The 221,525-nt window shown below is 43.9% G+C and overlaps 1 protein-coding gene and 1 long non-coding RNA gene across 4 annotated transcripts; both read left to right on the forward strand.

Moving 5' to 3' along the window:
- The first annotated feature begins 27,412 nt into the window (after nucleotides 1-27,412).
- DPF3 (double PHD fingers 3) lies at nucleotides 27,413-210,133 on the forward strand. 3 transcript variants are annotated; one of them, XM_028724639.2, is made up of 11 exons: nucleotides 27,413-27,486; nucleotides 110,745-110,905; nucleotides 121,982-122,089; nucleotides 146,147-146,274; nucleotides 147,537-147,632; nucleotides 152,874-152,952; nucleotides 158,943-159,080; nucleotides 170,359-170,487; nucleotides 199,370-199,482; nucleotides 201,921-202,002; nucleotides 205,020-210,133. In XM_028724639.2, the coding sequence occupies exons 1-11, from the start codon at nucleotides 27,455-27,457 to the stop codon at nucleotides 205,088-205,090; spliced, it is 1,137 nt and encodes a 378-aa protein (XP_028580472.1). In that variant the 5' UTR covers nucleotides 27,413-27,454; the 3' UTR covers nucleotides 205,091-210,133. The 3 variants fall into 3 exon arrangements, 2 of the variants coding, with proteins under 2 accessions (XP_028580472.1, XP_077783587.1); XR_003706047.2 differs by lacking the exons at nucleotides 199,370-199,482; nucleotides 201,921-202,002; nucleotides 205,020-210,133 and adding exons at nucleotides 173,888-175,206; nucleotides 179,233-181,471; XM_077927461.1 differs by lacking the exons at nucleotides 199,370-199,482; nucleotides 201,921-202,002; nucleotides 205,020-210,133 and adding an exon at nucleotides 179,233-181,471.
- LOC144327525 (uncharacterized) lies at nucleotides 27,498-31,750 on the forward strand. Its single transcript, XR_013392631.1, has 2 exons — nucleotides 27,498-30,403; nucleotides 31,530-31,750. It is a non-coding gene; the product is annotated as an uncharacterized LOC144327525 (long non-coding RNA).
- Nucleotides 210,134-221,525: the final 11,392 nt, after the last annotated feature.

The following is a 221,525-nucleotide window of genomic DNA, read 5'->3' on the forward strand; positions in this document are numbered from 1 at the left end:
ACAGTGAAAATCCTACTGGCTACACAAAATTGGGATGGATTTAATCCTTTTAAAAATTAGTGTTCTTTGGTATGGATATTGGGTGAGTTCTAGCTTGAGGAATTTTGGACTTTAGTTGCACCAGTCAGTGATTACAGTGGTACCTCTGGATACGAACGGGATCTGTTCCGGAGCCCCGTTCGCATCCAGAAGCAATCGTAATTAGCGATGGCACACCTTGCTGTTCTTTTGTGTTCTGACCACTCCAAGCTATTTTTTAGGTAGGGGGATATGAGGTGGGGAAACTCCACTGCATTAGTGGAGATCCTTGTATGGGCTTCTGCTAGCACGTTCAGTTACTTTAATTCAGTCTGTTTTGTTTAATCATGATTCTGAAATGTGTGGCGTTACTGTGATGTGAAGTCTTAATTGTCTCATATAAAGATTTTACATTTTGCCCTAATGAATTATTTGGCAATTCAGGAATTCTTGTTTCTTTTTATTGTTTCTCTATTTCCCAGTGCTGGGCCAAAGTTTGTCAAACTTTTAAATCCATAATTACTAGTACTGCACATGATTACTAGTACATCTGCTCATTTATTTTAAATAAGTAACATTTTTAACACTGAATGAGGTGTGGGTTTTTTTACAAGCTCAGTGTCAGGACTCATTCCAGCCAGTAGAGAGCAGCATTGCATTAACACAGTGTACTTACTTTTTCTGTTTTAATCAATGGCAACGGAGCACATTCTTTTACAAATAAAACTTTACATTTGTTGTGAAGCAGTGTATGTTAGGACAATTCAAAATCTTTTTGGAAGCGGTCACATACAGCACCATTTCTGTTGTCATACTGGCCTCTGGGTTGACTAGTAGAAGAAGTGGTGTTAAAATTAACATGCCGCATCGGGGAATTGGTTTTCTCTTTAAATTTACGGCTTGTGCTGTTGTTACCATCCCATTTATAGTTTAATCAGCTGTTATTATTACTATTTATTATATATTTCTAATTTATATCCTGACCTCCCTCTCCAAAGAGTGAAAGAATGGCTAGCAATAATAAAACTATGTAGAAACAGTATAAAACAGCACAATAAACATATTGCAGGCAGCAGTTATACACTGTTTTTTAGCAAAAGCTACAGGGCTGATCTTTTACGTAGTGAAACTGACCACTGAGCAAATGTTCTCCTTGCTAATCAGATGCTGATAGCCAAGAGTCAAGTGCTTGTCCCACCCCAAGTACCAAGCAAAAAGTTTCACTTCTCCATCCAATGTTGCCAGGTAAAAATTCTTACAGCAGTAGCAGCATATTCTCCCCCGCAGCCAACCCAGAGGCAAAAACAGGCAGTCTGGTCTTATTACTAAATCCCTGGTCTCTGAGGCCCAAGATTCAGGCCAGGGCTTCATTTGCATGTTCCTCTGCATCTGGATGCAATTCTTCCATAGCAGATGTCCTCTCTGGAGAGATTCTCTTCCGAAAGTGGAGTCCCGTGCTAGCTCATAGCAGGAAAATAGCCAGCTAACTGATCTAGCAAAACCCCCACATGCTCATACTGATGAGCTTAATGCTGTTTTATGGGTGACGTTAAATCATATGGAGTGAATTCACCTCTTGGGATGTGTCTTGAACTTCTCACATGCAACTTCCCTGGTCTTGGACATTCTCATGTTTGAATGAACAGTCAATATTCATCTTCCCACCACTAAACTCCCATACTTCCTTTTAAAAGAAACAAAAGCAGCAACAGTATTTTTACTGAGCTTTTGAGAGTTGCATCTAGTAAAAGTTACAGTGCATCTCCTTGGTTTCAATATATTGATGTTACATCCTGTTGCAATACTTTATGCACAGTCTTTGCTTCCATTTAAGCAATGGATGTAAGCTTCAGAAATGCTTAACCATGATGTCAGAATAAGCAAATTCTATTTTCCCCCTTCCATTCAGGGTGCAATACGCAGGTCCTTCATTGACTCTTGGCCCTTGAGTGATTACTTAAATGGGCATAGGCTAGCTTGAAGTGCAATCATTTTTTGAGAGGAAAATTTGATCAGGCAGGTGAGTCTTCATCATTAGATGGTTAGCTATTGTAACTATCTCCCACCCCCAGCTTCTCTGGTTATCTACTGCAGAGACATGATATGCCCTTGGTTGGTTTGTTTTTTAATGTATATACAGCCCCATCCGCACTTAAAAGAATTTTGCACAATGGCACCTGTATATTTATTTTGATAGATGATTGCAGATGGTATAATACACCAAGAGTAATCCTGTGTTTGCAAGGAATCTTTTCCAGCTATAATTACACACAGGGTCATAGTTACTGGGGTGTGTGTGTGATTTTGGGTACCACATGTCAGGACAGAGTTTCAAGCAAAGATGTGCTCTCCCAATCCCACATTCCTAGCATGTTCGCACTCCTATCTTAGCAACGTCTAAGCTGGTTTGGTCATGTCCACGCAATGGAAGATGTCAGGATCCCCAAGGACATTCTGTATGGGGCGCTGGCTTCAGGCACCAGGCCCATTGGTAGACCAACTCTGCGTTACAAAAAATTCTGCATACGTGACATGAAGGCTGGCAACATCAACTCTGCCGTATGGGAATCCCTTGCAGACAACTGCAGTGCCTGGAGAGGACAGAGTCAGGTCATGTATCCATAACAGTGATTATGGATCACTGAAGGAATGACTGCTGGGAGGAGCACAGAGAGAAGACCCACATCTGCAGTGGCACAACTGGACACCTTAATCTTCCCTAGCTGCAAGAAAACATGTCTCTCCCGCATCAGCCTCCACAGTCACAGAAGACGCTGCAGCCTTACAACAGTTTGACTTCACCCGCAAAGGTGCACTCATCTATAGTCTCCTGAGGCAGATGGATGCCAAAAACAAGGTTCACAAATGAAAGAAAATCAAGTGAACAAATATTGTAGAATGAGCTTGTCATGTATTCTAATTGATCCAGAGCAGATTCCAACATATATTTAGCAGAGTAAATTAATATTTCATCCAGCAGAGCTTTACCGCTACTGAAGGCAAATGAGCATAATGGTCACAAATCCATACATTCAGGATTGGCACTGTCCATAAGACATCCAGTTGCAGCAGACTTAACTTAAACTTACAATAACTTATAATAAGATTAAGCCATAACACTATATACAGTAAACCACACTAGAAGGAAAGAGAGACAGAAAGAGAGTGAGTCTTACGATTATAGTCAGCATGACCTTGACAGAAAAAGATAACAGAACCAGTTTAAGCCAGCTGTATTCAGCTTCTCTGAAGGAATAACCCAAATATCATGAACCTTGCTTGTTTCTTTCATGCAGAGAAGCTTCCAGAACCCTCTTGAATTAATTAGAATAGGAATGATCTCTACACATCAGATCAATACTTTCTGCACTAAGAAATGCAAACTGACAGAGCTTGCAACAGTTTAAAAAGCACAATCAGAAGAATCAGGGATGGCACCCCATGATGAAAGACTACTGTCTGTTTTGAAGGAGATCAACCCAAAGCTATAAGTAGGTGAAGGTTTTACCATTGCTGACTTTTGAATTATGCCAAAGGAGGCATTGTCAGATTGCACTATTACAAACAGAGTGATTAAACCCTTCCTGATAGGCGGTTTGGAAGTGCAGTAAAGCCAAGGGGAGCAAACAAACAACGATTTTGTGTGTGTGATCAGTTCCTCCAGAGGGAACGGCTGATTCTGTAGCTCAACCAACTACCGGTACTTGCAAGTGTGTAGAGCTGCCGGATTCAGCAACAGCAAGCACTGATTTTGACTTGGAAGGCAATTTATGTAACATACAACAGGGATGACAGGGAATGGTAATTTCAGATGACAGTCTGGCTTTCTTTGAAGAACTGTTTGGTTTCACTCCAGAGCATTTTTACAGAAAAAATAAATCTGAAGATGGCAACATAAATGATGAAAGTTATTGTGAGTTTGGATGAGTATCAGTAAAAATCTTATGGCTTGCCCGAAGGAAAGGAGCAAAGGATCACATTGCTGTTTCAAGTTATGTATCTTCTATACAGTGGAAAGAAAGAAAGAAAAAAAATCATTGGTTGTAAAGGGTTTTATACATAGTTGAATGGTAAAGGGTTAACTGCCTGTAAATTATTATTTACAAGGCCTCAAACCCTAGGTAGTTCTGTGAGTGAGATTTCTGTCTTTATACAAGAGTGAGGTTTCTGTCTTTATACAAGAGCTAAAGTGGCAGAAGTTGGTAAATTTTAATTGGACACCTGATGGACATTCTGCATCATCCTATTGGATCATAGTTTTTATATCATGGCAGTCTAAATCTCACCGAGTCATTATTGAGATTTTGCAGCTTAATTATGAGCAGGACTCTAGCCCATATTTATGGCTTCTACTGTACATTTTCACTTCTGGCTCTAATGAGAAGATCCTGGGTTGTACTCACTAAGGGGAAGCAGAAATGCTTGTACAGACAAGACTATATTTCCTCTCTTCTCCCCTGTGAAGTACTGGGGGTTCTTCTGCTCTGAGGGAGGGAGGGAAGGAAGGGGGTGAAGTCCCATTGCACTGGCTCCAGCTGTTACATGCCTATCACTGTAGTATAGATGAAGGATCTCAGGGCTTTCTGTGCATCCAAGAAAGATCAGGGAATTGGGCCTTTATTTATTTATTTATTTATTTATTTATTTATTTATTTACCTACCTGCGAACCTAGACTCTTAGAGAGCTGGATGGATCCTGTATATATTATGTACTTGAAATTCAGATATGCCATTCACATCTTTTGTGTGACCTCTGTGTTTAGGAGTGGAATCCTTGTTTTTAAAATGTTCGTTTTTTAAAATTTAGTTTTATGGATTTATAGGTGTCCTATAAATCATCATGTTGCAGTCCCAGAGTCCCACACTGCTCAGAATTTAAACAGCTGACCATCCTTTTTTCAAGAGCAGTCTGTACTACTTTCCCAATTTCCTCGTTGCACTGGAGAAACCTTATCAACCTCCCTGCTCTCTTACTCAGCTGCAACCTATCAACCAGCTGCTTGCTGGTTGGCTGACTCATGAGCAAGCAACCAGTTCAAACACTTACCTCCTCCCACATCAGATGGTCAATCAGGGTGGCTAAGCAATGCCTGATGAGTTTCAGGTGCAAGTCATAACCTTGTTGCCTGACATGGATTTATCCCACTGCAGCCTGGGCAGCGCTACAACTAGGATGCCACCAAATGACATTTGCTGAGTGTCTCAAAATCTTCTCTCCCTTGGTAATTAATGCCACTTAGTGAGGTGGTGGTGGCAGAAATAAGTGTCACGGGAGGTCTTATGTGGCATTTTAAATTTTGTAAGAATGTACGTATTCCCAATGTAGAAAAATTAATGCAAAAATTAAACTTCACTTCAAAATGTCCAGGGGAAAGGAATTGATTAGATAGAACATTTAGGTTCTATCAGAGTTTGGTGAATAAATTTTGGTCACTGGGGCTCATCTGGAAATAGATAAAATAGTGCCACAGGGTGTGTTGAAATCCTTATTGACAGGGCTATGTTTTTATGCAGAGAAGAAGCATAAAATGTAGTAGTGTACTTTTTAAAAAACCAAGTACTTTACTAGTCCTTATGGCTGTAAAGATGTTTGAAGGTTATGTGGACAACGGTTACTGAAAACTCAGTAGCCAGAGACTCTTTTGAATGAGGTGTCAGTGTTCTTCATCCTCCCTTGACTAGAAAAAAAACAGAATTATGCAAAATAGCAAAACTTTTAGAACTATACAAAATAAGAGGAAATATGCAAGTTCTATAGTTTCACCAATTTGCATAAAATATGCAGATGGAGAATGTATCTTTTCTTGGATTGCCTAGGCCTTATTTTTTTCTGCATATATCTTTTGGTTATTGGGACCATCAAGGAGGCTGAGATCTTAGCATAGGTCACATAATACGAAAGTCTAGCATCTGTTGCGGTATGAGCAGAGACATCTGGGACATTATAGACTGGGGTGGAGCACTCCAGCAATACCTGACCCTGCAGATTATGCTTTGATAGCACGTCTCTGTGCTATAAAACTGTCCTGATGGGACCTATTATATGTGGTGGGTTGATGCATATAAAGAATCTTGTTGAAATGGGGTCTCGTGTGAATTAGGGTTTACTTTTGAAAATGTATAAACTATTATGAATGTTTTTGCAAAACATTGAAACTAGCATATATAAGTCCTGGAGGTTACTGGAACCCAGCAGATCTAAGCTTAATGGACGTCTTTTTTTAGTTTTTCAACATAATTATGGAGGTTTGTAGATATTGGAATGCACTACAGAGAATCAGAGGAAGGAATGTGAACTTGAGGCAAATATAATGTCTCCAAAGATATTTGAACCATTCTAGGCAATCATTTATAGTTTTTAATTATGAAAAAATGCCATTTTAAAAGTTGGGCATTTATTACCTTCTGGTGCTTTGTCTTTTGCAAATATTGGTTTGTTCATTGTGTTGATGTCTAGATATTTCAAATGTATTCATTGTTTAATATGCTGTCCTGACAGGTAGAGAAGGGAAGTATAAGGTCTAAAATAAAATAAACTAATAGGATCTGCAACAGAATGTTGCAGTCTATTCTCACACCTGATCAAGAGTGCTTCTTTTCAGAGTGCCAGCCATGGCCTCCTCTAGGACTGCAAAGATGCAAGGGGCTGAAGCAGGCCAATTCACTCTTCCTCCAGCTCTCTGTTGGTTTTTCATTTTCAATCTGATGCGCAGCATTCTCCTGGAGGCCGCCACACATGCTTAGTTCTGACTGGGCTGTTTTGTGGTGGGTGTTTCTCCATTTGCATTTTTCTTTTTTGAAAAAAATGTATACCTTTATTAAGTGCTTTTGGGGGGGGGGGTACGCAGGGGTACGCATACCCCTAAACATTTTGTGAATCTTTGTACAATGGTACCTCGGGTTACATATGCTTCAGGTTACATACGCTTCAGGTTACAGACTCCGCTAACCCAGAAATAGTACCTCAGATTCAGAACTTTGCTTCAGGATGAGAACAGAAATTGTGTGGCGGTGGTGCGGTAGCAGTGGGAGGCCCCATTGGCTAAAGTGGTGCTTCAGGTTTCAGGTTAAGAACGGACCTCCGGAACGAATTAAGTACTTAACCCGAGGTATCACTGTACTTTTGTCCATTTACTGTATTTACTTTTCCCAATTTTAACTATAAAATGGTGGTTTTCTTGAGTCAAAATAAGAGGACCCCTAAACATTTTTTTTTTTAGAAAAAAGCACTGCTTTTATTTCTGCAAATGTTTCAGACTGTGTTTACCTGAAAAAGACAGAACATGCAGGATCAGGCCAATGGCCCATCTAGCCCAGCACTCTCCCATCTGTGGCTTCCAGCAACTGGTATTCATAAGCATTACTGCATCCAACCATGGATTTGTCCAATCTTCTTTTAAAGCGACCCAAATTGGTGGCCATCACTGCCTGCTGTGAGTGCACATTCTATAATCTCACCATTCATTGCGTGAAGAAGTACCGTACTTTCTTTTATCGGCCCTGAATCTTTCAACATAGGATTGGAACCTTTAGTGCCTGAACGGGGCAAGGGTTAAGTTCTCACAGTAAGGCAGAAGGGATCTGTCCCTTATTGCACCAATGTTGTCATGCCGCTCAGGAATCTGAATCGGGTTGTTGTTAGTGCTGCAAGCTGGACTGCTGCCAGAGTTCTTCTGAATATAATATGCTTACGTTGGGATTTGGACTACAAGCGGAATTCCCATGTTCTGTAAGTGCAGACAGTGACTGAAGGGAACAGCTGCCTATCTTTGGCACTCCGCTTCGCATGCTGACCCTTGGTGTGCAACCTCCATACTCTGGAAATGTGGGATCTATTCCACGCTGTGGGTGTTTATTTACCCAGGGAAAGCATTAGGTGGTGGTGGGGAATTGTTCCAAACATATAAATAGAATATGGAATCTGTAGCATGCCTAGTGCTAGTGCGTACTGTTACCAACAAATTCACCTGTAGAAAATGCAGGAGGATGCATGTGTCTTGTAGATTAAAACTAGTGTGTCAGTCTATAGAGATGTTGAGATTTTAATTTAGAGTGCTAGAGATTCTGGGTTCAGGACCTGGCCCTGAGGAGGGCAAATAAGGTAATTGAAGGTCCCTGTACAAAAAGGATCCCAGAGAGTGGGTTTGGGAAATAAACCTGCATTTGTTTATTTATTCATTCATTTGCTTTTGGAGATTTCTAGGTCACCTTTTAGAGCATGGGTAGGCAAACTAAGGCCCAGGGGCTGGATCCGGCCCAATCACCTTCTAAATCCAGCCCACAGACAGTCTGGGAATCAGCATGTTTTTACATGAGTAGAATGTGTGCTTTTATTTAAAATATATCTCTGGGTTATTTGTGGGGCATAGGAATTTGTTCATTCTCCCCCCGTAAATATAGTTCGGTCCCCCACAAGGTCTGAGGGACAGTGGACCGGCCCCCTGCTGAAAAAGTTTGCTGGTCCCTGATAGGGCCATGCTGTCCCAAGGCAGCTTCCAATATCTAAATCACAATATTCTCTTAAAGTCAGTACATTCAAGGAACAAAAAAGCTTAGTGTTTAGGATGTTGTGTGAAGGTTTTTTGATGTTCACACAAGCTGCTTCAATATCAATACTTGGGATATTTATTATTTTCTGTTTATGGCAACCTGATCCTCCAATGCATGATGGCTCTTTTCTTTTCTTTTCTTTTTTCTTTTCTTTTCTTTTCTTTTCTTTTCTTATTTATATACCACTTTTCAGGTGAACCTCTCTAAGAGGTGTACATAGAAACATTAAAAGAATGGACATCTGTTAAAACTATGTAACAGGGAAAAGAAAGACAAATGACAAGGAGGTTTTTTTTTAATGAGAACTAGAGTTCCTCTTACCTTGGTGCAACAAGATGGTTCTTGAGTAGTCTTGTGCTGCTCACTGGCAGAAGCAGAGACCATCTCAGCTGAAACACAGGGATGTAGGTGGGCAGCTCTCTAGTCTCACTTTTCTCTTTGTAGGCTGGGCATAGGATTTCAGCCTGGTTCTGAAATCTTGTGCATGTGCGTATAACTCCTTTTGAAATAAGAGTTTTCTTAGAGCAAACATGCATAGGAATGGGCTGCTGCTATTATTTCTTGGAATCCACACATGCACCACAATGATTTATAGTGCACTTGTTCAGACCTAAGTTGCAGTAGCGTCCTTTATAGCTGGATTTAAGAACTTCAGAAGCCTGACTTTCTGGTACCTGCAAAATATTAATGTGCTTTTATTTAGACTGAGTTTAATACAACTTGAGGTCCAATTAGTATTTGCTTTGCTTTTCATTCACTTGGTGAAAATGTTAACTTCCCTGTTATCTGGGTTTTTCTCTGTTTTTTATGACAACAGGACTATGTAGCTGTTTAAACTTTTATTGAGAAGCAAGTCATTTTAATGATTGTTCTGTATTGCTTTTGAAGGTTTATTATGTTGCTGTACATCCCCCTGATCTTTTGCGTGAGGGCAGCATATAAATACTTTTATAAATAAATATTGGGCTTGTTTGAATTAAAGTGGTGTACCTCAGCCCATCGTGAAGTTAGAAGCAGGCTCATTGCCTTAATCTGACTTTCCTGGACCATGACGAACCACCTTGAGTCTGATGAGCATTCTGCTGGGGATCCTTACGAACCGTGTGCCAGTGTTGCGACATGGTCAGCAGCAAAAATAGTACTGAGCCCTGCAGCATATGTCTGATCCGACTGATCCATCACTGAGAATTTCATAATAAGTCTTGACAAGTCCTCCGCAGCACTTTCCTGCTAAGGCAGAGTGGTCTAATGGGGCAAAGCAGCCACTAACCAGGAACCTGGCTCTCCCATCCCATGACTTTCTCAATCACAGCACAGCCACTGCAGAAGTGGTTAGATGTTAAGAGAATGAGAAGCGTGTATCTCACTTTTAACCTGTAATATATGAGGCAGTATTTCAGGGCAGACGAAAGACAGTGCTTCTTCACACAGCGCCTAGTTAAACTCTGGAATCCACTCCCATAACATGTAGTGATGGCAACCAACATGGAATACTCATGATGACTATGTTCTGTCTCCACTCTTACAGCTCATGCACACATGTTTGTCCCATGCCTAGAAAGCACAGATCCAAGAGGTTTCTCGTTTGCCTCCCAGCTTTCCCTGGGAAAACCCGCTTTTTACTGCTGAATCGCAACAAACATCAGTCTATGGAAAACCCAAATGTAGTTTGTTCTGATTCAGTGGTAAAGAATGGATAGTCTCTCTGCTGCTCAGGGGAAAGTGGCAGGGCTAATGGAAGTGTGGAGGAGCCCTTAGAGACAACTTGCCTTCGAGTACCAGTTTGGCAAATCCTCACTATGATCAATCAACTCCTACCGGGAAACCTATGTCCAGGACATGTGGGTCCAGAATTGGCCTCCATAGTCACCTACAGACACACTGTTAAGGCCATATTCATGAAAGACAACCTTACTTAGCTACGAGTGATAGAAGAAGAAGAAGAAGAAGAAGAAGAAGAAGAAGAAGAAGAAGAAGAAGAAGAAGAAGAAGAAGAAGAGTGGGGATCAAAGGAATGAAAGGGAGAGTATTATTGGGTTTCCCATGGGCATCTGGTTGGCCACTGCTTTACCACGAGGGCCTTTGGACTGATACAGCAGGGCTCTTCTTCTCTTCTTAAAGCATGCCATTCCAACCACCACCATTATTTCTAGAAAGTTAGAACGCGTGATGGAAATCTCAGGAAATGGTGAGAAAAAGCATGGTGGGAAAACTGTCGATTTAAAATGTTGGGGCAGGAGACAGAGGAAATACACAGCAGATTTTGCCATACATGCCAATAAGGCTCCTGTCTAGACTGGCACAATCCAAAAGTGGTGCGTTGATCTGGGTTCACTAGCTAGCACAACATTTTCTTTGACTAGGATGGCCAACCTTCCTCCTCCCAAGAAATAGCAACTTAAACCATCACTTAGGAGAGAAGCAGTGCAATTTCAGAAACAAGGCTCAAATTGCCTTCCAAGTCTTCTTTTTTTGTTTTTTTGTGTTATGTCTGGTTGCTGTTGTAAATGCAGAAGAGACCCTAGAAGAGGGGCATTGTAATGTGAATGAGAATTATGGCCAATACACTTATAATTTGCATTACAAAGTGAAGGAAAAAGGCATTTTAAACCTTAGGTGTGAAAATGCCAGCAGTCTTTTAGGTCTGAGGAGCCTAAAGTGATCAGAGCTTTAGAGGTCAAAACAAGTAGCCTTTTTGTTATGTTTTTAGAGGTCTACCATGAATCCTACTTATTTTATTTGCTTGGTTCTTTTAAAAAACAGAACTCCACTGATTCCATCTCCATTTATCCTGGAAAATAGGACCCATAGTACCAGAATTCAATGGATTTGTGTAAACTCTGAGATTGCCATCAGTTTCAGAAGATGCTGAGTAGATCTTGATAGCCTTGAGGCATTCCACGTTTATGGTGGTACTGGAAGGAATTGTATTTAAAAACAAAGCTATGGTTTGAATAATGTGGCTCCTGCTGTTGTATGGGATTAGCAAAAGGTGTCTGCTTCTGTTGCAGATCTTCATTGTTGCCTCTTCAGAAAGATGACTTGTATTTGCAAGGAGGATCTGCTTTTGAGGCTGAAGGATTTGACAATACTGGGCGGATGACACTAAAGACTCAGTTTTTTGCCATTATCAAATGAACCTTACCAACTTGGGAAACAACCTGTGACGCTCCTGCAGATGATCTCAGTGATCAAGCAAAGGTATAAGGGTTCAGGGCGTCCCCCAGGTCTCCTGGAAGCAAGTTTTTTGTAAATTAATACAAGGACCTCGAACCTGTAACAACAATTTTGTAATGTTCAGGATCTTTCCTTTTGCAGGCCCTTTTAGGTAAGCAACACTCGCTGGTAAAAAAATATTCTTAAAGCCTCAGACACAAACAATGCTTTATATGAAATTAAATAATATCTGTCTTATAAAATAAATGCTATGGTGCTTTGAAATGACCGAATCCTTTCTCCATGTGGGTCACTATCTAGTTCTCTGTGGAAAATTTGTTCTTTTCCCCTTTTCCCCTATTCAAGGGGGAAAGGCAGCAATTTATCTACTGTAGTTCTTCCCTGAGTTATGCACAGGCCTGCAATAATGGGTGAGTTTGCTCCCTTAAATTTGTGGCTGGAACTGTGGCTCTAGGCATGGATTCTCCCTAGAGCTTTTGGCCTGATGAGTCTTTGGAGCTTATGCGGTCTGTATAATGCAGACAATTGCTTTTCTGAGCAATGAATGCACAGCAGTTCCTTCGTGGGCGCCAAGGATCCAATTGGCCTCTCTCAAGCAAATGCTGCTGTAGCAGGAAAATCACATTTTCCTAATGCTCAAAATACCATATACTGTTACTAGGAAAATGTGATCCTGTAGCCCCCAGCTAGTACTTTGATTGCAGCACTATTCCGTGAAACATGACTGTGTGGGTGTTAGCAGGCCCATGACATTACTGGTAATGTGCAATACAAGCTGCTGCCTCCCTCGCAGCAGTGCCTGCACCACTTTGTGCGCTCCGGGTTCTATTTAATATTTTATTTTTTAAAAGAAAAAAATTACTTGCAAGGTCAAGTGCTGCCTCAGTGTCACACTAAGGAGTTGGGGTGTGATTGCTGGCTCACAGGAGTGCCATATTTCAGAAGTCCCTTCCCTCCCTCTTGTTCTTCATAGGCTGTGCAACCCACTCACAAGTGCACAGCCAGCAGTTGTTAAAAAATGCAAAAGCCACATCCTCCCTGGCCAGCCTCATCCATTGCGCACGCACACATACACACAGTGCTATCACTATATCAGGCTCAAATGCAGAAGATTTCAACTCATTGCTTAAGATCCTCTCTAGTCCATTTCACCATGCCATTGAATTGTATGAGATTAGCCAAAGTGGCTGCAACAAGTGTTGGGAAAATGAAAGAAACAGCTCCTCTCCTTCTCCAAGCCTCTTTAGGTTCTATGTTGCAGTTGTACATTTTTCAGGGTAACAGGGCTGTAGTAATGAAGTTGCTCCATAGCAGTAATTTATATACCAGAAAGGAAGCTGTTTTCATAGCTGAGAAAAAAGGTAAAGGTACGCCTGACCATTAGGTTCAGTCACTGACGACTCTAGGGTTGCGGCGCTCATCTCGCTCTATAGGCTGAGGGAGCCGGCGTTTGTCCGCAGACAACTTCTGGGTCATGTGGCCAGCATGACTATGCCGCTTCTGGCGAACCAGAGCAGCGCACGGAAACGCCGTTTACACAGTCTTAAAAGATTTTCTTGGAAGGGAGGATATAGGATTCTTAGCTGATGCCTTTTAACAATTCAATGTGTTGTTGCTACTGCTATCCATCTGTCTCGAGAGACAATGGAGTGTGCCTCCAAAGGCAAAGGAAGATCTAGGGGAGTGCTACTGGTGCTGTTGCACTTGGTGCAGAGCTTCTGGGACTCTGCAACTATGACATCCAACAAAAAGCAAGAGGCAAGGGGTGCTGGATTTTGGTGTTGCACATGGCACAACTGAAATTTGAGACTCTAATGTCCACCACTGCTAAGGGTGAGCAGGGCATATATGGTCCTGTGGTGCAAAGCTCCCTCCGGCGCTCCCCCCCCCATTTCCCAGAGTTTTTTTTTAAGGAGGACGGCACTGCCAGCGGGGCTGGAGGAGGCAAGCAGCGGCTGGAGGGCGGCTCCTCTGGTGGGGAAGAGGCGGAGGCTGGACGCAGCGCCTCCCAGCTCAGCTGGCTGCTTCATGCTGCAGTTGCCATGGCAGACGGAGGCTCCGGGCACAGCGCTGCTTCGGCACAGCATGGCGGGCGAGGGTGAGAGCAGCGAGCTGATGCCAGGAGGCGCAACATCCAGCATCCGCCTCTTTCCTGGTGCCCTCCAGAACTTGGTGCCCTGGCACCCTGCGCCACTAGCCTCTATGCGTAAGACGCCCCTGAGGTTGAGTCAAACGGCTGCATTAGTAGTACTGAAGTAACCCTCTTGGAGTACAAGCCTGGGCAGTGTGGATGGAGGTCCTAGTTTGCCCAGACAAGACCCCCCCCCCGGTCATGCTGTTGTGGTCCAAAGGAAAGCAATACATTTGGCACCAGCTTGGCTGCAAGAGTTGCATACAAGGCACCATCCAGTCATCTTAGGGACTCCCCACTCTGGATTAGCATAGGGTACCCTCCTTAGCCTTTTCTTCTCCTGAAGCTATCCCACAAGGCAGTAGAAGTTCAGGATCAGATTTTCCTTCTCCTAGATGGGCTACCTTACCAGGTTGATCAGTCCCATTGGCCCCTCACTCCCCTCTACAGCAAGTGCCTTCTTGACTGTTGGACCCACAGATGGTCTCCTCTGTTCAATCTGCTGGAACCTGTCTTTGCTTGCAGGGGGAAGTCCCCAACTCACTGAGGGTTTGAGACCCATTGGCTGCCCTCACCTGATTTAGCCAGTGAGTCAAAGCCATTCCCAGGATGTAGCTGCTGTTGCATGCTGACAGCTTCTAGGAGCCACAGGTGAGAGTGGAGTGCAGGGTGGGGATTAAAGATACATACACAGCAACATGAGGAATGTAATAGATTTACTAGAATACCTAGAAGATCAGACAAAAAGGCTGCTTTGATATCAATAGATGCAGAAAAGGCATTCGACCAGGTGTCGTGGGACTTCATGAAAAGGGTCATAAGGGAAATGAAACTGGGAGAAGATTATATTAAAGCTATAGAGGCAATATATAGGAAACAAAAAGCCAAACTTATTCTTAATAATGAAATAACAGAATAATTTTGTATAGAGAGGGGGACAAGACAAGGTTACCCCTTGTCACCACTATTATTTATTATGGTATTGGGATTATTGATGAATGCCATAAGAAATGATATTACAATAAAAGGTATCTCATTAGGGAAAAAGGAATATAAGATCAAAGCATTTGCAGATGACCTGATTCTGACTATTGAAAACCCCAAAGAAAGCATACTACAGATAATTCAAAGAATATTAGAATTTGGGAAAGTAGCCGGCTTCAAGTTAAACAATAATAAAACAACATGATAGTCAAAAATATGACCAAGCAAGAAAAGGAAGAACTACAGGAGATATCAGGATTAATAATAGTAAATAGGACCAAGTATTTAGGAATTTGGCTGACCAATAATAATAGTAATCTATTCAAAGATAATTCCATAAAAACCTGGAAAGGAATAAAAAGAGATTTAGAAATCTGGAATAAGTTAAGATTATCACTTGTTAGCAGAATATCGGTGGTTAAAATGAACCTGTTGCCAAAAATTATGTATCTTTCCAAATGATACCGATAATTGGAGGAATGGGAAGTCTTAGATTATGGCAAAAAGAGATGTCCAAATTCATATGGCAGTACAAAAAACCAAGAATTAAACACAAACTTCTAATAGATAAAAAACATAGAGGTGGACTGGTGCTACCTGACCTAAATTTATATTACGATGCTGTCTGTCTAAATTGGCTAAAAGAGTGGATTGTATTAAAATATGATGATTTGTTAGATCTAGAAGGATGTAATAATCGTTATGGTTGGCATGCATACTTAGCTTATGAAAAAGGGAAAGTACACAGGGGATTTATGAATCATGTCATACGGAAATCATTATATGAAACATAGACAAAATATAAGGATCTCGTAGAACTGAAAGCACCATGGTGGGCATCACCTCCAGAAGCAATTACAATAAAAAAATTAAAATATGGAATTAGAATGGGCCACATATAAAGATCGGATTAAGGAAAAAGACAATAAATTGGTAATTAAAGATTATGAGGAAATTAAACAACACCTTACGGGTTGGATCCAATACCATCAATTGCATGAAGTGTTCAGGACAGATAAGAAAAATGGTTTCTCAAACAAACCTGCATTATTAGAAAAAGTGTTATTACAAAACCAAACCAAGGTAATATCGAAAATGTATGATACATTATTGGCGTGGGAGGCGAAAGACGAACAGGTCAAGGAGGTAATGATCAAGTGGGCTTTAGATATTGGGAAAACCATTAACTTAACAGCATGGGAAAAACTATGGAGAAAGAACTGGAAATTTACAGCCTGTGAAGTATTGAGGGAAAACCTAATCAAGATGTTTTATAGATGGTACTTAACACCTCCTAAAATAGCTAAAATGTATAAGACAAAAACAAATCTGTGCTGGAGGTGTGGTAAAACAGAGGGGACACTTATACATGTTTGGTGGACCTGTGAAAAAATCAAAAGCTTCTGGAACACGGTATATGATGAGCTTAAAAAAATGTTTAAGTATAACTTTATGAAAAATACGGAAGCTTTTCTACTAGGGATAATGGACACAGGTATAGCAAGAAAAGATCAGAAAATATTCCTCTATGCCACAGGAGCGGCAAGGATCCTAATTGCTAAAAACTGGAAAAAAGAAACTTTACCAACAAAAAACGAATGGCAAGATAAACTGTTAGAGTATATTGAACTAGCTAGATTAACAGAGGCAGTTAGAGATCACACTAGACAAGAGTTTCAAAAAGCATGGGGAAAATGCAGAGAATACTTCACAAAACAGTGCCCTAAAATACATACCTGGACTTGTTTCGATTAATGTCTGCAGGAGACTTTGTGGATATTTAAGTTATAATTAGAAAAATCTTAATAATTATTCATAAAGGAAACAGTTTATAAGAAGTAAATAAGGAGGCCAGATACAGGATAAAGGAAGTCTTTTATTTGGTTGTTTGTATTGTATGTTTTGTTTACTGTATGTTATGTTCACGTTTAATGAGGGTGGATTTGTGTATTGGGGGATGGGGGGTTTGTGTTATGTTGTAAATAAAATTCCAATAAAATCTAAATAAATAAATAAATAAATAAATATGAACAAACTACACCAGAAGGAGCATGTCATGTCCCCCACCAGAGGTACTACCCTGCCCCCCAGTTCCCACATGTTTTTCACAACAGTTAGAACATTAATTATATTTATCAAAACAGTTAACATTAAGTCCTTAAAACATGATAACTTTAACATCAATGTAATTATTTCCTAGGCTATTTATTGCAGACTTATTGGTGTTCTCTAGATAATTCTGTACAGTCTCATCAGCTCTATGACTGGGAAATGTGGAGCCTAGACAGGGAGATTTGACAAACTAGTAAGTGAGAGAATGTTTTCCAAAGTTTTGTGTCTCTAATTTTCTATCCATTATTCATGGTGAAGTTTACAGCTCTTGGATTTAGCTGACTCAAATGGACTGAATCCAAAAACAAAGCCCTTTTCTTAGTCTGTAAGGCTTTGCCAGTAAAATTTCGGTGGATGTCAACCAGGCAAACTGGTTTACATGTGCATTAACATGCATTTGCACGTATCTGAATTAATCTGATATGATATTAATCTGATATTAATCTGAATTAATCTGAGGCTGTAGGTGTGCAGACAGACCAACATATAGGAAAGAATTTGCAGGGAAATGTACATACTGCATACAGACATTTATGAATCGTTTTGCATGTGCCCATTGACTTGCATGTAGAAGGGTTTGGCTTGTGGCTGAATACTGGAGTGGCAATCTTGAGGGTACATACGGTTGGTAGGGCCCAAGTGAGGCCGTGCCTGCTAATCAGCATGCTACTTTTTCAAGGTACAGGGAGGTTTCTGCTGCTAGATAGATTTCTTCATGCAGTGAAGTTCCCTGCTTCTTGCAAGAGTAATGTAATATGAACTGAAGTGTACCAGTTTTCAGCCAGAACTTAGCTTCAGTCAGGACTCAACAATGCTAAAAATTTAAACCTGTTTTCAGTGGGGGGTCAACCCTAGAACAAGATAATGGGGGCCCCTTTGGAGAGATCTGAGGAGAGCATGTTGTATGCAAATAGGCGGAAAGGGAAGAAGAAGAAGAAGAAGAAGAAGAAGAAGAAGAAGAAGAAGAAGAAGAAGAAGAAGAAGAAGAAGAAGAATTTGATATTCCACTCTATCACTACCCTAAGGAGTCTCAAAGCGGCTAACAGTCTCCTTTCCCTTACTCTCCCACAACAAACACTCTATGAAGTGAGTGGGGCTGAGAGACTTCAGAGAAGTGTGACTAGCCCAAGGTCACCCAGCAGCTGCATGTGGAGGAGCGGGGAAGCGAATCCGGTTCACCAGATTATGAGTCCACCGCTCTTAATCACTACACCACACTGGCTCTCCACATTTGGGAAGGCCCCAAATGCTGGCTGCAGCCAGGCGGTGTGTCATCCGGCTGCACTATGAGGGGAGAGGGAGGCGGTGTGTTTCTAAAGATTCCTCGTGCTGCTCTAGGCAAGTGTGTCCTATTTTTTGCTTTTCAAAATTTGGCAACCCTTGTGGAGACCTCAGAGAAAACATCAACTTGGTGAGCAGCAATGGTGGGAAAAGTCAAACAAATCTGCACCAAAAAGTCAAACAAATCTGCACCAAAAGATTTGCTAATAGTGACCAAAGAGAACATGGGACACTAGTTGTGAAACAATTCCATTGGCTTCCAGTTGGTTTCTGAGCCCAATTCAAAGTGCCCCATAAGTCCTTACATGGCCTGTGCCTGGGGTACCTAAATAACTACAGCGGTACCTCGGGTTAAGAACTTAATTCATTCCGGAGGTCCGTTATTAACCTGAAACTGTTCTTAACCTGAGGTACCACTTTAGCTAATGGGGCCTCCTGCTGTCGCTGCGCCGCCGCCACACGTTTTCTGTTCTTATCCTGAAGTAAAGTTCTTAACCTGAGGTACTATTTCTGGGTGAGCGGAGTCTGCAACCTGAAGCGTCTGTAACCCAAGGTACCATTGTACTAAGTTTGTCCTTAGAGGCTCTGCTCCATCTTCCCCCACTGTCTGAGGTATGGTATGGCCTTTTCTATAATGGTGCCAAAACTCTTGAACTCCTTTCCTAGGAAATTCATCCTGCACTTTCATTGCTGGCCTTCTAGGGTCAAGTGGAGCCTGTGTTGTTTCAAAGGGCATTTTGAAGTCCTGAATCATGGAAGTGATTTCCCTCCATTAGCTGCTGATTTTTGTAGTGCTTTGCTGCTTGTGTTAGTTCAATGTTCTTAATTGTTTTAATTGCTGTATCTTAGCTAAGGATGGTTAGCTGCCTTGAAGGGTTTTTGGCACTATAGGTGGGCTAAATATATTTGGATAAGTCAATGCTTGTTGTAACCAAGACCTGGAAAAATTAAAGAGCGCCTGCCATTTTGCTAATGTGTTACTTAAGGGTAAGACAACTAGCACATTGGGACCAACTGAGTGAAATGGTCACGCTGAGAGAGGCTGAAGCCAAAGTACAGAACAATTTGTTAACAACTAACTTCTTGTTCCATCCTCCCCATGGCAGTCCTTTAGGTATTTGAAGATGGCTATCATGTCTCCTCTCAGCCTTCTCTTTTCCAGGCTAAATATACCCTCTTCCCTCAACCATTCCTAATAAAGCTTGGTTTCTAGACCCTTGATCATCTTGGTCACTCTCTTCTGTACACATTCCAGCTTGTCAGCATCCTTCTTAAACTGTGGTGCCTAGAAATGAACACAGTACTCCAGGTGTGATTTGACTGAGGTAGAATTAAGTGGTACTATTACTTCCCTTGATCTGGACACTATACTTCTGTTGATACAGGCTAGAATAACATTAGCATCTTTTGCTGCTGCATCACACTTTTGACATGTTAAGCTTGTGGTCTACTAAGACCCTTATATCCTTTCCACATGTACTCCTGGCAAGCCAGGTGTCCTCCATGTTATATTTGTGCAGCTGGTTCTTCCTATCTAAGTGTACAGTGGTACCTCAGGTTAAGTATTTAATTCGTTCCGGAGGTCCGTTCTTAACCTGAAGCACCACTTTAGCTAATGGGGCCTCCTGCTACCACACCACCGCCACATGATTTCTGTTCTCATCCTGAAGCAAAGTTCTTAACCCGAGGTACTATTTCTGGGTTAGCGGAGTCTGTAACCGGAAGCGGATGTAACCTGAAGCATATGTATACAGGTAAAAAAAGGTAAAGGTACCCCTACCTGTACAGGCCAGTCGTGTCCGACTCTAGGGTTGTGCGCCCATCTCACTTAAGAGGCTGGGGCCAGCGCTGTCCGGAGACACTTCCGGGTCACATGGCCAGCGTGACGAAGCTGCTCTGGCGAGCCTGCACCAGCGCAGCACACGGAAATGCCGTTTACCTTCCCTCTATAAAGCGGTACCTATTTATCTACTTGCACTTAGGGGTGCTTTCGAACTGCTAGGTGGGCAGGAGCTGGGACCGAAAGACAGGAGCTCACCCCGCCGTGGGGATTCGAACCGCCGACCATGTGATCGACAAGCTCTAGGTGCTGAGGTTTTACCCACAGCGCCACCCGCGTCCCAGTATGTATACAGGTACCACTGTATAAACTTGCATTTGTCCCTATTGAAATTCATTTTTTTAGTTTGGGCACAGTTCTCTGTTAAAGGTCATCTTGAATCCCAGTTCTGTATTCAACAGCACTGGCCACCCCTCCCAGTTGTGTGTCATGTACAAATATGATGAACATCCCCTCCATATCTTCATCCAAGTCATTTGAACAACAACAAGCCCAGGACAGAACCCTGCAGCAACTCACTTGTCACTTTTTTCCAGTATGATGAGGAACCATTAGTGAGCACTGTTTGCGTTTGATCAGTCAAGCAGCTACAAAACCACCTGGTAGTTGCCTCATCCAGTCCACATTTTACCAGTTTCTCCACAATAATATAATGGGGGACTTTTTAAAAAAGACTTACTGAAATCAAGATATACTATGTCCACAGCATTTCCCTGATCCACCAAGCTTGTAACTCAATCAAAAAGAGAGAGAGAAAGAAATGAGATTCATCTGGCATGACTTATTTTTGAGATGCCCGTGCTAGGTCTTAGTAATCACAGCATCCTTTTATAAGTGCTCACAGACTGTTTTATTATCTGTGCTTGATCTTCTCCCCACCCCCCATCCCTTTTGAAGATGGGAAAAACATTTGCCTGACTCCAGTATGCAAGGACCTGACCTGTTCTCCAAGAATTCTCAATGGTTATAGACAGAGGCTCTGAAATTACACCCACAAGCTGCTTTAGTACCCTTGGGTGCAACTCATCAGGCCCTGGAGATTTGAAGTCATTTAAGGTAGTTAGGTGTTCCCTTAACACCTCTTTTCCTATCTTGGGCTGCAGCTCCCTCCTTGCATTATTTATTCTGTTATCACCAGGTTGGGCACTGCTTTCTTTTTTTGTGAACATAGAGGCAAAGTAGCAGTTCCACCTTCTCTCTGTCACCCAATAGCATTTCTCCATCATCTCCACACAAGGGACATACTACTTGCTTGTTCCTTTTGCTTCAAACATAGCTGAAACCTTTTATTATTATTTTTAACCTCTCTTGCAAGCCTGATTTCATTCTGAGCTTTGGCTTACCTGACCTACTCCCTGCAACTGTCGGTGTATACTCTTCCTTTGTGATTTCTCCTTTCTTCCATTTCTTATACATTCCCTTCTTACATTTCAGCTCATCTGTAAGTGCCTTATGCAGTCACATTGGTTTCCTTGGGTGCCTCCCACTTTTTTTCATGTTGGAATTGTCTGCCTTTGTGCCTTCAGTAGTTCACCTTTAAGAAACTCCCATTCATCTTGGACTCCCTTCTCCATGAGTATTTCTGACCATGGGACTTCACCTGCTATTTCCTTAAGCTTTTTGAAATCAGCCTTCTTAAGTCCCAGAATACATGTCCAACTGCACTCAGGCTTTCCCTTGCCTGTGTATAATGAAACCCAAGAGGACAAATTAGTTTCAATTTCCTGTTATGTGAATTATGAGCCAAATTCATCCCAAGTATATAAGTTTAAAGAGAGACTTTAGAGGCTAAATATGTTCTTTGTGGCCACCCAGAGATACCAGACTTTAAAACAATGGCATGTACTTTTTAAAAACCACTGAGCTTGGTACACTTGCAGTTGCAGCTTCTTTCTGATGCTGCAGTCAAAGAGTTGTTTATGTATCTCATGAGAGGATGTGAGTTGCAAACAACTTTGACAGGTGTCAGTTATTTTAAGGAAAGATTCCCACACTCCTGAATGCCGGAGCTCTGCAGAAGATAAGTGAGAGTTGCTTATCTTGGAAGAAGCATTCCTGGACTTTGCAGCATATCTTCCTTATGAAATTCTTATCTGGTTCCCCTTTGATTTTTAGGTTGCTCAAAGGGCTGGACCAGTTCCAACCTCTCCTTTGTATTAGCTGATAAACAGCCTCCCCCAAGAACTGTTACAGCAGCCAGAAATACAGCCTTTAATTACAAGGCGCACCAATAGGATATGCACTCTTATTGTGTAGTTCCATAGAACTTTATATTTGGTACCTGACCTAAGGTATCTTTGAACTAGTCTATGCACATATTACTTTATTCATGCAGCAAACAGCCCTGCTTATAACATCTCACAACATAAACTTTCTATGTTGATCCTTTGGATCAATTGAATATCTAGGCCACTTCTAAACCAACAACAACAAGAACAACAAGAACAATACACACACTCTCAATTCCTCTCTCCCCCAAACCCACTTTGCTTTCAGGATAGTAGTGGGATGAAGACAAAATCTACTGATATCATATATCAGTCTGGAACAACTGGAGAGTTACCAGGCTGAACAGCCCGCTAGGTGTGTGCTGTGGCCTGTCAGGGACTTGATAAGGCCTCTGTTTCCTTCTCTGCCTCACACTGCAAAAAAGAGTTGCTGTTGTCATGTCGGACACCTTGAAGGGCATGATCCATGGCTGATGGGCTGCATTTGGCTTAGTTTGTACCATGGCCTCTTATACGTCCCCCGCCCCCACAAAGACTTGTACCCATTGTGAACTTTGCCCAATTCCTTGATTCAATAATCACATGTGTACAGAGATATTTTGGGGCCTGATAAGCCCCAAATGCCCTCTGCTTATGATGCTATAACGATGTAAGTATGTAGCCAGCAGACTGCTTTAGAAAAGCTTTGCTGGATCAGGCCAAAAGGCCTATCTAATCCAATGCCTTCTTTCACATGTTGGACAACCAGCTGCCCACGGGAAGCCCCCAAACAGGTAGCATCTTATGCTTCCTAATGGTAGGACTGGAGAACATGAACATAATACTGAACTATGGCCCCTTCTCTCTTTTGTTTAAGACTACTGTGGCTGCAGTCTTAAGCACACACTCCTGGGCAAGCATATATAGGACTGCATGGCATGAGACCAGATTTAGTTGAAACACAAGTCAGATCTGCACTACAAGCTAATAAGCAACTGTTTAGTGCTGCTGGATAAAGATGATGATCTGGGTTTTTTGCTCTTTCTGTTGCCCCCTTTATTACAATATCGTTCCACACGCAGTCGCAATGACTGTCTCTAGGAAGGTGCAAGTGCGGTTCGGTTCCCTTAAATCCATGGCTGCCACCCTTCGGTTTAATCTCGGATGCAAACTGTGCAGTGATACATTTCCAGGCAGCAATCCTACTGACATTCTCTTGCTCTTTCCAGTTATTTCTCATCAAGATACTATCGTGGGTTTGTTTGTACAACTACGCAAAGTTCAACAAAAACAAATGTGCCCAGTTTGCCTCTTGATAAAGATGTAAATTGGGAGGTCTGATTTCTGTGGTTTCTGTCTATGCGCATGTTTGTGGAGCAGTATTTCGAAGCGGGGAAAGTTGCCCTTCAGACTAATAAAATGTTCGATGCAGTAACAGCATGCCACACCACACCCACACTAGCTTCCATATGGTGTCAAAGCAGGCCAGATGTGCACTGCACTGCATATGGGGTAGATCAGGTATGCCTTGCAGATGCCTTGTATCAGCATTAACTTGCATTTAACTGTAAAGGCATGTCCAGGGTAGGTGTCTCCTATCACACTGCATGCCTTTGATTTCTGCATGAAATAAAAAACACCGTTCTGGTCCCGTCCCTCCAGTATTTGATCTAGCAACAATTTCATTGACTGGAGTATCCTTTGTGGAAGCTGAGCCTGGGTAGTAGTCACACCCTCCACTATTTTAGAGGATGCCATCATTCCCACAGTAGTAGGGTACAAACTCCATTCATAGGGGGCGTTGTTCAAAACTGTTGGGAATCTGTTCCAAACAGATCATCCCTCTTGAGTTAAGAGCATGTGCAGAACTACAGACAGCCAGACATACAGCATACAGGACCACAGATGGAGCATTGTGTTGGAACAAGTTCCTTGCTCACATTCAAAGCTCAGGACTCCACTTCGTAGGAGGGCCTCCAAATGTCCCAGGGCTGATTTGCCACATTTTGAAGTAAGATGAATAATATACTCTGCCATCTAAAGCAGGGACAGGAAACCTTTAGCCCAGGCATAGGCAAACTCGGCCCTCCTGATGTTTTTGGCCTACAACTCCCATGATCCCTAGCTAACAGGACCAGTGGTCAGGCATGATGGGAGTTGTAGGCCACAAACATCTGGAGGGCCGAGTTTGCCTATGCCTGCTCTAGCCCCTGTACTAGATTCAGCCCTCAGGGACTCCCCACACAACTCACCCAAGCTTCTCTCCACCGCTCCTCTGTTAATTTTTAAGTTTGCAGGCAGAAGACCCAAGGTTCAATCCCCAGTATTTCCAAACACAGCAGAGAGAGTCTCTCTGTATGAAGCCCTGGGGCACAGCTGCCAAGTCAGTGCAGGCTGAGCCAGAGGGGCCAATAGTCAGTCCTGGTATAGAGCAGTTCCCTATGTTCCTGTGATGCATATTTATTCTGAAATGAGTCTCTCTGAGTCTAGTGGGGCTTAATCTTAACCAGGCTTCCTCAACCTCGGCCCTCCAGATGTTTTGAGACTACAATTCCCATAATCCCTGACCTCTGGTCCTGCTAGCTAGGGATCATGGGAGTTGTAGGCCAAAAAACATCTGGAGGGCTGAGGTTGAGGAAGCCTGACTTAACCAAGGGTGCTTCCAGATGGGAGTTTATTGTGAAATTGTTGCTGCTATGCTCACAATTCCACACCCACCCACCCACCCTGCATCCACATGACATTGTAATGTAAACAAACAAACAAACATAAGGGCTGGCATTTTTGTTTGTTTGTTTACATTTAGTCTGGATTTCCCCTTAATGTGGAAAATCAGATATGTAAAACTAGCCCAGTGGACACCTGCAACTGCTCCCAGCTTGTTAGTGCAATTTTTAGGGTGAGTGTTTTGTCATGTGTTTCAGTAAAGGTAAAGGGACCCCTGACCATTAGGTCCAGTCGCAGACGACTCTGGGGTTGCGGCACTCATCTCGCTCTATAGGCCGAGGGAGCCGGCGTACAACTTCCGGGTCATGTGGCCAGCATGACTAAGCCGCTTCTGGCGAACCAGAGCAGCGAACGGAAATGCCGTTTGCCTTCCCGCCGGAGCGGTCCCTATTTATCTACTTGCACTTTGACGTGCTTTCGAACTGCTAGGTTGGCAGGAGCAGGGACCGAGCAAAGGGAGCTCACCCCGTTGCAGGGATTCGAACCGCTGACCTTCTGATTGGCAAGTCCAAGGCTCTGTGGTTTAGACCACAGCGCCACCCGTGTTGTCCCTAATGTTTCAGTAGGTTGTCCCGTTTTGTTTCCAGTTGCCCCAGATAACAATACAAGACTCCTATTTCTACTGATTGCCTCACATCTGGTTTGGAGGAGAGATTCTCTCAATATCTCCTGAGAGGTTGTAATCACTGTATGAACACCTGACCCCCCTTTAATTAAGAAACAAACAAACAAACAAACAAACAAACAAACAAACACAGAGGTATTTGACAAGACCCACAGTATTTTAAAAATTATCCCCTGTCCAAAGCCCCACCCTTCATTTTGCCCCCAATAAAACATGGTAGCTAGCTGAACAAGGCTGGCTATGCTGGCTCATGTACAATTATTAGGATGCAATTTCTTCAGGTATGCAGAGGTATAGAAATACCTGTGTTCATGCCTGTAATTTAAAAAGGTAGTGGATGCCAGGGGAGAAGTAACGGAGGGGAGAGACCAAAAAGCAACAACCCTGGTGTGGATGACAAGTAGTAGAACACTCATGAATATCCATTACAGGGGTGGGGAGAGGAATGTGTGGAAGCTAGCATGTCTAACACACACACACACACACACACACACAGAAAAAGTAGATCCCGACGACTCATTTATGATACCAGGTCCCTATCTGGAAGTACCCAAAGTGTCCTTAACAGTTCAGTCCTCAAAAGTCCAGTGATTAGGTTTCACATACATGCCTGCTGAGTGTGTTCACTCAAAAGTTAGTCTCATTGAGTTCCATAGGCTTCACTGCCAAGTAAGCATGCATGGGATTTCAGCTTACTCTCAAGTGGGTATGATTTCAGCCTTTAGACACATCAAAAATCTTTCAGCTCCTCTTCTGGGTAATTCATTTGCAGACTCATGTAATTAGCCACAGGTAAACTCAGACGTCTTGGTGTCTTTCCCAGAAATGGGGCTCCGTCTCCACTCCTTTCCCTTGCAGTCAGAAGATCTGCTGCCTCCGAGAAGTTCCTTCGCTGCTTCGGAGCACTTATATGTGCTTTAATGAAATGTAGGCGAAGCTCCCTCCCTCCCGCTCCCATTTCTCATGTCAAAAGATCAGAGAGGTCAGGTCTCAACACGCTACACCCAGACGATCACGCTTCCAAAAAGTTGCTTTGAGTGAAACAAACAGGCGGTCGGTTTGGCCACTGTGCATTATGTAACTAGTGCACTGGCTGCAGAAGCTGGATGACTGACACAGAGAAATTCCTGGCGGAGGGGGAAGGGTGCTGCCCTGAAGTCACTGTAATTACCGAGCGGCGTTCCAAGAAACCTAAAGGGGAAAGTGGCTGGAGATCAAGGGAAACAAAATGGAGACCACCATGTTTTGTTTTGGGTTTTTTTAATAACCCGAACAACTAGAACGTGCAACTGCAGAAGTGAGGGTCAGCACACATGTAATTTCCCCCCCCCCCCCTGATTAAATGGCACGAACCCAATCCTTGCATATGAATAGTTGGTGGTGGTGGAGGAGATGCTCTTCGGGAAACGAGAAGCTATGGAAACAATGAACGAACTATGTTTCACCCCCGCGCGCGCACACCCACCCCACGCTCGCCTCTGTGCGTGTGCGGTTTTGTTTGGTTTTTTAAAAGACCCAAACTATTATTAAAAACTCTTGAAACTCCCCGCTATCTAAGTTCGAGCGCCGATTGCCCCTCTGCCGCGTCGCTGCCCCTTTAAGACCTGCTCTCTTAACAGTTGCACAGAAAGGGAGTGACCTCTGGGCTTTGACAGCTCCCCTAATAACTAGCAGAACCCTGGCTCCGCCCTCGGAGTTTGATTGGGCGGCGGGCCGGTATCCACTTTCTCGATTGGCCGAGCGCTTCCCCTGAGCGAACCTTTAGAACTCCGAGACACAATATTCTGTTACATTGTAGCAAAATGGCGACTGTCATTCACAACCCCCTGAAAGCGTAAGTAGGAATCAAAAATGTACATATTCCGCGTGGTTTAAATATGAAAAAGGGCGCCTTTCCGATGCATGCTGCCAGACTGAACCGGGCGTCTCCAGACTCCCAGCTGCTCTATCCTTCCTCGCTCTTTTCTTTCCTATCTCCTCCTCTCTCTTTCTCTCTCTCTTTTTTGTGCAACACACACGAAGTCTCTCGCTCGGTAATTAATAAGAAATTGTTACGTCCGCGTCCTGCTTAATTGATTGGCGGTGATGAAAAGAAAGCGGAGTTTCTGGGCGCTGAGGCACCGGCGCCGCTCGCAGCTCTCGGGGCTTTTTCGGCTCTCGGGAACGGCAAGGTTTTGACGGATCCCCGAGGGGGTGCGTTGCACTTGACAGAGTCCTGCGCGCGGCGTCCGGGCTGCCTTTGCAGCGCTATCAGCGTCCAGCACAGAAAGATCGATTGGTGGGAACCGGGCAAACAAGGACTGGCTTGGAAAACGCTCGGGTTGCAGTTTCGGGAGTTGTTTTTTCTCCTGTTTGCAGAACTGGGATGGCTTGAAAGCTGCGGGAGGGAAGGAGTTTGAGTCGCCAGCGTTTGGCTGGCTCGTTGTTGGCAAAAGGGCAGCACGGATCTTTTCATGGCAGGACAGTAGGGACATATTAGCCATTACACTTGTGTGTGTGTGTGTATATATGGGGAGAGAGAGACCGACTTGTTCTAGATGAATGACTCGGGTTGGTGGCTGGCTGCTTTTGATAAAGCGCAGGAAGTCCGGCGATCTGCTTTGCATACCGTTCGATATATTTTTTTTTTCGCTTTTAAAAGTAGAGGATGCCGGAGCTCGATTCTGGAATGCATCCACTCGGTGGACGCCGCCAGGGTGCAATTGGGGGTGAAATCTGGCTGCTCTCCAGATCATCCAGAAAGCCCCGGTGTGCAGGTTCTGGGGGCAGCCCTACTACGTCGGGGGCGGGGTGCGTGTGCGTCTTCCTAACCCTGGTGGTTAAAGGCGGGTAGTTTTCTTCAGAACCTCCCCGGTTTTTCCTTCTGGTCTGCAGCACACACAGCCAGCTTAATCCCTCCAGGCATTAAAGGGAGAGCGGGATTTGGCAGCGCGACTGGGGATGGCGGGGCTTTTCCTTAACCTTTTCAGGGTTACTTCTGCGCTCGAAGGAACCGGCGCTCAGCTGCAACGGGGACTGGATCGGATCAGGGATCCTGGCGTGGTAGTGGCGGAGGGGAGGGAAGCCCCTTTGGGGCTGCTTCGCTACCACTCGCTGAAGTTATCCGGCACGGGGTCCTGCCACCTTTCAGCCTTCCTTCCTCCGATCGGGGAAAAACACACACACTTCGGAGGGGTGTTCCGGGGATACTTGCTGATGTGAATGGATGGGAGGAGGGGAGAGTAAACCCGAGGAAGATGCAGCCTTAATTTGGGACGGCGGTGGGGGTTGGGGAGAGAGGATGCACGGCGAGCTGTCATATTTAAATAACTGACATCTCCCCTCCCCCCTTTCCCTTTCTGGAATGAAATATTTGCATAATGAGACCCTTTCCTTTAGTGAATTCTAAGCAGGACCGTCAGGGAAGCGGCAGCTGCGATTTTCAGATCATTAGCGAGCGATCCCCTTCCTGCGATGGTGTGGGAGGAGAGAGCGGGGCCACACAAAAGTCGGTGGCCAAAAGCGGATGGACGATGCAGCTTCCCAGCAAAGTTTAAAAACACCGTATTTGTCACATCCGTATCTCGCCCTTCCTCCGAGTGGCTCGGGGCGGCGCACGTGGTTTTTATGAAAATAGATTGCTAAAAAAAAATCCTCATAGCAAACCTGAGAGCTAGGTAAGATTAGAGCAGACGGTGAGCTTCGTGACCGTAGGAGCCAACTCCTTAGAGGCCGAGGTCTCTTCGCCCCCCCTCCATTTGAGGGGGACGGCCCCCCCCAGTTGATGGGCATTGCCATGCAAATAGTGTGCGTGAGCTGCATCTTGTGATCGATTATGCGGGGTGGGGGTTACCCCCCGCAATATTTTATTCAAGTGGGCACCCCTGTTCGTGACTACTGAGGGCTGGGCGAGGGTGAACCCACACCTCCTCAGCCCTGATCCAGACAGCATGCGCTTACATCTTGTGGAAGGGATCTGGAGTTATGCTCGCTTGGAGTCGCAAGTGTTACGTCGGTTTCAGGGGGGCGAGGTCGCTCAGTCCTCCTTGCTGAAACCCCCAAGTGCAGCAGTTAGTGGCCGCCTTGACAGCTCAGCCAGCCCTGCCCCCTATTGCCTGCGCGGTCCCGATGCAACCCTTGCACCTGAGTCAGCCCAGTATTTGACTCCTGCTTGCACAGATCCGCTGGGAGAGCAGCACCACTCCCGGGCATGTTTACTCGGAAGTAAGCCCCGATGGCCATAGGCTTGCCAAGCCCACAGCCGCCAGCACGAAGCCACTACCATAAAGGCTGAGTGGAAGTTTCTTTTCGAGGAGCCACTTCCGGAGGGGCTCCCTCGAAGGAAGGGCAATATTTTCATCGCGAGCCTGGAAGGGGGCGGGAGGCGCGTGGGGGGTGGATCCGGAGTCGGGCCTCGCTGACATCATTGGTGCAAACGAAGCGTGTGCGCCCGGCGAAGTAGCAGAAGTGGGAAGCCGCTCCTCGTGCGGCGCTATTAAATTTCTTCGCGCCCAGCAACCTTGTGCATCAATCATTTCCTGCCCCTCCACGTGACCCGTTGGGAGCCCTTCGCTGCCCGCCGATGAATTCATCTTGCGGCCCCGAGTTCGCCCCCCGCCGACTCTCTCCCGCTCTTTTAAAGGGGCAGAACCAGGCTTTTAATATAATTAGCCCTCTCCTCTCCTTTCAACACCGCCCCCCCCCCCGCGCGGGGGTGATCGGAAAGGAAACAATAGGCAGCGCGCGGACCAAAGATGCTTTCCTAGGAATGGGTGTGTGTGTGTGTGTGTGGCGTTACTGTCCATTTTCCAGATTCACAACTTGCGCCGTTTTTAGTGCGCGTTAGTTAAACGCAGTTAAATACTGTAGAACGTTTCTTTCTTCTGGAAAAGTTGCTCATCAGGATAAACCGTATAAATATATACCGGCCATATAAATATACATCTTATGAGGGCAAAGGCAGTTAAGACACATAAGGGGGGGCAGAGAGGGGGGGTCGCATCGCGCTGCGTCTCAGCCCCGGTGTGTCCTTCCTTCCTGACAATGAAAGGAAGCCGAGCATCCTCTGCATTTTGATTACGATGCCTCAAAACAACTGGCGTCCCCGTCTCCCCTGGCAAAGAAACTGGCCTCGAAAAGGTTTTCCTGGTCACCATCGGTATCGCTCGACCTCCCAAATCAGCGCCCCCCTTAAACTCTTTGTATCCTTGGTGCATAACAATCCCTTCGTTTTCAGTCTAACACCGAACTAGGCAGCGCTATTAATTCCACGTGGGGAATATAAAGTACTGCATTTCCAGTCCCGCCGGATACTCGGAAGAAATACTTTGAAGTTCCCAACTGGAGGCACTGGGGGCCCTTTTCTGTTTGTTTTCAATTTCACAGTGCTCTCCTCCTCCTCCTCCTCCTCCTCCTCCTCCTCCTCCTCCTCCTCCTCCTCCTCCTTTCCTGCAATAGCGATGCCTCCGCAGATCCTTTTGGGTGTCTCCGGCGCTTCTCCGCTTTCCCTCCCTCTCTTCTGGGATTCAGCCAATGGTGTGACTGCCCATTGTGTTGTTTCTCCCGCTGAACACCTTGTTTGCCCACACGGTGCGAAGAGGCAGGGAGCATCTAGAGGGCTGGAAGGCTGGGATTCCTGAACCTGGGCTGTAGGGGGGGGGGAGGCTAAGAATGGGCAAATGCCTACCTTGGATAAAGATGGACTACCTACCTGTTCTTGTCTGAATTGGAAAAAATAGACTCCTCAAGGGAGGCTTATTTCTGGTGGTGAAGGCGGTAACATGTGAGACAATTTGTGCAACCCTCTCCTCCCTCCCTTTTGACCCCAAATCTCTGTTGACCCTCCTTTATTCACCTTCTATTTTTCCCTTTTCCTTTCTGGGACTGCCTTTGATCAAGAAAGGGAAGCTGGCGCTATCTGGACAAAACTTGCAGGATCAAGCAGCCATAAACAACTGAGACTTTTTACATTTGCTTGTTTTGGAAACTTATTGTCTGTCTGTCTGTCTGTCTGTCTGTCTCCAGTAGGGTGTCCCTCTCCACCCTGTATTTGCTTGCCATTGCCTTATTTTAACACCCTGGAGGGCGGGGATTAAATGATGTTCTTATCACTGCCTGTATTTGGATTCTGCAGTGTCTTCTGTTGGTTGTCTGTTGATGGTTGTTGATATTGACCTCATAGTGGACAGTTGGGACAGCTGGCATCCACCTGCCTCAGGAGACAATGGAGGAGTGTGCCTTTGGGAGTAAAGTTAAACTGTTGAAAGGCTGCAGGCGCCTGCTGTGGAGACCAATATGGGAGTGACATGCATTGTTGCAGCTGCGCTCCTCTCTTCTCTCTGCGCTCCTCCCAGCAGTCATTCCTCCTCTGGTCACTACTATACATACACAACCTGTTTGTCTCCAGGCCCTGTGGCCACCTGAAGTCTGAAGAGATGTCCTTGCTCACGCAAGACATAATTTGTCCCCCGGCTCATCTTCATCCCTGGATAACTCACCTTCTTTCTTCCTCCCAGCAATCTCCTGCGGTTCCTGCTCATGAGAAGTGCTAAGAAAGTTTTATAGAATTCCCCTCTGTTCCTGCTGTACTACCAGGGGTCGGTGCCCGAGGCTACGTACATGCCATACATTTAAAGCACATGACTCTTCTCAAAGAATCCTGGGGATTGTAGCTTTTTGAGGGGTAAACTGCACTTCCCAGGATTCTTTGGGGGAAGACATGTGCTTTAAATGTATGGTCCGTAGGCAGCCTCACCAATGCAATCTTCCTGATCTCCATTCTGATCTCATTGGGAGAGAGAATCAGCCTCCAATGTAATCAAACAATCACAAAATGAATGACGGTTCACTTTCACAGGCTCCACTCTTTACAATTTCCCCAGTATTCCCTTGGGAATGCCAGCGTAAACGTTGCTTGCACTAGGGAATTCCCACCCTTTCCCTCCCCTACAGGCCTATGCTACCTTCCAAAAACCTCTCCTCAGTTAAGTCAGGGGTCCTTAGTAAAGGGCTGGGATGTGGAGCAGGGTATTGCTCTCCTCTGCTGACCAAAGATGCTTTTGCCTGATTGCAGACTATTCCACACCCCATCTCCTGTAGTGCTCTGTCCCACATTCCAGCCTACAATGAGCATCCCGTGAACACTGGAAGTGGCCTTTTGAGGGTTGCAGGAGCCGAGAGTGGGGAGACAGGTCGAGAGTTCACTGGGGCAAGTGTCCCTTCTGGTCATACTAGCAGAACTGGGTACAACTCAGTGTTTATGTGGAATACATACATATGTGTACCAATACACACACACAAAATTTGGGATAACATGTCATGCACCTGACAAAATGGAGCATAGCACATGAAAGCTTAAGCCACAATATATCTGCTAGTCCTTACGGTGCCCTGAGAGTCTTCTTGTGTGCGTGCTGATGAAATCAGCAGCCATCATGTGCTTAGTAACTAACATGCCTCAAACCATTGCCAGGCTTAACAGGCCTGAAAACAAAGAATAAAAAAGAAGAATGTAGTCACACAGAAGTGTCCAAGCCAGCCTGGGCTAGTTCATTTGCATGGAGGTGGCTGCTGTGTGTCTGAACCAAGCCTGAGGACTCTCATTGGTGAAGGAAACAAAAAGACCCCCTAAATATGATCATGCCTTGATCTAAACCTGCACTGTGATGAAGTACAGATGAAGATAATTGTACTTTAAAACAAACAAACAAACAAACAAAAAAACCCACTGGAGTTTAATAGCTACCTGCTTGCTGGTTCAAAAACACACGTCTGGCATTGAGTAGTCCTTTCAGCAGATGTTAATCATTTAAAAAAATAGAGTCTTGAGGCTTAAATCTATGGAGCAATGTGCCAGCAGAGATGCAGCTGGGATGGAGAATAACAGCACATTGTCACAATCTGATGGTGGTCATGAGCCAATCCAAAATATTATGCTAAAGCAACAGCTCTGCTGTGTTAGCAATTATGCAAGTGACAATTGCCACTGTTTAATGTAAGCAGATGGGGCTCCTGGGGCTCGCCAACCTGGGAGGGTAGCCCATCTAGGAGAAGGAAAACTCTGATCCCAAACCTCTGCTGCCCTGCACACTATCTGCAGGAGAAGAAAAGATTAAGGAGTAAACCCTTCACAAATCTGGTCCCTAGTGATTGCGCGTCATTTGGATGTGCCTAAATTGGTCATTGCCTGTATTAAATTTCTATACCGCCCTTCATCCAAGGATAACATGGCAGTTCATGATATAAAAACGCACAAATACATAACATAGTAACAAACAAAAACAATATCCCCACCCCACATTGATGATTAAATTAGTCAGAGGCATGGGAGAAGAGAAATGTTTCCCCCCACTGCTTAAATATATGTAACAAAGGCTCCAGGCAACCCTCACAGGTCCAACAAGGCTCTTCTTACATTCTTAACTTCTGTGGCTCTCGACATTTAGAAATGCTTTTTGAAATGCATCCCACTTATAATTTGTTTCAGAAGCAAAACCACCCTAATCAGTAAAGCTCTGTCATCCTTGTATCTTTGACCTCTTGGAAAAGTGTTGGATAAATATAGCTGCAAGATATGTGAGTGGATGTGGATGCTGAACGAAATGGGCTAGAGATAGGAAATGAGAACTGCTATGAGCTGGGGGAAGGGTGTACTATTGGGGAATCTGGAAAATGACAGGTTCCCCTTTTATTTAGTTGCATGAATGACTTGATTAGTTGCTTAAAGGTAAAGGGACCCTGACCATTAGGTCCAGTCGTGACCAACTCTGGGGTTGTGGCGCTCATCTCACTTTATTGGCTGAGGGAGCCAGCGTACAGCTTCCGGGTCATGTGGCCAGCATGACTAAGCCGCTTCTGGCGAACCAGAGCAGCGCACAGAAACGCCGTTTACCTTCTCGCCTTTGACGTGCTTTCAAACTGCTAGGTTGGCAGGAGCAGGGACCGAGCAACGGGAGCTCACCCCGTCGTGGGGATTCAAACCGCTGACCTTCTGATTGGCAAGTCCTAGGCTCTGTGGTTTAACCCACAGTGCCACCTGCGTCCCTGATTAGTTGCTTAGTGCTTTTGTAATTTGTTTCCTCAAAATTCAAGTCTTGCACAGCCCATCGATGGAGTTGGCGTCATAAATTTGTCATGGGGTGGGAAAGGAATTTCTCAAAGCCTCTACATTTGTTTATACATACTGTATTCTCCTCCCCTCCCCCCATCCCCAAAGCCCCAATAATAGGCTTGGATGGGAATAACATTCAAGGGACATGGAAATCAAAATTGTTGCAAGAATTCTAAGCTACAAATCCTCCCTATTTGTTGGGGTGTTAGAGGAAAGGATTTTCATAGTAATGGGGAACATATTTGGGGAAAGTTTTCGAATTGTGTTAAATGGGTTCCACATTCAATCTTTTTCAAAGAAAGTCTGCAGAAATAATGGGTTCTTGCACTTAAGTATGACTAAAATCAATGGGACAAGGTAACTTCTGGTGAGACTGTCTCAACAATTTCAATGAGATTTAAGTACAATGTAACGTTCTGAGGGTGTTATGAGATGAAGTGGGCTTTCCACATTGCACACTTATCCTGGGAGATGAATCACAATGGATTATTAAGCAATGGACTCTAGATTTTATCAGTCTGTGTTCTGATCACATGTTTGCAATCTAGGCATGTGGTTTTGTGAGTGTTTTGATGTATGTTGTCAGTTACCCTACACTTTCTAATTCAGTTTCTGGTCATTCGACTGCTGCTTCAGTGAGGTCTGGAGACAACATCCGGGCAGTATAACCAGCTTCAGCAATTTGCTTTCTTTATCAATCCTTTAATAGTGCAGCGAGCAAGTTATGAAATAGGACTGCCTAATAACAATTCACATGTCACATTGTACACTCCTTTGTGATAATCACAGGGTGTTCTATTCGGAACAGAAACATGTGAACAACTCATAGGCTAAACTAGTAGAAACAACACCAAACCAATATTAATCAGAAACAAGCAAGTATTGTGGGGTTGCATAGGGCAGGTATCTTCAACTTTTCCAGGACCCAAACATGCATTTGGGGATCCATTTCTTAATCTTTTACCATACATTTGCATGGTGGTAGTGCTTCTACAGTGACCCGCTTTGAATCAGGTCAAGCCATGACCCACCAGTTGAAGACCAGTGGCGGAGGTTTTCAACCTTTCTGAGTCCATGGCTCCCTTGACCAACTCCTTTGGTACCCCTGTGGGGCTCAGGAGCACAGTTATGTCACGCCTTGCCTACGGAGCTGGCAGCCTCTCACCCTTTTTCTAACACCCTCCCTCGTGGAGTGTTCACTCAGCCTCCTCTCCTCTCCCCTCTCTTTGGGAGTCTTCCATGCAGCTGCTGCTGCCATCCCTGGTCTCTGAGCTGCCACCCCATCCCTTCCAGAGGCACCGTTTGCCTGCAGAGCTAGTAGCCAGAGCTGCTGCAATAAACAGCTGTGCAAGCCTTGGGGAAGCCAGATGCGAAAGGGCATCAGAGGAGGGGGAGGGAAGGAAAGAGGGACAGCGGCCAGTGCTGCCTGCAGCACCCCTGACCATCATTCAAGGCACCCCAGGGTGCCACAGCACACTGGTTGAAAACCACTTGCATAGGGATTTGTGCTTGTGGTGTTATATGGGCAGTTATAAATAAAGAAGAGTTTGGATTTGATATCCTGCTTTATCACTACCTGAAGGAGTCTCAAAGCGGCTAACATTTTCCTTTCCCTTCCTCCCCCACAACAAACACTCTGTGAGGTGAGTGGGGCTGAGAGACTTCAGAGAAGTGTGACTAGCCCAAGGTCACCCAGCAGCTGCATGTGGAGGAGCAGAGACGCGAACCCAGTTCCCCAGATTATGAATCTACCGCTCTTAACCACTACACCACACTGGCTGTCAGGCTTTCAATAGCATTTGCTCTTGGGTGGGGGTCATACCGCTTTGTTTGCAATAGGTGTATGTCCTGTAGTTTCCTGCTAACATCCTGTAACTTTTAATACCACAAATGTTCCGAGGTTATGGTTTCTTTGTGTCCCTCCAGACTGCAATAATGCGGTGACATTAGGGAAGCATCCAAAGCCACAACTCTGTCCAGGAGGCCACAGTGCGCTCGCTACCTGTGTGATGAATAACTAACCAATTCCATTAGTTTTCTCTGCTGGAACTGTTTGAGGAGCACAAGTTGTAACACGGTAGTAGCCTTCTGAACCCAGAACAAGAGAAGTGGGATGGCGTAGAAAAGCAATAGTTTATTTTCCTTTTGAATGAGAACATAACAAAGGAGAAGCATGTTGTAATCAAATTTTAAATAGTTCTCTCTTAAGCCACTGCAAGAAGCCCTGGTCAGGAATTTTTCATGACATGGTTTATAGCCTAAAAGAGCCCGTTCGAGCCACAGATTCCAAGCCAATGGCCTCAAGGAAGGATTTAATTTAGTGTCTCTGAAGTTTTTGGCATGGCCTCCAATACACCAATTCTCCCCTCATATGGGAATAGCTGATGAAGTTCAGCAAAATGCATCTTAGGTCACACTTTCCCTGGCTGGGTGTTGTAATGTAAGCAAAATACAACTTCAGCCGCTGTGAATCATTTGATGGCATGTTCAGCAGTGCCCAGAACTGTTGCATCTTGGCAGAGAATGAGATGACAAATTCCACAGCCGTATGGTGTGAATGTAATCACAACAGGGTGTTTCCACTGAATCTTGACTGGTTTCTTATGGCACTTGCTCCTCAGGCAACTCCTTTGGGGTGTTACTGATGTGGGCTGCTTCACCCAATTATTTATATTTCATCAAAAGCTGGTGTTCAATGTTATATTTTTTAATTCTGCAGAGTCTAGTTACAGGGCGTGCAATTCTTCACTGAATGGAGGTACTAAAACAAAATGGTTTTATCTTTATTCAGTTTATGGGATCAATGTTGTGAAAGATCCCAGTTTGCTAAGAACTGCTTAGCCTTGCTTCTTATAAGTAACCCAACTGAAATAAATGGGAATTATAGCCAACATTTTGCAGGATGAAGGGCAAATAATAATTCGCTTCTAGCAATGGAAGTAATACAGCTCACCTTGCCGCTCTTACATAGATCTGTTGGTCTCACCTGCACTAAATATTGAAATATTATGCTAAAAGCTTAATTGCCTAATATTGATTATAACTTGCATTACACTCCCCCCCCCCTTGTTGTCTCAATTCCAGATTTATGGGTTTGGTCATGGTTTCTTAGTGCTGAGGAAAATGCATTCTGCACATGCTCAGTGTCCCCGTCTTACTGCACATCTCCCAGGACTGAGTCTTGCCATGACAGTGGTGTGTTGGGGTTCAGAAGTTCTGAGATTGGGGAACCCAGATTCAAATAATACCTTAATCCTCTCCTTTTCCCTCCCAATGCCTTTTATAGTGGTACCTCGGGTTAAGAACTTAATTTGTTCTGGAGGTCCGTTCTTAACCTGAAACTGTTCTTAACCTGAAGCACCACTTTAGCTAATGGGGCCTCCTGTTGCCGCCGCACGATTTCTGTTCTCATCCTGAAGCAAAGTTCTTAACCTGAGGTGCTATTTCTGGGTTGGCAGAGCCTGTAACCTGAAGCGTCTGTAACCTGAGGTACCACTCTATTCTATTCCTGGGTCAGTTTTATCTGAGAGATTGACAATGGGCTGCTTAACAACCAGAGAGTTTCTTTGTCCTGGTCACCTTCACATGGGATGATGGTTATAACCCAGCATGCCATTTTGCAAATCAGGGGGCTTCCCTTAAGGCATTGCCTAGTTCCAGAAATAGCTATGGGGTGGCTGCTTGTGACTGGGGCCTTATGCATTTGGCATTGTACCCCACTTTACAGAGACTGAGAGTGATTCTTGTGGTGGTTGAAAGAGGCGCAGCCCCATCAGCTGATGTTTCAGCTCATTACCACCTGAAGAACGGAAATCTTTTTAATATAAATTTTTATTAATTTTCCAACATAAATAAAAAACAATACAATAAACAATACATAAACACACAAACATATAAACACGTATAATTTCACAACCTCTTTTTCATAAACCTTACTTCCCCGACTTCCCCATACCTCCCCCTTCTGCATCCCTATTTCAAAATTTCTTCAGCAACCCCTCGCTTCAATTGACTGATTACTCATTTTCTTTTTTCCCCCCTTTCTTCTATTACTTAATCAAATTACAGCTGTAATTCTATATTTTCTTAACCTTGACATTTTAGCACTCATCAATTTTACAACAATTTTTAAGGTAAACTTTAAATTTCTCCCAATCTTCATCCACCGTCTCTTTTCCTTGGTCTCGGATTCTGCCAGTCATCTCCGCCAATCCCATATAGTCAATCACTTTCGTCTGCCATTCTTCCAGCGTGGGTAGTTCTTGTGTCTTCCAATACTTTGCTAAGAGAATCCTTGCTGCTGTGGTAGAAGAACGGAAATCTTCTACAAGCATTTAGTCTTGGGGAATATTTCTAGCCAGACAGAGGTTAGTAACTAATCACGAAAAATATCTATTGTTATCGTGATGACAGACTTCTTCCTCCTGCCCTCCAATGTATATTCCAAAACACTATGTTCCAAAGGCTAACTAACAGCACAATCCTAGCCATGTCTACTTAGAATTAGGCCCTATTGAATTCCTGGGCTTGCTCACAGGAAAGTGTGGTTTGGACTGCCGCTTAAGAGGAGCTTCGCTTGATGTTACTGTCATTGGCTTAGCTGCTTGGACATCGAGTGGCAGGCCCAGGGAAGGAGAAGACTGCAGAAAGAAAAGAAGCAAGAAGTTGCCTGGAAAAGGCAGGAGGGGAGTGGTTAATCCATAGGCCTGAGGGAAAGCCAGTGAGAGGAGACAGAGGCAAACTACACACAAATGTGAGGAAGCCCTGGTAGCAGGTGCTAAGAAGAAGAAGAAGAAGAAGAAGAAGAAGAAGAAGAAGAAGAAGAAGAAGAAGAAGAAGAGAGGCAGCAGCCTTTGGAGGTTCTGGTTTTCAGCCAGAAAAATGGGAAGGGGATGGTACAAAGATGTACTTAACCCTTTCCCTAAGTAACCCCCCCCTGCCAACTACCTATTTCTACAGGGTCGCTGTTAGGTTTACAAAACACTAACAGCGTGTGCTTCCGGCAGCCAGTTTAGGGGCATAGCTGTCAACGTTTCCCTTTTTTAAAGGGAAATTCCCTTATTCCAAATAGGATCCCTCGCAAGAAAAGGGAAAAGGTGACAGCTATGTGTAGGGGTCACACTGGTACCTGTGAGACCAGCATTCAAATCCTCATAAAGCTCACGTGGTGGCCTGCGAGTAATTTTTTTGTTGCCGCAGCCGCCCTTAGGTTGGTCTGGTTGCTATGAGTCTGCCTCTCAATCCAAAGCCCTTCCTAAACGGGCTGACTGGGAAGCCAGTGATGGTGAAGCTGAAGTGGGGGATGAAATACAAAGGCTACCTCGTCTACATCGATGGCTACATGAAGAATACAGAAGAATATATTGATGGTGCATTATCTGGACACCTTGGTGAAGTTCTGATAAGGTGCAATAATGTCCTAAGGTGCATCCATTCTGAAGGAAATCAGCCCTGAGTGCTCACTGGAAGGACAGATCGTGAAGTTGAGGCTCCAATACTTTGGCCACCTCATGAGAAGAGAAGACTCCCTGGAAAAGACCCTGATGTTGGGAAAGATGGAGGGCACAAGGAGAAGGGGACGACAGAGGATGAGATGGTTGGATAGTGTTCTCGAAGCTACAAACATGAGCCTGACCAAACTGCGGGAGGCGGTGGAAGACAGGAGTGCCTGGCGTGCTCTGGACCATGGGGTCACGAAGAGTCGGACACGACTAAACGACTAAACAACAACAATGTCCTTTATATAAGGGGTGTGGAAGAAGAAGAAGATGATGGAGAAATGAGAGAATAACTATTTTTGGGGGAAAGTTGTTGTTTTTTAACGGTGCTAAGAAATTTAGTTGTCCGGTTTTGTTTGTTTGCTTTTTGAAGGTTTCGTCAAGTAACATTTTTTATGGCCAAAAAATAAACATGGTTATGGAAGAAAAAATAAAAAATAAAGCTCATGTGGTGATCTTTAGCTAGTCAGTGTCTTGAAGCCAAACCTACTACCTTGTTGTGAGGATAAAATGAAGAGGGTAGAATCATGCATGGCACCCCTGGGCACCTTGGAAGAAAGGGGGGAATGTAAAGAACAAATAAAACAAATGAATAAGCACACAGAACTCCATGGGCAAGGGAATTCTGAACAGAAAAAGAGTCACCAGGGAAAGGGATAAGCACATGTGTGTGTGTGTGTGTGTGTGTGTGTGTTTGTGTGTGCGCGCGCACCCACCCACTACACCTCCACTCAGAAATTGCACCCTCCTGAGAGGGGAAGGAAATTGCACAGAGAAGCTGGGCACATGTTCAGAAGCTGCAGATGTGAGAGAAGCCCACTGAATTTAAATAACCATCCACATTTTTGGTTCTTGGCCTCTATCCAGCTTGCATTTGCATAGATCGAGTTGCTGTTAGTGGCACAGGAGCCAGGGCCAGTGAATAAGCTGGCAACCATGTCAGCCCTCCACATTTTATGCTTTGAAGAACTAATTGGTTTGGTCAGCTGAGAGCAAATTCTGTGTCTAGTGCTATCCGTCAGCTTCATGTGAATGAACTAGTGAATAGCATGTAATTTAATAGTCACAGATGATGGAAACTTGGACTACAAGATCTGTTTCCTGATTAGTCACTGCCAGTTCATATCCCATCAGTATGTATGTGAAGTTTGATTGTTTTGTCCTAATGTGCATAACATTATGCTGACATGTTTGTCATTTTGTTGCCCGTTCACCCACTTTTGGAAATTATTTTGGAGGCCTTTGAGGTCTGTTTGGGTTTTCACAATCCTGAATAATGCAGCAGCATCTGCATAACTGGCTACCTTACAGCTCACCCCTGACTGCCGCTTTTTTTGTGAATAAAGAAAACAGCACCAAGCTCTCCTCTGTTTTCGTTTTATTCATTTGTAGTAAATGACTTCCATTCATTTGCTATGTTAAATTTGAAATTCTGTCTCTCATCTCTTAACAATTTCCCTGTAATTGGCCCTAATATTTGGATTTTTTATTCCTTCTGGTATCCATGCCACTTCTTCGCTTGTATTACAACAGCTTATCAAAACCTTGCTTTCTTTGTCCAAGACTGATTTCCTTTTACTTCACTGATATCTTGTAACTCCCCATTCCCCAGATTATAAACCATTGGGCAGGACTCATTGGGTTTTTCCTTTGGAAAGCATCTAGTTGTAGGCATCATTTAAATCATGAGTGGGAACATTTTCCAGCCCTAAGGCCACATATTTACCTTCTGAGAAACTTATTGAGGACCATATATGAGTGGTGGGTGGAGTCAGAGCAGTGCCGGATTTATGTATAAGCTAAACAAGCTATAGCTTAGGGCCCCACTCTCTTGGGGTCCCCCCAAATATTTAAAGGAAAAAAACCTGGATGCACATTTCCAAAATATAAGATAAAAAACAAATATATAAAACGTACATACAGCAGCAGTGTTTTGTGCTGTGTAGGCTCCTATGATGTAAGTAATGGGCCCCGCCTGCTAGCCTGCTCCCTAAAATATCACATATTTTGTTATGTGCAAATGGCTTTAGATACCTATTAGGTCCATAAGTTACCATATAGCATAGATTCAACACAAAAAACAGTGACAATTTGTTGTTGACAAAGGGCAGCTGGACATATGAAGGGCCCCTTTACCTTCAGTAGCTTAGGGCCTCATAAAACCTAAATCCGGCCCTAGGTCAGAGGCAAAAATAGATGGATCAACATTATTTTTTTTAAAAGCATGTTCAGTAGGGTAGTTTTACACATGCTAACACTCACCCCCTCTCCTCGGTCCAGATAAGCAAGAGGCAACATCAGAGTTCAAGGATACATTCCAGCTACACAACAGTGCTTGGTGGTTGCAGCAGGACCAACGAGGAATGAGGCCTAGGGAGAGTTCAGAGGAGAAGCCTGAGAGGATGCATGAACCTCCGTGGCCTCAGGTTCCCCACCTCTGATTTAAACATTGCCACAGAGATTTCTGTGATCTCATGGCAGGACTCCTTCCATTGCAGAAATTGCTTGCAAACTGCGGCTGTCTGGCATTTCTCTATATGCTTTATATGCATGGCAGCATTTCCCCATGTGATTTTGTGCAACAATGACATCTTCTCCATGAAATGGTGTGCAGGACCATATGTGTAAAAGCGGCCTTATTCTGAGTTAAGATTATTGCTCCATCTAGTTCAGTATTGTCTACACTGACTGGCAGCAGCTCTCCAGGGTTTCAGACAGGGAGTCTTCCCAGCACCCTCCGGATATGCCAGGGATTTAACCCGGGACCTTTGGCATGCAAAGCAGATGAGCTAAACAGCCTTAACCCCCAGAAGGTTCCAAATGTTCCTTTCGAATGCCTTGTGTGAGAGAGAGACCCAGAGGGAAGAAATGTTGGGCAGAGAGAGCGTACACTCCTGCCCCACTGCTTATCAGCTATAAATTCCCCTCTCCCCAAACTGCTTTCCACAAGTTGCATGGAGCCTATATTTAGCCCCAGAGCTTTTATTCTTTCCCTGTGCCCGCAGAGCCCTCTGTGTGGCACCATTTTGGGTAGCATATACTTGCAAGAGCATGCTCAAGGATGCATGGTGTGAATAACAAGCTGCTATGGCTGTGGAAGAGAGAGATCAATCAGATTCAGTGAGGGCTACTTCTACTTCCTGTATATTAGCACGGTGGGAAATTGGTAGATTTGGCAACTGTCTCTTCTGACTTTGAATCAGCAGGTGTCAACAACTTAGATATACGGTACTTAAAACTATAAGATGATTGTTTTTAGACTCTGGACTGAATGATCTTATGCGCCTATTCCCACCAGTCTTTAGATGGTAATGTGCACTGTTCTACTTACTTCAAAATGGGCAAGTCAGCCCTGCTGCTCATTCTACCGACTGGGGCCCTGAACCGTGCCCGAAAGTCCTGCCCTGATGGCACCCGCTGTATTTGCACGGAGTCAGGGTGGTGACTCCATGCAGAGCTAAGAGTTTGAATCAGGAGTCAAGCAAGGGTGCTGTGAAGTTTGTGTGTGCCTCAGATTCCTGCTAAAATAAGAAAGCTTTAAAGGAGGGGAGCAAACTCTGTCTGGTGTTGACATGGACTAAGTCAGGATTGGTCAACCTTGTGTGCCAGGGGGTGTGATGTGCATCCCAGAGGCGTGGCCCACACTGCCACCAGTGGGGGCGTGGCGCCCAGCACCAGGGGGGCCCAGCCTCAATGGCACCCCACTGGGATCGTGCCGCCGGGGGTGGTGTGCTCCCTCCCCATCCCTGTTCCTCTGCCAGTGTATAGTGCATGTGTGCAGACGTTGGGTATTGCACCCCTTTTATGCCGTTTTCTCACACCCACCTAGTTTTGAAAATATATTTGTGGTCCTTTCTGCATGCTGGCTCTATAGTAACAGCCAGCCAGGCTGCCTTCACCTTAATGTAGTGTCACCATTCACTCAGTGAGCAGCAACTAGTCTGCATCTGGCTGCACCAGCCCCTGATGGGGACCCTCCAACTCCAGCCAAGGTAAAAAGTAAAGGACCCCTGGGCAGTTAAGTCCAGTCAAAGGTGACTATGGGGTTGTGGTGCTCATATCTCATAAAACGAAGGAGCTGGGGTTTGTCCACAGACAGTTTTCCGGGTCATGTGACCAGCATGACTAAACCACATCTGGCACAATGGAACACCATGACAGAAGCCACATGATGCTCACCTCCATTTCTGTTGATGTCACTACTTCTGACCCCTCAGATACCTATTTATCTACTTGCACTGGCGTGCTTTCAAACTGCTAGGTTGGCAGGAGCTGGGACAGAGCAACAGGAGCTCACCCCATCAAAGGGATTCGAACCGGCGACCTTCTGATGGGCAAGCTCAAGAGGCTCAGTGGTTTAGACCACAGTGCCATCCGCTCCAGCCAAGGTACACAATGTGAGCTCCTCATAAAATGCAGTTCCCATCAGGGGACTGGAATAGCCACAAGAGTTAGAGGCATGGCGTGTGTGTGTGTGTGTGTGTGTGTGTGTGTGTGTGTGTGTGTGACAATAGTAAAGACTGCCAGTTACCGGAGGCTTTTGGCGCCTTCTTCACAAGCCCTGTTCTACATGTCCTCTGCCAGAGCCCCCCCCCTTGCTGCTTCTCTCCCTCCATGTTTATGCCTGATCCCTCCACCCTTTCCCTGTGCCATCCCCTGCAGGGCCAGCAGTTCAGCCTTCATCCTGCATCAGTTCACGGAAGCAGCACAGATAGCAGCATTATTTATTGAAAACTTGATGTGCAGGTGTGCAGTGAGAAGGAGCATCCATTTTTTTTTTTTAAATGGGACTGTCATTTCCATGACCATTAGCCCAAGGAGAACAAAATGGAAGGGAAAGCATCCTTCCCACAATTCCACTGTAAAGCCAAAGATGGAATGGGGGAAGGGAGGGGAGGGAAAAGGTGCCAAACTGGTTCTGCACGACGGAAGCCACTCCTCTCAAAATACTAATAATACTACACTGCTGATTCACAGGACACAGAAGGCAGTGGCAAAATGCAGTAACTCAAAGTTGGCGTAGAACTAGTCTGAGAAATCTCAGAATGAAGAATCAGAAGTACAGTAGTGACATAAGTACTTCCCCTCTTTCTTTTTCCTTTTTCCTTTCTCCTCCTGTGATGAGGCTGCATTTTAATATTTTAATGTTTCAATATTTTAATGTTGTATTTTAATCTTGTTTTTAACTTGTATTCATTCAACTTGTTTTTATTATTGCTTGTTAGCCGCCCTGAGCCCGACCTTGGCTGGAGAGGGTGGGGTATAAATTAAAAAAAATTATTATTATTATTATTATTATTATTATTATTATTATTATTAGTAACCCCACCCTGGAGAAAAAACACACACACATGGATGGGCTCCCGGCTTAATTTTTTGGGGGGCAGTGAACTTTTAACAGGATCCATGGTTCTTCAGTGGTGCAAATTGGGAGGACCTTTGGTAGACAACAACCCTTTTGAGCTGCCCGTTTTTCCCCTAAGGAGGAAATAGCTGTTAGACTTCTTACAGGAGTGACCTGCTCTTTGCATATCCTATGCTGAACCTTTGCATTGCATAAAGAATTTGATGCTTCTAAAGCATTTCACTTCTTCCTGCCTCAGGCCAAGGATTGGACCTTACAGACTTTGGGTGTGGGTGTCTTCATTTTGTGAGGTTTTCTCCGTTCTTGCAAGTAGCACCATGGTGTCATCAACCCTGGAAAAACCAGCCAAAACTTACAATAGGTAATAATGTTTCTTTTCTGTTGGTGAAAAGTTTCACCTCCCTGATTCCTGCACATCAAACATAAAAGCAAAAGAGCAGGTCAGCACAGGTTTTTTTGCCTGGTTAGTTGGCAATGTTTCTTGCTCAGGAGTAAAAAAACCAACAGGAGCTATATATCTTCACACTCTTGAGAACACTTAGGGCATTTTCCGCAAGACAATGAAAACCCATTTTGAATTTCCTGCGTCTGTAATTCAAATGCAAAAGTTCCATTGCTTATTAAGTAGATTCCATTAAATAAATGGTTCTCTTCTCTTTCTCCCATTTCAGCAAAGTTTGCATATGCAAATAAATGGCGCAAGAGCACTTTTAGAGCTTTCCCACGTGGCCAGAGGGCCAAACTGGATGTTACACAGGCAAAATGAGCAGTCTTCCTTCACTCCCTCCTTTTTAACTGAAAAGCACCCCCTGACAGCTACCAATTGGACAGGAGGAAAGGAGAAATGAGAGAAAGAGATGCTTGTTCCTTTCCCCCTTCTGCTGTTTCTCAGCTCAGAATTGCAATTTCCAAGCTTATTTTTTTCCTGTATGGTGAGAAAAGATAACAGGAATCCTGTATCTTTCCTCACAAAGAGGGTAGTACTTTTGAGCTGAAAAATGGTAGGAAGGGAAAGGGTTAAGCAATGCCTCCTGCCCCACTCCTCTTCTGTTCCTTGACTGCAGCCTCCAAGGCTGTTTTTCAGTTAAAAAACAAAAACAAAACAAAAGACAGGACTTGGAAGATTCATACACTTCTTGGAAACATCTGAACTTAAGATGAGTCTTCTGGATCAGGCCAATGGCCCATCTAGTCCAGCATCCTGTTCTCACATTGGCCAGCCAGATGCCTGTGGGAATCCTGCAAGCAGGACATGAGTACAACAGCACTCTGTTGTTGTTGTTGTTTAGTCGTTTAGTCGTGTCCGACTCTTTGTGACCCCATGGACCAGAGCATGCCAGGCACTTCTGTCTTCCACTCCCTTCCACAGTTTGGTGAAACTCATGTTGGTAGCTTCGAGAACACTGTCCAACCATCTCGTCCTCTGTCGCCCCCTTCTCCTTGTGCCCTCCATCTTTCCCAACATCAGGGTCTTTTCCAGGTAGTCTTCTCTTCTCATGAGGTGGCCAAAGTATTGGAGTCTCAGCTTCAGGATCTGTCCTTCCAGTGAGCACTCAGGGCTGATTTCCTTCAGAATGGATAGGTTTGATCTTCTTGCAGTCCATGGGACTCTCAAGAGTCTCCTCCAGCACCATAATTCAAAAGCATCAATTCTTTGGTGATTAGCCTTCTTTATGGTCCAGCTCTCACTTCCATACATCACTACTGGGAAAACCGTAGCTTTAACTATACGGACCTTTGTTGGCAAGGTGATGTCTCTGCTTTTTAAGATGCTGTCTAGGTTTGACAACAGCACTCTGCCCACCTCTTATTCTCAGCAGCTGGTATTCAGAGTCATCATGTCTGTGACAATGGGGGACAGGGGGGTAGAACACAGCCATGGCAGCTAGTAGCTGTTGATCATATGCTTTCACCCTGGTCATCCTTCACACGGAAGAGAAGGCAAGACGAGAAACACCTTTGGTGGAAATGGGTATTTTGGGCCTGTGTAGCTTTATGTTCTGCCTGGGTCCAGGGAGTGATGCAGCTATCCCCACCCCCAAACCCCAAGGACTGAATAAATCTCTTCAGATGATGGTTGTTGGAGGAGAGGGTTTTGGGAGGTGCATTTGGGGCCACTGTGTGACCAGTGCATCAAGTCGACAGGCTGTGGCCTCGTCCTAGTGTGTAATGGGGACCAATATGTCTTTGCCCTTAAAAATGGGTGGGAGATGGCTAGTGTTGATGATGTGCTTCTCCTTTGCCCCAGAAGAGGGGTTGAGCAAAATTGCATTCAACTCTTCCCCTCAATTTCTGAGACACCAAAGAGGGGCAAGAAGCAAATATTTCCCTTCTTCTGAGCAGTCCATGTTCCTGGGCAGATAGTGTCTCAGAGCAGCCATGCCAGTGGGAAAGGCTTACACATTTGCATAACTCAGGGGTCAGCAAACTTTTTCAGCAGGGGGCCGGTCCACTGTCCCTCAGACCTTGTGGGGGGCCGGACTATATTTTGGAAAAATAGTAAATAAATGAACGAATTCCTATGCCCCACAAATAACCCAGAGATGCATTTTAAATAAAAGCACACATTCTACTCATGTAAAAGCACACTGATTGGGCTGGATCCGGCCCCTGGGCCTTAGTTTGCCTACCCATGGCATAACTCATCTGATGGAAGAAAGGGGGGAAGAGTTGTAGCTCAGTGATGGTGCATCTGTTCTGCATTCAAAATCCCAGGTGCAATCCCTGGCCTCATCTCCAGGTAGCCCTGGGAAAGACTCCCTGCCAGAAACCCTGGAGAAGTGCTGCTATTCAGTGTAGTCGCTGAGCTGGGTGGACCAGTGGTCTGCCTTGGTGGGGGGTGGGAGAAGGCAGCTTCTTTTGTTCCCTGTTTCATGGCAGCGGCAAGGACATTCAGTACATGGAGTACACCTTGCTGAACCCGGCAGGACTGGTTGTTTATGTCATGTTTAAAAATACAATTTCTTCTTACGTGGGAACTTGGGCTTCCTCTCCTTAAAACACTGTCAGCGCAAGACTCATGGAAAGCACCACCCGCATGATGCTGCCAGATGTAAGCATCTGCTTTTCACAGTCCAGTCCTGTTAAATGTGTCAAAGCCCATTCATTTCAGTTTGCTAAGCCTAGGTGCCTTTAACTCTGCATAGAATGGCTTGCAGTCTAGGCACATCTCTGAGTATGCCCCATTGAATTTTGTTTAATTTACTCCTGAGTAAATATGCCTAGGCTAGGGCTGCATTCCCTATTGCTTGTATAGGAAGAGAGCTAAGAACATGCTTAAGTCATACACTTAAACCAAAGGACCTTAAAAATGCTTTAACTTTGGGTGGACTTATACCCAGTGCTCCCCCCCCCAAAAAAAACACGTTTAGGAGTGCTCTCATTTTCCTACTCATATTGAAATACTGCCTCTCAATGAGGCCAAACTTAGATTCACAAAATGTTTAGGGATATGCGTACCTCCAGAAAAAAAGCACTGCTTATACCCTAAGCCATATTACCCCAAGTATATTTCCTGACTTCCTTTGAATCCTTTGTATACACCTTGCTAACACGGTGTGTGTTTTAGAGAAAAATGAAGGCTAGATTGAAAATTATTATTTTTCTCAAAAAAGAGAGGGGAAAAAAGATTAGCATCAACCAGTGGGCTTCGGAGGGGATGCCTAGAATTGCGAGTCTCCTAATAACATTGCAAGAGTTGGCAGCTCTGTGGTTGTGCATCTGAAGAGAGGATTAGGTAGCTTTCTTATCTCTGGAGTCCACCACCTGTGCAGATCTTGCTAAACCATCTCTGCTGGAGATGACCTATCTCTGGCATTCCCTTCCTGACAAGCAGCATTTTGCCTCTCCGAGGAAGCGCATTGCACCAAATTCCAGGTGCTTTTAAAAAAATAAAAATCCCAGGGATGTTACCAAGGCTCTTTAAAATCTCCCATTTATTAGTTCAATCTGGAAACAAACATTGTTTATAAGAATTCTGCTTCGGTGGAAGCCTGAAGTACCTTTCCTTCATGGACCAGCATAACAAGAGAAATTCCCCAGACATATTAAAAATAAACTTCTTCATATCTATTAATGATCAGCCTGATGATGTCTTATGCCTTGTCATGATTTTTAAAAATAAAAATAAAAACAAATTGCATTGCCCAGCATCTGTTCCTTATGAGCACGCCCAAGCCAAAAGGAATGTGACACAATTGCAATATTGGGTCACTTATTATCACAGCACTGGCAGTACATTACTGCCTAAGATCACTTTTCTCCTATTAAGCCCTCTGTTTAGCCTTATCTCAGTCCTCTTTATAGCTTGGCGTATTTCTTAATGAAAAGTCTGCTCCTAATTCAACCCCACACATAGACTAATCCAAGAGGCACATTGCACTGATACACACACATCATGTGCTAGGAGAAGAGCCTTCCTCCTCCTCCTCCTCCTCCTCCTCCTGCTTCCTCCAGCCGTGCATTTAATTGCTTTTCTATCCCTTACAGGCCAGGCATTTTCTTTTTCCAAAGGTTGAGTTTCTCTCCCCTCCCCGTTATTTACTTTCTGGTTTTGTTTTCCTTGCAAGCTTACCCACCAAATGCACTTTGGGGCTCTTCTGTCTCACGGTATGTCTCCAAGGTTAGCCATTGCTAAGCAACCGCCACACAAAGTTCAAGGCTGGTCAGCCTACCGCAATGCATTTCCCAGGTTATCTCTGATACGAAGTTAAGGGCGGCTGGAGTTGGGAGGAGGGGAGGCACTCCTTGGGAGAAGGGGGGGAAACGTTCGCCGCTGAGCTGCCACTGTGACTTTCAGCAAGGCTCCGGCCAGAAAATGGATTCCAGATTCCATCTGAACTCTTCCTTGGTAATGGAACGGCCCACCTGAGCTTATGTCCCCCATCGTATTAATTCCACCTCTGCTCAACTTTCCCAGTCAATTAGCCGTGTCTCTCCACCTCTCTAAGCAACCACATGTGACTCTTTGGGGAAGAGAAGCAGCTGCTGCAGGGATCTGGGGCTGCAGTTCCTTTGGCAAGCTCTCGCAACAGCAACCACCTCCCCCCCCCCCTTCCGACACACTTGGAGCGTGGTTATCAATCAAGGCATGTCAGGTTTCTCTTTCAGACCCATCTATCTTTGGGGTTTGGCCTCTTTCTTTTGTTCCATTTTATACCATTTTATGTATGGTGCTGAATTCTTAGCTGTTGATTCAAATGGTTTTCTTTCGGCTGAGTGTGTTGCTTTTTAGCAAAGCTCCAAGTCAGTCGGTACCTCTTGCACTTAAGGTCTGAGTGTGCCATATAAATGAGGTCACTCGCAGAAGTCCTACTTGGGTGGCATATAGAATCCTAGACTTGGAAGGGACCCCCAGGGTCGTCTATAATCCAACCCAACCCCCTGCAATGCAGGAATCTCAGCTAAATCATCCATGGCAGATGGCCATCCAACCTCTGCTTAAAAACCTCCAGTGAACGAGAGTCCGCAACCTCCCGAGGGAGACTGTTCTACTGTCAAACAGCTTTTGCTGTCATATGTGGATCTGGAAGGGGCAAGCTGGATTCTCTACGCATTGCACGCAACTCTTTGAACAGAACGGTGGCTGTAACGTTCTGCATGCAGAACTGGGGGAAAGGCAGGATTCCTGATTGTGTGGAAAGAACCTGTGCATGTAAGTCTCTCTTCATGTACAGTGGTATCTCGGGTTAAGAACTTAATTCGTTCTGGAGGTCCGTTCTTAACCTGAAGCACCACTCTAGCTAATGGGGCCTCCTCCTGCTGCTGTGCTGCCGGAGCACGAATTCTGTTCTCATCCTGAAGCAAAGTTCTTAACCTGAGGTACTATTTCTGGGTTAGCAGAGTCTGTGACCTGAAGCGTATGTAACCTGAGGTACCACTGTACTGCTCTTGCCTCAGACCTTGGTATGATTATGTGAAAGGTGGTGGAGGAACATGATCTGTCCGGCTTCTCCCTCCCTGTTTTCATATTCAGGCGCATGTTGCACGGGAAAGTGAGCTTTACGAAGTTGGCCAATCTGGTTTGCAGGCCATAGTCTGATATAGCTCTAGCAAGGAAGGCAGCCAGATCAAACTTGGAAAAGCAAATAGCATAGGATGATTAAATGCAGTAGAGGCTAGAGCTTGAGTTCCTTTTAATAATAGCTGTGTGGAAGAGCAAATTTTGTCAGGAGCAGATTGCCAGGCCACAGCGGCGCAGCGGATGAGTGCGAAGCGGCAGCTGCCGAAATTCCCTCTCTTCTACACCTGCAGCTCTTCTAAGCCCACAGAGTGAATGCAGAGGTGGCAGGAAGCTGAACGCTGCAAGATTTGGGGCAGATAAAAGAAAGCGCTTCTTCAAGCAGTGCGTAGTCAAATCATGGAACACTCTCGCCCAGGAGGCAGTGCTGGTTACCAACTTGGATGGCTTTGAAAGAGGATTTTATATGCAATATGGGCTTGTGCACACAATCTACTGGTAAATGAAGGCAGGTGAAGGGTGAGGCTTGCAGCCAAGTCTCCCTCCCACCCCCCAATTCCCACATGCACTCTACATGCTTAGAATGCCTGCATAGGTCTGTTGCACTTGGTCTCACCGCAGCCATAATTCTTTGAACACTAGAGTCTGAAAATAAGAGATATCTGTGATGTCGCATAGAACCATGATGTTACACAGAATTTGGGAATTTGCATGATAATTGGGGCTGTAGATATGGAGTTGTGGGTAAGGTGAGAAGCCCCAGCCCTAATGGCCTTTTTCTTTATCCGCTTCCCTCCCTTGTCAACTTTCTTCCTATGGGGTTCACACCTTTTGTGTGGCCTGGCTCCTCTGTCCTCAAAATCTGCCTGTCAGTCATTAAATGATTGCTTCTCTCCCCCTCCCCCCCAAATATATTTTTTCTTTATTCTTTTAAAAGCTTCAGCAATTTCATTTGAGCATATAAAATCTTGGGTTTTTCATAGTACAAAGAGAGAGAATAGTGGGAACCGGCAATTATATTTTGGGCTGGCGAAGTGCCTATCATTATGACTGGGGAGGTGTATATGCGCAGGAGATGAGGTTTTGTATTGTACTGTGTGAAAGGTTAAGAATACTGACGATAGGGTGGCCAATTATGCATCACCCAAAAGAGGACAAAGGAGACACAAGTTTGCATAGCATTTTGCATATGCTTTTATTGGTATAGATGTCTATTTAGAAATAATTGCTATAATTTAAACAGGAATACAATACAACTCACTGCGGTGAGGAAATCACAGTTCTACCTCTGACCTACAATACTAATCAAACTTTCAGGGCTATCATAAGTTACTCTCTCTCAGTCCAGCCCCACAATCTGTAATTGTTGGTGTTGTTGTTTAGTCGTTTAGTCGTGTCCGACTCTTTGTGACCCCATGGACTAGAGCCCGCCAGGCAATCCTGTCTTCCACCGCCTCCCGCAGTTTGGTCAAACATGCTGGTAGCTTCGAGAACACTATCCAGCCATCTCGTCCTCTGTCTTCCCCTTCTCCTTGTGCCCTCCATCTTTCCCAACATCAGGGTCTTTTCCAGGGAGTCTTCTCTTCTCATAAGGTGGCCAAAGTATTGGAGCCTCAGCTTCAGGATCTGTCCTTCCAGTGAGCACTCAGGGCTGATCTCCTTAAGAATTGATGAGTTTGATCTTCTTGCAGTCCATGGGACTCTCAAGAGTCTCTTACAACACCATAATTCAAAAGCATCCATTCTTCGGCGATCAGCCTTCTTTATGGTCCAGCTCTCACTTCCATACATCACAACTGGGAAAACCATAGCTTTAACCATAGCGGAGTCTGTAACCTGAAGCGTATGTAACCTGAGGTACCACTGTACACACTCTATTGACAGAAGGAGTGAAGTACAGCAAGTGTTACTGAGACATGCAGACAGAGAAAGGAAGGAAGCAGCTATACACCTGAACTCTTTTACCTTCCTTAACCACATGGGGAACTGGCAAAAACATGGGCCACGCATTTCAAAGGCTGTCTCCTGACAGTGGCTATTTTGTGGGTCGGATTCAAGTGCATACCGGAACTTTAGACTGTCGCAATGAAAGTGGATTAAAGTGCCCGGTTGTTGCCTTAGCACAACAAATCCACATTCTTCTTACTGTTTTTAAAGGGGATGTTTTTTGTTATTAGGAAAGCGGGGGGGGGGGGGGGGAGAGAATTCATTGAAAAGCAAATGATTAATGGGAAGACATGTAAACACCCTGCAATCCAATCAGGATGACTACTCATTGGCATATAATTGTCCCATAAACAAATCAAAATGAATGCTCAATAAAGACCAGACATTGTCTAACTACTATGTAAGGTTTGTGCAAGCAGATCAAGGTGAATGCTGAACAAAGAGTCATCTGAAGGAGACCAAAGTATGCCTTTCTATACTGTCACTCATGTCAGCTTCGATTCTTTTCTCAGGCCCTGCTCCATGAAGTGAGAATTTACTGCTCTTTATTGGCCTTCTGGGGGGGGTGCAAAAGCATATTTACTGTTTGGCCTCTTGGTTCAGCTGGGTAGTTTTGTGTGGTTTCATTGGTGCCTTTCTATTTTTCTTAGCTGTTGTGTTTGTCCTGTTTTCATTTACTTCTTATGGTGTGCTGCCTTGAACACTGGGAAGGTGGCTAATAAATGTTTAATTCATAATGATAATCTCCCAGATTTTTAAGTGGGTAGGGAGAGATAGCAACAGTTGCCTTACCACAAACTTGGAGGCTACAAATGATTGATGCGTCATGAAAGTCATAGTTTGAGTCTTCTGCTATACCTCGGGTTACAAATGCTTCGGGTTACAAACTCTGCTAACCCAGAAGTGTAGTACCTTGGGTTGAGAACTTTGCCCCAGGGTTAGAACGGAAATCATTCGCTGGCGGCGCAGCTGCAGCGGGAGGCCCCGTTAGCGAAAGCACGCCTCAAGTTAAGAACGGTTTCAGGTTAAGAACGGACGTCTGGAACGAATTAAGTTCGTAACCCGAGGTACCACTGTACATGGTATGTTGTGAGGTGCTTTACAGGGCTGGTGTGATTTATTCTGAACATTTACTGCATTTGGGGCAGATGCATGATGCACACTCTGTTTAAATGGCCTGGATTATGCTCCATGATTGGTATTGTCTTTCTGCTGAATAGATTGCACCAGGAGAAAATTACACATGCACTACAGAGGAGGTCCCCAGCCATTAACTAACAGTGCAGTGGAAGGACATGGGTGGCACTGTGGTCTAACCACTGAGCCTCTTGGGCTTGCTGATCAGAAGGTTGGCAGTTCAAATCCCTGTGATGGGATGAGCTCCCATTGCTCTGACCCAGCTCCTGCCAACCTAGCAGTTCGAAAGCACACCAGTGCAAGTAGATAAATAGGTACTGCTGTGGCGGGTAGGCAAACGACAAAAGACCCTGAAAGCTGTCTGCGGACAAACGCCGACTCTCTTGGTCTGAAAGCAAGATGAGCTCCTCAACCCCATAGTCACCTTTGACTGGAATTAACCATCCAGGGATCCTTTACCTTTACCTAACAATGCAATCCTATGCATGCTAACTCAGAAGAGTAGGGGATGTGGCGATGGACAGCAATACCTCACCACACAATGTGCTTCAGTGCGCCTGCAGTTGGGTAACATGTGATTTCCTTCCCTTATTAAATTATCTGTGTACAGTATTGGGAAAATCTGAATTTAGCAGGGGCGTAGTGTGGGCTGCCACTTCTAGGAAGAAAATGTTGTGTGGATACAGGAAAAAGAGCCATACACCTTGTGACACAAACTGCTTCAAATCCACATTAAACTCCAGTGTGGATTTTCTCTTTCCCCTCTGAGAATATATACTAGACCCAGACCTTGAAAGGGGGAGAGGAAAAAGTTCTGTAGTGCTGGCTAATGTATTAGTTCTTCAAACATTCTTATACACCATGTGCTGATTTATTGCACTGCATGTTCTAACTCTAATGTTCTAACTGTTTTCCATTGGCTGACTCCAACAACTTGTGTAATGGAAAAGACTTCTTTTTTTTTTTAGTAGAGAACTCTGGGAACTTTGACTGTTTTAGCACTCAGTGGATCAATGCATATTCCAGAAACTCCTTGCCTAAGTGACCTACAATTGGGCGATCAAACCTCCCCCCTCCCCCACTGCCTTCCTCTAGCCTCTCCCCTAGAGAGAAGCTTGTAATTAGATGAAATGAGGACAGGCTATGCATAAGTATCTGCTTTGCTGGGATTCTTGCCCAGAAAGAAACGAATGAACACACTGAACTGGTCAGAATCTTTTTGCATCCTTTACATTATTGACAGGTTTATAGTTTGACTGTGGAAGCACAGAGGATTATGTTAAAACACAGAGCTAGCTGCTGACTCATTGTGATATTTCCAGGCTGACTGGCTTTAATAATAATAATAATAACAATAATAATAATAATACAACAACAACTATACATCCTATATTGTCAGTTAATATTTTCTCATATCCTGTATTGCTGAGGAAGTTTTGGCTCAGAGCAAAGAAGCTGATTCTTTTCTTGGCCTCTGTGTAGTCATTTATTTGCTTGCAAACTGACCATGAATTCCGGTCGTGCAAATATTTTATAGAGTTACTAATTATCACATAAGCTGCATATGATGCTGAATCAGGATTTCAGTTTATTTCCCCTCCACTCCTGTTTATTTGGTAACTGTTGTCGGCACACACTTCTTTACTTCTTGATTGCTACACTGACAACTAGAAAGATTTTCTTAAATTTTGAGTGTGTGAAGTATAGGAAACTTTAGTCAGTTTAGAACAAGTGGGTTGGATCCAGGCTAACTGCATGTCTGCTCAGAAGTATTGGATCCAATGGGCTTTACAGCACTTTGAATTGGACTTTTAAAAAGCCCTTTTCCAGGTGATGCAAACGTTGTGTTATGATTGTTTAATTTAATTCATACACTCAGTGTTTCTTTTTTTAATTTGGCAATTCCAAGACTACCAGCTCCTGTTAGGATTGTATTGGGATTAAAGGGCTCTAACCTGAATGAGATTTAAACAATTAAAGGTTTAATCCACTGGTGGGGAACTTTTGGCCCTTGGGCTTAATTAGGCCTGCCAGGCCTCAGAGGTTCGCCTGTCAGGCTGTTTGGGGCAAACCTGGTTCTGTGTTCATATATGATTTCAGAGGCAAGCTGTGGTTGAAAGGAAGAAGAAGTGGGAGAGGATGCTTGAGAACCCCATGCAAAGCAGCAGAAATAGGTTCCAGCTCTCCTGTCAGTTGATGCACAGCAGACAGCCAAAGCCTGTGAGACAAAGGCTGCTTATTGCTGGTTTGCCAGCCTTGTGCTTGGTGCACTGGAGTTCCCAAGCCTACTAACCTATGTGGGTGGTGTGGTGGGAAGATCAGGCCACATATTTGCACCTTCTGGAAGTGGCAACAGTGGCCCACCTGTGTGTCCCTCAGCCTCGCCGTCACTCTGCCTTATCCCCATCTAAGTAAGCAGCAGCAACACCAACGGCAAGAGTATGGCTGTGCACGCCTCCATCCCACCACACATTTGGTAGCTGTGCTTTTTCTTGGAATGCATTGACAGCCAATATCCGCCCTCCCTTCCCCACAGGTGGGCGGGGTTGGCGGCACTGAGCGGGGCTCACCTGGGCGGGTGCCACCCACCTGCTTGAGCTGGCCTTTGACCCGCCCTTGGCCAGGGAGGACAATGGGTGGGCCTAAGGCCAAAAGAAAAGAGGCTGACCCCGAGGCTTAGGGCCTTGAGTGGCAGTTTTTAGGCCTTGGCAAGGTAGCCTTTAGTCTAACATCAAGTTGGGGGGGATGCATTCATGCTCCCTCCCCATGCGGCAGTGCTTGCAGGGCCCGTTAAAGGGCAAAAACCGGGAGTCCCTGGCCTTAGAGCAGCGGCATGTAGGTCAAACTTCCGGGACGAGGTCGGTGGAAGGGCATGCTGTGTAAGTTTGCGCTTTGCAGTCCCCTCTCACTGGGTCTCAACTGCCTGCATATCCTCATTCAGGCGGGCTGAGAGGGTTACCTGCCAAGGTTTGTGCCAGGTTTCCCACTTCTGAAGTTCAATAAAGTTGTGGCCAATTTGAACCCATACTCTGGTCTCTTGTCTCATCATTTGGGATAATGGGGTAGGCACCACAGACAGGGTTTAGCGCATGTGCCCGCAAACATTATCACTCTTCCCAACATCCCTCACTTGTAATGCAGCCATCAGTAGGACCTTTGTGAATGCACAGTCCCATTCATGGATGCCCTAAACCAGTGCTCTTTTTTTAAAAGAAAAAACAGAACTGGAACTCGCCATGAAGTTGTTACAGCAAGTATCACACATTTAAGACTTGAGGGAAAAGGTGTACCCTTGACTTCCCCCAGAAAAAAAACCCCTCTGCCCGTAACATTCCCTATGGAAAGGGTTAAAAAAAGGGAGTGGAGATAGCTTACAAGGAATGGGCAAGAGCATGCAGTAATTCTCACAGGTGAATTATAGGGTTATTGCAAGGTTGCATGCATTTTATTGTGCTGTAAACTGAAGCAGTATAATTTAACCCTTCTGCAGACTGGGAAAGCTTTTAGTACAGTGGCTCAGAGGATATACTGATTGCCTGCTATGTGTTGTACAAATGTCACCAGAGGAAGCATGCTAGATCCACATTGCACTAAGAGTAATACACACACACACACACACACACACACACACGGAGGAACGCCATGAGTGGGCAAACATTCAGAATATCTTTGAACTCCTATAGAAATTGCAGGGGAGGAAACATAGCAGGAGCAGCTACTCCCCCACCACAACTTTCTTTTTGAATGCTATGCCAGAAGCATGAAGTATAATGAAGTATAACTCCCCTGGGGCATTCTTAAAAAGTCTGACTCCTAAGCCAGTATTATTATTTCTATTTTAAATAATAATAATGTTTATTTTACTTTTCATTTAAAAAGTGGCTTACAAATTTTCTCCAGCCAGTCTTTTCTTTTTTGAAAGGAACCCAGTAAAATAGATAAAAACCTTGGCTAACTAAAATGGCAGCATTAAATAGCATTCCAAATACAGTGGTACCTCGGGTTAAGTACTTAATTCGTTCCGGAGGTCCGTTCCTAACCTGAAGCACCACTTTAGCTAATGGGGCCTCCTGCTGCCGCCGTGCCGCCAGAGCCCAATTTCTGTTCTTATCCTGAAGCAAAGTTCTTAACCTGAAGCACTATTTCTGGGTTAGCGGAGTGTGTAACCTGAAGCGTATGTAACCTGAAGCGTATGTAACCTGAGGTACCACTGTAAAACTGTCACTATCATTTAAAACCCAAACTAAAATATAGAACTAGCATCAATATTATTTATTTAACTTATGCTAGGTTTACTATTCTGTACTTTTGTCAAACTGTGACACACACTCCTCTCACCTGCTAGTCTTTAGTATGGCAAAACTTTGCTGGTTTTGCTGCGGCAAGCTAATCTTTTTACTGGAACACACCAGTGAAGAGGATTAATCTGCCGGAGGTTGCTTGAGACCATCTCCCACTCAATGCTGAAAGATAGAGTTCCAAAGGTCAGCCACCAAGGACACCCCTTTCACCATTTGTTTGGAGAAGGAGATGAGGAGAGATGTTTTTAGTGACTATTCTATAGTTACGGAACTCCTTTTTTTGTTACTGAAAACTCCCCAAAGACCCAACATTTATTTAGATTTTTGCCCCCTTCCCATGAGATGATTCCTGTAAAATAAATAAATTTCATTAAAACTCACAAAATGTTTATACCCCGAGATAAAAACAGCAGAATTAAAACGACTGTATCATCTCTGTTCTTGGAGGATTTATCTTCAAGATAGAGAGAAGAAATGAGGGAACAGGAAGGGACATACTGAAAAATTTCTCGGTTTCATTTTCCTCAGACATTTCTCATTTGGCGGTGTGGCTTTTTAAAGGCACAGGGAACACCTGGAATCTATAAGCCAAGATAGTTAAAGATTTTCTGTTATGGAGCTTTCCTGTACAGTTCACCTTTTGCTTAGCACAGTTGTGCCTGGTAGTAGTTTTATGACTTCAATTTGCTGTGATCAACTGGGTATATATCAGGGGTGAGATTACCTTTCTGGAATCCTGGTCCCGAGTTGCAGAGGGATTTATATGCCAAAATGAGCACGGGTCCATCGTTCTGTTCGCACAATAGCCAACTAGATAATAGAAAGCCCACAACCAGAACCAAAGTGCAACAGAGAGAGTGGCAGTGTGAGATGAGCAGTGAAGATGCCCAGAAGGCTCTAGAGTAGCCTTTCTCAACCTGTGGGTCCCCAGATGTTGTTGAACTACAACTCCCAACACCCCTAGCTAGCAAGGCCAGAGCTCAGGGATGATGGGAGTTGTAGAACCGCTAGCTCTAGAGGCTTCTGGGCTGAAAGCTTTGGGTGCTGATCATGTGCCAGTTCACCAGGTGAGTCTCATAAAGCACAGCCCCTGTGGAAAAAAATGTAACACCATGAATGCTGCAGGTTAATCAGTTTTTCAAAATAATCACATGCATCTATAACCCCAACCTTCTTCAGCCTTATTTTATTTCTAAATTAAGGGGAGGATAAATTCTAAAACAGTTTCAGACACAACGGCCAACTGTCATTCTCATGACAACTTTTCTTCTGCCGCTTCTTTTGAAGTTTTAAAAGGCCTTATCCAACAGATGTGAAGAGTAATGGCGCACATTGTTTCCACTCTCTCTTTCCGAATGCCGTCACCCCACCCCCACCCTGTCAGCCGAAAGCCAGGTACAGTAATTATCTCCAGGCTTGGTGACATCTGCAGAAATATTCCTGTAACAAATAAAACTAGGTTTATGCCAGATGTTTCCGCACTTGAAGCCCAAAGGGAACAATATAGATCACGGGAAACCTCAGAATGCTATTGGAGGAGAGAGGTTGTAATCCTATCGTATCCAAAGAGAGGAATAGAAGAGGGGGATGCTACCTGTCTCAGCTGAAGGAAGGAAATAAGCACAGCTTAGAAAGAGATTTTCTATTTTTGTGGACACCTCTTCTTCCAGGCCCACTTTGAATTTAAATCATAGCATCCTTTAGTATAGCAGTAGCCAATGTGATGAGATGCGGGTGGCGCTGTGGGTTAAACCACAGAGCCTAGGACTTGCCAATCAGAAGATCGGCGGTTCGACACCCCACAACGGGGTAAGCTCCCGTTGCTCGGTCCCTGCTCCTGCCAACCTAGCAGTTTGAAAGCACATTAAAGTGCAAGTAGATAAATAGGTACCGCTCTGGCGGGAAGGTAAACAACGTTCCCGTGCGCTTCTCTGGTTCGCCAGAAGCTGGCCACATGACCTGGAAGCTGTACACCGGCTCCCTCAGCCAATAAAGTGAGATGAGTGCCACAACCCCAGAGTCAGCCACGACTGGACCTAACGGTCAGGGGTCCCTTTGCCTTTACCTTTAGCCAATGTGATGCCATGCAATGTTTTGGACTATCACTCCTATCATCCCTGGGCATTGGCCATGCTACTGGGACTGATGCCGAAAATTGTAGTTAACATCATCTAGCGGGTGCCGCCATTGGCTATTTCTGTTTTAGCACATAAACCTTGCAGAGCCTAAAAGAAGTGTGGAATAGGCATTCCTTCCTATGGAACTTTGTTCACTTGCTGACCATAATGCTGATTCCTGGTGCTTCTACATGGATGCATAACTCTCTCTCCTGTTGCCCCCCAGAAATCCCCTGCCCTTTCTGCCTGTGCTACTTCTCCCTTAGCCACCCTTGACAAATGTATCAGATGGAGGGGACTGTGAATCTTGCACGAACCTGCATTTTATAATCCTAGCAAGGGTGCTCCTCCAAGCTCTGCCCACTGTGAAGCATAACAGATCATAAGGCTCAGAAATACAGACCAGGACAAACATGGGTTTGGTGACTAAGGGCATTCTTTGCACAGTTAATTCTGGAATCGAAACAGAAGCTGTGCGGCCTTCTGCTTATTTCATGCAGATCACTTCCTAGATCTTTGTGGCACATCACCAAGAATAAAACCAAAATACGGGGCAACTGAGCAAGGCAAGATACAGAGCCCCTCCCTCAGTTATTATATATTGCATATATTGCATCACAATTCCTACTTGTTTAATGGAACTAACAGCAAAAGGAAAAGAAAGCAGGAACTTGTGGCATGGATGATGATGATGATGATAATGATTGCGTCAATGTGCATAATATTGAGAAGATGAGCAGCATGAGCTGTGAGCTCTTGACAAGAAATGGACCTGCGCGGGAACTTTCAGTAGTGTAGAACTTTGTGCCAGGAAGCCAAAGGACTCAAGGAAGGATTCCTGAAGGGGCTCCTGTATCTCTTTCTAGATGTTATTTCTCCCATCATCAGATATGGTGGTGGAAACCACGCCTGGGAAAATGTATTGTACAGGGGTCTTCCCAAGGTCTGGACCTGGAAACCGTAAGCGGACAGCAAGGTCCAATAAATAATGTGTGCCAAACTGCACAGTTCATGCTTTTGTGTATTCACTCGCATGATTTCACTAGCTCTGCCTTTTGAGATGTGTATTCCTCCTGCAGATCCCATTCTCACTAGGAAGTCTGTTCTCTAAGATACAGGACTCGGGTCTTTATTGTTGTGGTATCTACCATTTGCAACTTTCCCCCAGACAGGTACTGTTGTATCTATTGAAAACCCCGCTTTTTCAAGAAGCATCTGTACAATATTGGGTTTGAAATTGTATTTACATATGGGAGGGGGGAGAGTCCTGTTGTGCAGGTGGAAATCTTTGTGCTGACAGAACATGCTACTCTGTGCTACTTTGAATCTAGCCCTAATATAGGAAGCTACAGAAGGCTGCACTTAATACATGTAGCTCTGATTTTGCAATATGCACAACTACTGTAATATAACCAGTAGGTCTAACTTTTGCCAGGATAAACGAAAGCACTAAACCTTTGTCCTAGATCTTGCAGGGAGCTGAGTATCTATAATTCTCCCAGTGAATGAAGGTGGACCAGATGCCAAGGTCTTATTCTGGGAAGCGTCTGGATAAGAACTAAGCAAAGGTTTGCTTTCACATATGACAAAATGAGGTTCAAATAGTACATGGACCACAGAAACAGGCATACTTTAGCCCCCACCCCCGATTTTCATGGCCCTAAGTGTACCTCATTTTGACCTGAGATAAAAAAGTCAAATGGTAAGAAACTGGTTAGGATTGCAACCGCATGGTGGTCGTCAGGATGAAGCAAATACTGAAGATACCATCGAGAGGGAGATCCCATGACTTAACCTGCAAGTTTCTCTTTCTTTCGGTGGTCTTTTAATCACGCATCTGATCTCAGTTATCTGTGTTAGGGCAGGCAGCAAAACCACTGCAGCACAGGGAAATAACTATAGTATAATAAGAGCTGCCTTGTCAGGGGAGAGAAGACTAGTAATTCTTCACTTGGTGGGGTGTAGGAGGGAGGGAGAGAGAAGGGGGAGGGACTGCTCACGAGGCTGGCATGGGGTGCTGCACATTGTAGGAATCCATAGTGCCATTTGCAAAACTCAGATCACTTTGCAAAAATCTTTTATTGCCAAGCAATACACAGTGACAACAGCAGTGATTACTTCACCTAGTCATGGCCCATTACATCTCCGAGTGTCACACTTCGTTCAGTTTCTAGGCAATGTCAGTCTGGATAGATCAGGGGATTGCTTTGTCTTGGGCCTCCACGTCTCTCCACTGATGGATAACAATATGTAGCTCCTTCACCTTTGACTGTAGGCCCTCACCAGGCTACTCTCGGCCTAGTTGCGCCTTGTGCACTGGTACAACTCATTTCCACATGAACCACTTTTTCCTTCCTCCTGTCTCTATAATCAGGGGTGGGGAAATGTCTGGTTCCCTAGATATTGTTGGACTCTGGTTCCCTCAGCACCAGCCAGCATAGCCAATGAGATGATGGAAGTTGGAGTCCCATAACATCTGGAGCATGGGTAGGCAAACTAAGGCCCGTGGCCTGGATCTGGCCCAATCGCCTTCTAAATCCAGCCCACAGACAGTCCGGGAATCAGCATGTTTTTACATGAGTAGAATGTGTGCTTTTATTTAAAATATATCTCTGGGTTATTTGTGGGGCATAGGAATTTGTTCATTCCCCTCCCCAATATAGTCTGGCCCCCCACAAGGTCTGAGGGACAGTGGACCGGCCCCCTGCTGAAAAAGATTGCTGACCCCTGACCTACAGTATACCTTCTCATTCTGCCTTATCCTCCTGCTTTTTTTTGTCCTTGGTCTCTGTGGTCTTGGCTCCCCATCCTGAGTGACTCTTCCTTCAGCTGAACACAGACCTCTCTAACCAAGCTGAGCGGGGGAAGTGGGCATGTTGATGTTGAGGCTCCACATCCCAATCGGCTCAGCTAGGGAAGGTCCAAGCATGCAGTTTGGACAGAAATGATGACCAGGATACAGCCTAAGCGAATTCAGGCTTGGAACCGTACAACCCTTCCTCATGCATAACAAAAATGTGCTTGCTCTTCAGTGATAGGGGAGATACGGAGTTTAGCCGATCCCCAAGCAACCAAGATTCTTACAGTAAGGAAATGCACTTGATCCTATATGGCATAGTAATTCTATGCCTTTACCAATTACCCTCTGAGATGTCGCGTGTCCCATTACAAATGACATGTAATAGGGTACATATAAAGTGACTCAGTGGCTGAAGCAGTGGAGCACTGGAAAGGTGAGAATGAAGATTTGCTATTATATGGCCATTTGTGGCTGTGCTGCATGGCTGTACATTCTTGCCCTTCCAAGCAGGTTTCATGTTGCATTAAGTATAAGTGACAATTCTTAATGGCAATCTGGCCATGACTGAACAGGCACTCTGACCTCCCTGGAGTTTAAGAACCAGTATTTTCATGTTGCATTTGAATTTGTTTTATTTACTGAGGCATGGGAGGAGCAAATTACAAAGCATACTCAGTGTTAAAACTTTAATACAGAGTTGTACAAAGCCACAGAAATTGGACCCAAGAGTGAAGCAGTGAGAGCAGCGCCCAGCTCAGCTTAAGGGATGCTGAGACTTAACACTTGACCCTAATATAGAAGGCTTCACAGAAGATCAATGTTACCAGGAATTGCAACAGCATCTTCACATACATCACCTTCCAGCTATGGCTGACCATACCTCTCAAACGTGTCACAATGCTGGAGGTGGCAGCAGTCTGAAATTTACTTTTCAAGCCTTTTTGAAATCGGTTCAAGAGCATTTTTAGTAAATAACATACCCTCCAACTAGTGTCATGGGAGCATATTGTTATTTAGCTTTCATGTGCAAAGTGCTTATGAATACCTGCTATCCATCCTGACAGCAAAACCTGTCATGTGAACTGTTAGAAGCCTCATTTAGAGGTTGGGGAACGGAGGAAAATGACTGTGTGGTATTTGACATCAGGTCAAATTAATTATACTATCAGAAAGTATTAACAGAATGCATTCCCTAATTGCTCCTGTCCACTTTTCTCAATAATCCTTTCCATAACTCTGTAATGGCAGGAGGCAATGAGTGTGTTTTATGACAAAAAATGAGATTTGAACCAGGGGCTTTCTGCTCATTGCTGACACTTTTCAGTACACCACCTCCATCACTCTGATTTTCCTGCTGTTGTCCATTTCGGACACTAAAGTACAGGAAAACTATGGCAACTGTGCTGAATGTCAAAACTGCCAAAACTGCCTCTGGCTGCCTTTCTGCTACTATACCCTTACACACACACACACACACACACACAGAGAGAGAGAGAGAGAGAGAGAGAGAGAGAGAGAGAGAGAGAGAGAACACACACTGCTGGATCAAGCCCATGTGGCCCATTTGGCTCTTTGGTCTTTGGCTTCCTAGGAAAACCTAAATGCTGACATTCCCTCTGTCACAATATTTCTCAGACTGGTACAACTGGGTGCACCCCAGTCCACTTCCTTTTTTCAAGAGAAACCTTTGGTTCTGTTTTGTGCTTCTTCTGACTTTCCAATCCCAGTGAATCCCAAACTTGGCTGAATCACGTTCTTGCAAGCTTGACCGAATCGTGGTGATTTTTCTGCTGACCAGATCCTTTTTTTTAAAAGACCTTTGGCAGGGAAAGGAAGGAGGTAAATGATAGTGCCATTTCTTGGTTAGGGAGATCCACTACAAGCCCAGGTTGCCAGATTGCATGGTCACAGATTGCAGAAAGCCATGGTATAAGTGGCTTTGGCTGCCATACTGTTTCAACAAAGCACAACGGGGGCAATTTATTTTCCCACTGCAGAACTATACTGTTCTCCTCCCCATCCCAGGCTTGTAAGCAGCGACTTGGGTGTGCTTCTGTTGCAGCCAGGCACGCCCTGGCTCCTTTTCATGTTTCATTGTTTGGAGGCAAGATTATTCTTTTAGAGACATCATAGCTACCAGGTTTTGATCTTGCAATACACAAGGCAGCCAGGTCTCAAGCCAGAGGCTCTGTCAGCCTGTCTTTCTTAAAGATTCAGAGGCCTGCCTCTGTACCTTGCCTGCTGCAGTAAAGAGGGTGTCCTACATCCTGCAGCCGAGAAGGCTGGGGTTAGTGACCATTGGTGCAGTGACACCAAAGACATAATTTCCACTGCCTTTCTGGCTCTGAGGGCTATTTCACCCTATCCTGAAGGCTCATGGTGTAAGCATAACACCCCCCCCCCAGCAAAACAGAATATATTCTATTTCATTAAATCACCAGGGATGGATGGTGACTTTTATTTATTTATCCACTTATTTTAGCCATGTGTATAAATGGGAACTGAGGAATGTTGCAGCTCCCCACAGTATATCCACATGGTTAAAAAAATAATAATTATGAGGTTGGCTCTCACAAGTAATGGGGTACATATTGCATCCTGATTCCACAACATGAGGCATACCTGTGTGTTTAAAGGTATAGACAGGGAGATGCATCCTGTGTGATTCATATTCAGAGTAACCTTAAGTCCATTAAGTTCATTGGGACTGCCCTCGGTGTAACTTAGTTGGCTATTACTCAGATTCTTCAAATTAGTACCTTATAACTCAGGGGTGCCAACTATAGAGGGTGGAAGGGGCTTCACCCCCTCAATAATTCTGGGCAGGAGCCAAGCCCCCACCTCAATATTGAGGGGGCCACCATCTCTCCGCCATATCATTTTTTAGAGGGGGCGCAACCAGGAGCCCACACAGAGGCTCCCCGATTTAGGTCCCGGGGGTAGAAAGAAGGAGAGTCATGGCAGCAGTATTGCTGCCCCTCTCCTTCACTGCACTGTGTCCGTGAGGGAGCAGCCAGTTCCCTTGCACCCAGCCGCAGCTCTGCTCCTGGGTCAGGTCTGACCAAGGAGGCAGAGAGAAGGAGGAGAGCTGCGGCAGTGTTGCTGCCCCTCTCTTCAGCTGGGCAGCGCTGCATGAGAATGCTGTCAAGGCAACATTTTTGCGTCCAGTTGAGCTGGGCGTGTTGGGATGCATCTGGGGAGATGGGGGCAATTGGCAGGCCCCCAGCTGGCTCCAGCCCACCGGCCGGCAGCCGGGCGAACTCCCGTTCTCGGAACAGCATCAGAACTGTGACTCAAGCCTCAGAGACCTTTAGAGACTGAGCACGCAAGCTAGCAGAGATAAGAACTCATTGCAACAGAAGTAGCAGACAGAGGCATATGTAAGCATATGTACAAGCATTTATTCAGCATCAGGACAAAAGAAAAAAAATGTCTGCTTCCCTTCGTGTCCAAGCAAACAGCATAGGCAAATGCTATATACAACGGAAGTTCCCAGCAGACTGTGCTGGAAGTAAACAGGCATGTGACATACAACTCCACATGTCTATTCTAAAGGTGGAATGGAACTATATCCTAACAGGGTGCAACGGACTCGTTCTGTGCCCTGCCTCCCTTGGGGGCACACCCTGCATGCCCAACACGGATGGCAGGAGCATATGCTCTGTCACTGCACCAGGTGGGGGTGGGGGTGGGAGGAGTGGAGGGTGATTTTCACCCCCTGTGCTCTCCGCCACTGATGAGTCAGTGCTGGCACTCTGGGCGGGGGCGGGAGGTGCAGAGGGTGAAGATACCTCCATGCTCCCCAGCCCCTGCTGCCGGTGGGCAAGCACTGGAGTGAGGATGGGACAGGTCACATGACGCTGGGTCCCCTCAATGTGGGGGACAAGTCAGCGCCGCTGTTGTAAGTCAACTCATAAGAGCATAGAAGACTTTAGGAATTTTTGCTAGAATGACATAATAATGAGGAATGAACAGTCTCCATGTCTGAGAAATATAATACAATCTTAAGGTGTGTTCAAATGGAAGAGCTAACCTCTTAATTTGTGTGCTAATTCAGAATTTCAGAACGTCTGGAAAGTAGAACTCTTTTTTGCACTATTTGTTATTAATAGATTAGTAGATTGCCCAGCACTGAAATCTCATGGTGTAAGACTTACAGTGTGACATCATCTCTGGGGTAAGCGAAAAACAGCAACCATAAATCCCCAATAAAATTTCATATACAGTGGTACCTCAGGTTACAGACGCTTCAGGTTACAGACTCTGCTATCCCAGAAGTAGTACCTCGGGTTAAGAACTTTGCTTCAGGATGAGAACAGAAATCGTGCTCCGGTGGCGCGGCAGCAGCGGGAGGCCCCATTAGCTAAAGTGGTGCTTCAGATTAAGAACAGTTTCAGGTTAAGAACAGACCTCCAGAACGAATTAAGTTCTTAACCAGAGGTACCACTGTATTTTATTCAATTTAAACAGAATTAAAACACTTTCCACTGCAATTTTCAGTTCATCCCTGAGCCCCTAAAAGCCTGCCCACATAAAAGATCTTACAAGATTCCCAAGAATTGCTCAGACTGAGGGAAGGGGGGCAGCAGCAGAAATGGTACAGTACAGTATTACAATGCTACCCTAGCACCTTCTGCGCTGTGAATGGCAGACACACAGGTCTAGGATGAATGTAGGATTGGGGCTTTTGAGAAATACGCAATGCAAGATGAGAAGCGCTGGAGGAACCCTCGTTCCCCTTAAAAACCAGAGTGTTTGCACGTCCTTAGAAATGGTATGCACAGCTCTTTAAGTCAAACCTGAAATGTTAAAACGTTGGCCTCTAGGATAGTAAATCTTGACAACCAGCCTGTATCAGGTTTGGTTCCTCAATTGAATACATTGTAATTCCACTGATTCCTGTCAGAACCTTCTATTTTGAATGGGATAAGATGACATCCTTGCCGTGCCCCACCCACCTAGTCTCTTACTCCAATTGCATTCTTGAGTGCCCTGGTGCTATTGCATTACTTACTGCATTCACTTCTCATGAAGGCAGGACTTTTAAACTGAAATAAGGCTCTGACCCTTTGACATGACACCTAAGAGAAGGTAGATAACATGATCCTGTCTGCTTATCAGAGGACACTTTGAAACTCTGTAAGAAGATACCTTTCTCAATATAGCCTCCTATATTGAGAGGAAAAGGGGGGGGGAGCTTAACCACTACTAGAATGCTGCAGTTTCCAATTTTGGTACGCTTCAGTCAGTGGGCTGGGGGAACCAGAATATTCAGCAAAAATATACCCTCTGTACAGCACTCTGGAAATTAAGGATACATATGGATGTTGAAAATTTGTTGGATAGTTTCCCCATGAGCTAGACTGGTCTTACCTGGGTGTTTTGTTCTTTAATGGTCAGATTCAACAGTAAATAGTAGCGAATTTTCAGCACAGGTACATTTGCATTAATATGTGCAAATTAGCAATGCATTGTATGTCTGTGGAAGACTGGGCGACTGTACCCGACACTGTCTAGAAATATGTGTGTGTGTGTGTGTGTGTGTGTGTGTGTGTGTGTGTGTGTGGTTAGTTCTGGGGAATCATCAAGGGACTGAAAGTAGGTGACTGGTGGGGAATCAGATTTCCAATCTGTAGCCAGTCATTTAACTATTTGCTGGCCTAGTAACATGTTCCTCTGTATGCTTATTCAGAGGTATGTCTCACTGAGTTCAGTATGATTTACTGCTAAGTGAATGAGGATATAAATGTGACATTCCTCATTCCCTGCAGTGTTAGTGCACATAGGTAAAAGGTAAAGGAAAAGGACCCTTGGGCGGAAGCCCAGTCAAAGGTGACTATGGGGTGCGGTGCTCATCTCGCTTTCAGGCCAAGGGAGCCGGTGTTTGTCAGCAGACAGCTTTCCAGGTCATGTGGCCAGCATGACTAAACCGCTTCTGGCACAACGGGACACTGTGACGAGTGCCAGAGCACACAGAAATGCCGTTTACCTTCCCACTGCAGTGGTACCTATTTATCTACTTGCACTGGCATGCTTTCAAACTGCTAGGTTGTCAGAAGCTGCGACAGAGCAACGGGAGCTCACCCAATCGCACGGATTCGAACAACAAACCTTCCGATCAGCCAGCCCAAGAGTCTCAGTGGTTTAGACCACAGCGCCACCCACGTCCCTGCAATTAAACACTAGTGTGGAGGGGAGCTTAGTCTAGAACCTGGGTGACCAGGGTTCAGATCCCCATAGCCATGGAGATCACTGCATAGCCATGGGCCAATCAGTGCCTCTCACCCTAAAGTATATCAGAGGAGTGCAGTTAGGATAAAACTGAAAGGAGCAGAACGATTTATGCCATTTTGAGTATTTGGAAGAAAGATAAGAAAGAAGATTTTTACTTTTACTATTACTATTACTACTACTACTACTACTACTACTACTTTGCATATGATTGCAGCCTTAAATCCTGTGTACATTTACCTAAGAACTAGTCCCACTGAACATAATGGGACATTCCTGTGCATGAATATGATTGCATATGGAAATGCATATGTTTGGTTTAATATATTTAAACACATGTGAAATAAAAACAAGGTAATGCTAATACTGCTCCTGGTGGTAACAAGCAAATGCAGCCACACTGTCTGATGTCTTTTTAATATTATCGATTCGATTTGTTAGTCACTTGACACATACGGAGCCCACAAGCGATGTACAAAATTTTCAAAGCGCAAGGCATGACATAAAATCTGAAAAAGAACAATACGTACAGTATAATAAAAGCCATAGAGTAAGCTATAAAAGAGCAGAAAAGGAAGAAAGAGCCTTTTATTCATATTCATGATCACTGCTGACTCAATTTTTTTTGGGGGGTGGGTGGGTAAGACATTCTCATTTGTACCCCCACATGGGCTCTTTTTCTAATTCCCTTTGCCTGTTTCCTTGCCTCTTCCTCTGTGTCCAAGTTGCTTCATTTCCAGAGAAAGGGCAAGGGCTCTTGGGGTGTGATCGCCAGCTAACAATGCCAATCCCTGAGGCAAGCCCTGTCCATGGTGAAATGTGAAATTGTCCCAGTGAAAGTGGACTGCTGATGAGACAGTGAATACAGTGGTACCTCAGGTTAAGAATTTAATTCGCTCTGGAGGTCCGTTCTTAACCTGAAACTGTTCTTAACCTGAAGCACCACTTTAGCTAATGGGGCCTCCCACTGCTGCCGTGTTGCTGCCGCACAATTTCTGTCCTCATCCTGAAGCAAAATTCTTAACCCGAGGTACTATTTCTGGGTTAGTGGAGTCTGTAACCTGAAGCGTCTGTAACCCGAGGTACCACTGTATAGGAAATCACTGTATAGGAAATCCCTGCAGTAACCATTACAGTAATCTAGCCTGGCCTCCTACATTGTACACCTACAGACATTTGCTTAATTATTTCCATGTTGTGTCCTGTCCATAGCTGTCAACCTTTCCCTTATTCCAGTGCCGTTTCCCACTGCTTCCCGCTGTTATCCTGGATTGTTAGACTTCCCGTAGACTGTCCCCAGGACAGGTGAGGCTGCTGATCCCTTATTTTCAAATCTGAAAGTTGACAGCTATGGTCCTATCTGCTTTAGAGTTGTTTTTTCCTTTGTACCATAGGGATGGTCCATGTTGATTCAAAAATTTCTGTCCACTCGTGTTACCAAGTCACACTCTGGAAACCATGCACAAACCTTTAAAATTCCCCAGGGGGGAGATGAAGTAGAGACAGCCTCTTCTACCTTTCATCACCTGGTCCTGCTGTTAACCCTTCTCCCACTTCCCGTGTCCTCTATGTAGGCACACATTCTCCTTGGATAAACCCCAGTTGGCAATATCACTGCATACGGTTACGTTTTATATTGCACCGCTTCTTCTGCACAAATTGAATTCCAAGCATTTTTTTTTTGTCTGAACAGAACAATGGATTTTCTTGTGTTTTCCTAACTTCCTCACACAGTGTTTCTTGTCATGCAGACTGGTTCGTCGCTGTTATTCAATTTTATGGTTGGGTAGCCAAGGGCAGGGTCACAAAGTATTGTGAAGTGTGTTGCTTAGGCCTACAATCCCAAATCTGCTTGTTGAAGGAAAAGACCAATGAAATCAATAGAAGTTGGTAGGTAAGAGGAAATTAACCAAAGGTTGTGTAAGTTTCCACTCTTTTATCAGCCTATTGTGCCCACATAGGAATTTGTGTGAATGCTGGTAAATGGTAACAGTTATTAAAGTTTGGATTCCATACTCTGTTAGAGGTACCAGTTGAAACATCACCTTGTTGTTTCTTTATTCTTTACTTCTCTTTGAAATATATATGAGAAGATTATTTTATTCAAGGTCATGAGCACAGTGATGGGAACTAGAAACCTCACAAGCCGTAATCCTGAACCCGCTTACTAGGAAGCAAGTTTATTTATTCTTTATTTATTAAATTTGTATACCGTTCTATACCTGCAGGTCTCAGGGCGGTTCACAGGATAAAATCACAATATAAAAACACAGAATACATAATCAAAATAAAACCAAGAACAGTCCAATAACGCCCCCAACACTTTTTAAATTTTTATTAATTTTCCAATAAAAACAAATTTATAACACAATTAAACATTAGGAATTCATACACATCTTTTTTCTTTTAGAGTTCCATCAGCATGTCTGATAATTTTCCGTAATTATTACATATCTTCACATTTTTTCATTTATATTGCACTATGTATATCTTATCTTACCATGTTATTTAAACAATATTTCTACCAAACCTTCTTACAGAGCTTCTTGGAAACTTACAAACGTTATATCATTATCACAAATATCCCCAACACTTTTTAAAAAGGCATTGAGTGTCAGTCAGCCAAAGGCCTGCTTAAAGAGAAACGTTTTTGCCTGGTACCTAAAGGTGTATAATGAAGGTCCCAGGTGAACCTCCCTGAGGAGAGCATTCCACAGATGGGGAGCCACTGCAGAGAAGGCCTGTTCTCATGTTGCCATCCTCTGGACCCCTCGTGGAGGAGGCACACGAAGAAGGGCCTCAGAAGATGATCTCAGGGTCCGGGAAGGTTCATATGGGAAGAGGCGGTCCTTGAGGTATTGTGGTCCTGAGCCGTTTGAACTGAAATCATGAGTACTTCTTAGTAAACATGCTTAAGATTGAGTTATCATTGGTTAAGGTGGCAATTCTATGCCTGCTTACCTGGGAGTAGCACAATGGAATTTACTTTTGAATAAATATGCATATGAATAGGCTGTAAGTTCAGGTGGTTTTTGTACCTGCTCTTGAGGGGCCTTCTCTGTGGTAGCACCTTGCTTATGGTAAGGTTACCAGATTTTTTTCAATGAATCCGGGGACACTTTTCAACTTCCCACTAAATAGATAGATTTTGTCAGGGGACTGATTTGTAAATCCAGGGACTGTCTCTGGGAAATGGGGATGTCTGGTAACCTTAGCTTATGGAAGGCCCTGCTCAGTGTGGCTCATTTGGTGCCTATGACCTCATTTTGTTGCCAAGTGAAGACTTTTACCCCCCCCCCCATTCTTTTAAAAGGATTCTTGGAGGTTTTAAAAGACTTGGGGGGGGGAAAATATTTTTTAAAAAAAACTTGCAAAGGGTTTTAAATTTTGAAGGTTTTAAAAATCTGTCTATACTATGAGTCTGATAGATTGATATTATTGATTTTTCTGCCATTTGCTTTTGTTTTATTGATTGCATTTTAGCTGATTGCATTTTAATTGCTATAAGCCACTCAGACAATTCTGAGGCATAGAAATACCCAGTGTTTTTTTTCTGGGGGTACACAGGGGTACGCATACCCTAAACATTTTGTGAATCTAAGTTTGGCCTCATTGAAGGGCAGTATTTCAAAATGAGTAGGAAAATGAGAGTACCCCTAAGCATATTTTAAATAAAAAAGTACTGGAAATACCACAAACAAACAAGTTACACATATTGTTGTTTTTGCCCATGTCATTTAGCCTGGCAATTCCCTTCCATCCAAATGCATCAGGAATTGGTGAGACAGTCTGGAAACATAAGCAAGTGCCTGATCCCTATTTATCCTCCCCCACAGAACTATAGTTCTCAATGTTCCCCGGGGAGAGAGAATGGCTGCTAAATCAGTGTATTATCTGCAGTGCAGAAACACCCTGAAGAAAGCAAAGACCAGAGGCACCTGTGAATTGAGATGAGTTGTTACAGGTGAATGCCTTTAAAGGTCAAAGAAACAAATCCAGTGGCCACTTTTCAGAAACTGTTCTTTGGAATGGATATTCAGCTGGGCTTAAAGTAAAGGTAAAAGGAGTCGTCCCAGAGTCGTCCGCGACTGGACCTAATGGTCAGGGGTGACTCTGGGGTTGCGGCACTCATCTCACTTTATTGGCCGGCGTACAGCTTCCAGGTCATGTGGCCGGCATGACTAAGCCACTTCTGGCAAACCAGAGCAGCGCACGGAAACGCCGTTTACCTTCCTGCTGTAGCGGTACCTATTTATCTACTTGCACTTTGACGTGCTTTCGAACTGCTAGGTGGGCAGGAACAGGGACTGAGCAACGGGAGCTCATCCTGTCGCAGGGATTCGAACCGCTGACCTTCTGATATTCTCCAGTAAAACAAGGCCTTCAAGAATCAATTCTATTTGCCACCTTGTTTGGGTTTGTTTGTTTTTAATCGTCATGGCTTAAGCAGCACAAGTGCTTGACTACTTTATAACGATCAGCTTCAACAGCACCAAATTTGGATTCGAGTAGTCACAAGGTGTTCCTGGAAACAAAACACATTTTCCCTATTACACAGTATATTCAGGAGGTGGGTATGGAGGGGAATGATAGGGAAACTTCAGTATTGTCCTCTCCTCCTCCTCTAATGGCAGCCTGGGAGTAGAGAGCAGCAATGCCACAAGGTTGCCTTCCAGAAGCTGGTCACATGGTTCCCCTGCAGGCCCATATAGATGTTTTATCTGTACAGTGGATGAGTGGCACTGTCCTGATTACTCCTTTCTAAAAATAGACTTATTCCTAAATGAATTATGCCAAGCAAGCATCAAGGATAGTTTCAGTTGAATACTGTATACTAATAGAAGCATTGCTTCTCTTTCAAATCATGCTTTAAACTAATTGCACAGTTTAATTATATTGTTTGTTAAGCTGCTGCTACTTATTATCTATACTGTTGCAGCTTCTGCCTAGATGTCAGGAGTCCAGGTTTCCAGCTTGATAACGCAGTAAGCGTAGGTAATTAAAAAGGAGGATTTATTGCAAAAACAAATAGATAGCTCCGGACGGCTCTTAACAAAGCCTCCATTATTCAAGATGACCCTTCTGAAGACTCCTTCCGGTGACAGAAGATATTGAATTTATGAACCTTACGTCTCTTATTTTGCTTCCTACCTAGCAGCCCACCCATTTGCCAACTTTTTGGGCTGAGTGGATCAGCTCCAACCTCTTCCTTTTCTGACAGGCTGTCTCTGAGTTCTTTTGTGCCTGCTTGTACTTCCGGTGAGCTTTGACTGTGTTCTAGCCTGCTCTCAGCTACTGCCTTATCACCCTACCTGTCAAGGTCAGGAAGAGCTGAAGTCTGCAGCTGCCAGCTCTCCCCTACCTAACATCAAAGCCTCTCTGTTCCTGGCTGCTTTCTGCAGTTGGCTGCAAACCTTCGCTTGGAGCTAGCTCATTCCTGACACTAGAACTGTTCTTATTTTTATCTGTAACCCACCTTGATTCCCTGTCAGAGGAAAATGCAGGGTATAAATAAATATATAACGACAACAACAGAATGGCCTTCTCCTTTCTGCTAAGCAAGCTGCTTCCCTCTCCACCATAAAATCCCTTTTTGATAGCCTCTTTAGGAAAACCACTGTTAAACTACTGTAAACTTCACTTCCCCTAATTCTCCACTGCCATCTGATTGTCCCCCTACCTAATCCTAATCATGTGCCAGACTGTTACCAATGTCTTCATCGTCCTTGGGTTGCTTCTTCTTATGTTGCTTGGTTCACATCAAAAGCCATGGGCCACATGAGAGGTCCTTGACCATGTGGCTCCCTCCAGTGCCAGCACTGCCCCAGTTAGGATTTTTCTGCTGATTCAAAACATATCCACACTCCAAAGGCCTACTTATTTTAAACCAGCTTATCTTCAATGGCTTCTTTCAAATAATATTGGGAAGTGTAGCCTGGAGAGGCGGATGAGCTTTTCATGTCAGACATCTCTGGCCTCTCTTGCAGAACTACATTTACCAGTATTCTTTATAGGAGCGAAGAGCAAATTAGTATTCATTTTTAGGCTGCGGTTTAAACATGTCATTTGTGTTCCATGCAACTACAGTAGTGTGTATTTCTTACATATAGAATGCAAGATTTCATTCAAGGTTATGCCTTGGTAGGAGATATCCTATCTTCCAAGCACTGAAAGCTAAATATTTTTTTCTTTGGAAACTTGTTGTTGTTTAGTCGTTTAGTTGTGTCCAACTCTTCGTAACCCCATGGACCAGAGTACGCCAGGCACTCCTGTCTTCCACTGTCTCCCGCAGTTTGGTCAAACTCATGCTGGTAGCTTTGAGAACACTGTCCAACCATCTCATCCTCTGTCGTCCCCTTCTCCTTGTGCCCTCCATCTTTCCCAACATCAGGGTCTTTTCCAGGGGGTGTTCTCTTCTCATGAGGTGGCCAAAGTATTGGAGCCTCAGCTTCAGGATCTGTCCTTCCAGTGAGCACTCAGGGCTGATTTCGTTCAGAATGGATGTGTTTGATCGTCTTGCAGTCCATGGGACTCTCAAGAGTCTCCTCCAGCACCATAATTCAAAACCATCAATTCTTCGGTGATCAGCCTTCTTTATGGTCCAGCTCTCACTTCCATAAATCACTACTGGGAAAACCATGGCTTTAACTATACAAACCTTTGTCGGCAAGGTGATGTCTCTGCTTTTTAAGATGCTGTCTAGGTTTGTCATTGCTTTCCTCCCAAGAAGCAGGCGTCTTTTAATTTTGTGACTGCTGTCACCATCTGCAGTGATCATGGAGCCCAAGAAAGTAAAATCTCTCACTGCCTCCATTTCTTCCCCTTCTATTTGCCAGGAGGTGATGGGCCCAGTGGCCATGATCTTATATCCATTGCCATCATGGATTCTTTGGTAGAATGTGGCTGTGCTCATTTAATAGGCACCACCTGGGCATTCTTTGTGATGCAATTTGTAAACAGTGTTACAATTAATGTTTGCATCGTTTTGTGAAAATGTCTCCCTGGTAAACTGCCACTGCCTTTCTCGAAATCTGCTCCCAATATGTGAGATGCTGAAGGCAGATCCTGTGAAGTCCTCTTGCCACCTGCATAGGAAACGCTCCATGCAGAGTGTGAGTGTCGGCAGAGCTGAGATTCGGAATAAAATTGATTCTGTTCGTTTGGCCACATCCTGTTTCCCTTGTTTATGTACCTGCTGCATTGAAATCTGGCGACTAATTTTCAGTTTGATGGAGGCCAAGATAGGGTTGAGCAGCTAAGTAGGGCTGCCACATTTTTTTTAATCAGGCAGAAAACCTGCCTAGCTGCTGCATGAAAGACAAAACACACACACACAAACAAAACTCCCCCCCCCCATGCCAGGAAAAGCTATAGCTTTCAAAAGTTCAGAAGCTCTTACAGAAAAAAGGCTGTAATCCTACTGCCAAATTGGGTTGGATTTTTTGTTTTTACTTCAAAGTCTCTTCATGAGCTTGATACTTGGCTAAGGAATCATTCAGTCAATTGTCATCTGTCAACTTGGAGATCATGCCTGTCCTCTCCAAATCTCTGTAGCAGTAAGAAAACAAGCAGCTGCTGTGTTCCTGCTCCATTCCTTGACCGTCACTTATTGCATATAATCACGCCCAAAGCTTTTTGGCTCCCTTTTGCCCAGTCACTATTGATGAGAAGAGATGCAAGGACTTTTCTCATCCTGTTTTTAAATTTTCTAGAGGCAGATGATAGGGATTTCAATGTGTTGATTGTAGTATGAAAGAGATCTCCCTTGCGATTGTATAGACTGAGCTGGTAATCAGGTTTTCTTGGTGCTTTAAAAGTCAGCAAAACCTGCTCGACCAGGGACCAGAGGAACCGTAATTGTAATAATAAGAATAATAATCAGAATTCATTGTAATGGTAAGGAGATTGTTCTGTCAGTACAAGCATTTCTCTTTGCTTGATGGAACAATCTCTCTCCTTTTCTCATGTACAGTCATACCTCATGTTATGTTTGCTTCATGTTACGTTTTTTCAGGTTGCATTCCGCGGCGACCCGGAAGTACCGGAAAGGGTTACTTCCGGGTTTCGCTACTCGCGCATGTGCAGATGCACAAAATTCCATCACACACATGTGCAGAAGCGATGAATCGCAACCCGCACGTGCGCAGACGCACCACTGCGGGTTGCTTTCTTTTCATGTTGTGAACGGGCCTCTGGAATGGATCCTGTTCGCAACCAGAGGTACCACTGTACTTTTCTGAGAATTCTCTTGACCACCCCCAAGCCAATTTGTGGGTGTGGGGAGAAAGCCCCATTGAGTTAGAGGACATCCTTGCACAGGCTTCTGCTACTGGAACTGGTTGGCTGAATCTGGCCCAGTAATAATAAATAACTTCAGCCATAACACTTTCAGTTCTGTTAAAAGTAAGTGACTGCCTTTAACACCAACCAGGCAGTTCACATAAGGCAGTTCCATTCTCCTTCCTCCCCAAGTATGTGAAGTATTATGTCTTATTTCTCTCCCACAAATAGTTCATTCTCTGGTTTAGCTATCTGTCAGTCCATTGATATTCTCCCACCTACAATCCTCAGGACGTAAGAAGGCACAACCCAAGAGATCCACAATTAAAATACTGAAAAGAATGTAGTAGCAGCAAGTAGGTGCTGGGGGTGAGACAGAAATGCACTGGGAGAAGCAAGTTTCTTTTCCCTGTGCTGCTCACACACTGCCAGTGTTTTCTTCTTCCCTGAGCTGCCATTGTTTCCCATGGGGAACAGCACACCTTTCCCCAAATGGGACAAACAGCACTTGATGGGGAGGAAGATGGTAGTGTAGAGAGGGGGTGGAAAGAAGAGTTAAACCAGGAACAGAGAACATGGGGCTCACAGATGTTGTTCAACTCAATCTCCCATCAGCCCTAGGCAGCATGGCCAATGGTTGGGGTGATATAGTCCATCCACATCTGGATGACCACGGGTTCTCCACCTTTGCTGCACAAGAATCTGTGTAGGCACATTCCATCTAGGTGTGGAGCCAATAGGGTCTTAACGCCCCAATGCACCATGAACTATGCCCTACCTTTCTAATATACATGCATTATACAAGGCGGACTACAGGGACGCGGACTTATAAAAAATATTGGGGGGGCCCGGGAAAGCTCATGAATAATAAATAAGCTCATGAATATGCAAATAAAGTGGCGCCGCCTCCTCGTGAGCGAATAGGGGAGAGCGTGCTGCGCCTATTAATCAGCTCCAAAGGAAATTGGGTGGAGCTTTTGCTCGGGAGGGAGGGCAGGAGGCATGCAGCCCGCCCCTCCCTGTGCATTTTGGGCTGGGGGAGGGGCGGCGATGGCGCTCTGCTGGAGGGGCGCCGGAGATTATTGGGGGGCGGAGCCCCCCCAAACGAATTTTTGAGGGGGCTCGGGCCCCCTCAAGCCCCATGGAGTCGGCGCCTATGGCGGACTACATCTATTACTCTACCCACTTAAAAATGTAAGAACAATACTGGCAGTATAAAAACCACAACATAACAATTGCAAATTGAAAACACAGCAACAATTTCAGCAAACGAGCTGGGTTGCCAATGAGCCAGAAGAAAACTGCCTTGGTTTGATCTTGTGTCTTCAAAAGAGATTTGATGTGAAAAATCATGCCACAGAGCTACACTTTACAGGGGTACCTCGGGATACAAACACTTCGGGTTACAGACTCCGCTAACCCAGAAGTAGTACCTCGGGTTAAGAACTTCACCTCAGGATGAGAACGAAAATCGTGCGGCGGCAGCAGAAGGCCCCATTAGCTAAAGTGGTGACTCAGGTTAAGAATGGTTTCAGGTTAAGAACGGAACAAATTAAGTTCGTAACCAGAGGTACCACTGTATATCAACTGCTAATTGCTGCAGATCAAACCACTCTTAGAGGACTGCTACAGAGACCAGCCCTGCTGTTAGGCTGACACAGTTCTGCAAAAGCTCAAAGAGATCTTGGTGTAAAAATGATTTCTTAAAATGAAAATACCCTTGAACTCCTCTTTCACAATGGAGTGGTTCGGTGTCAGAGAACTTTTGAGCTCTGCTCTGTAATGTTTGTTGACCATCTCCCCCAAGCAGTTCCCTGTTGGAATCCAGGTTTTTGTTACTCAAGCTTCAGATATGCACCCCCTTTTCTCTTCTTGCCTTTCTCATTTTTTTTCTGTAGCAGATGGTGATAATTCCCATGGCTGGATCAGGCTGCAGCTGAGACGGCTTCCCTGATGCCTTGACTGTACCATGGAAACTCCCTCTGGCCTCTCTGAGAGGGGAATACGCAGCTTATTATCATCTTCTGTTTATGAATTTAAAGGTCCTATTAGGATTATATTTCTTACTCTTGTGTGCTTTCCCTCTGCCTCTTTAAGGATAGTTTTTGTACCTTTGTGTGACTGCTCTATTTTGACTTCTTATGTGCAAACACAATTGCAATGGCCTTATAACAGAACCTTTGTTTATTCCATTTTAAAAAAAAATAGTAATAGCATCCAGGAGATAAATTTAGTAATTGAAAATTCCTGTTTTGAGATTTAAAACAACAACATTACTTTTGACATTTGCATAGCGATTCATTCTGATTGAGGGTCACTTCTTGTGTTTCATCACTGTCGGCCTAACCTGGAGGTTTTCCCCCTTTGGGGTGTATGTGTGTATTTTCATATATATATATATATATATATATATATATATATATATATATATGCAGGTTTTGGTGTCCTCGGGTATCTTCCCGTGTAAAAGTTGGGGTGTCTAGGCGACGTTTCGACGAGGTCTCACTCGTCATCTTCAGGCTGGTGCTTTCGGCTTCTTGTTACTGGAACAGAGCCTGGCATCCCTGGCTCTGTTCCAGTAACAAGAAGCCGAAAGCACCAGCCTGAAGATGACGAGTGAGACCTCGTCGAAACGTCGCCTAGACACCCCAACTTTTACACGGGAAGATACCCGAGGACACCAAAACCTGCATTCCTGTACCCGTGAAAATCTACGAAAGCATATATATATATATATATATATAACACAATTTATATTTTTCTTTACACTGTAATTGTCTACTGAAATAAAAAGCACCTGAGGTTCAACATGGAGGGATGCCTTTCTGGTCTCAGCTAGGAAGATGTTCACAGAATTGGGTCCACATACCTCCTGGGGTTGGGGATGCCAGGCACGCAGCTTAAACACAGTCTGGCCCATATTTTATCACTTCATCAACATGTTTTGCCTGGCATGGACATAAACTGATAAGGAAAGCTTAACTTAATTTCTGGGTCTTAGGCCACTGTTGAGGGGAAAGAACAAGGCCTCTAAAAATGTTAACCTACCCTCAGGGCAGGAGTGTGGAATATTTTCCTGAACATAAGAAAAGGCTGCTAGACTAGGCCAGTGGCCTATCTAGTCCAATGTCCAACTCTCATTCCCAGTCACCAGTCTAGCTGCCGCATTCTGGATTACTTGTAGCTTCCGGGTCACAGTCCAAGCAAGAGATAACCAGAGCATGCACCACTCTGGCGAGGCAGTCCGCGGGCATAAAGGGTCTCAGCCTGCGTACCAGATAGAGCTGGTAGACACACAATTGACCTGCGCCTCCATGAACAGCTGTTACTTTTAGACACTTTTAGACAATGAAAGAGTTGCTAATCTGGAATGTGTTAAACAGAGATGTGAGGGGAAAGTTTGGCTGAATTTATCTTCTCTGCTCAAGGCATCTGTTAATGGTGCAGGAGCAGAGCTACTAAAAAGGTATTCAACTAAGTTTCACTCAGATCAGACCCATTGAAAAGAATTGACCTGACTTAGCCATGTTCATACAAGACAGGAGTGCCTGGCGAGCTCTGGTCCGTGGGGTCATGAAGAGTCGGACACGACTCAATGATTAAACAACTAAACAACACTCTGTGTAAAACGTAGTTAAATACCACTCAGCAACATGAGATGTCTTTGTTCTATGAGGTATATTAAACTGGGATCCTTAAACTTGAAGTCCAATCACAATAGAAACGTTGGACTACAGTTGCAAACAAAACTTTTAAAGTGTGTTTTAAGTGCAATATACAATGTGACATTAGATGGCGATGGTGAGCCTTATGGAAAATTCACTGTATTTTAAAAAATGCTTTTAAAAAAAGCATTTTCAGAACAGCTTTTATATGTGTGTAGATTCCACCCTAAGCACATGGATGGGGAACCTCTGGCCCTCCATGTCACGCTGGCTACAAGTCCCAACATCCCTGACCATTGGTCATGCTGACTGGGGCTGATGGGATCTGGAGTCCAAATGCATCTGAAGAGCCACAGATTCCCCCTCCATCTGGAGAGCCTTATATCCCCCTTCATATAGAATGTCACTGATTTTATTATGTCTTTCGAACTCTCCCAAATAATGCAGAAGAAAAGTAGAAAACAGTTTCTGTGTTCAAGGGCTTCTCTAATCAGCAAGGTTACATACGCCAAATAACACAGATGGATGCCACTGGAACAAAGGGCTATTCATTTTCATTTATAGGCTTCCTTCAAAGGACTTAAATCATAAGGTATGGAAAGACTGAAGAACTTTGAGCCACGAGTTCTCAGAAAAATTAAAGGTGGAATGGCCTATAATGCACAAAGCCCTATAATATCATAATGACACGTGTTGCATCTTGAAGGTTCCTCAAGGCTCCTTGCTGTTTTGGTAAATAAACAGTTTGCACCTACTGTACCTATCTTTGGTGGTGGTAGTTTTATTTACTGTGGCATGGCTTTATTCATTCCTAACTCTTAAGAATATGAAAAGAGTCCTGTGGATCAGACCAAAGGCCTATCTAGTCTAGCCCTCTGTTTTCATAGTGACCAACCAGATTCCCACAACCAGGACATGAAAACAATGTACTTTATTACTCATGATCCCTATGATTTACTGGTGGAAACAATATAGCTATGATGACTCTAGTTTTCCATCAATCTATAACTGCCTGAGAATAAATGAAAAGTTCTTTAGAAAATAAAGTTATGCTGGAGTTGCAGCTGAACGGTTGCAGCTAGGAACAGTCTTCCTACTTCTCTTCCCTTGAAGTGTGTTTAGCCAAGGAGGTGTCTTCAAAGGCAGCCTCTGTTGTTCCTTAACAACAGGGAACAAAAAAGTGGGACAGGAATCTAATCTGGCTTTCTTGGATGGCAGAGCACAACTCAAGAGTTCTAGCAGTTGAGCAGGCGCATGCAAGTTATATATGTTAACCCTTAGGAAATGTATCAGAGTTCTCAGGGGTGGTAGTGTCATTTTGAAATGAAGAGTTGGATCATTTCCGCATTTAAATCAATGCATATATTTCCTAAAGCTTTGCTAGTTTGCCGGTATGGGTAAATGATTTCTCTTTGATCTTTCTTTTGAGTAAAAATGTCATGAATCCAGTTTTTGCTGAAATCACTGGTACTTAGGGGAAATTGCCCAGGGACTTAGGCCCTTGGCCTGTATTTTTCCTAGAGCACTGTTATGTTTATGTCATCTGGAAGTTTGGGGCTGCTGGTTATTTTATTTTATTTATAATATGATTTTTTAAAAATATTCACCAGGTGAATATGTTTGCCAGCTCTCCCCCACTCCTGATACCGTTTCCAGTCTCCCATGATGAGTTGACCTGGCCTGGTTAGATTTTATTTTCCTTTCTCTATCCCTCTATCCCTTAGAGTTGATGCTCTCTTACTGTTCTATATGTGGGGGGAATAGTCTCTACTATGGTGACAAATGTAAAGATGATTTGTTGTTAGTCACATACAGTATTAGGGACATGTCCTTCTCTCCCGCTTTACTTTTTGTTGCGGTTACCAGTTCATGCTTGGAATACAGTAATATGGGGAAGATACAATTGTAGGGGCTTTCAATTAACTAAAATGTGTAAAAAACACACAAAATCATAAACTTTGGGAAATAATTTTTAGAGTCCTCTTACAATAATTACTGATGTGACACCTGTAGGATGGAAGTGGAACAAGCTGACAGGGAATAAAATGTTTTGCATTGGTGTCTGCGACCATGAGTCTGCATTTAAATTACTCAGCGTTTCTTAGGATTGAAGATTTGACTATAATGATTTGCAAAACCTGGAGAGATCTAGCAGTCCTTTGGATTGTCCCTATCAGGGTATACCATGGGGAACAGCTGCAAGGGAATGTCCCAGCCATAAAGGAACAGCACCTATGATGGGAACATAGGAAGATGCCCTACACAAGCACAGATTATTTATTTATCTATCATTTTACAATGATACCTGTATACAATGAAAACACTTTTAAAAAATCCTATCAACTGACTCTTATGGAAAGATGTATTATTAATTGCACACATAAGCCTGGCAGCAGAGCATTCCGCTGGACTGGGCTGATGACACTAGAAGCTCCATTTTATGTTGATGTCAAACGTAGGAGCCAACTCCTAGGGGCTGAGGGGTCTTTGACCCCCCCATAAAATATTTGTGGGGACCACCTCCCCAGTTGATGAGCATTGTCATTCAAATAGTGTGCATGCACCGCATCGTGTGATTGATTCTGTGGGGTGGGGGTTACCTGACCCCCCCATATTTTATTCAAGTTGGCACCCCTGATGTCATATGAGCCTTGGCAACCTGGGGCACAACCAATGCCCCTCCTACAAATGAACTCAGTGATCATGGGAGATAAGGCTCCATAGGTATTACTCTTGAAGAGCCAATGCCCTGGTCTGCAAAGGAGCCCTTCTTTACCTTTTTGTGGGGCACAACCCCACTGGGCAGGTGTGTGGTAGCATGGGAAGCCCTCGATTCCTGTGTTGAGTCTGGTTCAGGGCATGGCACCTGTGAGTGTCCTGTCTTCGGTTCTGGAGCAGGACTCTCAGGTTTTGTGGGATACAAACCATCAGCCTTGAGCACTTTTGGCTCCAAAATGCCAGCACGAGGAGCTGGTTATTTCCCAGCTGGTGGTATAGCAGCCACAGACTCAGTTGGCTCCTCCTCCTCTGAGCTTGTGGCATGGGAATGTGTCATACTTTACAGCCTTCTGTTAGAAGGGGCATTCTGTAAAGATATAGAGCCATAAGTAGAGAGAGCAGGAAGGGTCATCAACAGTTAGCCTTGAGACATCAGCTTCAGCAGGACAGAGATCACCTGGCCACACTTTCCCCCACTATGGTGAAATGAACTTAATGAATTCGTGCCCACTATTACCATCTTTAGGGACGGGGGTGGCGCTGTGGGTTAAACCAGAGAGCCTGGGACTTGCTGATCAGAAGGTTGGCGGTTTGAATCCCCATGACGGGGTGAGCTCCTGTTGCTCGGTCCCTGCTCCTGCCAACCTAGCAGTTCGAATGCACGTCAAAGTGCAAGTACATAAATAGGTACCGCTCTGGCGGGAAGGTAAACAGCGTTTCTGTGTGCTGCTCTGGTTTGCCAGAAGCGGCTTAGTCATGCTGGCCACATGACTCGGAAGCTGTATGCCGGCTCCCTCGGCCAATAAAGCGAGATGAGCGCCGCAACCCCAGAGTCGGCCACGACTGGACCTAATGATCAGGGGTCCCTTTACCTTTTATTACCATCTTTATTGGTGACATCTTTTTCTCTCTTTTTGACCATGCATAAGTGGCCACCCTAAGTGGAAATTAAACTTCAAGAGACAGAGGGTGTTTTTGTGTGTGTGTAAACAATGGCCTGCTGTGGGTGGAAACCTGTGCAACTTCAGAGAGGAAGATTTCTTTCACTTGTACTGTCTCTGGAATGACTCTCACTGAGCTATGCTTTTGTTTGAGAATAAAAATGCACAACCTAAAAACATTAACTTTACAATGCGCAAGAAAGGCTGAAGGCATAATAACATTACTATCTTAGTTCACAAGCTTGGGATAGAATTAAAAGACTTCAGCTATCTAAAGGAACACATTATAAGTAAGATTTGTCTAATGAAAAATAAAAATTATTTCAAGTCCCGCCCCCTCCTAAAATATAAAAAAATGTTCCAGCTTTGCCAGAAACGTTAAGCGCATTAACGGGTTTAATTGCCCCAGTTGCAGAGGCTCAGGAGGCCACCAAACTGCATAGATTCCATTCCAGGATCCTTTCCAGATGGTGGCTCTTTTGACAGAACTCGGTGGCAGAGTTACAAGTGCAAGAAGTCTGCAGTTCAGGTGAAATATGAGTTAACGCTGCTGCTATGTGGGTTGGACGGGTGTTGTGTGGGCAGGAACAGGGAGAAGGTTACAAGATCAGTTTGACTATGTCTGCGGCGAGAGAAATGTGAACTGGCTGGCTAAGGTTCCCACTGTTTTCCGCCCACTGGAGGAGGGAAAAAGGTTACTATTGATGCTTCGTTGTACTTGATGAAGAGGGTATTTGCTGAACTACCCTCTCACGTTTCAAGGTGAAATATTTATGCTTTTTCATCTTGGATGCCTTGGGTAATGTCACCAAGAACTCGTTATGCTTGTGTAATTGCCTCTTGGTCTGATTCCGCTATCTTGTGACCAGTGTAAATGCTGATCATTGTGGGGTCCTCTCTGTCCAATGAAATGGTGCAGCTCAGCCTAGGAGTGGGCTAGCTGCCTAGCTCTAAACACTAGCGCTCAGTGAAGGCAGAGAAGCTCCCATACAGCTGAGCCGAGCCCGGCAGCCTCTTATCTCCCCTGCAGATGTTTGTGCTTTTGTCTTGCTTGTGCAGGGAGGCAGGAGAGAATACGGGAATGTGCCAATCCATTCCCTCTTTGCTTCCTCTTCCAAAACTGCCAAGGACTGGCAAACCTCAGACTCTATATTTGGCAGGCAACACAAAGAGCAAAAGTGTGATAGCTACGTCAAATAAAGCATCTGACCGCATTTGGTCTTCTCTGTTGGTTTGGGGCCCAATTTACACTTAAGGAACCATGGTTTAACTCCGACTTTGACTTGAGGTTGTAGCCTAGCATTCTTGGTCCATTAGCAAGGCTGACTTCTGACCTCCCATTATGCGACAGGGATGCTGCTGTCAAGAAGGTAGTGTGGCAGCTTCACCTCACTGGGCAAGCTGCTACCTCCAATGTGACATGGCCAGGGCTTATGGGGACATAATGTTAACTGGCCATAAACTGGGGTTAAGCAATGAGGCCAAAGGATTGCACACTCTTCCAAGCCTTTTCTTTTACCTAAATTCACCGCTTCTCCTTCACTTTGGTCTCAGGTATATCTGACTGCCATTGACCCCAGTTAGTAGAAAGGGGAAGGGGACGGCTTCTGGAACTTAACCTTGCACTCTAAAATTAGTTGCATAGTGCCACTGAGTTTGGCCTAACTAGGGCTAACATTGGTTAAACTTAACACTGAGTTGTGGATACGGAGCTTGGGTGCAAAAGAGGATGGGGCTCCTGCTCTTTTAATTGTTGTGTAGAAGCTTAAGCTGGCATCCTTCTTGGGAGACAATGGAGGAGAGCGCCTTTGGAGGTGAGGTCAAGCTCACAGCGCCTACTGTGGTTGTAGAGACCAATGCGGTAGAGACGTGTTTTGTTGCAGCTGAGGCAGATAAAGGCGTCCAGATGCGCTGCTGCAGATGCACCATGGCGTTTCTTCTCTCTGCACTCCTCCCAGTGGTCATTTATCCTCTGGTCACTGCTATGAATGCATGACTTGGCTGCCTGTGACCTGGCTGCCTGTGACCGCCTGTCTTCAGGCACTGGGTCGTCTGCAAGGGATTTCCACATGGCAAAGCATGGCAGATCCTTATCTGAGAGATGCTATTTGCAGATGACACAGCTTTGACGGCACACTCCAAGGAATCTCTGGAGAGACTTATCAACTGTTTTGTGTAGAAGCTACCCTTGCTGAAATTCCCTCAACTATTAGCAGTTCAAGAGCCTTGCTTTCTTTTGCATCTGGTCATCCTAATGGGGCGGTAAGGGGGGCAAGGAGAGGCTCTCTTTCTTATCCTTTAACCCTGAGTTATCAGATTGCTGACTTAAAATATTTTTATAGTACCTACTATGTCCCTTCTCAAGGGTGGTGTACAACAGTGTAAACAATGACATCTGAATCTTCCTTTGCAGTGGCTCTTATAACGGAGTTGTGCTGTTAAGCAAACATACATACAGGCAGCCCTGCACTGGGCAACTAACCTTTGTTTTCTCTCTGAAAATTAGAGGTTGCATTTATATCTCTGCACTATATATTGATGCCTAGGGCAAGAGGAGGGGGAACCTTCCAGCATGATACTTAGCCAGAAGCACATTAACATAGCAGGGGTGGTTTATTTTGTATACTTGCTAGGTTTCTAGCCTAACCATATCAAAGCCTCAAGGTAGATTACAACCCTTTAATAACAAAGCACCATATCACATGAAACAGTTAACAGGGGCCATCTGAAGCCACCCCTTCCTCAAAAAGTCTTGTGGCACTTTTAAAAGTAACACGGGACTGGGAATTTCATAACCATGGCTGGCAGGGGCAGCCTATCCTATTTTGCCGCCTGAGGCAAAACAGGAAGGTGCCTCCTGCCTGCTGCTGCCTGCCCCCACAAAAGCTGTGGGGGAACTGCCACAGGACTCTGCCCCTCTGTGGCAGCCCTGTCCTGATGGCTAGTTACAATTGCTCTTATGTCAGCCTCTTCCTGGTTGCCGGTTTATTGCTTTAGTACTGCACTTTATCTGGTGATGCAAAACATTGGGATAAAGCCCTTATTTTCTATAGCTTTCAATCATGCTGCTAACTCTAAGGATACAATGCAGAAGTGGCAGGGAGCCCGTAGTGCTCTTGGTGTTGTTGGACTGCAACTCCCATCATCCCTGGCAACGGGCATTTGAATGAATGGAAATGCTCTAAATTCTGCAATTACACCATTATGGCAAAACTTACAAGTTATTTGAGAGTGAAAGAAGAACGGTGGAAACTTTTACAATGTTTAGACAGAACTGGGGAATATTTCTTGAATACTGGCATAACAAAGCAAATGCTTCACATGATGTAAATTAATACTTTCCATTTTTTTCATTAACCTTCTTTGTAAACGTGAGGTTTTATGAAACTGAATAAAATGGTAAGTTTTTTTTTAAAAAAAGGAAATGCTGTTTGGATAGAATTATTTAATGTGCCACGCATCATGTGAGGAAGACAGAATGAATTCAGGAGGTTTGGACGATGGAAAATAGAGTTCAGTCTGCCGAAAAGCAACAAATGCATGGTCAAGCCCCATTCATTTCAATGGGATTTATGTATGCTTAACTTACCCATAGAGGGACACGGGTGGCGCTGTGGGTTAAACCACAGAGCCTAGGACTTGCAGATCAGAAGGTCGGCGGTTCGAATCCCTGCAACGGGGTGAGCTCCCGTTGTTCGGTCCCTGCTCCTGCCAACCTAGCAGTTCGAAAGCACGTAAAAAGTGCAAGTAGATAAATAGGTACCACTCTGGTGGGAAGGTAAACGGCGTTTCTGTGCGCTGCTCTGGTTCGCCAGAAGCGGCTTAGTCATGCTGGCCACATGACCCGGAAGCTATACACCTGCTCCCTCGGCCAATAAAGCGAGATGAGCGCCGCAACCCCAGAGTCGTCCGTGACTGAAGCTAATGGTCAGGGGTCCCTTTACCTTTTTAACTTACCCATAAGGCTTTTGCCCCAAGGTTTTTCTAGATACATAGAGTCTGAATTCCTGCTGCCACAGTCAGAATACTGAGCAAGATCAAGCAATGACTTGGGATAAGGCAGCTTCCTATGTTCCTAATTAGAATGTCACTGAGAATGAGACGGGTTCTTGTGGTAAATTATAATGAGGCAATAAGCATTTGCTACTAAGAGAATAAGCCATCTGTCCAGCTCTATGTTAGAGAACCTTCTTAATCTCTTTATAAACTGTTGTGCACAGTTGCTTAATATGTTAAGTAGCAAACTCTTTTTTGTTTGTTTTGGATAGGTCTCAACGTTCTGCCCATCTTCTCCGTCACCAATCTCATCCTCAATTTTTGGGTGTTACCATCTGATGGGGATGAGGCTGGAGGTGTAGAAACAGTTGCTAACTCTAGCTTGACAATTCCTGTGTACATCATGTAATCCTCTAAATCTCTGGCATTTTGATTCTTTCGACCGTCCCCTCTGCCTTCTGTTGTCTGCAAGTTTCTCAGGCTGTTTAACAAATTACAGTGCATTACCTTGACATTTCCACCCTACATGGGCATGGCAAGGGGAGCTGAGATATGTTATCCCCGCAATCCATGCTGTTACCCAGAAAAAAAGAGAGAGGATGTTCTTTAACTGGAACTGATTAGGGCCTGATGTGGCCAAGAAGCACATGAATGAAGGAACTGTGTTTTAAATCATTAAGTGAAGGCAGAGAGTGGGGTTGCGGGGAGCATCCAAACAAACAGGAAGAGACCATGAAATATCCCCTTTGATGTTTTGCGCTAGGCAGTTTTCAGTCTTTGCTTAAAGACTCTCTCTTCTCCCCCTCCCCCTTTCCCTGTTTGCCTCTTGTGGGACTGTATCCAATATTACAGCGTTCATGTAATGCCTTGAATTAGCTATCACTCTTCTTGAGATAATTATAGGTTTGTATAATGTACCTATTGTTCTGTTCCACAAAGCAGCACTGTCATATGGATGGCTGGGGTGGGGAGACGAGAGAATCTCAGTTTGCCTCCTGCATCCACCCTGTGCTGCTAATTAGTATTCTGGTTTGCATTTCCTTCTTTAGGGGTTTCCTCCTATGATGGCTGCACTCTATCTTCCCCTGGACTGTCCCTTGCTCTTGGTCATCAGCCATCGCACACTGGTGCCAACGCCATTCCAGCCTTTGTCACTACTCATCCTAATATAAAACAATCCACTCTCCAGCACATTGGAAAGTAAATGAACCTTTCCACTGTGTTCTCTGGACAGACTGCCAAATTTTGGACAATATGGGTTACTTGCAGTGAAGCAGCATCTTTCCCCAAATATCATAAGTTTTCTTGGGTATCTGTCAATATCCTTTCAGATTCTCTAGAATCTGCACTTTGCATGTGGGAAATATATTTTTCTGTTTAGTGTAGTTTCCAGGGTGGCTCGCAATATTTAAAATAACATTATAAAACAAAATCAGTCCAACAACAATGATCACAACTAAAGCAGAAATAGCAATCAAAGCAACAAAAACCTTTCAGCTCTGTACAGCGTGGTAGCTAAGCCAGCAGATCTTGTCTGCACCTCGTGGTTAAGGAGGAGAGAGCTAAACCATGAGCTCAGATTCGGAAAATGCACTGACTAAGCCAAACCTTGGCTTAGCTGCTGCGCTGCACTAAAAGAACAAAAAGGAGGAGCAAAGCAGCTGTAATCTCCGCCCCTGGAGCCCACGTGCCTGCATATTCAATGTCAGCACCAGGCAGACATTTAACAAATTAAGCAGCTTTTAATCAACAAAAAGGATTGGCACTGTAGGTTAAACCACAGAGCCTAGGACTTGCCGATCAGAAGGTCGGCGGTTCGAATCCCCGTGATGGGGTGAGCTCCTGTTGCTCGGTCCCTGCTCCTGCCAACCTAGCAGTTTGAAAGCACGTCAAAGTGCAAGTAGATAAATAGGTACCACTCCGGTGGGAAGGTAAACGGCATTTCCGTGCGCTGCTCTGGTTGCCAGAAGCGGCTTAGTCATGCTGGCCACATGACCCAGAAGCTGTACGCCGGCTCCCTCGGCCAATGAAGCGAGATGAGCGCTGCAACCCCAGAGGTGTCCACGACTAGACCTAATGGTCAGGGGTCCTTTTACCTTTTAATCAACGAAAAAATATCCCGATAATCTGGCAGAATGTTTTAAACATATTATTTTTAAATGTAAGTTCTGGTAGAAACTGCTGATGGCAAACATCACCTTAACAGGAATCTCCCCACTCCTTCTCCCACATACAGGATGAAATACTCTCTTCTTCGGCTTCTCCTGCTGTAACAGAGCATGCCTCAGGCTTCAGAACTACTACTTTTAACTCCTATGCAGATTTAAGCAAACTCAGCTAATGGATTAATTGACTACAATTCATATGCTGAAATCAACTAAGATTTATTTCAGTGACAAGCCTAATAAAAGAATTACTGGGATGAAAGCTACAGAAATGCTTCTTATTTATAGTGTAATATAATTCAGCCATTGGAAGCTAATTGTTAGAAGTTATCTATCAAGCATCCATGCTCAATTACACCCGCTGTGATTTCTGTGGTTGGGCTAAATTTTTATACTTGTATAATATTATTTGTATATGTAAGGAAGATACCCTCCATGATGGAGATGACTCTTACTGGTACCTTCTGCAGCCAGACGTACCTGAACTGTTTGAGGCTGATTGGAAACTTGGTGGAGCGCTGGGTCAGGTTTAAAGTTATCTCCATGGAGGGCTATTGCCTGTTGGAAGAGGCAGGTGAATCAAACAAAGGGAGCAGAGGAATACAGTGGTACCTCGGGTTACAGACGCTTCAGGTTACAGACTCCACTAACCCAGAAATAGTGCCTCGGGTTAACAACTTTACCTCAGGATGAGAACAGAAATCGCGCGGCGGCAGCAGGAGGCCCCATTAGCTAAAGTGGTACCTCAGGTTAAGAACAGTTTCAGGTTAAGAACAGACCTCCAGAACGAATTAAGTTCTTAACCTGAGGTACCACTGTATATCCCTGCCATCATGGTTCCCACAGTACATCATGTCATGTATCCCCAGCTGTATACATCTGAAAAGCCCTTTAGCTGTTCTGCAAACAATTCTCATGCTCACGTTCTAGAATGCTCCTCAAATCCACTGAACTGGGCTGGAGTTTCTGTCCTAGAGATAAGAGTTTGTTTCCTGCCATCATAATAGGCCTGGGCTGCACACATTGCAGAATGTGGTAGAATCCCAAAGTGGTGGACTGTAACTTGATTGCAGGTGAGGATGCTATTTTTGAATGCAACCCATATTTGAAAATATAACTCTCTGTAAGTGTAAGCAAAACAAAAATCCTATTATTTCAGGAATAAAGGGTAAGCCTGTTATACTGGCTTTCTATTTGCAGGGGATTTTTCTTATTGCAGAAAAGAATTCAACATGTGATGCTTCTTCTGCATCCCAAAATTGTTCTCTCACCTCTGGACATCTCATGTTTGCTGCACATGTAGAGCAGACCAAAGTTACCAATTGTATTACTGATGGGATTCAGCAAAAACAGTTGCAGCTTTGGAAATAGTAGCTGATAATAACGATGACACAAGCCTTTGTACTTTAAAAACCCTTCCTATACCTGATATGAAAGCCAATTCTGTCTGTCTGTGGTGATAGCTGATGAATGTGATGTGGCTGTTGATTGATGCTGGTGTTGAGTGATTTGTAATGTGAGATGGAAGGACAGGGCTGCACAGCTAGTTCCTCAGCATGTCCAGAAGATCTACATCTTGGCAATGGGGAGCTTTCAAAATCCATTTTCCTTCCTCAATCGTTTGTGGAACTGTGTCATGGACATAAATAGAAGCAGCTGATAAAGAAGCACAAGCTGGCAAGCTGCAAATATCACAGGTCCAAACTTATTTTGCTTGATGTAAACTTTTCAGGAGAATCATCACTATCGATGATCACCCTTTGCCACCATTATATTTCAATATATTTAAAATGTTGTAGGTGGTGATGCTGGGTACCTACAAGGAATTCTGAACCAGATTTGCTCTTTGGAGAGGAAGGCACACAGACATACTGTAGCCATCATGTCCTTGGTAGTCTTCTCCATGAACTTGTCTAATCCTTTTTTAAAGCCACCCAACTTGGCCATCACTACATCACGTGTGAGCAAATCCCACAGTTTTAACTATGTGCTGGATAAATAAGCACTTTCTTTGGTCTGTCGGTGTTATGTACTGAGTTGAATAGGATCCAAAATGCAGCAGTCAGGTCCTAAAACAATAGGATTCAGAATGCAGCAGTCTGATTGGTCCTAGAGCAATGCAGCAGTATGATTGGTCCGCAGGAGCCACCCAATCCAGCTCCAGGTGGAAGTGAATCCGCAACCTGTTTGGCCTACAGGAGAATCCCGGAATTAGCCAATCACGTGTGGCCCATTGTGAAAATAATGTATATAAAGCAGATATTGTGGGGGAATAGGGACGCGGGTGGCGCTGTGGGTAAAAGCCTCAGCGCCTAGGGCTTGCCGATCGAAAGGTCGGCGGTTCGAATCCCCGCGATGGGGTGCGCTCCCGCTGCTCGGTCCCAGCGCCTGCAAACCTAGCAGTTCGAAAGCACCCCCGGGTGCAAGTAGATAAATAGGGACTGCTTACTGGCGGGAAGGTAAACGGTGTTCCGTGTGCTGCGCTGGCTCGCCAGATGCAGCTTGTCACGCTGGCCACGTGATCCGGCAGTGTCTTTGGACAGCGCTGGCCCCCGGCCTATAGAGTGAGATGGGCGCACAACCCTAGAGTCTGTCAAGACTGGCCCGTACGGGCAGGGGTACCTTTACCTTTTATTGTGGGGGAACTTTCATTCCTCGCTACTATGAGCTGAATAAAGAGCATGAAATCCACACTCAACTCCGAGTATATTTCAGTCCCGAACATGCCAACATTCATGGCCCTGTGTTCTAGTATTACGTTTGCTTTGTGGTGCCCTTCCTTCGAACAATTGCAGCCTGCCTTATGCCATTGCAGCTATCCCCCCCCCCCCCCCCCGTGCCCTGAAGTAGCAACCCAAAGATTAATCTTGGCAAACTGTGCAAGTGGTTGGCACCACTGGAGCAGCTCCAGAACATTTTCTCCCCTTCCCTTAAGTGTATTTACATACCACAGCTCATTGCTGTCCTGACACACTCCTTTCTTTATTCATTCCCAAGTCTTGGGCTTTTCGCTTAGTTCTTTGTTGACTATTTTCTGTTCCCGCATGCATTCCTTTTTTTATTATTTAAAAAAATGCGACCATGACTGAAATGCTACTAAAGAGTAAAGATCGAACAAACTGGCTACAGCCTCTCATCTCTTAGTCATCACCTCATATTGTTCTTACCCTAATTAATGTTTGGCAGTAGCTACTCTGTTGAAGTTGGGCTGGAATCTGTTATGAGCCAGCCCCAACTTGACAGCACACAATCCCTGATTTGGAGGATGAGAATCACAAGCATGCCCTAGTAGCTGAGTTTTTTTTATTTATTTATTTATTTATTTATTTATTTATTTATTTATTTATTTATTTATTTATTTATAAACCGCCCTTCATCAAGAGATCCCAGGCGGTTCACAGAATAAAATACAATATAAGACACAAGTAAATAATTAAACCAAAACAACAAAACAATGTTCCCCCCCTTCCCATGGATACATTTAAAAGGTGATAGGCGTGTTAATTTGATAAACCAAAAGTTCCAAGGAACCCCGTGGAACTTGAAAGCTGTAAGAACTTTATCGTGTCCCCCTGGAAAATTATGATAACCTGGGCATAGTAGAAATAAGTATTTATTTTACTTACATTTTACTTACATTTGATAATAGTCTTTGAATTTACTCTACCAAGCCCACAACGCTCAGACCAAAGTGGAAAAGAATACCGGCTAATACACTTTCCAACATCAGACATATCAATTGTATAGTTTAATCAAAAACAAACAATTCCAATTTCTAACAACTGTCAAAAGCATAATTATTCTTAAGGCCTCGTCATTCTAATAACCCATTACGGTTTTATCTGAATTACCAGACAAATTAAAAACTTAAGAACCATCTTGCTTATCTATTGTTCCAGCTTCTTTTAACTGTTCCCAAAGCAATTGTCCTCTTCAGGAATCTGCATGAAGCCGTAGTACCTTTTTAAAAAAGTCCACCAACTTAATTGGAAATCTCCATCTATAATTAATATGTAAATGCTGTAACTCACTTGTAAGCCATTTCCAAAGCCTATGCTTTTCTAAGTGTCTTGCAAGATAAATCAGATAAAATCTGTATTGGAGAGTTACTCATTAATAAATTTTGTGTCTGCCAAGCAGACCTCCTTATTAGATTTTTCAGATGCTTCAGTCCTATAAGTGTACACCTGGAAGTAAGCCCTGCTGAACACAGCAAGACTTTCTTCTGAGTAAACATGCATAGGATTGTTGTGCTGCAAGTCTATTAGCATATAACGTGAGCCACAGGGATGCTTATTTCCTTGCTGGTAGCAAGGCTAAAGTGCAAAGGCAGATCTGAGAGTGCTGCCTGCTTGTAGAATTGCTTCTGACCTTTTCAGGTGTTAAGATCTGCAGAGGGGAACCAGGAGAGGGTGGTTATATTTGGTGCCAGCCTCTCATTCTTTGATAATCAAGGGGACCCACCTCTTTTGCTGAATTTATGCAGTTCTTGTCTGTTTGGAATGGTTTTAAAGTAAAGGTAAAGGGACCCCTGACCATTAGGTCCAGTCGTGACCGACTCTGGGGTTGCGGTGCTCATCTCGCTTTACTGGCCGAGGGAGCCGGCGTACAGCTTCTGGGTCATGTGGCCAGCATGACTAAGCTGCTTCTGGCGAACCAGAACAGTGCACAGAAACACCGTTTACCTTCCTGCCGGTGCGGTACCTATTTATCTACTTGCACTTTGACGTGCTTTCGAACTGCTAGGTTGGCAGGAGCAGGGACCGAGCAACGGGAGCACACCCCGTCGCGGGGATTCGAACTGCTGACCTTCTGATCGGCATGTTCTATAATTGTAATGGTTTTAACTGTTATTGTAAGTTGCATATTCTGTTGTTGTAAAGTGCCGTGAGACTTTATGGTGAAAGGCAGGTACAGTGGACGCTCGGGTTGCGAATGTGATCCGTGCGGGAGGCATGTTCGCAACCCGCAGCGTCCACAACCCACAGCGCCACGTCTGCGCATGCGCAGGTTGTGATTTGGTGCTTCTTTGCATGCACAAAGCACGATTTAGCGCTTCTGCGCATGTGCTGAAACCCAGAAGTAACCCATTCCAGTACTTCCGGGTTTTGGAGCGTCCATAACCCGAAAACGCGCAACCCGAAGCGTCTGTAACCTGAGGTATGATTGTAAATGATGTAATAAAGAATTTTACACCATATTTCCCTTCTCTTCAAAGTAGCAGAGAATCACAGTTTTTACCAGCGGTGCTGTATTATTTTGGCTTCTGGACATGTAGTTTTGCCCTGAGAAGAGATGCAATGAAAAACACTAGCAACTAGTCAATGGTGATTAATTTTACATAAACAGTGCAAGAATCACAAGACAGAGAAACCAGTAGGAGAACACTTCAATCTCCCAGGACATTCTATACAAGATCTCAAAGTAGCTGTTTTACTACAAAGGAATTTCAGAAATAGACTGGAAAGAGAAGCTGCTGAATTGCAACTCATTACCAAACTTAAAACCATGGAGAGACCTGGTCTGAACAAAGACATTGGATTCTTATCTCATTATACATGACAAAGCCATTTTTCACCTTCTCACCCCTTGCTTTTTCCTGTAAGACCTATTGTAGTCGTTAAGAGTCATCAACAGGCTCATCACAGCTATCTGCCAATCACCCATTCCCACCACCCTTCTGAGTAATACCCCTCCCCACCTTCTCACTATATAGAAGGATCTGGCAACTTCTGTTTCAGTGTATCTGAAGAAGTGTGCATGCACACGAAAGCTCATACCAAGAACTAACTTAGTTGGTCTTTAAGGTGCTACTGGAAGGAATTTTTTTTGTTTTGACTATGGCAAACCTATACGGCTACCTATCTGTAACATAAACAGTGCAGTTATCTACACAGCTACTCAAAAGTAAGTCTCTTTAATTTCCTAAAAGATGCTTCCCCCCAGGTAAATGAGCAAGCACCCAAACTTTCCTGAACTCAATAGGATTTACTTCTGCGTAGTCACATGCATAGGGTCCTGCTGTATAGTATGCCTATGCACCACAAAGACTCCTATTACAAAGAATTGTAATATGAAGGCCACAATTACTTCAGAATAAGTTTAACTAAACTCAGTGGGTCTCATCTGTAAGTAAACATGTAAAGGACTGCATTTCAAATCTTTACACACACCCTGCCCCCAACCTCACATTCTTGAGAACCTAATTTTTAGGCAATATCATCAGGGCTGAGTGATCAGGAGTCTGAGATTTTCCTACTCTGGATCTTAGGGTGCTTCTAGATAGGGGCCATATATGTCAAATGGGTCATTCAGATTCCATTTTCTTGTATTTGTGGTTGGCACATTAACTTACACACATTCCTGAGTCCCCCCCCCCCCCCTTCCAGTCATGGATATTCATAGCTATTCCGACAGCTGTCCATATCAGTAGGCTTTTTATCTGCCTTTTTTGTATTGGCAAAAGTTAGAAAATGTGGAAAGGACTGAGGTAGGGTGGCCAGATGAAAGAGAGAGATGAGGAAATATCAGTAAGAGCTGGACCATAAAGAAGGCTGATCGCCGAAGAATTGATGCTTTTGAATTATGGTGCTGGAGAAGACTCTTGAGAGTCCCATGGACTGCAAGAAGATCAAACGCATCCATTCTTAAGGAAATCAGCCCTGAGTGCTCACTGGAAAGATGGGAGGGGAAACTGGGAAAGATGGAGGGCACAAGGAGAAGGGGGCAACAGAGGATGAGATGGTTGGACAGTGTATTTGAGGTTACCAGCATGAGTTTGACCAAACTGCGGGAGGTAGTGGAGGACAGAGGTGCCTGGCGTGCTCTGGTCCATGGGGTCACGAAGAGTCGGACACGACTAAACGACTAAACAACAACAACAACATAGCTTGAATGAGGCCCATTGTAATTCCTCTTACAGCTATTAAAATTATAGGAACCTGTTATCTTTTTCAATTGAATCTGAAGGGCTTAAGGTTAAAGGTAAAGGTAAAAGGACCCCTGACCATTAGGTCCAGTTGTGACCGACTCTGGGGTTGTGGCGCTCATCTCGCTTTATTGGCCGAGGGAGCCAGCGTACAGCTTCCGGGTCATGTGACCAGCATGACTAAGCTGCTTCTGGCGAACCAGCTCAGCGCATGGAAACGCCGTTTACCTTCCCGCCAGAGCGGTACCTATTTATCTACTTGCACTTTGACGTGATTTCAAACTGCTAAGTTGGCCAGAGCAGGGACTGAGCAACGGGAGCTCACCCTTCTGCGGGGATTCGAACTGCCGACCTTCTGATTGACAAGTCCTAGGCTCTGTGGTTTAACCCACAGTGCCACCCGCGTCCCTATATAATAGGTAAGCAGTATTTATTTTTAATGATTTGGTAACTACTGAAATTCCCTTTTCTACACAACTATTAGCATTACGGGAACTTATCTTCTCTTTTTAAATGAATTTGGAAGGTTTAACATCTATCAAATCATTAATAATAAATACCGCATACTCTATAGTATTGTGTGCAATATGAAGTCCCGCCTTCAGATTTGGCTAAAATACTGCCCCTTCTTGACGCCTTTTTGACTGCCTTTGCCCTTTCACAGTATCTTAATAAGTTAAAACTTAAAAAATAAATAAACCTCATGCCATTGCTATGTGATCAGAAGTGCCTGGCAAGCAGAGACCACATCTGCCATGAATGCTGGTATCAAAACCTGGATGAAAAGGAGGCAATTGCATGACCAATGAAGGTTAAGTTGCTGGTGAATCCCTCTTGTAAGATAAGTGGGATCCATCTGAAAGGTAATTATTGGAAGGCATAAATGTCTGAGACAACCTACGGAAAGCATCTTCTTATGAAGGAGGAGGGGAGGCAATTTCCCCCTTCCGTTCTGTTTAGGAATGTCCCACCACTCTCAGGGGCCCATAGAGCTACAAGGAAGAGGGTGAATGGGTTCTCAGGTCCATCTTGTGGGTTTTCCACAGGCATCTGGCTGGCCACTGTGAAAAGAGGTCGCTAGCCTGGATGGGCCATTGGCCTGATTCAGCAGAGTCTTGCTATGTTCTTACGTTGTTGTTGTTGTTTAGTCGTTTAGTCATGTCCGACTCTTCGTGACCCCATGGACCAGAGCACACCAGGCACTCCTGTCTTCCACTGCCTCCCGCAGTTTGGTCAAACTCATGCTGGTAGCTTCAAGAACACTATCCAACCATCTCGTCCTCTGTCGTCCCCTTCTCCTTCTGACTTCAATCTTTCCCAACATCAGGGTCTTTTCCAGGGAGTCTTCTGTTCTCATGAGGTGGACAAAGTATTGGAGCCTCAGCTTCAGGATCTGTCCTTCCAGTGAGCACTCAGGGCTGATTTCCTTCAGAATGGAAAGGTTTGATCTTCTTGCAGTCCATGGGACTCTCAAGAGTCTCCTCCAGCACCATAATGCAAAAGCATCAATTCTTTGACAATCAGCCTTCTTTATGGTCCAGCTTTCACTTCCATACATCACTACTGGGACAACCATAGCTTTAACTATAAGGACCTTTGTTGACAAGGTCATGTCTCTGCTTTTTAAGATGCTGTCTAGGTTTGTCACTGCTTTTCTCCCAAGAAGCAGGCGTCTTTTAATTTCGTGGCTGCTGTCACCATCTGCAGTGATCATGGAGCCCAAGAAAGTAAAATCTCTCACTGCCTCCATTTCTTCCCCTTCTATCAACACAAATAGTCCCCCTTTCTCTCCCATCAAAAACCCTTCTGTGTGCAAAGGAATCAATTGGATTCCATCTATATGTATTTTTTTGTGTGTGAAGAAAGCTTGAGTTTAGACAGGAGAGGTCCAGTGGTTAGCATACCACACTCCTTGCAAATGGAATTGAGACTGATGAGGAATAGAAACCACCTCCCATGATAGTCCTTTATCATATCTGAATGCCTTTCTTCATTATGTGGCCATAGACTATAAGGCAGCTTCGTTTCTGATGGATTTCATTGGAATTCCATCAGAAAGAATGTTAGGTTGATATGCTAGAAAGATAAAGAGATTGATTTTTTTAAAAAAAACTTTAATTACTAAAGTTAAGGAGGATCTTTAGGGGAAAGTAGACATTTTCTGCCAAATGTGCCTCTTGTTGGCACTAATAACTTATTGGATGAGATAGATTTTAGTGCTTTGTTATGTATGTTGATTATGTTTCTTACGCATTATCCCATCTTTATTACTGCAAATGATATCTATTCAGGGCAGGCAGATGTTTAAATAAATGTATCTTTGTATTTGTGGATTTCAAGGCCAGGCTCGGGAGCAAAATAAAATCTAATTATTACGCTAATGTAAATTTATTATAGAGCTGTTAAATGTAATTGTGGTTTACAAGACTCATATTGTGAATCCAGAATTATTTCACTGCATGGAGCTAGTTGCTTGGGGACAGAATTACATAGTTTAAATAGCTCACTTCCCCCCTTTCCTTTGAGTTTCATAAACTTGTAGCACGACAGATCAATTAAGCATGCAATTGTAAGGTTAAAGGTAAAGGTAAAGGTACCCCTGCCCGTACGGGCCAGTCTTGACAGACTCTAGGGTTGTGCGCCCATCTCACTCAAGAGGCCGGGGGCCAGCGCTGTCCGGAGACACTTCCGGGTCACGTGGCCAGCGTGACATCGCTGCACTGGCGAGCCAGAGCCGCACACGGAAACGCCGTTTACCTTCCCGCCAGTAAGCGGTCCCTATTTATCTACTTGCACCTGGGGGTGCTTTTGAACTGCTAGGTTGGCAGGCGCTGGGACCGAGCAACGGGAGCGCACCCCGCCGCGGGGATTCGAACCGCCGACCTTTTGATCGGCAAGCCCTAGGCGCTGAGGCTTTTACCCACAGCGCCACCCGCGTCCCCAATTGTAAGGTTAGAGCCTACCTTAAGACCACCTAGCCAAACCTCCTGCACTGAGACGGCATCTTTGAACACCCTGAACAGGTTAGATTACTCAGAATGCTATAAGCAGAGAGGAGTGAAGAAAGTGTGCCATAGGAACCTGCAAGGCAATCAAGTGAAACAAGTTTTGTTTTGTTTTTGCTGCAACTTCTGTTGTTACACTATTGGTGCATCAGGAAGTGTGAACCATGACAGAAATACAGCTTGAGACTCTCAAATGAAGAGCCACCTGGCGCTATAGGAGCCAACTCCTAGGGACCAAGGGGGCTTCGGCTGTCCCAATAAAATATTTGAGAGGGGCCCTCGAAGTTGATGGGCATTGCCATTCAAATGGTGTGCATGCACCATGTCATGTGATTATGCAGGGCAGGGCTTACCTCCCCCCCCCCCAATATCTTATTCAAGTTGGCACCCCTACCTGGCACTGAGAGTGATCTGGACCACATGGGTACAATCTGCTGCAGTTTTGATCTTCTGACCCCATTGTGAAGTGACTCAATTGTGAACTGACCTGTGGCACAATGCAGTTCACCAAAGTGATTTGTATATTTAAATGCAGCCAATGAAATTCTCACTGGGCAGTTTGCACCTCTCTACGTATGCTACTAGGTGAGTCAAGTGAACTAACTACAAGAAGAGAAAAAATCTGCTTCATTATTACTTCAGATGCTATCTATGATTTATTTTCTTTCGATGCAGAAACTGCAAATGTGCTGTTGCAGAGAAGCGTCCCTAAACAACCAGAAAGTTTGACAATGGTATTATTAAGTCTGATGGGAATGGGTGGGTGGGAGGCAGTGACTGGATTTGCAAGTTGCTACACAGTTAAGTCAATTTTAGATAAAATGCACCTGGGATGCACAGCAATTATTTGGATCTGTGTTGTGAATGCTCCAATATGTGATGCCAGCATGTTAGAAGGTGCAAGAACAGTGGCTGGTGCTGTTAGAAATGGAAGCCCACCATTGAAATCCTACCTCAACCACAGTGGGTGCAACCACTGTTTTTTTTTAGCAGCATGCTAGTTCCTCATCTCTAAAATGGAAAGAACTCCATGGAAACAAAATCAAATTGTGGTTTTCTCCCCTTGCTGTTTGAAGACAGAAGGTAGTGTTTTAATGCATGACATCTATGGGGCTGTGTTGTCTTTCGGTGATGTGTCATAGTTTCACTTCCAATGACATGGGATCTTTAACAGTCACCACAAAAGGATTTAATTCATTTTTGAGGGGAGGGTTGCGTGTGGGAACAAAGTGGGTTTTTAACATACAACATGAAACTTTTGAGCACTGGTCTCCATTGACTGGTTGAACATCCCCAACATATTGTTGGCCAAAGCCAAAATCACCTTACAAGATACTGGGCAGGTTTTGCTCGGATGTTAAAGACAAGTGGTGACAGGACTGAGCCCTGTGGCTCTCAGGCATATATGAGAGCTGCCTAGGGAGGGAAAGCAGCTGCCCATTATGCATCTCTTGGGACCTGTTAGAAAGGAATTAGTGTAGTCAGCTTAGCACCATTCTCTTGGTACTGACCGTGCTGGCAGAACTTCACAGTCGGCCATGCCTCGCTGCTGATAGATCAAGAGATAGCAGCGGCATGGCTGATTTCCTTTTTGTCATTTTCCACAAATGCCCAGTGCCCAGTCATATATGACTCATCTGGAAGAAACATCATTGCTGCTTTGCTTCTTGATTCACCTGGAAAATCTACAGCAGGGATGGGGAGCCCAAAGCCTGGATCCATGGGCAACCTTCTGGAGAGCCACTGGCCAGTAGTAGGGGAAGCCAGAAGCAAAAGTGGACAGAGCAATGGATGTGACTTCTATCTTTGTGCCATAGGCTACAGTCTAGCTGTGTAGAGCCATGTAGAGGGTTCTGCATCTCCCTCACCAATCCATCCTCCATCCAGGCAAACAAGAGGCGTTATCACAGTTCAAGGACACATGCCAGCCAGGCAAAAGTATTTGAGGGAAAGAGTAAGCAAGGTCATTGAGAGATGGGGCATTGGGAGAGGGGTGTGGCTGAGAAGGATATGAAGCCTGAGATACGTCCAAAGAGCCAGACCGAGAGACTTGGAGGGCTGCATTTGGTTCTCATATCCGATGTTCCCTATGCCTGATCTCCGCTATGGGTGCTTCAGATAGTTTGTCACCACTTTCTCAATTGCTTCCTAAGGTTTGGAAGACTATTAGCAAGGCCATGGGAATTGGGTTTGGATGTATTTTGATTGCACAGTTATTTATTTATCTTTCATTTTATTGAAAGACATATATAAGCTGCTTAAATATTTTAAGAATCTATGTAAAAAATAGTACAGTCATGCCTCATGTTACGTTTGCTTCATGTTAGATTTTTTCAGGTTGCGTCCTGCGGTGACCCGGAAGTACCGGAAAGGTTTACTTCCGGGTTTCGCCGCTCGCACATGCACAGATGCGCAAAATGATGTCACGCGCATGTGCAGAAGCGGCGAATCGCAACCCACGCATGTGCATGCACAGAAGCGCCACTTCGGGTTGCTTTCCTTTCATGTTGCGAACGGGCCTCCGGAACGGATCCCGTTCGCAACCAGAGGTACCACTGTATTTATCTTGCTTGTCTTGAGCCTTCTCGCAATGACCTCCACTAACTTGCAATACTCTAAAAGAGGATTCATCAAATTCATGGAGACTATGGCTGTCAGTGACTACAGTGGTACCTCGGGTTACATACGCTTCAGGTTACAGATGCTTCAGATTACAGACTCCGCAAACCCAGAAATAGTACCTCGGGTTAAGAACTTTACCTCAGGATGAGAACAGAAATCGTGCTCCGGCAGCGCGGCGGAAGCGGGAGGCCCCATTAGCTAAAGTGGTGCTTCAGGTTAAGAACAGACCTCCAGAACGAATTGAGTTCTTAACCCGAGGGACCACTGTACTTACTACAGTGGCTATGCTTTGTGTCTGCGGTTGGAGGCAGAAATGCTTCTACAAACCAGTTGCTGGAAACCACAGGACAGGGCCTGCTCTTGTGCTCGGTTCCTGCTTCGTGGTTTCTCACAAGCACCTGGTTGGCCACTGTTCACTACTAAGCCTGTTGTTCGTACTGAAGTTGAAAGATTTTGATTTGGTTAAGGTCACTTGTTAAGTTCGTGACAAAGAGTTCAGCTCATGTCTTTGGTGGTTTCACACCAAAATAAGAACATCGTTGTGTAGCCCATTTGGAAACGTCAGGTGTCAGAACTAGAGGAATCTGAGAGGAACATTAAAAGAAAAACAAACTCACAGAGACTATTCTAGAGTTATGGCAGGAAGACTCTAGCTGGCTATTCCTACGCATTTAGCAAGCTCTCAATTTCATTTTAACATCTGCAGTTTTGTGTAACTGGTGTTATTAGAGGCTTGTGTTAGAAGCATCATCGAAAGTCTCTTCAGGCATTAACATTAACATTGATTAAACAGGTGAGGGGGTGCAGGGAGCATGAGTATGCTAGTTCCATCTCCTTCCATAATCATTTCCATTGCCCTCTAACTTGTGGAGGGCGACTATCTGCAGCAGGGAATCTTCTATCCTTGTAGGGCTCCTTGTGTATCCACACGACGGGGTGAGCTCCCATTGCTCTGTCCCAGCTTCTGCCAACCTAGCAGTTCGAAAGCATGCCAATGCAAGTAGATAAATAGGTACCGCTTTGGCAGGAAGGTAAACAGTGTTTCTATGTTCTCTGGCTACTGTCATGGTGTCCTGTTGCACCAGAAGCGGTTTAGTCATGCTGGCCACATGACCCGGAAAAGCTGTCTATGGACAAACGTTGGCTCCCTCGGCCTGAAGCAAGATGAGCGCCACGACCCCATAGAAGCCTTTGACTGGACAACTGTCCAGGGGTCCTTTACCTTTACCTTTGTGTATTTTTGATCCCTGGAAAATTAGGGTTCTAACTTACACAGGGAGTCTCCATGACTGGAGAAGGCTGCTCACTGAATATAACTGCCTTCCACAATGATAGGAGATGGAGCAAGCACAGTCATGGATGTATATTCAGGTTTTATTTATTTATTTATTTATTTATTTATTTATTTATTTGGTACGGCAAATCTTGTAAATTGGAAGAAATCTTTTAGTGTAGCAGCACCCACACTTTGGAACACCCTCCCTGTTGATGTCAAGCGGGGTCTTTTACTCTTTGCTGTGCCTGCTTAAAACATTTTTTGTATAGGCAAACTTGTCGACATATAGATGTTGATTTGTTTTGATCTTTCTTAAATTTTAATTATTTAACACGTTTTTAATTGTTTTGATCAGCTTTTATAGATAATTTTAATATTTCCTGTAAACTGTTTAGAGATTTTACCACACTCAAGCAGCATATAAATGTTGTTAAATAAACAGATAAAATTTCATGTTACCTCCCACTTGTTTTTCTGTCACCCCGTTTTGCTTATATTATCCTGCCAGCATTCACAAGCTGAGTATGCTGGAGTAATAATACTGATAATTGCAGCGTCTCTTTTCATTTAAGACAAAATGCAGCAGGTGGTATAGTCCTCAATAGCGTCTCACTGATATATGAAATTTTCAAGTTTCTTTAAAAAAATTCAAAGTCAAGGGTTACTCTGGATATTCCAAAGTTGGCAAAATGTGAGCAGATGCTTTTTATTTATTTATTTAAAATATTTATGAATCACCCTCCCTCCAAAGAAGCTCAGGGCGATATACAATAACAAAAAAATCATGCTCTCTCCCTCTTTCTGCATCCACTCACACCCCAAAATCAATTTAAAACACAGAAAGAGATGATAAGAACAAGAGATGAATGATGAGAACAAAGCTAAATGTGGTAAAGTAGAGCCTATATTCTATGAAAATATTTATTTTCTGCTTAAAGCTATAGTAACATTTTTGATAACATCAAATAATTGACACATCATTTTTAAAAAACATCTTTTTAAAAAATTCTTTAAAATCAAAATTTCTTATTTTCAGACCTCTATTGGCTTTTCAACTGCTGGCAATAACTGAGCCCTTTGATTTTCATATAACTTCCCCCCACCATAGCAAAACTGGCATTTTCAGATTTTAAACCATCCTTGATGCCACCAATTTAACAAAAAGATTTAAAGTTTGAAGTTCTACTTTTATTTTTAGCCTTGCAACTAAAGTGGTGAGCAGCAGGGATTCTTAAATGGATAGCAATAGTTCAACTTTTGCCAGCCTGGTGCCCTGCAGATGTTTAAGCCTAAAACTTCTATCAACCCCAGCAAGCATGCCTTTTTTTTTAGTCCCAAAACATCTGGAGGGCACCAGTTTGGCAAAGGCTACTGTCGTTTATTGTTCCCTTGTTTCTGTTAATACAAAGTGATGGGCACTGCTCATATTTCATTCTTGGGAGGAATTTTTGGTACACACAGAACTTGAGCGACGATAGTTTGTTTTCATTCAGCATGCTCTCTTTTCTCTTAAATTCTCCTCTCTCTCTCTCTTACTGTGCATCCCAATTTTCACAGTCACAGAAATTTGACGCTGTGCTGTTAAATTGTTGATTAGTTCCTTTGTTGGTGTGTCTGATAAAACAAATGTGCGTGTCACCCAGTTTTAATCAGCTTCATTTCTTCCTAGTGAGACTTCAGGTTGGGTTTGTGTGTTGTTCTCTCTCCTCCCCCCCCCCCGCCCCGGCCTGCACTTTCTAATTGAAAACAGGGGTCTAGACAGTCGCCCTGGGACTTCTGTGCAAAGAGCTTTCTCAGTAGGCTGGCATCTCCCTGCAGATTGCATATCCACAGCCACAACCCCTCCCTTCCTGGTGCCATACAGACCTCCGCCCCCTGCAGTCCCTCAGGGAAATGTCTCCGCTGGTACTGGTTCCACCCCGCCTCATCCCACATTCCCATATCCTTCAGGCTACTGGAGAATCCTAATAAATATCTGCCACCCTTTTCTTTCTCCCCTGGCGAGACTCTTGCGCCTTTTTACGCTTGCACGGCGGGCAAATTGAGCCGTAAATATAAACTCTCGCCTGAGTCTTTCCCGCTGCTTTGCTCTGGTGCCAGGAAAAGCCGCAGTGGTTAAACTTCTTATCTGCCGTGCAGCTGCTGAAGGAACCAGGCCACAAGAAAAGCGGTGGGTTTAATTTAGTCTAGAGCGAGGGAAGAAATAAAAGAGAACAAGGTTCTCTCTCTGCGGGTGCACCTTTTAAGAGCTACTGTGGCCTATTTATGCCCTTCTCCTGTTATTAAGAAGATTAGGGTTGTTGTCGCACCACCCCGCATATAAGCTTTCTGATAAAATGCCATATGTTGCTATGCGGCTGACTACTGGAGGAGGAGGACCACACAGTTCAGCATGGGAACATGGACTCACCCAGACATGGCTATATATGTAATTGCCAAATTTTCCCCAAGCCTCACACTCCACACTCTTTTCCTTGGACCAAACTTCCTCATATTATCACAGAACCTCCAAGTGTCCCTATTCTCCAGGGACAGTCCCGGATTTACGGAAGTTGTACTGGTTTTTGATTGGTTCCTAGAATGTTCCTGATTTCTTTGGGACATCCTTATTTTCATCGGAGAAATGTTGTAGGATGTCCTCTAGGAGACTCTGTGAATAGAAGTAATGTTTTATTATGTTTTAATATATGTTGGAAGTCACCCAGAGTGGCTGGGGCAACCCAGTCAGATGGTTGGGGTATAAATAATAAAATTGTTGTTGTTGTTGTTGTTGTTGTTGTTATGGAATAGGACATCACTGTTTTCATCGAAGACATGTTGGAGGGCATGCTATCACCTCCACCTCCCCAGTTCATCTCTCTCTCTCTCTCTCTCTCGTTCCACCTCTCAACCATCCTGCTCTCTAGTTGCTCAGTCTGTCAGTTTTCTTGGCAGTGGGAAGCATGGTGTGTGTGTGTGTGTGTGTGGTGCAGGGGGAGGTGTGTATGTCCAGTCCAGTGGTTGCTTAGCAACCAGGATATGCCCCCACACCCTGCCCCATTCTCTTAAGCTTCATTGGTGTGGAAGGCAAAGGGAGGGTGAGGCAGTCAAGTAGATGAGAAGTGCTGAGCAGTGGTGGAGATGCCTGCTGGCTAGGATCTTTATAGCCTCCCATGGGGCTTGTAACCGCAGGATCTTGTGTCCCTTTTGGGCAGTGAATCAGAGCAGCTCAGCCCTCCTCAAAGCTGCATTCTGTCGTTCTTTTATTCCCTTTCTGTGCAGCTATTTTCCTCTCTCCCATGTTGTGCTTTATTTACTTTTTAATTATCAGAATGCTGTACAATTCATTTTCGGAGGGTGGGAGAAGAATGCTGTACAGCCCCTCTCCCTATCTAGACCTTTAAGAATTAGGCCAAAACCTCACCACAGCGCTTAACAAGGATACTAGTTCCGGTTTGAAACTGGCAAGGATGGTAAACATCCTGACTGTAACTAATAAATTGTACAAATCATCTTGTTCTCACCACACATCAATCAAAACACAACTGCCCTAAGCAGGGATGGGTTTTCCATAGTCTCAGAAAAACAGACTTTGATGTGGAGATACACCCAGACCAATGCTAACTGTGTTCATTCAGAGGGAATTCCCATTGCGTTCACAATCCATGGATCAATCCATGTTTAGGATCTCAGCTAATAACTCTAGGAGAATAACTCTCTGAGACAGCCATTAGTGCAAATTACATGCTGTTTTGCTTGCCGTTTGATGCCCATTTCAGTGCGCATGAGAGCGCATTAGCAAGTATACTTGCTTCCTGTTAAACTACATAATTGCCTGTCAGGTGAAAGTTGTTACAAGAATAAGGCATAATAGTGAATCAGACATGCTGCTTTAAACTCAATTATTTTTTCATTTTAGAATTAGGACAACCTGCCTACCTCCAACTTGCATGCTTTTGAAAAACATGTGTGTTTCTCATGCTGGCTCTTGTCACAGCACGGCCTACTCTTTCTGCAACTGCAGTGTCGACCCCCGGAGTTTCTGTTAACATTGCAGAGGTTTTTAGGTGCATTCTCAGTTCATGTTGGAACTGAAAATCCAGTCATGTTTGAAACTGTGGGCCTCTCCAGATGTTCTTTTTCTTGTGCATTCATGGTTATTTGTGCTCATGATGGTATTGGGGCTTTTGTACATGATCTTGCTTTGGTTTCCGCTCCCACCTGCTAAAAGTTTGGGGCAGACATACTGCTTTGTCAGTCCAATCAGTGCATGTGGCTTAGTTGCCTGCTGAAATCCAGTAACTGTTTATACCACAAATATTGCTGGCTTTTTTTTGGTCCTGCTTCTGTTGCCCTATAGCACAAGAGTCCCTGTCCAGATGGCAATAATGTGGTAATATTGGAGACACACCACCAAACAACTAACAGAACAGAATGATGCGTGGACAGCCCAGTGCAAATCCACAACTAACACGCTATTATTGTCTCAATGTCATGTTGCAGAGAGTACAGTGGTGCCTCGCAAGACGAAATTAATCCGTTCTGCGAGTCTCTTCGTCTTGCAGTTTTTTCGTCTTGTGAAGCACAGCTATTAGCGGCTTAACGGCTTAGCGGCTATTAACGGCTTAGCGGCTTAGCGGCTTTAAGAAAAAGGAAACAAACTCGCAAGAACTCGCAAGACGTTTCGTCTTGTGAAGCAAGCCCATAGGGAAATTCGTCTTGCGGAATGACTCAAAAAACGGAAAACCCTTTCGACTAGCGAGTTTTTCGTCTTGCGAGGCATTCGTCTTGCGGGGCACCACTGTACCCACAAAAAGCCACCAATCCGCTCCCTTCTTAAAAGTTAGGGCCTCACTAGCTTCCTCCCTTTGTGAATAATAGGCCTGTGAGGGGTGGGAAGGTGTGGAGAACTTCAATTAATTGTGTGCTTTCAATGCTTTCCAATAATTTCATTATCCTGTAATTGCACGGATCTTTGCCTAACATGTTTATATGCCCCTCTTTGTTTTGTTTTGATCCCGGGGAAGGTGGATGTCCACTGCTTCATCCTCTGCTTCTTCTTCCTCCTCTGCAGACTTGGGGACCAGTTCTACAAAGAAGCCATTGAACACTGCCGCAGCTACAATTCCCGGCTATGTGCTGAACGCAGCGTCCGTCTTCCTTTCCTGGACTCGCAGACAGGGGTAGCTCAGAATAACTGTTACATCTGGATGGAAAAGAGGCACCGGGGACCAGGTACACATTGTTTATCAGTGGCATGGAGGACGCACAGAGTTCTGCTACCAGGAACTTTGAGAAGCCACACGCAGGAGGGCCTGCCTGAAAGGATACGCTTGGAAGGGATTCCTTTTGTTAACTGCAGAAGATGAGTAAACCCACTGGAGACTGGTGCTTATTGGGACTGGTGGGGCGGAAGGCAGGGAGCCCAACAGCTGGTGAAGCCACAGCCAATGACAGGCAGAGCCAGCTAATGCCTATTTGGTCTCCATTCTCCTCCCTGTTGGGTTCTACAAATGCAAAGTTGAGACTAAGGAGGAGGAGGATGACAGGCAGGTCTACCTCCTGGACTATCTGTAACTAAGAAGGCTGGGAGGCAGGAGGGGGCTGGCTGAGGTTGGTGGGGCACTGTCCCATTTCCCTTACTAGACCAGCCTCCACTGAGGAAGCCCTAACTATTCCTTCGCCCCCATTCACTGTCACTAGAGAGGATTGCTTGACATGTTGTTTCCTTCTGATGCAGCATCATCTCAGCCCCTTCATTTCTATTGATCTTCATTGCATAAGTGCAATGGAAAGTGAATGGGAAATGGTTTTAAGTAAGAGTTGCGAGGGAAAGGCATCCGTACGTTGTTACTGATACACTTGAGAATAATGAACCTTATTTCTCAGAAGGTAAAATGCATTAGTGGCGTGCTTGCAATTTTAAAGTGACTTTACCATTGCCCGTTTCAGAAAGCGATAGGGAGTGCCTTGTTCCCTCCTTGCACATACCATAAAAGTTTAACATGTTAATAGTAATGCAAGGAGCAAACTATCCCTTACATACAATTCTAGATACACCCCACCATTTTAAAAATCGAAACCAGCTGTTTCGGAGTGGGAGGAAGTTGCGTGCTGCACTTGCGCAGCCTTGCTGAACTCAGCCTGCTATTGGCTCTGGTGCCACTTACTGCTGACTGCCCAGTCCTCAACCAGTAGTTCCAGTGGGCACCAGCCACTGCTGCAGGTTCAGGAAAAGTATGGGATAGAGTCCTGGGGGACCACACTCCATATGAAAGAAAGCTAAGGTGCCAAAGAGTAGGGCTGCAACCCAGCTTTCTTTCTACTATACAAATTTTACTAAATAAAATTTACTACTATCATAATTTTACTAAACAGCCTCTGGCTACTTGCACTCTGAAGTGGCCCAGGGACCTGAATGCACAGATTGGCTCTGGGTATTGTTTTCTTCAAGTGTTACGCACTGTACTTCTGAATAGCACTGTGTCCAGTGAACAATTCTTTCCCATTCATTCTCCTCTTTAGCATATGCACTTGAAATATATTCATTATACGACAGGGAGGGGGAACCATTCCTTTGTTGCATCACCTTACTTTCGTACAGTTCTCTTAATAAATGCTGTATCTCATGGCAAACAGTTGAGGGTTAATTTCACACAGTACTGCATATAACTCCTTTCCTCTCTTCCCCCCTCCCCCCCAGCAACCTTTCACTTTAGCTCTGAGTTATGACTCTTCTACACTAATGAGATAAACAACATAACTCATTGCGGGTCCCGCTATTTCCTTTATAATCAAATGGTTAGAACCTTCTGTGGTTGCCCTATAAGGCACTGAATTGTGAGGCAACTCTGGAGAACAAAGAAGATAAAAAACAGCAACCATGCATGTATTCTCACGTATGTGGTGCCCATGTCAAAACTGGGGAGATCCTTGCAACAGTAAGAAATGACTGTCTTCCTGGACTTGCCTTCTAAACTTCTGTTTGCAGAAGAATTTAAAAAAGAACGCCATACTTCTTTTGGGAAATTATATTGCAGTGGCTAGGCTCAACACATCCCTTTCCTGTTCCAAATTCAGTAGACTCTGCTTTTGAAGATAACACGAGGTTACTTCAGATTAGCAAGATTATGTAGTAGGACTGCTTGTTAGCATACAGTCTCGTCAATTAGGAAAGGAAAAGCAGATTTTTATGTAGGGCATTTCCCATCCCTGTTGTGCCTCTTTCTACTGTAGCTGCTAGGGGTTATCTGCCCAATCAGCTTTTTGAGTTTGAAAGCTTTATGCCTGGTATGAAACAGGGACAGGCGATTGAGGGGTTGTTTATCTCCCCCCCTTCCCCCCTTCCATTTTTTTCTCAGGATGTTAAGTATAAGGTGTTCAGCTACAGAAACAAAACAAAAAAGCCCACCCCACAATGCTTCATTGCAGCCATGTCTATTTACATTAACTGGAACAATTGCTGCTTGCCCCAAGTGGGCTGGTAAGTATCCTGGCACCCTACTTTAACATGTGCTGCATCTGCGTTTCCCCCTCACCCCCATTGCCATTATTCTCCTCCTCTAGATCAATGCTTTTAAGCTGCCAGTTGCTGCTGCTGCTGCTGTTCTGACCAGGGAACTTTTGCCTCCCCAACCTTAAAAAGACAGCCACTCTCAGTTTGAGTGACCTAATTCTTCGTTGATGGATAATGTTGTAGAAGAATGTAACTCTCCGTGGTGCAAAGCTATATAAATGGCACTTTCAAAGTGAGAAGGAGATTGCCAAATGCCCCTTATTTTAAAGACAGGCGGTCTTTTCACAAGGGATGTTGTCTTTGTTCCAGAGTGATAGCCTTATAGCACTTAATATGGGCCCCTTATTTCGGGTTTTAGATGCAATACAACACTGAAGAGAACTGAAACTGCGTCTCTGCAGTGACAGGTATTTCTGAACTTTTGATCTCACAACCCTGTAGAAGAGAGAAGAGGTGGAGGGAGAAACTTTGCAATGCCTTTTTGCCCATTTCATTCCACTTCATGTGTCACTTTGAGCTAATCAAGTGGGAAAGCTCATAGTGAATGAATCAGCTGTTGGTTTCCACATCGCCTGAAACATATAAGCTTCCTCTAAAGAGTGCCTGGTGTTCCTTCAGTCACAGGTGACACTCAGAGGCCAGTCCTAAACAAATGTTTTCCCTAGAGCTGACTTCTCCAGCCAAGTGCCCTATGGGTGTTTTGTTGTGGCAAATGGGGTAGGACAGAGCAGTGGCAGCACCCCACCAGATGTGTTGTAACCAGCATGCTAGCTGGGACTCATGGGAGTTGTAGTCCAAAACCTCTGGAGGGTACCAGCCTGGGGAAGGCTGCTCTCAAGCAAGTGGTGGCTATGAGTATGAGCTTCCATTCATCTCTGGAATTACCCACTGTTGCCACTATCAACATTTTCTTAGTATTTAGTAAAACAAGTAGGTCATATGGAACAAAAGCAGGGTAAATTAACTTATATGTTAAAAGTAGCTGCCTTGACATTACTTGTGACCCTGTAGTTGTCAGACTGAATAAAGGACTGGATTCCTCTGTCTTAATTATTCTGCAGGAGGAAGGTATGTAGGGAATGTCATTTCCCCATATCTATCACAGTAGTATGAAGAGTTCCACTCTCTGAAGATGCCATTAAGGGTACAGTGGTGCCTTGGTTCCTGAACGGCTTGGCTCCCGAACAAATCGGCTCCTGAACGTCACAAACCTGTTTGCGAACTTTTTTTGGAAGCCGAATGTCCAACGTGGCTTCCGTTGGAAGCTCCTGCAGCCAATCAGCAGCTGCGGCTTGGTTTTTGAATGATTTCAGGAGTCGAATGGACTCTGGGAATGAAAGTTCGAGAACCAAGGTACCAATGTATACCTACACAAAAATATTTTTGCAGAATCTATTATAGACATGCATACAGTGTTACTTCGGTTTAAGAACAGTCCTGTTTAAGAAGGATTCAGTTTGCAAACTCTACAAAACCAGAAATAGTGTCCCAGTTTCAGAACTTGACCTTGGTCTAAGAATGGAATCCGAACGGTGGAAGGGCACCGGCGGCAGGAGGCCTCATTAGGGAAAGCGCGCCTCGGTTTCAGTTTTAAGGAGGGAGTTCCGGAGCGAATTAAGTTCATAAACCGAGGCACTACTGTACTGTGAAAAGTTGATGGATCTGACTTGGTGCTGTGTGCTGGATCATGTTCCTCATCTCACCTTTTCTATATATTCAGAGGTACTGCGACTGTGTTTTCAATGAGATGGTAAGCATGTTTCTGGCCTGTACCACTTCAGGCTGCAAGTGCTGGCTTACGTGGCTGAATACTCTTCCAAACACACAAATAAAAACCACTGCCCATCGAAAACTAGATGTCAAAGATGAGCCTTGGCTACATGCTAGTTTTCTAAGTTATATATAAAAAATATATATTTAAAAATTGTCTGGGGAGCTCTTAGTAATGTGGTCCCCTAGTTGCAGTGTAAAGTGGTGCAGGTCTTAATTTATCAGCCCAGTGGTAAAACTTGGTGTGACACTGCATTGTAGCTGCCATTTGCCCCACTGGGGTAAATGCATAGATATCACATGGATTCTGGTAAGTGTCCACCCCCACTCTACAAATACCCAGAGAGGGAGGGTGAATTTACTTGGAAGGAGGCACAGTGGGGAGGTTTTGCTGCTATTGAGAAGAACTTCTGGATCACTTTTGGTTGGTTCCTGAAAAAAGGCTTGAGTTTCCTCCAAAACCTCACATGCAAGTCTGTACACTACTGCTCTCCCAGTCAAGCACAGCATCATCTAATGGTGCATCTAGGTGGCAAGTACATTCTGCCCATGCTCCTTCTTTGCCACAGCGGGTTGTTGAGTCATTCAGCTATGAATTCATAGAAACTCCCCAGGGGAATGGTAGGGATTTCTCTCTCGCCCGCAAACACCTCTGAACTCAATTTAGGAATATAGTTGTGATGAAGAAACAACATTTGTAATCCCTGCAATTAAAGTAGTCTGGAAGAGCCCTAGGACTTAATGCAGATTAAAATAGCATAGCATTCTTGAGCTCTCTTTTCATACAATTTTTAGATGATATAAAGTGGGATTCCCCCCTCCCCCCTCAACAGGCTTTCTGTTCATGCTTATGGGCTTAAGTGAATAGTCTCAAAGCTGTGACAGGGCCCTTCAGAATTCATAGCAAAAAGGCGAGTCCTTGCATTTCCTCTGTGGGTTGACCACATATTTTCTGTAGAGTCTGAATGTCTTCTGTACCTATGTGGTAAACATACCAAGGGAACATAGTCAACTGTAGTTCTCCAGTTTTTTGTTTTTAAACCATGTCCACAAAACATTATAGAAGGGGCCCATGGTAATAATAATAATAATAATAATAATAATAATAATTTATAATTTATACCCAGCCCATCTGACTGGGCCTCCCCAGCCACTCTGGGCGGCTTCCATAAAAACCAAAAATACAGTAAAATATCACACGTTAAAAACTTCCCTGAACAGGGCTGCCTTAAGATGTCTTCTGAATGTCAGGTAGTTGTTTATCGCTTTGACATCTGCTGAAAGGGCGTTCCACAGGGCGGGCGCCACTACCGAGAAGGCCCTCTGCCTGGTTCCCTGTAGCTTTGCTTCTCGCAATGAGGGAACCGCCAGAAGGCCCTCAGCGCTGGACCTCAGCGTCCGGGCAGAATGATGGGGGTGGAGACGCTCCTTCGGGTATACTGGACCGAGGCCGTTTAGGGCTTTAAAGGTCAGCACCAACACTTTGAATTGTGCTCGGAAACGTACTGGGAGCCAATGTAGGTCTTTCAAGACCGGTGTTATATGGTCTCGGCGGCCACCCTCAGTCACCAGTCTAGCTACCGCATTCTGGATTAGTTGTAGTTTCCGAGTCACCTTCAAAGGTAGCCCCACGTGGAGTGCATTGCAGTAGTCCAAGCGGGAGATAACCAGAGCATGCACCACTCTGGCGAGACAGTCCACAGGCAGATAGGGTCTCAGCCTACGTACCAGATGGAGCTGGTAAACAGCTGCCCTGGACACAGATTTGACCTCTGCCTCCATGGACAGCTGTGAGTCCAAAATGACTCCCAGGCTGCGCACCTGGTCCTTCAGGGGCACAGTTACCCCATTCAGGACCAGGGAATCCTCCACACCTGCCCGCCTCCTGTCCCCCCAAAACAGTACTTCTGTCTTGTCAGGATTCAACCTCAATCTGTTAGCCGCCATCCATCCTCCAACCGCCTCCAGACACTCACACAGGACCTTCACCGCCCTCACTGGTTCTGATTTAAAAGAGAGGTAGAGCTGGGTATCATCCGCATACGGTTGAATAATTATAATGTGTCGTGTTGCTGGCAAGGAGCATATGAACTGGGTCAGTTAGTAACTATTGTCCCAATAATACAAGGAAATTTGTGACAAAAGGACAGGTTGATAAATATGGGGCAGAACTCCTAGCAGCTTAGTTCCCACCCACCAGATGGGAGCGCAAAATGCCTCTGACTGTGGACCTGAAGACCATGTTCTGCAACCACTTCTCTTCCTAGTACTCAAGGGAAACCAGTGTAGTTCAGTTCACCACAGCCCATTTCCTTTCTTATAGAAATGTTCTTAGATATTTTTTTAAGCCTGTGCAGACCAGAGAGGACATACAGTTGGTGGAGTTCCTCACCTTTGACGAATCCCCAGATGGAGAACAACATATTTTCTTCTTCTTCTTATGATTTATTAAATAGCCTCCTTACCCTAGGGTAGAAGTTTAAAGCTCACTTGCAGTAGCTTGATACAGTTGATTCCAGAGAGGTTGCGATTTCTAACCTGTTTGTGAATCACTCCAGAGTTTGTCAGCCTTGAGAGGAGGAAGGGTGGGCCAGCCTAATTGCATGCAAACCTCTCTTGTCAGGAAGTGTGGATGCTTCAGAATGAAAGCTACAGTTAGATCTGCAAAATTTGACACCCCCATCTCCATTTGCTTATGGTGAACTTTTGAGAGAGAGAGAGACAGAGAGAGAGGCAGAGACAGAGACAGAGACGACAGAGACAGAGAGAGATTTATTAAGGGTTAAAAAAATCATTACGCTCGTTATCATTGTCCATATTGGAAAATACATATTTATTTAGAAACTTGCCAATAGTTCCATTTTTTTTACTTGGTTCCCATATCTGGGTCATTCTTTCACATTGCAGCTATTTAGCATGGTCACATTAATTGTGAATCACCACCGGCAGCGTCCAACATGCTGAAATAATCTCCACAATATTTTATGTGTGTTTTTGCAACTGTTTCACATATAGCATGCTTGACAGCCATGCTATCTAATATTCAGAGTCTGCTACAGCTTGATGATGGTGGGGAGATCACCACAGGGTTGTGTGCAGGTGTGTGTGTGGTGAACCTCTCTCAATAAATTTGATTCTTTATGGTGGCATCGTTTAGCACTAACTTCTCCTCAGGGAATGGAAAGGGATTTTTTTAAAGCAAAGTTGGCTGGTACAGTCAAATCTTATTCAGTGGTGGGCTGTATATGCATGTGTGGTGGCTATGCCCAGTTTGGAAATCGTTCTGAGATAATAGAATCTAATATTCCCACAGAAACTCTTGTTTGAGTTTCTGTTATATAGCCTAATGTTCTAGGAAAGTACCAGGATCTTAAATGCCGTGGAAAAACCAATTTCTTTCTCACTAATGGCAGCAAAACTAAGAGCCTAGTCCTATGCTTTACTGAGCAGCTGTGATCATCCCCCAGTGATTTCAGAGCCCAGGCAGGTTCATGTGGGACAATACGGTCCTTCAGATCTCTTGGACCTAAGCCATATAGGGCTTTATAGGTGTTATTTATTTATTTATTTATTTATTTATTTTATATACCACCCTTCATCTGAGGATCATAGGGTGGTTTACACAGGGTGATTTTCAGAATAAAAACAAAAAAAGTAACACACTGACAAACAAAACAGCAACCCCTCTCCTAGTTTAAAAAGCCATAGGTTGTTTAATTAGCCAAAGGGCTGAGAGAAGAGGAATGCTTTCACCTGGCGCCTAAAGATGTGCAATGAAGGTGCCAGGTGAGCATCCCTGGGGAAAGCATTCCACAAATAGGAAATGAGCATTTCACTGCAGAAAAAAGGCCCGTTCTTGTGTTGCCACCTTCTGGACCTCTCATGGAGGAGGCACACGAAGAAGAGCCTCAGATGGTGATCACAGGGTCTGGGTTGGTTCATATGGGGAGAGGCGGTCCTTGAGGTATTGTGGTGCTGAGTCATTTACAGCTTTATAGGTCAAAAACCAGCACTTTGAATTGGGTCTGGAAAGTAATTGGCAGCCAGTCCAGTCAGGCCAGGATCGGTGTTGTATGCTCAAACCATCTTGCCAAATTCTGCACCCGCTGAAGTTTCTGATCCATCTTCAGAGGCTGCCCTATGTATAACACATTGCAGTAATCTAACCTAGAGGTTACCAGAGCATAGACAACAGAAGTTAGGCTATCCTGGTCCAGATAGGGGTGCAGCTGGACCACCAGCCAAAGCTGATGGAAGGCAACTGCACACTTCAGAGGACACCTGACCCTCAAGTGACAGCAAAGGATCCTGATGTACCCCAAGCTGCGTTCCCGCTCCTTCAGAGGGAGTGTAACCCCATCAACAGCAGGCAATCTCCCATCCATCCTGTTTAGGGAATCACCCACTAACAGTGCTTCAGTCTTATCTGGATCGAGCGCTTTGAATTGTGCTCGGAAACAGCCAACGTTGTAGCAAGATTTATTATACAGGTTATTTCCAAGCTAAATTCAACATTCTGCTGCTGAAATATAAATTCCTATGTGGTTTTGACCTGAGATGCCATGTAGGAATGGAGGAGAAATTTGTGTGGCCTGCATTTTAAAGCAAATCAACCTGAGCCCCCTCCTCACAGTCGGAGCTGAGTTGGGTAAAGACTCCAGAGACAACATTTTTAGAATCAGGAAAATTTGCTGGATACTACAGCATTACTATTTGCATGCCAGGAAAATAGCTTTCCAACCCCCTGCCCCCAGCCTCTTAAATATTTTAAGTTGAAAATATTTTAATGTGTTGATCCGGTAAAGTCTTCCCTGAAATCTTTATTGTGAAAGGTGCTATCAAAACCCATCATGGTTCATTCCACTCCTCCTTTCTGAAATGATACCCAAAGGTAGGATGCAAGCAAAGGTTGCCTTCAGGCCAAAAGAGCTGCTTCCTCTTGCTTAATTATAAATTTAGCCCTGTGTGGGTCACCCGACAGAGACAGATCTAAGAACTAACTCCTGCAAAAAGAAAGAAAGGAAAACCACAAAATCCCGCCAGTACCAGCTCTGTCCTTTCATCTACTGCTGGGACTATGACCCCCAAGAGCATCAACCATATTATCAAAGCCACATTCACTAGAGCATTCTTCAGTGCCTGTCAGCGATGCTCCTGTGGCACGCCCACGAGCCAAGCAGTTCACCCTCTAAGTGAGAAAATGAATGGACATGAATAATAGGGTATTAGAAATGGAAATGTCCAAGTGGAGCACTTTTCAGGCTCCCTGGGGGGTTCTGTCTCTGACCTTAAGATTGCCATGCTTAAACAGAAAGGCTTAGAAGAGAATTAGACTGAGAAGGTGCCCAATTAGAGTTGGCTTACAATTTTGCTACTGTATCTCTTGGTCTAAATAAGGGCTATAAAAAGTAATTGTCCCCCACATGATAGCTGCTTTTGTGCTTTGATGTTTCAGCAAACGCAGAACCCTGCTAGGTTCCATGCTTTTTGGGGGAAATCGTTAAATCTTACCTTGTTAACCTAGTTTTTGCTCCCATGCACCTCCACCCATGTGTAGTTATCGGCTCTTGCAGTCTTTTACCTATTGCAGCTCATGCTACAATTAACAGGTAGCCCTGCAGGACTCATTTGTCTTTTGTACTGGCCAAAAGCAGAAGAACATAAATTCTAGACTATATTATAATACTATATTATGTCTCTTCATTGATTTATTTTAAATGCCACATTTTTTTTCTTGCCACACCAATTTTGTTTGTCACACTGTTGCTATTATTGTTAGTATACAGTGTTCCAGATCAGTACACAAGGTTACTTTGCTAAAAGGCTACCTTTTTACATATTACCATTTTCTCTTGGTTTTCTAATACCTATTGGGCATTCTTGCAGCAAACCAACCGATTTTCAATGCGCAGTCCACAAACTTGTCGGGATTCTTTTTTTGAGTTGTCATGCTGTAACTCTGGATTCTGCAAAATGCAGCAACAAACTCGTTTCTCCTGCAGAGGAAAACAAAACCTAAGCCGTGTCTGCATTAAACTTCAGAAATTCACATCCATGAGCCCATCTTGACATCATGCGCCCCAGGCAAGCCTCCTCTGGTGCCACTTACCATGTCGCAACTGCTGCTTGCCAATGTTCTCCCAAGTAAATCTTACAGTAAGAAGACTGTCGTCTCATGCCTACTCAGAGATAAACTCTACTAGCTTTCTTTAGCAAGCTTAGACTTTGTTCACACTCCCATTGGCTGTACACTCACTGCGTTTCCAGTGCTGGGTTTTTAATCAGTGTTCACAAGGCGTTATCCAAAATGCATATGTATGCTGTACATTGTTATAAAATACTACTGTTTGATGCATTGTTTATCAAACCAACTTCACATCAGTTGCAGTCCTTAAGCTGCCCGTAATTCATCTCTAGCCAAGGTGTGAGCACCTTTGCGTAGGGTAAAGACATCTCTGCCTATCAATGTTCCCTGGTGTGTAGACACACACAAAAACAAATCAAACACTAAGGCAGGTATGTTGATGTGAACAGGTGGTGGGGCGGGGGGAGCTGTGAAACACACCAGGGGGGGAAATCACTACACTCCAAGGCAGTAATGTGAACACACCCTGTGTCTACATGAGATTTGCATTCAAATGTGCATGCTGTAAATCAACCTGCTATGAGCTGTTCTGGATTCATACCATTGTGCAGCTGAGTGGTGTTAGGGATGCTGTGGACCCATTGCTAGCATGATTAATATGCCGCATGATTTTGGGACCACTCCTGGTGCTGGGGCATCTAGCATCGCACTTGCTACATCCAGTGACATCCAGCTATGGAAAGATGCTAAGGAGTTTTGCAAGGCTCTAGTTGGCTATAATTTTGAAGAGGTGCTAAAAACCCTTCAAAGACAAGATGTAATGAAGTATAATTCCAGAGGTGAAGAAAGAGTGAGATTCTAGCAAGGCTAATGATGATTTGACAGTGAAACAAAATTGTGTGTGTTTTAATTGTTGTTTTCGTTTCCTTCTAACCCTCAGGATTAGCACCAGGTCAGCTCTACACGTATCCCGCTCGTTGTTGGCGCAAAAAGAGACGTTTGCATCCTCCTGAAGACTCCAGGCTGAAGTTACTGGAGATTAAACCTGGTAGGTACTCCTCTCGATGTAACTTCATGACTCTGGCAGGCACAACCTCAGGGCTTTTGAACTTGCCTTTCTGTCTTTGCCTCTCTCCTGTTTGCAAGCAGATAATTTTGCTAAAATCCATTGTGTTTTTTAAAAGGAAAAAGCCATTCATTCTTAATTTAAGTGCGGCTGTAATTTATACCGGTCTTGAAAGACCAACATTGGCTCCCAGTACATTTCCGAGCACAATCCAAAGTGTTGGTGTTGACCTTTAAAGCCCTAAACGGCCTCGGCCTAGTATACCTGAAGGAGCGTCTCCACCCACATCGTTCTGCGCGGACGCTGAGATCCAGCGCCGAGGGCCTTCTGGCAGTTCCCTCACTGCAAGAAGTGAGGTTACAGGGAACCAGACAGAGGGCCTTCTCGGTAGTGGCGCCTGCCTTGTGGAACGCCCTCCCATCAGATGTCAAAGAAATAGACAACTAGAAGACATCTGAAGGCCGCCCTGTTTAGGGATGTTTTTAATGGCTGATGTTTTAATGTATTTTTAATATTTTGTTGGAAGCCACCCAGAGTGGCTGGGGAAACCCAGCCAAATGGGTGGAGTAGAATTATTATTATTATTATTATTATTATTATTATCATCATCATCATCATCATCATCATCATCATCATCATCTTTATTAATATTATACTGTGGGGAACTGCAGTATTTATGTTGGGGCCAAGTGTTTTTCTCAATTTTAACAATTGACGTTTGGGTGGGAGGGCAATGTATCTCCTGAGTGTTATGCCTCATGATGGCATATCCTAATAAATATTTGCTAAGGCTCCATTCATCCATTACAGCCATAGCATGGTTGTCTGTGAAACAACTGTGGGTGCAATTCCATATGGGAAAATATTTTTGTGTGTTGTAGTTTCCTACATAGTTCAACAGATAATCACAACCACCTGAAAAAAGTAGTCATGCAGCTCTTGCAATGCAATGTGTAGGAAATCCTTCAATAATGTGTGTGTGTGCTTATATGCATGGTGTCTCACAAGGAATCATGGGAACTGTAGTTTTCACTGAACTGAAGGCATTCCATGACAGTGACACACCTTGAATGTAGATTGTAAACCGGAGAACAAGTACCGTCCTAGTGTTGACATTTGTAAATGATATAAAAATGCTTCAAACAAATACTTAAGTAAATAAAACAATATAAATGCGTATGTATGCGTTCCTTTATATTTCCAGCTTTGCTGTTTTCTGATTTCCTCCTCATTGCCAAGCTATTAAGAAATGAAGAAGGGAAGAATCCTTGTGCTTCTTTATTGTTAGCAGTTAAAGACAGTTAAAGCACTAGCAGTTTCTAGTGCTTAAATCTTCGTCAGAAGGAGGGTGTTCTCATACTGTTCAGTTTTGGAGAGGAGGAGCACCTGGATGTTTAATTGTATCTTTACTTGCAGGATTTACTCTTGATAAAATCCCACAAAAGTGGCAGCCTCTTCTGGGCAAACAGGAAGACTCCAATCCCTATTGCAAGCCACATAGAACAAAACTGGTGTGTGTGTGTTGGTGTGTGTGTGTGTTTTCTCATTTGTTCAGATTCAGTTTTATTCAGCAGAGAGAGAAGACCCAGTGGTAAAGAATAGGTCTCCTATGTTTGAACCATTGCAAAATTGGGCATATTTGGATCTTAATTTGGCTTAATCACATTTGCCTTCATCACAGAAAGTAGCCAGATGGTCAGTAATGGAAACCAAACTAAAGTCTGTTTAGGATACTAACTGAGATGTGTAATAAATCTAACCGCACAATCCTAATATCTAATCTATCTATAGCATGCTCAACACTGTCCGTATAGCATAAATATCAAACACTTAGTCATGTCTCAGCCACAAAAAATAAAGTATTTAATGAATAAACCCAAAAGCCTTTTTTCACATTAGCATGTTTCCACAACTCCTCCCTCCAGCCATACAGTAGAAAATGGGAAATCTCTCTGAAACCAAATGTCATTGTCCAGCACTGCACAATTTAATTTATGTGTCTGTCTGTACGTACTCATTTAACAGTAATTATGGACTCTTTTATCTACTGTGATCAAATGCTAAGTAGCTGTTTTCGAGTGCCCTTTGACTATGGTATCCTGGGAGGGTTGTTCACTCTGATGCTGTAAGATAACATGATCAAGAGTCTGGTGATGTTAATTCTTGTCTGAAAAGAAAACCCAACAGAGTCATATTAAACATTTATTTATTATGGCAGAAACAATGTCTAAGTTCATCCGCAGTATCAACTTGAAATAGTGATTTAGTCACATTGTGTTCTAGAAAGTATTTAGGAATTGCAAATAGTTATCTGTGAAAAATCAAGGAAAGGTTTTTGGAGGAGAGAATGTGTCAGAAGAACATTGTGGTAGCATGCCACAACAACCCACAGTAAATTTTCTGCAGCATGCTCAGCTTTTTTGATAACCTTGTGGGAAAGAATATCAGAGAATCCACAAAGCTGGGGGGGGGGGGAGCAGAGGGGAGGAATTGTCCCAAGGGAGTTTCCCTATTGCCCTCCTCACTCTCAAAGAGGAGGTTGCAAGCTTTTGCAAGATTAAAGGTGTTAGCTGCAGGTCCGAAAAGTCAGCTAATCTGCAATTCATAGCCCTTTTTAGATGCAAGGAGAGCGTTTCCTAAACTTTTAGTAATTGAAGCATATGTTCTTCTGAATTTAAATTCAAATTTTCCATCTGAAGAAGTTTATGTGGAGAGTATGTAAAAGCAAGAATTATTTCTCCTCAGAAGACTCCATAAAGATTTGTTTCTGCATGAGTCACTAATCTGGGCTTGCCTCTTGATTGGAAACAGGCACGTCCAGAGCAGTAAATCTTGCAAAGATACGACAGGCAGCCTCTTCTGTGGGTGGATGACTTGGCCAAGGACACAATCCGAGTATATATGCCAGAGCTCTGAACACCAAACCAAGCCTCCTTTTCTTTGACCAGACAGACGGCTTGCTGAACATTGCTACTATCCCTCAACCCCATATTGGCAAACACAAAAGGAAAAACTAATCAAGGCAACCTCACATAGCGTTACCACTCCACATAATGCACCTTTCACTTATTGGATTTGGTGCTGAACGTGTGATGATAGCCACTAAGAATTCAATCCTATACACATCTACTCAGAAGGAAGTTCCTCTGAGTTATTCCCAGATAGGTGTCTGTGGATTTCCACCTTGGTTAGATGGCTAAAAAACAACAACAAACCAGGTACGATATTTGGAAAAGAAGTCTATCAACTAGCTTCTGGGCCTGGGTCAAGTGGGGATGTTTTAGGAATTCATTGGGTTTTTTTGTACTCCAGTATGAACTCGCAAGATCCACAGTTTCTGGAGCAATGTGCAGACTGGAACATAGCTATCCATCAGATTTTACAGTATGCTTCTTTGAATGTTGCAACATGTATTTTGACATGGAATACTTTCAAAATATTTTATTTCAGTCTGTATTGAAATATGAATTTTTAAAATAATACCACAGATGAATGTGGGAATGAGGCAGAAGGGATTTATGAGGGATCATATGTGAAAGCAACTTGGTTTGCTTTTGACCATTAAATGCTCCTTAGACGGCCTACCTCCATATATACCTACCCATACTTGAAGACCTTAGGTGGGGAGCCTCCTTTGGGTGCACTCATCAAAAATTGTGAGGCAAATGCCTACCACAGAGAGGGCCTTCTCAGTGGTGGCCCCCCAAATTCTGGAGTGCTTTCCTCAAAGAGGTTTACAGATATGCGTTTACTTGGAATGCTCCAGCTCTCCCACCTCCCACCCCCAAAGAGGTGGGAAAACACAAAAAGACAACATGATGGGCATGATGAGCCAGCCCTCCACCTCTGTGGTGGAACGCAGACTGTGTCCTGAGGGGCATGGACTGAATGTGATTCCTTTGCACAGCCCACTGCACAACATTCCGGCATGCCTGTGCTCTATCAAAGTCTCAAGTGCACATGCACCCATTGAATATCTATTGATTTACAGTGCCTGGTAATATGAACGTGTGATTTATTTAGGACCCACAAAGGAGTATTGATTTTTCCCTCAAACCTTTTTGACCTTTGTGCCAGTGGCACAAGATACTGATCCATACATTTAGGCTTGTCTTCCTCTTTTTAGATATTTCTCTCAGTCTCCTCCCCTCCCCCACCGGCCACCTCACTGTATCCTAAGCTGTGAGCCAACCTCACTCCTCCCAGCTTCCAGTTAACTTTTCCTTGGGTGTGCTCAGAGAAGTGGGTTTGCGAGCTCTGTTTTCCCTGCTTTTTGCTGCTCAAACAAAACATACATAAATTCTGGTTTGAAGGCAGTTCCCTTTCTTCTCTTCAGCCCCCCCCCCCATCTTTCAGGCAGGCTATTTCCTCCTCTTCCCTTCTAGTTCCCCCTGTGTTTGTTCAAACGTTTTGAAGAGGGGGTTTTGATTTTAGAAATTAGAATAGAACGTATCGTTGCACTTTTCGCCGCAATTCTATTCTAACAGGGCGGAGGAGGAAGAAAGAAGAAAGAGGATAACATTCACTAACAGAATAATGCTAGAAAAGAACCAGCACCTGTTTCTTATTAAGAAGCAGTGCTGAACATAGATGCTGGAACCAGGGAGAGCTAAAGACCAGACATTTCTCTTGGGAGAGACGAAGAGTTGCTTGACTGTCCCTCTCCCCTTTCCGAGGCCTTCATGCGTCACTGTGGAGTTTGAACTGCCCATGGCTTAGTTCATTCCTGAGAGATAGCAGGTGGCCTTCAGCAGAGAGGGATTCTAATCTGAGGAAGCAAAATACTTTGTACGTGGTTTCAACTGCCTAACTGATGTCCTTCATTCCGTGTTACTGTCCTAAACTGTTTACAGGATTATCATTTTCACCAACACACCATTTTGGGGGGGGGGGAGGAGAGGGCAATCTCAATTTTTCTTTCTTTCTTGTCAGTGAGTGTAATATGGCATCTGGGTTGATGTGTGTGTAAGGTTAGCCCTGCTTACACGCAGATCTCTATTTGCATTCCTGTGTTCAGCTCGGCTTCTGTAATCACATTTGTTTTACTGGGCAAAAGGTCTTTTCAATGGCTTGTTGACTCAGGAGGAGACTTGGGAAGCAAAGAAGGGCTGCCAAGGTTTTTGTTATCGCAGAGACAGCTTGAAAAAACACAACTCTCCCCAACTAATAACCTTCCCTCTTTTTATCAGGTGTCAGAAGGTGTGTTCTATTGTATGTATGAGTGTGTATAAGATCCTAGACAACTTCAAATAGCCTTGAAAAGGTTGAGGGTTAATCCTAACAAGCGCCGGGCATACTTCTTTCTTTCATTTCCACCAATCATCACTAGTAATGCTTTGGCTTGTGCGCATGCCTAGATCTAGCCTTCAGAGGCTCTTCCCCCTTCCAAATCCCAGCTGAGAGGCTCCCTTGGCATCCATGCTCTCAAACTAGGCTGGCCAGATGCAAAAGAGTTCTCTCTCCCTTTCATAGTTCTGTAGAAGAGGGAATATTTCAGCAGATGTACCTTATCAATCAAGCACTAGAGCAAGAATGGAAAGATTGGGGGGGGGGCTTTAAAAAAACACAGCTCAGATGATTTGCTATTCTCCATCACCGCTGTTCTGTCATGCTCACTATTGTGGAAAACATTTATTTATTTATTTATTTATTTAACATGATCCACATATCATTTTATTGGGGGGGGAGGATTAGAGTGGGATGCACCCGTAGAAAATGTGCAGTACCTTCAATGGATTGAATAGTTGGTTGCAATTCCAGTAATAACTTTCAATGGAAGAGCAATGATTGGGTAGTGCTAGGTATCACCCATCTGGACAGATAGCATGGTGGCATACAACCAAATAGGGCTATGTGGAAGTAGAACAGAAGTGCTCAATGCTTGCTCCTTTAGGAGAGAGAAAGGACGTGGGTGGCGCTGTGGGTTAAACCACAGAGCCTAGGACTTGCCGATCAGAAGGTCGGCAGTTTGAATCCCTGCAACAGGGTGAGCTCCTGTTGCTCAGTCCCTGCTCCTGCCAACCTAACAGTTCGAAAGCATGTCAAAGTGCAGGTAGATAAATAGGAACTGCTCTGGTAGGAAGGTAAACGGTGTTTCTGTGCGCTGCTCTGGTTTGCCAGAAGCAGCTTAGTCATGCTGGCCACATGACCTAGAAGCTGTACGCCGGCTCCCTCGGCCAATAAAGCGAGATGAGCGCCGCAACCCCAGAGTCGGGCACGACTGGACCTAATGGTCAGGGGTCCCTTTACCTTTACCTTTAGAAGAGAGAGGGTGCAAACAGCTTAACAGGAGACAGATCCAGTTTGGTATGGCAGTTAGATTGGGAAGGCGCAAGTTCAAAGTTCACAGGCTGTTCTTGGGCCAGTTACTAGCCTTCAGCCTATGCTACATCACAGTGTTGTGGGGATAAAATGGGAGGTGGCCAGGATAAAAGTCTAATTGATAAATTGACTGATATTGTCCATTTAGATAAAGCATTCTCCCCCATGGTAATTGCAGATTACACACCTTCCCTGTACCACACAGTTTGCCTTTTTGATATATGAAAATCCCCATTTACACAGCACCGACAATACTCATTTTTTTTAGCTCTGGAAATGTTTGCGGCCTTCTTTCTGCGCTTCTTGTAACATGTGACAACTTACTATTTTACCAGTGGCATTCAGCTGACTTTGCTTCCTGTGATTTAATAGCAAAATTGCTAGACCTTCAGAATGACTGCCCCAGATATACTGTTTAATGAAGCTAATACGTTATATAGAAACGTAACATGGCTACTTCAATCTGTGAATAAATATTTGACATGTAATCTGCTTTTTGAGATAACACGTTGTGTAAGATTTACTGCATTATTTTTTTACGTACTATGAAATAAGCCACATTCTCTGAAAAAAAATGTCGCTTTACTTATCATTACCAAAGTCCTCCCTGCCTCCAGCAGTGTTGGGGGCCCTGTTGCACTTTTTACTAGATAGACAGGCAGAAGATGAAGATGGAGACAGCCTACAGATCAGATCTTCCCCCCAATGTGTAGACAGGGCAGAGTCAACAGGAGGCACAATGGCTGGACTAGGGAGTGTAGCTCCCTTCTTTCTCCAGAGTGTCTGGGGTAACCCAGCCCAATGGATGGGGTATTAATAATAATACAGTAATAATAATAATAATTCCATGTGATGTTATTTGCATGGTGGGGAAAACATCTGGACAAGATTACAGGGGAAAAACAAATTGTTGCTTCAGAGTCAAACTTCAGTGCTTCTCCAGTATTTTCAGAAGAAAAAGATTTATTTATAGTGCTTGTTTGCCTTTAGTAATGACAAAACACCATAAGTAGTTCCCATGTCTTCAATTTGTAGAATTCATTTTTTTTTTAAAAAATATTTCCATGCCTTGAATCAGTACAGAAAACTACTGTTTTAGGGCCAGCAGAGGGAGTAATATTACAGGATTTATTTTGTGTGTATGGGGTTTGATTCTGCTTTCATTTAAGCTGATGTATGTCAGAAGTGAGTTTGTTCATGGGATTAACATAAAACTGTGCACTTAAATTCCTGACTGCTACACCAAAAGCACAGGTGCAAAATAGAAACGTATAGCCATAAAAAAATCTGTCACTGTAACTTTTTGTAACTCCAGCCAGTACAGGTGCTCAGATTTGTGACTGTATTTGCCAGTCATTTATGCAGGTGATGGGAGAAATGTGCACACAGCTGGAAATTTTTAAAAGTTTTTAATTGCAGCCAACTTCCTGGCTGAATAAGCATGCTGCTTTTATATGGCAAAGTGTTTTACCTATTCTGTCACCTGAGTGGCAGCAGTAAAAACTTCCAAAACTTTTCTGGTTGTGTGAGCTTATCTCCCTAGTGTGCAGGGATATGGCTGTCTAGGATCCTGGCCCTGGGTTTTCATGTGCTGCTGTGTTCGTGCCCTTCAAATGTACAGCTTTTAACTCTCTTTTGGGAAGGAAGGGAATACAGACATGCTGCTAGTTCAATATACTCTTTTTCTAAGCAGTTTAGAGAATGATGGAATAGGCTCTCATTCCCAGATCTTCTGCCAATCCTCAGAAAAACTACAGCCTGGTTCCTGCCTCCATGTTTTACAATGGTATAGCTATTCATGTAATTGTTCTAGGCATGGAGTACAGTGGTATCTCGGGTTAAGAACTTAATTCATTCTGGAGGTTCGTTCTTAACCTGAAACTGTTCTTAACCTGAGGTACCACTTTAGCTAATGGGGCCTCCCTCTGCCGCTGTGCCACCGCCGTGCAATTTCTGTTCTCATCCTGAAGCAAAGTTCTTAACCCAAGGTAATATTTCTGGGTTAGCGGAGTCTGTAACCTGAAGCGTCTGTAACCTGAAGCATATGTAACCCGAGGTACCACTGTACTATAGCTAAAGGATGTCACACATCAAGATTGGATATGAAGTATGAACATTGTTTCACCTATTACTCTGTGGCTCTGTGACTGCAAGTACAGTGGTACCTCGGAAGTTGAACAGAATCCGTTCTGTAAATCCGTTCGGCTTCCAAAACATTCAGAAACCAAGGCACGGCTTCTGATTGGCTGCAGGAAGCTCCATCAGCCAATTGGAAGCTGTGTTGGATGTTCGGGTTCCAAAGAACACTTGCAAACCAGAACACTTGCTTCTGGGTTTGCGGCGTTTGGGATCCAAGGTATGACTGTACTAGCAAGCTCTTTTATGCCTTTGCTAAAAATGTCTGGTCCTATGGATGTACCGACAGTAGTCTGTTGGGGGTTGACAGAGGAGGACCAAGGTACTCCCATTCCTGCAGCAGCCCACTGCATTTCTATACTGGGTCTAGAGGAGGGATCCTTCGTACCCTCCAACTTTTCTCTGATGAAAATAGGAACGTCCTAGGGGAAAGCGGGGCATTCTGGGATCAAATCAGAAACCTGGACGGCTTCTGTAAATCCGAAACTGTCCCTGGAAAATAGGCTAGAGCATGCCACCCCTCCTTGTCCACCTTTTGAACAAGACTCAGTGGCAGTTATTTTTTAAAAAAGAATATTTACAATGACCTAGCGGTTTAATTTAAAAACCGCAACACAAAATCAATAACTATCAGCCAATTAAAGGGATCGGGAAGCCACACTGTGTGCTACACCCACCTGCTAGAACAGGAGCTGAAACTAGTTTTTGTGATTTGACTGTGTCATTTTTTAGATTTAGAGCTGTTTTTTTCTTTCTTTCAATTTATATGCCATTTAACTGCAGTCATCTCTATGTGGTCTACAAGTAACAAGTACTAGAAGTTCCCTCCAAGCTGTTGGTTTTTTTCCATGTGCAAATTCACCATATAGGTATGATTCCAGTATGCCATACATTTACCCTGAGTATCAAATAGAAGCTTCTCTGTGTGGTTTTTTAACTGGGGAAACTGCATGGGGAAAAGGAATAACCTCTTCCACCAGCACTATGGTCCAACACTGAATTGACCCCACCCCACCCCTGCTGGTTTCTAAGACTTTTAGAAACCATGGTGGGAGCCTGTAGTCTGGCCCCTAAAGATGGAGATGTAATAATATATTTTTATATTTTTTTACCAAGCATTACTGGGGAGACACGATTGGCCATATCTCCCATGTGGTGTCTAGTTAAGTCAGAACTCTATAAAGTTGATGCAGTAATAAGTGTGTAAGGAATCAATGCAAATTTTCATATGTGCTATGTGTTAAAAGAAATGTGGAATTGTATTTCATTAAAATGTGATCTTTTAATTTTATTCCATTTTATAGGTCTCTTTGGCAGATTAAACTGTTTAGGAGGTTGAAATACGATAATATTTAAACAGTGATTCTCCCCTCCCTCCTCTCCAGTGTATACTTTCAATGAATAAGCAATAAATGATATTAAATTCCATTTTGAAATGTTACAAGCCAAGTTTTATGGATACATAGAGAGCAGTAAGAGCTAAAAGATAATTTTCCTTTGTCCCCATCTATTATTCTCCCCTTTTCTTCAGCGAATGTTTTCAATCTGTCATCTTTATTCTTCTCCCGGGTAAACATTTTACAGCCTCATAATCATTTTACACTTGATGGATATTAAATATGTTTTTTACTGGTTTGCAATTCATTTCAATATTTCCCTACATTTTGTACTTCATGTCCTAATAAAATGCAGGTATTTTATGCTAAAACATTCAGACCTGGCAAACACCTGCACTTTCCAAGTAATAAATGCATTTGTATGGGGTATATGGAAGTGGGTATGCATGGGAAGGAGAGCTGATGTAATTCACCCTGAAGCAAGATATATGTATATGCTATGGTTTGTTAAGGCCCCACTCAGAGATCATATCTCTAATGCACTATTTTCTGAGTTCATAAAGTGAGTTTGGTATTGCATCAACATCTGGCAGGGAAAAAATAACTAAAGTTGCACCTGTGTATATATGTGAAGGAACGATAAGGGATGCGGGTGGCGCTGTGGTCTAAACCACTGAGCCTCTTGGGCTTGCCAATCAGAAGGTCGGCGGTTTAAATCCCCACGACGGGGTGAGCTCCTGTTGCTCTGTCCCAGCTCCTGTCAACCTAGCGGTTCAAAAGCACACCAGTGCAAGTAGATAAATAGGTACCGCTGCGGCGGGAAGGTAAACAGTGTTTCTGTGTTCTCTGGCTACCGTCATGGTGTCCTGTTGTGCCAGAAGCGGGTTAGTCATGCTGGCCACATGACCTGGAAAGCTGTCTGTGGACAAACGCCGGCTCCCTTGGCCTGAAAGCAAGATGAATGCCGCAACCCCATAGTCGCCTTTGACTGGACTTAACCATCCAGGGGTCCTTTATCTTTACCTTTACCTGACTGCCAGTGTGCATGAAAAGGGGGGGGGGGCAGTAATATGCTCTTAAATGGGCCCAATATTGGGAGAAAGGAAGATGGCTAGGCCAGCCTCAGTTATGCCTCTTAAGAAGATGGTTATAGGTGTGCCTGAAAAGTGGCTTGTCTTTATATCCTATCCATAGCTGTCAACTTTTCCCGTTTCTTGCGAGGAATCCTATTCGGAATAAGGGAATTTCCCTTAAAAAAAGGGAAACGTTGACAGCTATGATCCTATCCCCCTTCCACTTTGAGTACACTACGGCTTAAACATATACTTCAGAGTCCTATGATTTTAGAAATACTACCACAAGAAAAAAGGTAATAAAACAGCACCCTGTGTAGATCCAATCGATTTATGATCATTTAACAAACAACATATGCTGTAAGAAAGAAAAATAGGCGAAGTTTGGATTGTGAGTATCATAAGGAGAAGACAAAGTGTCACTCTCTGTAAGATCCCTTTCGCTAGAATGAAGTTCGCCCTAGCAGGGAATTTAAAGTAATGCTGTACCCACAGATGATCCTTCACATACATCTGTCATTGTAATCTAATGCTCATTGCTCTGCAAGGTGCAAGCACAGCAGGAGAACTGAAAGCAGTGATGTTAGATCTGTATGTGGTGCTATGGATTACAAGCCTGTCAGCAAACAATGATAATGTTAACTTGAGGGTATATGCCTGCAGCTGCTGTATCTGCCAATAATATGGTAAAATACACATAGTTTATGGGGCTTCCCCCCTCAAAAGACTTTCGTGCCATCTTGCAGGGCAAAATCATACCGAGGTGGCTTCTGTTAAAGCCATAAAATACAATAGATAAATTAAAATCACAATGTAAAACACTATGACATTAAAACCTAGTTCTCCCTGAATTTCTCTGAAAACAACATTTTGGAGCAGATGTTTCTGCTCAAGCAAAAAGGAAAAAAAAAAGAATTTTTTTGAGGGGAGATTAAAGTTTTGATCAGGCAAATTCCTCACCAGAGGCGTGGGGGTTTCCCTATCTATCTAATTCTATAGTTTTGTGATTCTAGGTTTTCATATCTGAATGGACAAATCAATCAACTTCCTCTTAGAAATGATGCCTGAAAGGCATCTAAACTGTCAGCATGATGGCTTGAACCAAAGCATACCTAACTTCTCTTTGCAGTTCTTCAATCCTGAATCTTAATAGGTCTCCTACTGCTTTGATGCATGCAGAACACGTTAATGGAGATAAGACGTCTCCCAGCCCACTGTGCCGTTTGGGCTGTTCCATCTCCCACACTAGCTGTAGAAGAGCAGCTCACCAGCCAAAGATATCCGTAGATTGATGAGCTTATTACATTGTTCTCTTCAGCTCCTAAAGTCCTTTCCTCCCTCGCTGGCAATGCACCTAGGCTAGGCCTTGCTCATGTTCTGCAGACAGATGACTGTTGTGGGGGAGCGGGGTGGGTGGGAAGGAGAAGGAACGTAGTTTAATGAATCTCATGGCCAGATGTTAACGAACGAACACACTGACCTTGCCAGAGTACCCAAAGGAGCCTGCGCTCCCCTTCCTTCTGAGGGGCAAGGCACCCCAGGTGGCTCCATCTGCCTGGTGTTTATCTGTCTTTCTAAAAGGAACATGACATGCCTGCATTTGGCACGGCTGTTTAGAAAAGACATTTCATTGCACATCAAGGGCAGATGACCAGTCATTCATCTCCGCAATGTGGAGCCTCTCTGCAGCCATCAATCTTTTCTCCCAAACCTGCAGCTTCTTGGCTCCTCATTAATCAAATGAAGGGAAATACAGAGGCACCACTACTCACCCCCTTCATTATCATTTGCTTTTCTCCTCAGATGCGGTTCTCCTCCCTTCACAGTCTTTACTATTTTTGGTCAGGGAAGGCGGAGGCACTGAGAATAATTTATTGAGTGTGGGGATTTGTCTCCACTTCCCACAGTTTGTGCTGTCATTTGGATAGATGGCAGAGGCTGATAACTCCCATGTTTCACTTTCAGATACGCACGGTCATATTCTGGGTGTATTCTCCAAAAGAACTGCCTTGCTGCTTTTGCTAGGTCAGTCCATCTGGTCCAGTCCTCTGTGGCCAGCCCAGCAGTCGCAAGCAGATTGCCATCTCTTGTTCCCTGGCCCAAAACCTTCAGTTCATCAGCTGAATCTGACCAGTTCTCTCTATATCCTCAGGGCAAACAGGCCCATTTTACTCTCTGCTGTGTGTTTCCATTTCTGATTTTTTGCACTATGAACCTTACAGCTATGTTAAGGCTTCCAACTCTATATGCTGCATTTTTGGCTAAAGCTCCCCCCCCCCCCGAATGATACCCCAGAGACTTTGAATGTTACCTTGTTCACAATTTTTTTTCTCTCCCACCGTTCTGATTCTTGCTGAGCCCGCAGGGCACATTTTCTCCATCTGCATATTCTCTGCTGCCAGAAATCTTGTTTATTTCAGTGCTCGTATTTTTTATCTAAACTTTATATAAAAGCTTCTGGCATACCCTCCGGTAGCAGGCAGAAATTCCCTTTCAGACACCTCTTATTGGCATAATAAAATTACCGTATTTTTCGCTCTATAGGATGCACCAGACGATAGGACGCACCTTGTTTTGGGGGGGGGAGGAAACAAGGGGGGGGGATTCTGAATCCCAGAAGCCAGAACAGCAAGAGGCTTCTGGGATAGCCTATTGCGGTTCTGGCTTCTGGGATAGCCGCTGGGATAGCTGGTCTAGCTTTGTGCGAAGCCTCCACAGGGCATGGGGAGCCTTCATCCCCGTGCCCTGTGAAGGCTTCGTGGGGCTATCCAAAAGCCAGAATAGCCAAAGGGAGCGCTGCGCAGCGCTCCCTCTAGCTGTTCTAGCTTCGTGCGAAGCCTCCGCAGGGCATGGGGAACCTTCATCCCCGTGCCCTGTGGAGGCTTCTGGGACAGCCCGCGCAGCCTCCGGAGGGCAGCGGGGATGAAGGCTCCCCATGCCCTGTGGAGGCTTCGCGCAAAGCTAGACCCCGCTGCCCTGCGGAGACTTTGCGCAGCTAACCCCAACGCCTTTGGAGCGCAACGTGAGGTGCCGCTGCGCTCCAAAGGCTTCAGGGATAGCCACCGGAAGCCTTTGGAGCGCAGCGGGACCACGCGCTGCGCTCCAAAGGCTTTGTGTTCCTTTTGCTGAAGCCTGGAGAGCGAGAGGGGTCGGTGCGCGCCGACCCCTCTCGCTCTCCAGGCTTCAGCGAAAGCAATGCGTAGCCTCCGGAGGGAGCGCTCCCTCTGCGCTTTGGAGGCTTCACGTTGCTTTCGCTGAAGCCAAGGAGCCTCCATTCACTCCATAGGACGCACAAACATTTCCCCTTAATTTTTGGAGGGGAAAAAGTGCGTCCTATAGAGCAAAAAATACGGTACACATATCTTGCCACCATTTGGTGCTAGCGGTGCTAATGACTCCATGACAAAACTCTTTCCGTATCTCTGCAAATAGCAGGGACGGGGAACTCTTTTCAGACCAGGGGCCGCACTCTGTTCTGTGAAACCTTTCAAGGACCACATGCCGGGGGGGGGGGGGGGCAGAGGCAAAAGCGGGAAAAACCCAGAATGTAAATTTTATCTTTGTACAGTACAGTGGTACCTCGGGTTACAGACGCTTCAGGTTACAGACTCCGCTAACCCAGAAATAGTACCTCGGGTTAAGAACTTTGCTTCAGGACGATAACAGAAATCGTGCAGCGGTGGCGGCACAGAGGCAGCGGGAGGCCCCATTAGTGGTACCTCAGGTTAAGAACAGTTTCAGGTTAAGAACGGACCTCCGGAACGAATTAAGTACTTAACCTGAGGTACCACTGTAGTCCAGTTTTACATCTATGCACACCCAGGCAAGCAAGAGGCCTTCTCAGAGTTTGTGGACACATTCTAGCCAGGCAAAACTCTTGAGGAGAATGCAAAGCCTCCCATCACCCCTACATATCTGCAGTAGACAACACAAACATGTGGTTTCCTGTCCTTTGGGTTGATTGTCAAATCTTAGGGTGAGACAGGGTGGAAGCAACATGCTGGTGTCCATCCCTACAGCCTCATTTCTCTCTTGTCCATTTTGACTTTGTTAGTCCACAGCTCGGAGCATGAGTAAGTACTGACAGGCTAGCCATATGTCGTATTATGCTAGGCCAATTAATATGGTTGTTGCGATGAAGGAGCTCATCCCATCAGTACTGAATCAGGAATATGGTTTTGTTCAGCAGTCCTCCCCCCACCCCACATAAGTAGCTCTTCCTTTTTTCCTGGGAGCATTTGCAAGGTTTCCACATGCAGAAGATTGATCCTTAAGACCAGTTAATCATTTTGTATATTGTGTGGAAATATACTGACTTTGTCCCTCAAGCGGTATCCAAAATGGTAAAGTGAGTGACTTTTCTGTCTAAAAATGTTTCCATGAATTGCCCCCTCTTTATACCTAGGATACTTACTTGATCGATTGTGGAGATTTCTGGGACAATATTTTTATAGTAATATGCAGTGCTTTTTTTCTGGGGTACGCAGGGGTACATATACCCTTAAATATTTTGTGAATCTAAGTTTGGCCTCATTGAGGGGCAGTATTTCAATATGAGTAGGAAAATGAGAGTACCCCTAAACATTTTTAAAGAAAAAAAGCATTGGTAATATGAATAATAGAACCTATAGGAGAGAACTTTTATAAGTTTGTTCTTGTTGCTTATCAGGTGCTCTACTGAAAGAGCTTTATCTTCCTGTTTCTGCATAGTTCATATGACAGGCTAGAATATCACACACAAACCTCCCAACTGCTTAGAAATCATCTGAAATATTTTGTTTTCAGAGGGCATTCACAGTTGGACTGACAATACTTTAAAACATGTTCTTTATTAAGCTATTTACATGTGCAGCTCTTCAGATAGCTTTGTGGAGTATTCTGGATGGATATCTGACAGTGTGTTTTAAGAGTGTGCTTGTGTTCCCATTTAATTGACTAGAAACCAAAGTGAAGAAAGTTATCATGTTCCTCCCGTTTTAAACCTCAGAGAGCATAAGGGGATGAAGTCAAATGCAGGAATCTGTGATTAAAAGACCTGACAAAGCCAGTGATTTCTAAATGGTGGTTTGGGACCTGATAAATGATTGGAAGAGTATCTGAGAAATTGTGATTATACTGGCTGCTCTCAGATGTAATTGGTATATAATCTTCCCCTCTAGACCTCCTTTATATCTAAAGGTTGTTTCACACATTATACTGAGGTAACCAGCACTTGTCACTGAGCATATGTTGTGGCTGAGTCTGGGTCCCTGAATGATGGGGATGTTTTGCAAATGTGTCTGCCACCATTACACCTGACATTTTTAGGGTGATATATACAAAATAGCTTAGGTGTACACCTAACAACATAATGTGTACAGTGGTCCACCTTTTCTGCACAGGGTAGCTATGTGTCATGCTTTCAAAAAAAAAAAAGGTACTCTATACAGAGAGCTGTCAAGGAAAAATACTCTATTCCACATTTTTGGACACTAGCCACTCATAGGGTGGAAGTCAGTGTCATGCTCTTCCATAATTCTGTAGGTGCAAGCATTTCAGCTTGTCAGATGGAACCATCCCCTCTCTCCTCCCCTCGCGTGCCGTTCTGGTGGTTCTCCCAACCCCCTGCAAGCCAGCTTTTGGGAGGAAATGAGGGAAGCCCCCTTGCACAATCACAGTCCTTGCCCTCTGCTGGCAGAGCTGGTTAGCTGATTTCTACCATACATACCAATACCTTTCCCCTTGCATACCTTTGATGTGGCCCTCTGCAAGTGCCCAAGCACTCCCAGAGCCACTGTGGTGTAGTGGTTAAGAGCAGTGGACTCGTAATCTGGTGAACTGGGTTCGATTCCCTGCTCCACCATATGCAGCTTGGGCTAGTCACACTTCTCTGAAGTCTCTCAGCCCCACTTACCTCACAGAGTGTTTGTTGTGGGGGAGGAAGGGAAAAGAGATTGTTAGCTGCTCTGAGACTCCAAACTCCTCCTCCTCCTCCTCCTCCTCCTCCTCCTCCTCCTCCTCCTCCTCTTCTTCTTCTTCTTCTTCCCTGCTTCTGAATTTAGGGACGACTGAGATCCCTTCCTGGTAAGGACAGACTTGGAAATCAGGATTGTGCAGGCTGTCACAAGCATGACCCCTGCTTCAAATGTGCTTTCCTCTCCCTGCTGGGCCAGGGGGGCATTTGCCCTTTTCTGCCTCAGCAGGGAGAGGCTTTGAAAGCCAGGGTCGTGCCGGCTGTCACTGGTGCCTTCAAAGTTCTTTTTCCCTCCCTGCTGCAGTGGCAAGAGGGGTCTGCCCTTTTGTGCATCAGCAGGCAGAGACTTTGAGAGAGAGGGTTGCTCTTGCTGTCAGCAGTGTAGCTTCTGCTTTCAAAGTGCTCTTTCCCCCCTGTGTGTCTCTGTGTGCACTAGGCGATGTCCACACCACTGGCACGTGGCCCCTGATCACCCATCCACTGCTGCAGGTGGCCTTTAGGGAAATGGCTCACCACTGATCTATTTGAAGAGGTCCCCCTGTCAGAAGTGGTTGTTTAAGAACGAGAAGAAGGGAGAGCCAGGGGTCTTGATGCTGCCCATCAGCACCAGATGGAGCAGCCACACAGTCATTTGGACCCAGTTCCCTCCCCTCCCTCTGATGAGATATTTGTTCTCTTTTTTATTATTACAACTTGCTTATTTTTTGTTGATCATCCTACTTCTCTGTCCAGTTGTGCTCTCTGGGAGCTGGGTATGTTTAGCCTGAAAAAGAGGAAACTGTGAGGATCTATGATAGCCATCTTCAAATATCTTAAGGGTTGTCATATGGAAGAGGAAACAAGCTTGTTTTCTCCTACTCTGGAGGGTAGGACTCAAACTAATGGCTTCAAGTCACAAGGAAGGAGATTCTGACTAACATCAGTAAGAAAACTCTGACAGTAGGAGCTCTTCAATAGTGGCCCCTCAGGAGGTTGTGCACTCACCTTCATGGCAGGTTTTTAAGCAGAGATTGGATGGCCATCTGTCATGGATGCTTTAGCTGAGATTCCTGCATTGCAAGGGGTTGGACTAGATTACCCCTGGGATCCCTTCCAACACTACGATTCTATGATTCTATAATCAGAGGGGGCATGGCTCTATATTCCAGTTGTGAGATAGCTAGAGTGGGAGAGTGCTAATGCTCTCATGTCCTGCTTTTCAACTTCCCCATAGGTATCTGGTTGGTGACGAATGCTGGACGTTCTTCAACAACCAGGCAGGGCTCTTACGGTGTTTCAGTGTTCAGTAGTAACATCCTAATCAAACTTCTAAGGGGTTGTTATGGTATTCCGGCAGTTTAATATTCCAGAGAGCATTAGGGCAATTGGACACTCTTTGGGCTGGTTTGCTTCCCCTCCAGCAAGGCCAACTTGTCTCACAAGATGAAAGAAAGCCAAGAACTGGTACACTCTGGGATTTTACTCTTCCACAGTGCACTGGTATGATAAATAGCAGTGGGGAAGCAGGGTGTCTTTGAATTTCAAATAGCTGTGCATTTGACCTAAAGGAGCACTACTCTCCAAATCATACTCCCCACATTAATTTTTCAAGTCTCTGGCTTTTAAAAAGCTCCGCTACTCTTTAAGGAACATCCTTCAGAAGTTTGTTTCAGTACAGTACAGCAAAAGGGGGGGGGGAATTATCTCACTCGTAGATGGTTTATGCTCTTGTCCTAGGGGTGCATGGTTGGCAACAGTACATTTAAATTAAAAAGAAAACACTCATTTTATTTAAACAAACAAACCAGGAAGACTCAAGCATTATTAAAATCAACTGAAACTTTTTTTAATGGTCATATGTCTGGTTGGTAAAAGTGGTTACTCAAACAGTAAGTTCTTACAATATTTTGGGGAGATGCTTGGATTTAAGGTTTACAAGAGAGTTTTCTACAACTAAGGGAGGGTGTCTGTCAGTGACCGCACACCACGTACAATGGGAAGGGAGAAAGAAGGGACCCAAGAGACTTGTGCTTCTAGGATGTTGACCAAAAGTCACCTCCATCATGAGATGCATGGGATCCACCTACACAGAGGAAGATCAAGGAATGTGAAAAACACCAGAGTGTGCTCTCCCTCAGTGTGCCATAGAGTCATAGAACTGTAGAGTTGGAAGGGACCCTGAGGGTCATCTAGTCCAATATAAACACTTCGATAAACCAATAAATAGATTCATGATTCTATCAACATTTAGGAATCATGATGGCTATGTACTACCTCCAGTATTGAAAGCAGTAGGCCTCTGTATACCAGTTGCTGGGGGGCAGGCGGTGGTCATGAAGGAGAGAGTGCTACAGCATTCATGCCCTGCTTTTGGGCTTCCCATAGGCATATGGTTGGCCACTGTGAGAACAGAATGCTGGGTGACATAGGCATTAGGTCTGATCAAGCGGGGCTGTTTTTATGTTCTCGGTGCAATAGGTAAAGGTAAAGGGACCCCTGACCCTTAGGTCCAGTCGTGACCGACTCTGGGGTTGCGGCACTCATCTCACTTTATTGGCCGAGGGAGCCGGTGTACAGCTTCCGGGTCATGTGGCCAGCATGACTAAGCCGCTTCTGGTGAACCAGAGCAGTGCATGGAAACACCGTTTACCTTCCTGCTGGCGTGGTACCTATTTATCTACTTGCACTAGACATGCTTTCGAACTGCTAGGTTGGCAGGAGCAGGGACCGAGCAACGGGAGCTCACCCTGCTGCGGGGATTTGAACCGCCAACCTTCTGATCAGCAAGTCCTAGGCTCTGTGGTTTAACCCACAGCACCACCCACGTCCCTTTCTCAGTGCAATATCTTTAAGGTATTGCAATGAAAGTTAGTGTGCTAATCACCAATTATATATTTCATGTTCAAATCTGACTTTCTCCCATGCACCTGTTCTCAAGATGACCAGGAGTGAGCAAGGCCTTTCAAGCATGGAGCTTTACCAGTATATACATTATATTATGCAGAATTCAGTTGTTCTCTGGTTATTCGGTTGGGTTACCTTGGAGCAGACCTTTCCCTTTTAATTGCAAAGTATTCATAGTCCTGCCTTTAAGGCAATTTAGTCATGCACACTTAGGTGCAGGGAAGGTAATGGTTAGGCAGCTTTCCTGCGAAGGCAACATATGCACACTGTCAGCCATCTGCTCACATTCCCACATCAGAGAATCTTGTCTGCTAGTGCAATTTAAGATTTCTCTGCTTGGGGCTGCATTTTGAAGTAGCTGTTGTTCTAGGGCAGAATCGCAGGATCTTATTTTCACATAAGATCCTGGCAATCCTTTCTTCCATAGTCAAGGCACAATACAGCGTTCATACAAAAATGAGCCGAGATACATGGTTATGAGAATGTTTGACATGTGTCCTTTTTTTGCTGGTGGAAATGTAGCTTTTATCTCAAGGGCTCTGGCACCTTAAAAGCCTGACATCCCCTTAAATTAATTGGATGATTTCAAACTCTTGTTCACATGATGAAGTCACACCTCACTTCAGCATTAGGGGCTCTCTGGGCTAAGGCTGTGTCATATTATGAACAACATTTTAATCACCATCATTTATAGAAACAATGCAGGCTGCAAAACTGAAAGAGAAGAGTGAGGGAAAGAAGGAGTGGACAGGACTGGGTTTGGGAGAGTGATGTGGAGGTCTGGAGTGGTGAGGATGGTAAAAGTCAATGTTGGGAGAGGTATGTGCAGAAAGGGCGTCACAAGACATCTTCCAGAGTGAAATTCTAGAGTACTATGAGAAGCTTTCCCTTTGTTAGGCCAATAAAAATGACTTTGTGGATGTGGCTCACAATTTTTAAATACAAAACAAGCCATTTCCAGGTACCACATTGACCGGACTTTATCATTTTCCCAGCTAATAACCCAGCTATTTGACTAAGTATGTTTGTATATTTTCTCCCCCACCCAATCTTTAAAAATCTACCCCCCTCCCACTTGCACTTTAATGCTATAGAGATGTGGAAATGAGCAATATGATGGATGGATGGATGCAGCTTGTCTGGGTTTTTCACCACCATTTCCCCCGGGGCGCTCCATCTGCTGGCAGAGAGCACCATCCCAAAAGATGGTATCTTTTGCAAACTCGACAGCTAACAGACAGCTTCTCTCTCTGCATATTTCCCAGAAGAAGAGTGGGCTTAATCTGTTTTCCCCCCTCTCCTTCCTGTGGCATATTTCATGATATTCTTTCTGACTTCCATTGTTCCCAGTGCTCCACCTTAAATAAAAATGCTAAGGGTGGGAAACAGGAATGGAGACTTTACACTCTTGTGACACTGATAGATTCTCATTTGAAACTGACATGAGATTTAATTGCTCACTGAGCCACTGAGTTGCCCTTTAAGGCACATCCTGCCACATCCTGTTAATGAGCTCAGTGGCTACATTCACCCAGCAGTAGCTAGGTGCCATGTGGATACATAAACAGACACACACACACACAGTTATTATTTGAAGATTATTGGGGTTACAGCCCTGTATCTGGGATTTACCATCTCAAATGCTATCTACTAGAATCAATCATGATGTATAATTATGTGGTATTTGTTTATGAGAATCAGCTAGTCCAGAGAATCAATGTGACACAGTGTTTGTATAAGCTTTGTGTAAGCATTTCTGAGGAAGCGGAATTGCTGTGGTTTGCTTTTGCACAGCAGCTGTCCCTGGAGTGACAGAGCATCGCTAGAGCTCACCCAATAAGTATCTCGTTCCCAATTAGAACTTGGAAGTGGAGCTGCTTTTGTGCAGAGAGAGACAGTAGTTTGGATGGCAGCTGATTTGGCATTGTGTTGTGATACATTGTATACTGTATAGCAAATTAAAATGCTGATAGTTTTATTTTAATAGGTAAGCCTAGAGTGTAGGATTTACTGTAGCCTATTGTCACCTGAGGCAGTTTGGCCATCCCCTTAGGTAAAGGGACCCCTGACCATTAGGTCCAGTCGCGACCGACTCTGGGGTTGCAGCGCTCATCTCGCTTCATTGGCTGAGGGAGCCGGTGTACAGCTTCCGGGTCATGTGGCCAGCATGACTAAGCCACTTCTGGCAAACCAGAGCAGCACACGGAAACGCCGTTTACCTTCCTGCTGCAGCAGTACCTATTTATCTACTTGCACTCTGACGTGCTTTCGAACTGCTAGGTTGGCAGGAGCTGGGACTGAGCAACAGGAGCTCACCCCATCGCAGGGATTTGAACTGACGACCTTCTGATCGGCAAGCCCTAGGCTCTGTGGTTTAACCCACAGCGCCACCTGCGTTTAGTGCTGACTAAAAACTATCGTACTTCTCCAGGCTGAGCCTTACCAGGAAGTCACTCCTACTAGCCCCTCTATGGACTGTTTCTTTCCCCACAAGATAGAGGGCACCCTTCTGAGGACGATGACTCAGGAAAATCTGTGTCCCAAGTCTCTCTGGAGACTGGATCTTGCCAGTCTCTCTGGCACCCCACTCCTTTCCAGAGCAATCAGATTGCAGAGGTGCAGTTAACACCGCTTTAGAGCATTTTATCCAAGAAAGGAGATATATGAATTGATCGAACAAGCCCAAAATGATAAAAGTGTGCTCTAACAACTCAACTCACGCTCTGGATTGTGTGTGTGTGCTTGTTTTTGAGGATGGTGAAGTCTGACTCTCTTTTTGAAAACAGGCCACTTGTGTGGGTGGATTTTTTTCCCTTTGGGACTGCTGGCCAATCTGGCCTGGGAGAGGAGATGTGAATAGCCACTTGCAAATTTGGATTTAGTCAAGGGACAAGTGGGCTTTGAAGTTGGCCTTCTGGCTGAATATGCTAATTGCTGAAAGCAGATGTGATTAGGAAATGAGACTGACACCTATCGAGGAGGGACAGTGCTTAATTATCACCACTTTATGAGCACTTAAGTTGGCTGTCACTTTGGGAGGAATCACCCAGGAGTTGGAAGGGACAATAGGTGTGAAACAGCATGCTTCTTGGAATGTGATCATGTCTAGCCTGCTCTCAGGGAAGCTGGAGGTTAGTTTAATGCAGGGGTAGGCAACCTAAGGCCCGGGGGCCGGATGCGGCCCAATCGCCTTCTCAATCCGGCTCGCAGCCAGTCCAGGAATCAGCGTGTTTTTACATGAGTAGAATGTGTCCTTTTATTTAAAATGCATCTCTGGGTTATTTGTGGGGCACAGGAATTCGTTCATTTTTATTTATTTTTTCAAAATATAGTCCAGCCCACCACGAGGTCTAAGGGACGGTGGACCGGCCCATGGCTGAAAAAGGTTGCTGACCCATGGTTTAATGGATACCAAATTTATCCAAAAGCCTTTTCTTAATCATAACCATGCAGGGGTGCCAACTTGAATAAAATATTGGGTGGGGGGCACTACCCCCCATAACCAATCGCATGACGCGATGCACAAACACCATTTGAATGGCAATGACCATCAACTTGGGGGGCCCTGGCCCCCTCAAATGTTTTATGGGCGGGGGGGGGGGCGAAGGGAGCTTGGCCCCTAGGAGTTAACCATGTAACCATGCCAACATTCTAGTGGAAAATGGATTATAAAAAAAAATAAGCCTGCCATTTTGTGGTCACCAAAACAGCAGCCAGCTTTCCTCTTTCAATGGCTGCCTTAGGATTGGTTCCTCCATGAACATACTTTGCTTGTATTAGTCAACATTTGGTACCTGCATGACATGGTAGTTGAATTCTGACTGACTCCATGGACTGCATGTTGAGAGGATGTTATATTGTTTTAATATAACAAAGCTTCCTGCAAACAAGTCAGCTAGGAAGAGGTCTAAAAAAAACCCTCAACACCCCCACTTTTGAATTGTGATTCAAGTCCAGTTTAATGGATTCAAATCCATTGGAAAAATTGATTCGTGTGTTTAATTTCAGGGTGTTCAGACAATGATCACATAAATCCATGTTTGACTGTTGCCCATTCTCAGTCAGCTTGAAAACCCACATGGCTATTCATCTATACATGATGTGCATCTTCTGGTTGCTTATTTACTGTTAGGAACACATGTAGGGAAACGCAGAGTAAGTTGATGACACGAGAGAAGTCTTAACAGCAGTAGAGAAGATGAGCTGGGCAGGACTTCTCAAGAGAGCCTCCTTGAGTGGTTTTCAATTTCACACATTCTGTGATTTATCTGTGCTTGTGCATCCCTGGCGCTGCAGGAAATAACCATAGCCTCTGTTGTTGTATTTGGTTTGTCAGAAGTTGACCTGCCTCTGAAGAAGGATGGCTTCACATCAGAGGGGACCACACTGGAAGCACTGCTGCGTGGAGAAGGGCTTGAAAAGAAGGTAGATACTAAAGAGGAGGACACTCTACAAGAAATCCAGGTGATTAAGTGCTCTTCTATTGGCCTGGTCACATTTCCAGTCTAGGTAATACTGAAATGGCTGCTTATAAGATTTTGTGGCTCAGTCTCAACCTCCAGCCTATTAATCTCTTGTGACCTTTATCCCATGATCTACAGGAGAGCACACACAAATGCAGATACCAGCTGCTGTATATAACCATAATCTCCAGTGAGAAGGAGAAAGAAAGAAAGAATGTGTGTGTGTGATTGTGTTTCTCTGTTGCTGTGTAGGTGTGCCATAACCAACTATTGCAAAGGACCATAACATAATAACAATTGGGCAAATGCTGCCCACACAAACCAGTGGGTAGCCCAATTCATTCCCCTTTCCTTCAAGATTAAGGAAAATGAATACACAATAGAGGAATGTGGGAAGGAGTGGATTTACTTCACATAAGACAAATGCACTGCAGAAAGTGCAAATTAACACTGCACCAAATACTGCAGGGGCACCTTGTGGGAAGATACAATTGCATCTCAATACTACATGAAGGGCGAGCATTGTGACTGCAACACTAGTGTGAGTGTGAGTGTGTGTGTGTATTTGATATCTATAGTAAATTCAGGATTTGATACAATTATTGAATAAAAGCATGATGGGAATTGAAACTCCTCTATAATTTTGAGGTGGAATACTACAGCAAACACTCAAAAGATGCATTCCAGTGTAATGGGTGTATTGCAAAGTAGGGGTGGAAGATATATGTTTATCCATGGAAGATTCCACTGTGCCCTTTGAGCCTCTTCACAGCCCTGACTGGCTGCTGTTTCGTTGCCAGGTGTCCCCCCCCCCCACCCCAAATTGGTCATCTTTCTAATCTAGGCTACATAATGATGCCACTGAACCCTGGAAGAAAAAAGCCAAGAAAACCAATTTGAAAAAAACCCAAAATGGCAACAAAGCACCAGCTAGTCAGGGCTGTGAAGTTGCTTTGAACAGATGTGAACAAAGTGAGCAACTGAAGGGTTCCAATAAGGTTTTTGGAAGACCCCCAAACCCCACCTTGTAGTCTTAAAAATGATCAGTTGTTGACGCTTGGTACAGGCAAACTACATGTCCTCCTTGAGAGCAGTTTTGGAACTTTCAATCCATAACTTGAAATGGCCGGATCCAAAGTTGCTTTGTATTCGAACAAAGCCAGAGCCTGCATCCACAATGTCTGATTTCCTTTGCCTTTCTGTTATGAAGCCTCTGTTGTTGTGGGAATTGTTTTTAATTACTGTTTATTGTTCTAACTACAGAGGGTTTTGGAAAATGATGAAAATGCAGATGAAGTGAATGAGGAGGAAGAGATGGAGGAAGATATTCCGAAGCGAAAGAACAGACCCAGAGGACGGGTAGGTTGCCTCAGCCACATGGGGGGGGGGGAGGGAGGAGTGAGAACACTATTCTGCTGTTTCTATTTATATTGATTGCATAGATAGACAAAGAGCCTAATGATATCTGTGTTATGTGATACGTTTTGTATGGTATGTATGGCATATGTATTGGTATGTATACATTATAAAGTGATGTGATGAACAAGGATTCCTTTGAATCTTTTGTCTTTTCACTCTCTGACTGTGGTTTTTAATAAAACTGTAAGAGAAACAAACCTGGGAGGGAGAGGGAATGAATGCACACATGGAGATATTTGTGTGCATAGATGGCACAACTTTTATTATTTGGTGCTTGCTTTAGCTGCCTTTTCAGATGGGCTGCAGTTATATCTTTTCCCTTGGCGGTCTCAGTGCAGGGAAGAGCTGGCTATTGATCAGTGCTCTCTGCATGGGTCTTGCAGCTGGAGGCTCTCAGTAATCAGATCCCCTGGCAAGAAACCCACACAGCATGAAGGCAGGCAGCTCACCTCCCACTCTTCATGCTGTCTGGCTGTTCTGGCCCTCTCTGCTCTCTGGAGTGAACTGCTGGAGGCTCTCAGGACTAGAGCAAGCACCAGCCCCTGCAAACCTCCGGTAGCAGACTCACAGCAGGGAGATCTTTACATTAGCCAAATGTTCACAAACTCCTCTATTCTCCTCCATCAATAAGTGGCTTTTACGGGGTGGGGGTGGGGAGACACCCAGGCCACCTTACAATCTGTTAAATTGTAATGTGCCACAAGCAGAAAGCAGGAGGGAAAGACATTGTGCTTGTGGTAACGGTAGGAAAAGCCCACAAGCTATATTTTCATCTTCCCATAAAATCTCATTCTTGCACGCGGCTCCTTCTACTCTTGAAATTTCCTCTTTGGCCCTTGCCTGCCTGCCTGCCTTGCCTCCCTTCACTTTATGCTATGACTTCATCGGGCTGCCCTTGGCTTGGAGCTGACCTATTGCACAGAATGAGGCACACACTACATTTGATGGCAGCAGGCGTGCATCTTTGCAGGCAAGTCTGCCAAATTTGCAGTTAGAATAGAGTCAGAGGGAGTGCAATTAAAAGGGTCAAAGGGCCTCTCCAAACTGGTGTTTTGTTGCAGAAGTATTCTGCAATTTGTGTTCTTGACACAATCATAGCACAGTAGTGGCGGATTTGTTCTGCGATGCTTTCCCGTTATTGCTGCCTGGAGCGGCTGTAATGGGGCAAAAATAAGTTAGAACATTTGTGCTATAGAATGTTATGGGGCACGCACTGACTGGAAATGAAGCAGTGGGTAAAGGTAAAGGTACCCCTGCCCGTACGGGCCAGTCTTGACAGACTCTGGGGTTGTGCGCCCATCTCACTCAAGAGGCCGGGGGCCAGCGCTGTCCGGAGACACTTCCGGGTTATGTGGCCAGCGTGACATCGCTGCTCTGGCGAGCCAGAGCCACACACGGAAACGCCGTTTACCTTCCCGCTAGTAAGCGGTCTCTATTTATCTACTTGCACCCGGGAGTGCTTTTGAATTGCTAGGTTGGCAGGCGCTGGGACTGAACAACGGGAGCGCACCCCGCTGCGGGGATTCGAACCGCCGACCTTTCGATCAGCAAGCCCTAGGCGCTGAGGCTTTTACCCACGCCACCCGCGTCCCTCTACCCTTGCAAGCAAACCCTTGCCCTCAAACCCTTGCAAGCAATATTGAAAGCTGGATTGTGTGTGTGACAGTCCTGATAGCATCATGAGCACAAATCACCAACAAAGTGCAATAAAAGGTATGTTTGGAGGGAGCCCAAAGTGGTGTTTGTGCAGGGAGTACACAAACCCTCTCACCACTGGCCTACACTGGAAATGAGTTCAGCAGGAAGGAAAGTTCCTGGGGGGTAGAGGAGAGGCTGGGGGGAAAGCTGCAGGTGGAAGCAGACTTATGAATCCTTGTCTACATGCCTGCTTGTTTCTTTAAGTTACTCCCTATCTTCACCACCACCACCACCACTACTCCTATCACTAAAAAGGTAAAGGTAAAGGTAAAGGGACCCCTGACCATTAGGTCCAGTCGTGGCTGACTCTGGGGTTGCAGCACTCATCTCGCTTTATTGGCCGAGGGAGCCAGCTTACAGCTTCCGGGTCATGTGGCCAGCATGACTAAGCCGCTTCTGGCGAACCAGAGCAGTGCACGGAAACGCCGTTTACCTTCCCGCCGGAGCGGTACCTATTTCTCTACTTGCACTTTTTACGTGCTTTCGAAATGCTAGGTTGGCAGGAGCAGGGACTGAGCAATGGGAGCTCACCCCGTTGCGGGGATTCGAACTGCGACCTTCTGATCAGCAACTCCTAGGCTCTGTGGTTTAACCCACAGCGCCACCCGTGTCCCACTACTACCACTACTGCTGTTAATATAACAACAACAACAACATATGTGTATACCACCCTTCATCCGAAGATCCCAGGGAGGTTCACAACAGAAAAATACAAAATGAGAATACAAAATGCATAACAGAGCAAACCATTAACCCCTCTCCCACAACCACGTTTAAGCACATTCACTTTACATATGAATTGGGAAAACCAGCTTTTAAAGACGAGGGTCTGCTGCCATAATGTGTACTGTCATGGACCCAATTCACTACCAGCTCAGACTGCCTCTCCATTTAACCCGGCACTGCCTCCTCTGGTTGGCAGTGGCTCTCTCCTGGAGAGGTCTTTCCCATTGTGAGGGTGGGGGCACAGGACTGCTCCACTGTGCCAGCCCCTCCTGGGATGCAGTAGGAAATTGCCCCACACTACTATTTTGCACCTGGCTCTGATCAGGGTTGTGGGAAACACAGAGTAAATTCTGTAGCCCTGAAGACTGCCCACCCCCCACTTTATAGTATGCTGAGCCTGGAGTACAATGCAGAGCCAGTTAAGAAACTGAAGCTCTGGCACGATGTTTCCCCAGCAGCCTCTCCCACTAGGACACATAAAAAAACGAAGGTGGCCATTGTAACAAAGCACCTCATCCTTTCTTCCTAGATCTAGATATTCTTCTCCACTCATCTGTATTAAGGACACCATTGCACTAGATTTCCAGAAGCAATCTAGAGGCCCCTAAATGTATATTTAGGCCCATGTGTTTGGTTGTTTCAGAGCAGCAACGAGGGAATGCAAGAGAAATAATGCGGAGGAGCTGATGCGCTGGCCATTCCCAATTTGTGCACGTCCTCCCCTTTCCTGCAGCATGATTTCATTTTTAATCTTGGGCCCCTTCATCTGTCCTTCTGGCAAGCGTCCCTGTTTGGCTCCATCTGAACGCTCCAAGGCTGCTCTGGCGAAGCTTTCCGGCTATGTACATCAATCCCTTGCTGTAGAACGGCAGGAGGCTGAAGGCAGCCATGGATGACTGAATGCCACATGCTGAAGCACTGACAGCAAGCACGTGGCACTCGAGTTTGTGCCTCTGGGGCGGCTGTCTATTTGCCAGCCCCCCTGAGGCCAGCCATGAAATTATGGGAGTGTGGGGAAAGAGAGTTGAAGGCCAAGGATATATGGATTTGCAGACAGTGAGAGGGAGATTTAAAGAACATTGTCGGGCAGAAATAATGGGCAGGACAATAAGGCCTGAAATCACAGAGTGCACATTACACACAACCTGAGAAAATGAGCATGCATTTTAGGGGTGTGTGTGTATATATTGTGCATTGTGTAATGCAGGTTAGGTGTAGCTACCATTCATTATTCAGTGTCCTCAGTGCACCAAGAGCAACCGTTTCTTTTTAAAAACAAAAGAAACAAGAAAAGAAATTAGAAATCAACATGCATGAATGTGCTTGGGGCAAATTTTACCGAAAGCTCCAGGTTCAGACATTTTAATTTATGCATGTGCTTCACTCTCTCCTATTTTAAACAAGGAGACTTTAAAGTGAAAACTTTGTGTGCAATGTAACTGTTGTTATAATTACTGCACTATTAACAATGCTATAACACTTTTGGATGTGTACAAAATGCTTAATAGTGTTCATTTCTTAGAGCATCTCTTTTCAGAGTCTATATCCTTTAAAAATCACATTTCCACTTTCACTTTGTTTCCTCCTGGTAATGAGGATTATATTGTATCCCTTGTGAAGTTTTAAAAAGAGATGGCTTGCATCAACCCTGCCAGAGCATTGCTCCCCAGCATTGTAGAACAGAGGTGTCATTCCCTTCTCAGCTGTTTGAGGCTGCTGGCCCAATGTACTGGAGTCCAGGGACATGGGCAAGAGGGAGAAAATTAGTCTCAGAGGGCCCTCCTAGTATTGGTGTATTGTGAACAATGGGTTAAATTACACAGTGCTTGGTCCCATGTCTTGAGGAGTACCCCCCTCCCAATAATATGGCTGTCCTGAGATAAGGGTGCCAGGTGCACTGGGTTACCATAGCAACACTAACAAGGTCAAGTGTATGACTAGCTGAGTCCTCCCATTGGTTCAGAAAATACGCCTACATGTAAAGGTAAAGGGTCCCCTGACCATTAGGTCCAGTCGTGGCTGACTCTGGGGTTGCAGCGCTCATCTCGCTTTATTGGCCAAGGGAGCTGGCGTACAGCTTCCAGGTCATGTGGCCAGCATGACTAAGCCGCTTCTGGCGAACCAGAGCAGTGCATGGAAACACCGTTTACCTTCCCGCCGGAGCGGTACCTCTTTATCTACTTGCACTTTGACGTGCTTTCGAACTGCTAGGTTGGCAGGAGCAGGGACCGAGCAACGGGAGCTCACCCCGTTGCGGGGATTCGAACCGCCGACCTTCTGATCGGCAAGTCCTAGGCTCTGTGGTTTAACCCACAGCGCCACCCGCGTCCCTACGCCTACTTGTAGAGACGGTTTTAATAGTCTCTAGGGCATGGGCAAGCAAACTAAGGCCCAGGGGCCGGATCCGGCCCAATCACCTTCTAAATCCAGCCCGCGGACGGTCCAGGAATCAGCGTTACATGAGTAGAATGTGTTCTTTTAGTTAAAATGCATCTCTGGGTTATTTTGTGGGACCTGCCTGGTGTTTTTATATGAGTAGAATGTGTCCTTTTACAGTGGACGCTCAGGTTGTGAACATGATCCGTGTGGAAGGCATGTTTGCAACCTGCAGCGTTCACAACCCGCAGGGCTGCATCTGCGCACACGCGGGTTGCGATTCAGCACTTCTGTGCATGTGCAAAGCACAGAAGATACCTAGAGATACCACTGTAATGTCTGGGTGGTGGCTGTTGCATTAACATCTTGGTTTATTTCTAGGCTCGGGGTTCTGGAGGTGGCAGGCGAAGGAATGATGTTTCTTCTATGGACGACCACGATAAACCTTACGTTTGTGACAGTAAGTAGCGTCCAGACCCTCCACTCTGCTTTCAGTCTGGTGCAGCAATCAAGACATAATTCATTCCTTTCCAGAAAATGAAACACATTTCACTGCTTTAGAATTTGCTGAGCTGCCACTCCTATCACTACTTGCTGTTGCTATTTTTTGAGCGAGAGAGTGAGTGAAAATGAAACCCGTGGCAAGAGACCACACCACACCTCACATCCTTCTTTCTCTTAGGCTCAGTTTCCCTCTCTGCTTCATTTGCGGCCTTCTATGCCTTGGCATCTATGTCTACCGCATGAGTCACTCTTTTTTCTTTTTGTGGTTCAGATAGGGCCACACTAAATGCTACATGGGAGCTGCATGAACAGCCTCCCAGCATTCTTCTTCAAATGAAAAAATAGTTGTGGGAGGCTGCCAGTTTGAGCAGAGGTATGGTGAGGAGGGGAGAAGCAGCTGCTTCACCCACTCCCTCCCAGTTACGTTTTTCTTCTTCTCAAAACTAGTCCCTTGCCTGCATTTCTATAGAGGTAGCCATTTTTCTCTCCCATTGTGAATTGGGGATGATTTTGGGCAGGAGGGGAAAGGGATGAAATAGCTCTTTATCCCCATGCTGTCCCTGTGCTGAAACTACCAGCCTCCTGTGGTTGCTTTCCATTAAAAAAATACACACAAACTTTGCCTGAAAACTGTTATATGCATTGCTCATTTGCCTGAAAACTGTTATATGCATTGCTCATTTAACACCTAGCTCAACTCTGTGGTTAGAAATAAAAAGTATCACCTGAATACTTAAGTACTTTACAGGTATGCAATTCCCTTTTCCCAAAAACCTTTTTTTTCCAGTCCAAGGGCAAAATCTCATGCTGCTCTTTCTCCATCTCTCACTTGGACAGAACTGTCGTGTACACAGTGTTAGAAACTGAGATACGAAAGCTAGGAGCTAAATGGCACTTTAAACCCAGATTATGGGCGCAACAACGGAATGTGTAGGCATATATTTTTATAACAAGAATGCAAAGCTGAAAATGAATGCAGTGCAGCTAAAATATTATGTTCATTTTTTTCACATGGTCTAGTCCTTCCCCTGCTTAACCCTCTAATATTCTTCAGAGGGTCTCTTCTGTAGTCTTCAGAGAGTAGCTGGAAGTGGGGAGGCAGAAAAAGGTCCTCCTTTCCTTCCACTCTGCAGTTTTAATCTGAAATCTTAGGTGCAGTACTGTGCCCAGAGCTCATAAACTGCTTGCGCTAATGAAATTCCCTGTCGCAAAATGTGCCTAGAACAATGGGAGTTTCGAACACTGCGTGCACAGTACATGACTGAGCCCTGCTTGGGTGCTCAGTTGTATCAATCCCGCCCTCTGTTCTATGACAGAGAATGTAATTGAAATAAGCCAATCAGAGTGAACTTGCTTTTTGTAAGAATTCCTATGTTTGCCATTACTGCCATTCTAACCCCTGCAAAGGCTCTGTTCATTGGCTTTTTATTGGCGCTACTGTATTGTAATTGAGGACTTTCTCCCACCAATTTAGAAGGCACCTTAAGCACCACACATTTAACCTAATGAAGTCCCAACCTGGTATCTTGTGTCGTAAGAGCTGTTTTTGAATAAACCAATATAGAATTCAGTCTACGGAAGTGCCTTTTATATGAATGCTTCCCTAACCTACCATGTGGTGTGACTGTTGCTCAAGGGGCTGGCCAACTAGAAAAGGAAAGTACAGAAAGGTGACAGTATAAGAAGAGCCCTGCTTAGATAAGAGCAAAGCGCTATTTAATTCAGGGTACTAGATGTGCCCGATAACAAGGAATGGTGGTGGGAGACTGGGAGCCGACTTTTTTATTTTTTATTTTTGTTATAACTAGTGAAGAGCCTATCAGTAAGAAGGGTGGTGTGCTGTACATTCACTTTCCTCAGTCTCCTCTTTCAACCTCTTCCCCTCTTGCTCAGTTCAGTCTTTTCTGCCAGTCCTGTTTCCCTTGATAACATTGGCTGAACTGTCCTGATATTACGAGGGGCTTGTAGGTTAGTCTCCTCTGTGTTTCATTTACTCAGTCGCTCTGATCCTTTGATTTTGGATACTAGGATCCCGTGCTTTTTTCTGGGAGTACTCAAAGGTACACAGTACCAACACCATTTCTCTCTCCCAAATGTTAAAAGTGTAACACTTACTGTAACAACTTCATGGTGAGTCCTGGTACCTTTTCTTTTTCTTTCCTTTTTTAAAAGCACTGCTAGGACCCATGATAAAGTTTTAAAAATTAAACTTCAAAAAAGGTTCTTTGGAACAAAGGATAGGTTGGGTGAATGCTAACATGAAACTAGACTGAACTCACCTCTGCAATTTACTTGCTTGGTTCGGTCTTCTCTTCCTGCCCTGTTTCCATTGATAACATTGGTGGAATTGTCCTGATATTACAGGGGGATTGTGAATGTAAGTCTCCTCTGGCTTTCATTGGCTTAGTTGCTCTAATGTTATAGAAAACCTGGGCTGATCAATGGCAATCTCCTTTACTGGAGTTGAGAAGGAAGGAAGGGTGAATGAATCCATATAATTAACAATAAATGAGGGCCTGCATGGAAACAGATGTGAGATGGCACCATAGCTGGTTTGAATTTCTACCCTAAACTCAGCTTTCCTTTGTGGAAAATCTTCAGTTAGTGAAACGTGCAGATACATTCCAAAGTTTATGCCAAGATGAGAAGACTGAACGAATGTGGCCCAGATCAGCATACTTTGTTGGAAATGATTGTTCCGTGTGATATTGTGGAATCATTGTTTAATGCTTGTTACCTCTGGCCTCGTTCCGTTTTCCTCCAACCACGCCACAATAAAATTCCAAATATATTTTTATTCCACAGTTCTTACCATATTCTCAGCCAGCACCTGAAGTTTGTTCTTTTCCTCTTTCACTCAGCAATTCCTTAAGAATAAGGAATGTTCTTAGCTTGTTGTTTCCTGGCATTTAATGCTCCTGCTACTTCCGTTTGTGAGAAAATTTGCTCTAGGAACACACATTGATTAGCACAGTCCATCTATCTAAATCACCGATCAATTGACAGTACGTGGGCAGCATCCAACCCTCCCCTCAATTTCTGGTGCCCGTTCCCTGAGAGCTTGCTTAAAGGGCACCTGTTCCATCGGGCTGGAAACCAGGGCTGCAAAGGAACAATTGCTCTCAATATTTCCTTTGCAGCCCCAATGTGCATTTGGCACTGAATGCAAGGCCCCCTGCTTTTGGCAGTGATAGGATCCATTCGGAAGCTAGGGCTGCAGAGGAAAAATTGGGAGGACACTCTGAGGCTCTGGATTCCTCCATAGCAGCTTTGCTTATGCTGTGGCTGATGTCATATGACATCAGGTAAGTAACAGATGTGTGTGGCCAGCTGAAAACAGCCTTGTGGTCTGGATTGCAAGGCCTGGCGGGTTTAATTAGCCTTAAGTCAGAGGTTCTGCACCCCTGCTTTAGACGTTTGTTCTCACTCACTTTAGTTTGAACGAGGTGGCTGTTAAATGAAGCTGAAGCCTAGAAAACTACTGAGCTCTGCAGACTAGGTATTGTCCCTGACAACTGTCCTAATAGCTTACTCTCAGCACACATGTGAGGTTTCTGATAATAGTCTTATATAAATAAGAAAGGTAATATTAATTATACATTCAATACCTGACAGTTGCTTGACTGTAATAGTCTTATATAAATAAGAAAGGTAGTATTAATTATACATTCAACACCTGTCAAATGGGACAGTGTGTATGATATGTATCAACATTCATGTTTTAAATATGTCTAAGTATTGCTTTGATCATTGCCCCTTACCATCCAGACCACTCATTTTTTATTTCCTTAAAAGAATAGCTGGGCTAAGATAGTTGCACCTCATCAGAATCTTTTAAAAAAAGATGTTCTATTCTTTTCCTAATTCTGCCATAATCCAGTATTTCTTAGACCTCTAATTAAATGTCTTAATTTAGAAACATTTTGCTATATTCTCAAGCTTATTGACAATATTCTCAGGACGTCTAGGGTAATAATCTTTCAAAATACTACCTGCACAGTTTTGTGCATCTCTCCCAATGTTGATGCTTGGTAGTTAAAACAGCCGGTTGTGTAAACAAAGAATGATCCTTTTCATTGACCTTATTCATCATGTCCTCATTTCCACATGGTGTTGACCTGCTAACATTTATTCCTGTAAGATATAGTACAACCTGACTCATTTAGTTTAAGAGGCAGGAACTGTAATGAGTTTTAAAGGCCTGCTAAAAACCCACTTGTTTAGCAGGCTTATTATTACAATTAAGCAGTATATAATTTTTATGAAATAAATAAAGTATGCACTGGTTAGTTTTACTGTTGTGAGTTTTTTAAATTGTATATATATGTATTATAGTTGTGATTTTATAGTATATCTGAACTGCTTAGAGAGCGGTATATTAAGTGCTATATAAGTAGCACTACTAAATAATGATAACAACAACTACAACTTACTGTTAGTGCCAAAGCTGCAATTTGCATGCCACCAGAGCTGCATTCAATTTGAGTTAATAGATAGTTTGCAGCATTGTAATTTCAGCTTGTTTGCCATAACCAGGATGGTTTTCCTCCAGGGCCTCAGCTCTCTCACTCAAGCCAGTTTCCATTGAGGAATAGATAGGGTGACATGACATCCAATGTTAGTTATAAAACAGGTCCATTAAAATCAATGGTCTCAAATTCATTGATTATAATGGGTCTACACACAATACGTGTGAGAGAGAGAGAGAGAGAAGAGAGAGAGGGAAAAAACATTATCCACAGAGATGGCCTAAAAAGATTATAAGTACATGAACAAATATAACAATATAATTTCTAATATAAGCACAGATCATTTGTGTTCATAATAAGCTATTTTAACCTTTTTACATGCTTTAGTCTCTTCAATGGAATTTGTTATTTAATAATTTGTTATTAATGCTCGCAAGCTAATAGCCAGAAAGCAGTTTCTAATGGAAAAATATTTAAAATTGATAAAGACTATCAGCTTCAGCAGGGCATTTTCCCCTGGGAATTTTCTCGTTAACATGAATTCTGAGGCATCTGATCCTTAAATGCTGGCAGCTCACTGTCCCTAGTCTGAAGGAGAGCTACCACAGCATGGCACTCAGCCGTGACCTTAACCGTGCAGCATCTAAATTTAAACTGAGACTGCATTCACACAGAGATCATTCCATTTCCTCAATGTTCCCTTAACTGTGATTTTCCGAATTATAGTTGAGCTTTCACAGAACGTAAACGCCACTTCTGGAAAACCAGTAGAAGATGGTGCGTGTTTAAAGCTCATTTGCATGTTAGTTGGTTGCAGAAAAAATTCTGTTTGCAGTAAAGGGATGGAATTTGGAGCAGTATACAGTTCTTTCCTGTTGTTTGCACAGGGGAATCATGGGGGAACAGATGCCTGCATGTGCAGAAGGGGTGTGAGCATAGAAATATTGTCCAATGACGTTTGTTGTTGTGTCAATGAATGAAATTTAGCACGGTATGCTGGTATATTGGTCAAAAAGCCATAGTTCCATAGCACAACAGGTACTGTGGTGTGAAAGGAATATTAGAAAATGGGATGGAAGTGCTAGTATTATAATCCAGAAAACCAATGCAATATTCCCCACATCTGAATACACCCTGAGATACCTTTGGGGCCGATTCTTACTCTACATTTCATTTATTCAGCTATGCACTGTCCAGTAGAAAACACGTTTTCCTCAGACTTTCAGTCCATGTCCGGTTGCCTCTTCTGAGTGTTTTAAAAGAAATATTTTACTTCAAACCTGACTGGAGGGACAGGTATTTTGTATGTGGGTATTTAGCCCTCAGTGAAGAGCTATCCCTCTGGTGTTATGAAATAGAAATAAACGTCTATTTGTCTGGGAAAGGCAGCAGCAGTGAGGAAATACTTAAGGCCACTTTAGTTGTTACTGATGTATCATCCTCTGTCTTCTGCTCTTTGTGTTTTCTCTGTTCACAGTCTGTGGAAAGCGCTACAAGAACAGGCCAGGATTGAGCTACCATTATGCTCACACCCACCTTGCTAGTGAGGAGGGGGATGATGCTCAAGAGCAGGAGACACGCTCCCCACCTGTCCACAGAAATGAAAATCACAAACGTGAGTAGAATATACATTTCCCTCCTCTTTCTTCCCACCCCCTCCTTTGTTGAGTGCTCCAAATCCACCATCTATTCTTCCTGGGCTACCTTCCTCCTTGCATTTCAGCAGTGGCCACAATTACTTTGCTCCTCTGTGAATTATTGGGACCTGGGCTTTTAGAGGAGCTAATCAACTGCAGCTTTCCCAGGTGCTGAGCTCAGCTAGTCAAAAAATTCAGCTCCAAACCTCACATTAACTCTGCAGCAGGGCACTTTCCATCACTGCTCCCATGGGGCGAACATGTCGAGGGAAGACAAGCGAAAGGGGGGGGAACCCAATCTGCCCATTGTCAAGCCGTTTCACTGTGGTTTAGCTCTGAGAACAAGAAAACACACTTTTTTATTATCTTCTATCTTTGTCTCTTTTCTTCTTGTTATTGTACAAAATTCACTGCACGTTTCCAGTGTCTTTCTTATGTGACACATGATATGATCTCCATAAATATCAAGGGAGCAAGTCGGACGCAAGGGCCTAGGCCTAGATCTGATAATATTTTCTGCTCCAGAAAGCCTCTGGATGTTTCAAAAGGTAATGGTGTCCCCCTCTCAACTCTTATTTGAAAGTCCTAAGACTGGTTATTGAGGAGATGCTGATTCTACTGCTGAACGAAAAGCCCGGAGACACTTAATCTCTACCGTGCTTTTAGACATATTGAGAGTCTTTTTTTTATTTTAAGTGTTGTATAGCTCTCATATGAAGAAAGGCTATAGCAGAATTTATTATAACTGGGGTGAAGTTGTACCAACAGTAACATAAAATCTTTGCTAGGATCAAACTAATATTAATGCTACAAATAAATTTGGAAGTAACAAAGTGCATTCATCTTCATAGCAGGATAAACTACCATAGCTTCTTACCAAGTTAAGGTTAGTAAGCCTCTCTTGAAGGATTGGTTACTGGTTTCTTCCTAGAGGCAGTGTGCTAAACTAGATTAGGTGACTGTTGAATTATATTTAATTGCAGGAATATAAGATGAAGCTGATGGACTGAACCAGGCAGGCAGGCAGGCAGTCTTGTCTTTCTTTTTTTTCTTTTAAAGCAGCAATTGATTGATTGATTGATTGATTGGAATATCAAAATATAGTTACCCTGAGCACCTTAAAAGCAAACTACAAATATTCTCAAGGTGCCCTTTCAAATGTGCAATTCAGTTTGTCAAATAACTAAATGAGATTGTTCAGTTGTTCTTTTTAATAATTATCATTCATTTGCAACCATATCAATTCCCTCAATTCATTGCATGTATCCTTCAAGAGGCTTGCATAGTAGTAGCCCATCCCTTTAAACAGAGACCCCTGTGCCTTATCCAGTACTGGGGGAAAAATACTATCCCCATATTTAGCATACAACTCATTCTCCTATCTCTATATCATAAAATATGTCATTTTCAAAGTTATCAACACTGCTAGGATTTCACACCTCACTGTGTTTCTGCTAGTAGTCATATTTGATCTATTTGAATTCTTGTGGCTATCAACAAATGGCGAACCATTTTACTGTGGTAGGACCTGAACCAATGGATTCAAGTTACAAGAGAGGAAATTCCGACTAAACATCAAGAATAACTTTCCAACAGCAAGAGCTGTTAGAGAGTGGAATAGTCTCCCTCAGGAGGTTGTGGACTCTCCTTCATTGGAAGTTTTTAAGCAGAGGTTGGATATACCTGTCATGTATGATCTAGCTGAGGTTCCTTGTTTCATTTAATGCAGTGAGATTTTGATTTTAATTACCACAAGCTCTAGCAGTAGTAGTTATTTGTGTGCATGTTTATCCTTCTTTTATGTCCATCTTCCACCTTACTGGTCTGTGATTAAAAACATTTCACAAATTTTTCCAGGGATGGGGAAGGAAGATGTTAATGTCAACACAGCTGACATTGGGTTTCCCCCAATGTACAGAACCACCACCCTTAAGCTTGCTCCAGGAAATTAAGTCAAGTTGTTTATCACCTCTGTTACATTCTCAAGCGATGGGGATTGCTGAGCATCAAGGGTGCTACCAGACTCATTAGAAACTGATCGTGTTCCTCCTTTTGTGTCTTCCGTCATACTGTGAGCCACAGCACAGTAAACAACACAAACACACTCAAGTCTATACAACTATGTAGCAGGGGCATTTCAGGCTAGCCCTGCACCATAATCCCATGTGGCATTATGCATGCTGTTGGCAGGATGGCTCTGAGGGAAGCTGCTTGTCTTTCACCCTTCCTCACCCTTAGGCTAGGCAGTGGCTTAAAGCCATATTAATTCCTTTAACATTTGTTAATCGCTCTGAGATTTAGGTGCTTAAGAGGGAAGTTTCCCCACCCCCCTTTTCAAATGAGGAAGAGTAGTACCAGAAGTAACACAGAAATCCTCGTAGGCATTTTCTGCTGAGAGGGGAGCCCTGACTGCTCAGTGATAGCAGTACCCCCCTTGCGTTGCAGGAAGTGGCAGGATCAGAGTGGAGTGGGCTTTGCAAACCACCCCACACTACCCCCTGTCACTGCTGCTGCTGCTGAAAACAAGAGAAATAAGCTTGTGGCATTTTTGGTCCGGTGTAAAGGTGGAGGTTTCACAGGGGGTGGCAGGTAGGTGGAGCTGGTGAGTGAAGCGAGCAACAGTGAGCAATTATTATTATCGTCATCATCATCATCCCACTCTGGGTGGCTTCCCGCACATATAAAAACATAATAAAACATAGTCCAAGCTACTTAAATATACAAACACACGCAGTCTTTTAACCATCCTAGTTCCAAATGTTTCAGGGCTTTAACAGTGAGACCTAGGACTTTCAGTTGGACTCAAAACTGGTCCGGCAGTTGATAAAGTAGAATAACATACTCCAAAAGGCCAGCTGCTGCATGCTGTCCCACCTGAAGTGTCCATGTCCTCTTCACAAGAAATGAGACAAACCAAATGACAGCTTGTTGCCTTTTACGGGTAGCCTGTTACAGTGCACAGACTTGCAATGGGGGCAGTTAAACACCATAGGGAGCCATATCCCGTAGCCCAGCAGGGTGGCATAGCTCACCTGCCTTATGAAAGCCAAGCGTCTGTCTTTTGCCTACCCTGCTTTCATCCTTTCAGTGATTTGCACTTTTCCAGCAGGAACATGGCCATTCAGGCCATTGCTATCCCTCTTTATGGTCTCTGTTCACACAGCCTTTGCCTTGAGTTGGTGCTGACCTTTAAAGCCCTAAATGGCCTCGGTCCTGTGTACCTGAAGGAGCGTCTCCACCCCCATCGTTCAGCCCGGGACACTGAGATCCAGCACCGAGGGCCTTCTTGCGGTTCCCTCATTGCGAGAAGTGAGGCTACAGGGAACCAGGCAGAGGGCCTTCTCGGTAGTGGGGCCCGCCCTGTGGAACGCCCTCCCATCAGATGTCAAAGAGATAAATAATTACCTGACATTCAGAAGACATCTTAAGGCAGCCCTGTTCAGGGAAGTTTTTAATATGTAACGCTGTACTGTTTTAAACACTGATTGGGAGCCGCCCAGAGTGGCTGGGGAAACTCAGCCAGATGGGCGGGGTATAAATAATAAATTATTATTATTATTATTATTATTATTATTATTATTATTATTATTATTATTATTGAGCCCAGCTGCCCACAGCACTTAGGTGCCCCATGCCATCCCCTGTCACAAGCCCCTTCCTATTTTCCTTCGCCTCTAGCTCCTTAGCTCTTCCTTCCTTTCCCTTACATGCTGTATCTGCTGGCTCTAAGCACACTCAACTCACACTCAGCTTTTAACCCTTTCTTAGCTTCTTGAATTGCCTGTGGCTGTGTTAACCACAGCCCCCTTTCCTCTACCTTGAGCTTTCCTTCCAGGTCTTGCTCTTCCTCTGGACCCCACTTCTGGCTGGCTCTATCCACTCATGACCTGCATATCCCCATAAGAAGATGCCTGAGGTGGGCCACTTCACCGGGTGTAGTGGTAGGGTTGGCTCTGAGGTTGATTCTGATGGCTTCTGCAGCTCCTTCAAAAGCCTTCTGTTCTTGGCCCAGTTCTGATAAACTTAGCTTTCATGTGAGATGGGAGGACTGAGTCTGCCCTCCCTGTTCACAATGAAAGCATTTCTCACTTGCTGTTTATGCATGAGCATCTCACCGGCAAAGGACCTATATGCAAAAAAATCCAACTTGTATCGGCTTAAACCACATTATTTGCACCTACAGATGTTAAATATTTTGTGCAGAGGTCCTATACCTATTGGATATCCATACCTGGATATCTGGCAGGCCTAGAGGTGTTCATGGTGGGTTGCGTCAGCAACCACAATCTGCTCTCCCACCTTATGCAGCAGGAAATTTATTAGAACTGGTAAAAAGTATTACAGTGGTACCTCGGGTTACATACGCTTCAGGTTACAGACTCTGCTAACCCAGAAATATTACTTCGGGTTAAGAACTTTGCTTCAGGATAAGAACAGAAATCGTGCTCCGGCGGCACAGCGGCAACAGGAGGCCCCATTAGCTAAAGTGGTGCTTCAGGTTAAGAACAGTTTCAGGTTAAGAACAGACCTCCAGAACGAATTACGTTCGTAACCCGAGGTACCAATGTATCTGGGAACAGGATTTTACATAGTGCGCTCTTTCAGTCACTCAGACAATCTCCCGCCCCCCTGCAGCCGAAACCTGGCTTCTCTTTGAATGTCTATTTACAGCCTGAAAACCTCTCTTCTTTCACTTATCAGGATTTAATTTATGTTGCCATCCATCTTTCATGCGAATGCTAATTGTTCATATTGCTAATACGTAGTAGTTAAGTGGTGCCTTTGTACGCAGGGAGGAGGCAGGGAAAGCCAGAATGCCAGAGCCGTCTACTCCCTAAGTTGGGTGCGTGTTGTGAATCAGATCTGACAGGTCCACAAGGTCACAAGGTCTGGACTTCAAGAATCCTCTCTGTATGGCTCTTGGGAAGGGAAGGGGGGGGGTGTTAATCCATATGACTAATCTGCAGCCTTCTGAAATGGCCGAAAAGGCCAAACGCACGGTAAATGGCAGGCCGTGATTATTTCCTTAGCTACATGGGAAAGAAATGCAAGAAGCCCAGTTTAATGAATGCAAAACAAACCAAGTATAGGTTGTGACATGTGGGGTGGTGGAAGATAGATCATTGCCACAGTACAGGGTTCTTGCTTATTTCCTTCCTCCTAGTTCATCCATGTCTTCTGTTCAAGTATCTCTTCACAGCAGTATCTGTGGTAATAATAGGCTGGTGCGGAATCTGCCAAAATCAGATATAGATTTGCTGCCTGACGTCAGCTGCTAGAAGAAAAACATTCCTTCCTCTTTCTATCCCCCATTCTGGCCACTGTGGATGTCTAAAAAGTATATTTCCCAAGGACTCTGGAGAAAATGTTTGTCAGGGCATCCTAATTTGAACTGACTGGCTTCAAAAAGGTCTGCTTCATAAAATAACAGAGTCCAAAATGGGATGTTAAGTTTGCCCCATCTATACCATCCTTCAGGTTCTTTGTATGCTAAAACCAGGGATTAGGCCTTTTTTGGCACGGAAACTGCCTTCATCACCCTGTATGATTACCTCTGTTGGGAGAGAGACAGGGGAAATGTGTCCCTGTTAATTCTTCTCAACCTCTCAGCAGTTTTCGAAACAATTGACCATGGTATCCTTCTGGAGGGATGAGTGGCAGCACTTTGTGGTGGTTCTGGTCCTACTTGAATGGTTGTTTCCAGAGGCTGATGCTTGGGGAGTGCTCTTTGGTCCCATGGAGCTTTCAATGTGGGGTTCCTCAGGGTTCAGTTTATCTCCTATGCTGCGTAACAGCTACATGAAACTGCTGAGCGGGGTTATCCAGAGTTTTGGAGTACGTTGTCAACAATATTTTGGTGTCACCCAGCTCTCCTTCTCCTTTACGTCTTCAGGTGTGGCAGTGGAGGTGCTGGACTGTTGTCTTGCCTTGGTAATGGACTGGATGAGAGTCAACAAAGTGAAGCTCAATCCAGATAAGACTGAGATAAGCACTAGTGGGTGTTTCTCTAGACCAGATGGCTGGGAGGTTGCCTGCTCTTGATGGTGCTACATTCCCTCTGAAGGAGCAGGCATGTAGCTTGAGGGTACTTTTGGATCCTTTGCTGTTGCTTGAGGCTCAAAATGGCCTCAGTGGTGCAGAATGCCTTTCTTCAGATTCAGCTGCTGGTCCAGCTGTGCCTCTGTCTGGACAGGAATAGCCCAACTTCTGTCACCTATGCTCTGGTAACCTAGGTTAGATTACTGCAACATGTTATATGTAGGGCTGCCTCTGACAGAAACTTCAGCTGGTGCAGAATTCAATGGCCAGGTAGCTCATTGGGGCAATATGGTCTGAGCATATCACACTGACCCTGGCCCAACTGAACTGACTGCCAATTATTTTCTGGGCCCAATTAAAAGTCCTGTTTTTTACTTATAAAGCCTTAAACAGCTCAGGACCACAATAGCTCAAGGACTGCCTCTCCCCATATGAACCCACCCAGACCCTGCAATCATCTGAAGCCCTTCTTCTTATGCCTCCTCCACAAGAGGTCTAGAGGGCAGCAACACAAGACCAGTCTTGAAATCGGCCTTTCCACTTCAAGAAATGGAGAAAGCATGCTATTTTTGGCGTGTATAATATTTTTCATAAAAGTTTTTGCAAGGGTCTACAAAATTGTGAGAGTGTGACTATTCATACTGCATAGTCATAGATAGCTCCAACAATGCTAACTGCTCCCTATTTTTTGCCCTACCTTCTACTACTGTACTCTAGTTTTAAATATATTTATCCATTGTCATATTAGCAGCATTCTGTGCTTAATGCTACTGCCATCCCAACTGTTCATGGTAATCTGAATCCACACTCTGTGCTGAAGAGTATGGCTAGCATATAGGACTCTCCTGCTAATACAGTGGTGCCCCGCAAGACGAATGCCTCGCAAGACGGAAAACCCGCTAGACGAAAGGGTTTTCCGTTTTGGAGGTGCTTCGCAAAATGAATTTCCTATGGGCTTGCTTCGCAAGACGAAAATGTCTTGCGAGTTCCTGCAGGGTTTTTTCCCTCCCCCCCTTTTTCCCAAGCCGCTAAGCCGCTTATCAGCTGATCCGCTAAGCCGCTTAACAGCTGATCCGCTAAGCCGCTAAGCCGCTTAACAGCTGATCGCTAAGCCGCTTATCAGCTGATCCGCTAAGCTGCTTAACAGCTGATCCGCTAAGCCGCTAAGCCGCTTAACAGCTGATCCGCTAAGCCGCTAAGCCGCTTATCAGCTGATCCGCTAAGCCCACTAAGCCGCTAATAGCGCTAATCCGCTAAGGGGCTTGCTTCGCAAGACGAAAAAACCGCAAGACGAAGAGACTCGCGGAACGGATTCTTTTCGTCTTGCGAGGCACCACTGTAGAAGCTGGACATGTTTCCGCATTGTGGAACTCAGGACCATAAAGTCCAAATAAGAATTCCAGTAGGCCTGGGAATGCCTCAATTTACCCCACATACTTGGCATGGAATTTTTAATTGCTCCATGTACAGGGAAAAGGGCAGCTGTAGCTGTTACTCTTTTTTTGTTTCTCAGTCCTATCATCCATTGTGCTTATTTGCCCACTGGGACAAGCAGGTCTTTAAGTCTGCCATGCAAAAGTTAGTGCAGATGAGTAAAATGAGACCAGCCATGTATTTTCTGGTGATGCACCAGAAACTTTCTGTTCTTATCTGTAGTGTCGGAGGAGGGATGACAACCCTACTGGAAGCCATCTTGTAAGTTACCTTGCATTGTGGTTAATTTGGACCAGGACAGATTAAAATAAAATAAAATTGGAACCTCTCCCCTGATCAGCTGGTGTCAGTTTAGATCTGAAGCATCATTTGATACCTAGTCTCCAGAAATGGAAAACAAAATGATGCCTTTATCCCACTGAATCCCAAGCTACCCCCCATTTCCCATGCAGAATCTCCTTTGAAACTTCTTAACTTTTATTTTCATCTAAGCAGGAGGATGAATAAATAAATCAAGACAGCTTCTCAGTGGGAGAGAAACTATTTGTTCCTCACACCAAGCACCAGCTATTTGGAATGCTGCATGAGGGACCTCTCTTTCTCCCCCCCCCCCCCCCGTGGTATTTTCTCCTTGGTCAATGGCAGGAAGTATATTTGAATGCAAAGAGTGTTTTCCCTTTCCTTCCTTGAGGAGGATGACAGCAGTGTCTTTTCACTGAACACAGTATCACGTTATTGTTATGATTATTTACATTTTTATCCCACCTTCAGTCCATTTACCCCTCCTTCTACTGGATGTTAGGGAAAGAGGAATACATATGTTGTTCTGAGGCAAAATATTCCTGAAGGTGACCTGCTCTATGTGTAGACCAGGTCTTCTAGACGGATCCCCTAAACTGCACACTTTCCCTTCTACATTTGCTGGAAGGACAACGGTGACCTTTGCACCAAGAGAAGCTTCCCTTGTGAACGGAGGTGATTGCAAATCAGCTGGAGTGGAGGGGATAATCAGAGCAATTTCCAAGCCATTTGTGAAATCAGGCCACTACAAAGACTTACATCTTGAGCCAATGTTCTTAAAAACAGCAGCAGAGAAATGCAATGTTGGAAGCATCTGGGGGTGGGGGGAAAGGCTCCTTTTGAATGAATACGAAATGTCTTAAGTTTTGTGTAAGCTGCATCTGGATTGTCCTTCAGCACTCTGACCGATTTATACTGCCTTCTATGTCTTGTTTCAGTCCACACCTTTATTGTGTGCAAAGAATAAAAAAAATAAAATAAATGTAATGGTCTGTGCAATGAACCATTCCCTTTGAAACCCACCCGCAATGACTTTCTCCATTTCTCATTAAATGTTGGGAATAAACCAGCCGGAGGTGGACATGTCTCCAGCAGGGATTCAATCTCTCATTCTGTTAGCGCAAAAGGCGCTTCCAAGATGCTTGTCTCCTCTCTGCCGTTTCTGCTGCTCTTCCTTTCCCATTTATTAGCTGATGCAAATCTGTGGCTTCTGTTTTTTTTTTTTTTTAATTTCTCATTTCTTGAATCCCACCTATTCCTTGCAAACTTGCTTTTGAACGGGAAAACAAGAGGCCGCAAATCAGCTCTTTACACTTGAGAGATAGGGTAATAACAGGTGGCAAGACTAGAGGCAGCAGGAGCCTGGGATTCTGGTTGTCATGGAAACATGTCAGACCTGCAGAGAGATGAGCTCTGTCAGCAGTAGGGGGGGGGGTAGGGAAGGAACACGAGAGCAGCTCAGTGCCACTCACCCTATAGGTTCAGACTGTATGTCAGCCACCCCTCCGAGGGATGAAGGCTTGGAAATATGTGGAAACAGGGAAGCCAAATTCTGAACACAAGATTTGAACTGCAAAGAAGAGGGCTCAAGGGCGCAGGACACAGAAGCTCTCAGCCTAGGCCTCAAACAAAGAGCTTTTGTTTTCTCATAACTAAATGAGTTCTCCCCACTCTGCTTTTTTGACCTGAGGTGCCAGCACAAAGGACTGTAGTGGCCTATAAGGGGCAGAATAAGCAGATAACAAAAGTCTCATGCAGCCCATTGTATTATATTGTTATCCTTAATTGTTTTAAATAGCACTTTTATTTAACGTGAGTCAAGTGCTTGGCAATCTTTATTGTTATTTGCAAGCCTTACAGCACCGTCTCTTCCTGGCGCTGATGGTAGATTTCCTGATTTGGGATGTGAATTGTCTTCTAGAGTGGTGTCATAAAGCTTAATTTAGAGTAAAAAAATAACTCCAGTTTAAATCAGTGCTGGCCTCCTCCCTGTGCACACCTCCCCCTTTGGTGGAGTTACAATATTTGCATCAAGAGGTTCAGCCATTAACACAGTCTCTGATGAACCTCTGCCACCAGGCAAAGACATTTTTATTTAGACAGGCCAGGCTGACTTGCCTGTTGTAATTGGTTTTAACATGTCACCTTTAATCATTTTAAATGATAATTTATCTGCCTTGCTTTCATTTTGGACTGTATATTTAATTACTATTTTATGTTTTACTAGTAGTATTTATATTATTGTTGTTTGCCATGTTGGGAGCACCTTTTGGGTGGAAAGGCGGGGTGTAAATCTTAAGACGTGAACAAATAGATAGCACTAGAAAATATGGGGGGGTTGGGAAGAAGGTTCTGAAAGACAATCTCCATATTATTTATTTTTTTTAAAAAAGATTGATGTATACTTCTGAGCACAAGTTAAATTAAAACAGCACAAAATTATAACCGCACAAGACCTCACTGGAATATCCTAACTGGGACACTGGGCCATAAGGTTTTGGACTTTAGCCCTGAGGTCCAGCCTTAGTCACCATTGGCAACATTTCCAGCATTAATGAAGTTCCAAGTACAAACAACCCTTCCCATCTGAAAATTTATTCAGCAGGCACATGGGGCTGCAGTGGGGCTGGCAGAGATTGCCCTTCTCTCCCTTTACTTGTGAATGTGGTCTTATGAAAATTCCTTAAGTATCCTTAAAATGGCAGTTTAAGAGTTAGTAAAAGGAGATTAAACATCCAGGATTGTAAAGCTAGTTGTCTACAAGGGTCTCAGGAGCACTTAGAAATGTGAAGTGTTCTCAAAATTATTGAGGTATTGCTTAGCACACTTGGATGCCCCTAAAAACTTGTTTAGCGGTGATTTGGAACGCCATTGGCTTTTGCTCTCTGACTTAAAAGAAAATGGGTTGGAACCAAATGGTCAGTTGAACTTAGGTTGCGTTGACATATTTTGGACAAGTTAGTCATAACCCAAGTCTCTTTGAGAACTAAGTTCAATTAATTTAAGATGCTTCCAGACTCAGAGGTCATGGGTTAATTTGCAAGGGTTGTTGAGATACTGCAAATGGGATGTTGGCAACAGTTGGGAATTGTGTTTACTTATTGGATTCCGCCCCCCCCCCCGCCCCCGAAAAGGTAAATCCAGATTACCAGGGGTCTGGGGGACACGGGATAGCATTTTGATGTCAATGATCTTGTGCGATCACTACAAAAAACCGAAAAGCAACCTTATGTGCATGAGGCACACTAATCTCACAATAAATACTCACCAGGAATTGCTTGTAGTCTGATCCAGTCAATTAAATTTTCAGCCATAGAGCATAGGAGTCATGGGGCACCCAGATACATGCACTGGGCAGTTTGAACTAGCTTTATTCTAGTTATTCTCTTTGTCAAATGTATTGTTCAAACCCGTGTAGAGAAAAGAGTGAAAGTTGCATACTGCATGTCTCCTGGTTTAAGCAAGAATGTTTCTTACCTGCAGCCCAGAAAGGACCAGATGGAGCCATCATTTCCAATAACTACTGTGATTTCTGCCTTGGAGGATCTAACATGAATAAAAAAAGTGGACGACCAGAGGAACTTGTCTCATGTTCAGACTGTGGGCGATCTGGTAGGTGATTCCTTATTGTAACTTCCTGTGAGTGACTGACATGTGTAAATTCCTTTTTCTCATACTTAGGAATTGTGGATTTATTGTTATATTTTCTTGTACAACTGGAGTTGGTTAGACATGTAGTTTTGGGTGGGCATTTTAAAAACCGTATATACAGATGAGATTTGTTCCCATTCAACTTGGATAATTATTTCCACTGCGCTCTCTGTCTTTGTTTCTGTCACTGTCTCTTACACGCACAAGCATACACACAATATTGCATAAGACTGAGGATGTTTGTCAAACATTGTTCTTTGCAGTGTAATACTACTGAAGAGGTGTTTTTTTTAAAAAAAAAATCTGCTTTTAATCTATGTGCATCTGTTTTAATATAAATTGTGATCCTTTTATCATTATCATCTTGAGATTTGTCCAGCTCAGTTGTTGAGTTTGGGGATTGTTTGGACATTTTCATTCTACTTGGGGGGTTGTTTTTAACAAGGAAAAAAGGAGTTTTTAACAATATTTCCCAATGTTTATTCCATTTTAAACTTGTTTCTATTTTTTTATTTTTTTTAGGGATTTGGGGGAATATAAACCCATGGGTTAAAATCATAAGGTTCAATCCAGTTAGTTCTTATGCACATGATTATGTGCATGCAGCCCTTTTCTGCGCAGGTTTTCACACATGTAGGGTTGCTGACTGATGGTGTGTGTTGGTGAAAGGAAACTCCCATGCACATAAGAGAGGTTGGGAGGATGTGGTGGGCATCTGTATAGTGTCTACAGTAACAAAAATCCTTGGAATTTGAAATCTTTTGTATTGATTCTGCTCCTGACATTAATTACATGGTAGTATAATCTATTTTTGTTGTCCAAATAACGCAGAAACTTCTTCTAAAAACCAGTAGTCAACTTTTTATCAAAACCGGTGGGTCACAAAAACTGTCCCTACGTCTTCCAAACTCTGCTGGTGACAGCAGAATGCTATTTTGTGCTTTACAGAGAGTAAACAAAGCACAACAGATTTATGCTGCAATCCTGTACCCACTTTCCTGGGCCCTAGTGGAGAGCAAGGGGGAAAAGTAATTTTTAGCCCCCACCTGACCTGTCCCATATTTTGCCCAACCTATCCTTTATTTTATCTGACCAAAGGTGGCAACCCTAGGCCCATTCTGCATACATTTAAATGTTATATTGAATTACAAATACACACATACACCTGCTAGCTGAGGATAAGACTCCATGCTTATAATCAAGGAGGTCATTTATAGCACCAGCCCTATCATTAGGCTGAGTAAAGTGGCTGCCATAGGTAGCTGATTTTGAGTGTCATGAAATGGCAGAAAATTCTTGGTTATTTTCAGTGGTTTTTCCCCTGGAAAAACAGTATCAGTACTCCAAAGCTTCACCCTCCCCAAGGGTAACATGAGGCTGAGCCTCCATAGTACAACTGAACCAGTGCCTACTGCCAGAAAAAAAGCATTGGTTGTTTTATTTGACATTGTTGTACTTTCCTGGGACAGGAAGATGCAGCTGCAGGATTTTCTGCCTTAGGTGCCAAAATAACTTGACTGGCCTGAGGTATTGTGTACCTTGACTTGCAGTGTAGGGGGCAGTTGCTTCTCTGCCTCAGGCATCAAAATAATTTGGGCCAGCCTTGTAAAACATTAAAGCTTATGCCACAATAAATCTGTTAGCGTTTCAGATGTGTTCCTAGGTCCTGCTAGGAATATGCTTACCATTGGGGTGAGTCAGCTAAAGTTGGATCCAAGTCTTCTGGACTGTTTTTTGTTTTTGTTTTTGTAGCCCCTAGCTATACAGTAGTGCCTCGGTTTACGAACTTCATCTGTTCCGGAAGTCTATTCTTAAACTGAGGCACGCTTTGCTTAATGAGGCCTCCCGCCACCGGTGCCCTTCCACCGTTCGGATTCCGTTCTTAGACCGAGGTCCCGCAAACCGGGACACTACTTCCGGTTTTGAGGAGTTTGTAAACCGAATAGTTCGTAAACAGGGCTGTTCTTAAACCGAGGTAACACTGTATTTCCAGCATCCCTAATTTTACATTATAATTTAGATATAAAGCTTTTTCATATTCATTTATTTTTCATATTTGCAAACCACCTGCTGAATGTGGCACTTAGACCTTCTAACTATAGAGTCCAGTATATTAGTATAAGCTATCATTGGGGGAAGGGGAGATGGATACTCCCGTAAATGGAATCCTTTTGCAAAGCAACTATTATTCAGTTTGAATTGTTTACCAGAGTCAGTTATCTGTTACACAGATGTCTGAGTCTGTATACAGCATGCTGGGTACAAGCACATACAGTCTGGGTGGCGCATCATTCTTAATTCTAACAAAATCCTTACTCATTTACCCATTGAAGAAACTTCCTTTATATGACAAAAGGAGACAGGTTAACTTCTTTGCCTGTAAAGACACAGTAAAATCATTAAGTGTTACTATTTTACATGTATTTTCATCTTTGGGAATATGATTTGTACATCAGAACATTTTCTGATATTTGTAGATCAGAATAGTTTCTCGATATCTACTTCCTTCATCTATTTGAAGTCATGCTAATTGGAATTACTGAACAAGAAACAATGGGGGTATTGTTGTTTCATTCTCCGAAGATGGATCCAGGAATAGAGTGTATTCTGAAAATTGTGTCAAAGTTACATATTATATTAGAAACCTTTCTTTCTTTGGATGAAATGCTTTATCTGCCTTTTTATATATGTACATATATACAAAGAGAAGCTTTACTAAGTTGGCAATATGTATTTACTTATTTACTAGTTCTGAAAAAGTTTTCCACTTTGTTTTACAAAAGAACTATACCACTTAGGAGAACAGGTGCAGAAAGATCAGGATGAGGGTGCTTTGGGGTTGTTTGTTTTTTTAAAGTTACGGAAAACTTTTGAAATGGATTATTACTCTCAAATAATACATTTAGGGCAGTTGATGCCAAAATGAAGGCCAGTCATGTTACTCCATGCTCTTAATGAATTCCCACTATTACACACAGTATGAGTTATTTTAAAGCTGCTCAAAATAATCACAAAAAAAAAAAATGTTTTCTGTATGTTTTAAAGAGAGGAAAACAATATTAACCCTTTTGCTGCCTTAGTTTATGGGCAACTGTGATGGTTGTTTTGCTTTTTACTCTTTCAAATGCAATTCAGTTTATACTTTCCTTATTGCTCCTGCTGCTGTTCTGCTGCTCTGTTATCAACCTGAACCCCACTTTAGATATATACAGACAGACAGGCACACACATATATATATTTGTATGGCTGGGAGATCTCTTTAGTTTGAACTGTTGAATAGTGATAATAAGCGATAATGATGAAATTAATGATGATGCCTGTTGCTTAACCCATGTGCTGATATATTCATCATACATGTCAGCTCATTTGGGAAGAGAAAGCAGGAAGGAAGAGGGAGCGGCGGCAGCAGCAGCAGCAGCAGCAGCACACACTACGGAGGACTTGTTCGGTTCCACATCCGAAAGCGACACCTCAACTTTTCACGGCTTTGAAGAGGATGATTCAGAAGAGCCTCTCTCAAACCAGAGCAGCAGCTCCCCGTCCACAAAGAAAAAGGGCAGCTGCTAAACTAACTAATCACACACAAACTCTATGAGCTACTTCCTGCCCTTTTTGCTACGTTTATTGTGGCTGTTGCATTCCCCCCCACCCCACCCCACCCCCGTCCCCAGTTAGACCCATTTTCACTTTTGGATGTGTACACTGAAAGCACAACAGTACAATTTTTTTTAATAGAAAACTTACCTTCTCTTTTTATTAAAAAAAAGAGTTTAGGTTATTTTATATTCATGATCATTCATGGCCCCTTCCTTTCTTTACAACCACTGAAATGTAGACGTCTTTAACAAATAAGTAGTAGAAAGCTAATTTTCTGGACTTTTAATATATATCAGCCAGATACAAAAGCTAAAAGTACAGAAGGGTTGGACACCAGGAATCCGCCTCATAGAGTGTTTATATATTTATTTATATATTCTATATATTATTAGAAAAAAGAGACCTTTTGAGATTAAAAGAGAGAGAGAGAAAAGCAATGAAGTCTACTTGATAATCTAACTATACAGAAAGAGAAACCGCTGTGGTATGGATAGTTCCAGATGGAAAAGAAACTCAATCCCTTGCCAGTGTGACTTTTGCACTGTGAAAAGTTTGCATTTACTGTAGCACACTGGATTTTGTGACTTCCCCCTTCATATTCCTGCTGTCCTCACCTTTAACAGTTTGAAAAATAAAAAGGCAAGGAAGATCAACAAAGAACATAAAACTGAGGAATTTCTTGCCTCCTTATTTTGGACACATTTGTCGTCTGTAAAGAATGCTTCATCTCTCCCCACCTTGGCATCTTTTTCTAGCCACTGCTTTGTGTTTTACGTTTCGCTCCTTTACCTTCTACGTTGTGGAAAGACATTTCCAAGCACAGGGATGGAATACAACCATCAAGTCACAGACTCTGCAAAAATGAAACAAAGGATGTGAACCTTGAAAGAAATGAAAAGGAAAAAAATACCTCACGTTTCTTTTACTTTTTGAAAAACAAAAAAACAAAAACCCATTTAGTCTTATTTTTGATAGCTCCTGTTGAAATAAACCAAAGCAATACTCACTAATCTTCAAAGGGCAGTAGAGAAGACAGAATCTCTCTCATTCCAGCACCATGGAGCTGAGCAGCAGGATTAAAAGGTATGTTCCAAAATGAAGTATGTTTCATTGTTTGTGAAATGGCTGCACTTTAAGTTTGTCCCAAACTATTCTGCATTCTTGTTTAAAGAGCACAATGCAGACATACTGGCTAAGTTTGGATGATCATATCAATTTGAAATTGCTTTAATATCCTGGCTTATTCTGGTTGGTAACCATAGTTTCCTGGTTCAGGTGACACAATAAACTATGATTTATTAGAAGCTTCTTTTCATTGCTCATGCTACAAAGGGAAGAGCAAAGGGGCTGCATGTGTAGGCAAGAGTAGTTTATATCTTGGCTAGTAAAGGTGGGATATGATCATCATAACTGGGCCAGCACTCAAGTATGGTTAGCTTAACATTGGTTAAGATCCCCAAAGTGCAGCATGGATAAGCACTATGTTTGCATAGGGACAATAGCATTGTGTTTTGTGATGCTTTTAGGTATTTATAGACATTGTGCTGGGACATCTTTAGCTCTGACCTAGACAATTGTAGAGTTCCCGAGAGAAATTCCTTTAAAAGCCTGACCTTAAGATAGATGTAAGTTTGAAAAAGTGTCATGGTTTACATATGTATGTGGGGGGTGTGTGTGTGTGTGTGTTCCATATTTTATTTTAATGATTGTTTCCTGTTATTATTCTACGAGGCCATGTTACTGCTTGCTATCCCCTTATCAGTGATACTTTGACTTAACATAGGATGTTCTTCTCTAGGGAGGGCTGGGCAATATTCCTATATGCCAGCCGGTATACACCAGCCTTCCCCAACCTAGTGACTTCCTATGATATATTGCAACTCCCAACAGCCCCAGTCACCATTGTTGATGAGAATTTTAGTGCAAGACATCTAGAGGGGTCATATTACGGAAGGCAATAACAAACTAAATGGGCCAAGGGTCTGAAGGTCTGACTCTATGCTTCTACGGGCTTTAATTGATAATAGGATTATGATCAGACCATATCTTTGTGTGTTACTCCCATATATACCAAGTTCCCAGAAACAACTACTGTATGTATATAGCATCATTGGTGCTTGAATGTTTGCAGAACATTCTAGAGTGATAAAGCAAGAACTAAGGCGACAGCATTTAGAAGGGATTTCTGGAAGGCAAGGTTTTTGTGGGATGTAGAGGTGAAGAACTTGTAGCCTAGTATAGAGCAGTCCTAGGGAGCGCGTTTGAACTTGGGTTGTGGAAGCACCACCCTTCATTTAATAAGTACAGAAAAGAAACTCTGCTCTGTTTCCCACAATACAAAAACTCATTATTGCAAGAAACAGGGGTGCAACTTCCAGCCTCCTGACTTGATATTGCCTTGCAGAAGGCCATTCTTTTAAAATGAGATTCAGAAACCATACTAATAAGTACACAAGTAAGTGTACTTGGAAGCCCTCAAGAATTGGTGAAGTGACTCCCCCAGGTGACCTCAGTTTTTATGGCCCTGTGACCGATCAGTCCAGGCACGAGCTTCAAAGACACTCTGCCCAAACCATCCAATTTGATAGATAGCCTGTGTATCTATGTGCATACCATCCCCTCCCAATGCCTCACTTTCTCAAAACAATGTCCAGCATCAAAGGAGGCACCCAGCATTATCCTCCACAACTGATTAAGGCAGCTGTGTGTGGGGCTTCACCTCCTCCCAATGTTCTCAGGACATTAAAGACTGTTCTCACACCATCAAAAACTTAACAAGAGCGAGGGAGGGAGAAGGAACAGATGCAGGAAGGGTAACCATGTCAGGTCACTAACTCCTCAATACAGTTTGTCTTCCAGACGCATTTCTCATACAGATATCTCCCAAGGCCAATGCTGTAGCAATTATTCCTCCTCATTTTCTTTCTTTTTTGGCACTATCAGCTGTCTTCTCACAAATCATTGAGTTACGGAGAGCAGTACCTCCTGATGCACCATGGAAGTTAATGGCAGATGGGTGGTAATCTGATCCTCTCAACTTGCCAACTTGATAAAACATAGTGCCTAAAAGCACACCATTTTAACTACTGTGACTGTAGCAAAAATAATTTTATAACTATATATAATGAGATGGTCCATAGTTTCTGTGCTGGACACATATGTGGTGAGGGCAGTCTATGTGGTTTCACCCTTACTTGTTTTCCCTTTCCCTCATCTATTACTCATTGTTAGAAGTTGTTCAAATTTGCTGTTTTTCAGCCTGTGGCTGTAGTTCCATAGATACAGAAAATCATTCCTGCTAATGCCTGGAGCGGATCAGATAGTTGATAAGCATAGCCTGTAGAAGGGACACCATCTGTGCTAAATGCCTTCTGTGCCTGCTGTCATATTTGAATCCGGCAAATTCTTTTCATCATCATCATGAGAGGCAGGGACAAAACAAAATTTGCAATCTGAAAGTTGGAATAGGCCTAGGTATGGTTCTTCGGGAATTTTGCTCATTATAGTAATATCTGCCCTCTGGATGTTCTGCTCCTAGGTGAATGAGAGGTCACAGCAAATGTGCAAATGGAGAACCCAGAATGGGAAAGAAAAACACCAGACAGTTTGGGTAGGGTCAGTTCCTTTACTGACAGGATAACGCAGCCCTTTAGTTTAGCAGTTATATTCAACTGTAGCATAAAGTAATCCTACCTCAGTCTGTCCCAAGAGACAGGTCACAGCAAAAGTATTTTCAGCAACTTGCCCTCCTTTCAGCATTCCTACACAGATTAGGTTCTAGCCAAGCAGCAGGGACTGAGGCAAACTTGCTATAAACACAAGGACATTTGTACTTTAGATTGTGCTGAGCCACTCTCTGACTCACAAGTTTGCCGACTCACACTTAAGCAGCTGCAGGTGTAGGACAAGCACACCCAAATCAACCCTTTCTTGTCCTTTTTCTCTGTATGCATAAGCCCGCATACACTAGTAGTATTCCCACAAGTGTGGTGTGCTGTAGAACCCCAAGTTTCTCAGTTGTTAATAAACCTTTAAAATCTCCATGGTTGTGCAGATACTGTTGAAAACATATACTGGGCCACAATCCAGCCCATGCTTAAGCCCATTGAAATAATTTGGTTGAAGTACACTAATTAAGTAATGGATTGTAGGTACAAATGGAACCACAATCCCAATGGACTGCCCAATATTTCCTTACCAATATACTCCCAGTCAGATTCCCACGTTCATAAACTCCCATTGTTGATATTTCCAATATATTTCTCTCCTATTACCACACCTTTTTTTCTCACTTTTTGAAAAAAAGAGAAAGAAAATATTGAGTCAATAATAAAGGATGCAAATCAGGTTCATTCAAAATAATCAGTTTTGTATATGAGCACAGAATTTGAGTTAACTTGGTGAAATGTTTGAATTTGGCTGGTGCACAGTATGAAAATCCTTTCTTACTCCTCTTGGTTTCAGAATTCAATATTGTCCTTCAGCAAATGTTTCAACTATGAGGTGTGGGTGTGCATGTGTGCATGTATACAGAATGGTGATGGTGGTGTCATGTACTTTTATGAGAAGTAGTCATTGTGGCTATTTTTAGCAGCTCATAGGCCGAGGTGTTGGTGTCAACGTAATCCTGTAGCAGGCGATTTAGGCCAAGGATAAACTGCAAGTTTTTCATTTGATTCCAACATTAAACCAACACAGCTATGATTGCCATTTATGGTTTGCAGTCCTTAGGTTTGTAGTCACAGAGTTGTCCTGAACTACAGCATTGCCGTTCCTTGTTGCAGCAAAGTGTATAGTGCTGGCTTTCATCTTTGCTCCTAGAGGCAATAAAGCACAGGGCTCCTGCATTTTTTTAAAAAAATAGTTGGAAAGTCACCAGGAGGAGTTTTCACCTCAGCACACCCATATATACTTGCTGAAATTCACTCTTCTGTGCAACTGTTTCAGGCATATGAGCACTTCCATTCTTGTTTGTGGACTCTGTTCAATAGGAATACACTGAATGTGCAAAGAGGGGGTGTTGGCGCAGCAGACCCCGCCCCGTGTGTTCTGCCTGTTGTATGAGGGTTGCTTTTTTAGTTTTCCCTTTCATTGCCTCTCCTTCTGCAGATAACGGTCCTGCGCTCACTTAGATTCTGAATCCATCATCCTTCAAGAAAACTGTTGGAAGAAGCCAACCAAGAATAGCCAGGATGTTCTGATCTTCCTCTCATTGCCTGATCCTTTCATGCCTGTGTCTCATCCCACACAGGAGCCTGGACTGTGGAACGCCTGCTGGCACTTGCTCAGAGAAGTCTTGGGGATTCCCTAAGCTTGTGCAATACAAAGATACCCTTTCCATTTTATTTTATTTTTTAAAAAATCCCTTTCTTTTAAGTGTTGTATGAGTTTGTGTGTGCGTATATATATATATAAAAGCCCAGGTCAAACTGGAACTGATTTACAGTAGAAGTGACTGAAAACAACAAACAAATGAGAGAGAAAAAACCTTGACAAAAAATAGAACAAGTTATTTTATTTATTTGAATATTTAAGAGAGAAAAGTAGTGCTGATGTTGCACAGTATTTTTGTTTAAAAAGCATTTTACTTCAAAATTTAAAAGCAATTCTTGTGAAGAGGGGATTTTTCCCTAGAGCGCTTAAATGTAAGATAAAGACTGACTATTTGCTTTCAGGTTAATTTTTTTTTTTAAGTTATGAAAATAAAGATAAACTCTGCTTTCTCTTACTTTAAAGATGCCATTCATACACACGCTGGGTGTTTTTTCTTTTTTTCTTTCCCCAAACTGGATGTGGTAAGTTTAAAGTTGTTCTGGCTTATTTTCCTGAATGTCTGCTAATGTTTCCTGCTTGGTTGTATTGTATTAGAGCAAAAGTCAAAACTTTCAACAAAATATTTTGAAAATGAAATGCTGGATCTTGGACAGTTGTTGTAACAAGGACTATAAGCGCAGTCTCCCCAGCACTATCATCTTACAGGAACTTTGGGTGTTACCAGTTCTCAGCAATAATGCCACTTAAACTAGGTGCTTATAAAATAGATTTTGTTGTCTGAAAATAAGTTGTTTTCCTGCGTTGATTAGTCCACTCAAGAGCTATCAGCAGCTAACAGCTGCTTGCTATAGTCCACAAATAATGTAAGCAACACAAAAAGAAGCAACCGGGACAATACATCTGGAGAGAAACCTTTTTCTCTACAACTGTTCTAAGAGGCATTTGAAATAATATTTGGAAGAGGTAGAATATTAAAAACCATCTTTCCAGGAATAGCAGAGTTTATACAGTTGGATCTAGTCACAGGTCATAGTTCTCTCTATAGTAATTTGTTAGGACCAACATGTGACATGCTGATAGCTGGTGCTTATGTGACAGTTTTTAAAGAGTGATCCCTACCTATTCTGGGAAGGACGTATGAAAATGACCCCAGGTTCCAATTGATCCAGAACAGTTTCTGGGGAAATCCAATTGGAGAAGCCATTCTGATATAAGTTTTCAGTGGATATTTGCTTACCAGATGATGTCAAAAAGTTGATTGTGTGAGCCTTCGAATTGTACTGTGCAATGTACTTCTATGCACCTTTACTTGGAAGTAACACTCGCTGAGTTAAAATGTGGCTTACTCCTTAGTAAGTGTGCACAGGAGTGCTTAGTCTGCTATACGATTTGGTTTTGAATAAAGGTAATGACACCATCCCCATACAATTTAAACCTGAAGCCTTCTCCTGAAATTCTTAGAGCGATCCTGCTCTAAGAGGACTGAGCAAACCCAGCCATCATGCATTCTCATTGAGCTGGCTCAGGAGTCCAGGGGAGTGAAACCACTTTGAAATATACAACTGTACAGCAGTGGTGCTATGAATTTTGCATGCTCAGTTGTTCTTTCAGGGATGCTGGTTGTGGGGGCAATGCAGAATCCGGTCCGGAAAAGCATCAGACATGTTCAACTCAGTAGGTCAAATCTGCTTCCTAGTGAGGAGCTGGAGCTCCAGAACATTGCACATTAAAATCAATGGCAGAACTCTTATTGGGGTCAGTGACAGAAGACCCATTGAGACAGTCACTTCAATGATTTCACTTAGAAATCTGCAAACTACCTTATGCTGCCATTAAAAACAAATGTTCCCATTAGATGCAAAATGCACAAACTGTACTAACTTGTGTTTTGTGTTCACTTAAAATCAACTTCCAAGGCGCCTCCTGTATACTTCTCTGTAAATATTTATTTACCCAACCTTTTTTAAAAGGAAAAAATATTGTGAAACTGCAATTGCTGTACATAGTTTTTAAAGGTCCTCATTGTTTACAATGCTGTCCTCCATACTGAAAATAAAACTTCCTTCTCTACTTATTTTTGTTTGCTTCCCCATGTGGTAAAATATTATTTCAGTTTTCAAAAAACAAACCAACAAACAAAAACTGAAATACAAATGTTTAACATACTTTTTTGTTTTGTTTTGTTTTCCATTGGTATTTTGACTTTGTCCATAGTCATAGTCAGCGGCTGCTGTGAAGGTAGAGAAGAGAACAGGATGTGCAAGGCTACCTGATGTTGTGTCTGACTTTTGTCCGTGTAGCTCACTCCTGCTATCTACTGTGGCAGTTTGACTGACTCCAAGGTTTCAGGCCAAGGTCTTTCTTAATGGGAGGTGCAAGGAACTGAATATGGGGTCTTCTGTAGGCAAAGCAGCTACCACTGAGATGCAAGGCAAAACTACATGTTCCATTGGGCATGTAAAGAAATGCATGGTTGAGCTGACCAGTTTTATTTTGAAGAAATAAACCTTCAAAAGGCCGTTTAAAATCCATTCTGGGAGCTCCCAGGCCCAGATTTGGGTCCCTCACTGGATTCCCACTGAACCCCCAACTACTGTTAACTCAAAGATTCTGTCAATCACACCTTCAGGGGCAGCTGGGCCGATTCTCAGTGGGAAACTGGCTTGGAGTCAGTAGTTTCTATAATAGGGAACCAAGGGGCAAGGGGCAGAGTCCTTTGGAGAAAACTGCACGAGAGTTGCATGCTGCAGCTATTGTACATTCCCATACATTTCAGTGGGCTTTCAGAGCAGAACCTCCAGAAGGATGGTGATGAATCATTAAAGGTTTAAAGCACAATGCTTAAGTCTTTTGCTTAGGAATGCTTAAGTCTTCATCAGTTCACTAGGACATTAGTCCTACTGAACTCAGCGGGACTTACCTCTGAAGCAAACATGCTGAGGATCAGACTGACAGAATCAAACTACGCATTTGATTTCTTTTGTAAGGTTGATGCACAATTCATAGAAACTTTAAAGTTGGTGTGGCAGCCTGATCAGTAGTATATGTAATGAAATGTAAAACCAAATAGAATCCCGCAGTAGTTCCTCTCTTAGTGTGTGTCTGTCTATCTATCTATCTATCTATCTATCTATCTATCTATCTATCTATCTATCTATCTATCTCTATCTATCTATCTATCTATCTATCTATCATCTATCTATCTATCTATCTATCTATCTATCTATCTATCTATCTATCTATCTCATGGCCATAAATTGACCTACAGTTAATGTACACTTGATCCCCTTTCAGATTTAAATGCAGTTTGGTGTGCACAAAATTTAAGCCCATTGCTACACTACAGAGCTCCCTATGAATAGGAACTTCCATTTCTCCTCCAAAAGATGATAACCACCATGTAAACCACTTTGCCAGCATCTATTTAGTCTGGACTCTAAATCATGTTAAAACTAATCAGAAAGCAAAATAAAATTATTTGAATCTTTAATTGGTGTTAACGAGAGTCAGACAGCTCAGTCGGTAGAGCATGGGACTCTTAATCCCAGGGTTGTGGGTTCAAGCCTGACATCGCAGAGGGTTAGACTAGATGACCCTCATGCCCCTTCCAACTCTACAATTCTGTGATTATATGATTCTGTGTTGCGGGAAATGGCACAGAAAGTGAGCCAGGGAAAGGAAGCAACTCTTACTTTTATTTGTGGTGGAGGCTGTTATAACAGCATTAGGCAGATCCCAATTTTTCTACTAGCCTGATATTTTTTTAACTAGAATAAGCGCTAAAATGTGGATTTGATTAACGACCCCACAAAAGAAAGCATCAAATTCAGTAATGCCAAGTTCTAAAAATTCCTCCTTCCCTTTCATGAAAAGCTTCTATATTTCAGGATAGAAACTCATTTAACAGCACTGTACTCAATATCTTTAGAAATACTTGACTGGACTCCAATTTAATGGCCTGCACTAGTACTGAATGACATGCAGATGAGGTCCAGCTAAAAACTGCTACAGAAACAAAGATTTATTGTAAGTACTGAAAAACGAACAACAGTTTGAAACAGCCTTTTGTAGCCATTGCTTGATGTGAGAGATGGAAAACTTTGGAAATTATTCACAGGTGTTAGTCCTTTCCGATCACCTTATCTGATAGTTCTGCCTAGCAGAGTTGAGATTTAGCTACAGAAATGTTTTTGTGTTTTGTTGTAGAGGCGATTATTATAGTTCCAGTTCATACCAGTGTTCTCATCAGTGCTTTTGGTAATACTTTAAAGTACAGTTTGGTGAAATGGTGCAGTTTTTCACTCTGTCACTGCTATGCCAGCATTAATAGGACAGATGGGGTGAACTGTACAGTGGTACCTCAGGTTACATATGCTTCAGGTTACATACGCTTCAGGTTACAGACTCCGCTAACACAGAAATATTACCTTGGGTTAAGAACTTTGCTTCAGGATGAGAACAGAAATCGTGCTCCGGCGGCGCAGCAGCAGGAGGAGGCCCCATTAGCTAAAGTGGTACCTCAGGTTAAGAACAGTTTCAGGTTAAGAACAGACCTCCGGAACGAATTATGTACTTAACCTGAGGTACCACTGTACTTTAATCAGCACATCTTTTCAACGGTCCCTTTGTAGATGATATATCTGGTGAAATGGGTTGATTAGTTCCCCCCCCCCCCGCCCCCCGAGTGTGCCATCAGAACTATGCCAAATATTTCAGGACATGTAGCCACCTGAAAACTTCTTTCCTCAATTCTAATAAGACCTGCTTATACATTATTTGTTTCTCAGTAGCAAGTTCAGTGACTAGACCTCGAAGTCTGTTATAGAGGCCAAATTCCCTACACCCCATCCTGCCATCCAGCCCATTCCCTTTAGGGAGACTTATTTGATAACTAATTTTAAAAGTCTAAATGTGCCAGCACCCTGAAATCCTTTGTTAACTAGAGTTTACAATGCAATCCTAACCCTACCCCCACCCCCGGTAGTGCAGCAATAAAATTGCTGGCACATTTGCAAAGCTAAGCAGGGTCCAGTATGGTTTCAGATTGGATGGAGGAGCACATGTTGAGATGCCTGAATTGCAGGGGGTGGGACTTAGGGTCCCTTCCAATTCTAATAATAATAAGAAGAAGAAGATGAAGATTTCATTTCTACCCGGCTGGAGCCAGGCTCAGAGCGGCTAACATCATATAAATAATACAATATGCATAAAAACAAGCAATCAATCGATTAAAATGCATCCCAAAATTGATTCAAATAATTTAAAGTTAAAGTTAAAACTGGACAAATGACAATCCCCAGGTTAAGATTGAAAGCTGTTAATACTCGCCAGGACCAACTGTTATTATAGGGACCTGAGAGCGGGATGGGAAACCTTCTTCGTGCTTGTTCTTATACAAAGAGAAAAGGAGTCAGACTGAACCCTGACCAAAGGCCTAGCGGAACAGCTCTGTCTTGCAGGCCCTGCGGAAGGATGTCAAATCTCGCAGGGCCCTGGTCTCTTGTGAGAGAGCATTCCACCAGGCTGGGGCCACGGCTGAAAAAGCCCTGGTTCTGGCTAAGGGCAGTCTAATCTTCCTGGGGTCTGTTGTTATTTGCAGATGGTAAATGATTCATATTCATATCTACTTAGAAGTAAGACCCACTGAGTTCAATGGGACTTTCTTCCAGGTAAGCGTTTTTGTGCAGCAGAAGCTGCTCTTTCAAGCAGCAGTTCTGCCTGGTATAAAAATGGAATTCACCGCATGCTTGCAACCTTTTTTCTATAGTAGCACCAGGAACATTAGAAGCAATCAGTCCTGATACAGTTTTCCGAACTTCAGGATGAGCTTCGCAGCCCCAGCCATCTATTCGCTAATGGCTTGTGCTAAATGCAGATCTTGAGGATCAACTGCTAGTACAGAACTAAACATGATAAGCATATCTTGCTAATGTTCTGTTTCTAATGGAAGCAAACTAAATTGGTTCTAATTGAAAAGAAAAGGGGGAAAATCAATAGATCATTCTCTTTAATGGGAAGTTAAATTTTAAACATTGAACTCACATCAAGTGGTTGAAATAGTCTCTGAAGGTAAATAACTGAGCAGAACTCAGCAGAGTATCTTCTTATTTTGGTTTGGCCTTTATTAGACATGGGAATTAGAATAGTACATTAGTATTACCATCAGGTGTCAGCAGGATTAAATGTAAAAGGTGGAACTATTGAACAGTGCGTATCTGCATGACACAAACAGTTAAATCATCATGTGCACATGCTAGTTATGTGTATTGCTCTACTTAGTTTAGTTCTCAGTTTACTAATTATGGGAAATTATAATCTTCCCTCACAATATAACATGACATGCCACAGTAAAAAATGTTTCTGAAGTGTGTTGCTTAGTACTGGAGTTGATAGTAAACAATATACCATTTTCTAAGGAAGACACTGCTAGAAAATTGGAAATAAGATCTCCACCCCCTGCTTATAGGCACCCATTCAAATGTATTCCTATCATTTAATAGATCAGCTGTATGTTGTCAGGCTTCTTCAGAGCCCATGGGTAGAGAATCCTCCTGTGAAGTGTGTTAGCACATGGTCTTTGCATCCCTTAACATTTTGTGTAAACCTACAGACTTCTCTCTCTTGTTAAAGATATAACTGCAAAGCATTGTGCCATGACTCTGAATTGAATGAGGATACGCTGTCTAATTCCGAAGGTATGTTTACACCAACCTTCTCCAACCAGATGCCCTCCAGACAATTTGGACTACAATTCCCATCATCCCCGACCATTGACTGCTGGCTAAAGCTGCTGGAAGTTGGAGTCCAAAACCACTAGAGGACTTCAGATTGGGGAAGGGTACTTTACACAAACAAATATCGGTTCAGACAACCTGAACTGCAACCTTCCCTGGAGGTGCTATGTGAACTCTTCATATACGTTATTCCAAGTGTTTTCAGTTCAGTATGACTTACTGACACATTGTTGACCTGGATTATAGAAAATGTGATGCACTTGCTTACATTCGGAAAAGCTTTCTGACAGTAAGAGCTGTTTGGCAGTGGAACAGACTCCCACGAGATGTGGTGGACCCTCCTTCCCTGGAGGTTTTTAAGCAGAGGTTGGATGGCCATCTGTCATGGATGCTTTAGCTGAGATTCCTGCATTGCAGGGGGGTTGGACTAGATGACTTGGGTTGGACTTGGGTCCCCTTCCCGCTCTTAAGATTCTACAGTTCTACTGTATTGAATCTGCTCTCTCTCACATTTCATAAGCAACCACTAAATAATCGTAGGAATGTAATGTCAATGTCAATGTAAGAGCCATATAAGATCTGCGCATCCCATGTCCACATAACATCTAATAATACAAAATTAATCACAGTATCCCCTACAAGCAGGATATATTTAATCATAAAATTAGGCAAATTGTCAATTGCCATATGTCTTTTGTGGATTAAGAAGAACATTCTTCCAGTTACCTTCCTTGTTACCTCTTCCTCCTCCCAACTTTACATAAATGCCATATTTTTTGGTCTATAAGACGCACCAGACCACAAGACGCACCTAGTTTTTGGAGGAGGAAAACAAGAAAAAAAATATTCTGAATCTCAGAAGCCAGAACAGCAAGAGGGATTGCTGCGTAGTGAAAGCAGCAATCCCTCTTGCTGTTCTGGCTTCTGGGATAGCTGCGCAGCCTGCATTCGCTCCATAAGACGCACACACATTTCCCCTTACTTTTTAGGAGGGAAAAAGTGAGTCTTATAGAGCAAAAAATACAGTATTTGAATTAATGCTAGCTTTTTCCGATACTGGAAAAGCCACTACAATAAATCCCTTTGTTTCTTGTACGTACAAAATCTGTAGACTCGATGCAAAATACCATAATGAAACACGATGTGTTTCAAAAAATACTTGAAAAGAGAGAAGATTAAGTATCTGGGTGATCTTTCGGTTTCAGAAGGTCGTTGGGCTAGTTCCAGGTGAGAGTGAAATGATGATGCATCTGGAACTTTCTCTTTCATTCATCAGCAAGAGAAGCCATTGCAGTACATGGGGCATAGATTCATTCTTTGTAAGTATTACCTTAAATCTGTCTGTCTGTTGGGCAGCACTACAAATCATGCACACACAACGCTGCCTGTTTGTACTAACCCAGTAAGGATGAGAGAGAAGCTTTATCACATTGCATTATAGCTTTATAAGGAAGTTTAAAGGTACATGTGTAGTTTATGGGAAATGGTGGTGTTTATTAAGTATTGGGGGTGGGGGAACAACCACAGCCAGTCTGCTACCCTGAATTTTGAGTGTACCATGACCATGTCGTTTTTGCTTGGCTGAACATTTTGAAAGGGTTAGTGAGCTTGCAAGTTGATTGAAAGCTCTGTGGTGTGTGAACTGGCCAGGCTGAAAAGCCTGCAGCATATAGGGAGAACTTCCTGAGCCCCTGAAGAAATTGATTCCCCTGATGAAGTTTGCCGAGGGTGTCATGATGGGTGAAAAGGGGGTACAAAGGGAGCACCCCCTTGTAGCTCTTGCATTGTGGTAATTCACCCAGCCTCTCTTCCTTCCTATCAACATATTGTTTGTCTGCCCCGTAGCTCAGCAGTCAAGTATAGCAAAATGCCCTTGCAGAGAGGTACATTCAGCATGAAAGATTTGCGCAGAGTAAGTTAAATTTTATGTACTTTTGATTGGTAGTATCTTATAAGTTGGAAGAGGCTTTATTTTCAGAGCGCTTACATGACAAGCTTAAATTCCAGTTTTACATATCAGTCTTCCTGCCATTAAATCCCCTTGCTTTGCATGAAGACAGGTTTCTTCCCTGTTGGGATTGTTAAGCTGTCTAACTGCCTTTGGCAATTAGCAATTCATTCCCCATAATGCTTTGCTCATTGTAATATGTACTCGTGTGTCTGTGTGTGTGTGTGTGTGTGTGTGTGTGTGTGTGTGTGTTTATCTGTGTTTTCTGGAGGTCGCAGTGACCTAATTCACCCCCAGGAATTGAACAGTGTTGGGCGCCTTATCTAGTGCATTAACAAGCTGATGCATCAATATAAGGTCATTTGAGTGCTTCCCAAGCAGATTTCATAGGCAAGGAGCAAGCATTTTGCCTAGCAACTAGGAATGTCAGTAAGGGGCAGTTTGGTAAAAGTGAGGCAATGCACTAGGTATTTAGCCTGACAAGGAGAATTATAAGGAAGCCATGTTATCAACAGATCTCAGGTTAAGGCTCCAATCAATAATTACTGCATGCTTGGGCCCAGGTGTCAGCCCTGCATCTTCAATGCAGCAGTCTGATGCCCCAGTGTGTTTTTTAAAATTATTATTAGTAGTAAAGGCTCTTCCTTTCCAGGATATTGAAGGCGAGGCAGTTCTTGGGTGCTCATATGTTAGCTGTTTTGCATTTCCTAGATCTAGGCCAGAAAAGGTTCTGCCATTAAAGTTGGATGGATGCAAGTTTTGTTTACATTTGTACACGCACCTCTCTGTTTCTTTGCTGCTTCTCTTGCTTTCTATGGCTCCCATGAGTGGTTTACAGAAGGGGCCTTTCTTTTATCTACATTTCATCCACCTGGCACCTGAATATACTTCAGATCTACTACCAAAAAACCAGTTCACTCCAATAGCAAACTCAGGTGGCAAGAGACAATAGAATTAGGGCCAAAATGGAGTCACTGAGAAACATCAGGGAGGTACCAGCATATCCAGAGGAATATCAAGGTTTGCAGAAATGTATGTGCGCGCGCACACACACACTCATAAGGGGGCAGCCCAGTGAGGACTGAGGATGCTCAGTAGTCACAGAATGGTGAGTGTCAGATGGAAAAGAAAAAGGGGAAAGGGGAAGAGTGGAATGGCATATGCTAGAGGAGAACATAGCTGGCTGGCTGGCTGGAGCCCTGACCAGGAGCTGTGTTGTTAGGATAGGAGGATACATGCTAGCATTTTGAACAGGTAATATATAAACCACCAACAGTGATGTATGTAGTAGCAATATGAATCCTTCACCGGGATTCTCTTTTGTGTTTTCCTACAGTCATAATAGGTGGGAATCATCAATTCAATCTATCTATAAAGTCAGATTCTGATTAGCGACAAGTTAAATAATGAATGGCCCCTTGAATGTTACCGTCACTGTCTTAAAATCTGGTGATAAGCATGAAAATTGGGCTCTCCTCACTCAAATATAAAAGATCTTCATATACTGTACATCGCATAACAGAAAATATAAAAATTTGTCACAAACCTTGCAAATTTCTACACAACGAAACAATTGCCCCAAACTACGTCTGAAGTTTCAAGAATTTTATGTGCAACAAAGAGATGCATTTTATTGGGTTTTCCAGTGAAAATATGGCCAAGATTCCTACCATGGAGTCCTAGTTTCATGTGCATAGTTGTTGAATGCAGGGATCTTGCAATGGGAACCGCAGTGGTTGATACAGAAATTGATCGCTGGTTGCATTTTGGCATGGAGCTGTGAGCAGTGTTGAGCTGTTTAAACCCTCCAACAGGGATGTCTTGGATAAAGATATCTTAGAGCAGTGGTTTTCAACCAGTGTGCCTTGGCACCCTGGGGTGCCTTGAATGGTGGTCAGGGTGCCGCGGGCAACACTGGCCTCTGTCCCTCTTTCCTTCTCTCCCTCTTCTGATGCTTCCAAAGGCTTCCACAGCTGTTGTTGCAGCAGCCCTGCTGCTGCCTCCCAAGCTGAGGTGCTGGCCTCACATTCACCTGTGGTTCGTCTCCATTGGGACACTAGGACTGGGGGAATCCTCTGCCCAGGTTCCTGTGGGGCAGCATGAGGAGGCACCTTCCTTTGGGGCAGGGGGGAGAGCTCAGAGACCAGCAGCTGCCTGGAGGACTCCCAAGGAGAGGGGAGAAGAGAGGAGGCTGAAGGAACACTCTACAAGGGAGGGTTTCGAAAAGAGGTGGGAGGCTGCCAACTCTGCAGGCAAGGGGTGATCTAACTGGGCTCCTGAGCCCCACAGGGGTGCTGCAGAAAGAATGCAGGTGGTGAAGGGATCTGTGGACTCAAAAAGGGTTGAAAACTTCTGTCTTAAAGAATGTTGTCTTCTAGTTCTATATAGCAAAACTGACACATCATTTTATCAGGGGTTGCTGTGATGAGGAATCCTAGTTTAGCTCTGTCTTGAGCCTTCTTTCTCTTTGCCCAGGTGTCAAAGTGAAGAACCCAGGTGTGATGCCTTGTTCCTTCAACTCTTCATCTGCTTTTGAGTTTTACTTCCTCTTTGACTCTCAGTTCAGTGAAAAGGAAGCTTGCCATGGCTGCTGAGCTCTAGCCAAAATTTATAATACATGTAACTCAGCAAAATGTATTTACATACAACGCATTTCTTTTTAAGCCTGAGTTTAAAATATAAACTTTAATTAAAACCTGAAAGATCACCAATCAGAACCTCCAACTCACCTCTTGCCACTTAAAGCTCAGCCATATAGTCACTTTGGCGAGTATGAATGGAAAAGGAATGGCATAAGAATGAATCATGTTCACAATGCATCCCTTTCTTCTGAGAGCTTAGTATGTCACTTTATAATAGGAATTGATGTGCAGATGGTATAGTTAAGTAGCCATGATCATGGAGATATTGATAGGACATATGAGGATAGTGCAGCACAGTATATAGGGAATGCTTGTCCCTAGTGAGTTATGTATTTGATTTGTGAGTATCTTTGTAAGTGTTGTGGTAGACACCTGTTTAATCTGAGATGTAAGAACAGCAAATCTAAACATTTGATCTATTTAAAATAAATTATCCGCTAACTTTAAACTGAGAAACTAACAAGCCTTTGAAAAGTTTGTTCTTTTTCTCCTTCAGATATGTAATGTCTTTCCCCCACACCATAGTGGGCCAGCAGAATGAACAGATTTAAGTGCTACACGATGGGATAGGTATATATGTATATAGTTTTAATTCTATCAATGTTTAATTGTTTTTAATGATTGCTTTTTCTTTGTTCTTATTGGTTCTTGTTTTTATCTATAAGCTATTTTGTGTCCTGTCAGGGGAGAAGGCGGAGTATAAATTAATAATAAGAATAAGAATAAGAATAAGAATTGGTTGTGAGCAGTCCTCACAGGATCAGTTTGGTGCTGGGTGCTGGCAAGGAACAGGTCCAACAACTGCTCTTCATAATATAATTGGTAATTTCTACCACTATTAATAGAAAACCAGGGAATTTCTCGTAACCAGAAGAAACTTTCATTATCTTTTCATCAAACCTCTGTGCACTTAACTGCCTGTGAACTGTAAGCATCAACAAGACATAAATTGTTTCTCTTACTTGAAACAAAACCAATAACTTATTCTATAAATGGAAGCTGTCATATCACAAATTTCTTGTTTCTTGAAATATTATTAAGAGGGTAGATTGAGGCTCTAGGTGGGGTGGAGCACCCCCGACCTTGTGTTGACTGTGGCCCCATGTAGGGGTGCAAGTCCAAAGCAGGACTTGTTGTGTGAAGCATTGGGAAATTAAACTGAGCCAAATGTGAAATCGAAAGTATCAACACAGCGACGAGAAGCAGATACACAAAGCCATGTTAATGTGGCATGTATTGATTTTACTTTTTTTTAAGAATAATTTTTTATTAACCGACCAATCACATCAAATCAAACCAAATTACATAAATTCCAAATTACACAGCCGAATTTTAAATTTTTGTTGGGGCTACCCATATTTCAAGTTCTGAAGGAGATCCAATCAACTTCTTGCTTCTTACTGCTGTTTTAATGTCCACAAATCTAACCTTATGATGTTCACAGTACTATCCAGTCCTTTCTTATTGTTTTTCCACATCTCTTGTTGTTATTTTCATATATTTTTCCTTTCTCTTTGTGACCTCTGATAGTCTCCACAAGCTGGTTAGAACAGTTTGTAATCCTGCGTGGATATTATTATTTTTTTCCAGTAGCCATATCCAGACGTTTTCCATATAACATCACTTCCATACATCAAAACAGTCTTAGTGTCATTAATCTTCACCAACCTGCCTCCTTTCTCAAAACCTCTGAGGAGATTCACCAGGAATGCAGTCTGAAAATAAGTCCGATCCTCCTCCCGGCTATAAATCCTTTGGCAAGATGGCGACTCCGAATTAATTTCTGCGCCATTCCAAAAGCTCTTATTGCTTCTCGATCTCCATAAAGCATACTTTTGGTTAAAGTTTATCTCCACACAGACCTTAATCATCCTGCTTGGGTCAGTTCAACTGACGATTCTAATGAGGAGGGGTTCTTGTAAATCACATAGAAGGAAAGTAAAAAAGGTCCGTCCCCCCCATTCAGTCCCATTGTCAACATACCCAGCCTTTGGTGTATCTTCATCGTAAAATATTCCTGTTTCTCCAACCCGTCGTCTTCTTTCGCAGAGGTCACTTAACTTAGCAGACTTCACTCCCCTTCTTCACTTGAAATATGTGCATTTGCTTCTTTTGTAATTAATTATTCCAAATTGCTGCAGCTAGTGCGTGATCAGAGACAGCGTCCAGGAGAGCCGAGGTCCACATGGGGGCATTCTGCCTAGGGCCCTCACCCCCTTCTTTCGAATTAGGGGGTGATTTATGGGCACAGCAGGCAAGGGCAGTGTTCCCCATTTCCTTGGGGCAACAAGGGAGGCTGCCTACTCCCATAATAGCCTCTTAATTACCCCATGTGGGTCGGAGAGATGGTATTGTCGGCCATCTTCCAATGTGCCCCTAGTGGCCCCCCATGTATTGATTTTACTGACGTTTTGTAGGACAGGTCTACTGTCATGAAGATGTCTGGGTCTTACACAGATCATTAAAATAGTTCCAAAATAAAGGGATAGCACAGCATGGCCAACATAAGCTTAGCTGTGCTTCTGTTTTCCATAATGAAAGAACACTTGCATCCTTACAAATTGAAGATAATTATAGTAGAACATTCTAAAGCAAAACTAAAGTAAGAAATAATGGGGATGAGAATGGTGATTTGGTTGGATGATTTTAAATCAAGGGAATTCTAAAGCCCGATATGAGAATAGCATATGAGTTAGATGACCCACGGGTAACCATTGTGAACATTAGAAATTGCAAGGGTACTGACTAATGTTTTGGGAATTAAGATTGCAAAATAACCAGAGAGAAGACCATGTCTGATAAACAAATCTTCCCACTACAGTGTTTAGACTTTGACCAATCACTGACCAATTGTCCACCGAACTGGGTAAATATGATTTACCTCAAGAACAACTTGCAGGCCTGCTGAGAGAGTAGCATTAAGTTTTCAAATCTGTCCTGTGGTTCAGGAACCCACAACTCTTTGAATTTGGGGTTAAATTTGCAATCAGGACATGTACTTGTGGATTCTGTTTAGAAAACCACCACAAGTAGAAGAGAGAGAGTTCAGAGGAAAATAATACAGTCTGACCAGTGACTGTTAAAAATAAACAAAAAATAAATGCACACGTCTTCCAGAAACAACACTATATATCAGGAATATACACTGGGAACCTGGTACTATTCAAACATTATTGGGCTCCACCTCCAATCGCCCCTGACCATTGGCCATGCTGACTGGGGTGGAGGGGAGCTTTTATCCAGCAGAACCTGGAAGGCTACAGGTTCCCTTGCTTCATGGTGTAGCATTTGTATCTTGATCTTGTAGTTGTTTACACAGAATAAACTCCCGCTGAGTTCAGTGGGTTGTACACCTAGGTCATGAATTGCTTCCTGGAGTTTTAATTCTGAAACAAGAAGAGAGCTATCACTTTTAACACAATTAAATCCTGGGAAGTCAATTGGCCTACTTTTGGTAATGATTTTATACTGCCCTTTAATTATTTGGCTATGACATTGCATTGGAGGCTGAGCTGGGAATGGTATTGTGTTGACTCTTAAATTGCACAAACTGGTTTTTCATAACTTTAGTGTACACACCTGCAAGGCTTACACTGGAAAATATAGCCACCTTGTATCCTAGGGAAGCTGTTCTGTGATTACGTGCTCCTAATTAGCTGGATGAAAGGCCTTATAGGTTGTCCTAGGAGAGGGGCAAGATCAGGGAAGGGCAGAGACGCAGCACACAGCTAAGTTATATTGACAGCTTTTCAGCAACACTGAGCTTAGGAAGCTGCCAAGGCATGGACAAGGATGTAAATGCTGAGATTTGTATTTGGAATGCTGGTTAGCCTAAACTGGGCCTTGAAGATAATATTAGAAATAGGAGCTTCCCATTGCCATCCACTGGGGGAGTGGCTTTGCCATCCAACATAGACCTGGCCCAAAGGTTATTTTAAGCCAAATATTGGTTTGTTTTTGGTTACAGCTTGTGACTCCATGAGCTTGTGGGTTTGGAGAACCTTGGCTTAGCTCAGCCCAGTCCAGTGTAGCAGCAAAAAGGACCGGGGAGGAGCAAAGTGGCTGCATGTTGCTTTCTGGAGCCTGCACATTCATTCATGTTAAGCCAAGGTTTGTCTTAGTATGAAATGTGAATCAGGCCACACTCTGCTTTACTGTAGATGTGACCCATCAACCGTTGACCAATTAAAATCCATAATGGCCCTCAATTTCCAGTTACTCAAATGCTGCATATAGGATGTACCAGAGAGAAGAAAATACCAACCTGGAGTGATATCTTGTCTTTATATTCTTTGAGTTTTCCTCCCTGAAGTCTACCTAGCCTAAGCACTTGCCTCCAGGCTGCTGTCATGCAAGGCTAATCAGATGACGGAGCTACTGTCTTAGGTCCTAGAGCTCCCCTCCTGGCCCACTTGGCACAACCTCATCTTTGTTGTAAGGAAAGCCATTTAGTAAAAGGGGGAGGGGTAGGTATATTATATTTTTCTTAAGTAAATGGCCATTATTTTTTCCTGAAGTCATTAGGGTTGTTGTTTGGAGAGGATATTGATTTGCTTTAAGATGTCTGGTTGCTGTGGCTGTGCATATGTGGCCACAATTAATCTTGTAGCGGAGAATTCGCTAATGAAGAAGCATAAATGAGCTGTGTTAAGGTCGTTAGTGGTCATTGGATGTCTGCATACAGCAATTGCTCCTGCCCTTAATGGCATTTCTGGTCATTAAGGTTTCACAATTAATGATAACCGCTCTTTTTAAATATGTGTGCGTGTTGGGAAGCAAGCTCTTCTTCAAGAATTCCATTTGTTTTCTCTCAGATGTGCCTGACTAACAGTATTCTTTTAGAAAGAAATCCCTTCACAAAAACCTCTGTTTTAAATTCTGGGGCTGCTGTAAAGCAATGGTGAGATGACCAACGGATCCAGAGATGATTGCAAGCTAGGAAATGGCTAACGGTTCCACTTCAGGGCTGGTTCTACTTCAGAACAGTTGACTATGATGAAGAGTTTGCATTTTGCTGAAGATTCTGTGTAAAGATTGTGCATGGGCCTTTGATGAAAGAGGGCCAAGGCAGTAATTTTGGGGATTCTTGTTATGGGATGCCTGCCAATGAGGGAGAAAGGACAGAAAGCACAGAAAGGAGAGCAAGATTGGGAAAACTTTAGGGTGGTTCTATCCATCCCCAGGTCATCCCCCAATTAGGACTCTTAAGCAAAACATTTCAAAAATTTCAAGGAAAGCAAACAAAGAATCTGATGAAGGAAACATTTCTCATGGGGATGTCACACATCCTAAATCTCAGTCAGCTGAAATGACTAGATAAATTCTTGTTTGTTGTACTAGGTAGTTGGACAGCTGGTAGAGAATTGAATCTAATAATAAGGGAAGTGCCTCACTGAGATAGGAGGGGCCCTCCCCCAAGTGTCATTTCAGGTGTCTCCCCTGCGTGTCCCACAACTGTAACGTGTAAGTCTCAAGCATCTTTCTTTGTTTCAGATCAGTCACATGATATAATAAAAAGAATAACAATAACCAGCACCAACAGACATGTATTTCTTGTCTCCCCATATAGTTATGGGTTGCAAGGCTCACAGATGATTATGAACCTTGTGGTAAATTCCAACACACATGCACACACAAACACACACAGTTGTTAGTTCAGCGCTACTGTGTTTTGTGAGGGTTTCCTTTTTCCGCTCTTTTTTTTTTTATTTCGCTTGGTAGAAGTGAATTGTTCCACCAGGCAGACTTCCAATTAATCACCATGTGCTTGATCAGGGACCCTACCCTGATTTCATAGACAAAAATATACAGAATTACGCCCTGAAGTATGTGTAATATCCTACTGCTATGGGTGACATAGCAGTTTTGCATTGTTGCGTTAAACTCATAAGCACCAAATTATACATTACTTTTCTTCCCCAAATATCTGGGGTGGGGAAGAGAGATGGATCAGGGTTGCAACATGTTGTGGGGCCTTAACCCTTCCCCTGCACATGATGGTTTTGGTCCAAATCACTGTTCTCAGATCTCTTATTAGTTACAGAGGTGAAACCATGCAGGCAACTTACATATATGCTTGTATGTCATCCCTGTATGTGGCTAATGACAGCTCTGGCTTAGGGCTGGGGGAGGGGCGTATTTGGATTAGTGTTGTACCATAGAATAGTGGGCGATACTTTTTCCACACCTTGCCTCATTCCAACCTTCCATCACAGCTGCTTTTAGGAAAAGAAAATTATACAGGGAGATGCAATCACAGATCTCCCATCAGGTCCACTGTTCTTTTACAATACAATAAGCTATGGGTACACAGGAATCACAGGGACGCAGGTGGCGCTGTTGGTTAAACCACAGAGCCTAGGACTTGCCGATCAGAAGGTCGGTGGTTCAAATCCCCGCGACAGGGTGAGTTCCCATTGCTCCTGCTAACCTAGCAGTTCGAAAGCACGTCAGAGTGCAAGTAGAAAAATAGGTACCGCTCCGGCGGGAAGGTAAACGGCATTTCCGTGCACTGCTCTGGTTCACCAGAAGCGGCTTAGTCATGCTGGCCACATGACCTGGAAGCTGTACACCGGCTCCCTCAGCCAATAAAGTGAGATGAGCGCCACAACCCCAGAGTTGTCCGTGACTGGAGCTAATGGTCAGGGGTCCCTTTACCTTTACCTTTACCTTACACAGGAATCAGTGGGACTCCTAACATGCAGAGTACATTCAAAACCTCATAGAACTGTCAAGATGAGTGAACATACCCAGACAAGTAGAAGAAGAGGGCTGGTTGAATGGCTAGACTTGAGAGGAAGAAATGCAAGGTGGCCCCACCAAAATAGCACATGCATGGTCATACTTGCAAACGGTTGTCTAGAATTGGCTGCTCACTAGCTCTCAAGTGCTCACCTTAGAAAATAAAATTTGTGGAGTGGAGACAACAAAAAGACAATAGAGGCTGTTACGTGGCCCAGAAGTGGTCTTTTGAGTTTGGTGGCTCTGCTCAGAGGCCTAAACTAGATGTGCTATGCAGTGGTGCTCATGTTTCCCTTGACCTTTTTAAAGACCAAAAGCAGCCTTAGGAAGTGAGTCTGAACAAAGGAATGGTGGGTAGGAGGACATGCTCAATTATTTTCCATCTGTCATTTCCCTCAGTCTTTTCCATTCCAGCAGCTGCTTCTCCACCTCTATGGAAAAAGATACAGGTTCCTTTTGTCTCCTTCCCCATGGAAAGCAGTGGGGGGAGTTGAGTAGAAAAATGGAAGAAGGTGAAAGGCTTAAACAGCCTCCCTCCAGCCCATGATCCTTGAACTTGGAGCTTCTTGAGTCTACTTGTGCTTTGCAGGAAATACTAAGGGACAATACCCATGACAGCCAGCCACATTGAGACCGAATAACTTCAGAGCTGAGCCATTATCCCCTAGCAGTTCTTCAGAATCCTTTGAGAGACTGGAAGAAAAGAAAGGTGAATGCTGTCTAGCCGCAGCATTGTGCAGAAATACAACAAGAGGGAGGATCAATTCTTCGGGAATTTTCACTGCTCCTTCTTGCTGCTCCTTGTAACCACGTTCATTTTGAGCACAGCTCTTACGCCGATTGATTTCGTTCCAATCAAAAGTCATTTCGTCCCCACCCCTGCCCAGTTGCTAACGATTGCAAGTCTTAAGCCATGCAAATACTTGAAACGACAAGCTTTTCCTGTGTGAAGCCACACGTACGTCCTTTGCTTACTTTTGCACATGTGCATTTTGGATGCATGTTAAAACTTGGGAGTTGCTGAGACAGGGATGTAGAAGACTGCTTGTGAGAGATGAAGATTGCATATGTGAAGGCAAACCTTGGAGGGATGGGAGACGTGGTTGAGAAGGTGATTGTTGTCATTATCTCAGCGGTCTACTGTTGTCTTTCTTGTTTTGCAGAAGGAACACTGACCCTACCTTTGGTTTGTTTGTTTGTATTTCCCCCCTCCCCTCCAGAACCCCCCATTGCTGATCCTGCTACCGTAGTCCTGCTGTTTTGCAAAGCTGGAATCGACACGCATGTAGGGGAGGGGGCCAGAGCCCAAGCAGCTGTCCCCAGTAGATGTGACTGTTATGCTAGCTTTCCTTCGTTTATTCCTTTTGTAGGTTATGTTTGGTTCTGGGGGTCGTTGGGAGGTGTCTTTTTCTTTTTCTTTTGTTTGTTTGATCCTGAAAGGTTAGCTGTGCAGTTTGGTTTCTTCTGTGCGAACCAACCTTGGGAGTGCAGAGCTCTTAAAAATACAAATTTCTATCGCAGCCGCAAGTTTCAAATTGGTCTCCAAGCGAGGTGGTGGGCAAAGCCCACATTGCTTCATTTGGAAGAGGGAGGTACTATTTGTTCCTTCCTTTCACTCTCCTTGTTTTTGTAAAAGAGGAAAAAGAAGAAAAAGCCCACAATGTTTTTAAGAGCTCTGAATAAAACTGCTTTGCCAATGGGGAAGCGGGAAGGGATGACTTTGGTTTTTCTTGTGCCCGGCAGCAAAAGGGTTAATGCCTGCTTTCCTCTTTGATATCCATTAGTTTGGAGCCCATGTTGTGATTGGTCCATGTCCATGTGTGTTTTGTTCCTGAACTTTATGACTTTGATTAAAGGAGCAATCCAAGGTGCGCCTGACTAAGGGTGGACATTTGCCATTTCTCCAGGTCACCCAACCTGCTTGCAGTTCACAGCAAACATGACTGAGGCTGTCAAAACCTATCAGTGGCAGTGCATTGAGTGCAAATCCTGCAGCCTCTGTGGGACGTCTGAGAATGATGTAAGTTCATCTTCATTACCGATATTGAGATTAGCAACTTAGTTGAAAGGCTATAAGTTCATTTGTAATGTTCATTCATTTAAATCACAGCACTTTCCGCAAGCAGAAGATAGCCTTTTCTATGATCTATAATGTTTTGGTGCGCACACATGCTCTCTCTCTTCCCTGCCCCATTGTTTTTAACTATTATACAGGATCATTTAAGATGATAACACTTGGTACAAATGGATCAAGGTGATGACAAAACTGTGATGGTTCAGGTGGCCTTCATAAGGCTCATTTGCTCTACCCAGGATGTAACCACTAAAGAACTTTGCAGCAAGGGAGGGACAAGCACTGCATTTGCCAACTCTGCAGACACCCCCAGCACAACCAAGGGAAGGAGTGCTGCTAGTGCTCCTTTCCCTATCCCAAGTAAATTAAAACAACTGCAGCATAAATGAGGGACCACCCTGCACTATTTTCTTGAAACCACGTACATGATGTGGCTTCCAGTCTCAGGTTAGGAGGAAATCTCTGCTGTCTTGCAGAAGGGTGTTTCACAAGATGTGGCCCAATGCAAACACCATCCCCTCTGCACAGACAGCAAGGGGAATGAAGGCCTGTGATAAGCTCCCATCATTTTACGGCAGAGGAAGGGAACTTGAGGACTTCCAGATGTTGACAGTCTCCAGCTCCCATCAGGCCCATCCAGCTTAGCCAGTGGTCAGAGATGATGCAAGATGTGGAGGGCCACCGATTCTCCACCTCTTAATAAGGCCACTATAATAAGAGTGTGTTCCTTTCTGATCTGGGTTTGAATACGTGTGGACTTGAGTTACGATAGCTAAGGGTGGTTCAAGCCTCAGTGTATTAGGACCTGGAATATGTTTTGGCTGCAGGCAGCGGACATTGGAGAACATGCAAAGTCCCAAAGGTAATGTGGTAGAATCACAGTTCAATTACATGTACATTAGCTTTGTAAGCACTCTTTAGTAAAATGTTTGGAAATCTCAGATCTGAAGATGGATTTTAAAAAAAACCTTTCTTCCTCCCCCTCCTGATACCACTGGTGTCATTTGTCTTAAGCAGGTTGCTGAATTCCCCACCTGGTCTAATTTGCTGTTTTGTTTAGTTTTGCATAATTAAAAAAAAAAATATTTATTTAAAAAAACCTGACCACTCATAAAAAATCAAGTTGGTGCACAACAATATAAGGAGGTTGTTGTAAAGCAAAAGAGACCATAAATAAAATATTGAATAATCATTAAAAATGACTGGCTCATCTTGAGAAAATGCGCACAGCCTGTTGGTGTTAAAGGGTCTTCAAGAGATGGCTGAAAATGAGCATTAAGGATGCCTGCTGAATCTCTGCTGCAGAAGTGGCTCAAAAGGTGGGATAGAGCCACTGTCCCAGCTTACTGGAAGGGAGAAGGGCAGGAGAGAGGCGGTGGGAAGGTTGGTGTAGTGCAAACTCACCGGGAGGAACGCTGGATTAACTCCTCAGGCGCAATGCATCATGCCAACCTTCCCATAAGGACGCGGGTGGCGCTGTGGTCTAAACCACAGAGCCTAGGGCTTGCTGTTCAGAAGGTGAGCAGTTCGAATCCCCACGACGGGGTAAGCTCCCATTGCTCGGTCCCAGCTCCTGCCAACTTAGCAGTTCGAAAGCACATCAAAGTGCAAGTAGATAAATAGGTACCGTTCCGGCAGGAAGGTAAACGGCATTTCCGTGGCACTGCTCTTGTTCGTCAGAAGCGGCTTAGTCATGCTGGCCACATGACCCAGAAGCTGTACGCCGGCTCCCTTGGCCAATAAAGCGAGATGAGCACCACAACCCCAGAGTCGGCCATGACTGGACCTAACGGCCAGGGGTCCCTTTGCCTTTCTTAACCTTCCCATTGCCTTGCCACTCCCCCTTCGTCCTGGTAAGCAACAGCGACCCACATAGCAGTTCTGCTCCACCTGGCAAGCAGCTTCTTTTGGCACTGGAGATTTTAAGCATCTTTCCAAGATAATAACAGGCAACAACAACAATAAAAAAGCAGAAAATAAGCTGCTTACACAAGCCCCTCTTGTTTTAGCAAGGAAACTTTGCTTTTTTTGGTGCAAGGGCTACAAGAAGCCCGCCCCCTCTCTCTCTGTGTGTTGATGCTGCTGTTAGGCCATGCCCTGAGCAAAATGAGAGTCCCCCCCCATTTGAAATACAAGTTGCAACATGCATGCCAGCTATCTCCAGAAATCCTGCCTGTGGAAAAGTGAGAACAGAGTGACAGCCATTTCAGAAAGCAGGAGGGATGCTCCTGGCTCTGTCTGCATTCATATATGTTCTCTGTTGTCTTCTTGCCACAACTTTGTATTTATAGTACCACAATGCACCCATTTATGAGATACTGTCCGCTGCTATGACTAATCTAATGTCCGTCTTCTTCTCTTTCCTCCTAACAATCTTGGATCAGGACCAGCTGCTCTTCTGTGATGACTGTGACCGCGGCTATCACATGTATTGCTTAAACCCACCAGTCTCTGAACCTCCTGAAGGTAACATTGCTTGGAATCTACCCTATTGTTGCTGTTTGCTGTTGTTGTTAAATATTTCTGTCCCGTTTCTCTGCTCAGAGAGCACTCAGGGCACCATTTCCAACTTTATTTATTTATTAAATTTGTATACCACCCTTCATCCAAAGATCACAGGGCAGTTCACAACAGAAAAATACAAAATGGAAAACAGAATACAAAATAAACCAAAACCAAAACCAAAACCAATCCATAAACCCCCTTCAATACTTATAAGGCCATAGAATGTTAATCAGCCAAGTGTCTGGTTGAAGAGAAATGTTTTTGCCTAGCGCCTAAAGATAAGTAATGAAGATTCCAGATGAGCCTCCTTGGGGAGAGCATTCCACAAACAGGGAGCCACCACAGAAAAGGCCCGTTCCCGTTTTGCCAAAATATGAAACAAGGTAAAGACGTTTTCAAGATATGGAAAAAGGTAAAGCAGTCATTGTTGTAAATCATGCTGTGTATGTGCAATTACACAACGTGGCTTAGCCAAAGGATTCATAAATACTAATGCAAACTCCTTGCACATCAAACAGAATTTGCACCAGCAGATGAGTTCGGGTGACTTATAACTTGCTTTGCAAGCATTTTAGAAGCCTACACTAACAAAAGTAACACAAACCAATGGGTGGTTTCTTGACTTAGGAAACATGACCATTCTTGAAACCTACTTACATTTAGAGGTGTACACCTGCTTCAGATGAAACCTACATCACAAACTGAATCAGCATGCATTGGAGAGGTTTGGATCTTGTCTGAAACAGAGCAAGCCTTCTCCAAAGCAATTCATGGCAAATTTGGGTTGCTCCTGAAGTTGCAAGGGTATTTAGAGCAGTGTTTCTCAAAGTTGGGTCCCCAGCTGTTGTTGGACTACAACTTCCATCATCCATAGCTGGCAAGACCAGTGGTCAGGGATGATGGGAGTTGTAGTCCAACAACAGCTGAGGACCCAACTTTGAGAAACACTGACTTAGAGTCTCAGGTGTTGAAAATTGATGCATATTTAGCAGCAGAGAGAAGTAGGCATTTGCAAATCATGATTCTTTCTGGTATTGCTAAAGACGAGTAACCAGAAGCAATCTCCAGTTTTCCATCTACTGTAGAATTATGACATGATGAAACAGCATCTCCTGAAACTGATAGGTCTACAAGCAGGCATATGTAACTTCTCCTCTGTTGTATTAGGCTGCCTTAGGCCAGGAACGAGCTAGATATTGTTGGACAACAACTTCCACAATCCCTGGTCATGCTGGCTGGGTCTGATGCAGACTGGAGTCTGACAACATTTGGGAGGGGTACAGGTCCCCCAACCCTGGCTTAGGCCAATAGCACAAAGCTCAGTGTTAAATGGTGCTTTATTACAGCAGCAAAAGCAGACAAGAAAACGGCTTCCTACTTCCTGCCCCCTAGTTACTCATTTTAACAGCTGCCTTATTGACTCTGCTACACACTCGGGTCAATCTTTGCTTTCCTTGCAAGTTTTGGAACAAGTGACGCTTCTCCCCGCCGCCAGCCTCCAAACAAGGTCGGGGGACAGCAGGATGGTGGCGTTCCGCCTCCCCGCTGTCCCCCGAGCTTGTGGGGCTGGCGGTGGGGCTCTCCTGAAGCCTGCATTCGCACCATAGGACGCACACACATTTCCCCTTCATTTTTGGAGGGGAAAAAGTGCGTCCTATAGGGCGAAAAATATGGTATATATCGATTGTGGAAGCTGCTGTGTCTTTGAGAGTGTGTGTGTGTGTGTGTGTGTGTGTGTGTGTGTGTGTGTGTGTGGTGACTTCAACAGAAGCTAAGGAGTGATTTTCCAGATTGTGTAATGAGGCCCATGCCTGTGCCATGGGAAATCAACCAGTTAACTAAATAATTAAATGTGTTATGTGAGTCCAAAATCCTACCTCACAGAGTCAACTGCCTGCCAGATCTCTACATAGTTAACTTCCTTCTGATCAGCCTCATAGGGAAATGGGGGACAGAAGTAATTTTGACACATCTTCAACTATCCATCTGTTTATTAGGCTGAATACAATACAATTTAGTGAAACCACCCAAACGGAAAGGTATTGTATATTTGGCAAACACAACTGCCACTCACTAAGCACACTGTATGCAATACATCACTGTATCCCCCTTGTTTATACAATGGTACCTCAGGTTAAGAACTTAATTCGTTCTGGAGGTCTGTTCTTAACCTGAGACACTTTAGCTAATGGGGCCTCCCGCTGCCGCCGTGCAATTTCTGTTCTCATCCTGAAGCAAAGTTCTTAACCCGAGGTACTATTTCTGGGTTAGCGGAGTCTGTAACCTGAAGCGTATGTAACCTGAAGCATCTTTAACCCCATTTTGTGCTGCATTCCACTGCAAAGTGGGAGAGAGCAGGCGCTGTAACCTTCCAGCAGCTTGACTTCACCCCCAAAGGCACACTCCTCCACTGTCTCCAAAGATGAATGGATGCCAGCCTTGTCTTTATCACAAAACTGTGACAAACATCACTGTAATTAGTTGTAGTTGTGTGGTGCTTTAAAGATTGCTTTTACAAAACTCTAATGCAGGTATGCGTACCTGCACTCATACACGGACACAGAGATGTGCGCAGCATATTTCAGATTAGAGTGTGTACCCACATAATTTTTTTTTTTAAGGATTGTACCACCTCAGAGTGGTGGAGGGATGGGTGCCAACCAAAACTGATGCTTCCAGTGGGGAAACATCTGAAGAACTCCTGCATCTTTTGTCATTTGGTCCTTAATATAAAATATATATATAGCCTGTTCATATAGCATGCACACACAGAGGAATATGCACATGTGATCACACATGTGGATCCGCATGTCCTCCAACCTGCAAATGTTTTACCTGTAGGAAATGTGTGACATACAAATCGGTCCTCTTGTGTAGTGCGGTTTAAATAGCTTTCCCACTTATTCTGCCTGACACTGATTGATGTACCCCAGGACCACTCACTGATCTGATGGTATTATTACTGTATTTATTTCAAGGGAGTTGGAGTTGTCATTTGTGCCGAGAACTTCTCCGAGAGAGAGCATCTGCCTTCTGCTTCCAGCCCTAGAAGAGTCTCCATGGACCAGGACTGGGCTTGTTCCTGGACTTTTGGCACCAGCACACAACTGTCACCCGCCACCTATGGATCTGTGTCACTACAAACACACCTGTACACACATGAAAGTGAATGGACATTCAAAGAAATTTCTGTGGTGTTTGCTGTCCAAGTGTAGATTTCACAAATCTTGTACCTCCTGGGTTCTACTAGAAGGAACACACATGGTTTGTTTGTTTTTTATGTTTCCCCATCCCCACTGCAGTGCATGATTGCAGATATGCCGTAATAGATTCACATGTGTTATGATAATAGCAAAGCAGGGAACTGTTGTAACTTGTTGGTATTTAGGCATTTAAACTGTGTGGCATTGTGCTTTTTGTTTGAACTGTTGTTCCCCCCACTCTAGCACCCCAAGAGAAATGCCACTGTCATCTCCACATCCATCCTTGATGTAGAGCTGTGGTGAAGATATTGAGAAGTATCATTCGCTGCAGGTGTCTTAGAGCAGGAGTTAGCAACCTTTTTCAGCCGTGGGCCGGTCCACCGTCCCTCAGACCTTGGGGGGGGGCAGACTATATTTTGGGAGGGGGGAATGAATGAATTCCTATGCCCCACAAATAACCCAGAGATGCATTTTAAATAAAAGGACATATTCTACTCATGTAAAAACACGCTGATTCCTGGACTGTCTGTGGGCCGGATTGAGAAGGCGATTGGGCCGCATCCGGCCCATGGGCCTTAGGTTGCCTACCCCTGTCTTAGAGAAACTTGCCCCTCACAAGCACACTTTTAGATGTAGAGGACCTTCAAAGGATACAACAGCTCAATTCTTTCCTAGTCATTAATAGTAAGGCCCAAGCTACATGTTGGGTGCTACCAGTCCAAGTCCTCCCAATTCTCTGGTAACATGTATGTGGAGATGGGGAACCTGTGACTCTCCAGATGTTGTCGGTCTACAACTTTTCAACACCATCCCTAACTATTGGCCATGCCCTCAGCCTCCTGCTTTAAATGGGGTTGAAGTAGATCTGAGCAGGTGGCAAAATTCAGCCCTGGGGTCCAAATATCGCTCTCCGGGTTGCTCAGAATTTTCCCCAAGCCCACATCCCATCACTGTCCCTACTCCATACGCTGCTCAAAGCTCTTTTGCCTGGCTGGAATTTGTCCTTCACTGTGATAATGCCTCTCACTTGCTGGGGTGGAGAAGGGTGTGTGTGCTTGTGTGTGTGAGGAAGCCTCTGGTTTTGCATTTGCATCTGTCGCTCTACCCATCTGTTTGCCTTTGATCTCCCCCACCTCTGGCATGCGTCCTTGGGAAAGTTACCCACAAGGAAATGCTGTCCTCAGGTTGGAAAAGTCCCACCACCCTCCTGTTCGAACACATTGACCTGCCAACATTTAAGTTGGGCCAAAGGAGACTGCTTCTTCAGGCCTGATCCAGAGACTTAAAATGGGAGCAGCACATGTGCTTAGGGTAGAGCTCCCAACATCCCATGGCTGTGTGCATGATCCATAGGAAGTTTTCTTATGCAAAGCCAGACCATTGATTCAGCTAACTCAAGTGTTGTCTACGGCAACTGGCAGTTCTCCAGGTTTCAGACAAGAGTCTTTCCCTGAATCCCCAGCCCTACGTGGAAAAGACAAGGATTGAACCCAAGTTCAGCCTTTTGAATGCGCTCCACCTCTGCACTGCAGCATCACTAGTCCAGGTTAAGCATGTTTAAGTATCACAGATTTAAGCCCATGCTTAACTCTCTTCCATCTAATTCAATGGCTATGTACAGTTCTTAGGAGCATGGTCCAGCCAAAATTTCCTCTAGTTGTCGGAAGGACATTTTAAAGTGTTCAAAGCAGGGGCTGGGGCTGTAGCTCAGTGGTAAAACATCTGCTCTTCATGCAGAAGGTCTATGGTTCAATCCCTGGCATCTCCAGGTAGGGTTGAGATAGACCCTTGCTGAGTCAGGGCTGGGATAGACCCTGCTGGACCAATAGTCTGATTCTGGATAAGGGAGCTTCCGATATTACTATGTATTTTCCAAAACACTAAGAGACTTGGAACTCAGAATGTCAGCCCTTTCATTGAACCTTCAGATTTTAGTAACTTCTTAAAGGACTCTCCAGTGTAGAGATGAGGGCGCGCAACTAGTATCCTCATGGTGGTGCCAAGATCCAGCAGCAACTCTACTTCTGGTGTAGCAGCTGCACTCGGATGCAGCTGTCAGCAGTGGCCATCAGTCCCAGGGAAGGTGCTGTGCAGCAGAACCCCTTGCTAAAGCAAAAAATCTAGAGTCTGGTGTTCCTGTAGATTTGAATGGAGGATTTGCTTAAGTCACAAAAATATAAAATGGCCATTACAACACATTTCCCTCCCTAAAAGAAAACCTGCAAACGTTCTAGAATCTTTGTTCAAAACAAAAGAGAAGTGAACCTAAGATGGTTGTAGTGTCCTACATCTCTTCTGTGGACCCTAATCCCTACCAATCAGTATTTAAGATGGCTACAGAATACATTGTGATTGTCAAGATATCCTGAGCCTCCAGTTGCAAGAAGCTGGAAGGAGACGACTGGGGATCCTTCATTCTATAAGCACCTGCTTTCTTGTAGCTTTATTTTGAAGGATCCAGTACTGGCACAGTGGGAGACAGGGCACTAAGCTGTTTATAACATTGACCTGTGGTTGTCTGAATGTCCTTATGATTGACACATTGTGTTTGACCCTTTTTCTTTCATTTGATTTTAGAGAAAGAATGACTGTATGTAGATGCATAAATTGTATACGTTCCATAACTAATTTGATGTAATATGCCAGGGGAAACTACTTAAAATTGCCATTTGCTTTGGTTCAAGGCCACCATTTAAGGTAAAGAAGCAAGTAGGCTTTATTTTTTAGAAAAGTGCAGGCCGCCATGTTTTAAAAGAAAACTCCAGCAAGAACAGAATCCTAATACTTCTCTTTGGGCCAGCTGCTAACAGTCACAAAGGAGCATGCTCATTTTTTAGTTTCACCAGGCTCTTCCTCAAACTTGAGCTTAAACGAAACAAAAGTGAGGGGGGAAATGTTGCTGGTAAAACGTTTTGCAATATGCAATATAAAATCGATTTTCTAGAATCTATCTTAAAGTGCCATAACCCACTACTCAGAAATAAGGGTGCAATCCAGCCACTTTTATGCCCCATAGATTTCAGCTGTGACTGCTTATTTCTGCCATGGAAAGCAATGAGACTTAGAGCCTAAATCTTGATTCGAAAGTAAAACCCACTAAAGGGACTTGCTCCCCAAGAATCATGCATCAGATTTCAGTCATAAAAAGTTTAATTTTGGCCGGCTGGCTCTGTAAGTGTTATCATTTGCTATCACCGTGTACATTTATGAACTACAGCTCTGTTTTAGCACTAAGTAAGTTGGCATAACTGCAGCTTCCATCCCATCAGCTTCCATTACCACATGTGGTGTTACGCACAGTGATTGTATGGCCCAGTATTGCCCAGAGGGAGTGAGACTGAGATGACATTTCAGTCACCATGGGGTTGAAATGTGTCATCTGAGTTGATACAACGCTATGCAGCTAAAATTAAGTAGTAACCTTTGGGAAATGGGACTGCAGCAGAATGGATGTGCCCAGAATATGAGGTGCCTGTCTTGTGCCAGAGCAATCCATCCTGGACACTGTTGCTGCTACACATTTCTTCAGGCTCAGTCCATCAACCTGCAGTACTCGGGAGTAAGTTGCTCTGAAATAATTGGATTTGCTTTCAATTATATTGTGTTTAAGATCAAGGGATGGGGTGAACAGTGTTATCTTGAAATGCCAACGCAACTATGTACATTTTAGTTAAGCCCTTTGCTGAGTAATGCTCTGAGTAGCACTGAGCATTCATAGCAAGGCAAGAAACTGATTTGGCAGTTTTTAGGGTCAGGGAAATGAAGAAAAAAGGCAAATGGAAGAAAGACCATCTGCTCACAGAACAAATCCATCTGTAGAATGGGAGGAGGCAATTTTGAGGTTTTCACCCTTCCCTGCAGCCCCTGTGCTCCCCTAAACATATTTTGGAGAGCAGATTAAGGGGGGGCCTAGAAGGTGGCAGGGAAATTGCCCCCACCCCTCATTCTACTGATGAATCCCACCATTGGATACCTCCCATAAGGAACTGCAAGAATGGAACCCAAGGAGGCATTTAAAACCACGTCTCTCTTGGCCCTAAAAGTTGTCTGAAATGACGAAAGCATTGGTTTTTTATGAACTCAAAGCAGTCCATGGAATGCAGAATGGCAAGCAGGGGAGTTGCAAATCTTGTGTTTGCCATGTGGCACTAATGTGGAGGGAGGATATTTACAGGAAAGGATCAGCTGAGAGGTGGAGGTCCTTAACCGTTCCCCCACCTTGTGAGGACCTCTCCATCATGCCCATTCATGATGATTTACACTCATAATGGTATCAGGGTGGCCTCGCTTTTCATAGCGTTTGCACCTGCAAAAGTTTTGCAGCAGACATCCCATTTAGTTTCCTATCCGTGCATGTCCCCAGGCTTCCAGCTGAAATCCTGCAGCTTTTTCTACAACAAATGTCCCACTTCTGTTGTGCTATGCCTCAAGGGGGCCCCTCTAGATGGCAAATAACTAATAAAGCAGAATGTTGTGTGAGTGATACAGTATACACCCATCACTAATGCACTGTTGTTGTGTCAACTGACATGTTGCAGAGCACACCTGCAACACGTCTCCCCAGCTAATTGGGAGGAGCCCTGGGAAGGATAGAATACTCTTCTCTGCCCACTATTTCTCCTTTACAAATTCCATCCCATTCCTTATTACTCTTAAAAAGCAAACTCCTGGGCAATTTGTTTGCTGAAGTAAGGGGTAGCTCTGCTGGGATCAATGGAAGTCAGATAGGAAGATGGCCGAGGCTGCATTTGGGAAAATATGCACTCTTCGAAGCTTCTCTGTAAAATGAACCACCTGAGCATTTAAATATACATTGTCAAAAGAAGTATCACTTGACGTTATTGCCACCACCTCCTCAACAAATTAAAACACAATGAATTATAAAAAAACGGAATTGTTTTTTCTTGTTTGCATTGTCTGTAACCTTTTGTATTTTTTAATTCATTATGATGAGATTAGAGCACATAGCAAGTTGCACATTTATATACCCGGACTCATACATATGATGCAACCAAGTTCTGCAAAGGACAAGAGAACTATTTAGAGCCATCAAAAACTATGTCTGCTGTTAGATCACAGGAAAATGCATTATTATTCCTCATATTCTCTTGCACTGAGAGTTGTTTGGGCCCCAAATGGAAGCACTGGAAGCAAAACACATGAGTTATGAAACCCATTAAATGGAAAGCTGAGCAGGCTAAGCCAACCCAAATTAAGGTTGTGATCCTACACATATACTTAGTTGTAAGCCCCATTGACTTGAATAGGACTCATTGCTGTAAAAGTATGACCAGGACTGTAGGCAATTCAAGTCTAAGATTTCACGTGCCAGCAAATAAAATGCTCCGGTGTTAATATATTGTTAGCTGCTATACCAGCATTTTAAAATAACAAGTGCATTGCAAGTTCATAAAAATGGCCTTGTATGTAGATGAGTCTATATGAGTGGGTCTTATGGAGAAACCATGTATTATGTGTCTGTTTGGTTTTTGTGTACCATTGTGAGCAGCACTCAAAGCTCTAGCTTTTTGCAAGCACAGAGAGAACGATCTGTGCCAAGTTTGGTGTGTGACATCTGCATCTGCACAATCAACTCCATGCATGGCAGGGAAGGAAAAGTCAATGCAACCTGACCAAAAATGCTGCTGCTACGCACCAGAGAGACCCATGAGAATTGGCTCCGAGTTGCAAGACTTTTCGATTCAAGTGTTGTTCCAGGAACTTCATGCTGAGCATTCAAAGCATCTTTCAAGGGTAATGAAAAACTAGGTGTGGGTTCAGTCAAGGCTTTGGTTGATTGGCTGTGTGTTTCTCTGTTCTGGTGAGAGCAGAATAGGAAGCTGGAGTGAGGACTGGCAGGCAGCCAAACCTCGTCTTCAGCAGTGATATAATTACTAATAATGACCTCAAGCCCAGTCAGCTAGTTAAATGGCTTTTCAGGGCAGGCACCAACTTAGAGTCTGGTTTATAGACAGGATAAACTGAATCTTTGGGGTACATGAAATCCGTTGTGCTTAGGTCCTCCTCAGCTATGGTCCAGGAGAGATATCAACATTCTCAGGCTACAAGGCCAACTATATATTTAAGATTAAATTTAAATCGTTGCTATTAAAACATTTAATTAGAAAGCAACTTAAAAATTCTTAAAATGTGCACATATATATGTCTGTGTCCAAGAGATTTAGAAACTGGGTTTATAACCCTCAGAACCTTCCTTGGATTAGATCAAAGGTTTACCTTAGCCAAGCGTCCTGTTTCCGACAGTGTCCAACCAAAAGTCTATAGAAAACCCATAAAGTGCTTATAAAGTGCTGGGCTAGGGTTCAAATCCCCACTCGGCCATGAAGCTCACTAGGTATCCTCGGACCAGTCACTGCTTCTCTGCCTAATGTACCACACAGGGTTGTTGTGGAGATTTAGAGGGGGGAGAATCATGGATGCCACCTTGAGCTTCTTGGAGGAAAAATTGAATGAATGAATGAATGAATGAATGAGAGGACATGATGACCTAGCACTTTCCTGTTTGTGTTCCCCAGTGACTGGTATTCAGAGGCAATACAGCCTCTGGTCCCAGAGGCAATATGTATAGCCATAACTAGCAGCTTGGTAGCCTGATCTCCAGGAATCTGTCTAACCTCAGGTTAAAGTTGTTCAGACTGGTGACCATTCCCTACATCTTGTGGAAACAAATTCCATAGTTTTAGCTACGTGCTGCATGAAGGACTTCATTTTATCTACCCTGAATATTGTGCCACTCCTTGGATGGTGGTTCTGGCATTCTGAGGGAGGAAGAAAAGCTCTCCCCTCTCCACATTCTCCCCTCCGCGTATAATTTTATGTGTACCATTCCTCTAATTGAAATGGCTCCAAGCATTGTATGTAACCATTCCTCCTCCTCGGGGAGTTGTTCTTGCTCTCCAATTATTTTGGGTGCCCTTTTCTGCTCTGCGCTATTCCCCCCCCCCCCAGTTGTGCTGACCAGGTGTTGTCACAGTATAGATTTATATAAAGGCATGATGACAGTGACAGTTTTATTTTCTATCCCTTTCCTAATAATCTCCACTTTTTAAAAAGAGCTGCCACACACTGGGTCAACATTTTAACTGAGCTATCCACGATGACCTCAAAATCCCTTTCATTATCAGTTGCCACCAGCTTCGAACCCCATCAGTGCAAATGTGAACTTTATTTTCCCACAGTGTGCATTACACCTCATCAATGGACCACCACATCACAAGGCCCAGGGGAGAGGGGTTGTTGTCTGGGCAACCCAGCCCTTCCATACACACTGCCCAGGCTTGTGCCCTGGTGAGGTCACTTTGGCGCTTCACCCCTGGAGGCACACTCCATTGTCTCTCCAGACAAATGGATGCCAACAGCAGGGCTTATTTGAACTGAAACGTGACTGCGTTAGACTTCATTGGCAATATATATGATAACACTTAAGTCATCACAGTTCTCATGCTTCAACAACACTTACATGAAGTGATGGGCATCACTTAGAGTTAAGTTCAGAGTTGAATCCTTTCTGCTTCCATGGCTGATCTAAAGCATAATGGTTTAGGGCATCTAGAATTTTTACCTGTGTCGTGACCAGAACATGCATTTACTCAACCTGCCACTTCAGATGTCTCCCTGATTTCATTTTCCATCTGAAGATCATCACCCTGAGCATTTTGGTCAAATAGGTGATAGTGTGTCTTCAGTTCTAAATTTAGAGGCCCAGTATTACTTTTACTTACACTTGGAAACAACAGTTGACAAAGGAGCTATCAAAAATTATAGCACTCCAAAATGGCACAGCCTATAATATGCATTATGGAATTAAGGATGTTGTTCATAGAAACTCTAGTTGAAAGTGTTTTTGGTTTGCTTCTGTATGTGAATGTCAAGTCCAACAATTATTTACGTCTTCTTAATACTTTCAACTTTAAGAATCACATGGTCACCCTCTGGAAAATGGGAGAGGATGTTAAAAAAAAAAAATCCCTTCAGTGAATAGGAATGCAAGCTAGCATTCTGAAACTTCATTCTGGGATGCCGCCTCTGCTTTCATTTGGAACGGGGCTCAGCTCAGCTTATGAAAATGCATCTTTTACACTTGGAAACACCAGTGCTTGAGAGACAGAGGCTGGGCAGGGCTGTTGCCGCTCTGCATCAGGTAATGGCTAGTTTGAAGTGGAGGAACTGGCAAGACAGGCAGCGTAATAGCTGTGCCAGAAGCCATTCTGCATGCAGACTTCGGCAGCATTGTTTACCCTTTCCAAGGCTAAGCTCCACTGCTATGGGAGCTTGACTGGCTCAAGCTAGCTGGGAAAGCAAAGCTGTTCAATTCCCTTTTCTGCAGTGACCTTGAGCTACAGAATGGCTGTGCATATGGTGCACAAGCACAGAGCTTGAAACTAATCCAGGAAGGTAGATAGGAGTGTGTGTGTGTGTGTGTGTGTGTTGCCTCTCCGCATCTCCCAGCTGATTCCACAGCTTAGGCCTTAACAGCTGCAGTTGTCTGACAATTAATTCCTTCCCAGCCTCAGCTTCCCTCCCCCTCACTTCACACAGGCCTTTATATACCCAAGTGTGAAGGTGCCTGGCAACACAATTTCCTCCATGGATTTGGGCAACTCATGGCAATTTTCTTCAGAGATATCAGCTCTTCCTCCGGGCTCAGGCACAAGTCACGCAAGCTTATAGAGCAGCTCTCTTTCAGAAGATGCCCCGTTCTTGGATTTGTGTTCTTCCACAAGCCTGGCTTCGCATTTCAAATTCATGGAAGTTGAACTGAGCCCCACCCCCCAACACCAGCAAGTCACTGAGGTATCCCTCACCGAGTATTCACAGGCTAAACTTTAGGCAATTAGCATGGTTAATGTTCATTGTGTGATAGTACAGCTGTGTGAGTCTCATTAAAATGTTCCTTCGGGAGAGCAGATGCAGGCGGAGACTAAAGGACCAGTTTTGCATCCTGTAGAGGAGACATACCTGTCTGCTGTGATGGGGCCTGTACCTGATTAAACACTCGCAATCTCAAGAGCACAGAAAATATTCAGGTTTTTCACCTGGCTGTAAAGTGTCAGTGTGTCACCAGGGAGAGCTTGTGCTACAAGAGGTTGCCTAATGAGTGGGACAAAACTCCTCCTCCTCCTCCTCTTCTTCTTCTTCATTTTATTAAGAGAGTTGGAATATATTATTAGGATATTATTATTACCCCACCCATCTGACTTGGTTGCCCCGCCACTCTGTGCTGCTTTCAACAGAATATACAAAAAGACAACAACAAAACATCACACATTAAAAGTGTGCTGATATAGGGCTGCCTTCAGGTGTCTCTGGAAGGTTGTATAATTATTTATCCCCTTGACATCTGATGGGAGAGTGTTTCACAGGGTGGGTGCGGCTACCAAGAAGGCCCTCTGTTTGGTGCCCTGTACCGCCAGAAGGCCCTCAGTGCTGAACGATGGGGGTGGAGACGCTCCTTCAGGTATACTGGGCTGAGGCTGTTTAGGGCTTTAAAAACCAGGACCAACACTTTGATTGGTGCTCAGAAACGTACTGGGAGCCAATGTAGGTCTTTCAGGTCTGGAGTTAGATGGTCCTGGCAGCCGCTCAGTCACCGGTCTAGCTGCTGCTGCAATTCCATGGACCGAAACCAACTGGACAAGCAGATGAATCTTATTTCAATACAGTGGTACCTCGGGTTACAGACACTTCTGGTTACAGACGCTTCAGGTTACAGACTCTGCTAACCCAGAAATAGTACCTCAGGTTAAGAACTTTGCTTCAGGATGAGGACAGAAATCGTGCAGCGGCGGCGTGGTGGCAGCGGGAGGCCCCATTAGCTAAAGTGGTACCTCAGGTTAAGAACAGTTTCAGGTTAAGAACGGACTTCCAGAATGAATTAAGTTCTTAACCTGAGGTACCACTCTACTACCAATGTAATTGTGGCTTTTACTGCACCTGAGGGCAGCAGGATAGTTCTGGGTGTGCAGGACAGGCTGTGCTTACACAGCCAAGGTGCTCACAAGTGGATAGAGTGCAGCTGCTGATCACAGGTTCTGCTTTTGGCTTTCTCACAGGCACCTGGCTGGCCTCTGTGAGAACAGAATACTGGACGAGATGAGCCACTAGTCTGATCCAACAGGCTCTTTGTTGGATGCTCTTAATGCACAGCTGTAAAGCAGGCAGAAATTCAACAGGTACAATGTTCCCAATATGGAGATTCAGTGGGGGGGGGTTGCTTCTTTATGCAGCTGTTAAAGGTGGTAGATAACTCACGGGAAAAGCTGGCTGCCTTATCAGAGCAACAGCATCCTTACTTGCAGATTCTCTGCCTCACTCCATCCTGGGATCCAAAGAAGGCGACAGGTTGTATAGAAGGGGGAAGACATGTCTAATAATTCAGGTCAGTCCTCAGAGAACGCGATGGTGCTTGTGTGCTGCTGGAACCAGACATTTCATTCCTTGTTAAATGCTTTCATTATCTCTCACCAGTCATGAGTCAGAGGCCACTGTTAAGAAATGAAGTCGGTCGCCTCGGCAGACATGGCTAAGCAGTGGCCTTTGGAGTGGAAAAATAAAATAAAATCTTCACAAGCATCTAAAATCAGGCATCATTTCAAGAGCATTTGTTGGGGGTGCAAAATTCACAGCCGAGTTTAAAGATGCAACATTTCCAAAACTCAGCATATTTTAAGAGCGAGTGTTGCATTTTCCATTGTTATACCCTCACAAAAATGGGACTTAGATGCCTCCAGGTGATAATCCTGTGTGGGTTTGTTGAAACACAAGATTTGCAAGCGTGACCACCCTTCTTCCACGACGGCATTTCAGATTTAAACAGTGAGTCCAAGTTCCTGGTAAAGAACAAATCTTTTTCCACATGAAGTATGTGTGTGAGAGACAGTTTCATGTCCCATATTGTGGGGTTTTTGTTAGCGCAGCCTCCAAGCAACCCATTGACCACAACACATGCTATCCATGCCAGTGTCAGGCCCTTTCTAAGGCCAGACCCTCCTGGTGTCTCTATTTTCAGGGGACTCCTGGATTTACAGAAGCCGCCCCGGTTTCTGATTTGATCCTGGAATGTCCAGCTTTTCCTTAGGATGTCCCGGTTTTCTTTGGGGAAATGTTGGAGGGTATGGAGTTATACAACCCCAAGCCAAGGAGATAAGTAACTATATAACCTTTAGAAGAAATCTGAAGGCATGTTTAATTTTTTTAAAAAATATTTTTATATATGGAAGCTGCCCAGAGTGGCTGGGGCAACCCAGTCAGATGGGTGGCATATAAATAATAATAGCTAAGCTGGTTAGAATGTGGTGCTGGTAATGCCAATGTTTGATCCCCGCGTGCAACAGCTGCATAATCCTGAATTGCAAGGGGTTGGACTAGATGATCCTCAGGCACCCTTCTAACTCTATGATTCTTTGATTCTATTATTTTAATGGAACAGTTTGTTCCTATTTTCACTGGAGAAATGTTGGAGGGTATGTAAGGCCCAGTGTTTAGAATGTCATGACTATGACCTGAGATACTCTGGTTCAATTCCCCACTTATCCATGAAGCTCACTGGGTTACTTATTATTTCTCAGCCTAACTTACCGTATTTTTCGCTCTATAAGACACACCAGACCACAAGACGCATTAGTTTTTGGAGGAGGAAAACAAGAAAAAAATATATTCTGAATCTCAGAAGCCAGAACAGCAAGAGGGATCGCTGTGCAGTGAAAGCAGCAATCCCTCTTGCTGTTCTAGCTTCTAGGATAGCTGTGCAGCCTGCATTCGCTCCATAAGACGCACACACATTTCCCCTTACTTTTTAGGAGGGAAAAGGCGAGACTTATAGAGCAAAAATATGGTAACTCGCAGAATTGTTGTTGGGGTAAAACGGTTGTGGGGGACACACGTACACGACCTCACAAACCATTTATGGGGAGGGTAATATGAGTGAGTCACTTTTATTCCCCCACCAGCTGCACAATTGTGTGCACATTTTTATCTGCAGCACCCATGGAAAGCTTGATGGACTCAATTGATCCAGCACAGGCCCATGAAAACAACTGGGGCTCAAAGGGATGTGGGGTGGGGGACCCCAAGGCATTGGGGCTGGGCAGGTGGGTTCAATACAAAAGGCAATGCCTATGGGTAAAGCTTTGTAGAGCACAGGTTGCTGTCAAAGATGCTTTGCCAGAGAGTTTCTACTCACCGAGCGGTTAATTTTTAAATAAGGAAGCCCTTGAAACAGTCCGTGCTGAGATTTATGAATGTTTCATGTGACTTGTAGCTTTGTTGGCGTAGCTGTTTTATACTGTGCATCTTTTGTAGACTGTATTGGGAGCCAATTGGGGAGCTTTAAGACATGTTCTGCAGTGTCAAACAAACAAATAAACAAATAAAGGAGAAATCCTGTGTATAATAAGGCTTATTATAAAATAAGGCACATGCTCCTAATGGGAAACCTTCTCCAATTCCAGATGTAGGATTTATCAGTGGCAATGGCAATGGCAATGGACACAGCCTGTTCCCTAAAGGCGCTCTCTTCTTTTATGATTTCATGCATGTATCCGTTCTATTGAAGGTTCTGAAGGAAGCCCTTAAGTGCTAAAGCCAGAACAAAACGATATCACTCCTTCAAAGATCTCTGCCATAAAGATGCTGCTCACATCTTTCACTATGATCTGCAATCCTGATGGCAATTGCTTTGGAAGCTTGTAACGGAAGGAAGAACACCAGACTGCCATAATGAAACTTGTGTAGGATTTGATTTATTTCCATCCCCCCCCCCCAGTAATCTATTGCATTTTTGGTACATATATATATTTATACATATATTATTCATTTCCATAAACTGTTGCTATAGATATCCTATGTACATGCAAGTAAGTAACTGTTTCTATAGAACTGCCTCATCACAAGTTAAACAGCAATACAGGTCTTTGTCTCCAGAAAAATAAAATAAAGGTACAATTTGCCATGAGTAGATTTAGCACCTCAAATATTGCCCATAAGTCATAATAACTTCACCCTTTGGGAAGATACACCTGATCATCTTTCATCACATACGTTGTGATGTGCCCACATGGACTGGTTAAGTGCCAAAAAATTTTTTGGTGCAGAAAAAGAATGATGTAGCGTCCCACCATCGCAATCTGCAACATTTTGGCTGACGTGCTAATCTGAGGGAGCTCTTTCAGGCTCGTAGCCAAATTATTTTACTTATAACCGCTGCTGAAACAGAAAATATGATTTTCGAAAAGGAGAGGGGAACAGAAACACATTAACAGGGTGAGTAAATTCCCATACTGATTCCATACCTGCATTACCAAGGTGCGCAGTGGGCGGCGGCATGGCCTAGTAATCTCCAAATACAAAAAGAGCATCTGCAGGCTCACTCAAGATGATGCTCACTCATGTTCCTTTAAAGGCACCTTCATGTTGGCATGATCATACTGTCAACCACTGCACTGTGAATATGATTTCTCTCAAGAATGTATTGTTTTGCTTCCATTTGTCTGCAGATCAGGATTCCCCCAGTGGTCTAGTTAGGTGGGACGATCAGTGGCAGATCACAGTCTTTGCATGGTGAAAGTTCTGATCTGGTCCCTGGTCCCTCCGATTAAAAGCATCAGGTAGCAAGTAATGGGCAAGACCTCTGCCTGAAACTCCAGAGAGCTACTACTAGTCAGCGTAGTAGACAATGCAGAAAGGTGGGCATCTTCCTGTATTGCTTTCAGATGAGCGTGTGAGGGGATCTCAGTAGGTGTAGCTTGTTCTGCAAGGATGAGGAAAGCTGAACCTAAAAACTTCTGCTTCTTCAAAAGGCACAGGGAACCTGCATCCTCTTTGCATCTTGGCCACCTTCATGGGGTCCAGATCCCGAGAATGCCCTGCATTAGCAAGAGTAACTCAGAAGCCACATGGGGCTTTCCTCATCATAGCTGAGATGCTGTTATGTTACTGTCCCCCAACATCCTGGGTGACTGGGAGCGGCCGCCGAGACCATATAACACCGGTCTTGAAAGACTTGCATTGGCTCCCAGTACGTTTCCAAGCACAATTCAAAGTGTTGGTGCTGACCTTTAAAGCCCTAAACGGCCTCGGTCCAGTATACCTGAAGGAGCGTCTCCACCCCCATCATTCTGCCCGGACGCTGAGGTCCAGCGCCGAGGGCCTTCTGGCGGTTCCCTCATTGCGAGAAGCAAAGCTACAGGGAACCAGGCAGAGGGCCTTCTCGGTAGTGGCGCCCACCCTGTGGAACGCCCTTCCAGCAGATGTCAAAGTGATAAATAACTACCTGACATTCAAGAGACATCTTAAGGCAGCCCTGTTCAGGGAAGTTTTTAACATGTGATATTTTATTGTATTTTTGGTTTTTATGGAAGCCGCCCAGAGTGGCTGGGGAGGCCCAGCCAGATGGGCGGGGTATAAATAATAAATTATTATTATTATTATTTTGAAGGGAAATGCAACATCTCCAAGCTGCAACCTGACAGATGGTGCTAATCTTGGCTGCTGTTTGGACCTGACTTGATCTGTCTGTGGATTATCTTTAAATATAGTCTACTCCGAGGTCTAGAAGAGTGGCCAAGAAATATGAACAAGTGGCTCTTTAAAAAAGGCTGTTAATGAATGGCAAATATTTCTCTAGGGCTGTTGAGAACTAATGATGTAAAAAAAGAGGGAGGAATTAACTAGAACCAAAAGTGAGAACATTTAATACGCATCCTGCCCTCCTTTACTACTGAATGATGTCGTGTGACCAATTCAAATTATTTGAATGTCACCTTTCCCCCTGGCCATCTCTCTCCCACCTGTGATCATGGCAAATGTCCATCTGGTCTCAGTCCTGAGACGAGAAAGATTATTACCCTTCATGGCTGACAGCTTCCTATTTTCTATCACCGACTAGCATGTCTAACCTCCAAATGAGCACCATCTGCATCTCCACCTGAACGTCAGTTTTCCTCGCATGGATTCTCACTTTGCTTGCCAACATGTGTTTGCATCCTGGATGGGAGGTGTGAAAGGTGATACGAGCTTGGCACATCTTTTGCATAAGATCCTATTTTTGACTGCTGCTTCTCTTTTTCATCCTGTACATTTATATGAAGGGATGTGGGTGGTGCTGTGGGTTAAACCACAGAGCCTAGGACTTGCCGATCAGAAGGTCAGTGGGTCTAATCCCTGCGACAGGGTGAGCTTCCATTGTAGTGCAAACTCACCTGGAGGAATGCTGGATTAACTCCTCAGGTGCATTTGCATCATGCTAACCTTCCCACAGGGACGCGGGTGGCGCTGTGGTCTAAACCACAGAGTCTAGAGCTGGCCGATCAGAAGGTTGGCAGTTCGAATCCCCGTGATGGGATGAGCTCCCGTTGCTCAGTCCCTGCTCCTGCCAACCTAGCAGTTCGAAAGCATGCCCCAAAGTGCAAGTAGATAAACAGGTACCGCTCCGGCGGGAAGGTAAACGGCATTTCCATGCGCTGCTCTGGTTCGCCAGAAGTGGCTTAGTCATGCTGGCCACATGACCCGGAAGCTGTACGCCGGCTCCCTCGGCCAATAAAGCGAGATGAGCGCTGCAACCCCAGAGTCGGTCAAGACTGGACCTAATGGCCAGGGGTCCCTTTACCTTTACCTTTATATGAAGGGATTTGTAAACAATATGATGCCACTCTGCTTAAGAGTCCTTAAAGACTCCATATCTACACTAGCCTTCCCTAACCTGGTACACTCCAGATAATTTTGACCACAACCTTTAATTTCAAGATCATGGGTTCAAGCCCCACGTTAGGCAGAAGGATTCCTCCATGGATGGAGGCTGGAGTAGATGACCCTTGAGGTCCCTTTCCAATGCTACAATTCTATGATTCTATGACTCTAACTCTGAACCCCAGCCAGCATGGCCAAAGGTCAGAGAGGATGGGAGGTGTAGTCTAAAATATCTGGAGGGCTTGAGGTTGAAGGTTGATCTAGATTGACATTTGCCAGGGACTTTTGGAAACAATCCCTAGAGCCAATGGGAGCTCTGTCACTATCAAGACAATACTTTTTTTAGACCTTTTCCTCCTTTAAACATAAAACAAATTTTGTACGGCACACAACACATTCTGGAACAGAACCTTTGCGTGTGGACAGGACCATGGCTGTGATAGTAAGCACACTTACTAGGAAACAAGTCCTGTTGAACTCTGTGGGACTAACATCTGATTAAACATACTTAGGAGAAGGACAGCTCTTACACTGAGATAAATGAAGTACCGGAACAATTTAGCACGTGGCGTGTGG

Source organism: Podarcis muralis, chromosome 1, assembly GCF_964188315.1.
Source record: "Podarcis muralis chromosome 1, rPodMur119.hap1.1, whole genome shotgun sequence".
Lineage (NCBI taxonomy): Eukaryota > Metazoa > Chordata > Lepidosauria > Squamata > Lacertidae > Podarcis > Podarcis muralis.

Excerpts from the sequence above, each read along its gene's own strand:
- DPF3 (XM_028724639.2), top strand. The coding sequence starts at position 27,455 with ATGGCGACTGTCATTCACAACCCCCTGAAAGC. Across the intron at positions 146,275-147,536 it reads ACACTCTACAAGAAATCCAG|AGGGTTTTGGAAAATGATGA; the intron begins GTGATTAAGTGC and ends TTCTAACTACAG. Across the intron at positions 159,081-170,358 it reads CAGAAATGAAAATCACAAAC|CCCAGAAAGGACCAGATGGA; the intron begins GTGAGTAGAATA and ends TCTTACCTGCAG.